This window comes from Macaca mulatta, chromosome 1, assembly GCF_049350105.2.
Source record: "Macaca mulatta isolate MMU2019108-1 chromosome 1, T2T-MMU8v2.0, whole genome shotgun sequence".
Lineage (NCBI taxonomy): Eukaryota > Metazoa > Chordata > Mammalia > Primates > Cercopithecidae > Macaca > Macaca mulatta.
Genome location: NC_133406.1, coordinates 14,712,720 through 15,001,077, shown reverse-complemented (window position 1 = coordinate 15,001,077; position 288,358 = coordinate 14,712,720). Strand labels below are relative to the sequence as shown.

At 42.9% G+C, this 288,358-nt stretch overlaps 2 protein-coding genes across 3 annotated transcripts; one reads left to right on the top strand and one right to left on the bottom strand.

The window, feature by feature from the left end:
* Positions 1-106,624: 106,624 nt before the first annotated feature.
* On the bottom strand, positions 106,625-146,982 carry LOC114678869 (uncharacterized). 2 transcript variants are annotated; one of them, XM_077986285.1, is made up of 4 exons: positions 145,814-146,982; positions 139,725-139,845; positions 110,767-110,815; positions 106,625-109,442 (listed from the first exon to the last, which is right to left on the bottom strand). In XM_077986285.1, the coding sequence occupies exon 1, from the start codon at positions 146,980-146,982 to the stop codon at positions 146,503-146,505; it is 480 nt and encodes a 159-aa protein (XP_077842411.1). In that variant the 3' UTR covers positions 106,625-109,442; positions 110,767-110,815; positions 139,725-139,845; positions 145,814-146,502. The 2 variants fall into 2 exon arrangements, with proteins under 2 accessions (XP_077842411.1, XP_077842420.1); XM_077986294.1 differs by lacking the exons at positions 106,625-109,442; positions 110,767-110,815 and adding an exon at positions 114,996-116,510.
* SLC35F3 (solute carrier family 35 member F3) lies at positions 146,701-254,859 on the top strand. The gene is made up of 7 exons (XM_001111982.5): positions 146,701-147,056; positions 163,723-164,047; positions 239,177-239,396; positions 246,676-246,801; positions 248,827-249,019; positions 250,452-250,541; positions 253,386-254,859. The coding sequence occupies exons 1-7, from the start codon at positions 146,981-146,983 to the stop codon at positions 253,619-253,621; spliced, it is 1,266 nt and encodes a 421-aa protein (XP_001111982.2). The 5' UTR covers positions 146,701-146,980; the 3' UTR covers positions 253,622-254,859.
* Positions 254,860-288,358: the final 33,499 nt, after the last annotated feature.

Genomic DNA, 288,358 nt, shown 5'->3' with positions numbered 1-288,358 from the left:
CAGAACCCTGAGACTACCTGGGGAAGAAGCTTGGGCTGTCCTCCTGGAGGATAAGAAATCACGTGGCAAAGAGAGTCCCAGCCAATAGCCAGCACCACCACACATGTGAGTGAGGACATTTAATACCAGCGAGCCCCAGCTGAGCCTCCAGATGACTGAGGCCACATGCATGACCCCTGGCAAAACCAGCAGAACTGCTTGGCTGAGTCCAGTCCTTCTTGCTCATTCACAGAATTATGAGCAAATGAACGGGTCATGGGTCATGGTGGTGGTGATTTGTTACACAGGAAAGGGTAATTTGTGCACAAGGCCTCTGCATTTACCTTCAAATAAAGTAGCTGGGTTTGGTGCAAGACCTCTGAAATATCCGTTTGTCCTCCAGAGGTGGGCTTTACTTATTCCAAAATTCTGGGCTTGGTTTCAGGTAACTGAGAGCCTTCCAACTGACTGCCATTTACTCACATTATGAAAACCTCATGGCTCTCCTAGAGATGTTTAAGCAATTTAAGGATAATGAACCACTTATGAGATTGGAAGGGAGACAGATAAGCTTAAAAGTGTTAGGAGCCTCTGCCAACTGAAACTCCATCAGAAATGAAAATGAAGTGTCTCTAAATGTGTTAAGAAAGTGACTGTAAACGTGGGATTCAATGCGAAAAATTCCACGCACATCAAACTTTCAGAAATAGTGAATGCACTCTGTCCCTGTCTTTTGGTTTATGGCTTCCTCTTGAAACTCATGTATTAAGAAAACTTCAGCAACTACTACAAGCCAGATGCAGTCAAGGGTGCTGTGAAAGATGCAAAGGTGAGTTAGCCCTGACTCTCATCTAATTCACAGTCTGTAACAGAAGACTCACATGCTAACAGCTACAAGAAGCAGCTCAGCCTCCTGAGTAGCTGGGATTACAGACGCCTGCCACCACGCCTTAGCTACGAGAGAAGAAGCCATCATAGAAGCCATAATTGCTGTCCCTGAAACCGAAGTAGGCACAAATAGGAACTATAATAGAAGTAGGAACAGGAATAGCCAGGAATCTGGGAGTCAGAGAGGGGTGTGTGTGAGCAAGCTTGTGTGTGCGCATGTGTGCGTGCAGGAAAAGGCAGGAGGGCAGATCACATAGGCCTCGCAGACCACTGCAAATGCCTTGGCTTTTGTTTCTTGTGAGATAGGAATAAAGAAATGTCCAAACAGAGGAGTGACAGGATAAGATTTGAGACTTTCATATATATATGTAAAGCATATTTATATATATTTTATATCTTTTTATATTATATATTATATATAATTATATATACTTTATATATAATATAAATTATATATTAAATACATATTATATGTTATATAATATAATATGTAATATATAATAGATGTAATTTCTATATATAAATATATGATATAATTTTATATATGGCATTTTATATATAATATTAATATAATATATAATTTTATGTATAAATACATATTTATACATTTATACTATATATACTTTTATATAAACATATATATTATATATACTATAAATATATATATATTTTTTGAGACGGAGTCTCACTCTGTCACCCAGGCTGGAGTGCAGTGGTGCAATCTCGGCTCACTGCAACCTCTGCCTCCTGGGTTCAAGCGATTCTCCTGGTTCGGCCTCCCAAGTAGCTGGGACTACAGGTGTGTGCCACTACACCTGGCTAACTTTTTGTATTTTTAGTGGAGACCGGGTTTCACCGTGTTTGGCCAGGATGGTCTTGATCTCCTGATCTCATGATCCACTGCCTCGGCCTCCCAAAGTGCTGAAATTACTGGCATGAGCCACCGTGCCCAGCCAAGATTATTATTTTAAAAGCATCTCTTTGTCTGCAATGCTGAGAGCCAAAAGGTGGAGAACAAGTTGCCAGAACTTAAGAGTCCTCTTAGGCCTCACTCACAGACTCATGGGAGCCCAGCCTACCCCAGGATCCTCAGAACAGGGGTCCCAAGGTCCCTGAGGTATTCCTCTCTTGGCTGCCACCCCGGCACTCTTAACACAGTCTTGCATTTCCCTGCCTTTTCTGTTGCTCTTCCTGCAGCTCAGACATTCTTCCCTTTTCCCTGATGGGTGCCATCCTCAGTTGTGTCTTGATTTCATTGCCACCAGTCTCGTACTGCCCAGACCGTGCTACATTCTGGCTGCCAGGTTCTGTGTTCCCGGAGGACACCCTTCATTCTTACTTGAGCTGGCCTTGTTTATACAGGAATGGAGACAGCACCACCTTGTGCTCTAATCTCATACAGAGCTTTCAAACCCACATCTTCTTCCAACCACCTCCTCCACCAGGACGTTGGTTTAAATGGCTGGAGAGAACGTTTGGAACCAAAGAAGTCTAAGCAGCACATACTCTGCCGGACTCAAGGCCATCCTTTCTGAACATTCGAAACTGACCTACCTCCTTGGAGCCCTACACAAACACAGCGTCCCCTGGTGTGAAGATGAGCTCTCATGCATTCCCCAGAAGGTTCTGACCTTTCTTCATACAGCAGGCTCCTGGAAGGCCTAACTGCTGGCTCTAGTGGCTGAATATGATGAAGCCTGCAGGCTGCCTGGCCAATTACTTCATTAATGCTGACGTGAAAACACAGCACATCAAAATAGGAAACATGGTTTTTATGCCTTCATTTCCCAGTAGGCTTTTACATAATTTACTTTTCCTATACATAGATGAATTTATTTATGTGTATACCAACCAAATAGTCTTGATTTTTTAAAGTAAAGTTTATATTCCAAGTATTTTTATCCTGGTTTCAGATCATGTTGACCAATTTCTGGTTTAGCAAATATGGTGACCATAGCTGTATTAAGCCTCTCTCGCATAGACAAATCTAACAGAATGTTGGGTGTGTCCGCAATTTGTTTTTAATTACCTTTATAGATAGTTTCCATGTGTATTATTGCTTTTTAATCTCATCAGGTTTATAGAATTATTCTGAAAATTCATATTAGTTAACATCTTTTTCTGTTTTTCCATATTTTAAGAGCTTGTCTATTTTCTGCAGTTTTTTTGTAATGTTATAATTGACATATTTTTATGCCACTCCGTAACATATCAGTTCATTTTCGTTATTTCGTATGATGGTCTCCTTAAAATAAATAATCAATGCTCCTTTCAACCTTCTAGATTTGTACAGAGTTACAATTGGAGACTGTTAGAGCTAGGAAGAATCCGAGAGCTTACCCTCAACTCCCATTTTGGGAGATGAGGAAATAGATGCAGAGCAATCCCCTGTCTCACCTGAAGCCTTGCCTCCAGGCAGCCGACCGACTCTCACGACTCTATCAGAGAAAGTCTGTCTTGTTACATATACGGTGAAGAGACTGTACGTTTAGGACTTCCTTTCAAAGGAGTTATCCCTCCTCTGGCCCTGTGAGAGGAGAGGACCCAAGAGCAGACACGGCAGAGTCTAGGGACCTGGCATCCATGTCACTACAACATATGAGTACCTGCTGGGGGTCAGGTGTGGGTCAAATGCTTTCTTTATTTCCTTGACAATTACTTGTTGAGAAACTATGGGCCAGGCACTGTTCAAAGTGCTTGGGACACTCCAGAGAATAAAATGGTCAAACAGCTCCATCATCATGGTGCTTCTTTTAGAACCATTTTCAGAAAGCTTGTTCCCATCCTGGTTTCATTAGAGCAAAGACAATGGTCTTCTCACTCCTGCTGGGCCCTCCACCCCTGGCAGAGAGCCTGTAAGTAAACGGGTGGGTGGACAGTCCTTACGTGACCAAATTCATGTGCTTCCAAATCTTTGCCATTTCTCTCACCTCTGGTAAGAGTAGAACATTAATGGGTCAAACAGAAATGATCAGTTTAGTAGACTCTCACCATGAAAGGTACAATAAATAACATTTTTAGGAATATTTAATGAACATTCCATGTTATTCAGATCATGAACATGCTATTTGTCATTGATTAAGTGAAGCTTTGGGAGGAAAGCAGCAGAATGCTTCAAAAGATGTCTAATTTCCACCTACAAACCTGTTAATAACAGCTCCTCTCAAACTCCGTACCTCCTATTGGCCTGCCTCGTTAAGATGTAATTAATGGCCAAGGACCACCCTTTCTACTCCCCAAATTGTTGGCTAGTTGTTGAAATTATGGGAATTAAGAGATTCCACTATCCCTTGTCAATGAAGTTTCATTGTATCCCACAGAGCTCAATTGGCACACTTTACGGGCCTGGACAGAAAGAGGAATCAGGGGACTCATGAGTGTGGTTGCTTGAACTGGGAATGAGAGAATTTATGACAATGTAGCTGAGTGGAAAGAACTGTTTTTAGAGTTAGATTTATGTAAGTGACTACTGAAATTAATTCAACACCAGTAGATATTGTAGGAAGCCTGACTGCTTTATGTGCTGTTGCTAACTCCAAGGATTTCTCGAATAATAGGACAATCCTAACAGTGCTAGTTTATTTTGGATATTTTTCTGTCTTGTCTAAGTAGCTGTGCCCTGGATTTACATTTATTTATCCGTGAAGAAGGTTGCACTTAATAAAAGGTGCTTGCTATGGTCATATGTTTCCTTCTGCCTTTATTCAGATGCAAACATAAATTTCTGTTCATGACAATTGCCTGCGCCAGTCATTGGGCCCTTAATTCACTCAACAGATAGTTCCTGAGCGCTCCTCCTACGTTATCTCCATCCAACACTGATGGAGATAACGTAGTGAACAAAGCAAAGCCCCAGCCCTCCTTGGTAGAAAGAGAGAGGCAAGAAGCAAATATACAACTAAATATGTAACATGTTAGGTAGAGTTTAATACGATGGAGAAAAATTAAGCCAGCAGGGCCTGGGATGGAGAGGGGAACTTGCTATTTTCTATGCAGTGATCAGGGAAGTATCTCTGATGAGAAGATAACTGAACAGAAACTTGAAGAAAGGGATGGGGGGCTGCGGGTATTGGGAAGAACAGTGTTCCACGCAGAAAAGAAAGCCAATGCAACCCCTTGCAATGAGGCTACGCTTGAAGTGTTTGGGGAACAGGAGGAAGCCAAAGTGGCCAAGGCCTATGAGTCAGCAAAGAGCAGCAGGACAGGACACAGGGGCAAGGGGGCAAGGGGCCCCACCACACCAGGGCTCAGAGGTCTTGTAAGAACCTTGGCTTGGCCAGGAGAGATGGGAAGACCCTGGAAGGCTTTGATTAGAGGAGTGGCATGAACTAACTTAGGTTTAAAAAGAATCACTTTGGTTGTTATATGGCAAAGCAGATGGTGGGAGGACAGGCGTGGGCACTGGGAGACCTGGCGAGGGTGTTTGTGATAGCCCAGTGGAGAGATGATGGAGGCGGCTGCAGAGGCAGTACAAAGTGATCCCATCGACTCATCTGTTCCACGTGGATGTGTCTGTAGCTTTCCCACAAGAACACAGATGCCAGATGGACAGATATGCTAGCTTCTATTTCCTTTTATTTTTTATTTTACAGACAGGGTCTTGCTCTGTCACCCAGGCTGGAGTGCAGTGGCATGATCATAGCGCACTGCAGCCTTGAACTCCTGGGCTAAGCAATCCTCCCACCTCAGCTTCCCATGTATCTAGAACTATAGTCATGAGTCATCAAATCTGGCTAATTTTAAAAATTTTTTTGTAGAGATGGGATCACACTATGTTGCACAGACTGGTCCTGAAATCCTGGGCTCAAGCGATCCTCCTGCCTTGCCTTCCAAAGTGCTAGGATTACAGGCATGAACCACGATGCCCAGTCCCCTATCTTCTATTTCTTGAGTCCTTCCATAAGCGCCTTGCATAGCTGGATAATCAAAACAAAACACAAAGGTCATCATGGAAAGAAGCCAACAGCAGCCAGAGCTGTTGGAGACTGTGAACAAACCATCAAGCCTATTAATCAGGATACCTGTCACCTACCTCCCGGTTCCTTTAAAAGTACTGGGAAATCATTCTGAAAGTCTGTGAATCAAATCAATTTAAATCACTTCCTCCGATATGATAAATATATGATACATACCACTCATTTCATTGTCGATATAAAATTAAAAATCCAGTATAAACTGTGAAACCACTGGACTTATATTCTGTTCTTTCCCTCATTTTTCCCATTTGCATGTGCATACCTTAGGAAAAAGTCCCGAGTTTGATGTCGTACTTGCTTTAGTTTCTTTTTTTATTATTAAATGTGGTAAAATATTTATAACATAAAATTTACCATCTGGGCCATTTTTAAGGGTGCATTCGGTTGTGTTAAGTGTGTTTATATTGTGTATCATTGTCCAAGCTTTAGTTTCTTTTTCTGCTAGGTCTGGCAGGCCTGGAAGTCATATTGAGTTTAGCAAAATTCTCCATCTAGTCTTCTACTGTTTTTCTATTAATGTCTTTCGTGCTGCATTTTAAGAAACATCCCTCTTGTCTCACGGTCTGAAAACTACCTTCTTTCCACAGGTGTCGGTTGTCGTCCTGCTCTTCATAAGTTAAACACTCTCTTCAACTTTCCCTTTAAAATGCAGGTCAAGGTCATGGGTCACATGGCTGGTCAGTAGCAGAAGCTTGCATCCTGATTGCTGGTCCTGTTCTCTTTTCATTGCCTGCTACTATCTCTTCTGGACCCTCTTCTTTCTCTTTTGACTTTATCATCAGTTAATGATTGAACACTGGGCACTTCTAAAAGCAATGCCAGAGCAGGCAGCTGCCCTAAAGGAGTATGTCAAGTAATAGAGGCGACTAGCAAATAGACATAGATATTGACAACACAAATGACAAAATTGATAACCACAGCCATGACAGCTCAACCCATGCAGATATGTATATATGAGTTCTGAGTGCCCAACTAGGTGGAAAGGTGAAGTGTGGAAGGGTAGGATGACTTCTAGAGACACTGGAATCCCAGTGGGCCCAATCAGAAAAGGCAGGACAGGCAGGGGTGGAGCTCAAGCAGAATTTTGAAGGTTTCAACGCTCGTGATTTCTTAGAGGCAGGAGGTGATCTTTTCTCAGAGGCATAGAGAAGGTTCAGAAAGTGTGCAGAGAGCAATCAACGTAGAGAGAGTGGAGCAGAATTTGTGGGAACTAAGTGAGGTTAGGGCAAAAATATTTCAAGTGCATGTAATTTTCATTTGGTAGGAAAAGCAACTGGTAACCACTGTTGGCATTGAAGAAAGGAAATTCAGGTGACACTGATGAGAATCTGCTTTTATCACATTTGAGATGTCTGGGGAGGAGCTGAGACTAAAATAAGGAAAGTCAACTAAAGGTGTTGATCAAGAGCCTGGGCTTGGGATGTGACGTCTGAGTTTGTTGATGTTGGAACCAAAGGAAAATCATGGCAATGAGGACTTAGGAATCAAGGAGAAAATAAAGAACTCAGTCGGAAAAGCTTGATTTTACATGGTAGTGAGATACACCGATGAGAGAATACTAACAATGTGGAAATCATACGGTGAAAGAGAAATTGAGAAGTTAGTGATATAAATCTGAGAGACATATGCTCCATGTTAGAACAAAGGAGACAGATGATTTAGGCAAAATAATGAACCAAAAACCCTTGGGTGAAGAAACATCTCAGCAAAGGAAACACACAAACTGGTAAGAGGAAAACTACTAGTCAACAGTAGTGACGACCCCACATGCATGCCAAGCCCTTCACTTCATTGTGGGGAGAGCCAACGGAAGTGGTCTCCATCGGCCTCGTGCCTTAGAGCATATATTTTAATCTATGTACAAAAATATGGGAATATTTGCAAAGAAACATGTCTTTAGTGCAAGCTAATAGCATGTGGGCTAAGCAAATTGTGCTGAAAAAGTGATAGAATGATAAGGATAGTTATTTTGAGAAGATTTCAGATAAAATGTGTGGGAAGCACTTTCAGCAATTCATTCCACACTGAGAAACAACTGAGGGCCAAGCTATGCACACTGTAGAGCAGTCAGGAGTAAATAAAATAGTTTATTATCTATGGCAGTGGTGTGAAATCTGGAGAATGTAAGCAAAATAAAGACCCCAATTCACTGCCAAAGGGAAAAAAATAAGCTGAAACCTGAGTCTTGCAAGAAGCCGCCTTTCCTTTTGTTGCTAAGCAGATAGCTACAGATAAAAGGTTAAACATTCACACAGGTAGCTAGTCTGTGTTCACCTTATCTTATGTGAAGTGCTGATATACTGAGTAATTGACTATTCCCCTACCTGCTCCTTTTCTCCTGCAACTTGTGGATTACCACACCCACCCTTTTTCCCTCCAGACCACTTTTCCCATGTAAATATTGAAGCCCTCAAGTTCAACTTCGGAGAAAGGCACAGACCGCAGACTGTTTTCTGTGATTCCGTATTATTTTCTTCTGGGCACGTTCTTAACCTTGGCAAAATAAACTTCTGAAATGATTGAGAGCTATCTCAGATACTTTTTGGTTTACAGTTGAAATATTGGAAAGTTAATAATGGCAATAATTCACTACGTGGTTTTTTTGCTCTGATAAAGTTAAAAAGCTATGAAATTGTGTCATATATTGCCCGGTGGTGCCAATACATTTTAAGTGTATTATCAAGGTGACAGCCCCATTAATTCTGAGAGGATAGTTTGGAACCCAGAAAGCATTTTTTTAAAGAAAAAGGTAGTAGCTGGGTGTGGTGGCTCATGCCTGTAATCCCAGCACTTTAAGAGGCTGAGATGAGAGGATCACTTGAGCCCAAAAGTTCGAGACCCACCTGGGCAACATAGTGATACCCTGTCTCTCTCTACAAAACAAACAAACAACAACAAAAATAGCATTTTTTTTTTTTGAGACGGAGTCTCACTCTGTCGCCCAGGCTGGAGTGCAGTGGCACAAACTTGGCTCACTGCGACCTCCACCTCCCAGGTTCAAACAATTCTGCTGCCTCAGCCTCCTGAGTAGCTGGGATTACAGGTGCAGGCCATCATGCCCAGCTAATTTTTGTATTTTAGTAGAGATGGGGTTTCACCATGTTGGCCAGGCTGGTCTCGAACTCATGACCTCAGGTGATCCACCAACCTTGCCCTCCCAAAGTGCTGGGATTACAGGCATGAGCCACCATGCCCAGCCACAATAATAATGTTAAATAAAATAAAAAGCTAGAATCCTAGCAGTTCTCTTCTATAGATAAAGCCTGCCACCCAAGGGGAGAGAGCCTGGCAGGGGTGAGTCCTGCAATGGAAATGCAGAGTTGCCAGGGAGTTACCAAAGCATCTTGCTAATGTTGGGTATATTAGTCCGTTTTCACACTGCTAAAAAGAACAATCTGAGACTGGGTAATTCATAAAAGAAAGAGGTTTAATTGACTCACAGTTCAACATGTCTTGGGAGGCTTTAGGAAACTTACAATCATGGCAGAAGATGAAGCAAAAGCAAAGCACCTTCTTCACAAGGCTGCAGGAAGGAGAAGTGCTGAACGAAGTGGGCAGAGCCCCTTATAAAACCATTAGATCACCTGAAACTCGTTACCATGAGAACAGCATAGGGGAAACCACCCCCATGATTCAATTACCTCCACCTTGTTTCTCCCTTGACACGTGGGGATTATGGGGATTACAATTCAAGATGAGATTTGGCGGGGGGAGGGGGCGGGGGGCGGGGGACAAAAAGCCTAACCATGTCAGTGGGTGTGCAGTGTCATGCTGACTGGGAGGTTGGCTACCACGGATCAGGCACCCTTCAGAGATCCAGTCAGCTTTGGGCAGGAGGTGGCTTCTCATAGCCTACACCTCAGCTGTGGGGCTCAGTTCCAGAAAAATCTCACAGCACAGTGAACGGCGACCCCTCTCAGTTCACACAGTCTGCAGTGCTGCCTGGCATCCTCCAGGGTTTCCCAATTCAGTTGTGTGCCTCTTCTCTGGAGCCTCCACCCTCCACCTCCAAGGGCCTTCACAAACCCTTTATTCCCAGCAGATGACATTGAGGGTTGCTCCCCAGAGAACATGAAAGCTGTCATGGAGGAATTACTTCAGCTCTCCACCACTGAATCTACAAACCTACCTCTGTCATCACCCACTATTCTCTCCTTGACTCCTACTGCAGAGGAAGGTGTCCTCCAACTAAGGCCAGTCCCTTCACCTGCAGGTTGAATCCTGTCCCCTTCCAACTTTTAACAAGTCTTGTGGTCTCCTTCATCTCTCTGCCCCTGTGCGTTCATCTTTTTCCTTTAGGTTCGTTTCCTCTACCATTTAAGTGGATCTTAAGGCTTGCTCATATTAAAAACCAAAACTACACAAAAGCTGACTCTCTTAAGGATTTGTCTTCCTCTTCCTCCTCCTCCTCCTCCTCCTCCTCCTCCAGCTACCAGTGTTTCTCTCCAATTTTCTCAGAATAGTTATCCACACTCACTGCTCCATTTCCTCACCTCCTACTCATTCCTCATTCCACTCCAGCTGGCTTCTGAGCGTGTTATTCCACCAAATCTCACTTCACCAAGATCACCAGAGACCTCTATGTTAAGTTTAACCGTAGGCATTTTTCAGTCTTCAGTGAACTCATCTTCAGCAACAGTCAGCCCTGTTGATGCCCCTTGCTCCTTTCTGAAGGTATCCTCTCCATTGGTTTCCCTCCTTCCACAAGTGCCTGCTTTTCTCTGACCTCTCTAAAAGCTAAGCCTCAGATTCCTTTGCAGGCCCTTTCTTCTGTATCTGGCCAATAAATGTTTGGATTCCTTGGGACTCTAAGCCCTTTTGTATTTTGTTTTTTCTTTCTGACTAACTCTCAAAATAGGCAGTTAAGTCCTTTTCTATAGCTAATTATTTTTTTTTTGTAGGATGTTAGAATCAGATCTGGAACTTAAAAATTATCCAGTTCAATATCTTACTTTACACAAGGAAAAGCAGTCACTGAACAAGGACATGACTGACCTTGCAGGTCAGAACTGAGGTCTCTGTTTTTATTTAAATGTTCTTTCACCCTCACCACACTATGATCTGCAAAGAGAGAATTAAAAGAGCTTCAAATTTCAACTGCCTCTTTTCCAGAAAAAAAATCAAAAGCGACTCTAAATTCATATAGAAAAGCAAGGGACAGTGAAAAGCCTAAATAATCTTGAGAAAGAACAAAGTTGGAAGACCTGCACTTTCCAATTTCAAAAGGTACTACAAAGCAACTGTAATCAAAACAGTGTGCTGCTGGTACAGGGATAGACATATCAATCAAGGGAATCGAATGACATAGTTCAGAAAGAAACCCATATATAAATAATCAATTCATTTTCAACAAGGATACCAAGACTATTCAATGGGGAAATAAAAACCTTATCAACAAATGGTGCTGGGACATGAGTCCATTTTTGTATATAGTGTGAGATTAGGGGTCTAACTTCATTATTTTAAGACCTAAATGTCAGAGCTAAAACAGTAAAGCTCTTAGAAGAAAACATAGGAGTAAATATTCATGATTTTAGATTAGGTATCCATTTCTTAAATATCAAACAAAAAGCACAAGCCACTGAAGAAAAACAGATACTTTGGACTTCAGAGTAAAAAGACAACCTACAGAAAAAGACAACAATTTTGCAAATTATATATTTTGAGTTTAGCTTTCAGAATAGACAATGAACTCCTAAAACTCAGCGATAGAAAAGTCATGAATGAATGAAAAATTGACAAAGGATTTGAATAAGCATTCCTCCCAGGAAGATACACAATTGATCAATAATCATCAATGAAATGTCTAATATCATTCATTATTAGGGAAATGCAATTTGAAACCACAATGAAATATCATTTCCCACCCATTTATGATAGCTAGAATAAAACTTTCTTCAAAAAACTGAAAATAAGAAATATTAATGAGGATATAGAGAAACTGGAACGTTCATATACTGCTGGTGAAAAAGTAAAATGATGCAGCCACTATAAAAAACAGTTTGACAGTGTGATAGTGTGATATAAAAAGACGCAATATATTTGGTTTTGTCTCTGATTTCTGTAACAGAGCTCCTAAAGCCCTAGAGATTTCTTGAGTGATGGGGAGAGACGGCACCTTTTGTTATTCTTAAAAATCCGCTTTCAGCAATACCTGAGTGTGTGCTAATGAGGTGACTCTCGGAGGGTGAGGGCTGGTTGCCAGAGATGACCAACAAGGATCAGAGGGATAGAACTTTTAGCCCCACCCCTGACCTTCAGGGAGGGAAGAGGCTGAGTGTTCACTTAATCACCCATGGCCAATGATTTAATCACTCATGCCTACAAAATGAAGTCTCCATTCAAACCCTAAAAGTTGGAGTTTGGGGGAGCTTCCAGGTTGGTGAGCAAATCAAGGTGCTGAGAGGTTGCTGTGCCTGGGAGGGCATGGAAGCTCCACGCCCCTTTATTATTATTATTTCTTTTGACATTACAGTATCACAGGTGGTTCCTCAAAAAGTTAATTACAAAGTTACCATAGGACCCAGCAATTCCCCCCAGGTATACGCCCAAGAGAACAGAAAACATATATTCACACAAAAACATGCATATGAATGTTCCTAACAACACTATTCATTATTATAGCTAAAATATGGAAACAGCCCAACTGATGAATGAATAAACAAATATTATATATTCATACAATGGAATATTATGCAACCATTTAAAGTAATGAAGTGCTGATGAATGCTTCAACATGGATGAATCCTGAAGACATTATGATAAGTAAAAGAAGCCATACACGCAAAACAACAAATTGTACGATTCCATGTATATGAAATGTCTAAAATAGGCAAATCCACACAGAAACAAAGTAGGTTAGTGGTTGCCAGGGAAGGGAAGTAGAAGGAAGTAGGAGTGGTTACTAACAGGTACAAGATTTCTTTCTGCATCAATGGAAATATTTCAAATAATAAAATAGTGGTGATGAGTATACCACATCATGAATATTCTACAAACCAGTGAGTTGTATATTTTAAGATGATGAATTTTATGTTATGTGGATTTTTATCTCAATAAAAAATTGCAAAAAAAGAACCCTTTGAAGTAATATTTAATTCTTTTTCTTCTGTTCCTCCCTACTCACCACAATTATTCAACCACACAGCCCCAGGCCAACTTGACCAACTCTTAAAAATTTCCTTTGCTTCTCATTCCTACTGCCATGTATTCAACAATAGCCTCCCACCTGGTCTTCCTTCCTCGATCTCTTCAGTCTTTCCAGAAGCTCTTGAATCCTACATGAACCCAGGCCTCTGCCAAAATATTACAGGCTGCAGCCAGTCTACAAGTGGCGTACAGGCCAAACGTCCATTTATAACATGGTTGGAATTCCTAACACATTTTGTCATAGATCTAATGCCATACGACAGGTGGAGGTTAGATCCTCCAGCAACTCACGAAAGTATGTTTCATCTTCAAATAACCGAGAGCTAGTTCTAATAGTGCTAGAGAATCTAATCATAGCAAACAGTGTTTTTGTTGGAAAATAAGCTCAGAGTTCTAATTTGTACTCCCCTGAGCCAAGTTGCTGGTTCCTGTTTCCCAGAGTCAGGACCTGAAAGAGGGGCTATGGGAGGCTGGGGATTGAGTGGGCAGCAGTGGGTCACTGTGGGTGGGGTGAATATCCTTCTATTATAACCACAGAACCCTGTTTCTAACTGGAGTTACCTATTCAACCCTACGCTTTGCTTTTCTTCACACTGCCTTTTCTTGATGCCTTTAACCAGGGCATCAAGTATTCTCTTGTGCACTGTAAAAGAGAATACTCCATCAAAGCTTGTGTGCCTTCCAGGTGTGGACCCCTGGGGCAAGCTGGTAAATTGGCACCTTTTTTTTTTTTTTTTTTTTTTGAGACAGTCTTGTCCTGTCGCCCAGGATAGAGTGCAGTGGCGCAATCTCGGCTCACTGCAAGCTCCGCCTCCCAGGTTCATGCCATTCTCCTGCCTCAGCCTCCAGAGTAGCTGGGACTACAGGTGCCCACGACCACGCCTAGCTAATATATATATATATATTTTTTTGTATTTTTAGTAGAGATGGGGTTTCCCCATGTTAGCCAGGATGGACTCATCGAACTCGTGATCCACCCACCTCAGCCCCCCAAAGTGCTGGAATTACAGGCGTGAGCCACTGCGCCCAGCCAATATGGGCATCTTTTCTAGCAATGCTTTCTGCACTCATTCACTGAGGTCAGAGAAGGACTGAATTTTATACTAATATACAAAACAGATTCCATAACAATTCATGACTGCCAGCAGAAGTGTTCTTATAAAATTTGGCAAATTGCAGATCCGTTTTCTGCGGTTCATGTTATCTCCGCGGTTTCCTCTGTAATTTTATAAACAAGACAACTTCTTGGAGAGGTACATCAAATGGCTTTATGTATAAATAATAGGAATCTCTGTAAATGCCACTACATCATGCATTATTTGATTTCACAAATTCAATTCGCTGCCTGCCTGAAGCTAACTGTAACCATGTCACAAAAATTCTCAACCTAGGCAGAGCAGTGTGATAAAGAGTGTTTGCTTGTTTTGTGGTTTTACATTCTGTTTGTTTTCATTCCCAAAGTTGCTGCCTTGTCATTTATGTAAAGACTGTGTCTAGAAACCCAAGTTAACTGGGGTCCTCTTATAAAATTTGTGCCAGCGATAGTTGACACTGTAGTATCCCAGGGACTGCCAAACCAATTTGTATTAGTACGTTTTCACGCTGCTGATGAAGACATATCCAAGACTGTGTAGTTTATAAAGAAAAAAGAGGTTTAATGGTCTCACAGTTCCATGTGGCTGGGGAGGCCTCACAATCATGGCAGCAGGCGAGAGAAAATGGGAGTCAAGAGAAAGGCAAAACCCTTTATAAAAACATCAGATCTCATGAGACGTATTCACTACCATAAGAACAGTATGGGGGAAACCGCCCCCATGATTCAGTTATCTCCCTTTGGGTCCTGCCCACAACACCTGGGAATTATGGGAGCTGCAATTAAAGATGAGATTTGGGTAGGGATACAGCCAAGCCATATCATGGTCCCACTTAACCTTTCTCTGCTTCCTAACTGTGAGCTGTGCAACCTTTGGAATCTTATCTAAGGATTTCATTTTTGCTCAATTACCTATTAGATTGGAGGAGGAGAAGAGCAACAAGACATTTTTCCTCTTTCTGTTTCCTTATTTTTTCTTGCTTAATTCTAGGCAAAGACATGTTAATGATAATATTGGTTTGGGGCACACAGAAGTCTGTTGTCTTCAAAACTGCAACTATACTCGCAGCTGTCTCCAGTGATTAGCGGAATCGCTGCTAATTGAGGTTTAAGAACAGCAAGCATGCTACTTCTCAGAGCACTCTTTGATAGAGTGGATCAGGTCAGAGTATTCTGGTGTGGCTGTTTTCTTCTTTAGGCTCTTAGATACTGGTTTACTATCACCTACACGACTTCATGCTTCTTAGTATCTTGTTTTTTTCATTTTGTTTTCTGGCACACATTGCTCTGCTGTGCATTGACATTTGACCTGAACTGCTTTCTGTTGAGTCATTCCATTCTATAGTACCCATATACATCATACACAATCTCTAGCACAGAATAATACATATAGGGCTTCAATAATGACTTCTTCTCTACTTTCTCTCTGAGTACCTTCTGCAACCTCGATGTCTTCATTCCAGAGTGCTTGTGAAGCGGGGCTGCTGTCAGATCTCCAGTCATTTCTTATGAAAGGCTGAATAAGCATCGGACTACTTCCTAGAAATGTCTCACTCATGTAGATTTTGTTCCCAAAGCACTGCAGTCTTGTCATCAGAATCACTGCCTACTCTGAGCTCGCTGTCAATTTACCACTTTGAGTGGGAAAAGCATTGTGAGGCAGGAGGCAGTGAGCTTTCTAGTACAAACAACATTTGTTTTTGGTTTTTTTTTGTTTTGTTTTGTTTTTGAGATGGAGTTTCACTCTTGTTGCCCAGGCTGGAGTGCAATGGTGCGATCTCGGTTCACCGCAACCTCTGCCTCCTGGGTTCAAGTGATTCTCCTGCCTCAGCCTCCCAAGTAGCTAGGATTGCAGGCATGTGCCACCATGCCCAGCTAATTTTGTATTTTTAGTAGAGACAGGGTTTCTCCATGTTGGTCAGGCTGGTCTTGAACTCTTAACCTCAGGTGATCCACCTGCCTCGGCCTCCCAAAGTGCTGGGATTACAGGCATGAGCCACTGCATCTGGCCAACATTTGTTAAATAAGCGATTAGCATTCTCATGAGGCATTTTCTCTAATTGCTGGTGATGAGGAATAGACACACACACACACACACACACACACACAATTTTGTGGGTGGAGGGGAGGGCAAGTTATTTACAAATAGTTTTTGTCTTAGAGATATTATATGTGCCTGTGTGAACTATATATACCTGTGAATCCTATTCAGTTATTTGCATGTTGCCAAACAAATGTGAAGCAAAAAATCCTGAACTGAATCAACCCATTTCAAAAGCCCAGTCTGCACAGTTAAAAACAACATGTTTTCCAAGCTCAAACCAACTAACTTTTGCAGCCTAAAATGCACAGCATTCAGTCATTTGTGTACGTATATACATGCATATATTTTAAAGAAATTATTCCAAAGAAATTATGTGCTATAAACAAATGTTAGCGAATATTTAAGTTTGTTTATGTCAGGAAAATTAGCAAAGAAGATCTTGATTGGCTGAATGGAACCGCCCACTTCCAGACTCCTTTCAGCCCTCGTCACTCCAGGTGTTCTGTTCTATTGAAGTATAAAATGGGTTAACATGTTTCTAGAGAATACCAAAGAAGTCAAGTGGGGAGTGGATTTCAGAAATGACATACCACCCAACCAGGATCTGGTTTTTCCTGACACTGACTGGATGTATTGTAGTATCTTCAGATTGGAGCACCTCCCTGATTTTGTTTTTGGGATTCTTCACTGTTAGAAGGACTGAGGGATCACATTAGAAGTGGATATTCTGAAGTCAGCCTAAATCCCATGTGGAAGTGGATTGAGCCATTGAGAGGAATTAAGTACTGATGCGTGCTTTAACATGGATGAATCCTGAAAGCATTATGAGAAGTGAAAGATGCCAGACACAAAAGGCTGCATATTGTACGATTCCATTTATATGAAATGTCTAAAATAGGCAAATCCATACAGAAAGAAAAGAGGTTAGCCTAGAAGGGAGAGTCTAGAACACCGTAAATGCTGGGTTTCTGGCTGTGTCTTGCAGAAGAGCCTCAATTTTGTGCTTATACTGAAGGTTTGTCCAAGCTGGGTCCAAGGTGATTGTTAGTTTCTCCCCCATGAATCGTTGGCAGAGGAATCTTTGGCAGCTTCAGTGTCCATGAGATATATCTGTTTGGAACAGAAGGAGGCAGCTATGGATATTTCCCCACCTATTGGTGATAATTAAAAATCACCTGTGCCTGGACCTTTACGATCAACTTGGGCTTTCAAAAATTGGTTTTTGTTTCCTAAGTCCTATAGGGATTTCTGCCCAGCCAGATTTGGAGATAAGTATTCCCCAAACAATCATTGTTCTATGATCCCTATTTCCCTCTGTCTGAATGGAATGGGATATTATTATTTTGGCTTGCATTTGCATGAATATGGCAATCAATCTTGAGGTGTAATTTGTATCTGGGCTACCTTGTACCCAGACCTCAGTGTGTCCACCCTTTAGACATTTGCTTTTATTTGAGGGATATAAAGGTCATAAACCTTGAGCCCTATCAATGACATCACCTAGAGTCTCAGATCTTTTTTCCCCTCCCCATACTTTAGAAAAGTCAGTGCTTATATTACTAATAACTTCCACGTCCATGTTAGTGTGATGTCTTGGTCCTATAAAGAGGTTGTCTGTGTGTGATATGGAACTCAATAAGCCCATTGTGATTCTGACTGCTCTTTGGGAAGTTTCAGTTGCTCTCTGATTCCAAGCAGGCACAATTTCTGGTCCTCAGTTGAGAAATCACCTGGCAATAGTTGATATTAGGCATAACTATTAGGTTGGACCATATATCCTGTCTTGTATGTCAAAAACAGTCAAATATCAGTAGTTTTGTGTGTTTTCACCAAAGGGAGTGTGATCTCCTTGAGATTAGGATATATCTTGCTCATTTTTGTTCATACCCTTCCATCATACCATCCTAACACAGTGCCTGATAAAATTATTGAAGAAATGAGTGAATGAATGAATGCATTAGTTCCCCATTTGAAGTGCCCATGTCTAACTCAGGATCTGGAGGTACCCCTGTATGCTGCATTCATTTCCTTACTATCAGAGGACCATCCTGTATTACATAAGAACTGTGTTTGAAAACAACAAGCTGTCTTGTTTAGTTCAAGCTCAAAGTGCATTCTGACGAATGGAAGAAATGAGTCAGGGGCTGAATGTTGGGTGAGACTGTGAAGGGCTATGAGTGACATTCCCAGGACTTTGAATCTTACTCCATAGCCAACTGGGAGTTATCATCGAGTTTTGAAGCAAAAAATCCAACTGTTTTTGCTTTAGTGGAACATGTCTGTATTTTAAAAGAAAACTATATTTATTCATCCTTTGATGGACAGAATGCTAATATTGAAAAGACAGATGTATTTACCTTGAGGAAAGGGATAATTTATGTGCATTCAATCCTACGAAATCCTTCACATAGCACAGTGTAAGCCTGATTACACATGATTAATAATTGCACGTGGGCTGATTGCTGGGCATTCTTGGCTGGGATGTTTTTGTAGATAATTAAAGATTTATTTGGCTGCAAATACCTCCCCTAGCTAGAGAGTGGTTGGCTGTTGTTGCTAGAAAACCTTCACACATGCATGACAATTTAGGCGGATGATGATGTTTTAGAAGCGTCCACTCGGAGATGCCAGGAAATGGAAAGCTTGTGTGAAGGACATGTAGAGATTTACAGATGGCCCTAGCTGTGTCCATACAGCAGTAAATTCTGACTTATCATCACTGCATTGACAACATGTGAATAAACTTCTGACAGGCATTAGCAATTGAATTTCCCCAGGTATAATAAATTGTCTCTCTCTCTGATCATTTCATATCGAATGCTGAGTCTTTTCAAAGCTTTGAGCCTGAGCTATAAACCCGACATGACCTGTTTGAACTTCTGGGAAGGGCAGGTGCTTGGCAAAGATGTGGATAAGAGGAAGTGTCTCTCGTTTTCTGCCTGCCTTTCTGACCACCAGCAATACCCCCACCACCACTGCTTCCAAGCCTTTGGTGTGTGCCACGTTCATCTAGGGATGGGGAAAGGGATTCCTCTTCTAACAGTGAGTCATATAAAATAAACCATTCTTGCCCACCTTTAGAACTTTCATAAGTCTTTCATGCCACATGTCAGCCCAGCCATGTGTGACAATGATTAAATACTTGCTGTCACTGGTGGTGTATCTGTTAGGTGTGGTTAAATGCTCAATACCCAGATTCAGAATGTTGGAGCTGGTATTTTCTGAAGATCCACAATCCAGGGTTGCTCCTTCATACTTCACAGAACTGCCCAGAGTTAAGTGTTCTGCCCAACATTACCCAATAAGCCAAGAGTTAAGTGTCCTGCTCAACATCACCCAAGCAAGTTAGTGAAGAAGCCAGGCCTGGCGCCAAGGCAACTGGACCTTAGCCTAGGGTCCTCCCACTGCACTGTGCTTTCTTCATTCCATTCATCAGACAACAGTTTTGGTGAGCCTTTCAAAGCATAAAACAAACTGTATCACTCTTCTGTTAATAAAATAAAATAAAATAAACCTCCAATGGCTTCTCAACCCACCCAGAAACAAATTCAAAGTCCTTAAATGTGAAGTCCCAGGTGCTCTAACCTCATCCACATCTCCCACCTCATTTCCCTCTGCCCTCTCTGTTACCGCCATGGGGCTTCCTTGGTGGTAGTGGTCACACACACCAGGGTTATCCCTGCCTCAAAACCTTTGCACAACATTCTTCCGCCTGCACTGCTCCTGCCTCAGATAGTGACATGGCCCTTCTTTATTCATTGTTCGTGGGTTCTTTTCTTGACCCTTCCTAAAACATCCCCTCCACACCCGCCTCCAGCGTAGTCTCCCCATTCTGATATATTCTTCTATATTTATTTCTTTGTGTTTTCATTCCTCCTTCCCAGGAGAATGTAAGTTCATGAATGAAGGGGTTTTCTCTCTTCTGTACATTGTATTTCCAGCACCTACAGTAGTGATTTGCAAATAGAAGGTACTCAGTAAACAGCTTTGTTGTTGTTGTTGTTGTTGTTGTTTTGAGACAGAGTCTCGCTCTGTCGCCCAGGCTGGAGTGCAGTGGCGCAGTCTTGACTCACTGCAACCTCCATCTCCCAGGTTCAAGCAATTATCCTGCCTCAGCCTCCCAAGTAGCTGGGATTGCAGGCATGCACCACCACACGTAGCTAATTTTTGTATTTTTAGTAGAGACAGGTTTTTACCATGTTGACGAGGCTGATCTCAAACTCCTGACCTCAGGTGATACACCCACCTTGGCCTCCCATAGTGCTGGGATTACAGGAGTGAGCCACCGTGCCCAGCCAGTAAACAGTTTTGAATCAATGAATGACTGGATTTATTTTCAGGTTTTTTCAAAATCTATTGTCATTTATTTGCTAACTCAATAAAAGTACTGGATTAAAACATTTTCAGTGTAGTTTGTCTAGTACTTTTTAAGCATGCATTTTGTGTTTTGTCATATTCTGTATGTTGTGGGGGCTGACAAACAACTGCATACTACAGACTATTAGGGATTTTACACGTCATAAGGAATGTTACAGAACACAGAAGATTTCTTTTTTTCTATTTTTTTTAGACAGAGTCCCGCTCTGTCATCCAGGCTGGAGTTCAGTGGCACGATCTTGGCTTACTGCAACCTCCACCTCCCAGGTTCAAGCAATTCTGGTACTTCAGCCTCCTGAGTAGCTGGAATCACAGGCACACACCACCACACTCAGCTAATTGTTGTATTTTTGGTAGAGAGGAGGTTTTGCCATGTTGCCCAAGCTGGTCTCCAACTCCTGGGCTCAAGCAATCCGCCCACCTCGGCACCCCAAAGTGCTGGGATTACAGGCTGGAGATTCCAGGTAATCATTTATGCACGTGGAAAACTGGTGTTCCATGAGGCAGTCTTGGCATTAACAAGAACATGGATTTAAGAGTCCTCACCCAAGGCACACACTTTTCCACATAGCATAGTCCCAGCCCCTCCTCGTTGCGTAATGTCTGATCATTTCACTCATTAAATTACCCAGACAGACCCTAAAGGCCTCTGAGTTTGCATCACCTGAAAGTCAGCATGGGCTGTGAGGATTGTGAGGTGGAGCTCACTGTGGAAGGATGGCATTAGGGAAGACTTTCTGAAAACAGAGAGAGAAGCAAGGGGCTTTCTAACGGATGACAGCAGCATGTGCCAAGCACAGGGAATAGGAATGATGGTGTTGGCCATTGAGGCCGTTGGATGGTGGGTGTTGAGTGCAGCTGGGAGAAAAACAGATGGAGGACCCTGCAGTGTCTTCACATCAGTGTTCAGGCAGGCAGATGGCAAATGCAGGAGAGCAAAGCCGCATTTCAGAAGGTTCCTCTGCTGCCTCCAGGGGACAGAAAGCACACGAGCAGGGAGGGAGGTCAGGTGTACCCCGGAGTGGTCACATCTTAATATGCACAAGGCTTCTTAGAAGTTTCCGCCTCACAGAAGACAGAAAATGAGTGTGCACCAGCTCACTGGGTAGGAGGAGAGGCAGTTTGCCACTGGAGGGGATAGGTTGGGGCTCTGTCCACCTATAAATATTGAGGCACCCTTGTCACCTATGGGGCAGAAAGTGAGAGAGAAGTGGCATAGAGTATGGAAATAAAGAAACAGACAGGGATGCACTGATGTACTAGATAAGACAGGAAAATGTCAAAGATAAAAAGATACACCAAGATAACTCCACAGGCCCAGGCCGTTGAAACTGGGAGAATTCCTTTTGAAAGAGTGTTTTCGTTTGCAGATCATATATATTTTTAAGTACATGGAAAGGTAGAGGGCTATAAAATCCTGTTTGAAGAGCCCATGCACCAAGCAATGATAAATTATAAACAAGGCTCTTTGGTGTGACAATTTGGCAATGTGCTGTCAATCACAGAGAGCCTTTTGAGGTTGGTGCCTCTCAGCCCTCAGTCCTTGAAGTTAGCATTGCTTCATGTCGTTCACTCATTGAATCATCCTTACTCAATGCTGAGCACTGTGTGCTGTGTGCTAGAGGCACAACACACTCACAGCACAGCAAAGAGACAAACCTTTGCCTTAGAATGGATAAGAGCTATGAAAGATTTGCTACGATACAACTGGAAGGTGCACATAGTGCTGGCACAGATAGTTACGGACCAGATTTGTTCTGCCAGCATGCAGCAAGCCAATCACTGCAGCAACAGGTTTTGCAAAAGAGAAAATATTTTTATTCACAAGGCTGCAGAGCAAGGAGACCAGAGAATAAATCTCAAATCCACCTCTCCAGAAATAAGGCTTGGGAGTACTTATGGGAAACTAGGTAGCATGGTCTAAAGTATGGGGAAAGTTAACAACTGGCAGGTATGAAAGGTGAGGTAATCAGGGTTTCTGTGCAAGCATCATCAAGCTACATGGCTCTTCCTAAGACCCATGTGCAGAAAATGGCAGCGTTAGCACAATCTAAGGGTGGAGTTTTCGGCTCTCTGACATCAAAAGGACACTCTTTGGTCACCCGCCCAGGCCCAGTTGAGTCAGTAGTCTCAACCGGCTTGGACAAGAGCTGTCCCCAGTTCCTGAAAAACAACTTTAAGCACCTGTTAAGTCAGTGACCCACAGCCAGACATGTTATCTATAAGGAAGCTAATGGGAGTTTTAAGATCAACTAGAAGTAAGCAATTACAGCAAGCAAGGCAGGTGAAGTTCGGCAGGCTCAATCTGGTTAGCCCTCCGTTTCAACACGGGGAGGAACATATTTTCCTCCAAGGGTTCCTGATACACCACTGAGTTGTTCAAGTACCAAAAGTTCAATGTGCAATAATAACCTCACTTTAGCTTTGTTTATTTTGTTTTGCTTTTTAATTACACAAGTAATATATGAACATGTGTGCAGATAAAAGATACACCCAATACAAAAATAGATATAATAAAAAGCAAAAGTTTCCTTGATTCATTCCCACTGAATGAACTCCTACACCTTCTTGGAAATAACTACTGTTAATAACTATTATGATAGCTTTACCTAGTCCTCACTGTATTCCCTAGTGGCTCTGAGGCACCATCACCCTACCTTGAGGCTTTTGTTCTCCAGCCCTGCTCTCTATTTACTATCAGTCCTTTCATGGACAAAGACCAAGGCCCTTTCTTCCAATAGGTTTTCTCCTAAAATTGCTTCAAGTCCCACTGGATATGCAGCAAACACTCACCCCTCCCTTATCCGCTTTTTTGTGGGACCACGACCAGAGAAGGAGAACCCCTGGAGGAAACTGGAAGTCGCTCACTTCTCTGAGACCAGCGTGGAAAGTCTGTTCGTGCATCTCCAACCGGGGGCCCTGCCAGTGCATTCTCTGCCCTCCTCAAAACGGAGAACCAGTCAAGCCAAAAAGCCAGACTCCTACACCTTCTCAGAAATAACAACTCTTATTAATTTGGTTTGTGATCTTCTAAGTCTTTTTTCTATACATCATTTAAGTACAGCCAGAAATATATGGAAAGGATGGTATTTATATTTAAATGGGCCTCTTCCCTGTGCATTATTTTATAACTTGCTTTATTCACTCATTGTGTCGTAGATTTCTGCACCTCTCTGTGTGCATCTTAAACTGTTGTTTTAGTATCCATGGGATGACTGAGCCATATTTAGTTAAGTCCGCCTCACTTAGTATGGCTGTTTTCCCCACGCAGCATTAATGCCTATCTTGTCCTCATGCTACCTGCTTGGAGGCAGAACGGGAGCTTGCCCCACTGGGCTTTCTTTGGTTGTGAGAAGCAAGCTTCCTGTCCCATGAAGGCCAAGCGCAGCTGTTACTACATGCCCCTGTGCCACCACTGAAGGGCTGAGCCATTTGGTTTTTAAGATTTCACTTCCAGGAGCTGGAAGGCAGCCAAGCCTGGAGAAAAGAGAACTCATTGCCTACCTGTGAGCTCAGAAGACACACCCCGAGGAAAGTTTCTCCTGGAGGTTTAAGTTCTAAAAACATTCTCCCAGGTTATAGGCTGCCTCTCCCTGAGCTTATCTCTGCCTGGCTTTATCATCAAGTTCTTTTACAGAAACCTAGGTAAGGCTTTACCAAGGCAGGGAACTAAAAAGGTATTGATAGGGAGTTGAATATTATTCTATTCTTAGAGTTTTCCTTTCTCTCTTCCATTCCCTCAGGAGTTCTCTTAGACCAGGCTGTTATAAAAGTGAGAGGACCCCTCTCCCACCCACTCCTACCCTCGCCCCAGAGTTTCTTGCCATTTCTGAACACCTAAGAGGACTATATTGTTATAGAAATGGCATTGGAACCAACGTGGTACTGTGAAAAGCCTCAGCTTGATGCTGAGGCTACAGACCTGTTGTATTTGGATTGCAGAGTGTTGCAAATAAAAATGAATCCAGGAGGCTGGCTAGCATGGCAGTTCACGCCTGTAATCCCAGCATTTTGGGAGGCCAAGGCAGGAGGATCACTTAAGTCCAGGAATTTGTGACCAGCTTGGACAACATAGCAAGATCTCATTTCTACAAAAATTTAAAAATTAGCTGGGCATGGTTGGTGCATGCCTGTAGTCCCAGCTCCTCGGGAAGCTGAGGCAGGAGCATCACTTGAGCCCGCGAGCTTGAGGCTGCAGTGACCCGTAATTGCACCAGTGTACTCCAGCCTGGGTGACAGAGCAAGACCCTGTCCCTAAAAAAGAAAATTAAATTAAAAGATAAATAAAATAAAAATGAATGTTGGTCACTGGAGAAACATCTGTACTCTCCAATTGGCTGAGCCTCCACCACTCCCTGTTTCATTCATTTATGCTTCTAAACTAATCCTATAGGCACTAAGTGGGTGAAGTCTGACGTCTTGGCTTGGCTTTGCCACATAGAGTTTCTGGATTGTGGGACCCTCATTTAACATCTTTGGGCCTCAGTTTCCTAATTTGTAGAAAGTTATAGCATGAGTTAATTGTATATATCAGCTCTGGTAAACAATAAAGACTAACCCATGAGAACGTGCAGGACAATATTAATTACACTCACAGCATGCCTCCCGACATCATCTCTTCACCAGAATGTACATTTGAGAACAAAAGGCTTTATCCGGCTCAATTTTGAGCTTATCTACTCCCAGATAACTTTTCTGACATATTCCCACTGCATTCTGATAAGATAAAAACACTCTGCAAACAGAAAAGTACTACAAAATATCATCACTGATAGCCTCACCCTAACCTAGTCCTCACCGTATCTCCCAGTGGCTCTGAGGCACCATCACTCTACCTTGAGGCTTTTGTTTGCCAGCCCTGCTGTCTGTTTACTATCAGTCCTTTCATGGACAAAGGCCAAGGCCTTTTCTTCCTATAGGTTTTCTCCTAAAATTGCTTCCAGTCCCACTGGACATGCAGCAAACACTCACCCCTGCCTTATCAGTTTATTTGTGGGACCACGACCCGAGGAGGGGAACCTTGGAGGAAATTGCAAGCTGCTCACTTCTCTGAGACCAACATGGAAAGTCGGTTTGTGCATCTCCAGCCCCGGGTCCTGCCGGGGCATTCTCTGCCCTGCTCAAAAGGGAGAACCAGTCCAGCCAAGAAAGAAAGGAAATGCCAGGCTCCTAAATATGCTATGGGCAGAAACAAAGACAAGTTACCCTATGTCTTGCCATTTCCCCTGTGCACATGGTGACAAGATGATCCAAGTAGGATGTGCAAGAAAACCCGGAACACTTTTGGAGAGGAGTCTGCAGCTGCAGGATGTTTTTGCCAGATACAAACACGTTGGCCAAGAACAGTGCTTGCTCTGCAGCCAGTACTGTCCAGGCAGCAGACCACCCAGATGGCCAGGAAGCAGAGGCCCTGGAGCACATGGCCCACAGTCACTGTGCACTCAGGTGTCAGGTCAAACTTCAGGAGGACTGGTGCAGACTACGGTCTCCTGTGCCTACCTTCCTGGCAGAGCGAATTCGCCTTCACCTCTGGGGACTGAGCTGCTGCCCAGAATTTGATTCTCTTTCCACCAGTAACTTCAATTTAGAGAGAAACTTAGAAGCCTCTTTTCATGAAGATGGATGAAGGAGTCTGTGCTGGTTCCTCTTCTGCCTCTGTTTCTGGAGGGAGGCCAGCTAAGTGATATTCAGCAGCAGAATCCAACCGGAACTAGTAGGAAATTGATGTGCTTTTTAAATCCTCTAGCTTCATGCAATAAATTATCTGAAGCTCAGCTTCAGATAGCAAGAGCACTCTATGCCCATGGCAATTTCTCCAGCCAGGATCTGCTTCAGCGGAGTGACACATTGTTATCAGAGAGGATGTCTTGGGTGCTACAGGCAATTCCCTGTTGGTGCCTCATTGTTTTCTGTGAATCTTTTAGTTAGTGGTGTCCATGGAAACAACATATGATTGATGGGCCATTATTAGGTTGGACAGTACCTAACCATTAGTGGAACTAGGAGCTGACCCTGAGCCCCAGGAATGAGGGCCTCTGATAGCCAAACCCCTCTCTATCTCTACAGTTTCTGAAGTATGTGGCATTATAATTCAGCAGGGGGCGCTTTTACGAGGCCTGAGGGAGGCTTGATAGGGGCTTTAAAGGCACCGACGGCAATTGGTGAAGTAGACTTTTATCTAAAGGGGGCAGAGACGGCAGGTGACAGCTTAAAATGGCCGGAGAAATCAATGGTTCAGTCTGCCTATCTCTGTTTAGTATGTGGGTAGACATACGCACACATACACATAACAAGAAAGGAAATTGCTTACCTAATGGTTCTCATTTTTGTAACTCGTCATAAACCATAGTTAGTACTTACTACTTTCGTCACTACACATTGCACTTTACATCCACCCTCCGCTGATGAGGGGTTTATCTGATGAGTTGACTCAACCTTCATTCCTGAGAAGTCTGAATCCTCAGTGGTTCTGCCTATTTTTGGTTGCTGTCATTTTCTACTAAATTTTACTATTAGATATGAAATTACTCCCAGAGAAGAAGAGAGCAAATGATCTAGGCCTAGGAAAGTATCTAGTGAGATTGCTGAAGAGCACCAGGGGCCTCCGTGAAGTTCATGGTCATTAATTTAAAATGGAGCCAGTCAGTATAACTGTGGGTGGTGAGCTGGATTTAACCATATTTGGGCCTTTGCCAGGTGAGTAGGAAGGAGGGAGAGAGGCTCAGGGAGCTGAAGGTATATCCAAAAGCATGATTATAACAATGAACCATGAGGTTCTGGCTAAATGATGAGGAAAGAACAAGCATGAAAGGGAACCGCACACTCAAAGGTGGGAAGAGGGATGGATTCGAAGTCAAGAGAAGTGATGTGACTCCACCCGTGTTATTCCACATTTCCATTAGGCTTGTTTGTAAGTTCAATGCTAGTAATTTGGAGACTATATAAACTCTTTAGAATTCCTTATAACTTTCTTAGAAATTTTATTTCTATGACATGATTTAATTCATGAGAACATGGGTATTGGTATCAAGAAGGGCAACAGATTGTCATCGTTGACTAGGGCATCCCAGGAGTCAACCTACTTGGGGTCTAATCATAGTTCTGCCACTTACTTGCTGGGGGAACTTCAGCAAGTTGTTCCACCTTTCTGTGCCTCAGTTTTCTCATCTGTAAAATGGGAATAATAGTATCTATCATAGGGAGATGGTGGGAATGATTGAGTTAATGTTCGCTTAGCACTTGGAAATGTGCCTGGCACATAATAAATGCTCATGAAGTATTAGCTATTACTGTTGTAATCAGTGAGTGCTTTTATACTGTGCAATGGGACATTTTCTATTCCTAATTCCATCCTGAAATAGGTAAGAGATTTTACTTACTTTTCTTGTTTCATGTGTTTCTTACCTAAGCGAGAAAATAGCTTCTAGCCTGAACTGTGCTTATGTTTATCAAAGCAGGCTTTCAAGCATCTTTTCTTCTTTCTGACATTTTGTGCTTTGACACTCTGTGTGTTCTGTAAATATTTCCTTTTCTCCCCTCAGTGTCCTTCCCGCGACCCATAGTTTCCAGGGTTTTCCTGTACTCCTTTATCTCTGACGGAATCAGGAAACACCAGCAAAATGCCTACCTCTCTTTCCCCACATCACCTTCTCTCTTTTTCCTCAGCTCTCCCAGCCTCCCTGGGAAAGCAGCCAGCTTCTCCCTCCGTTTGGCTACACGGGAAGGAAGGATCAGTTGTAAAGCTCTGCTTGGAGAGGGATTCCATTAAATACTTACACTCTGTAGCTCTGGCCAACCCATGGAAGGTGCTTCATCAATATTTATTTCATTGTCAATCTTCCATCAGCCAGCTCTTTATCACATGTATAGCTACAGAGAATGTAGTCCATGTCTATCTTGGCAGCTTTGCCTCTCTCCACAGCAGAACATGAGTGTCTTTATTTGTGGGGCATTTGAGGAACTACAAATTGTTCTGCATAGCTGGAACAAAAAGCCCCAGAGCCAGTGGTGAGAGGTAAGACTGGAGAAGGTGCAGGGGAGCCAGATTCTTAGTCTGAAAATACAGTATAGGCTTCACTGCAGCATTTTCTCACAATAATCTGGTAGATGGATTTGAGGTGGGTAAGCCGGAGTGGAGAAAGGGAGACAGGGAGACAAATTACAAGGCAATTTCAATGACCTAATATTGCAGTGATAGAAAAGATATATTTCTTTGGGTAGCTACCCAGCAGTGGAATTGCTGGATTGAATGGTAAATCTACTTTGTTAAATTCTTTAAGAAATCTCCATACTGTTTTCCATAGATATTGTGTTAATTTACATTCCCACCAGCAGCGTCTAAGTGTTCCCTTTTCACCACTATACAATTCATCCATGTAACCAAAAATCACTGGTACCCCAAAAGCTATCAAAATTTTAAAAAATTAAGAAGATATCTTCCATTAATTCAGCACCTACCTTATACAGCATGACCTCATTTCATCCTAACAACCACTGAGAGTTTTGAGTGTCTCTGTGCCCCATCTATAGAGGGAGCACCTGGACTCAGGGAAGTTAAGAGATAGCAAAGTGTCAGAGCTGGAATTTGAACCAGAGTCTACACACACACACACACACACACACGCGCACACGCACATTATTTGTTTTTTCTCACTGCATGCTACCTAATACAAGTAGCCTCCCTCATCTGGAGGAGAAGTTATGGAACCTGAACTAAGATAATGGCTGTGGGAATTAAGAGGAGGAGGTAGAAGTGATAAGACCTGGTGACTGGATTTGAAGTAAAGGAGAAGGAATCCAGGATGATTCCCAAAGTTTGGGCTTGTCTGACTGGGAAATGGTGGTACAATTTACATAGGCCATGACAGAAAACACAGGTGTGGTGGAGATAATAATTTTGTATATATAAAAGAGATGAAGAGACATGTCAGTGTCTTGCACATTCAAGACACTTGCCAAGTGAAGGTGATGTGATGGTGGTGGTAGTGACAGTGTTATAGGGTGATGATGGAGGTGGTGATTGTGTTGGTGGATGGCAGTTCAGATGGTGGTGGTAGTGATGGTGTTACAGGGTGATGATGGAAGTGGTGACTGTGTTGGTGTTGGTGGCACTTCAGATGGTGGTGGTAATGATGGTGTTATAGGGTGATGATGGAGGTGGTGACTGTGTTGGTGGTGGTGGCAGTTCAGATGGTGGAGGTAGTGATGGTGTTATAGGGTGATGATGGAGGTGGTGACTGTGTTGGTGGTGGTGGCAGTTCAGATGGTAATGGTAGTGACGCTGTTATAGAGTGATGATGGAGGTGGTGATTGTGTTGGTGGTGGAGGTGGTGATTGTGTTGGTGGTGGTGGCAGTTCAGATGGTGATGGTAGTGATGGTGTTATAGGGTGAAGATGGAAGTGGTGATTGTGTTGGTGGTGGTGGTGGCAGTTCAGATGGTGGTGGTAGTGATGGTGTTATAGGGTGATGATGGAGGTGGTGATTGTGTTGGTGGATGGCAGTTCAGATGGTGGTGGTAGTGATGGTGTTACAGGGTGATGATGGAAGTGGTGACTGTGTTGGTGTTGGTGGCACTTCAGATGGTGGTGGTAATGATGGTGTTATAGGGTGATGATGGAGGTGGTGACTGTGTTGGTGGTGGTGGCAGTTCAGATGGTGGAGGTAGTGATGGTGTTATAGGGTGATGATGGAGGTGGTGACTGTGTTGGTGGTGGTGGCAGTTCAGATGGTAATGGTAGTGACGCTGTTATAGAGTGATGATGGAGGTGGTGATTGTGTTGGTGGTGGAGGTGGTGATTGTGTTGGTGGTGGTGGCAGTTCAGATGGTGATGGTAGTGATGGTGTTATAGGGTGAAGATGGAAGTGGTGATTGTGTTGGTGGTGGTGGTGGCAGTTCAGATGGTGGTGGTAGTGATGGTGTTATAGGGTGATGATGGAGGTGGTGATTGTGTTGGTGGATGGCAGTTCAGATGGTGGTGGTAGTGATGGTGTTACAGGGTGATGATGGAAGTGGTGACTGTGTTGGTGTTGGTGGCACTTCAGATGGTGGTGGTAATGATGGTGTTATAGGGTGATGATGGAGGTGGTGACTGTGTTGGTGGTGGTGGCAGTTCAGATGGTGGAGGTAGTGATGGTGTTATAGGGTGATGATGGAGGTGGTGACTGTGTTGGTGGTGGTGGCAGTTCAGATGGTAATGGTAGTGACGCTGTTATAGGGTGATGATGGAGGTGGTGATTGTGTTGGTGGTGGAGGTGGTGATTGTGTTGGTGGTGGTGGCAGTTCAGATGGTGATGGTAATGATGGTGTTATAGGGTGAAGATGGAAGTGGTGATTGTGTTGGTGGTGGTGGCAGTTCAGATGGTGGTGGTAGTGATGGTGTTATAGCGTGATAATGGAGGTAGTGACTGTGTTTGTGGTGGTGATAGCAGTGCAGATGGTGGTGGTAGTGATGGTGTTATAGGGTGATAATGGAGGTGGTGACTGTGTTTGTGTTGGTGATAGCAGTGCAGATGGTAGTGGTAGTGATGGTGTTATAGGGTGATAATGGAGGTGGTGACTGTGTTTGTGATGGTGATAGCAGTGCAGATGGTGGTGGTAGTGATGGTTTTATAGGGCGATGATGGAGGTGGTGATTGTGTTGGTGGTGGTGGCAGTTCAGACGGTGGTGGTACTGATGGTGTTATAGGGTGATGGTGGAGGTGGTGACTGTGTTTGTGGTGGTGATAGCAGTGCAGATGGTGGTGGTAGTGATGGTGTTACAGGGTGATGATGGAGGTGGTGACTGTGTTTGTGTTGGTGATAGCAGTGCAGATGGTGGTGGTAGTGATGGTGGTACCTGCATTGAAGTAACAGCAATAGGAGTGGCAATACATTGTTGTTTTCACCATAGTCCTTTCCTATATTCCACATGTTCTGGTACAGAGGGAAATAGTTTTGCTAGAAAAGGCAGAAATCATATCATACCCACAATGATAGAGGTCTAAGTCTGTTATTGGCATGCTGAAACTTAAACTACCATAGTTTACTTAGCAGTGGTTTCTGGGGAGCAACAAAGTACAGACAGAATAATATTTGGAATGATAATGTTTGGTTCTTCTTAAGACAAACTTTTAGATACCTTAAAAAAAGATTTTGCCAGCCGGGCACTGTGGCTCACGCCTGTAATTCCAGTACTTTGGGAGGTTAAGGCAGGCAAATCACGAGGTCAAGAGATCGAGACCATCCTGGTAAACATGATGAAACCCTATCTCTACTAACAATACAAAAATTAGTTGGGCATGGTGACAGAGTGAGACTCTGTTTAAAAAAAAGAAAAAAAAGATTTTGCCAACATGTACTGCATCTTAGTCAAAGAGCAATACAAGAGAACACAGAGTTGCATTCTCTTCCAACACAGCCACCTTCCAAAGCAATCTATCTTCTCTCAGTGTGACACACCCTGCACGATGAGGTTGAATAGCTACTGGATGACTGAAGGATCTAGTGGAGAAGAATGAAAGATTGTGGAAAGCAAAATGAAAACATTCTACACCTTTGAGTGGATGTGAGTTTGATATTGCAAGACTGCTTTAGAAATATTTGCTAAGTTCACAGCACAGAGCATTGTATAATTCTGTTAACAGTTAAGGAATAGGCTTGGAGTATCAATGAGCCTTAAATAACAATTGCTTTATAGAATCCACATCTTACTTTATATTAAACGTGGCAGTAGTGGACATTAACAACCAAGGTGTTCTGAATGATTGGGTGTTGCGAATCTTAATTCTTAATCAAGTAAATATAAATTGAGGTTTGTGGTACTTATTAAACATGACAGCTAAATTAACACTCAGAACAAGAGGAAGAAACGAAATGAAAATGAAATTGTGAATACCATTATCATCACGATTCCACCCTCACTTTCTCCAATCTTACCTTTGAGACAGGATTCTGAATGAAACCTTTGTGGAAAGAACCAGGCTCTATCTGGTATTTTAATTATTTCTCCAACATCTGCCAAGACACAGTCCCTCAGCCTCTGCCACAATATTTCCAATAACAGTTGTAACTATATTATTATTTAGATGCACCTATATCGACCTCTCTTAATGTCTATATGTTGGTCTTCATGTGGTAGTTTTGAGTGAAACTCACTGAAAAAGCAGAGAGGTAGCCAAGAAGCTGGTGTTGCCTTGTGGACAGATAATCAAAAACGTGTGATGAGCATTCTCCCTTAGAATTCCTGGGAGATTTTGTTCAATGTATTTATTTCCCATGGAAATGTTTAAGTCTGTTTGTGGTTATCATCAATCTAAACGGTCCTGGAACAAGTTGGCGATCTAACTTCGAAATAAATAGATTAAAAGCGTGGATACACATATGCACATTAATACTCTGAGGGAGGGAGACTAAAAGGAAGAGAGGGACAGAGAGACCCTTTCTGTCTATACCTAAGCCAACAAGCTCAAACATGGCCTCCCCATGGAGCAAAAAAATGAGTGCCTCATGCAGGAGTATGCTTTTGTTTCCACAGAGCATGTTACTTCTGCCAGAAAGGGCGATGCCAGGATGGGGCAGGAATCCTAGCTAGGCTACTTTGTTATTCATGCCTCGATTGCATATACACAGTGTTTTCTGGAGCTCTTTTTGGTGGTGATCCACCTCATCAGCCCCCTCACCCATCACTCTTCATTTCACCAGCCACACCTCAACCACTTGGGGCTTTTTCCAGTCCCTGGAACACAAGCCCCTTCCTACCAGATGGCCTCCTCCCATACCTTTCCCTCTGCTTGGAATGCTTTCAGTTTTACCTTCCTATTTCAAATTAGCTAACTCCTCCTTGCCCTTCAAGTCTCAGAAAGGTGACCCTGTGCCACAAAAGCAGGTTGGGTACCCTGCGGTATGGACTCACCACTCACTACAGTCAATGGTTATTCATTAAGTATAATAGTTGGGTCTGTCTTCCTTCATATACATAAGCTCCGCGAGGGCAGAGAGCCTCCCTTTCTCACTCAGTCAGTATTTTTATTCAACAAATACTTCCAGTTGACTATAGTTATAAAAGAAACATGGCACCATGTTTTTGCCCAGATACTCCTGAAAACTGGAAAAAGGTGGAGATAATAACAGAACCAACACCTGGCTGATATCATTGTCATACCCATGTTGTTCCCCTTATGTCTGTAGTTCCTCCACTGTTAATACAAGTTAAATTAATCTGGGAAGTTAAGAAACATGTTTTGTTCTTAGTATAGTTACTCTGAGTGTATATAGGATTGTCGTGAGGATTAAATAAGAAAGCATACACTTGAAATGGTTCTTGGCTCACAGTAAGTGCTTAATAAATGTTGGTTATTTTCCTGAGCCCAGAAGGACACTTACAGCACTTTTCTAGACCTTTCTGTACCCAAGAATTCCAAGACATGATGGGGGTTGAAAGCACTGTGTAAACATTTTGGAAACAAATCATGTACATTTTTCTTGACACATTCTTAGGACAGAAACTATATTGGAATGGCCCCGGGTCAAATAGTGGCTAGGAGAGAAGCTAAACCAGAGATTCTTCATCCTTAGGAATCAATTAGCTAGCTGCAAAGTATTTTATTTTGCTGTAGCAAAATCAGGACAAACTTAAAATAGGCCACAGGCATGGTCTGTTTCCGATTCAAGACGCTGGAAGCACAGATTAGAGGATTTCCATTCCGCTCCATAGAGAGGACAGTGTTCCTGACTCACACACCAGGTACCACCGCGGGAGCACAGGGCTGCCACGGCACACCTGACTGCCGAGGAAGTCACTGCGTTTGGTTTATAGCTCCTCAGAAAGTATCACTACCTATGGTCACGTAGAAGGAATTTACTTTCCCCTTTCCATGTGGAGGAAAAGAGGAACTCCATATCTTTCATCCCCTGGGACCTCTTTAGGGAAAAGATGCTCTGTTTGATAAAAGCAAAAGCTTGAGTTTTAAACCCAGATCTGCCATTGCTCTCTTGAAACTTGAGAACAAGAGCTCAGGATGGATTCAGACCTGGATCAGGTGTGTTTGGAATGGGTTTTGGGGAGGGGTGTGTGTGTGTGTGTGTGTGTTTTATCCTGACTCCTTTGAAGAAGACAGAAAAGTGAGTTTGAGAAATGAGTCTTGAACCATCTGCTCAAGGAAAGAGACAGAAGTCCTTTTCCAGAAGAGCCCAGTCTTGTGCAAGATCTAACCTTTCAGTATCTGTGCTTTCTTAGCCTGTAAATTGCGAACATGATTTCTCCCTGTAGAGGGGAAAAGATGAATGAGTTAGTGCCTAAGCCTTGACGTGTTTCATTGCCCAAGAGGTGAGAATCAAACTGGGATGAAAAGCATCAGAAACCCCAAATGTCATCCAAGCTGTGACTGCTGCCTGTGACATAATAACTTCAGCTCTCCACGGCTCCCCTCTTGTTCCTTCTGCAATTACAAACCCACTAAACAAGCACAAAAGTCTAGCTGCCCAAGCAGCTGCCGGCTTTCCACGCGAAGTTTCCAAACCACAGCCGCTGAAGTTGGAACTTCTGAAAAAGCACTTGGCAGGAAACACACACAGATGGCTAACCAAGTTCATTATCCACTTGTAACTGAAATAGAAGCCAAACAAACAAGGGAGAAGTAAAAGTGAGCGGGGTAGAGCATGGGAAAATTTACTGCCATCGGTATTAATCTGCCTGTCCAATCAACATCATGCAAAGTTCAATGTCACTCTACACTGACATTCAAGTGCTTTGGGGAAAAAAAACATAAAATATGTGTATAAGATTAGATTCATTATAAAGAGATGGAAGTTGGTGAACAAGGCAAAAAAAGACAAATGCAACATTGTGGGCAAAATTTGGAACCCAGTCTTCTGATCTACCTGTGAGAAGAAGAGTGTGAGCAGCATGTTAAGGTGCAGCTGCCTGGCTATGAAAAGGTGACTAACAAATTTTCCTTGATTAGTACCCACCCCCACCCTCTCTCAGTGCTTCCCTGATGTTACTTTGGCAATTTCATTATTATTCATAAGAAAAATTCACTGCATCTGAGCATCTGCCTTCAATCGCAACTACATCTGGCCTTCAAGGCCACCCTCAGAGGCCAAGGGTCCCAGGGTGGGTGGGTAAGGGTGAGGTGGCCAGGTCCATAGGCTGTGCATGAGCAAGCATTCTCCAAAACCCTGCCTGCTGGGTGATGGGGCCTCTGGGACAGCAAAGCATAAACCTCAAGCAACCTGGGTATTGGCCACAGGTATGGCGCCACATGGGACATCCAATGCCACTGTAGCCAACTTCACACTTTGTGGAGGGCTGTATAGTAGTTCTTACAATGATTCAGATCTAAGCTGAAATAGTAGGCCCAGACCTCTAAGCAAGATCTTCCTATCAGGGGCAGGCTCTGCTTGCCCTACCCAATAGCTGTATCCTCTTCTTTGGTATCAGAAATACCTGTATGATTAGCCTGTATGATTGTTTCCAAATATTCGTTGTCTCTTCTTGGGAAAGGATTATACTTCTCCACTCATTGACTTCAGCTTGGCCGTAGACCTGTTCCAGCCGATGAAATGGGAGTGGAAATGATGGATGCCACTTCTGAGCAAAACCATTAATAGCCTGCAAGGAGTCCACCACATTCTTTGCCCTTGGCCGTGAGATTAGCGGCATTCCAAATAGAGAAGTTCCAGCAGCCTGGGTTTCAGAACGAGGCCCACATGGGGCAAGTCACCTGACCCACCACAAGTATATAGAGATGGGTGAAAATCAAAACTTGTTTGTGTTAGTCATTGAGATTTGGGAATCTGTTATTACCTTAGTGTAACCTTGCCTATTCCCCATAATTGGCACCGGGCACAGATGACATTGGCTTTGATTCTGGGAAGTGAGCAAAGAAGAAACCTTATCCTAGGCTGGAAGGATGGCAGCCCATGTTATGCAGTGGTGAAAGATTAGGTGAAATAGTCACCTACAATAACTTGGAAAGCAGATAATGTCACTAAGGAGTCTATAGCTTTAAGCAAAAATCTGGGAAAATATAATGTTCATAGCAAGATTTTGTTGCTCTGGGATATAGTTAGCAAGATATAAGAAAAAAACTATAAAGAAAGAAAAATCAGCCTTGTTGAAAGGGAATAGAGAATGTCTAGAACTTCAGGGACCTGCATGATTAAAAGGTGAAAAGATAAAAGATTATACTGAGTAGGCCTTTCAAATGACCACGGCCAATTACAAGTCAACCTTGTGCTAAGAGTCCCATGAGTGGCATGGCTGTAATGCCTTTTCTTGAAACATCTGAATTCATTAAGATGACCTGTAGCAAATAGTGTCTTTCAGGTAAAATGGTACAAGACAAAGAGCTAAAGGTATAGTTGTACCAAGGATAGGCTCAAGATGCATTTGCCTAAATCTAGAAAGAGTGGTATGTCCCAAAAATGTAGATGTGGTTAATGGCCTATGGAACTGACTTAAAACAAATTAGTACAAATATGATTTAATTTTATGAGAGTGATAATAACAAATGGCCCACCAGTTTGGATGAAAGCAGACTGTGCATTTGAGATTTAAAACAATCTTTGGGGCCGGGTGCAGTGGCTCATGCCTGTAATTCCAGCACTTTGGGAGGTCGAGGCAGGCGGATCACGGGGTCAGGTGTTTGAGACCAGCCTGGCCAACATGGTGAAACCTCGTCTCTACTAAAAATACAAATTTAGCTGGGCGTGGTGGCGGGTGCTGTATTCCCAGCTACTCTGGAGGCTGAGGCAGGAGAATGGCGTGAACCTGGGAGGCAAAGTTTGCAGTCAGTCAAGATAGCGCCACTGCACTCCAGCCTGGGTGACAGAGCGAGACTCTGAAAAAAAAAAAAAAAATCTTTGGGCTCCAACCATCTACGGGTAGGAAGAAGGCCTTGAGAAATTGTGCTTCAGTTCCCATGAAAAGGAATATTTTCCAATGCTGTTTCTGATTTGTCCAAGGAGGATAACTATGGAAAGAAGGACCTCCCAGAGAAAGGAGTCAATGATCAAGATAAACAATTGACTGGGGAAGCTGCTCCCAAGACGTGCGACTAGGGCCTCATCAAAGAAGACCTTCTGTCCCCAGGGCAGGAGCTCTCACACATCTGCTCAGTGGGACTTCAGAATCCCTGTGGGTCAATAGTTGTTCTGTATATCTAGTTCTTTCTCTTTCAGATGGGGTTTTGTTGCAGATATACTATTCCTATCCTGCAGGTACTCACCATTGCATATTGGGTTTGAGGAGTGGCTGGTAAGGGACAGCCTCCAAAGAAAGGGGAGCCATGTCTGCACCTCTTGCGGGATCCTACTAGGCACTGCTCAGAGACTCTCAGACTTTGAGCTGGACAGTAACTGAATGGAGCTATTGGGTTGTCTCTTTCCTGAAGGAAATGGAAGTGCTCTGTATATAGGAAGAGAAAAGAATATTTGTCATCAGAAAGGCAAACTGACTGTATTAATGTTCACAAAGCTCAGTTTCCCCTCCCTGGGGGAGGATTGTCCCCTGCCCCATTGCTATCAGGACTGGACAAGAGATTTACCCAGCTAATGAAACATAAATGGAGATGAGGCATGTTACTTCTGGGTAGAAGCTATAGAGACAGCTCATAGCTGATCCTGTTCCCTTTTCCTTCAACCACAAGATCAGCCACGTTCCAGTTAGAGATATTCTATTATCCTGGGTGTCAGAGCAAAGAAACTGTAGGGCAGAGCTGCAGCCAACCCACAGCAGACATGCCCTGTGAGTATGAGACAAGCCTTTGTTCTTGTGAGCCACTGAAATTTAAGACTACAGTTTATTATGGCTTATTCTGAAGGACATATTCCCAAAATTTGGGTGGCATTGTTCCCAGTCCAAGGTAGTTCACCATGATTGGTCTATGCCAGTGCTGGCAATCCCATTCTTCTCTGCCAGTCATTGGTCCAGAGTGGTCATGTGGCCCAGTTCTGGGCAACAAGCCAAGGATAAGTGTCTGCTGGGGACTTCTGGGAAGGATTTCTTCCATGATAAAAGAAAGAAAGAGCAATGCAAAAGAAGCTCCTTTGCCCTTCTTTCTTAGTCTACTCAGGCTGCCATGAGAAAAGATCACAGGCTGGGTGGTTTAAACAACACACCTTTATTTCTTCACTATTCTGGAGGCTGGAAGTCCAAGATCAAGGTGCCAGCAGGGTTGCCTTCTGGTGAGGCCTGTCTCTTTGGACTGCAGACAGCACCTCCTTGCTGTATCCTCACATGGCGTTTCCTCCATGCACGCATAGAGCCGGCTCTAGTGTCTTCCTCTTTTTGTAAGAACACTAGTGCTATTAGATAGGGCCCCATCTCTGTGACCTCACTTACTCTTAACCACCTTTTTGAATGCCCTTTCTTCAAATACAGTCACATTGAGGGTTAAGGCTTATATATATGAATTGTGGGGAGGGAGAGACAATTCAGTCCACAGCACCTGCCCCTTTACTTTCTCCTTGAAATGTTGTCATTTGAAGATACAATGTATGGAGCTATTGCAGCCAACAGGGTTCCATGAGGGGAAACTTTGCTGAGACACTGAGGACAGCCAAGTGGCAGAATGAAAAAGAACATTGGTCTTTGATAACATTATGGATCCACCAAACCAACCCTGGAGCTACTATCCTCCATCCTTCTTGTCTTTTATAAAATTGTTTAAGTCAGTTTTTAATAATCTCCATTGGCAATATTAACATGATAATGTTATGTAACAACCGAACTCAAAATCTCCGTGTCTTACAACAACAAAAACATTCGTAGTGCGTGGGTCTGCAGGTTGGCAGGTCTCTGCTGAACCGAGCTGAGCACCTCTGCATCAGGCTACAGTCATCTGGACAGGGCTCTAGGCTGTGGTTTAGGCTTCAGGTGGTGCCACCTGCCTCCCAAAGTCCTGAGATCAAGAGCTCCCCACCCTGAGTATGTTCTTATGACAAACATGTCAATGGCCAAATAACCATTTTAATGGGTTGGAAAAGTATACTCCACCTGCCGTAGGGAAGGCACTGCAAAATTAAGTGACAAAAGGTGTGGCTGTATAACCCTGTAACAGGGGAGTGAAGAATTGGCACCAGTAATTTAATCTACCACTTCAGTTATTATAGTACCTACAGTGGAGAGCACCATGACTAGTTCAGTATCATGTGTATGACTACTAGATGAAGCACCCTAGAGCAGAAAGGACACAGACCTTCTATTTACATAGAGCTCGGTTCAAACCCAGCTCCCTGCATTTCTAACTACATGGCTTCAGTTGTGAATCTACATTCTCAGAGCCTTGGATTCCTCAGCTATAAAACAAGTTTTACAAATCGAATGAGAAAGCATTAAAAGGCAGCTCGCAGAGGCCCTGGTAGGCAGGAGGTAAACAATAAATCTGTTTCTCTTCCATTCTTTTATTCATGGAAGCACTCAAAGTACACTTTATAGAAAAACATGGTTAGACTGACTGAGCAACTCCCTTTGTCTTCCCTCTATGTATTATTTGGAGAACCTGACTTGCTTATTTGGGCACTTACCTCACAGAGCTATTAGCAGTCAGCTATGTCTGTAATTCTTTATTTGTCTTCCAAGTATGAATACTGGGTAATGATAAGCATAAGCCACCTAAGGAAAAAAAGCACTGCTTAAGTGCTAGTATTTACTGAAACAAGCCACAGAAATGGGTGTTACTCCCAATCTTCCATTAAAAATATAGTGACCAACCTTGTGCAACATAGCGAGACCCTGTTTCAAGTAGAAGTGAGATATATATATATACATATTTTGATTTCTTTAAATATCTTCTCTCATAGCCCACGTATAAATCTCCACAAGCAATTGCTATAGCCATTACCAGATGTCTGGACACAGTTGTCCTGATCATTGATGGACTTTATTTCAGGTGGCAGGTGGCCTGAGAGTGCCTCTTGCTCTGGAAGGGTTTGAAATGCCTGCCACCAGTCTCAGGGGGTGGAGTATCCTTGTGAAAGTCCTTCTGCTCTGACCACCCGGATAGGCAGCCCCACACACCGAGGCATTTTGTTTTGCAGAAGGGGAGCTGCTGTGAGCAGTCTCCTTTATGTGTGCTTTGCTTGCAGTAGGAGTGAGTCAAGCCACCAGTGGGTGGAGGCCAGGATCAAGAACTTTTCACATTGCCTAGGGGCTTGTGAAAGAAAGTAACACTCCCTGCTACAGATTTCTTTCTTCACAGTTGTAGGGCAGGAAGGAATTTTAGAGAAAGGCTAAGAACACAGAGGCCATTTCTAGAATGTTTGCTTTACAGCCTAGCCTGTAGGTTAAACGTGTGTCAAGTGGAGGTGAGAGTCTCAAAGAAGAGGTAAATGAAAGAAGGTGGAAGCAGGTGCATCCTAGAGCTATAAGCAGCTCATCTCCTCATGGTTGGAGAGAGGAAACCCCAGAGAAGCCACCTTGAATGTTTTTAAGAGTCTCCCTTTCCATCTTGTCACTGTTTCTCTCTGCGGCTGACCTTCCTTCTTACACATTGGCTCCTCCATATGGTTGCTAGCACCTTTATTTATCTATAGTGTGTATGTCCTCATTCATTCTTCAATTCAATGAACACTTAGAGAGGGACTACTGTGTGCCAGGACTGTTCTAGGCAACAGGATGCAAAAGTGAGCTAGAACTGTCTGATCTCAAAGACGGTAGGGAGAGGGGGAGGACAAAGAGGTGATGGCCACCAGGAGTGGACCATGCTCTAGGTGCTCCAGAGAGGGCGCAGTGGATGCCACTTGGGCTCTGAAGTCAGGAGGATCTGGCCCACAGTAATAGGGATACCTTCTTAGAGAAGGAAGGAGGCGTTTGAGCTGGGCTTTGAAGATGGGTGTGGCGAGATGCCATGGCCAGGGGCACAGCTGCCAGAAAATGTAGCACCTGTTTAGAGAACAGCACCTAGGTCTGGTTGGAAGGGCTATGAAAGTGAAGGACAGAAGTCTGGACAGGTAAGATGGGCCCAGAAGCTCAAAGGCCCTGGAGCTCAAGCTAGAGAATTGAGAAGGTGGAGAAAAGGGAAGGTGTCTGATCAGAGGGAAGGTAAAATACTCCAGCATCAGTTTGTAGGTTGAATAAGGAGGGGGAAGATCACTTTAGATACTATGTTCCTTGCAAGAACTCTTGGCTGTCTGGATAAGAGTTAGTGGCTGTGGAAATTTAAAAAAAAAAAAAAAAAAAAAAGAAGAAGAAGATGACACTTAGAGACATTTTCAAGGTGAATTTCCTAGAATGTGTCAATTGATTGAAGATGACAATGGCAACCACACCCAGTTCTCAAGTCGGCCGACAGGAGGCACTAACTGGAATGGCAGAGCCAGGAGGGGATGGTGTCCTGGGGCAGAGGCCATTAAGATTTTGGTTCAGGATAATGTGTGTGGCTTTAGCACAGTGTCTTATACACAGTAGGTGTTCAATAAACATTTGCTGAATGAGTGGACAGACGGATAAAATTGTGTTTAAAATATATATACAATTAATGCACAGAGAAAACCATACCACACAGTAAATCTTTTTAGTAAGAAAAAGAATGCAAAACACAATAACCATATGCCATTTTTTGGACAAATAACACAATTAGAATTACAATACTAGCCAGGATGCTATGGAAGACAGTTTCATCCACAGCTGATGGGAATGTAAATTGAAAGGTTTTTAGCCAGATAGATCTTATACCCTCAGACACAATAATTCACTTCTAGCAACTTGTCTTCAGAAAATAATGCAAACTACGGAAAAATCTTTTGCTATAAAACAACACAAATTTTAAACAATCTAACCAGGATGTCGAGCAAGTCTGTTAAGGTGAATCCACATGATGGAATTGTGTAACTCCGTAAAACAAAATTTGAAAAGATGAGAAGACTCTTATTTTTGTAATTATGTGAAAAATCTGGTATAAACTTTGTTAAGTTCATAGTGGTTATCTCTAGATGGTGAGATTTTAGAACATAGTTATAGGAAATGGGAAACAGAAAAGTTTAAGATGGGAAATAAGTTAAATATTTGTTTTATAATCAGAGAAAGAAATCCATTGGGTTTTCTTGTAAGAGAGTGAATTTAAATTTTGGAATCTAGCTCCTGATCTGTGTTCATGTGGACTTGTCTGACTTTGCTGGTGAAAAGGCCCCTGTGTTTTTTGTTTTGTCTTGTTTTTTGAGACAGAGTTTCGTTCTTTTTGCCCAGGCTGGAGTACAATGGCGCAATCTCAGCTCACTGCAACCTCCACCTCCCAGGTTCAAGCGATTCTCCTGCCTCAGCCTCCCAAGTAGCTGGGATCAGAGATGTGCACCACCACACCCAGCTAATTTTTTGTATTTTTAGTAGAGACGGGGTTCACCATGCTGGCCAGACTGGTCTCGAACTCCTGACCTCAGGTGATCCATCCGCCTCGGCCTCCCAAAGTGCTTGGATTACAGGCGTGAGCCACTGTGCCTGGTCATCCTCTGTGCTTTCTGAAGACTCCGTGCTGAGGAGCCGGCAGCACAGTGGCCACATCGTGTGACCCGTGCTCCCTCTGCTGACTCCAGCCTGCAGTGACGATCCAGTCCCAAGCTGCTGGGTACCACATTCCAGGCTAGCAGAAAGAGCTTCCCCAGGACAGCGGCCTCAGAGCTCAGGCCTGGAGAAAGCTGAGAATTACGCTAAGGAAAGAAAATAAGACTTTTTTAAAAATAGGAGAAACAATGAGATGGGGCTTTCAGAACATAGCAAGATGTTTAGAGTGAGGCTGTCCTTGTCCTTCTGTATCCTGTGTAGTCCCCGTCAGGATCCTGTGGGGAGACAAGTGCCTGAGAATAGCTCGTCCTCCGAGTGGAGCAGCGTGAGATAAATGCAGGCCATGCTTTCTGCAGAACCTCAAATCTTTCTCATTCTTGCCATGGCTGTGCTGGTTAATTTGGTGCTTCGACCAGGTGCGGTGGCTCATGCCTATAAACCCAGCACTTTGGGAGGCAGAGGCAGGAGGATCACTTGAGCCCAGGAGTTCAAGACTAGCCTGGGCAGTAAGACATCATCTTTACAAAAAAATAAAAAGAAAAAAGAAAATAAAGGAGCCAGGTGTGGTGGTACATGCCTGTGACCCCAGCTACTCAGGAGGCTGAGGTAGGAGGATCACTCGAGCTTGGGAGGTCGAGGCTGCAGTGAGCCGTGTTCGCACCATTGCACTCCAGCATGGATGATGGAGTGAGACCCTGTCTCAAACAAAACAAAAAAATCTGTGCTTAGACACATACTTTCCCTATAACAATGCACAGACCACCTTGCTGTCCTTTCCTCTCATGTGACTCATGTCAGAGTTTATCTTCTATCCCCTATTTCCAAAAGTAATCCCAAATCGTTATTGTCTTATATTGTATTTGGAAATTTTACCCAATCTTTTGTGAAGCTTATAATTCACACTCTTTTTTTTTTTTTTTGAGACAGTCTTGCTCTGTCACCCAGCCTGGAGTGCAGTGCCGCGATCTCGGCTTACTGCAAGCTCTGCCTCCCGGGTTCTCGCCATTCTGCTGCCTCAGCCTCCAGAGTAGCTGGGACTGCAGGAGCCCGCCACCACACCTGGCTAATTTTTTTTTTTTTTTTTTTTTTTTTTTGTATTTTTAGTAGAGACAGGGTTTCACCACGTTAGCCAGGATGGTCTCGTCAATCTTCTGACCTCGTGATCCACCCTCCTCGGCCTCCCAAAGCACTGGGATTACAGGCATGAGCGAACACACCCGTCCTATAATTCACATTCTTAATGACTGGTTTCAGAAATGACTTTTACTTGAAGCTGAGCAGGGGGGCATATGCCTGGAGTCCCAGCTACTCAGGAGGCTGAGGTGAAAAGATCCCTGGAGCCCAGTAGTTTGAGACCAATGAGCCCAGGAGTTCGAGACCAGCCTGGGCAAAAGAGCAAAACCCCATCCCCCTTTTAAAAAAAGAAGAAGAAAAAGAAAAAAAGAAAAGAAATAACTATTAATGTATGTGCTGTGCTTAAAGTTTCTGACATAATCAAAAAACTCTTATGAGCCCCTGATAATTTCCACATTTGTCCTCTCCATCCAACCACAGACTAAATTGCCATAATCATTAAAATAAGCCCTTGGCCTTAGACCCGGGACATAAAAGAATCAGGATGGAGCCAGGAGAAACCTGGCAGTTGTCTGGAGATCCCTTAAGCATTTGTTTTTGTTTGCATTTCAGGAAAACTGTTTCATAAAGGAAGCTCTGAATATCCTCACTACAGGCTAATACTTATTTTCTCTTGATTTATGAGAAATTCAAAGAAGCTAGAGGAGGAAGAAGCTGCTAAATGTAAATGTAATGTTGAAGGTATAATTGGGATTTAAGATATTAAATTGTTTAATTATAGGCTGCCCTAAAATGAAGTCTTTCTTGTGTTCATAGATTTTAGTTCATGACCATTAAGATTTTGGTGACATGTAGGCAGGCACGGTGGCTCACTCTTGTAATCCCAGTACTTTGGGGGGATGAGGTGGGCAGATCACCTGAGGTCAGGAGTTCAAGACCAGCCTGATCAATACGATGACATCCCATCTCTACTAAAAATACAAAAATTAACTGGGCATGATGGCATATGCCTGTAATCCCAGCTACTTGGTAGGCTGAGGCAGGAGAATTGCTTGAACCCGGGAGGTGGAGGTTGCAGCAAGCCGAGATCGTGCCATTGTACTCCAGCCTAGGCAACAAGAACAAAACTCCATCTCAAAAATGAAAAAAAAAAGAAAAGATTTTGGTGACATGACATGTGAGAGATTTCTCAGCAAAGTGCAAAGACTCGGATACCAGTGTTCTCTTGCCTCCCTTATGCAACGTGTGCTGATAAGGGTTGAACAATCGGCTCTCTAGGAGGAGACTAGGGCAAGAGGGACCTTGATTTGCAGCATTTGCCAGTTCCATAGTGTAAATGCTCCCACTACGGCTGATTTCGAACTACCAGTGTGACATCACTGACCGTGTTTGGAAGGAGATACACACAATAGTCTTAAGAGCCAGTATGAGTTGACGCCAGCAAACCGCTGCATGCCATTAATAGATTTCTACTGCTCTTTGGAAATTTATATCATGGTGTTTATTGCTGATGAGAAGATAAAGAGTTTTTGCTTAAGTTTGGGAAAGGAAAACAAAATTGAAAAATGTGCACTGAAATTGTTATGAAAAGCTTGTAATTCTTGAGTTTTTGTTGTTCTTGCTGTTTTTTAAAGATTGCTGGTTTGGTCCTTCAAATGTGAATAAAAGGAAGAAAATAAAACTACATTTCCAATATGGCTGATTTGTTTTTAATTATAAACTGACATATTTATGAAAGGTTCTATTTTAATGGAGGACTATTAGTTTGAAGGGAGAATTGCAGAATACTGTGTGATAGTTAAGGGATTTGTGAGTCATGACTAATCTGTTTTTCCTGTGCTCCACTTGTGTTCATGTACACTTAAATTTGAAAAGAATGTCGTTGTTTGCTGAGAATTGAGATTTAATTCTTTTAATGTGTTTTTAAAAGTCATTTTAGCTCAGAAGAAGAAATTTTAAACCTAGCAAAAGTTTAGGTTGGAATGAGGAGGGATTTCCCCTTTCTTGGACATTTGGGGAAGAGTTGGAAACAGGCATTTTTCATTGTGCAGACACAAGATGGCGCTCAAGGAGTGTAATTTAAGTGTGGCTTCCTTTATTTCAAAACAGTATTTGGAAATGGGTCATTTTGAGATGCGGCATGTATTTGAGATGCGGCGTGCATTTTGCCACATGTTGGTGGGTTTTTTGTTTGTTTGTTGTGGCTGTCATTGTTTATAAAGAGACAGAGCTTTAAAGAGACCGGGTATTGAGTTGATATTAAAACATGGTAGAGAGGTATCCATATGGCCTATAAAATAAAACGGGTCAACGTGATGAGGTCCTCTGGCTCTGCCTGTGGTGTTTTGGGTTCCTGTTCCTCCAAGGAAGCGCATTCATCTTGCCTGTACTTGCCTGTGGCTGCCAAAGTGTTCAGGTAGGTTTCTGCCCCAGTAAGGAAGTATCTCAGAATCTCCTGGAAGAAGCTGGATGTGCAAGTTTTCTCTGCCTTTTGAGGGACCTCATAGTTCACTTTCCAACTACTCATCGACACCTTTTACTCTTTAGTATTGGTGCCCCTTTTACTCCTGGCTGCCCATACATCTGCCCATGCGTGGACTTGTGGGGGTTTGGAATCTGTGGTTTTAATTTGCATCCTTTGTCCTCTGGTCCCTCCCTTGTATGAACATTCCACTGCCTTGTCTACCCTCTGCTTCCCTTTTGGCCTCTTCTCTGGGCTTGGGACCACCCACTCTTGGAATCCAAATGCTGAGAAATAAAGTAAACCTAAGATCTACTCACTACCCCCACTTAACATGTTTGACTTTTTATTTTGAAATACTTTCAGACTTAGAGAAAAGTTGCAAAAATAGTAAAAGAATTTCCATATCCACTTGGATTCTCAAATGTTAACATTTGCTTTATTCTCTCTTCTGAACCATTTGAGAACAAGTCATGGGTATAATGGTCCTTTTCCATCACCTTGAAATATCTCAGTGTGTATTTTATAATATCAAGGGCATTTTATTACATAACCATTGTAAACCAAGAAGTATCTGAGACATAGCTCAATCAGTTTTGAGGTTTATTTTGCCAGGGTTGAAGATGCACCTGGGAAAAAGGAACACGAAACCGCAGGAATAATCTGTGATCCGTGCTTTTGACAAAAAGGGTCTGGGAACTTCAATAATTATGGGGAAAGGATGAGCAGTAGGGGAAAGAGGAAGAAAGGAAAGGGGGAGATGGTAGATAAAAGGGGCAAGGAGTTGCATTCTTTCGAGTCTTTGATCAGCATTCACTGAGTCCACATTTCATGTGTGAAAGGAGGGCATAGAGAAATAGTCAATTATGTATTTGTCTCGTGCTCAGTAAATCTGCACTTTACATAAAGTCAATATAAAGTAGCTACCTGTGGAGACATCTGGCCTCAGTCTGTAGCTATCTGCTTAGGAGCAAAAGGATAAGTAATTCCTTCCAAAAGATTCATGAGCTCTGTGTCAGGAACTGGGGTCAAAGAGACCAAATATTAGAACAAAAGACACATCTATGGCACCTACAGCTCAGGAACTTCAAGGGCTTTAGAAGCTGTGTGCCAAGACTCAGTCAGGGGAAAAGACCAAATAATATTTCTTATTAAATCACAAGACCACAGGGCTATGTTATCATTATTTATTTTGGTGCTCACATTGTCCCAAATTTAGCAGTAAAGTCACCCTCCCTCCCACCTCCCATTATTTATTTATTTATTTATTTATTTATTTATTTATTTATTTTGAGACAGAGTTTTGCTCTGTTGCCCAGGCTGGAGTGCAGTGATGCAATCTCAGCTCACTGCAACCTCCGTCTCCCAGGTTCAAGCAATTTTCCTGCCTCAGCCTCCCAACTAGCTGGGATTACAGACACACGCCACCATGCCCGGCTCATTTCTTTGTATTTTTAGTACAGACGGGATTTCACCATATTGGTCAGGCTGGTCATGAACTCCTGACCTCAAGTGATCCACCCACCTTGGCCTCCCAAAGTGCTGGGATTACAGGCGTGAGCCACTGCTCCCGGCCTAGAGCCCTTTTAAGCTGGGGATTTTGTCCTTTTTACATATTCCCATCATTCTTTGAGCAATGATTTACTTTTCAGTGCAACAAGATGTCCCAGGCTTATTTTGTACTATCTCAACCCCAGCCCTGAAATCAGCCATGTCTCCAAGGAGCCGTGGTTTATCTTATGGAGGATGGTCTTTAGAAACAGAGATCTAGTGAGTAATGGAATTACCCCAAGGTAGATTACTTTTTTCTTACCTATCTTTATTCTTGTCACCAAAAGCAAACCAAATTCAGTAAGAAAAAGTTAATATTTTTACCTTAGAGTATCCACGTAACCCAAGCTGCAGAATTTCTGGTGCTTCAAAAAGCGGGGACTAAGTATCTCTTTGTTGGACCTACCCCTGCTGACACTCAGAATGACTCTCAGCTCTGAGTGCTATATTCAGATGTTGACCCTAAACAGCTCTGGTTTGAAGGGTTTCATGCAAGATTCACCCCAATACAATATACAACAGGCCGGGTGCGGTGGCTCATGCCTGTAATCCCAGCACTTTGGGAGGCCGAGGTGGGCAGATCACCTGAGGTCAGAGTTTCCAGACCAGCCTGGGCAACCTGGTAAAACCCCGTCTCTACTAAAAACACAAAAATTAGCCGGGTGTGGTGGCACACTCTTGTAATCCCAGCTACTTGGGAAGCTGAGGCATGAGAAACACTTGAACCTGGGAGACGGAGGTTGCAATGAGCCGAGATCGCACCATTGCACTCCCGCCTGGGCGAGAGAGTGGGACTCTGTCTAAAAAAAAAAAAAAAAAAAAAAAGGCTGGGCGCAGTGGCTCACACCTGTAATCCCAGAACTTTGGGAGGCCGAGGCTGGTGGATCACGAGGTCAGGAGATAGAGACCATCCTGGCTAACATGGTAAAACCCCGTCTCTACTAAAAATACAAAAAATTAGCCAGGCCTGGTGGTGGGCATCTGAAGTCCCAGCTACATGGCGTGAACCCAGGAGGCAGAGCTGCAGTGAGCCGAGATTGCGCCACTGCACTCCAGCCTGGGTGGCAGAGCAAGACTCCGTTTCAAAACAAGAAATGACAACAACAAAACATAGTTTATACATAAATATGTAACCACAATAAACTGTGAGATACACAGAATGAGCTCTAACTAACCTTAAAGGCCAGAGCTAATTTCATTATGCCAGGATGTGATAAAACATGGGATATCCAGACTCAATTGGGATTGCTAGTTAGCACTGTGCTTTGTTTTAATTTTAAAAATCTAGGCTTTCAGAAGACAAAAATAATAGCAATGCCAAGATACTGCTTCCTGTGTCATTATGCAAAAACTTGAATCCATTGTGGACGCTAAGTAACTGAAATAGCATCCTGACTCCGTGTTACCCAGATCTGTTGTTGTGATGCACTTTTATCCCACTTTTCCACAGACATCAGGCAGGGACTGGGAACAAGCATTTTGTATGAAGAATCTGTATCGTCGGATTTCCAGCTCCACTGACACATGACCCCCATCCCTAACTTTTTACCCTTTGATGATCCTTTCAAATTCAGGGGTCAGCAGACTTTGGCTGGAAGTTCAACTTTGCGCCAAGGCCTGTTTGCATATCACCGGCAGGCTATGAATGGGTTTTACAGATTTAGAGGATTGTAGAAGAAAGAGGAGAGAGAAGAGAGGAGAAGGAGGAAGAGGGAAGAGTGACAGTGACCAGATATGGCTTACAAAGGCTCAAACATTTACTCTGTGACCCTTTATCGAAAATGTTGGTCAATCCTGGCTCTATGTGATTCACTTAGCTGTCATGTCAGGTAAGCAGCAGCAGAATTCTTATTTTCGTTTTTAAAATGAGGAAACTGAGGCTCAGGGGGGTGAAATGACCTGTACAAGGGCACACGCTGATATTCAGAAGAACTAGAACTAGAAACAACTCTTCTGACTTAAAAAGTTCCATTTAGTCTATTCATTTGCTTCTCTTTTAGTGAGAAATGAGCAAATTAATTTTTTCTTTTTCTTTTTCTTATTTCTTTCTTTTTTAAAAAAAAAAAAAAAAAAAAAAAACCTCTTGCACTATCTGAATATTCTCAGAGTAAGGTACTAAAAATGAAGCTAAGTTGGAGTGAATGATCTAAATCGTTCTGTATTAGCTGGCTTTGCTGCAGAGGGCAGATCAACAGACCTGGCAGGAACCCATCAGACCTCTTGAAGTTTCTGCTCAGACAAGGCACGTGTTAGATCCCTGTACATCAATCAGCACGTCCCGTGACTGAGCTCTTTCCATAAGAGTAGCAGAAATCACATGGCAGGGGTGGGGTGTGTAAGGATAAGAGAAGAGGAGTGAATACTTGTGAGCCATCACGCCGCCTACCACACACACAAATGCTTTGCTGCCTGCGCCTTTGCACACTAGCATGCACCTTTTCCACAACCCTATAGGGCCTCTCAATTCATGATGAATTTTTTTTTTTTTTTCTGAATGCATTCAAACAAAAATCTCTTAACTGCCACAATGTCATGAAGACATCAGGGATGAACAAGCCAAATAAACCGTGAAAAATCTGACTCGTGGCAGAGCGAATTCCCAATTGTAGCTAATTTGTTATTAAAAAGTTTAAAATAACATGACGGGTCCGCAGTTTGATAGACGTTTCCCATTCATAACGATAGCGTCACAAAAGCTTCCGATGCTGAGAAGCGAGTCCTTTCTCGGTCATATGATGAGCTGAAAGGAAAACGAAGCTCTGTTCCTTCCTTTGTGAGCGCTTCATCTAATTTAATATTAGATAATTGCTCCCATGCACCCCTGATAGAAATAATCCTCTTCTACGTGCTTATATTAGATACTTAACTACAGCACTCTGTTTTATATGAGCCAGCTAGTATTAGGGATGGGGAAATGAACAGGATAGTCAAAACAGCTAAAAGTAACAGATGAGAAGCTGAAAATAGCATAGTTGCCTATTATATAACAAATAGATTTCCATCACGCAGCAATATGCACTATTTTCTTTTCTGCGCACACACACTCAATTTACAGCCTCTAACATTTTTCTCCCATGGTTTAGCCTATTTTTGGTGTGCTGCCATTGTCAGAGCACCAGCCCTGCACTGAGAAGGCCTTGCCAAGTAGAAGCCCCTCTGTGGCTTCATGGCACCTTCCACTGTGCTGGTGGGTGCATGGGGAGCTGGAGGTGCAGGCTGCAGAAGGGAGAGTTGATGCTTTGCCTGCCAGAACTTGGAAAACACTGGAATTCCATGTTTGGAGCAGTGAGCAAGGGGACCACTGCCAGAATGACATTAGGTGACCTCTCTGTGTTTCTTAGAGATAAAATTGAGGCATCTCAAATGGCATAATTTTACTCAGCTTACATTCTTATCACTACTGAATTGAAGTTGGGGTTTCCATTTTGTATGGAATGAAAATAAGTGTGAAGTATCTTTTTAAGTTAAAGTATTGGGAGTCAGCGCTGACAGTGCTGTAATAGAAACTGCAGGAATTTTTGTTGTTCTGGGAATGATAGTAATAATAGCATATCAGCTAGCATTTGCTGGGCATCTGTTGTAATTCAGAAACTGTGCTCAGCATGTCCATATATACATTTGAATCCTTTGAGAACTCCAGTTCCTCTGAGCCTCTAATGCACGTTGCATTCTTTCCCCTTTGAGTGCCCAGTACGGCCAAGCATTCAAGTTCAAGGCACAAAGCTGTTGTTGCCAGAAGTAACCAAGTTACTGTGCGCATCTGGGGCCATAATTACACAAAAGTACAAAAGATCACACCTGGCTTGACAGTCGTTTTTAGCCTCATTTTGAGCATCAAGAGCATGAAGCTCAAGACAGCCCTTGGTCTCCTTCTTCTCAGCCAAGGAGGGGCAGTTGGACCTACCTACATGAGTCACCGCCATGCTCTGCAGGGTACCTCACTGCCAGACACTCCAGTCTGTTTGCAGTTCTGCACTCAGTCCTTCTTAAAATTCTGATCAACTTGATTTACGATTGGGGGATCTTTTAAGCATTCTCTAAATCTAGCATTTGCTAAATCTAATCAATTTTCACTAATGCCTTAACATTTTTTTATGTGTCTTAGTATAATTTTCAAGCAGTTTTTCAGCATTTGGTCTCTTTTGGATTCAAGCATGGGATGCTGCATATTTAAAAATCTTAGGAACAAATGTTTGAGTTTTAACTATTGTTCACAACTCTTCAAAAAAAAAAAAAGCCCATGATAATTTTTTTTCTGAGTTCTCGTCATTTTATTTTTATCAATTTGAAGATGAAAAATTACTTTCTTAATGCAGAGTAAATGTAATATATTTTAGAAGAAAGACCTGGAAATGTCAGATGCTTAGGAAAGCTGAATAGTAATGAAAAACCTTAATAATTAAAGTAGCTTAATATTGACTTTAACATTATCCCTACAGTAATTAAGAATTGTGCAGGTTAATCAAAAGCATTCCTGTGTTGTAATGACATATCTGAAAACCTTGGCATCTGACCAGGCATTCTCCTTCTTCTTTTATAAATCTGTGTTTTCCACAACATGCTCACCAGAGGTGAGAGGTAGTGTTTCAATACATAGATAAATAGCTATACCAATATTCTAGTAATGACTCTGGAAAATGACTCCAAATGGCATCATATTGGGGGCATTTTTTTAAAAATTTACCATTTAAGTTCCAGGATACATGTGCAGAATGTGCAGTTTTGTTACATAGGTATACATGTGCCGTGGTGGTTTGCTGCACCTATCAACCCGTCATCTAGGTTTTAAGCCCTGCATGCATTAGGCATTTGCCCTAATGCTCTCCCTCCCCTTGTCCCCCATGGCCTGACAGGCCTCGGTATGTGTTGTTCCCCTCCCTGTGTCCATGCGTTCTCATTGTTCAACTCCCACTTATGAGAACATGTGGTATTTGGTTTTCTGTTCCTGTGTTAGTCTGCTGATAATGATGGCTTGCAGCTTCATCATCCCTGTCCCTGCAAAGAACATGATCTCATTATTTTTTATGGATGTATAGTATTCCATGGTGTATATATGCCACATTTTCTTTATGCAGTCTATCATTGATAGGCATTTGGGTTTGTTCCAAGCCTTTGCTCTTGTAAATAGTGCTGCAATAAATATGCATATGCTTGTATCTTTATATTAGAATGATTTATAATCCTTTGGGTACATACCCAGTAATGGGATTGCTGGGTCAAATGGTATTTCTTGTTCTAGATCCTTGAGGAATTGCCACGCTCTCTTCCACAGTGGTTGAACTAATTTACACTCCCACCAACAGTGTAAAAGTGTTTCTATTTCTCCACAGCCTCTCCAGCATCTACTGTTTCTTGATTTTTTAATAATCACCATTCTGACTGGGGTGAGATGGTATCTCATTGTAGTTTTGATTTGCTTTTCTCTAATGACCAGTGATGATGAGCTTTTTTTCATGTTTGTTGACTGCATAAATGTCTTCTTTTGAGAAGTGTCTATTCATATCCTCTGCCCACTTTCTGATGGGATTGTTTGTTTTTCTCTTGTAAATTTGTTGAAGCATTTTTATAGTGCATGGTAGCACAAATAGTATTGTGCATTTGGGGCCATAGCCAGTGTTAAGCATGTTTTGTTTTGTTTTTTGAGACACAATCTCACTCTATCACCCAGGCTGGAATGCAGTGGTGTAATCATAGCTCACTACAGCCTCGACCTCCCAGGCTTAAGTGATCCTCCCACTTCAGTCTCCCGAGTAGCTGGGACTACAGGCGTGTGCCACCATGCCTGGTTAATTTTTTTTTTTTTTTTTTTTTTTTTTTTTTGTATTTTTAGTAGAGACAGGGAACTCCTGGGCTCAAACTGCCTGCCTGCCTCAGCCTCCCAAAGTTCTGGGATTACAGGTAGGAACCACCATGCCCAGCTGAGCATTGATTTCTAATTCAACACTTCTTGTAATGATATTCCCTTTATCTGTGAAGAGGAATTTTTAAAAAATTAAGCTGATGTGAGAAAAGAATCTGAAAGCCCATCTTCAGGCCTGTAGCTCTGGGGACAAAGGGCCCTGGTGAGTAGTTCTAACAGCTGTGATTTAAGACAGCATTTGTTCTGGAAGGGTCAGTTCTTCATTTACTCGCCTTGGTGATTTGAGTTAGCCAAGCAACCAGCTCAGTCCCCATAATGCTTACTCCTGTGAGGTTGATATTTCAGACACATTCTCTGAAGGCAGCCATCTGTGAGTTTGATAATGTCGCAGGAAACAGAGCCAGAAGCAAAGATACGGTATCAGAGAGGATATGGAGTTTTACCACTGAGAGTCTTCAGTGTTCATTTTACCAACAACTCTGAACTCTTACCGGATATCAGCCAGAGACAAATGATATAGTGTCAATGAGCGAGAAACCACCCAAAGATCAGTGGTTTACTAGCCAGTTCCCAAATGCTTTCTAGGTAACTCGGTCCTGTTAAGTGGGACAGTAAAGGAGAGCATTTTGTCCAAGACTCAGAATTCATAATTATTCATCAAATGCCTTCTAATCAGTATTCCTGCTAAGCTTCACCCACAGCTCATATTTGTACATATTCAAAGGTAAATAGAGAAGATTTAGGGAGAAACTGTCAAGTCTGACTTTCTTCTTCCTCTTCCTCCACCAACCCAAGATCATTTTCTTCCCCTAGGGGCTGAAATAAATTATTATCATTTAGCACCATGTATGTACTGAAAACAGAGACAAGGAAAACAGAGATGAGGGAGAATTCTAGGGAAAGAATGAAGCTAAAGAAACTGAATGCCAGCTGGGCACAGTGGCTCATGCCTCTAATCCCAGTGCTTTGGGAGGCTGTGGTGGAGGGTTACTTGAGGCCAGGAGTTCAGGATCAGCCTGGGCAACATAGCAAGACCCCATCTCTACAAAAAAAAAATGTAAAAAATTATTTGAGCATGGTACTGCATACCTGTAGTCCCAGCTGCTCAGGAAGCTGAGGTGGGAGGATCACTAGAGCCTAGTAGTTTGGGGTTGCAGGGAGCTATGAGCAACTGAGCAAGACTCAATCTCTTTAAAAACAAAAGAGAAATTGTGAATTCCAAGATTCACAATTCTGATGATGGAGACTCTGTGTCTATGTGTACACGCATGTGTCCATGCATACATTGCACACACTTGTGCTTTCGCAGCTTTCTTTTGGTTTGTAAGTGATCACCTGGTGATCTTCAAGGTGGCAGTGCCTCGTGCCAGATTCTAGGCATTGTGTTTTATAGCCTATTCATTCTACTGAAATTTGAATAGGGGAATGTCTCAGAGAATAATCCAGTGTGGCTCCTTTGTGACACCATCCTATCCCACCTCATATCTCGGACACAGTGTCAAGTGATGATTTCAAGCATTGGTTTCTAATCCAACACTTCTTGCAATGATATTCCCTTTATCTGTGAAGAGGAATTTTTAAAAATCAAGCTGATGTAAGAAAAGAATCTGAAAGCCCATCTTCAGGCCTGCAGCTCTGGGGGCAAAGGGTCCTGGTGAGTAGTTTTAACAGCAGTGATTCAAGACGGCATTTGTTCTGGAAGAGTCAGTTCTGCCCAGTTTAGATCTTCACACCTGAGCCAGTCACTCACGTCCCTTCTCGCTACTTCAAATTATCCTGCTCTTATCAGCCAAATTGCCCAGTTCACATTGATACAACAAACGACCCCCCAAATCTCAACAATTAACAACATAAGCTTGTTTCTCACTTAAGCTCCATGTCTATTTAGACTGGGCTTCCTCCCTGCGCCACATCCAGGACCCGGGCTAAGGGAGCATCCCCTGTCACATTTCAATGGCCAAAGGAAATCACATGGCTGCTCTAGAGTTCACGTACTCAAGTGTACTCCTCCCCCAGGGGGCGCGCTAGGTCCATGGCTACACCCGCCGTCAGTGGAGCCAGGAAGTATATAGCCCACGCCAGGCAGGGCCAGCTAATATTTGAGCAGCCAGACAGTCCTCACATTCCTCCAGCTGTTCCCAGCTCCTGACCGCTCTGGGCTTGTGCTGACTGCCCTGTCCCAAACCCAGCCTCTGCTTCTCAATCCCCCTTCTAGAATGCCAACAAAGTTATTTTCCTAAAGAACATCTCTCTGATCATGGTGGCCCTTCAGATAAATTTTTCATCCTCTGCACTGTGCACATATTACAGTCAAAATTATTTGGCACGGCACTCCCAGCCTTCTCGGCTCCAGCATATACCTGCCCCTCCGTTTTCATCTTGCACCACAACCCTCGGACCCCTCGTCCCTAGTAACTCAGAGCCACTTAGCGCTGCTGGGCCAGGAGCGTGCAATGTGTGATGAAGAACAGTCTCGGGAGTTCTGTGCTTCCGCGCGCTAGGTCTGCGATCCTGAGCTAGGAGCTCCTCCACTCGGGTCACACTGTTGACTCTAAAGACACTCAAGTCCCTGGTGAATGGGGTTTTTAATAGTACCCGGTTCTTGAGTTGTGATGGTAGTAAATGACTGGCTGTGTGAAAAAGTTTATGTCCATTCTTTATGCTCAATAAATAGGACCTATTGTTTTCTGCGGCTGGGACTGTTTCCTAACTGCATCTTTCAGATTCCCACATCTCTACCCAAGCCACTCCCTCCTCCTTGAAGCCTTCTCTCCCCATCAGCCAAATCCAGCTCATCTCTACCTATTAAAGCCCTACTCATCTTTTTGTTTTAACCAAAGTTTTAATTGAAATAGTTGTAAATTAATATGTTGTTATAAGAGGTAACACAGAGAAATCTCAGGTACCCTTACCCAGTTTCCACCAGTGGTAACATCTTGCAAAACTGTAGTACCATGTGACAACCAGGATATTGACATTGATACAATCCACTGATCTGCCCCAGTTTTACGTGTGTGTGTGTGTATTTGGTTTTACATGATTTTATCACCTATATAAGTTTATGTATCCATCACTACAGTCAAGCCCACACAGGTCCATGACCGCAGGCTCCCTCTTGCCCTTTCGTAAGTGCACCCATCTTCCTCCTACCACATCACCCCTTTCTCCAACCGCTGGAAGCCACCAACGTGCTCTCCATTTCTATAATGTTTTCTCTTTCTTTCTTTCTTCCTTCCTTCCTTCCTTCCTTCTTTTTTGATACAGAGTCTTGCTCTGTCACCCAGGCTGGAGTGGAGTACAGAAACACAATCATAACTCACTGCAGCCTTGAACTCCTCAACTCAAGCTATTTTCCCATCTCAGCCTCCCAAATAGCTGGGACTACAGGCACGTGCCACTGTGATGGGCTTTTTTTTTTTTTTTTTTTTTTTTTTTTTTTTTTTTTTTTTTTTTTGTAGAGATGGGGTCTCACTATGTTGCTCAAGCTGATCTCAAACTCCTGACCTCAAGCAATCCTCCTACCTCTGCCTCCCAAAGCACTAGAATTACAGGCATGAGCCACCCCACCCAAGCCTTCTTTGATTTTTCATTTCAGAAATGCTATATAAGTAAAATCCTACAACATGCAAATTTCTGGGCTTGGCTTTCTTCACTCAGCATAATTCCCTGGAGAATCATCCATTTCGTGTGTATCAGTAATTTATTCCTTTTTATTGCTGCCTACTCATCTCTTAAGGTCCTTTATGATACCTACTTGAATACTTGATGCCCCCAACTGGAATAATCAATTTTTCTGTGCTCACTTACCAGTCTTTAATAACTCTCTGTGATTCACAGCTATTTAATAACCAGGTTTTATATTTGCATAACTCTTCAGGACTTATGAAGTACTCTTGCATTCATTATTGAATCTCATCTTATGTAAATGTCTGTCTCATGTCATTGCACCTATTTTGATAAAATAGACATGTACCCCCTCCCTCCCAGTTGGGGGCATCAAGTTCAAAGCCTCACACATCGTGTGCTGCCAGGAACTGCTGCATGGGTGAGATCGTTTTGTACAGAAAGCCATCTCCTGGGTGTGATTCAAGCCAACTAAATAATGCTGTCATTCAACTCAGCTTAAGGGGCAGATGTTCCTGGCTCTAGGTAAAATAGAAATTGTAGAACAAGAAGTGTTTTTTTAATGTAAGAGAATGTCATAATAGACTGATTTAAAAGCCTCCTTTGGGGAATGATAACTAAGGTATTTCAATACACAAGTATTACCATAATAAAAGCTGAGTATTAAAAATATAATGAGATTTTCTTTGAAGGGAGTAAATTAAACACAAGTTTACATTAGAATAGATTTATAAGCATGATAATATTCCTCTTTAGCGTAAATTGGGGAAGATTATATGTTGCCGAGGGATGCACTAGAAGAGTCAAAGTAGTATTCTTTAATGGTCAGACCTATATATGTGAACATATGCACATGACATGAATCATCAATACCTGGTGATCTCCAATGTGTCTTGAAAATCATCTGTCCATTGCTTCCTCCAGAGGACAAGGACACACGCTGAAGACCTGACATTGGTTTGGGAGCCCAGGGAGAGGACTCAGAGGGGCAAGATGATTATCAGAAGTGGGAAGAGCTGCAGTAAGTGCCGGCTGTGTCTTCAAAATGGTGCCGACAAATGGGCATTAAGACCATAAGGAAGAGTAAAATGTAGAAAGGTCATGAACTGAGTATATTCAGAGACACAGTGGGAGCAGGAAGGAAGCGAGAAGGTCCAAGACACTTTCCAGAGGGCTGGTGTGTCTGAGGCATGTTTCAATTCGGCTTCCAGCTGTTTGCTGCATGTGTACAGCAGGGCCGTGTTTTACCCTCTGCTCTCTCTGCATCACCTGGTGAAGGACGATAGAAGATTCAGGCACTGAAAGCCACAGTTAATGTGGAATGAGCTCTTCAGGGTGAGGCTGGCCTGGGGAGAAACAGGGCTGAAGAGTCTCTGGGTTAGAAGGTGCTGGCCAATTGCATCCCTGCTCTGAAAGTCAGCATCCTGGACGGTGGGTGAGGGCTGAGAATGAGGTGAGGAATGGCGGAGGGTGGAGTTATTGGAGCGCTGAGAACCGGAAATGAGCAAAAGCAGCATCAGAGACATAGCTGAGACTGAATTCAGTGAGGGAAATGCATGAAGAGGGGATGATAGTTTGAGCTGAATTTTGAAAAGTAAATAAAGATCCAGTGAGAAAGGGCAATCCAGGCGAGGAAAGAGCTTAAAAAAGGCATGGGTATGCAAAGGCATGTTATATCCAAGGAATTATAGTAGTTCCTTGGTGCTATAATGTAGGATCTGTGGAGAGAGAAGGAAAAGGACATATCTCTGTTTGCTAAATTTTGTGTATCTGGAGAGCAAGGACTTGCCATCACATTTCTTTCACTCAGTTGGAAAGTCGGGGACACTGCAGTAGATTCGTAACTTGGGGGGCAGGTTCTAAAGGTAATTGTGCAAGTTAAAAATCACGTAATCAAAGTTGCTCTTGAAAAATCAATGAAATTGTCTGTAAAACACAGTAAATACACATCCAGCCTTGTGGTAAATTCCACACAAATATGTTTTTGTCCAGCACTAGAAGAGATTGATTTGTTGCAGTTGAACACAGAGTGAAGTTGTTGGTTTACATTAATGTTTATCAAGACACCAGTAATAGAGTAAGAAGGCAAGCTAGAAGAAGGCAAGTAGAAGAAGATATTTAAAATACATATACCCCGAAAAGGACTTAAAAATGTAAATAGGCACTTTACAATAGAGGATATGCAGATGGCCAGTACACATGAGAAGGTGCTCGACCTCATTAATCCCCAGGGAAATACAAATTGAAGCCACAATGAGATGTGTATACCTTTACCAGAATGGTTACAATTTAAAAGAAAATAATACTTCAATAGACTCAAAAACACCAAATACCTAGCAATACATTCCACAAAAATATAGAAGACTTCTTGATGAGAACTACAAAACATTGCAGAAAAATATTAGAGAAGACCTAAATAAATGAAAAGATATACCATGTTTATGGTTTGGAACACTCAATATTTAGATGTCACTTCCCCAGCATTGATCCATAAAGTCAATGAAATCTCATTCAAAATCCTGGAGGGTATTTTTAGAAGACTGACAAACAGATTCTGAAATGAACGTGGAAGTACAAAAGAACTCAGACTAGCCAAGAACAAATTTAGATAACTACATTACCAGATTCCAAAAATTATAAATTTACACTAATTAGGACAGTGTAGTATTGGTGTTAGGCTATACAAATAGATAATAGAAAAGAATATAGCGTTCATAAAAACATCCACACCTGCACTCACTTGATTTTTGACAAAGGCACCAATACAATGCAATATGAAAAGAATGGTTTTTTTTTTAAATTAATGATGCTGAAACAAATGAATATCCATATGGGGGAACCTAACCTTGACCTACACCTAACTATAAACAAAAATTAATTCTAAATGATTCACAGACCTAAACGTAAAAGCTAATACTATAAAACTTCCCAAAGAAAACATAGAAAAACGTCTTTAATCTTTCTGTGAAGGAACACAAACAGCATAAGAAAGTAGTAAGTTGGTGTCATCAAATATAAAAACTCGAAGATACCATTTAGAAACACAAGCCATAAACTGCAAGAAAATATTTACAATGTATACATCTGATGAAGGACTTACCCAGAACACATAATTAATTCCTTCAAATTAACAATAAGAATCCAAACAAGTTGATTTTAAAATGAACCAAACAATCAAACACGTATTTTACAAAATAAGTTACCCAAATGATCAATTAGCATATGAAAATTTGTTCAGCATTGTTGCTATCAGGGAAATGCATGCATAAATCACACTTTATACCACTACACGCCCACACAGCAATTTTAATTTTTAAAACACCCTCAGTACCAAGTGTGGGCAAGGAAGTGGAGCAAATGAAACTCTCATACACTGCTGGTAGAAGCATATATGGGCCCAATCACCTTGTAAACAAATGTTTGACAGTGTCACTGAAATTGAATATATTTATGCCAAACAACCCAGAAATTCCACACCAAAGTATAAACTAATGGAAATGAACGCATATGCAGACCAAAAATAGGAACAAAATGCATTAGTCATAATAGTTAAAACATGGACGCAACCGAACTGTTTTGTGACAATAGAATGGATAAATAAATTGTTATATATTCATACACAGGAATACTATACAGCATGAAAATGAAGACTACCATTAAATGGAACAACATAGAAAAATCTCACAAACAAAAACATGCTGTACAATTTTATGTTCATAAAGTTCAAAGAGAGGCAAAGCTAATCTGCGATGTTGGGAGTCGGGATATCGGTTAACTTTGGGATGAAAGAGGGAATAGTTAAGTGGGGCATGAGGGGGCTTCTGGGGTTGTGGTGACGTTCTATTTCTTGCCATGTGTATTTAAAATTTTGTCATTTTCCTGTGTGCATATTACACTGATATAAAAAGCTCATTAAAATGTTGTGGTATGACCTCCTTAGGAAATGTTTAAGACTTTAGAAAATACGGGAAATAATTAAGTGAATATTTGCATGTCTGTGTTCCTGTTTCTTCTCCGTAAGAGGTAGCTGGACTCTGGAATTGTAATCTGAAGGTCATAGGAAGGCTGTGGTCCTGCCCAGCATCCATGGCATATCTGGCACCAAACTCATGAGCCCCTCACCCAGCCCCCCTTCTCCCCATCCCAGTCTCAGCAGCAGCTGTTTTCCTGCTTAACATCCTCATAGAGTATGTATGAACACGGTGTTGCTGAATAACTGAAGCCAAGGTCAAAAGTAAACCAGACATGGAACTGGAGTTAAAGACTATGACGTTCATACATCAGTCTAAACTCACAGTTGTAGGGGGCAAGAAAAGGATTCAACATCTCTCAGCATCGATGTTAGGGGGCACATCATAAGCAAACTAGAATCTGCAGCAGATTTAAAGATGCTGCTCACTGTGTGTCTTTCTCCGGATTGGAGTGAGGTATCTGGAGGGGAATAGCTTTTAATAGACCCAAAGACTAGAAAGCATTTGGCAGGTGGTTCTGTTTCTGGGAGCCAGGCACTTATTAGTTAGCCTAATGTAGAACAGATCACTTACCTCTTTCTTTAAAGAACTGTTGATGCTCAGCAAATAATAAGCAATAACAATAAGGTTCTCTTGTGCAAACAAAGTTTTTGTTTATTCTAGACTATGTGTAAACTTCGGGGAGTGGGGCGGAGGAGAGACTGTGCAGTTCTTGTCCCTAGAAGCAACTGAGATGGGAAACATCACAAATATTGCCTAACACAGAAGTCAGAAAGAAAGTAATAGGAGGTTTGAAGTACCTATTAATAGCAAATGAACTTCCTTCATCTAACAAGATGGAAGTCAGATAAGATCGCTCAGGCAGTCAGATTCCCCTGCAAATTCTCTCTATCTCTCTTCCCCCACCCTCACTCTCACTCCCCCTCCTCATTTTGAACATTTCCTCATATTATATAACACCCTGCTTCCACACCATTTGCAATTCCTGCCTAATACATTGCTAATTTAAATTATACCCTTTTATTACATATTTAGGGGTTTTAAATACTTCACTGCTATAAGCAATGCACAATAAGCACTAGTATACATCCATAATTAGTTTCCTAAGATAATTTCTGGAAGTAGAATTGCTGAGTCTAAGAATATACAAAATTTCACATTTTTGGCATGTGTGGCCAAGTTTGCATCCAAAGACTGGAATTCCTACCAGTGCATAAGAATGCTCATTTCCTTGCACCTTCAGCAGCATTGTGTAGTAACATTTTATCTAATCTTTGCAGACTGATTCAAAATAAGCATTGTGCATTGTGATTTAAATATTTATGTTTATATAAAACTTTTTCACATTTTTGGACCATATGTTTTTATTTATGGATTAACTCTTCAAATCATTTGCTCATTTTTATTGTGGTGTTAATTTTTTATTGTTGAAATGTTGGAGCTCTTTACATATTAAAAATCTATCCTGTGTTGCAAAATGTTTATTTTGCATGGCTCTGGTAATTTTATTTATGGTGGTTTGTGATTTCAGTCCATGGTGTTGCATTTTTAAAGAGCCTTCCCACTCCAAAATATGAACATTCCACACAAAATTTCTAGTGGAAGCTAGAAATAGCAGCTAACAACTATTGAGTGCTGGCTCTGTGCCAGACATTGTTCAAAAGTTTAATCATTTAACACTCATAATACCTTGATGAGTTAAGCAACTATTATTGTGCCAGTTTTATAGATGAGGAAACTGTGGCACAGAGTGGTTGAGTAACTTGTCTAGGGTCCAAAACTAGTAAGTAGTGAAGCTGGGATTTTAATGCGGTACGTCTGACTCTGCACATAATACTATCTCTCCTCCTTCAATTTTTTTCTTTTTGGTAGGGAGTGTCTTTTCAAAGAATTATGGCAACTTTCTCTTTCATTTACTTAAAGCTCATCCCCAAGTAACTAGAATAATTTTTGTAATAAGATCATTTTTTCCCAAAAGAGTAATTATCCTCAAGATTCATTCCACAATGAGAAAAATAATGTAAGTTTTCAAGAGACCCACAGAGATCTTAAATTCCTTGGAGAGCGTTTCTTTGGTTCATATTTAAAGGCATCTAGAGGCCTAAGTGAAGATTATCCAGACTGCATGGAAGACCAAGCTGTAACTGAAGAAATGCTCTCCTCTTCCTGGAGGTGTGCAGGGTCCCCAGCAGCTCATAGTCAAGTTCCCTGCAGCAGATGACCAGCAGAGGCATCAGACTTGGGGATTAGTGCTGGCATCACCACTTTGGCAACTTGGAACACCTGTAATATTTTATTTTCTGTACCAGGTTCTCAACACTGGCCCAGATAATCAAGAGTTAAATTTAGGAAACAGCAAAGCATGCAGTGAACAATGACATCAAGTATTTTAACCATTGGCAATTTTAATCAAGGTACCAAGTTAGGAATAAGATAGAGGCCATAACCCTCCTTTCTGGTGAGCTATTTATCCCTCGTAATGAGTAGTACTAAAACTAGCAGCTTAATTATCTTTGCTCTGACCTCTCTTTGATTTTCTGAATCCAGAAATCATTCGGTCCAATTTACAGAAAGAACGCCTGCTATGAACAAGAGACTGTTCTAAGCCCTGGGAGAAACAGGGTCTTTGCTCTAATGGAAAAGGTGGATGAATATGTGACCACATGGCTCTAGTATAGAAAGACTGTGATTAGTATATGATAAATGGGGTACAGCCAAAATAATCCATAAAGCGTGTAGACCATATGTAAGAGAAGTATATGAAAATAGCAAGATAAGTTGGCATTTTCAGATCACAGAGGGCTTTGAATGCCATCCTAAAGAGAATCATTTTTTTCTTTAATTTAACAAATATTTATTTTAACCATCCATTATATAGCAGTTACTGTTGTTGGCACTGAAGATGTAGCAGTGAACAAAAGTGACCAAGTTTCTGATCTTGTAAAGTGTATTTTCTAATGGGGAAATTGTATATATATAATTAATTATATATTAATTGTAATAATTATTATATGCAATTATATATACAAATTATACAAATGTGTTAAATATTACTTCGTGTGTATAAATATAAATTCATTCATTATATATGTGTACTAATTTCTGGTAGATAAATATATATTTGTATAAAGTATACAAATATCCAAATTAAATATGTATATTTAATCTATATAAAATATAGGCCGGGCGCGGTGGCTCAAGCCTGTAATCCCAGCACTTTGGGAGGCCGAGACGGGCGGATCACAAGGTCAGGAGATCGAGACCATCCTGGCTAACATGGTGAAACCCCGTCTCTACTAAAAATACAAAAAACTAGCCGGGCGAGGCGGCGGGCGCCTGTAGTCCCAGCTACTTGGGAGGCTGAGGCAGGAGAATGGCGTAAACCCGGGAGGCGGAGCTTGCAGTGAGCTGAGATCCGGCCACTGCACTCCAGCCTGGGCGACAGAGTGAGACTCTGTCTCAAAAAAAAAAAAAAAAAAAAAAAAAAAAATATATATATATATATATATATATATATATATAGATTGCATTTGTATATTATATATAATTTTTAAATAATTAAATTTTATACATAATGTATCAGGTAACAGTACAGGAAAGAAAAATGAAACTGGATAAAAGGATAGAGTTTTAGGCTTCAGTCTCAACCCTGCCTGCACATTAAAATCATCCTGAGAAGTTTGGAAAATGATGATGTCTAGGCCCCCACTCAAGAGCAAGAGGATTAAAACCTTTGGAGTGGGCATTGGGTTTTTTGTGGGGTTTTTTGTTGTTGTTGTTGTTGTTTTGAGACAGAGTCTCGCTCTGTTGCCCAGGCTGGAGTGCAGTGGTACGATCTTGGCTCACTGCAACTTCTGCCTCCTGAGTTCAGGACGTTCTCCTGCCTTAGCCTCCCTAGTAGCTGGGATTACAGGCGTGTGCCACCATGCTAACTGATTTTTGTATTTTTAGTAGAGATGGGGTTTACCATGTTGGCCAGGTTAGTCTTGAACTCCTGACCTCGGTGATCCACCTGCCTCAGCCTCCCAAAGTGCTGAGATTACAGGCGTGAGTCACCACCCCCAGCCAGCATTGGTATTTTCTAATTTGCATCCCAGGCAAGAACCAACAAGACAGAGAATGAGGACATGCCATTTAAACAGGCTGATCAGGGAAGGCCTCTGTAATTGAGCAGAGACTTACATAGAGTGAAGGAGCAGGCCACACAGATAGGTAGAAAAGCTATGCAGTGAACAGCTAGCCCAACATGTGGCACTTAGCTGTCATGAAAGAGTGAATGATTAGCAGTACAAAGAGTGGATAAGTGCTTGAGGTGATAGATACCCCATTTACCCTGATGTGACTATTATGCATTGCATGCCTGTATCAAAATATATTATGTACCCATAAATATATACACCTATTATGTACCAATAAAAATGAAAAAAATAAAAAAGAATGGGTGAATGGATGCATCAGGATATGGAATAGTGTCAGAGAAGAAATTAACTGGGTACCTGCATTGGGGGGTCACAAGCCCACCCCAGGTTTACTGATTGGCTAGAAGGACTCACAAGGACAAAGCGTATATGGCCATACTCAGGGCTCAGATTAGTTACAGCAACAGGATACAAAATAAAGTCAGCAAAGGGAAGTCCAGAGGAAACCAGGTGCAAGTTTCCAGGAGCCCTCTTACTTGCTCCAGCAACAAGCTGGGACACCACCTGTGAAATGATGTCTATCCGGGAAGCTTGTTAGAGGTTTGGTGCTCAGGTCTTTACTGAAGCTGGTCACATAAGCGCCCTCTGCCTTGCATGAGGCATTCCAGACTCCTGAAGGGAAAGCAGGTGTTCAGCATAAACCATATTATTCGGGCCAACAGTTTAGGCGTAGCTTGTCAGGGAATGGTGGGAACACTGCTGAGATCCAAGTTCACTGATGCCAGCCGAGAGCCAAACTTGCAAGCAAGTCTTTTTAAGGAGGGCAGTCCCAGCCCTCCTCTGTGTTAACTCTTTTCTGCACCGTGCTATATACCAAGGGCCAGATCAAGGGCACTGGGGATGAGAATAGAAAGCAAAAGGATATGCTTGAGAATTTTAACAACTGTTTAGATATGAAGAATATGAAATAGAATCTCTTGTTTTCAGAGATGTTTACAGGTTACCTCTTAGGAAACCTTTCCTGAAACCCAAGTACAGCTTAGCTTTTCCTCTTAGCACCCACTTTCTTCCTTCTTCCCTCCCTTCTTTCCTTTATTTTCTTCTCTTCCCTTCCCTTCTCCTTCCTCCCTTCCTCTCTTTCTCTTTCTTTTTCTGTTTTTCTTTCTTTCTCTTCTTTCCTTCTCTCTTTCTTTCTTCCTTTTCTTTCTTTCTTTCTTTCTTTCTTTCTTTTTTTTTTTTTTTTTTTTTTTTTTGACAGAGTCTTGCTCTGTCACCCAGGCTGGAGTGCAGTGGTGTGATCTTGGCTCACTGCAACCTCCACCTCCCAGGTTCAAGCGATTCTCCTGCCTCCGCCTCCCAAGTAGTTGGGATTACAGGTGTGCACCACCATGCCCAGCTAATTTTTGTATTTTTAGTAGAGACGGGGTTTCACCATGTTGATCAGGCTGGTCTCAAACTCCTGACCTGACCTTGTGATCCGCCCACCTCAGCCTCCCAAAGTTCTGGGATTACAGGCGTGAGCCACCGCACCCGGCTCTTCTTTTTCTTTCTTTCTCTCTCTTTCTCTTCTTTCCCTCTTTCTTTTTTCTTTTCTTTCTCCTTCCTTCCTTCTTTCTATTTCTTTTTTTTTCCCTAGAGACAGGGTCTGACTATGTTGCCCGGGCTGGCTGTGAACTTCTGGGCTCCAGTTATTCTTCCACCCCAGCCTCTCAAGAAGCTGGGATTACAAGCATGTACCACAGCACCCAGCTCCCTTTATCGTTCTTAATGGTGCATATTACAATTGTAATTCACTAAACAGATATTCCCACAAATAGTTGAGTCTGGTCTCCCCAGCTAGATTATAAACTTCATAAAGTTTTTCTTAGCACATAGGCAACTTTCTTGCACAGAATAACTACTCAACAAACATTTACTGAATGAATTAATGAATGCATGAGAGTATCAGGTAGAGGCCTGAGGCAAGAACCCAATTTGAGTCTGAGGTTCAGGCCAGGGGCCTATGTGTAGATTCAGGCCAGCCTGATGACCAGCAGCAGGTGTGTGCACAACTTAGGCTCTAACAGAGCCCAGAGTGGATCTCAGAGATCAGTCTTCCAGTGCTTTAGTTGTCAAGACCCTCACCACAGGGGCCACCGCTTTGGTAGTTGATTAAAATAATGCATGTATCTCTAAGGGTTCCTTTTGTAAACCTTCTTCAGCATTCATTCTGCAAACATTTATTGGGGCCCTACTAGATTCCCTGTTTGGTACTGCCTTTTGGAGTTGATGAAATGAATTAGTAGACATGGTTCCAGCTTTAGGGACTGGAAGCACCATAAGTGAGCTGGACACGCTAACCAATCCAAATAACACAGGGTTGTATAACAGATGCATGCACAGGTACCTGTCACAAAATAAGTGCTCAAGACATAGTCGATGAATGCGTTTGAATGAAGGTGTAACCTTGGGTAAAGCAGATGTTTTATACGTTGGTGAGAAAAGAAGCCTGCAAAGGAGACTGAGAAAGAGCAGAGAGGTGGCAGAAGAACCAGGGGGCAGGAGGGCAATTCAGGGATCAAGAGTGGGCAAGTCTGAGAGGTTAGGCAGTCAGAAATGTCAGGTGCTTTTATGAGGCATGAGAGATAAGCACCAAAGAGCAAGCATTGACTTAGCAATCCCCAGAGCATCAGTGATCATGTGAAGAGCACATAGAGCTTGTGTTGGGGGTGGAAGCCAGTCTGTGGCGGGTGGGGAGGGAATGGGAAGTAAAGGATTTAAAGGGAGCTCATGGAGCGCCTGCCTCCTCAAGAACCTTGACTTTGAATGAAAGGAAAGAGAAAGAGACGCAGCTTGAGGATTTGTTGGGTAAAGGTGGAAGGAGTCAATCCTGAGTAAGAGGTATCTTCATGTGGTTAGTTACATGCTGAGGGAAGACTCATGGAGAGGAGAACCAAAGATGGAGCTGAAAGTATGTGTTGGAAAGAAACGTCAAAGAAATCAGGAGCACATTTGCAGCAAGTAGCCTTCAGCAGGAGAGGCAGTGTCTCCACTGAAGACAGCAGCAAGAGCTGGTGGGCATGAATTTAAGTTTTTAGGTGGGAGGAAAGAGAAAGGGTCCCCATCTGACTGGTGAGGAAAAAGAAGGCTGGATGAGAGAGGGGCTGCAAAGGTTAGATTTGGGTTGGCGTGAGTGGGGCAGAGGGTGGTGATGGTCATTATTTCTTTCAGTGTAAAGATTGGAAGATAGAGAGTTAATAAGAAAGTCGCCAACAATATGGCAAGCACTTTGAAAAAACGAGTTGAAGCATTTGCTGCTTAGATATTCTTTACAGTAAGCAGGAGTAATACCATGTCTGTGCACTCTGGAGTCAGACCTGAAGTTCAGTTTCAACATCTATCTTAAAAACAACTTTAGGTTACACTATATAACATTGCCACTTTTGTAGGTTAAAAAAATTGCATATTGTCAATTTTGTATGGCTCTGTCTCTATAATACTTATCTCAGAAGCTATGGTGAGGATTAAATAAAACAGTACACCTGAAATTACATTACTCTCCTTTTCAGTGGCTCTTCAGTTAATACTGGGGCTTCTGGGTTTCCACCAGCCCATTCTGGCAGAGGAGGAAGAGGATCAATTGTTCTCAGAAACCTTCCAGCAAAGAAGGGGTAAATATATGCCCACTGGAGACCAGCTTTGCTTCTTCCTCATTGAGAAGAGCCAAGAGAAGAGGTGCTGAGAACACAGCTTCAATTTATGTGGATTTGGCAGGGAGAGTTCATACCAAAACACACAGAATCAAGAAGCAAATTTGTTTTTGTTTTACAGACAGAGTCTTGCCCTGTCGTCCAGGCTGGAGTGCAGTAGCACAGTCATAGCTCACTGTAGCCTCGACCTCCTGTGCACAAATGATCCTCCTACCTCAGCCTTCCAAGTAGCTGTGACTACAGGTGTGCACCACCATGCTCAGCTAATTTTTTATTTTTATTTTTATAGAGATGGGTGTCACTGTGCTGCACAGGCTGGTCTTGAACTCCTGGCATCAAGCGATTCTTCCTCCTCGACCTCCCAAAGTGTTGGAATTATACAGGTGTGAGCCACTGCCCCTGGCCTTATTGCTTTGGAAGAAAGCATATAGCCATTGTTTAAGAGTCTTGACTCAAGCCAATTAGATCCTACTCTTCTCCATCTTCATCTCAGTTTTGCATCTTTCTGGTGTGATACTACCTCTTTCATGAGGCTGCCATGAGGATTAAAGAGTTTTGCAAAGTGTTTTTGGTAGTGACTAATTTGTATAGTGAGCACTTACATACAGTACCTCTTGATCGTGGCTACTGTTGACTTTGGTTTAGGTAAAGTGGCCCTGAGATCAGAGAAACTGAGGAAGATGACCTCTTTATGTCCTTCTAACAACCCTATATGATTCCCAAAGTGGCCATTTCTTCTAAGGTGGGTAAAAGTTGGTGGTAACAAGACTAAAATCTATTACTTTATTATTAGATATAGTTGCATATAGTTCTTCCTTTCTTGAGACATTAGCAAAAATGTTTGAGAAATGTAGTATGTCATCACTGATATCTCTTCCAGGACATGGTGGGATAGGTGTAGAAGGCTCAAATGGACAACCCAAATTGTAGCTCCGCTTCTTCCTGAAATAATACTGTAGATCCCAAAAAGATAGACACATTATGCTTTTTTAAAAATCCTCCAAGTAAAGGCACTCTACAATAGTCTATGAAAATGTAATATGGGACACACTTATAGTTTTTATATCATCCTTTTACATAAAATTGTTCCTTTCCCATGTGTAAAAAAAGAATACAGTCATCCTCACTTATCCTTGGTTTGACTTTCCATGGTTTTAGTTACCTGTGGTCAAATGCAGTCGGACAATGTGACATCACTAGTCTTTTAAAATAAGGGTGACTTGGCCTGGTGTGGTGGCTCACGCCTGTAATCACAGCACTTTGGGAGGCCAAGGCAGGCGGATCATGAGGTCAAGAGCTTGAGACCATCCTGGCCAACATGGTGAAACCCCGTCTCTACTAAAAGTACAAAAATTAGCTGGGCGTGGTGGCACACGCCTGTAGTCCCAACTACTCAGGAGGCTGAGGCAGGAGAATCACTGGAATCTGGGAGGCAGAGGTTGCAGTGAGCTGAGATCATGCTCCTGCACTGCAGCCTGGGCTACAGAGCGAGACTCTGTCATAAAATAGAATAGAATAGAATAGAATAGAATAGAATAGAATAGAATAGAATAGAATAGAATAAAAATAAGGGTGACTTGAACACAAGTACTGAGATACTGCAACTGTCTATCTGATAGCAGATCTGGCTACTAAGTGACTAATGGGCAGGTAGTGTATACAGCATGGATATGCCGGACAAAGGGGTGATTCACATCCTGGGCAGGATGGCAGAGATCCTCTCACACTACTCAGAGCAGAGCACAGTTTTAAACCTACGAGCTGTTTCTGGAATTTTCCATTGACGTCACAATGCCTACGTTATTTATCTCCTCTCATTTCATCTCACCATGTATTTAAGCCTCTCACCTCATCACATGGAAGAAGGGTGAGTACAGTACAATTAGATATTTTGAGAGAGAGAATATATTCACATAAATTTTATTATAGGATATTGATATATTTGTTCTATTTTACTATTAGTTCTTGTTAATCTCTTTCTGTGCCTAGTGAATAAATTAAACTTTATTATAGGTAGATATGTATGGGGGAAAAAACATAGTATTTGTAGGATTCGGTACTGGCCAGTTTCACCCATCCTCTGTGGGGTCTTGGAACATATCCCCATAGATAAAGTGGTCTACCATAGTGGAATAATGTCCTCTGATCTGCTTCTCCCCATTCTTTCTAGAAGCTTAGGCTTCGATAAATCACACAAAAGTTCAGAAATGACAGGTGAGCACTCAGGGGGATGCTCGTAATAAAAATCCAGCAGCGGAAACTATGCGATGCATTGTCTTACTCATCCCTCCTTTGTTTATCTCGAAGTCAGGTTCAAGGCAAGCTACGAAGCCTCCTTGCTTCATCTAAAAAATACAAAGAGGCTGACCCTGTTTATCTCACAGGCCTACCCTGGTAAATTTTGCCCAAATGAAATTTGATTTAAGCCTCAAGTTGCCAAGGAGTCACCATTCCCCTGGGTTGGCAAAGGGTTTACTTACAGAATCCTTGATGAGTATGCTTGAAAATTTCAAAGAGAAGAATGACAAGGGTCACGGCAGCTATTAATTGGACTAAATTAAATTTATCACTGGGCATTTTCCACAGGGTATCAATTTAATTATGGAGCAACCATGTAGTGGAACAAAGATCATTTTTCAAAGCAGTCACTGAGGATGGGCCCTGCAGAATGACAGTCAGCCTCTTGTTTGACATGCAGAAGGTGTCCTCCCTGGCATTTTTATTGGGTAATATATTACCACAAGAAGGTCGATGATAGGTGAAAAAGTAAAGCTTGAGATAATTAGGGAGTTTTGTAAGCTAACGAGTCATGTCCTTTCAATAGCTTCTTGGAATGTTCAGTATGGCTCCAGCTCTAGATGGTGTATGTGGAGACCCGGGCCCTAGACCCTGCCCCTCACAGGTCCTGCATGGTGAGCAACTCACCTTTCTCCCCCTTTTTTTGAACTTTATTAGGGGTTAACTGGTATACAAAAAGTTGCACATATTTCGTACACACTGCTTGATGAGTTTGGATATGTACATACACCTGTGTGTAGACATCACCACAATCAAGGTACTAAACATGTCACCACCTCCAAAAATTTCCTGGTGTTCTATTGTGGGTTTTGTTTTGTGCTAAGAACACTTAGCCTGAGATCTGTCCTCCTAACAGTGGCTCCACATTGCCTTTGCAGAGAAATTCCAAGCTGCTTCACAGAGGCCTCCTGGTCTACTCAGCTCACCATGTTAGCTCACCTTTGGAGAACTCTCCCCAGTCCACATCAGAGTTCTGCCCATCGGTTCACTTGCTAAGTCCTCTCTACCTCCCACACCTGTGCCCATGTTAAGCCTTTTGCCTAAAATACTCCTCTGGCTCCCTCTGTATGCCCTTAGCCTTAACTCTTTTGTTTAGGTAACACCTACTCATCCTAGGATCTTTTCCTCAAGGCAGCCAGCCTTCCTCACTCATCCCACCCACTGAGAGCACCCAAAGTGCCTTACTGACATCACTTATTTCACTGTATTGTAATTATCCTTTGTCCCCCATTAGATGAAGTGAAGCGTGCATCTCTCTTCACCACTGTCTCCCCCACTGCCTGTTACATGGTAGCCCCTTGGTAAAATATTTATTAAACGAAAGAAGGGAGATCATCAAAAGACTAAGCTCATGCTACTAGAAGGCAGAGTAGAGAGAGGATTACAACCTAGGACATAGTTCTGAGTGCCTGTAAGGGGCATAGGAGGACATCAACATGACATCGCACTTACCACTTCTGTTCTTGCAGAATTCATTTAAAGCAGGAACTGTTTGCAGGGAGAGAATAATAAATAAGGTTTATGAAAAAAAGAAAGATGTTTAGTCCATGGAACTAATCAGCAGACTCTTGCCTTTGCACTAAAGGTTGGCTTCCCTGGGCCCTGGTGAGATGCTGTTCAGGAACAAGAAAGGACCTCATGCCCACAGCCCTGAGCAGCCTAGGAGACTAGGAATAGAGCTGCTTTGTCCACTGTGGTGGGGAAGGCTGCTGCGCTGAATGACCAAGACCTCTGGAAAGGGTTTCGGGGTGCAGAGCAGCCTGTTGGAATTAAACATAATGCTTTCTCAAAAAAAAAGGGTTTCATTTTCATTAAATGGAAATATTTACTGCCCAGGGGCATTTGGTGAAAAACAGTTTGGTCTTGGGAAGTGGGGTCAGGCTCTGTGCCTTTGATAAAACTCATGCCAACCTCAAAAAAAAAAAGCATGATGTGTCGCTATGTGGGACCCTATGGTTGGAGGTCTTACAAATAAATACAGTGGGGCCAGTGTATTAAATATGGCCGTTTTCCCATGGAGTTGGTCATCATGATGTCTACCATGTTTCAGAGTCAAGGTATCTAACCTCACCATGGTCACATGGCCAAACATGTAACTTTCATTAAAAGATTGAGTTATGTATTCAATATGGGGAAATCTCTATTCACTCTGGTGAACCGTGACATATTTTATTTATCATTTTTAATTACATATATTTAAGGTGTACAATATGATGTTTTGATATGCATATACACAGTGAAATGATTATTACAGTCAAGCAAATTAACATATCCATCACCTCACACAGTTACCTTTTCTTATGGTCAGAGCTCCTAAAATCTACTTTCTTAGAATCTGTTCAGTTTAGGAACAATATTATTAACTATCATCCTCATACTGCACTTTAGACCTCTAGATTTCTTCATCCTACATAACCGCAACTTTGTACCCTTTAAGCTACATCCCCACTCTTTGTACCCTTTGTCCCCACTCTCCTTGACTCTACCTCTGGGAACCACTGTTCTCTCTGCTTCTATGAGTTTGACTCTTTTCTTTTTTTTTGTTTTTTGTTTTTTTTTTTTTTTGAGATAAAGTCTCACTCTTGTGGCCCAGGCTGGAGTGCAGTGGCGTGATCTCGGCTCATTGCAATCTCCACCTCCCAGGTTCAAGGGATTTTCCTGCCTCAGCCTCCCAAGTAGCTGGGATTATAGGTGCACACCATCATGCCCGGCTAATTTTTTGTATTTTTACTAGAGATGGGGATTCACCAAGTTGGCCAGGCTGGTCTCAAACTCCTGACCTCAGATGATCCACCTGCCTCGGCCATCCCTCAGACTGCTGGGATTACAGACATGAGCCACCGCGCCCAGCTGAGTTTGACTGTTTTTGATTCCACGTATAAGTGACAACATCTGGTATTTGCTGTTCTGTGCTTTAGTTCACTTAGCATAATGTCCTCCAGGTGTACTCATGTTGACAAGGATGGCAGGACTTCCTTCTTTTATATGGTGAGTGATATTCCATCATGTATATATGACACAATTTCTTTATCCATTCATCATGTATTGATAAACATTTAGGTTTATTTCATATCTTGGCTATTGTAAATGATGTTGCAATGAACATGGGGGTTACAGACATTGCTATGAGTTGCTGACTTCATTTCCTTTAGGATAAATACCCAGAAGTGGGATGGCTGGGTCATATGGTGGAGGCAGCTCTTGTATACAGGGGTCAGAGGGTAACTTGAGCAGTGGCCCTGGGGATATAGGAATGGCTTAGCAGCTCAGTCTAAGGTAGCCAAGTGAGCACAGGAAAGAAGGTGTCCCACTGCCTTCCACTGCACAGTGAAGGATGAACGTTTGTGCTCCAGGGAAAGAGATTCTGAAAAGTGAGATGGGGTGTAGCAGGAGAGATGGCACCACACAGTGGGAAGCACATGACCATTCTTGAATGAAGCTATAAGCTTCCTGTGTACTAAATACCTCTCCCAGTGCTTCTCAGTTCTAACACCCTGCACAGGAAACACTGAGATGCTCCATAGTTGCCTGTTGAGTGTCGGTGCTCTTGGGATGTGCAGGGCTGACTGCAGGGTGTCCTCAGTTTCCAAAGGCAGGTGCAGGATGCAGCTGTAAACGCAAGAGGGTAAGAGAACATCTCTAAAGCCACTACTAAACACAGAACTCCTTCGAAGAAAAGGTCCTTCATGACTTCTCATGATGGAATGGTGGTTCCATTTGGTAATTCTTTGCAGCATATTATTTCTACCTCTGACTGACGGCTTTTGTCACTGAAGCCTCTGGTCGTCTGTGTCTTTGCTGTTTGTTTTGAGGCGAGTATTTATGGTCTATGGGTTGTTCAGGCATATATTTTTATTTAGAAGTGAAATTAGCATCTGCTAGGCAACTATTTTAAATCTTGTAATTCTTGTAGCAGTTAAACATAGAATTTTTTCTTTCACGAGTTTCTGATTCGCTTAATAAATATCTACTAAGATAGTTTGCTAGACTGTGGGGATACGGAGATGAATAAATCAGGGCCCCCTTTCTCATGGACTTAGAGTCTAGTGGATGAGACTCATGTGAAAACAAATAAGTATCGTGCAGGGTGATAAGTATAAGGATAGAGAGATGTCCAACAGACAGTGTGACGAAGTTGCGCAAAGACCAGAGAGATGGTCAGCCAAGAAGACAAGAAATATGTGCTGTGGGAGCAGGGAGAGGAGTGTGCCAGCTGTAGGAAATAGCATATGTAGCGCTGTGTCATTCTCTTGATAATAATCATCTTCTCCACAGCACTGATCTTTCTGTGTGATATTCACTGTGTTCTTTTTGAACAATTATAGTATCCTCCAGGTTAACAAAGGAAATATTAAACAGCACCAGGCTCAGGACTAACTTTCATCACAGCAGCCCTGAGGGTTTTTACTGTATCCTGAGGAAATTCCTTGGAACCTCAGGGTGACACCAGTTTTGATGTTTTTACTGCACTGTCCCGCTGTGAGAGGTACTGCATTATAATAGACTCTTCTAGTACTTTCAGGAACAAAATCCACTTTGGATGTCATCCTAGTCTCATACTGAAGTGAGTTGTGACCTAACTGGATCATGCTTTTGGAGGAAGCTCTGGAGTATTTTGAATTTAGCTAGTCATCCAACGCAGTCTTCAGATCTTTAGTATATCTGCTTCTTTTTTTCTGCTTGATCAGTTTCTGAAAAAGCTATTTTAATATCCATCTTCGGTTAGGAATCTTTTTTCTCCCTATGGTTCAGTCTATTGCTTCTCTTCCTTTTCTGAGGCTGAGCTGTTAGAGACATGCAGTCAGCACTCCATATCCATGAGTTGTGGAGTCAAACAACCACAGATCAAAAATATTCGGGAAAAAAAGGATGGCTGTCTCTATACTGAACATGTATAGACTTTTTTTTTTCTTGTCATTATTCCCTAAACAATACAGTAGAACATTTACACTCTATTAGGTATTATAAGTAATCTAGAGTTTATTTACAGTATACAGAAGATATGCGTGGGTTATATGCAAATACTACACCATTTTATACCAGGGGCTAGAGCATATGTGATTTTGGTATCCTCAGTGGGTCCTGGAACCAATCCCCCAGGGATACCATGGGACAAGTGTATATATTTATGATGATAATACCATCTTTCTCTTTTTTCCCTTGTCATGTATATGGTCCGTTTTTGTATTTATGATAATTTTGGTCATCATCTGTATTTTGTCACCTATTAAGATTATACCCCAGCTTTGTAACTGTATTTGCATGAGGTATCTTTTTCAACTTTTAACTTTCAACCTTTTTACATCATTTTTGTTTTAATTGAGCCTCTTTATAAACAACATGAAGGTAGATCTTCTTTTCTTCTTTTTAATCTGGTAATTTCTAGAAGTTTAAAATTTAATCATTTTATTACTGGTGGTAAGTGTAATTTTATAACTGTCTTCTGCAATTTTGTTTTCTGTTTTTCATTTAACGTATTTTTTGTCTCTCCCGAATTCCACTGCATAAATGTTCTTAATGTTCTTCTGATGGAATAATGTGATAACTATCACTGAACTTAGAATCTCCATTGATTCTTTAAACGTATCAATATCTATCTCTCTCACCTCACAAGACAAATATTTTAGCATGTTCTAACATCCCTTTAGTCTCTCCTATCTAGCTTCATTTCCATGATATTACTATTGCCCAATTTTTAGTTTTTAATTTTTATGGATATACTTTCTTTTCTTTGAGCCTAGTCTTTTTTTAATCTAAAATAAAAGTTACCAAGATATTTGCTCATCTTTTTTTGGTTTTGTTTTGTTTTGTTTTGTTTGAGACGGAGTTTCTCTCTTGTTGCCCAGGCTGGAATGCAATGGCATGATCTCTACTCACTGCAACCTCCACCTCCTGGGTTCAAGCGATTCTCCTGCCTCAGCCTCCTGAGTAGCTGGGATTACAGGCATGTGCCACCACCCCCAGCTAATTTTGTATTTTTAGTAGAGACAGAGTTTCTCCATGTTTGTCAGGCTGGTCTCCAGCTCCCAACCTCAGGTGATCCACCCGCCTCGGCCTCCCAGAGTTCTGGGATTACAGGCGTGAGCCACCGTGCCCAGCCTCATCTTTCTTTCCATATGTCTTTCAGTATCAATCTGATTTTTCTGCTCTTTTTATGGAGACTTTTTTCTATGTGTTTTGGTGTCTTGGTGTGAAAAAACTTCTGAGATCTTGTGGATGAGAGGTTTGCTTCAGATTCAGATGACAGTTTAGCTGAGTCTAAAATTATAGGTTCAAAGATGTTTGAAAATCTTATTTCACCGTCTTTTTTTACACCCAGTGCTGCTACTGTGACTTCTGATATCATTTCATTCTAGTTCCTTGTTGAGTAATCTGCTTCCTTTCTAAAAAGTCTTTAGAATTTTCACTTTGTCTTTAATGTTGGTAAGTTTCACTGTATTAAAGGATGGATTTATCTTATCTCTCCTATTTGACACCCTTTAATTCTGGGAAATTACATAGTTTGCCCTTTCTATTTTCTTTTTTATTGTCCTGTTAGGAAGCATAGTATCAAATATTGGTAATTCTTCTCTCCCTCACATCTCTTAGCTTTTCTTTTATATTTTTTTATATTTTTTAAAAAATATATTTTTTATATTTTCTGCATTCAACTTGCTGTTTATCCAATTTACTATGTTTTTTGTTTCATCTGTTATTGTATCCATATGTAATATTTGTATATAATTGTTTATGTTTCATATTATTGCTTCATATTTATCTTTTTAAGTAGAGTTACACTTATTTTAAATCTTTTTGTACTTCTGTTGTAATACCTCTGCTTTGGATGGTTCCGGTTTTTGTCTTTCATTTATAGTGTGTGTACTCCTCAGTTATGAAGTTATTTTGACCTGTAAGCTCATGTTTCTTTGGGAGAATCGGTTACTCTGGTAATTTTTTGGATAAAGAGCCAAAAGTCAGCTTAGTGGCGGAGAATTTCAGGAACAGGTTAAGGAATAAACTCTGAGGGCAGCCAGGAGCCTGTGCATCATAGACCCACTCTTGGTCCCTACCACTGTGCTGTTCAGTGTTTCACTTTCAGACCCTTAAGGGGGTGGTTTTCAAGTTTCATTGTGAATCTGAATCACCAGAGAGCCTATTACAGTACAGAGTGCTGGGTCCCACCCCCAGAGTCTCTTGCATGGCTTGTTCAGGATGGACCTGGTGACTGGCATCTCTAACAAGTCCCCTAGTGATGCAGATGCTGCTGGTCTTGGGACCACAGTTTGAGAAGTGCTGCCTTAGGGGGTGCCACAGTGGGAGGAGTCAGGTTCCCTGAACTGTAACTCACTGATTATAAGGGCAAGAAGGGGAAAGAAAGAGAGAGTGATTGTCCAAGGAGGGACTGATCAGCGCTCACTGATCTTCAAAATTCCCCCAGCAAGGTTTGCCACTGCCAAGTTATTCCTTCCTATACACACCTGGGGCTGGGCTCTTCCTGCAGACGTCCAGGTGGAAGGTATCTGCCCAAGGTATGAAGGGAAAAGGCAAGAGCAGGGAGAGCTTTCCTCTGACCTCCTTCACGTTGTCTGCGGCTGCCTTCTTGATGTTCACCCGCATGCGTTCAAGACAGACTTCAGACTCTTCAGCCATTTCTCACTGCTTTGTTTTCATTTCCGTTTTTTCACTTCTTTACCTTCATTCTTCCAGAGCTGTTTTGCAGGGGAGGAGCAATAGTCTCTGTACCTCACTAGCTTGAACTCTGAAGCTGTCATTATGAAATCCTGTTCAATAGTTTCCTCTTGATGTTAAACTAGAGACAGAAAATGCACACCTCAAAAGGACAGGAGTAGGAAGGCGTATCGCATCTAGAGAGGCAGGGAAAGCCACGTCATGCTGGGCCCTGTAGGATGGGAGGGAAGTTTTACAACAGTGTATCAGGAAACATTGATGATTTATTTAGAAAACAGACATCACTCGATTTACATTTTAAGATCACTCTGGCTGCTTTACCAAGCGTAGATGGTGGTTTGATAAAAATGAAAGCAGGGAGACCAGTTATAAATTATCTAAGCAAATGATTTGAACTAAGATGGCAGCAATGGAGATGGGGAGAAGTGAATGGATTAAAGATATATCTTGGAGATAGATATGATAGAATGTGCTGATGACCTGGATATGAGGGAAGAGGGGAAAAAAAAGAAATTGACTCCTAGGTTTTTAGCTTGAGCAACTGGATGGAGACTGGTGCCATTTCTTGTGATGGAAAAACAGGTAGGGGCATGAGGTGGGGGGTAGGGGATGGAATGGGGGCAGAGATTAATGGTTCTATTTAGTATATGTGAAGTTTAAGACTTAGTCGTCCAAGTGGATATGTCAAATCAGTGGTTGGCTGTACTGGAGCACACAGGAGAGTGCGGTTGGGGTCACACATGTAGGAGTCATTGGCACATAAATCAATGAAATCAGTGAAGGAATCTGTGTGGATGGAAAGGGGGAAAACCAAGTCCTGACACAAGGTTCCCTCTCTGCTAATGTTTGAGTGAAGATGGACCATTACAGTGCCCCTTGGGGACATAAAATACCCTTGGGGGAACATTGTGAACAAGATTTCAACATGAGGTAGGAAATTAGAAAAAGTGACTTCCCAGTCCTGAGCTTCTAAATTTCTTTCTTCCTAAAGTCCAATCTGGATGTTTAATCTGTCTCACAGCATTCACATTTTTAGTTATTATGAGTCACTAAAGACTTAGTAATGGTTTTAGAGCATGGTGATGTGCCTGCTGACTGTTTGGGGATATTCCAAGTGGCTGTGATACTGTAACTAAGACATTTAGATGAATGGCTTCAATGCAGTCATGTGGTCCCCAGAATACCCTAACAGCTGTACTCCTATTCATCAGTTCATCCCTGATGGCTTCTTCCATGAACCAAAGAGCGGCACCCCTAATCCTATGAATTCCTGGACATCCATTTCATATGCTCTTTTCTTCCTGCCCTTAAAAAACACCCTGAGAGCTATGTTTTCATGTTTGATATTTTCAAAGGACTATAAGCTGCCTCAGATTATTGGCCAAATCCTGTGGAATCAGGAGCATGCTTCTTTTGTGAATACATATTACTTTTAATTTTTCTATTGGAAGTCAGTCCAATAGACAGAAACATGCCCAAAATGTAAATAAGAAAATGCTTTGCCATCGCAAATGTATTGTAACTGCCCAGAACAGTCCAATCTCAGGCCAAACCAATGGTACCTGGAAACTAGATCCTTCCAGCAGGGCTTGTGATGAATGTGCTACAGGATGCATTTTGTGCTTTCTCCAGAGAGGTTCCTCATGCTGATCCCTTGCCATAGAAAGGTGCAAATCACCAGTGATGCCCGTACATCCTTATCCCACAGACTTTGGCTCCAACCAGCAGGCAAAGCTGCCTTCTGAGAATTTGTGCTCATCAAACCTAATACTCAAAATGACAAGTTCTAGGAAACTAGATTTATCCTCTAGAGGTTCAGCTAATTGTCTGCATTTAAATTTTGCTCAAATGGAAGGGATAATTCTCTACACTTCCAGAGGCAGAATATGTATGAATGTAAACTCACTGTAAATATAGCAACTAATTTTCTTTGAGCTTCTTAAGGACAAGCCTAATTTGGTGACCCAAATTGTGAGAAGAGTGTTGTTGGTTTGAAGACCTTGGAGTAGGAAGGCCTGGTGACTGTGTCTTTCTCTGGGCTTCTTTTTATTTCCAGCCAATGCTACACCATCATCTTATACAGTTTTGTCAGGTCTGTGTGTCTGTACCTTTTCTAATTGTGTGCTAAGTATACTTAAGTAATCTCTATGTAATGCTAAGATTTTTTAAAAATGCTTGTTCTCTTTACTTTTCATCCCTTATCTTACCTCTCATATCTTATCTCATTGGATAAGCTCATCAAAATAGATCCTGTGTCTGCCATGCCACAGTCTACCTCTGGCTGCCAAAAGGTGAGACAGGTATGGAGAGGATTCTGGGAAGATGGTAGCAGAGGCAGTGTCGTTTTTCCATTCTGTCTATATTCTCACATTAAAATAAAGCAACTAGAGAGCAAAGACAAAAGCCCATGAACATTTGTAACAAAATTCAATGAAAATATATTCCTGGCACCCCAGAATACAGACCACCAACAAGCCACAGGGCCTGCCTGGTGTCTGTGGGGGAAAGAAAGAAGCAATGATGGACCCAGTGTTGGCAGCGACTGAGGGAATTGAGAATAAAAGGAACCCAAATTGCCATCAGGAATTCCCGAGAAAGAACGGACTACTTTAAGAAGCACACTAAAACTGGATGGGATTCTTCTGACTCCATACCAGGTCAGTGCAAGAGGCTCAGGGCAAGAGGGACTGAAGTATCCAGAGCCTTTGAGCCCTATGGACACTAGACACTGGCCCAGCAGGGCTCCCTTCTGGGATGGGGCCCACACTGAGGAGGGGCTGCGGGGATGAGGTCAGAATTGAGCAGGATGGGGACAAACAGAGAGGAAGAAAAAATAAATTCCAGACAAAAGCCAGGGAGGGAGATAGAGCCAGGAAATCCCAGAAAGCAAGCTGCCATTTACATAAACTATCAGAAAAAAAACAGAAGAGGAAGCACAGTGGAGCTAGCATGACTTTCCCGAGCCCTATCTCATTCAAAAAGTTCAGAAAAATCAATTTCACATGAAAATGAGCATGAGAAAAATATTAAAGTCAAATCCCAGGCGAAGTTATTATAAGAAAAAGGAACCCAAGGAGCAGAATAAAAATTCTACACAATGAAAGTGTGACGGAAAAATGTGCCCACAAATTGAACAAAAGTGAAACCTGGCATTTCAAAATGGTAGAAAATTATATAAGATGTGAGAAAAAAAAAAAACCATAAACCAGAATCAGCAAAACTCAGAAATGAGGAAAGAATTCAAAATAAAAGAAGAAGTAGTTTCAAAAATTAAGATTAAACTAGAAGAAACTCAAGAGCATATGAATGTAGTATCATGCCTTAAGAGAAATAAAAGGTAAAAGGGATTCTACAAATTAAAAGAAATGAAATGATTTTTACAAAGTGAGAGAAACTGACAAATATTAAAGATGGGCAAAAAGATCAAACATACAGCTCATAGTAGTTCCTTACAGGATTAAAAAACCCACAAAATCCAAAGCAATGAAACAAAACAAACACTGAAAACTACAATTCAAGAAAATGTTCCAGAAATAAAGACAAATTGAAACTGCATATTTAAAGAGCATTTTATACCTGAAGGAATTTCTGTTATCTGTATGGTTGATCGTTTTCCCACCTTCAATATTTGTCACTTTCTCTCACATTTTTTATCATTTCATTTCATTTTAACTTTTAGAATATCTGAGAATAATAACCCCCAAATGACCAACACCCAGATATTTTCTTGTAAAGTTATGGGAGTTTAGAGAAAAGAAAAAAATTTCTTTGAGTACATAGAAAAAAAAAGAGTATATGATTTTTTTAAATAAAGGAAAAAAGATAATTTTTTTGACAGCAGTGCTAAAAGAAAATGGAGTAACATTATTATTATTATTATTATTATTATTATTATCATCATCATCATCATTATTATACTTTAAGTTCTGGGATACATGTGCAGAACATGCAGGTTTGTTACATAGGTATACACGTGCCATGGTGGTTTGCTGCACCCATCAACCCGTCATCTACATTAGATATTTCTCCTAATGCTATCTCTCCCCTAGCCCCCCACCCACCGACAGGCCCCAGTGTGTGATGTTCCCCTCCCTGTGTCCTTGCGTTCTCATTGTTCAACTCCCACTTATGAGTGAGAACATGCAGTGTTTGGTTTTCTGTTCCTGTATTAGTTTGCTGAGAATAATGGTTCCCAGCTTCATCCATGTCCCTGCAAAGGACATGAACTCATCCTTTTTTATGATTGCATAGTATTCCTTGGTGTATATATGCCACATTTTCTTTATCCAGTCTATCATTGATGGGCATTTGGGTTGGTTCCAAGTCTTTGCTATTGTGAACAGTGCTGCAATAAACATACGTGTGCATGTGTCTTTATAGTAGAATGATTTATAATCCTTTGAGTATATACCCAGTAATGGGATTGCTGGGTCAAATGCTATTTCTGGTTCTAGATCCTTGAAAAATCACCACACTATCTTCCACAATAGCTGAACTAATTTACACTCCCACCAACAGTGTAAAAGCATTCCTATTTCTCCACATCCTCTCCAGCATCTGTTGCTTCCTGACTTTTTAATGATCACCATTCTAACTGACGTGAGATGGTATCTCATTGTGGTTTTGATTTGTGTTTCTCTAATGACCAGTGATGATGAGCTTTTTTTCATATGTATGTTGGCAACATAAAATTTCATGTTTGTTGGTCTTCTTTTGAGAAGAATCTGTCTAACCTGCTCAAGTAAAGGAAGTGTCATCATAGGATTTTATATCAAGTCTAAAGGACATCCACTCTTATCAACATGCAAAAACTCAAGGAATATTGTTCTCATGAACACTTCCTAAAGAATCTTCTGGAAACCAAGCTTCAGACAATCACATGACTAGAGAGACACTAACAGTAAGAACTGATGTGGAGCATTACAGTAAGTGGGGCAGGCTCAGAGAGTACAGTGTATCTGTGCTCTCACATATATATAGATACAGCCCAGTGATAAAAATGGAGGAACAGGTGGCTCATGCCTATAATTCCAGCACTTAGAGAGGCCAAGTTGGGGGGACTGTTTGAGGCCAGGAGTTCAAGACCAGCCTGGGCAATATAGCGAGACCCTCATCTCTACAAAAAATAGTAAAATAAAATGCAAATGAGAGAAGAATAAGGAAAGCATATATAAAAATGTGTTAATGCTTTCAGTAATCATGTAGGTGGTAGTATTAGCGGTGTTATTCAGAGGCTGTTGAGTAATGTAACACAAAACAAATGAGCAATTATGAGATATGGTATTTTAATTCTATTTTCCTGGTGTCTTTGAAAACTCACATTCTGGCTGGGCACAGTGGCTCACACCTGTAATCCCAGGATTTTGGGAGGCAGAGGTGGACAGAGCACTTGAGCTTTGGAAATTTGATACCAGTCATAGGCAACATGGCAAAACCTCATCTCCACTAAAAATACAAAAACTAGCTGGGTGGAGTGGTATATGCCTGTAGTCCCAGCTACTCAGGAGGCTGAGGTTGGAGAAGTAAAGGAGAAAATGACAGATGAGCTCAGGAAGTAGAGGCTGCTGTGAGCTGTGATTACGCCACTGCACTCCAGCCAGAGCAAGAGAGTGAGGCCCTGTCTCAAAAAAAGAAAAGAAAACTCACATTCACAAGGTGGAAGAAAGGAGCTCAGATGTAATAGGGGAAGTTGAGCACACACCCTAATGTCTTGGAATTGAATTGGAAATCTCAATATGAACTCATAAAAGATTTTATGTGTGTGTCCATCTATCTATTGGCATACAAATATTTCTTAGTTCAACTGCCAATCCAGTAGCAGTGAGCATGCCTCATTCACTAATAGAAACCAGCCCTTCTTGGAGAAACAGTTGCTTCCAAGTCTAAGCAGGAAATGTATAAGATGAGCCTGGGATCTCTTATAATACTAGAGAGCCAGGAAGTTATCAGAGACCACAGGGGTCAGGCAGGGGAGCACAAATCAGATGTCTGGCATGCTCCTTCCCCCGATAGTTTCAATAGTTATCACAATTAAAATTTTAAAAATCAAATACGCGTCGGAATTCTTTACATTTACTTTTGATCAGCAAATGTTAATAATGTAGGCATGGGATGACACCATAATCTTTTTAGTGGTTAATATTTCTAAAGGTTTTACTCCAGCCTCCTTCAGGTCTACCCAAGAGCCCTCCTTCATCCAGCATTTAGAGGCTCCTGCCTGATGTAATGACAAAAGAGGTCCACTAGGTGGAGAGATAAGCAAGTATGTAAATCACCCATCTGTATCCGTAGGGGATTATTGACTCCAGGACTCCCAGAGATACCGAAATTCCAGGATGCTCAAGTCTCTTAGGCAAAATGATGTGTTATTTGTATATAACCTATGCATATCCTCCATATACCTGAAACCATCTCTAAATCACTCATAATACCTAACACGATGTAAATGCTATGTAAATAGTTGTTTTGCTGTATTTTTTACTTGTATTATTTTTTATTGTTATTTTTTATTTTTTTCAAATATTTTCAATCTGTAGTTTGTTGAATCTGTGGATGCAAACTCGTGGATACAGGGGGCTGATTACATAGAGGGAGAATTTGTTTCTCTGCTTTTGTTTCAATGTTTTAAGACAATTTTATTTGAGAGAGAAATATTACTTTGGGACAGATTGTCTAATATCTTAGACAATCTGGGACTGGTTTCTTAGCCCCTTCTTTTAAAGGATGTTGATAAACTTCCATGTCCTTCTAAGTGAAAACTGCTATTCATTTGATTATCATTATTATTATTTTATTATTATTATTATTATTATTATTATTATTATTTTGAGAAACAAAATCTTGCTGTGTTGCCCAGGCTGGAGTACAGTGGCACAATCTCGGCTCACTGCAACTTCTGACTCCCGGGTTCAAGCGATTCTTCTGCCTCAGTTTCCCAAGTAGCTGGGACTACTGGTGCGGCTTAAAAGATTTTATAATGCCTTTATTAAACTACAACAATTAAGTTAAAATATTGTTACAGCCTAAATATACACAGTTTAATGGAAAGGAATAGAAAGTAAGGGATCCAATAACATATAAGGATTAAATGAATGCTCACAATTGCCTGAAAAATTATTGAGGAAAGGATGGATTATTCAAAGATAGGAGAGTTAGAACTCTACTTCACACCATATACCAATAAATAAATAAATAAATAAATAAATAAATAAATAAATAAATAAATAGAAAAACCAATAGGGTGGAGTAATTTTTAAATGTAAAAAATAACATTCAATTACTGTAAGAAAATATGTTTTATATTTATATGTTCTTTTTGTCAGTAAGACTTCTAAGCATGATATCAAATGTAGAAGCCATTAAAAATATACTGACAAATATATCTATCTAAAAACTTAAACTTCTATTTGGTGAAGAATACCATAAAGAAAATTAAAAAGTAAACAACAAATTGGAAAAATTATCTATAAGATATACAATCAAAAGTTTGACTTTTAATATATGAAAAGTTTTCAAAAATAAGACAAAGACCCACCAAATGAACACATTAAACATATTTCAAATTAACAATGTCATAGAAAAAAAAATTAACAATGTCAAAGACATAGAACAAAGGCGGTAATTTTTTCCACATTGGATGGGAAAAGACTAAAAAGAACAATAATAATGCCTGGAGTCTGTGAGAATGTGGTAAAGTTGAAAATCATACACTACTGGCGCAATTACAAATTGGTAAGACCTCACTGGAAGATAATTTTGCAATACGGCTGAAGCCTTTGTAGAGTGCACACACTGTAACCCAGCAGTACCACTTCAAGAAATGTACCCGAAAGAGATCATCAAGAATGCAATATGGTGCACAAAAACGTTCAGGATTAAAAGACAGATAATGTTGGCGAGGATGAGGAGTCGTTGTAACTGTCGTGCATTGCTGATGGAAATGGAAAACGGTGAAGACACTTTGGGAAACAGTTGAGCAGTTCCTCAAAAAGTTGCAGTTACTTAGAAAAAAGTTTAACTTAGAGTTTAGAGTTAGGCTTGGGCCTTAGGTGTATATTCAAGAGAAATGAAAACATATACCCACAAAGCAATCTTGCATAGGAGTGTTCAGAGCAGCATTATTCATCATAGCCAAAAAGTAGAAATACCCCCGATCTCCATTAACTGATGAATAAATAAACAAAATGTGATATATCCATACTTTTTATTAAGTAATAAAAAGAAATGAAGTACCGATACATGCTACAACGTGAATGAACCTTGAAAACATGATGATGAGTGAAAGAAGTCTGTCACAAAAGGGCACATATTGTATAACACCATTTAAATGAGGTGTCCAGATTAGGTAAGCCCATGGAGACAGCAAGTAAATGAGTGGTTGCCTAGGGTTGAGGAGGGTGAGAAATAGAAGGTGAATGCTAACAGGTACAGAGATTTGGGGAGGAGATGATAAAAATGTTATAAAATGTATTACGGTGATGGTTGTATAACTCCATAATTCTGCAAAAAAACCACTGAAGTGTGCACTTTAAGTGGATGAATTGTATGGTATGTATCTTACATCTCAATAAAACTAATTTTTAAGATGTTCACAATGATACTCTTACAATAGGAGAAAAATCTGTATATCTTACCTCTTCCCTGCTACCAAGTAATCCAAGCCATCATCATCTCATCCTTAGATTATTGCAATGACCTCTTACCTCGTTTTTCTTTTTTATATTCTCATCTCCTGCAGTCGACTTTCCACGCAGCAGTCAGAGTGATCCTTTCAAACATAAGCCAGATCACGCTGCTGCGCTGCTCAGAACCCTCCAGGGACTCCTACCTCATGCAATAGCCACTGGGCACTAGTGGCCTGGTGATTACCTCTCTGACATCATCTTCTACTTTGGTATATATTTAACATATTTCCATATTAATGATTTTTTAAAAACAAAGAAGGAAAGGACCCAATTATATTGAGTTAATTTACATGAGGGCGCAATTGTAAAAACACAATGCAAGCATGGTTGTTTTCTCTCGGGAAAGTTTCTGTTTTCGACATCTGTGTCCTCCCATGGCACCTGAGCAAGGGCGGTCTCGCTTTCTTCGCACATTGTATTCTCCTTGTACTCCGGGTTTTTGAGTCATTAACCTCATTGGCTGGCGCTTACAGTATATGCAAAGCAGCTGGTGGCTCACCTGCAGAAACTTGATGAAGCACTTAGTTCTTAATTTTATATTGTTCTGCGTTCAGACCTGATCATGACATTTCTTCACCAGAAATAACTCTGTTGAAGGGATGAAAAACGGGAAAGTATTTCAGGAAACACGTTGTTTGACTTTTTTTTCTTTTGGTGCATATGTCAATATTTTGTGATTTTCCATACTTCCCAATAAAATGGCCTCTGAAACCTTGCAGGTGCATTGACACTAACTTGTTTCACAGCCATTTATGAGTCGATTCAGCCCGTCATCTACCTTCAGGACTCATCTTCACTAAATCGTGACTTTAACTTCAGCCTCTCCTTTGTTTCTGGGGTTGAGAACTGATGGTTCAGATTTCAAACAAGATTCTTGTTTCTTGCATTTGGACCAACATAAATTAATGTGGGTGAGGGAATAGCTTCATTGTCTCCATTCTGTTGAATCATGTGAGTCCTGCAAGCTATCTTATTGCTTCTAACTAATCTGCATAATTATTTCTACTAACAAAATTACCTAAAAATAGCTTTAATTGCTTACCTTGTTGCAAAACTAATACATATCTATTGTAAAAAACCTTTAGAAGATGTGAATAAGCAAGGTTATCTATAACTTTACCCCAACAAAGGGATAGTTGTCTATCCTTTCAATACTTATAGTTTTCTTACATTAAAAATTGAGTGATTTTCTATAATATTTTATTACTTTTTTCACTGAAAAATAAATATATATTGAATACTTTCTGCTACATATTTTTACATCATAGATATTTCTATATCATTTTTTATCACTGTCTAGCATTTGTTGGTGTGGACATACCATAATCTACTATAATCTCCTATCACTGAGTATTTACTAGTTTTTCATGATTATAAGGAAGCCTTGTTATTAACATTCTTCTGGTTTAATATTTGCATACCTTCATGATTTCCCTAGTATCAACTCCTAGACATGGAATTGGTTGTCAAAAAGTATGTGCATATTTGAGACTTTCCCTGCATTTTGCCAAATAATTCATTCTCTTTGTTTTTTGTCAAGTGCATTACCTGTGGTGGACAAAAGCTCCGAGAACAGTGAACTAAGAAATATATGTAATCACTGTTTTATAAGATACTAGAAAAGAAAAGAACCCTCCGTTTTTTGTGCTTTACAGATAAGAAAACTAATGAACAAAGGAGATTTTTTTTCCCATAGCAGTAGATTTTTTCCCATCCTTTTATGAAATAAATAATAAAGATATTTAGAGTTTTTTGTTGATCTGAACTTTGGAACAATGTTTCACTATTTTTTGAATGGAACCCACTTTTGCTTTATACCAGGACTGCATGGGGTCTCTCATACCCAGAGCATTATAGACGCTATAGAACTTTCTCAGTGCAACACTCTTCACACACACAAATGTGAAGTTTGTGTAAGATGTGTGACATATTTAAGTCGAACATTTACTAACTGAGACCTAAACCGATGCATGCCATTCTCAGTATTTCTGAGAAACTAATCCTCGCCAAGGAAAACAAGCAGTGAGAAGAACTACTGGCACTTCAGACACTCAAGAACCTACATATGCTGGGCACAGTAGTTCACGTCTGTATCCAGCACTTTGGGAGGCTGAGGTGGGCAGATCACCTGAGGTCAGGAGTTTGAGACCAGCCTGGCCAACATGGTGAAACCCCGTCTCTACCAAAAATACAAAAGTTAGCTGGGTGTGGTGGCAGGTGCCTGTAATCCCAGCTACTCGGGAGGCTGAGGCGGGAGAATCACTTGAACCCAGGAGGCAGAGGTTGCAGTGAGCCGAGATCGCACCACTGTACTCCGTCTCAAAAAAATAAACAAATAAAATAAAAATTAAAATAAACCTATACGGAGAAGAAACTTTTGCCAATAAAAATGTACTAAAGTAACATTGCCTTGGGAATTCTCGGATAGGCTTTACACACTGGAGCCATCAATGTCTCACCCTTTGGTCACCCTCTTCGTAATCTCATAATCAAAATTTTGTTTCACATGTGGAATTTTCCTTCTAGAGTGTAATTTGTAGGCAAGGGATTCATCCATGCCTTCATTCCCTCACTCATTCAGTTGTGTATTTACCCTCATGGTCTAGGTGGGGATGCTAACAATAATCACTACACAATCATGGCAGAAATGAGCTGAAAAGTATACCTTTGTCAGGCCCTTTGTGTCTGGACTGATTTCTCAGAAGATTTTAGACCTGTATATGTTGCAGGAATCATTGGTGCCAAAGCACTAGTTTATAGCTGAGGACAATGGGGCATAGAGAAGTTAAAGAGACACAGAGCACATTTTTCATGCACTGAAACCTGCCTCCTTCATTTACTAGGATCATTAATATCTGTTGATAGGATTTGGATTCAAGGATGAAGTCCTATATTTCTCCATCAAGGACCCAGCCTCACGCCATGTGGGCTAATGGCAATTGCCATGAAACCTCAAGATCCTCACTAAGCATACATGATTATCTTTGAGGACAGAAATATATAGCAGGCCTACACATAACAATTTTAAAAATAGCACCCCTGCTCTTCTTCCACTGCCATCGATGTTGAAGTTTCAGACCAGTGTCAACCCAGGAACCATGAAAGACTCAGGCCTGTACTTGCAAGAAAGTTAGAGAAGACCCAGGCAGCACAACAGTGTTGTTGGAGACAAGGCTGTTCCAGGCTTTTGCTAGAGGAGTCACAGTGGCTCTGGAACCCAAGCCCTCAACTCCAAAGGTGAAGCTAATGCCTCCATCTCTGCCCAGGGAGAACCTGGAGACTTCACATGTGGAATTCTCCCTTCGAGTTGGGTTAAATATGAATCACCCAAGCCAGGGTACAAGAAGCATGAGAAAGACACTATTCCTATTACGCTAGGACAATAAGCACAGGCCAGGACTGTCCCGGGCAACCCAGAACATACGGTCACTCTACTTACAGTGATCCCCAAGTGTTCTTGAGGCTCTTGGTCCCAGCTAACCAAGAGCATCAGGAAGCACTGAGCCCCTTGTTAACTCAAATGATTGAAAATGATTGACTAGCCAATAGCCTTGGTCCTGTCTTCCTGAGACCCTATGGCTTTCACTGCAGCTGTTCTCTGCTCTGTGAGGCAACTTTAACCCAAGTGTACATGTTATACATATTGGACACACATCAAAGCTGAAACACCGTTATCACTTATAAAACTGGGTATCTTTTCTCTTTGTGTGGATCAACGTCTGTCTTTGTCAACAATGCCATGTATGCCATCCGTAAAATGTTAAATTAACAGGGTCGGGCTATTCCTCCATCTCTCTTGGATCCAGCCTTTCCTGCTTCTCTCCATTTCTGTGACCCTCAGCGGTGGTGGCCCAGGCTCCAGACACTGCAGCTACTTTGTAGTGTCCTCCTGCTCTCAGCACTCACCTTCCACTCATACTGTCATTCTACACTCAACAGGAAGAATTATCAGCCTTGGTTCAGTTACTTTTTGCGATTTACTCTGTGCCAGCCACTGGGCTAAGTGTTTTCACTTATCTCATTTATCCCACAGTGGCCTTACGAGGTGGGCAGTATTATGATCCCAACTTTACAGATGGAGGAAGGAGGCACAGAAGTGTGAAGTACCTTGCTCGAGATCAAACTGGTAGTAGATTCTGGGGCGTGATTTTTAATCCAAATCTGTCTTTTTGCAGAGGTTGATGCTACACTGCACTTAGAGCTACACTATGCTGCTTCCCATCTTTTTGGCAAATTATGCCTCTTCCTGGGCTCTTCTAGTGACTCTCCATCAAAATTCCTAGAGGCCGGGTGCGGTGGCTCATGCCTGTAATCCCAGCTCTTTGTGAGGCCAAGGCAGGCAGATCACTTGAGCCCGGGAGTTTGAGACCAGCCTGAAGAAACCCCATCTCTACAAAAAATACAAAAATTGTCCAGTGGCTAGCAGCTGGAAAATGTAAAACAAAAAAAATAATAACTTAGCCAGGTGTGGTGGCATGCACCTGTTGTCTCAGCTACTCAGGAGGCTGAGGTGGGAGGATCACTTGAACCTGGGAGGTTGAGGCTGCAGCAAGCCGTGATCATGCCACTGCACTACAGCTTGGGTGACAGAGTGAGACCCCATCTCAAAACTATATATATCAAAATACTTTGGCTTGTGCATAAACTTCGGGGCTCAGCCCCCTGGGCACCCTCTCTGGATCTCTGACTGAATGCAAGATTTGACGTGTACTTTCTTCCCCTCTCCCACCCATTTATGGCCTCAAAGAGATACTGAAGCCTAACCCACTGCCCCAGTTCATATCTGAGCACAAGTCCCTTGGACCACCCTTGCTGCCACCCAGGTCTAATTGACCTGTGCTGTCTGGGGCTCACTCCTGCCTCTTTACTGATTTACCCTGCAGCAGGGCTCGCCATTGCTGGGAGAAAACTCATAAGCTCTTGACCCTCCTGAGATGTGCCTCTCAGTGCCAGCCCAGCCTGTGATGTAGATTCATGGCGAAATCCAACACAGAGAGGACGTGCCACTGGTCAGTATCAGGGTGTCCCAAGGAGTGTGGGAAGTCTGTGGCTGCGATGCTGTGTCCTCCCTCTTGGAGAAGCTCAGAGTGACTTCTCTTCCCTGCCCCACTCTCATCCCCACACCCTCAAGTGAAGAGGAGGATTTCATGGATTCCGGGAACACTCAACTAAGCCTCTGTGGAAAAAAAAAAAAGAAAAAAAAGTCTTCAACAGAAGGAGGAGAGGGATTATAAGTGGAATCTTATAATGGGCAACACCTGCTTCAATTCCTTTCCCCTTCTAAGGAAGGCTCTCTCCTGGGTAGCTGGTGTGACAGGGCAAGACTGGGTCCAAACCACTTTCTCCTTGCCCCCCTCACCCCTCCCTTGCCTGGCTCACCTCTGCTGTCCCCAGCCCAGCCCCTCACATACCAAAGCCTAGCAGAACTTACAGTGAGCAGATTTCTCTTTACTTGACCTGTGCAGCCACTGAAGCCTTAATATCTCAAGACCTTAGAAAAAGGAACCAAGGATATCAGAGCAAAAAAGTCAAAGGGATGATTGAGACTCAGTCCAGCTTGCTGGGAGAATGTCAGATGATAAAGGGCCCAAGCCAGACAGTAATGAACCCCGTCTGTTTGCCTGGGGTTCCCTGTGCATATTTCTCTCGGGAATTCGAGGTGTGAAGGTAGCTTAGTCATGGCCAAATTCTTCCTAATTCATAGGGAGGGTGCCCAGCATGCAGCTTCCCCGGGTAGTAACACTCTGCAAAAAGTAGATGCCCTAAGAATGTCAACGGTAAAGAAGAACCATGACCTAGGTCCCACTCTGCCCACGTCTGTAAAGACTCCACTCTCCATCACAGCTCTCACAGCTCCTTGCACAGACGGCTTTGCTCTTTGGGGAATTTCTCCCTCTGCCTTGCAGGTTGCTCAATGCCTGTACCCAGAGGGACTACCCCATTTCTAAAACATCACAAAAGTTTGAACTTTTATCAGTTTTGGTTTTTTCTTGCAGTATTTGGTATTTCCGCAAGGTGCATCATACAATACACCTTAGATGTTGATGTGAATACCTTCCTTCTGTCGTAAGTACCCACATGCCTCGGTGATGCAGTGCACCTCTTGTTTGCTGGGTTCTGAGTGTTAGGGAGAAAGAGGAGGGAAGTCATGTGGTAGACATGGCACAGGGAAAGAGTTACACACAGAATGGGACAGACGAAGGCGGAAACAAAGACAGACGTCCTGTAGAGCAAGATCTGGTTTGCTGAGACAACGAGAGTGAGCGAGTGAGAGTGTAAACAGGTGACTCCAGCGTGTGCAGTGATGGAGGGAGAAGGGCAAGGAAAACAAATGATGAGTGAGAGGTCCCAGCTTGCCATGCCTGAGGGAACTGCAGACTGGGGCTGCTACGCCTGTCCATTCGATATGAAATGCTTCCCTCTTGATGGACTTCCAAGAGCAAATGCTTTCTGTAGAGAAGAACATGCACCCAACAGATGGGTGTTTCAGTGCCCATCAAACAACCTTATTTTTAAACTCACAGACTAAGTTTGGCAAAGCTCTTTCTCTCTCTCCAGACCTACCTTGTGAACTTGACTTTGATTCTCTTCCAGATCTGCCATGCCCTCCTCCTACAGGCTTTCCCCTTTTGCTGCACCTCTCTCTGAGAAACATTTAACTTCTCTTTGCTCAGTGCCGAGGAGTGAAATAACTTGTTCAGTAACTGTCAGATTTCTTCTCCCAACTTCAGGAATAAAAGGAATATTTCTTCTCAAAAGAAAAGAAAAAAATATCTCCTTCCTAATGCAAAAATAAAAAGCAAATTAGAATGTAGCAGAGATTGTAGAAGAAAAAGAAGGAATATGGATTGTAGAAATATCTCTCTCTCCCTCTCTCTCTCTTTCTCTCTCTCTGCCTCTGTCTCCTCTCTTTTTCTCTTTTTCTGCTTTCTCTCTCCCCTCCCTGCTTCCCTTGCTTTTCTCTTTCACTTTATCTTTTTCTGTCTCCTTTACTCTTTCTGTCTCTTTCTCTCCCTTTCTTTCTCCCTCTTTTTCTTTCCCTCTCTCTTTCTCTCCCTCTTTCTCTGCCTCCCCTCCCTCCTCCTTTCCCCTCTCTCCCCAACTTCTTTCCCCTCTCTCTTCCCACTCCCTGCCTCTTTCTTTTTCCTCTCCCTCTCTTCCTCTCTCTTCTCCTGTTTTCTCCTTCCACGTACCCCAGGGTTGTGAGTAGCAGCTGAGCAAGTGCCATCCACCACCTTGCATTCACTCCAGGCACAGTCATTGGACGGGTGGCCATGTAGCTTGCACAGACAGTGATACTTAAAATACAGACATCAAAGCTTGTTGGTTTGTTGTTTTACCTTCTTGTCTAATAGCATGTGGAGTCACCTAACTCCTGCTGGCCCGTCACAGCTGGCAGGAATGAAGAACAAGTCCTCTCATGTGAATGAGACATCAGGTAGGGCAATTTACCACGGCACTCTGTAAAAACGTTGCTGGGACTTTTCTCAAGGACAGTTGTGTTTAGCCATTCCTGAGACGGAGAAAGATATTTTTCTGACATTTTGCAAAATGATACTGTGATTTGGGTGGGGGTGGCATTGGCACAGAGACATTATTTCCTGTGTTTTGGAAAAATAAGATATTATCTGTAAACAGACAAGCATTTGAGCTGTTGACCAAACTCCACCATAAACAATTGTAGTACCAACATGCTATAGTTGGGACTGTTTTGGTGAAAGGGCTGCTCAGTTGATTTCATGGTCAGCTTACCTCTAGCTTCAATTTGTGTGAGTGTGTGTGTGTGTGTGTGTGTGTGTGTAATAAAACTTTACAAAAACAGGCCGCTTGCCTGAGTAGCATTAGTATATAGTATATATAGCATATATATAGCATTGAATATAGTCACGGCTTGTTTAAATCTCAGAGTTGACTTTGTAGCATGGATTAATGGAAAGCACTTAAATTTGCTTATGAGTAGGTATTATTCCATGTCATCAAAGGAGTGTATTTAACATGTCTGTTTCATTCTGTCATCATCTGGTTTTATCCTCTCTCTTATAATTCAGTCACCATTACGAAGGGCTCTGTGTGTCCTGCTCATTTGTTGGAGAGAGCGAATAAAGGCAAAAATCAAGTTTTTTGTAGAGAGAGAAGGTCTCCCCTTTCAGTTGAATACAATTGAATTGAAAAGAATTCAACATGAACAAGTTATACTTTAGAAAATATATTCATAAAATAGTGGATCTCAAAATGTTTGGTCTTAGAATCTTTTTACATTATTTTTTTCTCCCGTTTTGTGGAGAATGGGATCTTGCTATGTTGCCCCAGCTGATCTCAAATTCCTGGACTCAAGCCATCCTCCCACCTCTGCCTCCCTATGTACTGGGATTACAGGCATGAGCCACCACACTTGGCTCATTCTTTTTCTTTTAAATTTTGATGTTTTTATTTCAATACCTTTTGGTTACATGGATGAAATTTGTGGTGATGAAGTCTGGGATCTTAGTGTACCCCTCACCCAAGTAGTGTACATGGTACCCTGTGGGTAGTTTTTCATCCCTCATCCTCCCTTCCTTCTGAGTCTCCATTGCCCATTATACCACTCTAGCTGCCTTTGTGTACTCATAACTTAGCTTCCACTTGTAAGTGAGAACATGCAGGGTTTGGTTTTCCATTCCTGAGTTACTTTACTTAGACTAATAGCCTCCAGTTCCATCCAAGTTGTTGCAAAAGATATTATCTTGTTCTTTTTTATGACTGAGTAGTATTCCATGGTGTATATATATGTAACCACATTTTCTTTATCCACTCATCAGTTCATGGGCGCTTAGGTTGATTCCATGTCTTTGCAACTGTGAATTGAATTTTTTAATAGACTTTAGAGTAGTTTTATGTTCAGAGCAAATTGAGCAGAAAGTACAGAGAGTTCCCATATACCTCCTGTCCCCACACAGACACAGCCTCCCAGACAGACTGTCAACATGCCCCCACCAGAGTGGTTCATTTGTTAACAACCAATGACCCTGCACTGACACATCATTATCACCCAGAGTCCACAGTTTATATGAAGGTTCGCTCTTACTTGGTATTGTACATTCTGTGAGTTTGGACAAATGTATAATGGCATTTATCCACTTTATAGTACCATATAGAAGCTTAATTTTAATAATAGAGAAAATAGATCATTTCATCTCCACTATCACCTCTCACCCTTGCAGGAAGGGCAGCAGCTGTCCTGTCTGGGGCTGTGTGTGCCTGTCTGGAAGCCAAGCTGGGGCTTATACTCTAGGGGTATGTTTGGCAGAGACAGGCTGGGGGTGTCCCAGAATTCTGAAGAGAGAACCAGGTGGCCCGAGGGTTGCATCCCCCAAACTTCTGTGTCCCTTAAGTTCAACAGGACAGAAGAGAGCAGGAAGGCCCTCTAACCTAGGTCAGACAGAATGCTGTGTGGATTGCACTAAAATTAAGGACTCTTGAACCATTTTGGATGCAGTAAGGCCCCTTGGCTTGCACCAAGGCGTTCTTTATAAAGTTGAAAAATCTTATGGTTCCTTTCTCAGTTCACTGTTCTTCAGTAGCAGTTTCATGGGGTTAAATAATAAACCCAGACCACTAGAGAAAGCATAAACTCATGAGACTTCCACTGTAATTCCACACCCAGGGGGAATGGATTTTAAAGGATTCTTTGCCTCCAGAGAGTGGTGTCGGCTGCTCGTAGGGTGTGCAGGGATCCGTTTCTCATTGCTCTGGGTCACGCAGGTTTTGCCCAGAAATGGAGAATTGCTCCCCTCTCTGGGGGCCGGATCTATTTCAGGAGCCGGGTTAGAAGCTATTACTACATACCATTGCCTTCTTTTCATTTTCCTGTCTTTCCAGCTCGGACCCTTGTGCAAGTCACTCGCACCCTCTCAGCTGTTCATTCCAGCGATAACTAGAATTGGGATGAAAATAAGACCTAACATTTTTAGAACCACCTTTCTATGTCATCGTGTCTCATTACATCCTCACCACACTTCCGTTGGCAGTGCTGTCTTTCAAGTGGGGAAACTGAGGCTCAGAGAAGCCGAGGAAATGCCTAAGGCCCCACAGCTCACATGGGCTGCAGCCCTGCTGGGAAAGCAGGCCACCCCCCAGAGTGCCCAGTGGGGATGCACATGACTCATCACAAAGGGGCACTGGGTCCCCCCAAATCCATGGCTTCTCAGGCTTCCCCATGACACGTCAATCAACATGGAACTACTGTATTTTGATTTAGCCTGGCTGGCAGCTCCAGATTTCTCATCTCAAGAATAATACTTGTAGGACAGTCTTACCACAACAGAGCATCTTTAACTTTTCAGAGTGCTTTCATATCTACTTAAAATCACAACCACTTTTTGAAGCAGATAGGGCAACCATCACAAACCCCACTTCATAGCAAGCAGAGAGAGGATTCATATTGAATAGGTCGCATGTGCCAAGAAATCGTTTCACTTCATCCCCACCACCTCATGGTAGGGTAAATATCATTGAGCCCATTCTACAGATAAGAAAGCTGAAGTGAGGTGCAGTGAGGCTAAATTGCCCCAGGTTCCCATTGTTCCCAGGACCTGTCTTGCCCCCCAGCCCATGTTTTATCCCCTAGACCTGAGGTTGGCACACTTTCTGGAATGAGCGAGACTGTGAATCTTTTTCTTTGTGGGCCTACGGCCCCTGTTAGAACTACTTAGCTTTGCCGTGCTGTTGTAGCACAAGAGTAGTCAACGACAGTTCCTGCACACGGGTGTGTCTGTATGCAGATGAAACCGTACGTACAAAAACAAATGATGGGCCAGGTCAGGCCTGAGGTCCCTGCCCTGGACCTCACAGTTCTCTGAAGTCAAGAACCTCCAAAATGGCAAGCTGTGCTTCACTTGAGCCATGGTGCAGACCATGGACCCTCAGTGCCAGGGTCCTGTCTGCACCCTAGGGCTGGAATATGACTTTCAGATGCTGTCTGAAGGCTCCTTAGAGATTTTCTGCCACATTCATGGCACTGAGCTTCTTAGAGAAACTGTGATGGCCAGGGGTACTCCCCCAGGGGTCCGTGCAACTGGATGGTCTTCAGATCCCTGCTGACATGGCATATCACTCCACACAGCCGAGGCATTTGCAGGCACTTCTCCATTAACCTCTAGAGCCCTTCATCCTCTCTTCCCGTAATTAATAAGGTGGAGGCGCAGGACTGTGCTCAGACCATCCTGTGTCATTGCTATTCTGGCCATGATGCAGCAGAGCGCCTCTCCGGGCCGCTGTTCCAAGTTGGACAGGACAAGACAGCTTGCCAGAAGGTCACCAGTGTTTACACAGTGGCTGTTAATGCCTCTTGGCATGTGGAGCACAGCGTCTATGATTCTGCTGCTGAGTGCCTGCAGGAAATGCAGAGGTGAGGGTTCAAGACTGTATTTGCCATGCACAGCAGAGCAGCGCGGCTGGGCAGTGGCAGGGAGGCCTCTGGGATAGAAAAGTGGCTTTGCAGTCTCCGAAACCTAACCGTGAAGAGGGAAGCCACTGTGGGGACTCCCTCTAGGCGGGAGCAGACACACAGCCAAAAGACCTGCCTGCTGGGAGCGGGGGGAGTCACACTCCTTCCTCTCTTGGAGAGAGATCTATAGAAGAGGAGATTTATTACGGGAATTGGCTTACGTGGTTATGAAGGACCAGTTGTCTGGAAGCTAGAGCACTAGGAAAGCTGATGGTGAAATTCAGACCAAGTATAAAGGCCTGAGAACCAAGGGAACTGATGGTGTGACTCCCAATCAGACTCAAAGAGCCAAGAACCAGGACCCTCCCAGTGTCCAATGTCAGGAGAAGATGGATGTCTCCACTCAAGAAGAGAGCAAATTTGTCCTTTCTCTGCCTTTTTCTTCTATTCCAGCCCTCAGTGGATTGGAGGATGCCCACCCGCATTGGCAAGGGCAGATCTTCTTTACTCAGCCTATTGTTTGAAACGCTCATCTCTTCCAGAAACAGCCTCACAGACGCACCGGGAGTGTCTTACCAGTTCCCGGGGCATCCCTTAGCCCCGTCAAGCTGACACATGAGATTAATGAGCTCAGCATAGGAGCTATCGTCAGGAGGCCAGGGTCTTCATCCCAGCCCAGCAGATGGTTAGCAACATGACAAGGACAAAGCGTTCCTGGCTCTGGGCCCCCAGGCTCTAACATTCTGGGATTGTGTCACAATGGGCAGCCAGAGGGGCACTGGCCTCTGCCTGGAAACTTTGCTGGATTTCTGGGAGTTCCTGGCTGTGATGCTCTGGACAGGGACAAACTGCCTGTCGGGGACATCTTGTTGACCATGGGGCCCACAGTTCCACTGCAGGAGGAAGTCAAGTACCTGCTCCACAGGAAGTCCAGGCTTACAGGCTGCTGGCCTCACCATGGCCCAGTAGATAAATGTAGAGTCCCCAGATGTCCTGCTAGGAAGGAGATGCACGTTCTTCCCAGGGGAATGTCTTTTTTTTTTTTTTTTTTTGAGATGGAGTCTCACTCTGTTGCCCAGGCTGGAGTGTAGTGGTGCGATCTTGGTTCACTGCAAGCTCCGCCTCCTGGGTTCACGCCATTCTCCTGCCTCAGCCTCCTGAGTAGCTGAGACTACCGGCTAATTTTTTGTTTTTTTAGTGGAGAGGGGGTTTCACCATGTTAGCCAGGATGGTCTCAATCTCCTGACCTCGTGATCCGCCTGCCTCGGCCTCCCAAAGTGCTGGGATTACAGGCATGAGCCACTGCGTCCGGCCCCCAGGGAAACATCTTAATCCCTCATGCCTCTTCTCCAGCCCCACTCTCTCAGTCTCCTACCCTAAGACAGGCTGAAAGAACAGAACCCTAGGTATAGTCATTCATGAAGTCCTTCTGCTGGCACTGTGCTGGGGGCTTTTACATGAGTTACTGTCCCATGTAATCCTCACTGGAGCTTCACAGATGGCCTGACCCCATTACAAAGGGGGACACTGCAGCTCGTAGAGGTTAAACCACTTGCTCATATGGAAAGGAGCATGAGCTTGATCTAGCTGATGCAGAAACAGTTATTTCTGTCTCACTGTGCTGTCTCCCAGGTAGGATCTAAAGCCAAGTAGCCAGGAGAGAAGTGAGGATTCTACCATTTCAGCATACATTTTGGCCAGGTGTCCTTAGGCGGCTTGTTGGTGGTCAGGTCACCTGCTGGCAGGCAGACCCGAGGTGTAGAGTGCCTGTTCCAACACAAGACAACCCCGAGTAAGGCCCCTCCCAGAAGCAAACGACTCATCTCCCTGAGATATCCTACCCCTCACCACAGGCCTGAGCTTTTCCTAAGGCTCCAGGATTTGACTTTATAAGTGCAGCATTCACAACACAGAGCAAAAGCTGCCTGAGGCCAGAGCTGAAAACAATATTTGGTCCTCAGACAGCAGAAGAGGTGACCAGGTTACCTAACTTAACCTAAGGGTGAGTTTGAGGAACGTTCAAGGAAGAACATTTACAAGAAGTACTTATGGTTGCACTAAGTCACTTTGATGTGGCCTTGCCATGGGGACAGTCGGCCTCTCAGGATCTTGGCAAGCCCAAGCAGTCTTGTTGGGTGAAGCCAAGAGCACAATTAAGAAATTTAATTTGCGGACTCACAGTTAGCTCACTTAAGAAAAGTTTCCATGAATCCTATAATCATGGAAATAGGTTCAGTGTCTGTCAGCTATGGGGCTGTATTCTGAATCTTCTCATTCTGCTCACTTCTCCCCAACTCAGGGGTTCCCCAAAGTTTGGTCCTGAAACCACCAGCAGCACCTGAGAACTTGTTAGAAATGCACATTCCCAAGTCTCATTCCAGAACCCCTGAATCAGAAGCTGGAGTGGGGCAAGGTGACCTGAGTTGCAGCTAGTTCTCCAGGGGATTCTGCATATTGGGATCACTGATGCTCTGTCCCCAGCCCCAGAGGCCCTGGCTTAATTAGTCTGGGGTGCGCCTGGGACACAGGGATTTTTCAAAGCTCCCATGGTGATTCTAACGTGTAGCTGGGGTGACAATGACTGCTTTTGAGGGCTTTGCACAGTGGAGGTGATGTGATCTGGCACATGTTGAGACAGATGTAAATTTCTTACACAGAGGGGGGTGTCTGTGCAGCGCCAATGTCTGCTTTAAGACTTACCTGGATAATTATTCAATACAAATTCCTGGCTTCCAAGCCCACCGCATCAAATCTTCAAGGAAAGAGCCTCAGAAACTATAGCCTTTTAAATTAGACCAGTGCCCCAAGACACATGATACTTATCATCAGAGAGCTGGGGACACTGTGGTTCTCAACAGAGGATACTAGAGGCTGGGAAGGGTAGGAGGAAGGAGGGGATAGGGAGGAATTTGTTAAAAGTTACAAAATTAGAGCTAGACAGGAAGAATAATTTCTAGTGTTCTATATTACTGTAGGATAATTGTAGTTAAGAATAAGATATTCTTAACTACAAAGAGCTAGAAGGAGGATGATAAATGTTTGAGATGATAGATATGCTAATTACCTTGATCTGATCACTATACATTATATGTACCTTAACATCACTATGAACCCCATAAATGTATATAATTATTATATGGACTGTGGACTCAGTTATCCCCCTCACCCCGCAGCACCCTACTTCCCCAACCCCAGAAGCTGATGACTGTTTCTACCCAGTGAAAAGTGGGAAGGAATGTCCAGCTCATCTCCTTTTTAGCACAGATTCACATCTGACCGTTGCTTGCGTGGATTTCTGTGTCCTCACCTTTCCTGGCCTCCAGCACCCAGTTGGACACCTCCAGTCCAGACCCCCACCTACCCTTCTAGCTAGTCCCTAAGCTGAAATCTCAGGGTGCCTTGCAATAGGGTCAGTGCCACAGCCCCCAGAACACATCAATTATTTTTTAGCTATTTATTTATTTATGACGAAGTCTTGCTGTTTCACCCAGGCTGGAGTGCGGTGGCACAATCTTGGCTCACTGCAACCTCCACCTCCCAGGTTCAAGGCTGACTCAGCCTCCCGAGTAGCTGGGACTACAGGTGCGTGCCACCATGCCCAGCTAATTTTTGTATTTTTAGTAGAGATGGGGTTTCACTATGTGGGCCAGGCTGGTCTCGAACTCATGACCTCAACTGATCCACCCACCTCGGCTTCCCAAAGTGCTGGGATTACAGGTGTGAGCCACTGCACCTGGCCGAATTTTTTAACTATTTGTTCTTAAAATAGTTCAGTGTCGCTTAATGGGATTCATTCTGAGAAACGCATTGCTAGGTGACTTCATCATTGTGCAAACATCATAGTGTGCACTCACACAAACAGATGGTATAGCCTACTACACACCTAGGCTATATGCTATTTCCTCTTGCTCCTGGGCTACAAACTGGTACAGCATGTGGCTGTTCTCAATACTGTAGGCAATTGTAACACAATGGTAAGTGTGTATGTCTCTAAACATATCTAAATGTAAAAAAGATACAGTAAAAATGCAGTATTATAATCCAACGTGGCCACAGTCATATACACGGTCTGTTGTTGATTGAAACATCACTATGCAGTGCATGGCTGTGATTTTCGTCTCACAGGATGTTGCAAAAACAGTAGAGAGGCCCCATGTGTCCCACTTCCAACTTCCGCCAATGGTAACATCATCCCTGACCTTAAGGCAAAATTGAACCCAGAAAATTCTCATTGACACAACACTGTTGGCTAGTTAACAGACCTCTTCAGATTTCACCAAACAATCATTTTTCATGCTTTTTAATGCCTGTGTCCCTTTAACTCAGGGCTCTGATAGCCAGCTGACCAAGGGGTACAGTCATTGTCCAGGATTTCACTAGGAGCAGGTGGAGGGGCTGGAACACAAACTGCTTTTCAGCTCCCTCGTGGAAGCTCATAAATGATCATGATGAAAATACTAAATACTTACATAGGATTATTATACACCAGATGCTGTTCTAAGTAGTTCAGGTACATTAACTCATTCAGTCCTTACAAAAGCCCTGAAAGGTAGACACCCTTATTATCACCCTAGTACTACATGTGAGGAGCCGGAGGCCCAGAGAGGGTAAGTGACTTACCCCAAATCACAGAGCTAGTTAGGAGTTCAGGCAGAATTTGAACTAGGCAGCCTGGCTGCTGTGGGGTCTTTGTCCTTCAACCCCATGCATTTCTACTTCCTGCACTGCTACACCCTTATCTCTCAAACTGGGGAACAAATAACCTCTGGGATCCTAGATTGGAGAACAGAGGTGGTGGGGGCAGAGCAAAAGCACTGGCAAGCGTGGTTCCAGATTCAGGGAGCATAGAAGATTCGTTATTGAAACAAAAGCTGCCACAATGTGGATTCGAATGCAAAATCCTTGGAAAGTTTTAGGATGGAATGTGAGGTTTTAAATACCTTTTGGCTTTGCAGTGGGACATTCTGACCACAGCCCCTGTCTCCAGGAGCTAAAGCTACCCCAAGGCCATTTGGACTCCTTCAGTGGGAGAGAAGGGAAGCATTGCCTTAAATTAAGAGTCCAGCCTCTGCTGAGGACAAGGGTTTCCTCCTCTCTCTGACAAATTCATCAGATCTGAAAGTGAGAAGGTGGGCTTGGGAGCGATGTTCTCCTATGGAGCCCGGGGAATGTGCCCGTGTGTGCCCCACAGGACCCTGTGTACAGCTGGAAAGGGGCCACCTGGGGAATTAGAACCAGAGGCCTCTTCCAGGCCCCACTCACCCCTCACTCTGGTGCGTCCTGGTACAAGCACGAGCTGGACAGCTCTACGTGGCAGTCCTGTGTTTCTGCGGCATGGTGCCACAGAGAATGTTTTGTCCCTGTGCTGGTGGTCTCTGCTGAACACTGGCTTTGCCACTTCATGGCAACTCTGTGCCAAAGATGTGAGATGAATGAAGGGAGGCACCAGGGCACCTGTTCACCTCATGTGTACCCTGAGTACAAGCAGACAGTGCTCCTAACAAAACCCACTGGACACTGAGCCCGTAGCCTCCCCGTCCCTTCACTCCAGCCTTCCATCTGTTGGTTTACTACCTCCTGGCCTTGCATTAGTGGATCCAAAAACTGGTTGTTTTACTCACTTTGAATAGATAATGGAAATCATAGCTTCTATTTGTTGAGCACCTACTATGTGCCAGGAATGATTTTATGCTTATGCGTCACAGACACTGTTTTACTTAATCCCGCCCTGTCTCTGAGAGAGCTGGTTATAATCCCCATTTTGCACACAAGGAACCTGAGATTCAGAGAAGTCAGTCACCTGCCAGAGATCACACAGCCACCAGGTGCTGAAACAGGTTTCACTCCACTGCACGTTTGTGTATGGACATCTATGTGTGTGCACAAACATGCTCTTCCCAACCACAGATCCTGCAGAAAGCACACCCTGGAGAAAATGCAGAATAAACGTGAGCAGGAGGCCGGAAGCTCCCCTTTGTGAGTGGGCAATTTTGGAAAATGTTGTGTGAAACATCGTCAACAAGGTGCCTATCGACTTCACGCAGCAGCCCAACAAGGGCACTGTTCTTTACCTAAGCCACAAAGAAAAAGCTTTCACGGCCAGGCGCAGTGGCTCACACCTGTAATCCTAGGACTTTGGGAGGCCGAGGTGGGCGGATCACGAGGTCAGGAGATCGAGACCACCCTGGTTACACGGTAAAACCCTGTCTCTACTAAAAAAAAAAAAAAAAAGAAAATACAAAAAATTAGCTGGGCATGGTGGCGGGCACCTGTAATCCCAGCTACTCTGGAGGCTGAGGCAGGAGAATGACGTGAACCCAGGAGGCAGAGGTTGCAGTGAGCCAAGATCACGCCACTGCACTCCAGCCTGGGCGACAGAGCAAGATTCCGTCTCGAAGAAACAGAAAAAAGCTTTCACTAAGGGACCAAGGGAATATTAAGCAGGGAATGAAGGGAAGAAGGCTGAGATCTGCATCCAACAGAGAGTTTAGTCCTCCTGGGGACAGGAAGGGAGGTGGAAGGCGTCTTGTCATCTGAGATACTAGCAGACTCGTAGGCAGATTTTGCTGCCGATTCCCATCCTATATTTTTCAGAGATCTTCCGTGAATTTTAGAATTTGCTTAGGCTCAGAAAGAGGCATACAGTTTTTGTATCTTGAGTGGGGCTGTCACCATAGTTACCCTGTCCAATAAACTTTTTCGTTTAAATGCCTCTCACTTCAATGTACTATTTTATTCAGATCTCTATCTAATAAAGGAGGTTCTAGCAGTATCTGCCCTGGGAAAATTCTCTTCATTTTGGTCAAAAGAAGCAATCTTTATTAACTATTTTATTCTCTCCCATTGTCCATAAGAAGTAGGACAATTAATTTTTTATCATTTTTCTTTCTTACATGCTATCTGCATTTCTCCTTGTGCATAACAGGTAAGAACCATGTCTTTACCCTTTGATGAAGCAAGAGGAGGAGGTTATTTAGAACCATCCCAAAAACCTATTTAAATCATCCCATGTGTTGGAAGAAATAGCAGCCCCACACCATCAACTGGCTAGGAGAGGGTCTGGGCTTCACGCCACGGCTCATGCCGTTAGTCCCAGCTATGTGGGAGGTTGAGGCGGGAGGAGCACTTGGGCTCAGGAGTTCAAGGTCACAGTGAGCTGTGATTGCACCACTGCACTCCAGCCCGGGCAACAGAGCGAGACCCTGTCTCAAAAAAATAAAAAATAAAAAAAATAAAGGAAGAGAGTCCAGGTAAACCAATGGGTCTGAAGGACTGTCCATGGTTTCTAGACAGCAAAAGACCAGGGCCAAGAGCTCAGCTCTCTGCAGAGGACAGAGGCAGCACTGGGTGTGGAGCAGCTCTCAGAGGCAAGAGCCATCAGTGGGTTCTCAGTAGGATGGCCAGGTCAGTGTGGAGGGAGGTCCACTGGCAGCACCCCTTGCTGCACTGTGCCACTTGTCTCCTTATGAGTGTCGGGTCCCTGGCCTTCACTCTTTCTCCAGCCAAACCCTTTCTTTCTCGAGCATAGCTCTGAGCCCACTCTCCCCTTCAAAGATTCCATCTGCCTCAAAAGTGCTTGCCAACATTAAGTGCCTGGGACTTGTTCCCACCCACCTTCAGCCCTTCTGCCAGAGGGGTTGGAGAGGATCGGAAGGCAGAGCACGGGACATCCCTTTTTTCTGGGACATCGATGATCTCCTACCTGAGCCATATGCTGGAGTTCCGCATGAAACAAATTCTGGCACCAAGAAGCTCTGAAGCCTTTCTCCACACTCTGCTTCACTTGGCAGCTCCCCATTCTTACCCAAAGAGGAAGAATCACACGGCAGTTGCGGATGGCTAGAGATTTCAAGTGTTTTAAGGCAGTTAATTTTTGGGGAAAAGAGAAAGCTGCTCCATCTGTTCATTGAGTGGAAAAGCCTATTCCCAACCTGGAGAAAGAGAAGATCTTTGGTGCGATGCTGTGAAGGGACTCAGCTGCAGTAACTCATGCTTGTTCCACTCACAGCACCTTGAGGACCCCAAAGCCCCCCTCAGCCATAAATGTGTGGGACCAGCTGGTTCCTCTGACTTCGACCTTCTATGAAGGAATAGCATTTCTATCAAAATCAATTGGGAAGCCCTTTGAGATGGTCACTAGACTCACACTCACTGCCCACCAGAAAAGAACCCAGCCAAGGTGGACTGACAGGGTGCCGAAGGGGTAGCCTTCTCAGTCTGAAGCATTCTACTTCAGAACCACCATGGCTTCATCTAGGTGGTCATAAAAAATGCAAGTCCCTGGGTTGTACCCCAGATAGACTGAAGTTGAACATCTACAAGTGAAGACCAGGAGCCTACTTTAATTAAAAAACAACGACAACAAAACACCTCTCCTGGTTCTTGTTGTGATGCTTTCTGGACTACTATAACCATGTTCCAGAAGCTCTGAGCAAGGTCTTTCCCTACACCCAAACAGCACCAGAACTGAAATTTCTTCTTTGGAGGATTATTCTTGTGAGGGCCCTGGAATGTTGTTCAAGTTGTGGTTGATATGGTTGGGCTGTGTTGTCACCCAAGTCTCATCTTGAATTGTAATTTCCACAATTCCCACATGTCATGGGAGGAACCCAGTGGGAGGTGACTGAATCATGCAGGTACGTCTTTCCTGCACTGTTTTCATGGTAGCGAACGAGTCTCACGAGATCTGATGGTTTTAAAACTGAGAGTTTCCCTGCACAAGCTCTCTCTCTTTGTCTGCCGCCATCCATATAAGATGTGACTTGCTCCTCCTTGCCTTCCGCCATGATTGTGAGGCCTCCCCAGCCATGTGGAACTGTGAGTCTACTTAAACCTCTTTCTTTTGTAAACTGCCCAGTGTCAGGCAAGTATTTATCAGCAGCATGAAAACGAACTAATACAGTGGTCTTCTAAGGCTTCAAGTTAAACCATAAATACTCCTAAGAGGGAAGAACCTCCAAGCCACCTGGATGACAGAAGTATACAAGAACAGAGCTAAACTCTCTTTGTGAGTGAGGAAGCCAGAAAGGGGGAAAACAGCGTGAAAAAGCATAGGGGTCATGGACAGTTTGGCCCCTGCCTGGTGTGGAAGCCCCCAATCCAAAGACCACACAAAGAGCTTTACTACACTTACCGAGCAGGGAGAGCACTAACTTGTCAGAATCTCCGTGTCTCTAAAGGAGGAACTTACAGAGTTGTAGGGGCAGAGTTAGTTATGGGGTACTGTTTAACGTAGAAGTTAGGAAGCAGAGATTGGTAAGAATTTGCAAATCAGGTGAGTTGCTGAACTCAGATGGTCTTTGAAATGCATGGGTCCATGAGAAGTTACTCTTAACCCAGTCTGTGGTCTTATATTGGAACATATGGATTGGAACTTGACAAGCTGACATCAAAACAATTTGATCTTAGATAGTACAGGGCATGTCATGGTTTAATACAATTTTTCTGTTGTGCAATCATAGTACAGTTTCGCCTGGATGGCATCTCTATCATTTCTCACCACCAAACAAGAACATCAGCTCATCATTGCTTTATAATCACTTGAGGGCATGCTTTACTTATCACACTGTAACCCCTTCCAGAAACCAAATTCATAACTTGAGAATGCTAAAATGAGATTCTGGAAACTTGTTCCAAAAGAGGAATTCTAAAAGTGTTAGAGCAATGATAGCATTTTAGTAATAAGAGCACCATGCCCCAGTTGCCTCCTCTGAAAGACTGTTGTCATTCAGTTGTGGAAATTCCATCACCCTACTATGTACTTGGGCTATGTTGCTTCTCACATGAAGTCCCAAGGCAAAGGTGGTAGGGAGATCACCTAGCCCATGCCCCTTGCCACCGAACTCATCCCTCCAATTCTTTCAGTCAATTGGAATAAAACCTCCTACTATGACTTTTAAGAATAAGCACACTACATATATTCATCTGGCCATTTTCAGCCACCATTTATATTGTTTCTCTCACTGAACTTCTCAGAAGTCTCAGAAGATAGGAGAGAGTAGAAGCTTCCTGACCTAAGGAAAAAAAAAAAGAAAAAGACTTTTTTAGAGCAGTTTTATGTTCACAGCAAAACTAAGGAGAAAGTTCCCATATAACCCCTTGCCCCCATACACGCACAGCCTCCCACACTGTCAGCATCCCCCATTGGAGTGCTGCGTTTGCTACCATTCATAAACACATACTGACACATCATCACCACCCAGAGTTCCTAGTTTACATGTGGCTCAGTCTTGATGTTGTACTTTCTATGGATCTTGACAAATGTCTAATGACATGCATCCATCGTTGCAGTATCAGATAGAGCCATTTCATTGCCCTAAAAATCCTTCCCCCAACCCCTGGAAATTACTGATCTGACACTGTCTCCACAGTTTTTCCTTTTCCAACATATCATAAGCTGAACTCTCATCTCCTTTTAATGAACATGGAAACATGCACAGAGAGGTGTGTGATGGCTCAATGTGACACAGGCAGCTCCAGGTGTTCCCTCTCCCGGCCCCACATTCCCTCCACTGAGCCTCCTTCATGACTCTGTTTCTTGACTCTGCACAGCTGAGAACTTCCTAAGCTGCGATAATTTCAGACCTGAGTAGAATAGAACTCCTATGCCGATTGTTTCCGTGAACAGAGAATTTTAGGGAATGTTCCAGTTTGGCTAAAGGTCCATCTTCTTGATGAAGCTAATGGATGAAGCTAATGGAAAGCATTTAAAACAAAGACAATTAGGGGAGACTTTGTTTTATAAAACAAATCTGAATACTTGGGAGAGCAGGTTTAACTCAAATGTTCAAAAATTCCTTCACTAATACCAGCCTTTAAAAACATTTTTTTAGTTGACAAATAGTAATTGTACGTATTCGTGATGTACAATAATTGTACATCATGGTGCTATTTCAATACACATAAGGTATAGTGATCAGTCCAGGGTAATTTGCATATTTATTATCTCAAACATTTGTCATTTCTTTGTGTTGGGAGCATTCAATATCCTCCTCCTAGCTATTTGAAACTAATAACATATTATTGTTAACTATAGTCATCCTACAGTTAATACCTGGCATTCTTATCAGCACTGAGTTGAAGCTCATCTAAGGAAAAGCAAGGTTTTTATGAGCCAAGGACACGGCATTAACTCTCTTGAATTTTTACCAATTATGTTAAAAATAACTGTGCAATTCAGGTTCAATTAAAGAGGAGAATAAAGGGAGTGGAGCAGCACGTAGCAGAATGAAGCATTTATCTAAGACTGACAGCAAAAGCCTCTTTGACTTCAGCAGTGGAATTCAGTATGCTTCTTTGGAATGAAAGAGCAAAAGAAAAAAGGAAAAAGCCTCTCACCTGACTCTATCCTCTTCTCAAGTTCCATGACCTTGGGCTGTCAGACTCACTGCAGAAGGAAAATTTCAACAGTTCAGCAGTATCACTCCTATAGCTCGATCCTAGAATTGTTTCGGCCTGATTTCCATAGACATTTTTTGTAATCCACTGCCAACCTCTAGGAAATGGGGATGAGTGACAACAGTACCTGGCTAGAAATGACAGACTGTGGCTCCAGTTCTGGTGGTTTGTTGGTTCTACAGGTGAGCCTCAGGTGGTCATCTCTCCACTGTGGGGCTCTCTGACTTCCCTCTTTCTCAAAAGGATGTGGCTAATCCTTCACATTAGATCTTCTCAAAGATGCCTAATGATCTTAAGGTCTGTGCATCCCATGGTGTTTCCTTGGGTGCAAGTTCAGAGCTTACTGGAATAGGGACAGAGGGATGGCCGCATTGACCTTCAGGTTTTCTTAAATCCCTTTCTTCAGACAGAGGGGCTCAGGTAAAGGAAAGACATCACTTCTGCATGGTGAATGCAGCTGAGAGCACACTCCTCCCTGCTGAGTGAGAAGGCCTAGCTAGCAACTCAAGGAAGATGCTCATGTCCTGCTAAGACATTAGAACACACACAGGTACACACGTTGTACACACATGCACCTCTTTATCCAACTCCAAGCACCTGGTTAGGAGAGATCGTGTCACTGAATTTAGAATTGTCAGGTCACTCTTTATTTAAAGTCCTAGTCTTAGGGACTTCATTCACCTCTCTTCCTTAGTTCCCTCATTGGCCACCTCCTACTGCAAAGGCAACTGAGAGCGGATTTGAATCCCATAACGTTTACAGGAGCCTTGGAGTAAAGTGTTCCAGAAATAAAAGTCATCACATACCCAGGCAGGGAAACAGGGAAGATACAGGACATTCCTATTCCTTTATTTAATTTTACATTTTGTCTTACCTTTTTATTATCAAAAATTCAACATTTACAAAGTGGAAATCATACAATGAACTGCCATGTACCCATCACCCAGTTTCAACAATTAGCAACTCAAGACCAATCTCATTTCATCTATACCACCATCCATTCCCTCTTCCCATCAGATTGCTTTGAAGAAAATCCAGACATCATATAATTTCTTTTGAGGCATTTCTAAACATATGTATTTCTTAAAAATGGCCAGGCATGGTGGTTGGATTGTAATCCAGCACTTTGGGAAGCTGAGACAGATGGATCACTTGCAGTCAGGAGTTGAAGATCGGCCTGGCCAACATGGCAAAACCTTCTCTACAAAAAAAATACAAAAAATTAGCCAGCATGGTGGCATGTTCCTTTAATTCCAGCTACTTGGGAGACTGAGGCACAAGAATCCCTTGAATCCAGGAGGTGGAGGTTGCAGCGAGTCGAGATTGTGTCACTGCACTCCAGTCTGGGTAACGGAGTGAGACTTTGTCTCAAAAAAAAAAGAAAAAAAAAAAAAGAAAAAAAGAATAAGCACCCTTTTTTTAAATGTTATCACAATATTAGAAATTATCCACTGTTCAATCCCTCCAGTTATCTCAGAAATCCTTTTCTTAATAGTTTGCATCAGGATCTAAATAAGATCCATATCCACATGTTGCAATTAGTTGACAAGTCTCTAAAATATCTTTTAATCTGTGGGTGCCGCCTCCATTTTTTCCTTGCCCCTTATAACTCATTTGTTGAAGACAGCAGTTTGTCTCGAGAATTTTCCACAGTGTTTATGTTGCTGATTGCATCTCTGTGGTGTCATTTACCATGTTATTTTTTCCTCTGTATTTCCTGTAAGTTGATGATTAGATGTAATTAGATAAAAGCTTGCTTGCATTGTGATCTTGTTCTGGTTTTTTTCTTTATTTCTTTGTTTTTGGTTTCTTTTTTAGGATAATTCACATGTGGTTCTGAGTATTTTCATCACAAGATACATATTGTCTGGTTATCTGTTTATCAATAGCAACTATTTATGAACTGCCTAAATTCATTAATTGATCAGAGATTGTACAATAGTTATATTCTATCATCTTCTTTTTACTAACTGGAAAACTTCTGTAAAGAGAAGCTTCCTCTCATCAATGATTTGATTTCCCTAAAGTACATTTCATATAGGAATGGTGAAAGGAATTAATGTTTTCCATTTTTTTCACTGATTTAAAAACAGTAAGTTGGATTTCTAATATCTCCTAAAGTTAACCAGTAAGGTTTTTCCAAATTTTTTATAAATTCAGGGATTCAAGCATGTTCTGTGTGTTCAAGTCCATTACAGTTATTATCCTTGATGATATTCCAATTGTCCCTTCATTGGCCAGAGCGAGCTTCTAAAAGTTAGATCATTTCCTTTTGACCTGACTCTTTGAGAGCTAGAATGATTGATTGATTGATCTCTTGTATGACAACATGTTCTGGAATTCATCTTGCACATTTATTACTCCAGACCTGGAATTAGCCATTTTTTAAGGAGCCCTGTGTCTTTCAGTAAGAAACAGTATTTAGAGACCCCGATCCAGGCTCTAGGAGTGCTGTTGCCTGCTTCAGTTCCATTGTCTGGCCACGTCCTGGTTTGTTCACCTTCCCCTATTGGTGGGCATTTGTGCTGCATGTAATACATATCCTGTGCATACATTTTTGGGTATCTTTCTTGAGATCGATTGCCAGAAGTGGAATAATTGGAGCAAAAGGTAAATTTATACATCATTTTGCTGGACAATGCCAAATTCCTCCTTATAGAGGTTGTACCATTTTATATTCCCACCAGCAATGACCAACAGTGCCCATTTCCCCACAGCATTGCTAATTACATGATATTGTCACTTTTGGAGTTTTTCCAATTTGATAGATGAGAAATCGTATTAGTGCAGTTTTAAATTTCATTTTTCTCTTATAAATGAGATTGAGCATATAGTGAAGTGCTGTTTACATTTATCTTCCTGTGAACTCTGACTATATCTCTAGCTCATTTTCTATGCAGTCATTTTTCTATTGTTTCTCTATTTTTATAATATTTTCTATATTAGGGATATTAACCCTTTGAATTATAATTTACATTTTTAAAAATTTATTTGCTTTTTCACTTTGCTTAATACTTTTTTTTTTTTTTTTGGAGACAGAGTCTTGCTCTGTCACCCAGGCTAGCGTGCAGTGGCACATTCTCAGCTCACTGCCACCTCCACCTTGCAGGTTCAAGCAATTCTCATGCCTCAGCTTCCCGAGTAGCTGAGATTACAGATACGCACCACTACACCCAGCTAATTCATATATTTTTTTGTAGAAGCAGGGTTTCACCATGTTGGCCAGGCTGGTCTCGAACTCCTGACCTTAAGTGATCTGCCCACCTCAGGCTCCAAAGTTTTGGAATTACACGCATAAGCCACTGCACCTGGCCAGATTTTCTTAATGATACAAAAGTTCTTTTTTTTTTTTTTTTTTTTTTTTTTGAGAGGGAGTCTCCCTCAGTTGCCCAGGCTGGAGTGCAGTGGCACGATCTCATTTCACTGCAAGCTCCGCCTCCCGGGTTCACGCCATTCTTCTGCCTCAGCCTCCCCAGCAGCTGGGACCACAGGCGCCCGCCGCCACGCCCAGCTAATTTTTTGCATTTTTAGTAGAGACGGGGTTTCACCATGTTAGCCAGGATGGTCTCGATATCCTGACCTCCTGATCCGCCCGCCTCAGCCTCCCAAAGTGCTGGGATTACAGGCGTGAGCCACCGTGCCCAGCCAAAAGTTCTTTCTTTTATATAATCATCTTTATAAGTTTTTTTCTGATTTCTTCTGGATTTTGAAAGAAACCATTTAAGAAAATGCATATGGTTGTTTTTTACAGATGTAAATATTTCAGAGTGATGCATTCCAATTTTTTAAAGCAAATGAATTCTTATGTGGAAACCTAAGGTACTCAGGACTTGACATAATATAGACCTTCAGTGAGTGTATATGCATAAATACGTAGTAGGGTAGATATTTTTTCATTAAACAATACTATGTCACTGGCCTGGTCAACTGAGTCATTGGTAGCTCTATATCCATGTGTCATCAATGCCTATATGCAGAGTTTATCTTTAGTCAGTTAAGGACAAGCTGTACAGTGTGGCACCCATTATTTAATAATAGGACTATGACCCTGTAAATGTTCGTGTCTCATTTTCATATGACTTCTGGTTCAAGTATGAAATACCACACTGTGGACCCATTCACAAAGCTATAAGGGTGCCTACCCCTGTCTTCCTCTCTCCATTCATTCATTTTTTGTTGAACAACATTCCTTTGTCGAATACCTGCTATGTGCTAGACACCAGCAAAGCAGTTTACAATTTATTCTATTTATCTATTAACCTATACTCATTGAGATCTTAAGAGACACATCAGCTACAACAAAAAAGGAGCATTCAGTTCAAATTCACATTGGTTACTTTGAAGGCTACGTGTTAGATGTATTGAAAATATGTCTAGCTGTTTTAAGGATATTGTTCTTTGCTAGTTTATTCTTTACTAGCATGGAACATAGTTTAAAAAAAAAAAAGCTAAATGCACATGTTGCTATGTCATTTATCATCAGTAGTTGGATCACTTAGGAACCATAATGGTCTTCCTTGCTGCTATTGCTTACATTGCTGATTTTTCTTCTTTCCCCAGGAAATAGGATCTTATTAAAAATACTCAGTCCCATAGCAAAATATCATTTATCTGTGTAAGCTTGATGTTTTCAGTATTGAAACTATTTTATGTGGTTTGTAAAGTCAACAAAACAGTGGCTTCTGGAATGAAGCATATTTTGAGCCTACACACTCTGAGACCTATGACTTCAATATTTAGCAGTGATGGAGAAAACAACCCGAGGAATGCTTATTTAATGGGCAGGAAATTTTCGAGACTATGAGACCTGACATTTTGTCTTTTTTGTCAGCGCCATCCCATAGTGCCTGATGCATGTCGCTTTTCTCATAGAAGGAACGTGTGAATGCTGCTGCAGGCCAGAGCAGGTGGGAGGAGCGTGGAGCCCATCCTGGCTCTGGGATGACCAAAAGGCCAGCACGCCGTTTCCAGGGCCTCTATGTATTTGTTCCTCAAAGGGGACTGAGGACTCAGCTCCGCAGGCCATGGTGGAGAATAGGTAAAAGAGCCCATGATGAATAGCTATTTGTTGAAAATCTACCACACACGTGACATTGCCCTAGATGTGATAGTCCCTTGGTACTCAAAGTGTGGTCCCCAGACAGACCAGCTTTGACATTACCTGACAGTTTATTAGAAATGCAGGATCTCAGGGCCTGCTCCCAGGCAGACCACTGAGTCAGACTGCATTTTAACAAGATCTTGGGCATTTGTACTACACACTACATCTGAGAAGCATTCTATGGAGAACACCAATGTGGGCACAGTCCCTGCAAAAAAGCAACCATGCAACAGGAGGGAAGTTACATAATCATAATGTTATGAATCTAAACAATACATCAAGGGACAGTAAAAGACACAGGAATGATTATGAGACAAATACATGCAGAAGAAGGAGGGAACTCTACAAGATGAGGTGATCAGAAAGGCATTCCGGGGCAGGGTGTACACTGGTTCTGGGAAGTTGGGTAGGATTAGAGCCAAGGAGAAGGAGAGGATACTTTGGGAGGCAAAACCATCACCAGAGGTGAGAAGGGACACCCGAGATGTGTTCCAGGATCGCTGAATATCCACGTGTCTGAAGCCGATCGTGTTGCTAAGTTCTTTGCTGGGCTCTTCACTACAAGCAGTAGAAAGAGGCAGCCCTGCAGAACAGTGAATGTTTTAGGAGACTAGCAAATATATTTCATTTTATAATTTTAAGTTAGGCCATTCCAAAAGGTCTATTTGTTATTCAATTAATTCGTAGCTTGTGTTGTACCTAAGGTATTAATGCTTCTTCTGGGGTGGAACCCTTGGCTAGCCTACCTTCACATGGCTGGGGCACTCTGGTGACCTCTGTCCGGGATGCTGAGCCAACTACTCCTCCCCTGGGGCCACTCTGAAAAGCCATCTCTGCTTTGTAGAATACCCAGGGGTGATGGCAGGGGCTTGGAAGGGAATGTTTAAGGAGTCCTCAAATATGCACCTAAGGTATTGATTCTGAAGATATTCAGTGCTGTGTTACCGTTCATCACATTACTGTTTGGATACCTGCTGAGTTGCAGGTCTGTGCCAATAATGCATTGATTTTATAATACGTTTGCTCTGTTATTATCCTGTATGAAGAAGAGATTGTTCCCTTTTGTGTCAAATTCTAACCATTTTTTTATTATCACTCTCTTTGAGCAACTCATGGTGTCCTGCTGGTTTTAACGTTCACTGTCTGTAAAAAGATTCCTAGTTTACATAGTGACTGACATAGTCTGAGTGCTGTGTAGACAGTTTGTCTGAAGGCAACATTTTAAGGAGGTCCCCTCTGACAGAGATGGAAACAGGCACTAGGGAAGGGTTGCTGGCAATATACTCAGCTGCAGTGAATGTTCTTACCTAAAGGAGTTTGGAGTGTGATTCACCCGGCAGGGCGCAGATCGACTAAGCAGTCTCATTGTATTAATATTCCTGACTTGCTTTAAAGCATTGCTTGAGTATGCAATGGGCTCCACTCTGCTGAGTCATCAGACTCATGATGTTGGCCAAATGCTCCTGGCTTTGGCTGTCAAGACCAAGTGAACTTTGACAACTGACCAGTATTTGTTTTTTAAGGCATGGCCAGCAAACAGAGATTCAGTGGAGGGACTGATGCGAAATTGCAGTGGATGCTTAGCAAACCCTGAGCAAAGGGCTGACTTTGCCCCTCTGCTCTGAGGAGACAAGCTGGGTGCCCTCTTCTAGCCCTGATCTCTCCTCCCAATCCTTCTGAATTCTTGCCCTAGGCCAACCTGGCACCTCATTTGAGGTGAGATATGACATGTGCCCTGAGACTCTGAAGTGTCAAGTGGCAGGTAGAGAGGGAGCACGTGCCATCAGGATCTCACATAGTCTGTTCTGTTGACACAACTTGGGTCTGACCATGGGTCCACCACTTTAATAATTATTTTAAATAACATTGGTAGTTGTAGGGACTCCATAGGGTCAACATGCTGGACCAGGTATCTCATGTACATTAGCTCCTTTAAACCTCACAGCAACCTGCAGGGTAGGTATTATTGACATATTGATGGAACATTATGGGAAGAGGCCCCATAATGAACCTGAGACTTCAGAAATGCTCAGGGCTGGGGAGCCCCTTCCTTTTATGTGGTGGTTGTTTGGCTGGTTCTGATGTGCTCTCACTCTTTGCATTCTAGCTGGCTCTGCATCCTGTGTCTCTTTCATTCCTCCTTTGCCATCTCAGGTACTCTGGCTTTTCCTGCCCACCCTTGCACAGCCAGACCTCCTGGCTCTGTGGTTCCAGGTGAATTGGCCTGAGTCGCACAGAAACTCCCTTATCAGGAAGGGGAAATTGATGACGGGCTCTTGTCAGTGTTGATGCTTTCCATCTGCATCTCTTTAGGGACACCAGCTGCTGCCTGCCAGCCCCAGGTGATGTGAAAGGAACAAGCAACCAACCACCACACAGCGGTTTGTAAATTGTGTAATATACCTAAAGTTTCCGACCTCCTAGGCAAATGGAAAACCCACCAGTCTCACCTGTACAAATGCAAAGTTGTTCAAAAAGTGACTGAAATGGGGAAGAAGAGAGGATCCCAGTCACAGAAAGTATGAAAGAGGACCTCCCAGGAGAGGGGGGAAAATGGCAGATAGGAGGCAGGACTAAATTGCAGCTTTCACTCGGAGGGACAGAGAAGCGTGTGGAAACTCGCACTGTGAACTTTTGCTCCAAGAACTACTGCAGGAATATACCAGGAAAGCCAAGAGAATCCACAGACCCTTTGAAGGAAGCAGATTACTCCTGCAGGACCCAGGAGACAGCCCAAATACTGTGCGTGCCCAAACTGTGAAAGTGGGAAAGGAGAATCATCTGCCCATGAACACACACCCTCACTGGGGAATCTGAAAGTCCAGATCATGGGAGAAGGATTTGAGCTGAGACAATGTAGACACCCGAGTGAAATACAGAGGTAGAGGAAGCAGCAGGAAAGCCCTGCAGTCTCTCTGGGTCCCCAGGGAAGCCATTTCTGACTTGTTTCACAGGGGTCCCTGGGGAGGACTGCCAGAGGAACTTGGAAAAGACCACAGGGAGAAGGAAACCCCCAACTGAAATTTGTAACAATTCCAACAAGAGTTTCCTAGCCAGAACTCCGGGTAGGGCATGGATCTGATATGGGGAGGCATGAAAGTCCTGCTTGCTTTCTCATCCTGGAGGCTGGTAGCCTGGGGCAAGTTCTCAGCCCTGTTTACCCATTGCCTGGGAACAGACTCAGTGCTGGTGAGGTGGGGGGCGGGGGGCACGGTAGAAAAGACACTGGCCTTTTGGTTGTGTGGGAACTGAGTGAGGCCTGTAACTGCCAGCTTTCCCCCACTTCCCTGACAACCTGCATGACACAGCAGAGGCAGCCATAATCCTCCTGGGAACATAACTCTATTGACCTGGGAACCACACCCCCCATTCGCCACAGCAGCCACAGTAAGCCCTTCCCAAGGCAAGTCTGAGGTCAGACATGCCTAGCCCTGCCCCCACCTGATGGTCCTTCCCTACTCACCCTGATAGCTGAAAACAAAGGGCATATTCTCTTGGAAGTTCTAGGGCTCTGCCCACCACCCTTTACTACCACAGCTGATGCTCTCTTGAAAGTGCCACCTCCTGGCAGGAGGCCAACCAGCACAAAACTACAATAAGCAACGATACAACTAAGGACCCTCACAGAGTCCATTTCACTCCCCTGCCACCTCCACTGGAGCAGGTGCTGGTATCCTTGGCTAAGAGACCTAAAGATAGTTCATATCACAGGACTCTATGCAGACACTTCCTAGTACAAGCCCAGAGCCTGTAGCCCTTCTGGGTGGCTAGATCCAGAAGAGAAATAACAATTACTACAGTTTGGATCTCAGGAAGTCACATCCCTAGGAAAAAGGGGATGGGAGAGTACTACATCAAAGGAGCACCCCATGGGACAAAAGAATCTGAACAGCAGCCTTGAGCCCTAGATCTTCCCTCTGACATAGCCTACCCAGATGAGAAGGAACCAGAGAAATAATTCTGGCAATATGACAAAACAAGGTTCTTTAACACCTCCAAAAACAAAAAACAAACAAACAAAAAACTCGCTCACCAGCAACAAATCCAAACCAAGAAGAAATGCTTGAATTGCCAGAACAAGAATTCAGAAGGTTAATTATTAAGCTAATCAAGGAGGCACCAGAGAAAGGTGAAGTCCAACTTAAGGAAATTTTTAAAAATATATAAGATATAAAGGGAGAAATCTTCAGTGAAATAGATAGCATAAATAAAAAATAGTCACAACTTCAGGAAATAAAGGACACACTTAGAGAAATGCAAGATGTACTGGAAAGTCTCAGCAATAGAATCAAACAAGCAGAAGAAAGAACTACAGAGCTCGAAGACAAGGTTTTTGAAATAACTCAATCCAACAAAGACAAAGAAAAAAGAATTTTAAAAAAATTAACAAAGCCCCCGAGAAGTCTGGGATTATGTTAAATGACCAAACCCAAGAATTGGCATCCCCAAGGAAGAAGAGAAATCTAGAAGTTTGAAAACATATTTGGGGGAATAATTAAGGAGAACTTCCTCAGCCTTGCTAGAGATCTAGACATCCAAATACAAGAAGCTCAAAGAACACTTGGGAAATTCATCACAAAAAGATCCTCGCCTAGGCACATAGTTATCAAGTTATCCAAAGTCAAGACAAAAGAAAGAGTCTTAAGAGCTGTGAGGCAAAAACACCAGGTACCTATAAAGGAAAACCTATCAGATTAACAGCATATTTCTCAACAGAAACTATACAAACCAGAAGGGATTGGGGCCCTATCTTCAGCCTCCTTGAACAAAACAATTATCAGCCAAGAATTTTGTACCCAGTGAAACTAAGCTTCGTAAATGAAGGAAAGATAGTGTTTTTCAGACAAACAAACACTAAGAGAATTCACCACTACCAAGGCAGCACTACAAGAACTGCTAAAAGGAGCTCTAAATCTTGAAACAAATCCTAGAAACACACCAAAACAGAACCTCTTTGAAGCATGAATCTCACAGGATCTATAAAACAAAAACACACACACAAAAAAACAAGGTATTCAAGCAACAAATAAACAAATAGCATGATGAATTGAATAGTACCTCACATCTCATTACTAACATTGAATGTAAATGGTCTAAATGCTCCGCTTAAAAGATACAGAATTGCAGAATGGATAAGAATTCACCAACCAAGTGTCTGCTACCTTTAAGAGACTCACTTAACACATAAGGACTCACATAAACTTAAGGTAAAAGGGTGGAAAAAGATATTCCTGGTAAATGGACACCCAAAAGTGAGTAGGAGTAGCTATTCTTATATCAGATAAAACAAACTTTAAAGCAACAGCAGTTAAAAAAGACAAAGAGGGACATTATATAATGATTAAAGGCCTTAACAGGAAAATGTCACGATCATCCTAAATATATATGCACTTAATGCTGGAGCTCCCAAATTTATAAAACAATTACTGCTAGACATAAGAAATGGGATAGCAAGATAATAGTGGGGGACTTCAATATTCCACTGACAGCACTAGACAGATCAAGACAGAAAGTCAACAAAGAAACACTGGGTTTAAACTATACCCTAGAACAAGTTGACTTAACAGATATTTTACAGAACATTCTACCCAACAACCACAGAATATACATTCTATTCATCAGTGTGGCTGACTGCCACAGCTACTACTTGAGACCCTCATTGCAGCGGTTTTTACTGTTACTGCTTGAGACCGTCATTACAAGACTGAACAAAGGGATGAACATAGAAATGGTAACAGAAAACAAAAGAAACTATTTTAAGGAAAGGCTAGCATGGGGAAGAAGAAGAGAGAAGAAGAGAAGAAGAAAAGATAAGGGCTCCCTACTTCTAGTGAGCAAAGGCAGCCACCGAGCTTCCACAGCCCTTCTTATATATTGGGTAACAAGAGCAAGGAGGAGAAGGTAACAATTGGCCAGCTGTTTAACTGATCACAGGTTCTCATTATTACTAACAGGCTTCAATCATGCCTAATCACAAGAAGCACTTGTGTGGCCTCCAACACATCAGCGCATGGAACTTTCTCTAAGATACACCATATGATTGCCACAAAACAAGTCCCAATAAATTTAAGAAAATTGAAATTATGTCAAGTACTCTCTCAGACCACAGTGGAATAAAACTGGAAATCAACTCCAAAAGGAACCTTCAAAACCATGCAAATATATGAAAATTAAATAACCTGCTCCTGAATGATCATTGGGTCAAAAATAAACTCAAGATGAAAGTTTAAAATCCTTTGAACTAAACTACAATAATGACACAACTTATCCAAGCCTCTGGGATACAGCAAAGGCAGTGCTAAGAGGAAAATTCATAGCCTTAAATGCCTACATCAAAAAGTCTGAAAAAGCACAAATAGACAATCTAAGACCACACCCGAAGGAACTAGAGAAACAACAACATACCACATCCAAGCCCAGCAGAAGAAAAGAAATAACCAGCCAGGTGCAGTGGCTCACACCTGTAATCCCAGCATTTTGGGAGGCCAAGGCAGGAGGATCACGAGGTCAGGAGATCAAGACCATCCTGGCTAACATGGTGAAACCCCGTCTCTACTAAAAAATAAAAAGAAAATTAGCCAGGTGTGGTGGCGGGCACCTGTAGTCCCAGCTACTCAGGAGGCTGAGGCAGGAGAATGGCATGAACCCAGGAGGCAGAGCTTGCAGTGAGCTGAGATGGCACCACTGCACTCCAGCCTGGGTGATAGAGCAAGACTCTGTCAAAAAAAGAAAAGAAATAACCAAGATTAGAGAAGAACTAAATGAAATTGAAACAAAAAAATACAAAAGATAAATGAAACAAAAAGCTGGTTCTTTAAAAAAGATAAATAAAATTGATAGGCCATTAGAAAGATTAACCAAGAAAAGAAGATCCAAATAAGCACAACTGGAAATGGAATGGGAGGTATTACAACCAACACCACAGAAATACAAAAGATCATTCAAGACTGCTATGAACACCTTTACACAGATAAACTAGAAAACCTAGAGGAGATGGATAAGTTCCTGGAAACATACAACCCTCCTAGATTAAATCAGGAAGAATTAGAAACCCTGAATAGACCAATAACATGCAGTGAGGTTGAAATAATAATTTTAAAATTACCAACAAAAAAAAAAAGCCCAGGACCAGATGGGTTCACAGCTCAATTCTATCAGACATTCAAAGAAGAACTGGTACGATTCCTATTAACTCTATTCCACAAGATAGAGAAAGAGGGAATCCTCCTAAATCATTCTATGAAGTCAGTATCACCCTAATACCAAAACCAGGAAAGGACATAATAAAAAAATAAAACTACAAACCAACATCCCTGATGAACATAGATGCAAAAATCATTTTTAAAAAATGCTAGTGAACCAAATCCAACAGCGTATGAGAAAGATAATCCACCATAATCAAGTGGGTTTCATACCAGGGATGCAGGGATGGTTTAACATATGCAAGTCAATAAATGTAATACCACATAAAGAGAATTAAAAACAAAAATCACATGATCATCTCAATAGATGCAGAAAAAGCATTTGACAAAATCCAGCATCCCTTTATGAATAAAACCCTCAGCAAAATCAGCACACAAAGAATATACCTCAGTGTAATAAAAACCATCTATGGCAAACCCACAGCCAACATAATACTGAATGGGGAAAAGTTGAAAGCATTTCTTCTGAGAACAAGACAAGAATGCCCACTCTCCTACTTCTATTCAACATAGTACTAGAAACCCTAGCTAGCGCAATCAGACAAGAGAAACAAATAAAGGACATCCAAATTAGTAAAGAGGAAGGCAAACTCTTGCTGTTTGCTGATGATATGATCGTAAACCTAGAAAACTCTGAAGACTCCTCCAAAAAGCTCCTAGAACTGTTAAATAAATTCAGCAAATTTCAGGATACGAAATTAATATACACAAATCAGTAGCTGTGCTATACACCAACAGCAATCAAGTTGAGAATCAAATCAAGAACTCTACTCTTTTTACAAAAGCTGCAAAAATAAAATAAAATAAAATAAAATAAAATAAAATACTTAGGAATATACCTAAACAAGGAGGTGAAAGCCATCTACAAGGAAAACTACAAAACACTGCTGAAAGAAATCATAGACAACCCAAACAAATGGAAACACATCCCCTGCTCATGGATGGGTAGAATCAATATTGTGAAAATGACCATACTGCCAAAAGCAATCTACAAATTTAATGAAATTCCCATCAAAATTCTATCATCATTCTTCACAGAACTAGTAAAAACAATCCTAACATGTGGAACCAAAAAAGAGTTCACATAGCCAAAGCAAGACTAAGCAAAAAGAGCAAATCTAGAGGCAGCACACTACCTGACTTCAAACTATACTATAAGGCCATAGTCACCAAAACAGCATGGTACTGGTATAAAAATAGGCACATAGACCAATGGAACAGAATCCAGAACCCAGAAGTAAACCCAAATACTTACAGCCAACTGATCTTCGACAAAGCAAACAAAAACATAAAGTGGGGAAAGGCCACCCTATTCAACAAATGCTGTGGGCATAATTGGCAAGCTGCATATAGGAGAAAAAAACTGGCTCTTCATCTCTCACCTTACACAAAAATCAACTCAAGATGGATCAAGGACTTAAATCAAAGATCTGAAACTATAAAAATTCTAGAAGATAACATCAGAAAAACCCTTCTAGACATTGGCTTAGGCAAAGACTTCATGACCAAGAACCCAAAAGCAAATGCAACGAAAACAAAAATAAATAGGTGGGACTTAATTAAACTAAAGAGCTTCTGCACAGCAAAAGGAAGAGTCAGCAGAGTAAACAGACAGCCAACAGAGTAGGAGAAAAATCTTCACAACCTGCATATCCTGCAAAGGACTAATATCCAGAATCTACAACAAACTCAAAAAAATTAGCAAGAAAGAAACAAACGGTCCCATCAAGAAGTGAGCTAAGGACATGAATAGACAATTCTCAAAAGAAGATGTACAAATGGCCAACAAACATATGAAAAAATGCTCAACATCACTAATGATAAAGGAAATGTAAATCAAAACCACAGTGTGATACCACCGTACTTCTGCAAGAATGGCCATAATCAAAAAAGCAAAAAATAATAGATGTTGGCATGTATGTGATGAAAAGGGAACACTTCTACACAGTTGGTGGGAATGTAAACTAGTACAACCAGTATGGAAAATAGTGTTTTATTTAGTTAAAGTTTAATAAAGAACTAAAAGTAGAACTACCATTTGATCCAACAGTCCCATTACTGGGTATCTACCCAGACGAAAAGAAGTCATTATCCAAAAAAGATACTTGCATACACAAGCTTATAGCAGCATAATTCGCAATTGCAAATATATGGCACCGGCCCTAATGCTCATCAGTCAATGAGTGGATAAACAAATTGTTTATGGAATACTACTCAGCCATAAAAAGGAAAGAATTAATGGCATTTGCAGCTACCAGGATGGAACTGGTAACTATTATTCTAAGTAACTCAGGAATGAAAAAAAACAAACATTGCATGTTCTCACTCATAAGTGGGAGCTAAGCTATGAGGCTGCAAAGGCATAAGAATAATGCAGTGGAATTTGGGGACTCAGGAGAGAGGGTGGGAGGAGGGTGAGGGACAAAAGACTACAAATTGGGTTCAGTTTTTACTGCTCGGGTGATGCGTGCACCAAAATCTCACAAATCATCACTAAAGGGCTTCCTCATGTAACCAAATACCACCTGTTCCCCCCAAACCTATCGAAATTTTTTTTTAAAATAATGCAATCAAAAAAAGAAAAGAAAGAGCAGCTCCAAGACCCACTGAGGTGTCCACAAGACCCCTAAAAGGCTTAGAAACATATGTGGGTGCCAACATGAGAAACTCTCTAGGCATCTCCAGAATCTCTTCTACAGTGATATTGGAGGAGGTAATTCACTGTTACCTCCAACACATCCTGGTCTTGGAATACTCCAATTCGAACATGGGTTTTTAACCCATGTTCCTGTTTCCTGTCCTGTTAGCCCACACTACACTCAGTAGTGCTGAGGAGCAATTAGGGTGACAGACAGATTGTGGGTTTCTTTATGTTTGGAAAGAGCATATGTTTTGGGAGCCACTCTTAACCATCATACTTTCAGCATCCTCCAGGCAGCTTCACTGTGGATACCCCCAGACATTTCTTTCTGAGTAGGAGATGTAGTTGTGGCTCATCAAGACTGCACTCAAGCTCTGGGAGAAAAAGGGAGACCAATTGCACCCTGGAAGCCAATCAGCAAGTGGGAAGTACCCAAGGACACATGTGCACAGAACCTTTCCGCTGCCTCCCACTTCTTTGCCCACTGCTCTCCAGGCTGTGCCTTATGAGGAGCAAGTATGACAGCCTTTGTCAAAAAAATCATAGACCATCCCAGCCTCCTGTGTGCTCCAGCCGCTCTGAGCCACGGAATCATCTGAGTACAGCATTGCCCTCATCACTCGCTTCACTTCAATCCAATTACACAGTCCAATTTCGTGATTCAAACTTGACTTTATTCAGGCTTATTTGCTCCCCTTCCAAATCACAGCATTACTCTGGCTTTTAAAATCTAAATGTGTCAAGGCTCAAGGCATGTGGGGTGGGTTCCTACCTATTCCACTGGCCTTATCTATTGCTCTATTCTTATAGCATCAAGTTCCTTTTCATTGTGTCCCCTTTGACTAGAAGGCCCTTCTCCCGCTCTTTAAAAGATTAGCTTATCTTCCTTTAGGTTTCTGTCCAATTTTAGTTTCTCTAGAGACCATCTTGAAACCCCATTAATACCCCCCCCCCCCGCAATCACAGACCCACCACAATGAGATAGAAGGTATGATATGGTTTGGCTGCGTCCTCACCTAAATCTCGTCTTGAATTGTAGCCCATTATTCCCACGTGTTGTGGGAGGAACCCCGTGGGAGATAATTGAATCATGGGGGCGGTTTCCTCCATACTGTTTTCATGGTAGTGAATAAGTCTCACAAGATCTGATGGTTTTATAAGAGGAAACCCCTCTCATTCTCTCTCTTGTCTGCCACCATGTAAGACATGCCTTTCGCCTTCCACCGTGATTGTGAGGCCTCCCCAGCCACGTGGAACTGTGAGTCCATTAAACCTCTTTCTTTATAAATTACCCAGTCTTGGGTATGTTTTTATCAGCCACGTGAAAACGGACTAATACAAGGTGGGACTGGACTCCCCAGAGGAGGGGCTCAGACACTGGACCAAACTGAGGACTAGGGATGGGACAGAAGCAGCTTTCCATAGGACACACCCACCAGTATGTCCTGTTAATTTACCATTGCCATGGCAACACCATGGCAATGTTACTGCCCCCTTCCATGGCAACAACCTGATAACCCAGAAGTTACTCCTCTTTTCCAAGAAATTTCTGCGTAATCTTCCCCTTAATTGGCATGTAATTAAAAGTGGGTATAAATATGGCTGCAGAGCTGCCTCCCAGCTGCTGCTCTGGGCACACTGCCTGTGGGGTAGCCCTGCTCTGCAATGAGCAGTACCTCTGCTGCTGCTGCTATAAAATAAAAGTTGCTGTCTAATGCCACTGGCTCACCCTTGAATTCTTTCCTGGGTGAAGCCAAGAGCCCTCCTGGCACTAATCCCCAATTTGGGGGCTCGCCTGCCCTGCATCAACATCACCCAACATCATTCTTTTACTTGCTCACTGCCTGGTTCCCCACTAACATGTAAGCCCAAGGAGGGCAGATTCTGGAAATGTTGTCTGTATTGCTCTATCCTGTCAAAGACAAACATAGGCCAGGCGTGGTGTCTCACACCTATAATCCCAGCACTTTGGGAGGCTGAGATGGGTGGATCACCTGAGGTTGGGAGGTCGAGACCAGCCTGGCCAAGACGGTGAAACCCCATCTCTACTAAACAAAATACAAAAATTAGCCAGGCGTGGTGGCACGTGCCTGTAATCACAGCTACTCGGGAGGCTGAGGCAGGAGAATTGCTTGAATCTGGGAGGCGGAGGTTGCAGTGAGCCAAGATAGCACCACTGCACTCCAGCCTGGGCAACACAGCAAGACTCCATCTTGGGAGAAAAAAAAAGAGAAAGAAAAGGGAGATAAACATAGCTGGACATTAGTTAAGGCAGTAAAAACAGATTTTATTCAATAACTGCTGTCAGTAAAGGAAAGAACTGAGCTTCAATCTGATTAATGCAGAGGTCACTGGGCATTTTAAAGGGTCTTGAGCAGAGTTAGGGAAATGAAAAATTATAAAAGTTATAAAAAGTGATAAGGGGAAGTTGATCCCATGTGAAACTCATGTGGGTTTGCTAACTGGTACAAGTCAAAGTTAGGCTCCTATGCACTCCCTCTGAGGCTGGGAAACAGGGACCCTATCATCAGGTGTTGCTGGAACAAACAGTAAACTCCTTGGGCAGCCTTGAGGTTTCTCAGAAAGGCACTTCAAGGGGGAAGGGAGGGCCATCCAAGGGATAAGGCCTTGTGCTGTTAGAAATTCTACTAGTGTTTGTTCAAGTCTTACTAGGGCAAAGATGAGGGCTAGTGGAGAAGAAGGCTCAGAGGAACCTGGTCAAGGAGAGAGTTCAGTCAAGGAAAGAGTCTATCAATCTCCAGCACAGTGCCTGGTACGTAGTAAGTGCTCATAAAATATTTATTGAACCAATGAACAAATGAGTGAATGACTAACAGGAGGATGAACCCCCTCCGTGATTACTCCCTGGTGTGGAGAGTGAGCAGGGAGGGTGCTGGAGGAAGTGAGAGGTGCAGTTCTCCTACCCACAAGAACCCCAGGGTAGAGGGTGGCAGCTCAGCAGAGCTCAGCCCTCAAGCCTCCTCTCACTCCCCACAGAGGGCTGCGGTCCTTGCAAAGTGGGGCACAGCAGAAATGCTAGAATCTTCATTGACCTTAACTCAATAACATCAACTTGAGAGAAAAGAAATTTCAAAAGCACTAGCATCGGGTTGTAATGTGAGCATGTTTGCAGCAATAACACATCTGTTGTGTTGAAACACCAACAAGAAAAACAGAAACACCTGAACAACACCTACATTTTTTATTCTTGACAAGATCAAATAGGTTTACTCCTCCAATAAGCTACACAAACTCTGGTCGTAATTAGCACTTGGCTGTGAGAAGTCTTTGCCAGATTTTTCCCTCACCTGTGATATGCTGTAAACATAAACACAGGAAGGTGTGCTGGCCTGGGCAAACTAACCTGTGCTCCAGGGCATCTGACAGATGGTTAACCTGTGAGTCTCAACTCTGGCAGCAGAGTGATTTTAGAGGAAAAAGGAAGGAAATACCTAGCACAGCAGTTAATAGGTGTTCTTGATTAGCACCTTTTGCTCAAGTAAGAAATGATTTCCTGTGAAGGCTTTTTGGTCATTTTCATGTTGATTACATGGATTATGTAAAGTATTTCTTGAAAAAGATGAAACAGTTTCTAGGAAAAGTGTGCTGGATGAGAGTGCAGAACACTGATGTTTTGGAGAGGATTTCACTTTGAGTTATTATGCATAATGCTGCTCTGAACATTTATGTGCCAGTTTCTTTACAGACATATGTTTTCTTTTCTTATGGGTTTATACCTAGAAGTGGAATTGCTGGGTAGTATAGTAATTCTGTTTACTCTTTTGAGGAAGTGCCAGGCCATTTTCTGAAGTGGATTTCCACCAGCAGTGGATGAGGACTGTAATTTCTCTACATCATCTCCAAGAGTTGCTATTGTCTGCTTTTTTTATTCTAGCCATTCTAGCAGGTATGAAGTGGTACCTCATTGTGTTTTTTAAAAATTAATTAGTTTTGTTCATCAACAATTAATAAGTATATATATGTATGGGGTACAATGTGATGTTTTGATCTATACATACATTATAGAAAGATTAAGTCAAGATAGTTAACATGCCTCATTAACTTTCCATTTTTTGTGGTGAGAATGTAAACAATCCATTCTTTAGCAATTTTGAAATATACAATACATTAATATTAACTGTGGTCACCACTCCCTGAATAGCCAAAGATATCTGGAGCAAAGAGAACAAAGCTGGAGGTATCACACTACCTGATTTCAAAATATATTATAAAGATATTGTAATCAAAACAGCATGGCAGCTGGGTGCAATGGCTCATGTCTATAATCCCAGCCCTTTGGGAGACCAAGGCAGAAAGATACCTTGAGTCCAGGAGTTCGAGACTAGCTTGAGCAACATAGTGAGACCTCATTTCTACAAAAAAAAATTAAAAATTGGCCAGATATGGTGGTGCATGCCGGTAGTCCCAGCTACTCTGGAGGCTGAGATGGGAGGATTGCTTAAGCCTGGGTGTTCAAGGCTGCAGTGAGCTATGATTGCACCACCACACTCCAGTCTGGGCAACAGAGTGAGACCCTGTCTCGAAAAAAAGGAAAAGGGAAAAGAAAGAAACAAAAATCATAATGGCACTGGCATGACAACAGACATATCAACCCATGGAACAGGATATAAAGCCCAGAAGTAAACCCAAGTATTCATGGGCAATTTATTTTCAACAAAAGTGCCAGGAAGACACAATGGGGAAAGAGCAGTCTCTTCAATAAATGGTGCTGGGAAAACTGTATATTCATTCACATGCAGAAGAATGAAATTGGACCTTATCTCAGACATCATATACAAAAAAATCAACTCAAAGTAGATTAAAGACAAATGTAAGACCTGCAACTGTAAAGCTCCTAGAAGAAAATGTAGGAGAAAAACTTTATGACATCGGTCTGGGCAATGATTTTTTGGTTGACTCCAAAAGCATAGGCAACAAAAGCAAAAACAGGCACATGGGATTATATCAACATAAAAAGTTTCTGCATAGCCAAGGAAATAATTAACAGAATGAAGAGACAATCCACAGATTGGAAGAAAATATTTGCAAACCATACATCTGATAAGGGGCTAATATATTTTTAAAAATGAGGAACTCAAACAAGTCAATAGCAAGAAAACAAATAATCAAATTAAAAAATGGGCAAAGGACCTGAACAGGCATTTGTCAAAAGAAGAGATACAGATGGTCAACAGGTATGTGAAGAAATGCTCAACATCTCTATCGGGTAAATGCAAATTAAAACCACAATAAGCTATTACCTCATACCTGTTAGAATGCAGTTACCAAAAAGGTGAATAATAGCACACGTTTGGTAAAGGTGCAGAGGAACAGGAACAACACACTGTTGGTGGAAATGTAAATTAATATCACCATTTCAGAAAAGAGTATGGAGGTTCCTTCAAGCCTAAAAACAGAACTACCATAAGATCCAGTAACCCCACTTCTGGATATAGAGCCAAAGGAATTAAAATCACTATGTCAAAAAGATATCTGTGTTCTCATGTTTATCATGGTTTTGCTTTGCATTTCTCTGATGGCTAATGATGTTACGCATCTTTTCATGTGTTTATTGGCCTTGGTATATCTTCTTTTGGGAAATACCTCTTCAGATTATTTGCCCATTTTTTAATTGGGTTGTCTTTTTATTATTGAGTTGTAAGAGTTCTTCACATATTCTAGATGCAAATTTCTTATTAGATATATGATTTGCGAATATTTTCTCCTGTTCCATGGGTTGTCTTGTCAATTCTTTGATGGCGAGAAGCATGAGTTTGCTGTTGTGCTTAATGCCTTCCTTTCTGACAAAACTGCCTGATAACCTTACCAGATGCCCTAATTCACCAATCATCTCTCCCAGGAGTCTCACATTTTCCCAAAAACTTCCACTTGGATCTGGGAAGCACTTACATGGTCTTTTATTTCTTAAAATTAAGTACATTTTTTCGTAAAGGCACAATTTCCTTTCCCAAAAAGAGTCATTTCAAAGACACTATAAATTTCCTGAATCTTGTCCAAAGTTTAAAACTGACATCCAAGAAGGAGTGGCCTCTTTATTTTACCTCCAGAAATGTATCTGAAATGCAGGCAGGTCCCATCAATCTAAGATACTCTCGGCTTCATTGCAGCTGCAGCTGCGAGACAGACCTCGTCATTTTGGCTGTTTGTGCACTTCTGGAGGTATATTTAGGTTGCTTCTATTTAGTGTTCCCAGAATAGCCATAGTTTTTTGTTTCTCTCTCATCCTCTTAGTTTTATTCCTTCCTGTCCCAAACTGCGGGTGATATACAAGATGATTTCCAAAACCCTTTCTACCTCAGAGAGTCTATCTCTGAAACAGTGTCCAGGCCTTCCTTTGCAGGAGCACAGTATATCATCTGTAGCCATAACCCACATCCACTAGCAAGCAGCAGAGAACAGTCACCAAATGCAGGAGCAGCCCCATGGCTCACAACTGAATTGGGCTCATGTACTCCAAATCCCAGTGTGATTTGATCACTACTATTTAGATTCATAGAGAAGTATCCTATGAATTAATATGTAATGTGCTTGGATGAAGACAAACTTGGGTTTACCTCTATCATTTCTGGGCAGGGTTGTAGCTAAATATTGTGCAATGAAAGTGATTTTTGATTCCTTTTCATGCTAACAACTTAAGCTGACATATTTGATAGCTTCAACTAGCTCCACCGGTGGTCGAGTAAAATTTTTTGTGCTTCATGTTGTCCATCCCATTAACAAATCAAATAATGCTGCAGGTACCATGGTTACATGTGCCTTAAATTTTGAGAACAACACTGCCAGAGACAGATTTTCAAGTTACAAACATCCTTCATATCTTAGATGATGTATTAGGTTGCTACAAATCCCAAATTAGAATCTTGCTATCGATAGAGCATTTAATGCCCATTCACTTTAAATAAGCAATCAAAGTTAAAAGAAAACTCAGTGAGCTTCTCCTGTGAGTATTTGCCACAAATTCGGCCCAGCAGAGAGCTCTTCTGGGGACAGTCCCCACCCCCAGGAGTGAAATACAAGACTTGAATGGGTTGATGCCTGATAGTTTTCTGCTGATGATGTTTTTGGTTTTGGGTGTGGTTTTTTCCATCTTTGCAGTTTTACAAAAAGCAATGGTTTAAAGAAGGGGTTAACAGCAGGCGGAGCTTGTAGTGAGCCGAGATTGCGCCAGCGCACTCCAACCTGGGCTACAGAGCGAGACGCCTCCTCAAAAAAAAAAAAAAAAAAAAGAGGTTAAGGTGTGTGTGCAAATGCAATAGCAAAGACATGGAATCAACCTAAATGCCCATCAATGATAGACTGAATAAAGAAAATATGGTACATATACACCATGGAATACTACGCATATAATATAAAAGGAACAAGCTATAAAAAGGAGCAAGATCACGTCCTTTGCAGGGACGTAGATGGAGTTGGAAGCCATTATCCTCAGCAAACTGACACAGGAACAGAAAACCAAACACCACATGTTTCACTTATAAGTCGGAGCTGCATGATGAGCACACATGGACACGTGGTGGGGAACAACACATACTAGGGCCTGTCGGGCAGTGGGAGTGGGAAATAGAACTAAAATAAAATAAAACCTTTTTTAAAAGAGGTGTGTGAAATGCACAGGGCCGTGTTTTAAACAGTGGCAAAGAAAAAAAGTCAAGAGACAAGGGGGAAGTCTTGAATTGTGTCATAGTTTGTTCATTTGAGCTTTAACATATCAAAACCAAATAAATTTACACCAAGGAGTATTTATATTGATAAACAATATGTAATGGGAAAGCACAAACCCATTTATAAACACCATATCTAAATAATAATTTCTAACCAGTGTGCCCTGAAGCTGATGCCTGTGAATGACATGCTGACAGGGATGAAAGCAATGCGTTGAGGGCTGTTTGGCTGTTTTTCCCACTACTGTGCCAGAGCACGAGCCTCCTTCTTGGGCGGGAGCCCTCCACATTTCAAGCAGCTGCCATTCCAAGGTGCCAGGGCACCACAGAGATTGGCCAGGATGTGAGGAGATGGCTTTTGCTCCTGTCTAAGACAGATAACAATACAATAGCCTCTTTACTCACGCATACTCAAAGGAAAAGTCAAAAGCCATATGTCAGCTGAAATGAAGAGATGGGGGAGAGAGCTAGGAAAGGCTGCAGTGAGGTGAGGCTGGAGCAAAGACAGAAGCATCCTAAAGAAGCGGCAGGCAGAAAAGGCAACTAACTGCTCCTTGCTAAACCACCAATAGAGAGCTGTCCCTGGGTGGAAGAGCAACCAATGACTCTCCCCAGCTCAGAGCCCTAGGTATGGATTCCTTCATTCCTGAAGGAATGGTTGGGGAAAACCAATACTGTTACTAAAAGCATCTCTCACCTTCTCCTTTCTCCATGTTTCATTACCATCATGTTCTGAAAATGTAAATTGCAAGAAAAAATAAAAGGGATGTGAGAAAACAAAATGTTTAAAATATGGAAAATGGGAGTGATTATTTACTTTTGATGCTATAATAAACATACTTATAAAAAGACAAACGGACAATGACATTAAAAGCACAGACTTAAAAGAATTTTACATTTTAAAAAGAAATTCTAAAAATTTTTAAAGTGAAAAAGGTTTCCTTCTTGTCTTACACATTCTAGTTCATGAAGACGTTTCCCATTTTTATTATCATTTGTATCTGTTTACAAGAGGCTCATGTTTTAGCCCCCTTAAACTATTCTTAAGCATCAAGAATGGTTTTGGCTGGGCGCAAGGGCTCACACCTGTAATCCCAGCACTTTGGGAAGCCAAGGTGGGAGGATCATGAGGTCAGGAGTTCGAGACCAGCCTGACCAACATGGTGAAACTCCATCTCTACTGAAAATAGAAAAATTAGCCTGGCATGCTGGCATGTGCCTGTAATCCCAGCTGCTCAGGAGGCTGAGGCAGGAGAATCGCTTGAACCCAGGTGGCGGAGGTTATCGTGAGCCAAGATCACACCACTGCACTCCAACCTGGCGACAGAGCAAGACTCCATCTCAAAAAAAAAAAAAAAGATGGTTTCAACCCAATCCCCCAATGAACTGAATTTTAAAAGTAGACAGCCTTCTCTGTCAGAGAAGGCTCAAGGAGAGAATGACTCACTGTTGTTACCTGTGGTAGTTAGAAAACATGAAAACTTTTAAAAAGTGGAAGTTTATTCCATTTTTTTCTGAATATATGTGAGCTAGGTATAGATCTTATGTAGATAACATATGTACACTTATATGTTGACTGATATGATCTCCATAAGGGAATACGTAGTATGCGTAACGATTATGTGGGCTGTCAGATGCATGCCTTTTTTCCTCTCTAGCATTTTCCCTGTGTCATTGAATCACTTATTTTCTTAGCTGTCTTATATTCTTTTGTGTAAATACACCATACTTTATTTCCTATTTCCCTTCTGATGGACATTTAGGTTATTTCCAGTGTATTAACAGCAATAAAACTTGGATGAACATCTTTGTAGCATATCTATATTCACATCAGATTATTTTTTAGAAAAAAGAAGTTTAAAAATAGAAACAGTGAATAAGAGGCCAGAACTTTGATATATATTATCAACCTTCAAGAGGGATATATCAATTTTTATTCTCATCAGCAGTGCATGGAATTTCTAAAGATAATCATCTCAAAAGCAAAACAAAGATTGACAAACACCCAAAACCAAATTTGGACTAGATCATGTTGAAAAGTTCCCATCAAGCTAGAACATTATTATCTTGTTGATACACTCGGACAAACACAAACCCTGCGTGATTCCTCTGCCAAGGGCTCTGGGCTGGTCACAATTATGATGGCCCAAAGCTTCACCTCAGATGCACCCCTGGAGCCCTGAGGAGCTCACCTTTGTCCTAGTGCCTAAGGAGCTATTTGTTAAAAGGTAGTTTAGGAATCCACAAGCCAGAAATACTGAGGCACCAACTAGATACTTTTAGGAACAAACCACGTATACATTTAGTCCTCCAAACCCTGCCAGGAACTCTAGGGAATTATTGGGAATTCAGTTGACTTTTTGCCGTACACAAACAAATCCATCTTTGGGAAAAGGCATGACTCACAGTGGCTCAGTCAGGAGCAGGACACACCTCTACACCTCATCTCTTTTTGCTTTCGTCCAGCTTTGGCAGGACCTTCTCTTTCTGCTTCATAAAAGGAACAGTCTTTGCCTTAAGTAGGATTTTGGGTTGTTTGCTTCCTTTTGCAAAAAGCGAGGTGTGTTGCTCAAATCTGATTAAATTTTGGAACATCTTTCTCCCATTTTCCTGCAGCTACTCTTCTGGTGACAGGTGCAACTTCTTATGAATAAAACTAACTCTAAATGCCCAGTGTAAGCCAACAAATATGTGAAAAACAAGGGAGAAAGAGCCACCCTCAGTGCTTATTGGTGGAAAGACATAATTATTTCTTTGGAGCACTTTATATTTTTTTGGCCAATAGGGTCATTTAGCAATCTGTGACATGCAAAATTTTCACTCTCATTCAGTGAGTTCCCAGGACAGTTCTAGCGGACTTGGATGGGCCACACTCTGAGGTAATGGTCTCAGCATGTCCTGCCTTCGGGAAGTATTACTGATCACAGCTCACCTTCATGGTTACTACGCAGAACATAGCACCAGGAGCAGAATGTCTTCTTTCAGTGAGGTGGTAGCCCAAGAGACAGTGCTCAAAATTGCTTGAACCGGAGAGGCAGAGGTTGCAGTGAGCTGAGATCGTGCCACTGCACTCCAGCCTGGGCAACAGAGTGAGACTCCATCTCAAAACAGAGAGAGGATGCCTGAGAACAGCTAGCACCAGGAATGCTGGAGTTGTACTCCCTCCCACTTGGAGAATCTAGGCTTACCGGACTCCACTGGGGCTTTGACCTTTCTCTGAAGCCAGTCTGAGGGGCATAAACAGCTAGAAGCCTAGAGAAGGGCCCGAGGGCTTCCAATGAAAGAAATTCCGCCAAGAGTCAAACCCAGTGCTATGAGCAAGTTGTTGTTTGAGATGGAGAGAAGCGTGCACCAATATCCAGAAGAAAATTCCTCACTAGAGGCAAAGTAAGCCAGCACCAAGCCCTCAGGAAAGCAAACAGAGCAAGGAAGAGGGTTTTAGGAGCCAGAAATCCAGGGGCCTCCCCCTGCCTGAGCAGATAGCAGAAGACACTCCCCAAGAGGCTCCTCTTGCCTGAGATGACCAGGGGAGTGGGGGGCGCAGGGATCCTTGTAGAGGAAGGAGGAGAAGAAGGCTATGTTGGGAGGAAGGACCTGCCGGTGAGGTCGCGCTGTGGATGAGGAGGAGGGTGTGGGGAGGGAGAACTTGCTGGTGAGGATGTTACAGGGATGAGGGGCACGTGGCAGCTGGGGGAGCTAGGAAATGTGGAGAGGCAGGGAGATGTGATAAGTACTTTTCAGCACCTCTCTGTGTGACACTCCATAAACCCACTGCACCCCTCCTACATGAAAAACACTGCAGAGCTTTTGTGATCTTTGCAGGCATCTGGTGTTTATATGATGAGTGAAGCAGCAGAGCTGGGTCAGGTATTAAGAGGGCCTGGTTATTTCCTAGATCCACTGGCCTAAGCAGGCAGTCGGGGAGGAGAGCCAGTTTCTCTGGTAGCAGAAAAGAAGCCAGCGGGGGATGAGGGGCCATGTGAGGAGCAGGCTGCCCAGAGGCAGCCAGCACCCAAGGGGTTCTCACTGTGCAGCCCTCCTTTGAGTCATGGCAGGACTTTCCTGGTTCCTGGCAGGGAGCGGGGGGCTATTTCCAGAGGGGGGCTATTTCCTGTGGGGCGGCTATTTCCAGGGCTCACGTTGCCTACCTCCAAAGACGTGCCTACCTTGACCCCTGGAAAACTCCTGCTTCTTTCTGCCCTAGTGACTTTCTATGCATTCATTCACTCAACAATGATCATTGATACCCTGTTTACAGCCAACTCCGTAGAGAGTTGACAGCCCAGCAGGAAGCTGGAACAAGTATACAAATAACTTCAGAGCAACTCAGAACATGATGGCTGCCTTTGGAGAGAGGCAGAGGGCTTCGCAGTGCATAGGAGACCCCCATCTCAGAGACCAGGACTTCTGAAACTGGGTCTGCCCAACGTTAGGCCTCTGAGAACCTCATTGAACAAGACCTTGCCTGCAGGTCCTGGCCAGCCTATGCTCAGGAATAACTAAGGAGTGGAGTCGCAGCTACATCCTTCCCAAATCTGGATGTCTTCCTCCAACTCAAGCCCAGCCTGAGGGCCAATCCCCTTGATTCACCCTTGGAAACAGACACCAGCCAAGGGAGCCGTCTCCTGGCATTGACAGGGATCCGATTTAGGTCAGTATTCTAGTTCCCACTCCACAGAGGAATCTGACTGGAGGCCAGCTGTGGTCGATGAGTCATCCGGAACACAAGCAGCAGCTATTTCCGAACTAAATGGCATCTGATCTCCCTCCTCACCTTGAGTCCAGTGCCCTGGTCTCCAAAAAACACTTCCTCTGACATCAAGCCAGGGAGAGAGACACAGAGACCTGAGCAGAGGGGAGCCACCGTTGCTTCATCACTCCTGGTGCCATGCAGGCGGCAAAGGAACATCTGGGATAAAGCAGGCAATTCTAATAGATTCTCCCTCCTTCCTTTCTCCCTCCCTCCTTCCTTCCTCCCTCCCTCCCTCCTCCTTCCTTCCTACCTTCCCAGCTGCCTTCCTCCTTCCTCTTTTCCTCTTTCCTCCCTTTCTCCTCCATCTTTCCTCCTTCCTTCCTCCCTCCCTCCCTCCTTCCTCTCTCCCTCCCTCCTTCCTCCCTCCTTCCTCCCTCCTTCCTTCCTCTTCTTTCCTTCCTTCCTTCTTCTTTTCATCTTTCCTTCCTTCCTTCTTCCTTCTTCCCTCCCTCTCTCCCTCCTCCTTCCTTCCTTTCTCCCTCCCTCCTTCCTTTTTTCTTCTTTCCTTCCTTCCTCCTCCCTCCTCCCTTCTTTCCTCCCTCCTTCCTTTCTCCCTGCCTCCTTCCTCTTTTTTCTTTATTTCCTTCCTTCCCTCCTTCCCTTCTTCGTTCGTTCCTTCCATCCTCCCTCCCTCCCTCCCTTCCTTCCTCCCTTCTTTCCTTCCTCCCTCCTCCTTCCTTTTTTCCTTCACACCCTCATTCCTTTCCTCCCTCCTCTTTTCCTTCTTCTCACTTGGAACACCTACTATATGAGCCATATACTGTTTTAGGCACCAAATCAGAGATGACCCTTTCCATTATGTAAGAGACTGAAAATAAAGACTGATGTATATTGATTCTTACTATTTGCCAGGTACTATTATAACCACTTTACATATATTAATTCTTTTAATCTTCACCACAGCCAAATAAGGCAGATACTATTATTATCTCCATTTTGGAGAAGAGACATCTGGCTGAACATGGAGAGATGAAATAGCTTGCCCAAGTAAAACCATGTATAAGCAATGCCCCCTTTCTGTACCAGTTCACGCTATTGGAAGAAGTTTCTGGAAGCTGGCATGACCACTTCCCAATGGGAAGGGAGTATCATTTCTTGAGTACCTGCTGTGTGCTAGACACTGTGTTAGTCCCCCGACACCCCCAATCTCTATGTTGGCCACCCAGCTGACCTCTGGAAGGTCCCAGGAAAGGGAGCCTCACTCTCCCCTAGGGGTCCAACCTAGGAACTCCCTCCCAGCAGTGCCACTGCCAGGGTGGTGCCCTGCTCAGCTTCCACTGTGCCATGGTGCACTCCTCCAGAAACCGGCATCCAGTGTTCGCCGCTGAGCACAGGACAGGCCCCTGACTTGGATTCACAGAGGAAGGAGGCAGACACCCTGCCCCCATCTCCATGCCTCTGTTTTGGTCGTCATGATCCTGACTCTGGACTCCAGCATCACCACAGGGTCAGCTGCTGTGTGTCACCCTGAGAGAGTCCGGAGGGCCAGGGAATGAGTCTGGAAGCCCAGTGGTCTCACCTCTCAATGTCCTGTCCGCAGCTGGAGTTACTCAGCCTTGGTGTTCCTCCCTAGAGAAAGAGGACGAAGCTTCATGGAACCCTAGTAGGTCTGAGTTTGTCGTACTGAGGCATGTTGCTGCCTGGGGAAGAAAAGAGACATGTGAGGTTCTTGTTTTCCTGCCCTTGCACTTGGAGTTATTGAAAAGGATGTCAATGATCCCTGCCAGGTGAGGGAAAAGAGCTGCCCAGTGCATGGGAGTCCATTACTTGGCCATCGTTAGGCTTTCTGTCTCTCCTGTTGGACACGCCAGTGCTTGCCCCACTCAGAAGGCTTCTGAATATTGTGGACTGATGTACTGGGGTGAAATTCCACATCTGGTTCCACTTTAAGTGATTATTTTTAAACATTGGTAACCATAAAAATTATTTGTTATTCTCACTATTTAATACAGTAACGGACTATTAAACAGTGTTGATATTTCAGAGTAAATTAATTAAAGTGGTCTGTTTTCTGACTGTTGAAAACCATAGCTGGATTTAACATTTATGAATTTATTCTGAACACATGAAGTAAAGGTCTTCACATAACTTGCATGAATATAATTTTAACAGTACTTTTCCTCCTCTCTCCTTCCTTCCTCCCTCTTTCTTCCTTTCTCCCTGCCTCTTTCCTCTTTTTTTATTTCCTTCCATCCTTCCTTCCTTCCGCCCTCCCTCCCTCCTTCCTCTTTTCTTCTGTCCCTCCTTTCTCCTCAAAAATCTATTGAATTAACTGGAGACAGGAAAGATAATGTTAAGGTCTTTGTTGGCAGTGACAATTGTAACACATAGGAAAATAATTTCATACACCCCACATTTTAAAGGCTAACAGGACCTAGGAGATTATCTAGTTGATGTCTTTCTAAACTTTCTTTTAGCCATGACGTCTCTTTTATAAACCAAATCTAACATAGGACCCCAACAAATAAAAGTAGAGTTTGCAGAGACCAAGAAATAGTTTGCACTGGGCATGGTGGTCGTGCCTATAATCCTAATGCTTTGAGAGTGCGGGGCAGGAGGATTGCTTGAAACCAAGAGTTTGAGACGAGCCTGGTGTCACAGTGAGCTCACATCTCTACAAAAGAAATAATTTTTAAAAATTATTCAGGTGTGATGGTGCACACCTGTAGTCCTAGCTGTTCAGGAGACTTAGGTGGAAAGATTGCTTGAGCCCAGGAATTCAAGGCTGCAGTGAGCTGTGATCACATCATGGCACTCCAGCCTGGGCAACACAGCAAGATCCTGTCTCTTTTATAAAAGAAAAAAGAAAAGTATACAGCTGGAAAACTGCCAGAGGGGTCCAATTCTTTCAGGCCCAAATCAGGAAACTGAGGCCAGAAGAGACTTGGCGACCACTCAAGGTTGGCTGCTTCTTCCTGGAGGAGCTGGAGTTCAAACTCAAGATGTTGGCTATACTTTAAGGCATTTTCCATGCTCCGTTGGTCTCAAGGGAATCGTGAGTATCACTTAACTCTAGCAAATGGATTGATGCCTTATTGGAATCGTGCAGTGGGACCATAGATATTTACATACCCCTGCGTGGGAATGAAGAGACCAGAGGCCCCTGTGGATGGCGGATGTGTGAACCAGTCCAAGTAGGGTGAGAAGAGGCTGTTCACACAACCCAGGCTGGAATTCTGTACTGGGAAGAAGAGTAACAAACCTCCAGAATCCATGGAATCAGGTGGGCCCAATGTAGCTACCCTCTTCCTGATGATCAGCCCCGGCCTGTCTGCTTTCTCATTCTAAAGGGCCATGGCTGGGTCCTCACCCTGGGGGTCACAATTTCAACACAGCCCCCTGGGTCGTCGAAGAAACTGGGCATTTTGACTCCTTTCTTATCTAGGACTCCTTTCTTACTGCTTTTCACTGTGGTTTGCATGTGAGGAGCTGGGAGGAGGCAGGGAGTATAAAACTTACACTCCTGGCATGTGAGCTCTGCATCTGTTCCCTTCTATATCTACCCAGCACACCCACTTCAGTATCCAGACCTCTGCTGAGATCACAAAACCCAATCACTCTTCGTAAGTCTGCCATACCAGACTACCATAAATTGTCATTAAATACCCATCCAATTCCCAGCCATATCAATGAAAAAACAAACAAGAGAGTAGGGCTGGTGATAAAGAACAGGCTTCTATCAGAATAGACACCATCGCACATCGCTGAGGAGATCCTTGGCTTTGATGAGCAAACTGTTGCACAGTACACTCTTAGAAGAAGACAAGGAAGACCTATTTAATGAGTAAAATCTGAAAAAGTCAGCCCAGTTCCTTTTCCCAGCTCCTGTAATACTAAAGTCAAGACAGATAGGTGCCCAATGATCTCATCCCGATATTATCTCATGCTAACACCCTCAAAAGAGGAATAGGGGTCAGAGGTCAAATGACCCATCCTTTTGTCTGGATATTATTTATACAGTATTGTTGCCATTGATATATCAGGGGTCTCAGCTCTCTTTGTTGGAAGAAGTATTGGCACTTTTTTGGTGGTGGGGGGGGAAATGTGAGATTGGAGTTTTTGTGAGATTTGAGTTTTTAGGTGGGGCTTGGGCAATTTCCTAAGTATCCTAGAATAGGTTATTATGGCCTGACTCCAGTGAAGCCATAATAAAAAAAGCTCCAGTGAAGCTTTAAATTGTTGGAATTCTCAAAACAGTAGTGCATGCTTATACACCAGTACACCATTAGCTTCTTGGATAATTTTGTTTATGTGAGTTTTTACATAGGCATTCCCACCACATCCCACTCCCAAAAAGAAGTGTTCACTTAAGGAATATTCGTACTCATATGGTCAAGCAGACAGAAACCTCCTGATTTGAAAAGGAGTATGGAAAGTTTGGTTTTTTGAGGGGTAGCAGGGTAGAACAGGGGCAGCTGTTGAAACACAACAGAGCAGACAGAGCATATAGGACTGATGGGGTTGAGAATGGAAAATGAAAAATAGAAACAGCATAGAGTGCTTAAAATTAAAGGAAAGAAGTTAAGATGGCAATTAGTAACTCCTCTTCGGTAAGCAGAAGTTAACAGACATGATAAGGTGATGACCTCCCAAGTATAAAAAACTCCTGGGATAAGCTGCATGTGAAAAAAAGGATTTAGTGGTCTTTAACAGTATTTGTTAGCTATTTGACTTTATACACAGCATTGCGTTAAACAGAAAGTAGATATTTTAAAAACAGACAAGTATTTTTTGAGCACTTGTGATATGGTTTGGCTGTCTCCCCACCCAAATCTCATCTTGAATGCCCATGTGTTGTGGGAAGGACCTACTGGTAGGTAATTGAATCATGGGGGCAGGTCTTTCCCATGCTGTTCTCATGATAGCGAATAAGTCTCATGAGAAATGATGGTTCTATAAGGGCGGGTTTCCCTACACAAGCTCTCTCTTTGCCTGCTGCCATCCACGTAAGATGTGACTTGCTCCTCCTTGCCTTCCAGCAAGATTGTGAGGCCTCCCCAGCTACATGGAAATATAAGTCCATTAAACCTCTTTTTCTTCCCAGCCTTGAGTATGTCTTTATCAGCAGCATGAAAACGGGCTAATATAGTAAATTGGTACCAGTAGAGTGAGGCATTGCTGAAAAGATACCTGAGAATGTGGAAGTGACTTTGAAACTGGGTAATAGGCAGAGGTTGGGACAGTTTGGAGGGCTCAGAAGAAGATAAGAAAATGTGGGAAAGTTTGGAACTTCCTAGAGACTTGTTGAATAGCTTTGCCCAAAATGCTGATAGTGATATGGACAATGAAGTCCAAGCTGAGGTGGTCTCAGATCGAGATTAGGAACCTGTTGGGAACTGGAGCAAAGGTGATTCTTGGCATTTTGCCTCTGCCCTAGAGATCTGTGAAACTGAACTTGAAAGAGATGATTTAGGGTATCTGGGAGAAGAAATTTCTAAGCAGCAAAGCATTCAAGAGGTGACTTGGGTGCTGTTAAAGGCATTCAGTTTTATAAGGGAAGCAGATCATAAAAGTTTGGAAAATTTGCAGTCTGATGCAATAGAAAATTTGCAGCCTCAATGCAATAGAAAGGAAAATCCCATTTTCCAAGGAGAAATTCAGGCCAGCTGCAGAAATTTGCATATGTAACAAGAACCTGAACGTTAATCACCAAGACAATGGGGGAAATGTCTCCAGGACATGACAGAGGTCTGCACCACAGCCCCTTCCATCACAGGCCTGGAAGCCTAGGAGGAAAAGATGGTTTCTGGGGCCAGGCCCAGGGTCCCCATTCTGTGTACAGCCTAGGGACTTCGTGCCCTGCATCCAAGCTGCTCCAGCAGTGGCTGAAAGGTGTCAACATAGAACTTGGGCTGTTGCTTCAGGAGGTGTAAACCCCAAGCCTTGGTAATTTGCATGTGGTGCTGAGCCTGCAAGTGCAGAAAAGTCAAAGATTGGGGTTTGGGAACCTTTACCTAGATTTCAAAGAATCTATGAAAACACCTGGATGCCCAGACAGAAGTTTGCTGCAGGGGTGGGACCCTCATGGAGAACCTCTACTAGGTCAGTGCAGAAGTGAAATGTGGGGTCAGGGCCCACATACAGAGTCCCTACTAGGACACTGCCTAGTGGAGCTGTGAGAAGAGGGTCACTGTCCTCCAGACCCCAGAATGGTAGATCCACAGACAGCTTGCATTGTGTGCCTGGAAAAGTCACAGACACTCAATGCCAGCCCGTGAAAGCAGCTGAGAGGGAGGCTGTACCCTGCAAAGCCACAGGGGCAGAGCTGCCCAAGAACATGGGAACCCCCCTCTTACATTGGCATGACCCAGATGTGAGACATGGAGTCAAAGGAGAGCATTTCAAAGCTTTAAGATTCAACTGCCCTGCTAGATTTTGGACTTGCATGGGGCCACTTCATTCTGGCCAATTTCTCCCATTTTGAACAGCTGTATTTACCCAATGCCTGTACCCCTGTTGTATTGAGGAAGTAACTAATTTGCTTTTGATTTTACAAGCTCATAGGTGGAAGGGACTTTCCTTGTCTCAGATGAGGCTTTGGACTGTGGACTTTTGACTTAATGCTGAAATGAGTTAAGACTTTGAGGGATAGATGGGAAGACAAGATTGGTTTTGAAATATGAGAATATGAGATTTGGGAGGGTCCAGGGGTAGAATGATATGGTTTGGCAGTGTCCCCACCAGATGTCATCTTGAATTCCCATGTGTTGTGGGAGGGACCCACTGGGAGGGTTATAAGTTCAGGCTTTTGAATAGTTCACACTTGGATTTAAATCCCTGCTTGACCAGTTACTCATTCTGTGACCTGTGACATTATCCTCTCAGCCTCAGTTTCCCCATCTATGAAACGAGGTAACAACAATCTTACAGAGCTTTTGAGAGTAGGATATGAAATTATTTATGTAAAACAGTTAACATAAATAATACATAAAGTGTGCTCAAAAATGTGTCCAATTATTATGTGATATATGTTTAGTTACTATATATAATAAATGTTATTGTTGAACTTGATGGAACACATAGAAGTATTATTTTGCAGTAAAAAGATCCTCTTTAATATACAATATATAATTCTTTTGCTGTAAGCTTATTTGAGTTTAAATTTTCCAAAGAAGGAAATGGCTTATTGGCTTATTGTAGTGTCATCACTAGGAGTCTTGGAACGTTTCCTGTAAGAGGCATATGATGTGGAGGGGTACCACTAGAGGGCTCTGCAGGGACCCTGAATACCTTTTCCTTGGCTGTAGTGATGGAGAAGCAACTCTGAGAAGCCCTGACCTTTTGGAGATCAGAGCCATTCCATTCATTACAGCTGTTCAAGAGGGCAAGTAATAACAAGAATGCCACAAGAGCAACTCCTAGGAGCCACTTCTGCCAGAGAGCTGGGGGGTGCAGGTGGATGTCACCAGAAACAACTGGTAGGTGCTGAGCTAGGAAACCCTAATGCTTGAATTTCCCTCTCTCCTGTACCACTCCACAGAGCTACCCTTGCGGGGACTTGAATGACATAATACAATGAAATTTTAACTTTGAGACAGGAAACCGGATAGTATTGAAGGTTCTGAAATTCTAGGCAAAGACCTAACCAACAATAACAAGAAAACCCACCTTGAATCTCAACTGATCCTTGAGGCTGCGACCCAGACGGATGTTTGGGCATGTGTAACGGAGATGAGCACAAGGCCCTGGGAGTTCTGGGGCTGCGTGAGCCCTGTGTGTCCTACATGCAGGGATGATGGCAGGGCACCTCTGATGATGCACTGTCATGGGATAAATGCCCCTCTGGACTCAGTGGTCACTCAGGGATTGTGCTGGCAAGTGATGCAATAGGTATATATCATAGCTTTTTAACGAGCATCATCGACCAGTAGCTTACAGCTGTGTCTGAGTGACAGCAGTGAAGCCGGTGCCTGCAGAGGCAAATGTCAGACCTGCAGCTGAAGCAAGAACCTGGGACCTGGGCAGAAAAGGAGCTTTCCTGCTACCCAGGTGAGTTTGGATCTCCAGACTGAGACAGTGGGGTGGGAGCAGAAATCACTTCAAGCATTTGTTTTCTTGTGGCTGTTTTGCTTCTGTGGTGTTTGAACCACCCCCTGCTCCACCCTGCAGAAAAAGAGCTGTCCACGGGGCCGGACAAGATAATGTGCCTCTAGACTCAAGAAGTGAATGCCAGCCTTAGGAAGCTTTGCTTTTTTCCAACTATCCCTGTGAAATAATTCAGGACTTCGCACAGTGAAGAGTCAACTCTCAATCCAAAGTCAAGCACTTCCCTTTTTAAACTTGTGCAACACTGAGGCTTAAGTTCTCAGGGTCTCCCCTCCGCAGGCGCTGGTCCTTTTAAAGGGCTCCTCAGGGAGGTGGTGGACAGAGGCTGCAGTCAGGACCTGGCTGGGAGGAAGAGAGGGATGAGGGCTGCGGGGCTGGGCGTCCCGGGGAGGAGGGCGGAGCAGGTGAGCTGCGGGGTGGGAGCAGGGAGTGCACTTGTACGTGACGTTGGAGTTTGCAGCAACCTCCAAGTAGGAGGCTGTGCGCGCGTGTGTGTGGAGTGGCTGCGTGGCCGGGGAGGATGTGCGCTGCAGGGTGGCCGCCGCAGTGAGCAACGCGGCGACCGGAGCCCGGCGGGCAGCCGGGGAGGCCGGGACTGAGAGGGGCGAACCGCTGGTGCTCCCCGGCGGCGGAGGGCCGCGTCGGCCACGGGCCCGGGAGAGGCGCGCTCCAGCCGGCCCCAGGATGTAGGCGATCGGCGGCAGCGCTCCTGCAGGCGGCCAGCTCATCATGAAGAAGCACTCGGCCCGGGTGGCCCCGCTCAGCGCCTGCAACAGTCCGGTCCTGACCCTCACCAAAGTGGAAGGTAATGCGCGGCCGCCGCGCCCCGGGGGTCCCTGCACCCTAGCCGGGGGATGCTGCCACCCTGAGGGGGAGCTGCCTGACTGCGGGGCGCCGGGGCTGGGGGTGCTGCTCCCCAAGGACGCGGCTCCGCAGTGCAGAGCGCCGCCGTCTGCGTGGGGGGACCTAGCAGCTTCGGGGGCTGCCCTGAGCTCCCTGGCGAGCAGGAGTGAGCTGCTGCGGCGAGCGAGCACCCGGCTCCCCAACCCTCTCCTTCCTGGGCAGCACCCAGCGCATCTGGCAGCAGCTGCACCCTCACCTCCATCCCAGTTTGTCCTGGGGCTCTTGTCTGTTCGGCAGGAGGGGGTCGTCCAGCCGCTCCCAGTGTCCCCTCACCGCACACACACTTGAGTTGCCTGGGTGTGGAGCTCTGTGCCGCACCCCCAGGCCGACCAAAGGTGCTGCCCGTGGCTGGTAGAGGTGGGAGAGGGCTGCAGCGAGCTAAGGACACGTCTCTCCTGCCTGTTCCGAAGCCTTTCCGGCCGCCAGCCAAGTGACTGCCCTGCTCTTTGGGAATGGGCGGGGCGCACAGGTGAGGGAAGAGCCAGCACCAGGCTGTCAACAGGCTCTTTTCCTGGCCCTGGAGAGGGCTCAGATGGGCTGTGAGAGGGCCCCAGCAGGTGTCCTCCTCCTCCCCGTGTTGTCCTTTCTGCCTGGAACTGCTCTCACCCAGGAAATGTGAGCCAGAGGGCAGGGGAAGCAGCAGCCCACCAAGGAAAGCTTCCTCAGACACAGCGGCTTCTGCTGGCCTAAGGGGCCTGGCTTTCCAATGGAGAAGGGGGCAGAGGGACCAGTCCCAGTTCTTAACTCCTCCTCCCAGGAGGCAGAGGTGGAATGACTAACTCCCTCTCCCAGGAGCAAGCCACCTTGGCCAGGTGAGGCAGGCCGACCATCCCCTAGGTCCCAGGAGCTGCCCTCTAGGCCTTTGCTTGTGCTGAGCTAACAGAGCCCATGAGCATCAAGCGGTGAGTGAGGGGCAGCCATGGGCTGGGACACAGCCTGACTTCTGCTGTTCCCGGGAAGCCTGGACTTCTCTAGGCTTCTGTGGACCCTGCTTCCCACTCATGATTTCTCATTTATTACAATAAAGCTCAGAAGCAGCGAGGACAAGACAGAGGCTGGCTTGGTAATTGTATGTTCCAAGCTCAACTATCCACACAGGCCTGCCTGCAGCTGCCCTAGTACTATGACCCCCATCCTACAGAGGGGCACTTTGAGGCCCAGCAAGGTGGGTTCATGTGTCCTAGACCCACAGTTGGTAGGTGGTGAAGCAGGAATGGAATCCTGGGCTGTCTGATCCAAAGCTTATGCATTTTTTTCAGAACATCAGTTTGCACTGAACTGCAACTACTTACCTAGTTCTCATCATTTTCTATCTTTAGGAGGTTGGTTTTTTTTCCTTCTTGTGGCTGTCTTATTCTCTCCTCCATCCCAACCTCAGGAATGACTTGATATCAGCCATCTACCCCTGAGTTTAGTGCAAGTGCTACCTCTTCCAGGGGTGTGTGTATTTCTAAGCCTTCTCCCAGACATTGCCACATGTATGTGTGGCATACACGTGGCCACATGTATTAGGGAGGGAAGGGTTGGCTATTTATTTCTCTGAGGGAAGCAGGGAGTGAGTGTCTGCTCACGCATAGGGTCCTCATGGGAAGTTGCCCCACTCCTACCTGCTAGTAGGGCAGATCGGTCCCGCTCTCCAGCAGCAGGGGGTCTCCCTGGGACACTCCCAGCCCTCCTTGGGCAGGACAGGTTTGAACAGCACTGGAAGTGGGGCAGGACATGGATGGCGGAGCTACCTGAACTGGGTACTGTGGCCTCAGAGGTGCTGCAGGAGGCAGTGAGTGGCATGCGAGGCACAGGTACTTCCCTATGGCCAAGCCTGGAGGTTGCCTTCAGGGAATGAAAATGAGAATTATCTCCTATTAACCACCCCACCCCCCCAAAAAAAGAAACAAACCCTTAGGGCTGCTGCCAAAAGAGTCTCCTGTGCATACTAACACCAGCAACTGCCTCGTCATGGACTTGGCTTTGGAACTAGCATTTCCTCATAAATGCCTGTGGATAATGGAAATGTATAGTGAACTAAGAAATGGTCAGATTGAGGATCGAGACTGGGCTCTTCCCCTTTTCCAGTTGGATTTGTGTAAATCATGAAAACAGCCTCAGTTTCCTCAAATGTAAAAGAGAAGGAACAACCTACTTCAGCAGGCTGTGAGGAAATGCAATAAGGTAGAGGTAGCTGAAAATGCCTAGCAAGCCCCCAGTTGCGTTTTGCACGGGATACCTACAAGTATCCCATAAAAAAGTCTGCCCATCGGGGCCTGATAAAACCTGCCCTTGGTATGCCTGGCTCACATATAGCTTTTTCTCTCTGCCTGGTTTTTTTCCTTGGTGTTTTTCTTCAGTTTGGCTTTTGGTCTATTTTTTGGAAACCATTTGCATCTTATGTGCCGGTTTTGGAAGTGTTGAATCATTTTGTTTTAACTTGAATGCACAGGGCAAGGTGGTCCCCATGCTGTGGGTGTTTCTGTATGGATGGCAGACAGGCTACAGGCAGGGAATGCAGCCAGCGAGGAATATTTATTAGCTCGCAGAGTGTGTCATCTAAGGGGAGGCAAGAAGGCACCAGCATGTGGTACATATAAAACCAAAATAGAAAAGGCAAAGCTTGGTTAAACTCAAACACAGGAAGATGGGCAAGATGACTTCATTTACTCAACAAACACTTCATCCAACCCTACTCTGTGTCCTGTGACAATGTAGCAAGGCCCTGGAAATGCAAAAAGGAACAATTCTAGCTTCATTCTCTTCACGACATTTTAGTCTAGAGGGGAAGAGACATGCAGATAGATAGATAAATTATCAAATACAAAGTAGTAAGTTCTGATATTGAACTAAAAGCAAGGTGTCACAGGGACACTGAGAGTTGAGCAATCTGAGGGGGCGTTCCTGAGGAGGAGGCCTTCATGAGGAGGAGGGTTTCTACAGAGGAAGCCTTTCTGAGGGGGCCTTTCTGAGGGGGAGACCTTTCTGAGAAGGAGGACTTTCTAAGAAGAGGCCTTTCTGAGGAGAAGATATTCCTGAGGAGAGGAGGTTTTCTGAGGAGGGCTTCTAAGGAGAAGGCCTTCCTGGGGTGGCCTCCTCAGAAAGGTCTCTGAGGAAGAGGCCATTCTAAGAAATAGGCCTTTTTGAGGAGGAGGCCATCTAAGAAGTGAGCCTTCCTGAGGAAGAGGCCTTTCTGAGGAGATATTGCTGAGGAACAGGCCTTTCTAAGAAGGAGCCATTCTAAGGAGGGGGCCTTCCTGAGGAGGAGGCCTTCTGAGGCATCACAACTGAGGCTGGGGGGATATGAGAAAGCTTGTTGGTACAGAGGGGAGGAGAGGCAGTTTCAGGCAGAGAGAACATGGATACTTGGGCTCAGCCCAGAAGCATGAGGAGAGTGGGGCTGGGCCTCAGATAGGGGTTAAGGCTTGAAAAGTATGTTCTGGCGACATTGATGGCATCTGTCATGTCTAAAAACATACCTTGTTTTCACAGATCCTTTGCTTGGCTTTCCTTTCAGAAGCGGAGCATTGATCAGTAGCACATCTCTAATAGACTAGTGTTTACTAGGATCATCTCTACTCACAATCAGCTCATTCATGTTCATTGAAATTTCATTCAATAGGAATTAATCATTGAGAACAGTACAGTGAATTCCCCCAAGAGGCCTGCAGCAAGTAGTGCTGTGGAAAGGGTGAGGGCTTTGGAATTAGATGGACTGGGTCTACCCAGCTCTCTCACTAGGTAAGTGATTTCTGGCTAATGAATAAAGCTCTCCAGGAATCAGTTCCGTCCTAGGAAAGGAAGGGTGATGGTATGTTGCTCTTAATACTCAAATAATAGTTTTTGCTAATGAATGTCTACTATATTGCAGGTGCTATGCTAGGAGAGATTGTTCCATTATCTCTATTTTTTCCCTAAGCAAGGCTAAGTATTGTTATCCAGCTTTATAGATAAGGAAACTGAGGCTCAGAAAAATCATTCACAGAAGGTCCTGTAATTAGAAAACAGGGATCCCAGGCTTCAAATCTGTATCTACCTGGCTGCAAATGTTGCAAAACCTTTGCACAACTCCTTTTCATTTGAGTAGGAAAGAGAATTATATCAGCTCATGGCACTTTGTAGATGTTCAGTAAATGCTCCCTAAAGCTCCCATTGTATGTAATTCCAGCAGTTTGGGAAGGCCCAGGCAGGTGGATCACGAGGTCAAGAGAGCAAGACCATCCTAGCCAACATGGTGAAACCCTGTCACTACTAAAAATACAAAAATTAGCTGGACGTGGTGGTGCACACCTGCAGTCCCAGCTACTTGGGAGGCTGAGGCAGGAGAATCACTTGAACGGGGAGGCGGAGGTTGCAGTGAGCCGAGATCATGCCACTGCATTCCAGCCTGGTGACATAGAGAGACTCCATCTCAAAAAAAAAAAAAAAAAAAAAAACCTCCCACTGTAATATAACTAATATAACTCAGTGGTTGGGACCCCCTTGGGGGCTCACGGGCCCCATAGCTGTGTGTCATATTCTTAGTGCCTCTGCTTTGGGAGTGTTGGGTGGTTTCAGCTGCCCCCAGAGTAGGTCTGACTACCTTATTCCTATTGACAGGATAAGATGGTCATCCTGGAATGCTCAATTAATAGTATATGAAGACCCAGGATGCTGGCCCAGTCCAAGAGGATTCTTGAGAAGTATACTGCCAAAGAGTTTCCCTCAACCCAAAATATTTCCCTGGTTGGCTAGCCCTAGATCTGAAACTCCAGTGGCAAAAGTCATTCATGTCGTGATCAAATATTTTACCTAATATATCCAAGAGAATGAACCAGATGTTTGTAAGGACTCTAGGAGGAGTGAAACATAATCTTTGATCCAATAGAGCTTCCAAACGAGTGAGGAATGTCAGAAAGGCACACCAATAAAGAATGCACACTGAAATGTAATGTGTTTGATTCTGTGGAAGAAGTATAAAGCAAATGCTGCATTTCAGCTGAGGGCGAACTCAGTTCTGGCTGGGATGCAGATGGCCCCTACACAGCACTCTTGCTTGCCATCATTACCCCCTTCTTTGCAAAAATGACCTAATCTGACAGGATACTCTTTCCTACTGAGCCTGGATGTGGCCTCAGAATTCATCTTGTCACCACACTCCAGGTGACGGTTAAACATTTATTGGAACTGCTTTTGCTGGGAGCACAGTCAGGATGGCATGGTAGAGGAGGTTGCCTCTGCCCTGGGCTGTCAGAGGTGGGAGGGGAGAATACAGCATTTCCTGACAGAGGGAGCCACAGACAAAGGCACAGAGCCAGGAGAGGGTGGCGCTGGGAGACCAGCAGGCAGTCCACTGGGCCAGAGCGTAGTGATCAGAAGAAGCAGGAGGAGGGGAGGTTAAGCTAGACCATGGGCAGACGCTGAGGCATCCTGAACGCTGGACTCGGAAGAGAAGATTGAAACAGGGGGAGCCAGAGAAGAGAAGAAAACACCATCTGAGACTGAGAAAAGAGACGGTCATGGGCAGTAGTGGTGTTCAAACTGGGTTATGAAATCTCTTCCATCAGTTGCAATAAGTATTTCTTATTAAAGGAATTAGAATAGAATAAAAACTGCCACTGTCTATCAAATGTAATAAGAGTCAGAGTGGATCCAAGATGCTTTCATTTCAGGGGCGTGTGTGTGTGCTCATGTGTACATGCTCGCATGTGCGTGTCATATTGAAGGTATAGCGAAAAATTTTTAAAACCCTGCTGGAAAGTGTCCAGTGGCAACAAGGAGACATGTTGGGGAGTGACAGCAGCAGTCCACCCATGAGTTCATGGTAATAACCGCAGTAGTAACATTTGCTTCCTCCTCACCGTGAGCCCTTAACCTGGGTTGCCGGATTCAGTCCTCACGACATGCCTCTGCAGTGGCTCCTAACGTAATTCCCACTGTGCAGTGAGGAATAGGATTGCAGGGTAATCAGGTAACTCACTCTTTGAGAGAACTGCCACATGGTATGCCCACATCCTAACCACTGTACCATCTGATGGCAAGGACGAGGACAGGATAGAGGAGGAATCAACAGGCCGTGGTGAGAGTGTGAAGTAGGAAGGCTGAAAAGAGCCATGAAATACGGCTTTGAAGATTATGCCTGAACAATTGTGGGAATAGAGATGCCATTAGCAGTAACAGTGAAGATAGGAGGGGAAACACATCTGGGAGGGAGAAATGGGGGAGTCACATTTAGAAAAGTTGAGTTTGAGGCCAATGCCTGCAAACACAGATGTGTAGCAGGCAGGGAGGTGGCAGAAAGAGGCGTTGAAGCCTGAGGAACCAATCAGGTGATATGGAAATAAATGGGCAAAGACAGAATCCTGGTGACCGTGAACATTTAGGAGATAAGGGAGTCGGGAGAGAAGTTTGACCGTCCAGACCAGAGGACTCAGATAGTACTGTGGCATGGAGACCACCGGAAGAAAATCGAGAAGAAAGAGAGAGAGTGATGTGTCAGATCCAGCCAAGAGAGGGTGATTTTGTGGAAACAGTTTTAAGTGGGTGCTGGTCTGCAAGCCAGATTGCAAGGGTGGGCGGGGGCATTACTTGGTTGAAGTGTTTGACAGTGAGGGAGGTTTGAGAAGCTATGCTGTCTTAAGAGGGAGGGAGATAACTTTTGAGAGAGCCAGGCTGATTCCAGGGCAGGTCTGAGGTTGCCCGGAGAGAAAGATAATTGATGCAAAAATTAATGCACCAGTGGCCTAGAGGAAGCAGCATACCAGGGGAGGAAGCACAAGACAGAGAAAGGGAATGATCGTCTTTGAAAAAGAGCAGAGAAAGCTTAATGGGCAAAGACACAGAGAATCATGAAGACGCAGAGAGGGGAAGCTAAGGGAGCCGTGCTGGTGACTTTGATCTTCTTTGTAATGTAGGAAGTGTCATTGTTTGCCGCAAATGATGGATGGGGCTTAAAGACTTGAAGAGGTGGGAAAGGGTTCAGAACAGCCCTATTGGGACAGCCAAGAAGAGATTTAATTCTTAAAAGCCTTTTTGGCGCATAATACATTTCCATTGGTTAAGACATCGTGTAGCTCAGGAGAAGGGACTGGAGGGAAGAACACTGGATGAGGTGTGGGGACATTCAAGTGTCATTTTCTGCTCCTCCATTAGCTAATTAATATATTGGACATGCCACCTGGCCTTTTGCAGCCTGGGCTTCTCCTGCTACAAAGAAAGAGGATTATAATAGATCTTCCATTGTCTCTTTCAGCAGGAACATTCTAAGAGTCTATTAAGTTGCTTACTCGTTAGCAGAGATTGGTTTATCTGATTAAAACCCTTCATTAGCTATAGTCAGAGAGCAGAGCTTTGAGGAATTGAGACCAGGAACAATAAGGAATCGAGCATGTGCATGTATGTGAGCATATGTGTGCATGCAAACAGGTGCTCTTTCTGAGAGTAGATTTTAGCATTTGAGCAGGGGATGGAAAGACTAGCTACACGAGTACAACTTGCTCCACGAGACGGAACCCCAGATGATGAGATGGCATAAAAAGAGGTACAGAAGGATGCCAAAGAGAGGCTGTGCAACTTCCAAGCTTTGCCTGGGGCTGGTCCCAGTCTCCGTGTTTCTGTGTTAAAGCCTCGATGCCCAGGAATGAGCTGAGACATGTCACCCATTGTTGGTTCAGAATGTCTATCCTTGGGTAGGAGATTAAGCCTGAGAGGTCATGTTTAATACCTTAAGACCAACCCCACCTTGGTCCTTGACCAAGCAAGTTTAGTCCTGCCTTGTTGATGTACAATGACTCTGCTGAGAACTGGAGGTATGTTTGAGAGAACGGTGTTTTAATTTTGCTCTGTTCTGCTCATTTTCATCTAACACTTCATCCACCAAAACCCACACCTCTTCTGACTAGAGGATCAGAGATGCCCCCATCCCCCCATAGCCGTCCAGCACTGCCATGGTGAGTCTTGTGGGCCGGCAACTCCACAGGAGAAGGCTCCAGCATGCCCCTCTTCCTCAAGAGCCCTCAGGCTGTAGCAGTGGGCAGTGTCTTTGCCTGGAGGTACTGTCCTATCTATAACCTGCCCTCCTATAAAACTGTGGTTCATCCTTTGCGTTCCAACAGCCAAATTTCAGTACACATAGAAGCCAAAGAATCTGGAGATGCTAACAATCGATGAGGAAAAACACCAGCAAAGAGGAGTATGCATATTTGTCTGGGTTTTGTGTGCAGGTCATTAGCAGCACCAAAACATCACCAGGTTTACCAACTGTGAGTACCGGCTGTGTCTATGGAGGCATCATGTGCCCAGGCCACAGAAAATGGTGAAATTCCAGGAGACTGCACAGGCCATAACTAGCAGTGCATATAGATTAAAACTGATGCCCTCAAGTTCAGATGTTTTCAGACCAAGTATTAAAACACAGTGCTCTGCTTCCTCCCAAGGGGAGGCATTGACTCTTCCCCCAAGGCACAAACAGTATTATTTAAGGCTTACCCATACCCTGTCAGTTTCTCAAGAGTCATGATTCACCTTAAGCTGAGTACATTCCAGGACTGTCTTAAATCCACTGCATGAAGTTATTCAGCCCTTTGAGAGTTATTCAGGGACCTCTAAGGAAATGGAAGTGAGGTAGAAATGCCGATTTAGATATCTGATTACTGAGATGGTGATGATGGGTGGGAAAACTGAGCTGGATCAAGACCTGACTCTTACCAGCTCTCAGACTGCTTCAGAGTAGATCAGATGCATCTCAAAGAAGCCTCCACCACTCCATTCCATCCCCAAAAAGCAACTTTTGTTCACCTCCTAATTCTTTATCCTAATAAGAAGAATAATTTCCCAGTGCAAAACACTAGTTTTGTTTTTAAACACAACTTCACAACTGCCATGTTTTCTCCCAACTCTACACACTGCCTCCAGAAATAACTTTACAACAAAGATTCAAGCAATTCACATGAGGCAAACAAATATAAGATAGCATATAATATTTCTAATCCAATAAAGTTATTTCTTCTCCTAATAGGTTATCAAAATAAATACTCTGCCATCTGTAGCATGTCATACACATTCTGCAGAGTGGTGGCTCTTAGTCCAGCTTTACACCTTCTCAAGCACAGTACACTCTCTACTGTAACCCCCTTGTATTAGCTAGCACTGCCATAACAACATATCATAGACTGGATAGCTTTTAAAAAGGGCATTTTTTTACTCACAATGCTGGAGGCTGGAAATCTGAAATCAAGGGGCTGGCAAATTTAATTTCTGGGGAGGGCTCTCTTCTTGGTTTGCAGACGGCTGCCTTCTGTGTCCCCACATGACCTCTTCTCTTGATGTGTGTATGGAGAGAGAGAGATAGAAAACAAACTCTCTGGTGGCTCTTCTTCTAAGGACACTAATCCTACCAGATTAGAATTCCATCCTTATGACCTCATTTAACCTTTTTTGGTTTTTTGTTTGTTTGTTTTTGGAAACAGGGTCTTACTCCTATGCCCAGGCTAGCGTGCAGTGGCATAATCACTTGTCATTGCAGCCTTGACTTTCTGGGCTCAGGCAATCCTCCCACCTCAGCCTCCCAAGCAGCTGGGACGATAGGCAAGCACCACCATGCGCAGCTAATTTTTTGTATTTTTTTTTTTTTGTAGAGATGGAGTTTTGCCGTGTTGCCAATAGTGGTCTTGAACTCCTGGGCTCGAGCGATCCACCCATCTCAGCCTCCCAAACCTCTGGGATTACACGCATGAGCCACTGCACCCAGACTCTTTAATTTTAACTACTTTCTTAGAGGCCCTGTCTCCAAACACAACCACACTGGATGTTAGGGCTTCAGCACATGAATTTGGGAAGAACACAATCACTCAGTCCATAACGCCCTCTTTCCAGAACAGCAAATCCTAGTGCAGAGTCCCATACATACTCAGTCTCTTCCATGTTATAAATGTGTTTCTGTCCTCTGCAAACCTGAAGTCCCTCTTTAGTGACACGCAGTTCTGAATGAGGTGTTCAGCACCATGACCTTGGTCAGCTTTCAAAGGGGACAACGAGAGGAATGAGAACATTCTCGATTCTCGTTGATGCTCTGGAGTCAAACAGAACCAAGGTAAAACTGTGCCTTAGCCTCTCACTGATTTGTACCCTTGGGATATTAACTCTCAGAACCTCAGCTGTCCAATATGCAAAAGGGAAATAATCTTACTGATCTCCACCATCGTGATGGGTATAAAAAGATATATAACATCTATTGGCAGAGATTGCGGTGTATGTATCGGGTGTCTAACCACCACTTGCCCCTTTAATTCTCTATTCTCTTTCCTTTTCCTTTACCTATGGTCAACATCTAACTTCAATTATCCATAGATTCTGTTCTTTCCCTGGAACCTGTGCTAGTCAGGAACATGACTGGGGCTTCGGCCCCATGTGAATGGTGGCAGTGTTTTCTGACCCAAAATCCAGGAATCCATATGGATGATCTGGCAAGGGCAAGTGGGTTGGGACATGTGAAGTGCGAATTGCTTTGGGATGTTCGGGGCACGTAGTTGGCCTTATATGTGTGAAAGCCTTTTCTGCAAGTCTCCTCCCCTTTCCTCTACATCACTGCCTAAAAATAATGTCACACATAAATTCACTGAGCAAGTATTTAATGAGTAGAAAAGACAAACAAAGACTGAAATGGATTGTTTGGAAGATAAGTTACACTTGCAAATGGCCATAAACAAAAGCTTTCTTCTAAGCTTCTCATTTTGCAAAAGCTATTTAGTTTGTTGGCCAGGTCCTGGGATGGTGTACTCATCAGTAATCAATAAATGGGAAAGTTTTCATCAGACCCTGTCTTTCACGCAGTCTAGGAAAAAGGGGCAGGAGTTGAGGGATGGAAGAAGGTGGAACTGTAGTTTCCAGAGCAGCTCTTAATTGTGTCCTGTTTGGAAGCAATTAGATGCCCTTAATCCTCTAAGATATGGGTACTTGAAGCACTGCCACTTGGACTAAGCAAGCTCTATGAGGGAAAAGTTGTATCTGCCTTGTACCGCAAAGTAGGTGGTCAATTAAGATTTGTTGAATGAGTGGCCTAAAAACTAGTCCACCCAAGATAAATAAATATATATCCACACAAAGACTTATAGGTGAATGTTCATAGCAGCATTCTTCATAGCAGCCCCAAACTGGAAGCAATCTAGATGTCCATCAATAGATGAATGGATAAGCCAAATTTGGTATATCCATACAATGGAATTCTCTTCAGACATCAAAAGAATGAACTGCTGACACATGCTACAACATGGATAAACCCCAAAGACATGATGTTAAATGAAAGAAGTCAGATGTGAAAGTCTGTATATGTATATGAAATGTTCAGGATATGCAAATTATTATAGAGACAGAAAACACATTCATGGTTGCCTAGGGTTGAGGGTGGGAACAGGGAGAACTTCAAATTGGCACCAGAACTCATTTCGGCATGATAGAAATGTTCCAAAACGATGCTATGGTAATGGTTTCACAAATCAAATTTGCTAAAACTTACTGAGTCGTGTTGTTAACTGAATTTTATACTATGAGAATTATATCTCAATAAAGCTGTAAACAACTAAAATAACTCTATAGCCCTTACTGAGATAGATGTCAGTTGCGAGGCATCATCTCCCATTTCCTGTGCAATTCTATCTCCTTTGCGTTAGAAAGGCTTGGTTCACACCAGCCAGCTGGTGGTCTTTGATACCCGCTCTGGGTCCCTTACCCTAAAGAAAGGACTTGATAATGTGAATGACGAGTTAATGGGTGCAGCACACCAACATAACACATGTATACATATGTAACAAACCTGCACGTTGTGCACATGTACCCTAGAACTTAAAGTATAATAAAAATAAAATTAAAAAACAAAAATGAAAGAAAGGACTTGAGCACTTTCTAAGGGCAAACTCCCTGGAGACTTTTTCAGAAAGGAGTCAACAAGGGTCCACTTATTCTCGGGGAAGCTCATAAAAGAAACATTATTGATCTCTTGAAAGTTCAAAAGGGCCATTTTATGAGATGAGAATGAATGACTTTCCAATCTTTCTTACTTTTCATTGTAGAAGTGACTTACATTAAGAAAAAGAAAAAGCACCCAATTCATCATTTTCTCAGGCCTAAGCAGTGGACAGCTCATAGGACTAAGGGTGTGCTTTGGTACCCAAATGAGTTGGTAGCTAAACTAGACCTTCAGCTCACCCATTGTGACCTAGACTTTCCTTCTGCTACGCAGACGTTGCCTCTAGGTACTACTTCTGTTTGACCAAAGAGTGTGAATCCTTTCTCTCTTTGGTCACAAGCAAAAAGTGTGATTTTGCAGGTGGTGGGGTTTATGCAGTTTTAACAAATTGCCTGACAGCCCTCAGGACACCGAGGCAGGGCTAAAATGGAAGCTCACACACAGGCATGGTTACATCTCACCATGCCATGGAGTATATAAAGTACACATGAGAACACGCCCCCTGCATTCGCGCGTGCGCACGCACACACACGTGCTTAACGGAAGCAACTCAGGCAACAGGACTGGGATGAACCCACCTGTCCTCCAGCATTTATGGATGAATTAAGTAGCATAAACAGAATTTAGAGGTGACACAGCTTCAGGGAGATGCTTGAATCCACAATTACAGCATCTGTCAGCATAAGCATTGGGCTAGAGTGTATAATCTGCTTTGCATTGCTCCCAGAACTGCTGGCTAAAGTACAAGATTAGAATTTAAGGCACAAGATGATCATAAACAGAGGGATTGTTAGTGGGGAAGGGGTGTTGGAGAGTGAAGGTGAGGGTGACATAAGTAGTATTTCTAGTTGCATACCCATGGTCCCAGGAGCTGTGGCAGTAAATAGTGTGAGGCTAATTTTGGCATTGATTTCCTTGAGGCACTGCCTCTTTCAACTGTGATAAAGGAGTGAAATCAAACAAAGGCAACACTTGACCTGAAATTTTGGAGGTGGGGGGCAGAATTAAACAGAAATTTCCTACACTTAGAAGATTTGAAAGGCTTCTGAAAAGAGATATAGGCTTCCTCATTGTAACTCCTTCTGTCTGAAATCTGTTTGAGCATCAGTAAGCCAGAGCATCAGTAAGCCAGTTCATGGAAAATGACCCTGGAAATGATGTGAAGTGTGGGGTGCACTTCCAATAGTAGAAAATAAATGCATCTGCTAAGCAAAATTGTTGTGTCACTCTACATTTGTTCTTCAGCTAACTGTATTACTTTGTTATGGATGTTGTGGTTTGCACTTTCCTAATAAAGTAGGATCAGTCAACATCTGAGTTTGCTCCAGTCCCTTCAGCAAACCTGGCAGTTTCTCCTGTGGCATGTCTAACCAAAGCAAGATGAGGCATTGCAGAGTGACGAGGTGGCAGTGAATTTCAGTTCTCACCACCATCCTCACTGCCCCTGGTCAGGTCATGGGTATTCCTGACCCTGAATTTTGCTCCTATTTTTTACTTTTATGTTCTATCCTCCAAGGCCCAGGCCAACCACCTGCCTCTTCTAATTCTTTTCACTATTATCCCAATGCACACTGACCACACTCTGCAGAATTCCTGTTATATAGTCCGAATCTCTATTTTACACGTAATTGTTCTGTAATTCCTTCATGGATCTTTCGTCACTCTGACATAGACAGTCCATTCCTGAAGAATGGTAATCATGCTTTACGCTTATTTATAGACCACCCAAAGCTCTTGGCACAGGGCACATGTTTCACAGCAATTTCCTGTCTGATTGAAAGGCTCTGAGAATGCATTGCACTGTACATAGGCCTGTGAGATGTAAAAAGTGCATGCTGTTCATTTTAAGTTAGGTTAAATAAATGAAAGATAAAAACACAGTGTGATCCCAATTTTCCTGTTTGGGTGTGTAAATGGGTTTGTGTGTTCATCTGTGCTAGGGGCACAGTTCTGCTGAGAGGGGTGTGTGTATGTGTGTGTGTGTGTGTTGCACAGACACAAAAGACTGGGAAAATGCGGCAGCAAATGTCAATTGTGGTATCTCTGGGTGCTAACATCATTAAAAATTGCTTTTTCTTTTTACTATTTAGCAATTTTGTGATGTATGTATAAAAAATACTTTTTATTTATATGAGGTACGACGTGTTTAGCAGTATGAAGAATGAGGTAATGAAACTGATAAGTGATTATTATTATAAAAGACGCAGTATAGTGAAGTGGGAGGTTTGCAATGAATTGGGTTTGGTTGTCTATTATTCTTAATGGGTATATTCCAGTGTTTCCCAAAGTGTATTCCAGAGTACAGTAGTCCCTACCACAGGTGTTACAATTTAAATAATATGGGAAGCAGCCTCCTGGAAATTCACAATATCCATTGGCCCTGAATATTCCTACAGCAAAGGAATCTCTCTGTTCTACTTGGTGTTTTCCAAATCTATCCAAGCGTGGAATCTTTTTTCCTTATAACGCCTGTTAACTGCATTACATTTTGTAAAACGTTGTTCTATTTATAATGTGGTTATTTTCAAATAACAGAGTAGTGAGTTTAGTTCTAAGTGTCTTAATTTTGTTTGTATTTTGTTCGTATTCCTTTGGTTTGAGGATCCAGAGGTTACAAAGTTAAAGAACAACTTCTTTAATCCAAATCCATAGAAACAGTGTAGCAATACCAAATTACATGATTTGATGATTTTCTCCTTCATTGTAAAAGCCATGCAGCCTCACTGCCTAGTTTACTACGTTTTAAAGCTTAATTTGCTATAATGAAAACATTCAATGAAGAAACATGCTGTGAGCTGAATTTATTCAGCCTCTTTTGGAGTTCATTCTTTCACTGGAAGTTATTACCGTGAAACTGCATTTTATTTTTGTGAACTTTTTTTTCATCTCTACAATCATCTTTTCAGGATGAGTTTTTGACAGTGATGCTAATAGTGACAAACCCCTCTAACCTCCAACACACCTTGCAAATTATCCCGATAATGAACAGCTGCAGATGCTAATTCAAAATGACAGGTAATCCGTGTGTAAATTGAAATGTGCATGCTTCTGTCTGAAACTGCAATTGCATTAAGTTGTGGGAATTCACCGTGAGGAACATCAAGAGATCCTGGTAGGAGGGCATAAGCACACAGATCCCCAAAAAGGCTGGCAATCAATCTTCCCTTTTGTCCTCCACATCCTTCTGCCCTGCAGCCCATGCAGGAACAAACAGCTTGTCAGAAGCTCAGAGGGTGGCAAGACATTTGGTTTTCCAGGGACTTTCCAACTTGGATATGTGAGCACATGAAAAGTAAGAGAAGGACGGAGGTTATTCATAAAGCAAGTAATGAAGCACAATAGGGACAGTGCGAAACAGAATTTGACCCAATAAAGTACATTATCTCTGACTAGCCATGTAATGCTTCGGTTTATCTTTGGCTGAAACAGATACAGCACAGCCGGTGCTTAACGATATTAAACACCTGAAAACTAGGTTACATTTAATCACAATTTTGCCTCATAGACTCATAATGCTTCAGAAAGTGATATACAAAACTCAGTTTGTTATTAAAATTATTTTAATTAAGTTTAAACAATGTAGAGAAAGCACATTTGACCCCAATATATTCAGTACTCTTTTCCTCCCCTAGAGTGAAAATGGCCTCTTAGCACTAGTGTGCCTCCATTCAGCTCGGTGCCAGGCACAACATCATTATAAAAGGCAGGTACACTGCCTTCTGGAAATTTGCATCCATCCGTAGTTACACCCGACACAGGCTACAGCTTTGTTTAAATTTCCAGCTGACTGACACGCACACAATCGTGAATGAAAAAGCAAACAGTGGAAAATAACGCCTTTTCACCTTCTTCTGGTCTGCGGAAGCAACACTGCGGCAGAGCCAAGCTTTGGGCTGCAGCCTGCTTTCCAGAAATCACACAGCTCTAGAATGGAGTGCCTGTGGCCTTTCACACACCAGCTGCCAGAGGTTGTGGTTTTTAAGTAAAGCTTCGAAGTGGGACTGGAGGCTATCAGCAGGAAGCCAGTTAAAGCAGATAGAAAAGTAAGAGTGGCGAACTCTATTTTTGCCGTACATACAAAATAAGAGGAGAGAGTCTCGGCCAACTGTGCCTTTAAGTAACAGGCCACCTCTGTCAAGGTACTGGGATCTTTTAGAGGTCGAGACCTCGCCCTGTAGGAATCTCCAGCCCCCAGTACTGCCCGGCACCCAGGAGCACGTGAGTACTCGTCAACTGCCATAACTGAGAGTGGAGGTATTTCAGCCGCTCTGTGTGTTCTGGAGAAGTGTCTCCCAAAGCACGCAGATCACCTGAGGAATGCGGGTTCTGATTTGGGGGCCTGGGGTGAGCCCTGAAATTCTGCATTTCCAACAAGTTCCGGGGACGGACTGGGGAGGGTGCTGACGCTGCCCGGCCCACGGACCACACTTGGAGAGCGGAGGTTCTGGAGAATAGGAAAACCTGTGTAAACGTTTTCTATTGCAGCTTGGTGTCACACAGCCGTCCTAGAAGCCGCCCCTGCGCCCGGTATCTCCCGCGGCCGCCAGGTAGCTGGCGGTGACAATGGCTGCAGGGCAGCGCCCTGCTAAGTGCAGGGGTGAAGGTCTGCAGGCCCTGCTAACCACGCCCTTCTCTTCCCCAGGGGAGGAGCGCCCCCGGGACTCCCCGGGCCCGGCGGAGGCCCAGGCGCCGGCCGGGGTGGAGACCGGCGGGAGAGCGAGCCGCCGCTGCTGGACGTGCTCCCGGGCGCAGCTCAAGAAGATCTTCTGGGGCGTGGCGGTCGTGCTGTGCGTGTGCTCCTCGTGGGCGGGCTCCACGCAGCTCGCCAAGCTGACCTTCAGGAAGTTCGACGCGCCCTTCACCCTCACGTGGTTTGCCACCAACTGGAACTTTTTATTCTTCCCGTTGTACTACGTGGGGCACGTCTGCAAGTCCACAGAGAAGCAGTCTGTGAAGCAGAGATACAGGTAAGCGTGTCCTGCATGAGGAGGCCTCCTGACCCGGGGCTGCTCCATCCAGCGCTGACTCTGCAGAGCTGCCCCTGGTGGCAGGCGCTGGGATGAGCCAGTGGGAGCCCGTGGAGAGATGTCGCAGTGAATGCACCTGCTCTCTGAGAGGGGTAGGGAGCAGAATTCTCTCTACCCTGGGTAGTGAACGCCTCCTTCCTCTGCCTCTCTGCCTCCTGCCCCTCAGCCCTGGGACCACCTTTATATAAAAGCAGGCAGCAGTGTCTTCCAGAGACAGCAAGTAGTAGGTTCCCAGAAAGCTTAGAAATGGGATAACTGTGTAGCACAGTTCATCCCTCAGCAAGCTGGGGTGAGGACCGCAAGGCCATGGGGCCAGGTCACTCGGACGCTTCCTGTAGCTGACTTCCCTCACGGACATGCTCGCTGCAGAGACTTCCTTACTCATCCTCTTTCTGATCCCAAGACATGCCCTGCTTCGGGTATGTAATTGCATGGGTCTGAATACCTCCCAGTGTGATGGTAAAAACCAAAGCAGTGTCTGGGCTTTGTTGACTCTATTTTCTCAAATGGAGTCCATTGGAATGACGTCCCTTTCAAAAAGAGGCCAGAAACCCTGACCTCAACCTCTACCTCAGTATGCAGGAGGGCTCATGCAGCCCTCCCCGGGAGTCACATTGTCGGTGTTGACCCATGGCGCTCATCTGTGCCTATAAGAGCATCTGGTGTTTCCCCAAAGTAGAGGCCTTCTGTGGGCCATGTCAAGGGCTGTCCCAAATCAGTCCTAGTCAAAAAACAAAAAACAAAAAAAAAAAAAACAGAAATGAATGCTGGCCAAGGTGACACAGCAGGCCCTGGAAACTCATCTTTTATCAGTCCCAGAGGTGAGGAGAAATTGAGCATTTAAGAGTCTTCATTCCTTCACCACTGCCTTCGTCCCCACCACACCCCACTCTGCCAAACACATACCCCCGTAAGATTGCTATGTCCTGAAGTTCCCCTTAGAAGATACAGGATAACTAAAAACATCATTGGGTCCAAGGAACAAAGAGGTTTGGAAATGGAGGTCTACACCTGGACCAGAATTTCTTTCTGGGAATCTACCATTTTGTCCCTGTAAACTTGTAGCTGGAAGTATGGTGTGATACTTTTTTAATGTTCGGAGGGAATTTGGCCTGGCTCCTTTAAAAGACCTACTTGTAAATCACAGCATGAATTCTGGAGGAGGGGGCTCTGATGGAGCTTGACTAGAATCACATGGCCAGTCTCACAGGTCCCCTTAGTGAAACAGCTTTGGTGCAAAGAATTCTGATCCTCAGGGTTGACCTAACCCAGTGGCTCATGGACCAGCCAGAAATTGCTAAAGAGGCACTTAATGCACCCTCTTCTGAATAGAAGCCAAAAACAGAAGGAAACAAATCATTAGGGCCCAAGATTGTCCCAAAGGCAAGAGTAAAATAGTCCCAGAGAAAAGCTAATATTTAGTAAATGATGTATTTAACACTTAAGTATCCCTACGTGTATTTAATTTGTAATTAGGCATTTGCCTTTCATTAAAACTGATTAGGATGCTATGCTACTGCCTCTAATGAAATGCTAAAAGTGAGCTTATATGCACTTTCTTGATCAAGAATTTTTGGGAGGGAAGATGAAATGCTTCTTTCCTGCTACCTTCAACCATACAGGCTGAAAGACACCCCCACAAGTGGTAACACTGGCTGTTGTCCCAAATGCACTCCATGGCTACCACTTACCTGGGGAGAAGACTGTCACCGCCAGCCACTTAGGGCAGGCCTGGCACCATTAAACTATTGTACTGAAAACCACACAGAAGGAATCAAGATCAGTGGTGCTTATGTGGTCAAAGTAGGAAAAAATGAAAGGTCATTGAAGATTAGTTATACATAGAAAAACATCAGCACCTTGGTTTCAACCTATTGTCTTCCCATAAAAAGTGCTCAAAAAGAACCATTAAAACAATCTGGTGACTGCCCTGTTAACTGGTGAACAATGTAAAAGAGGGAGGATAATCCCAACTTTATTAGTGAAACTTGTTAAAACCTTTCCCAATTTCTGTCTTCACATTCTGCTCCAGCTCTTTAAAAAAGTTGTTTTTTTGTTTTGTTTTTTGGTTTTTGTTTGTTTGTTTCTGATTGTAAGCTGTGTTAGCCCCGTGGCTAGGCAGAGCTGCTAATTTACCAGCCAATTATTAAGCATGTCAATCAAGCCATATACACCATTGGAGGGGTGAAGAGAGATCCTTCCTCAAAAGGAGAGAGACATTTTAACATTGCAGACCTTCCTTAGGAAATCACAACTCTGCCACAGCTCATATTGGGAGTACTTTAAACAGACTTTGGGATTCTCAGAGATCAAGGAAGACTGAAATCACATCTTTCATCTTCATGCTTTTATCAAAATTATTGCCAGAGAGATTTTGAGTTGTCTGAGATGAGTCTGTTGGCTAAAAGTGTTCAGCAGGGAGCTGGGAAGAAAAGGAGATGAACAGAGACCTGTTCCACCGAGAGGGGAGCTGGACAGATACAGCAGCTTTTCCTGCAGTTATCAGGAGGCAATCAGATGGAAGCTTCTTTTCTCGAAACCCTCCCCAACTGAGCTGTTTCCCCAGGGTGAATTCAGAGCGGAGAGAGGAAGGCGTGTGTTCCCCGGCGCAGAGCTCCGCGAACTGCAACGCCCTGTGAGGCTCCCTGGGGTCTTGTTGAAGGCAGACTCTGATTCAGTAGGTCTGGGTGGATCTGAGATTCCACTTTTCTTAGGAACTTCCAGGGAATCCTAGTGCTGCTGGCCCACGGGCTGCACTTTAACTGTAAATGCCCTGGAGTTGTTGAGTCCCAGCTACAGATTTTTTTTTAATGCTGCTGATTTTACCAAATGTTAGAACTAGGACTCACCTCACCATGTAGAACTGATGAGTGAATCCACTGGGCCCCAGAGGATGTTTGAGCTCTGGTCCTCTTCGAGCCCTGGTCTTCTGCCACTCGTGACAGGAGGCTCCGTGGTCAAGTCCTCAAAGCTCTCAGAGCCTCAGATGCCCATTTGTAAATGGGAGGTGATGATATATGCACTGTCTTGCACAAAAGACTGCTGTGTGATCAAATGACACACTGTACATGAAAGCGCCCTATAAACTGTAACATGTTGTGTAAATGCGAGGAACCAGTACTGTGTTGTGATAGCTTCTGTGGGTTATACTGAAGGCTGTTGCCCGTGCTTTGTTCATTGGCTACCTCATGGTGGCCAATTTAAACTACAAGAGTGTCAACCCTTACGCTGCATGCAAGTGTCAGTCCTGAAGAAATCAACTTGTGGCCCTAGTGGCTTCACAGGGCATAAAAGAACACTGATTAGGGCTTCTCATGACCAGATACTGTTGTCAGGAATTAGACGTGAATGGGCAAACCTCATATGGGTTTTCAGCCCCTGCCTTATAGTCTTCCCAGCAAGCACTCAACCATCCAGGTGTACAATGAGCTGCTTCCTTCTCCAATATGATAGGCAGCCCAACCCTTACCTTCCCTGTTTCTCACTGAAGCTGGCCTCAGGGATGTTCTGAGGAAGCAATAGTGCCCAGAACTCAGAGAGGGCTTCAGTCATGAGATGCTTGCGGCTGCTTGGGAACCACAGTCTCCTGGACCACCTAGCATCTGGGGGAGGCACAGGGAGGTGGCTGTATCGGGTCTGTGTTTGGGAGAGACTGTTGAGCACAGGTGTGATGACACACAGCCTCCTGGCCCCTCTGACCCTGGAACAGGAATGCAGCTTTTCAGATCTGAGAGGTCAGCAGAGCTGGAGCAGATCTGGGGCATTTTCATTCTTGTTCAAAGGTCTTCCAGGAATTTGCAGCAGTAATGACCTGTTTTCAAAAGCAAGTGCTGAGACCTTCTGCTATCACGCGGCTGCCAAGAAAAGTGAACGGTGCAGTGGTGACAGATGTTTTTCTCTGCCTTTTGTAGTTCCAGGCTTTCTGTAAGCCAGCCAATTGATTCTGCTTCAGATATTCTGAGCAACAGTAGAGCCCAGAAAGGGAAAAGGGCAGTTTAGATGCCTTTCATCTTAACCCCTGCAAGGGCCGGGTGTGTGTACCTTGCCACCCAGACTTACGCAGGAACCATATCGGGTCTTGCAGCTGTAACATTCATTGGCCGTTTAAAATCTAAAGAGCAGAGTGGAGCAGTTGCAATCTGGAGCTTTGTTCTGAAAATAGTTACTGTGCATCTTCTCTAGGCAATGCACTAGAACTACAAGATAAATGGACTCTGTCCTCCAGGAGCCCAAAACCTGAAAGGGAGTCAGATAGCCAAACAGGGTGGGGGTGCATGCAAGGTAGCTGAGAGTGGGGGAAGGCCCAGATACATGTGTCCTGGGGCAGGGTACAAAAGTTTCTTAGAAGAAGTTAGGTAGGGCCTGGCGCTGTGGCTAATGTCTGTAATCCCAGCACTTTGGGGGGCTGAGGCGGGCAGATTGATTGAGCCTGGGAGTTCAAGACCAGCCTTGGCAACATGGCAAAACCGTCTCTACTAAAAATACAAAAATTAGCCAGGCGTGATGGTGCACCTGTAGTCCCAGCTACCCAGGGGACTAGGCAGGAGGATCACCTGAGCCTTGGGAGGTTGAGGCTGCAATAAGCAGTGATCAGGCCACTGCGCTCCAGCCTGGGTAACAGCGTGAGACCCTGTGTCCAAAAAAAATAATAATAAAATAAATAAGTAAGCCAGAAACAATTTATTTAAGGACAAGCAGATGGTTCTCTAGGTGCTGAAGGAGAAGGTCAAGAATATTCTAAGCAGACAGTAGCCTGCATAAAGGACACAGGCTGGACACAGAACACAGAGCTCTTCCCAGGATGTAGGATGTAAGTGGGGTAAGGTGAGAGAGAAGACTCGGCAGTTAGGTGGAGCAGATGCTGGCGAGACTCCTACGCTATGCTGAGGAGTTTCACTTCCGGTGTGAATATCAGCAGGAGTCATGGAAGCAGTGATCAGATTGGATCTTTCAAAATGCAGCTGCTGCCACTCTGTAGAAAATGGAATGAAGGACAAGGCTGGAGGTCAATCCAGGTCAACAAATACTTCCTTGATATCTATGTGGGCACATGGACAGACGTGAATGACAGCTGTTGTTCTTGACCCTAAGGAACTCACAACTGAGTGGGAGACAGTCTCCTATTAAAAAAAATAAATAAAATAAAATGTAAGGAGGAAGTGGGGCAAGAGCTGAGGGCAGACTGTCTTGGCTGTAGCTTGGGTGTGAGGGACAAGGGCACAGTAGATCTTGGGACTCCAAATTCAGCTGAAGGTCCATTGGGAAGGACTTGGGGTGCCCAATCAAGGAGTTGGGGCTGTATTTGCCAGGCAAGTGGAGCCTCCAGAAGTTTCTGGTATAATCAGCTGCTTTCAAAAGTAGGATTCATGGTACTAATTATGTAACTGGCTGCAGCATATGGTCCCAATTCAGATAAGAGGTGGAATGACTGTCAGGTGTTTGTTTGTTGGGGGACAGGATGCCTAGTTCCTGAGCAGTAGCAAGAATTTTGAGTGTGAATCCTGAAGTATTATGAAACTTGTTTGAACTGTCAACTTTTTGAGACTTACATCACACTCTTCTGTTAATAAAAAGCATTCTAATTGTCACTTTCGCCAAACCCAAGTGTTCTGAAAACATGGGGAATATCTTCTTTCCAGGAAATATACGTACAGTTTTTCAGGCACAATGGTAAATGCCAAGGCATTGCCAAGGGAGCCCCGTTTAGCGAAGCTCAGCATCTCCTTGCCTTCCTGCTGTCAGGCCTCACATTTCAGAAAGCTGATGTGTTTCTTACCCTGAGCCCCAGGCACATTCCAGCCTGTTGTTCCAGGATCAACAGTTGTTCTTTATAGCATAAGGCCCTTTTGGAAACAAGGTGACAGGGCGCCTCATCCTAGGAGAGAGATAGTACTTCGTTCATTCCACAAAATCTTTCCAGCACCTTCTCTGTCTCAGGTGCTGTTCTAGGAACTGAGGATACAGCAGTGATGAGATCAAGTGGAAATTTCCTTTACCTTCACCCTTCCTCCTACCTTATAGCAGTCTCATTTCTTGTCTGATTTCTTCGTTGTTGTTGTTGTATTAAATAGTTTTTGTAAAGGTGAGGTTTCGCCATGTTGCCCAGGCTAATCTCCTATTCCTGTTCTCAAGCGATCCACTCGCCTTGGCTTCCCAAAGTGCTGGGATTATAGGCATGAGCCACTGTACCCAGCCTTTCCTGTCTGATTTCTAAGAATTATCCACCCAGAAAGTGATGAGCTATATTCAGAACTCTTACAGTTGATGTTTTTGTTGTTTGTTTGTTTATTTTTGTAACTGGTTTAGAAAAAATTGACAAAATATTGGAAGACTGCAGTTTGTAATTTGGCCCATGGCTTGAGTGTGCTGGTGAATAATGGCAATTATGCATACACATCCTCATGTATAGCCAGATTTGGCTAGCCTAAGGCAAAATACCATGCCCCATGCACTCTGTCTCTCTCTCTCTCTCTCTCTCTCACACACACACACACACATACACACACATAGCCAGCTGAGTAGCAGATGTCTGGTACAGCCACAGGAAATCATGTAATCAATGCTCCAAGTCCAAATGAGAAGTCATAATGGGCACCGGTGTCAGCAAAGGAAGAAATGAGATGGGGGAAGCTGAATAGGTTTGGGTTGTCTCTGCCTGTTTTAAGACAACACTTGCCATATTCAAGAATACATCAGTGGTGAAATGAAACAGAACATTGTCCACATGCCCCAGATTGTGACATCACCTTCCTGAGTTTACACCAGGTCCCACCACTCTATAGAGTCTTCGCTTTCATCCTATCATTGTGTTATTCATAGATTAGCTCATTTATTTTTCCTCTGGCATCTCGCCCACCCCACCACCACATCTCAGTTAACAGATGCCGACTTCATCCCAGTGAAATTCAATGACAGCCAAACACCCCTACAGTCAAGTTCAGAATATTCTTTCTACAAGTGATTTTTAGGCTTTCACTGAGGCAAGCAGAACATTTTCATTACCTCTTGATCTCCTTTTTTCTATACTTCAGCCATCCCACATCCCAATTATCTGAGATTGCTATTCATTTTTGAACAGATATCAAGGATATGGCCTTGAAGTTTAGCAGTTTAAGAAGGTTATCTGTCTTAAAACCTTATAATTCCAGAGCTTGTCTTGTTCAGCTATAGCAATGTTGTTTCAATTTCACTGAAATTCTTTGAAAGGTCAGTTCCAATGCTCATGTTTGTGTTTAAGGTGTGGGTTTGAAGAATAACAGCCATTTAAATAACTGCCATATGAGTGTAATTATGACTCTTGTGGGGTCATGTTACCTCAGGCTGGAATTATCAACAAGGGATTTGGTAACATTTTTAGCATTAAGTGCCATGGTCCCTGTGAATATTTGCGAGATCAGTGTGACAGTGAAATCGAAGGTGGGAAGCAATGAAGGATGGTCTCCCAGAGGAGCATCCTTCAACTGGTGGATTTCGAGGAGCAGTTAATCTTTGTGCTGGTCAGATAAGGAGGAGGGCCCATGTAGGTGGCAAACAAAAGTCACAAATGTGTACAGATTTGCAGGATGTAACCAGTATGCTCAGGCACCACCCCATCCCAATGTAAGAAATGTGGAGTCATTTCTTACTTTCCAGGTGATTTCTCATCATTGAGTCAAGACTAGTGAGCCAGCCGATAGGCACACTGAAACTTAAAAATCTCACCACATTTAGCAAAAGATCATCTGCACAGAGACCTGGAAAGATCCAAAAAATGACTTTGAGGATTCTCTGATCCAACTCATTCATGTTATCAATGAATCCAGAGATGCTCAGAGAAAGGGCAGGAGAGCGCTGTTCTCTGCAGCCTCAGACCTCTCCAGAAATACTACCAGGAAAGAAGTGGGTCAACACTATCTCTCCTCATAGGAAGGAACCTGGAGGCAGTGCCTGGGCAGGATGGAGCAACAGGGGTAGGAGTGCTACTAGCCCATGTTGCAATATTGCGATAGATGATAAGAACACATGCTTGCCATTAGATAGTTTGGGCAGGAAACTCAGCTCTTCCTTTATTTGGCAACACGGTCATAGATAAGTCAACTGAAAGCTCTTAGTCTCAGCTCTTACCCGAAAAAACATGGAGACTTTAATTCCCACTTCCAAAGGTTACTGTGGGATTGAGTGCCCCTCCCGTGGGCTCCCACAGCTCCTGTGTAGACCATGTGTTTGAAATGAACAAAATTAAACATGGTAGTGTGTATAAAGTTCCAAACTGTTCTTGGTCCAGGGATTTCCTATCCATCTTTGGTTGAGTCCTAATGTGGATGCCAAAACTCATTCAAACCATGCCTACTGCTCTCTCCAAATCATAAAGTGAGGATGATGATGTCATAAAATGATTCTGATGATGATAATGATAATGATTATGAAGTCATAAAATGATGAGGGAGAGGGCCGGGCATGGTGGCTCATCCTGTAATCCCAGCATTTTGGGAGGCTGAGTCAGGCGGATCACTTGAGCCCAGGAGTTCAAGATCAGCCTGGCCAACATGATGAAACCCCATCTCTACTGAAAATACAAAGCTGGACATGGTGGCACATGCCTGTAGTCGCAGCATTTTGGGAGGCTGAGGTAGGAGAATCGCTTGAATCCAGGAGGCAGAGGTTGCAGTGAGCCAAGATCGTGCCACTGCACTCCAGCCTGGGTGACAGTGAGACCCTGTCTGAAAAAAAAAATATATATACACACACACACACACACACACACAATACACATATACATATACATATATGTGTGTGTGTGTGTGTGTGTGTATAGACAAGGAGGAGGTCCTAAAATGATGATGATGATGAGGAGGTCATAAAATAATAATGAAGATGATGATAACATAGTAGAACCCCAGGTAACTGAGTCTTCCTCCTTATAAAGATTCAGTTCAGATTAACTAGGTAGATGATTTGGAGCCCACAGCAAGAAGGACAGCATTGTGCCCTGTCATTATTTTAGGCTGTTGCAGGAGGAAGGAGCCTTTCTTGGCAGAGATGAACTTTAAGACAAGTCCTGACAGGAGAGGCAGAGAACTGAAGTGGAACTTATCATTGTCATGACGTTCCAGGGTATGAGCTGGAAGCCAGATGGAAATGTGAGGTGATCCATTTGTTTAGAAAGTAATGTCCTGTCAAGCTCTTGACGCTTTTTATTTTTCAAAAGCTTAAAAGCAAAAAAGAGAAAACATGCTAGTGCCATGCAGAAGCTAAAGCAGATGTGTTTCTTCTCTTTCTTTTCTTTTCCACTGGCACCCCTTTTGCCTTTATTGTATACAAATCCTAGCTAAATTGGAATGACCACCCTGCCCTTCATAGAAACAGACATTATACTGGCTTCCCAAATAACTAGCCCACCTTCCTGCCCCATGCGGCACAGGAGTACCTACTAGTGTTGTACCCACAGGAGGCCCCAGGGATATGGAAAGGAATGAGACCACGTGTTGAGGGAAGGGACCCAAGCTTTGAGTCAGGCTTGTTCCAGTTCTCAGATCTGCTGTTTACACCTCACATGACTTTGGGTAAGTTATTTGTAACGGCTCCTGCAGCCTCCGTTTTCTCATATTTAAAAATGGATCCAGGATGGGCGCGGTGGCTCACGTCTGTAATCCCAGCACTTTGGGAGGCAGAGGCGGGTGGATCACCTGAGGTCAGGAGTTCAAGACCAGCCTGACCAACATGGCAAAACCCCATTTCTACTAAAAATACAAAATTAGCTGGGCATGGTAGCACATGCCTGTAATCCCAGCTACTTGGGAGGCTGAGGCAGGAGAATTGCTTGAACCCAGAAGGCGGAGGTTGCAGGGAGCTGAGATTGCACCACTGCACTCCAGCCTGGGCAACAAGAGTGACACTCCGTCTCAAAAAAGAAAAAAAATGGAGCCAATAATGCCTGTTTACACAGTGGGCTTCAAGGTTTGGGGTGCAAATCATCTCACCTGGAACACGGCCCTGGGTCAGTGCTGCAGTAACAGTGGTCACTGCTACTCCTGCTGCTGGTCAACAATTACTTGAGTGGTGGTTATTGTTGTTCATTGTCCATCTCTTCCTTGCTGGCCTTTCTGCACGTGCCGTATTTCTTTGAGTAATAATCCATTTCTAATTGAGCCATAGGGTAAAGACTTTTTGGCACTTGCATTCTCTCCCATGTTATTTTGTGATATCACATTCCACATAAGCTTTCCTTGGCTAATGAACCAGGAGCCAGTGGGAACAGGAATCACTGGAAATTGCTATGCCGGATTTTTAAACCAAAATCAAAGCACATGCTTTTGGATAGCCAGTGTCTGTGCTAAGTGCTCCATAGAGTCAGCCTCCACTTCCCCAGAATGCGGCTGTGTCTACTTCAAGCATGAGCCAGAACAGTTGGGGCCACATGCCTATCCCATCTTGGGCCAGGCGTCCCCTCCACCCACTCCCCAGCCCGCTGCAGATCTGGTCCTAAAAGAGAAGGGGGTTCCACAGGAGGGTCCCTAGGAAACTTCCTCTGATGCATTTTCCAGCCTGGGTCATCCCGTTCAAAGAGAGGTTCCAGCTGTGAGTGCGTTCACTGTGTCTTCCAGCTGGTGAACTTGTTCTTGGAAAGCTCTTAATTATTTAAAGTGCATATTGGTTTTTGTGACCACGCCTCAAACTGTCTAGCTGAGTTTGTTAAAAAAGACAAAAAATCCAGTTGGCCAGAGTAATCTCCCTTTTCTGATATTAGGGCAAGTTCTATTCATATGCTTCCTGGATCATTTAAAATACAACTGTACTAATTACATTCACCTCCTCTGCTGGATTCTATGTTGAGCAGAGAGAAAACAAAGATGATTTATGTACTTAATGTAACATTCAGGAGTGCATCAGAATCATTTCACGCTTTTCTTACCTAAGTGCCTTATTTTATGACACTTACATTTAATGAGTTACTCTCAATCGTATATACATTATTAATTTATAACAAAATAAATTAAAAGCACTGGATACTAAAGCTCCCTTGTTGCAGAAACACATCATTAGACACTAGATAGCATTATTTTGCTACATGTTTCTCTGAGGGAAAAACAGAAGAGAACTTTTTCAAAGAAAGACTTTAAGTCTTCCGCCAACAAAATGGAGACAGGCTTGTCAGTATTTTACTATGAATTAGTGGAGATGGGGGATGGGTCTTCCAAATGCTTATTGGTTATTTTTAAACTGTTTGTTTTGGCCGGGCACGGCAGCTCACGCCTGTAATCCCAGCACTTTGAGAGGCCAAGGTGGGCAGATCATTTGAGGTCAGAAGTTCCAGACCAGCCTGGCCAACGTGGTGAAACCCTGTCTCTACTAAATACACAAAAAAATCAGGTGGGTGTGGTGGCGCACACCTGTAATCCCAGCTACTCGGGAGGTTGAGGCATGAGAATCGCTTGAACCCAGGAGACAGAGGTTGTAGAGACTGTGCCACTGCACTCCAGCCTGGGTGACAGAGTGAGACTCCACCTCAAAAAAAAAAAAATAACATGTTTTGTTTTATTAAAGTTGGATGAAAGTTCACGTATTTATGTCCAGCTTATGAAGTACCTTTGTCTCTTGGATAAGATGTTTTCTCCCATGTAACAAGTGGAGGGAATTCACGAAGTGTATTGAGGGACACATGTAAACATGCATTTTGCAGAATCCTTTTAGGGGATGTAAGAAGTGTGTAATAGATCTTTTCTAAAGAGGAAAGTTAGCACCTTCTAGGTTTCCTGACCAAGCCCCCGGCTCTCAGGAGTCCTAAGCAAGCCACTAGTGTCCTGTTTGACTTTGCAAAGACACATCATTCTGAGACAGAGATGGGTAACTCTGAAGCCAAGATCCCTGCTCCTCCTGCTACAGTAAAGGGTTGCTGCAGGGAGGACTGTGCAGCCAGAGACTACTACATCTCCCAGCCTTCCCTGGCATCTAACTTGGGCTAAGGGACTTCCCTCCAAAGGGCTAGGAGTCAACCAAGACAGATAAGAAGCAGATGGGCATTTTCCTCCACTTCCCCATTCCACTGGCCACATGACAGAATCCCTAAGCTTCAAGGGATGGCATAGCTGCAAGGCAGGAGAAGGATCACCAAGGGGTTAAATGACACCTGTCAACCAATACCATGAATCAAAACTCAACTTCTGTGTGCCAACCCTCTGAACTGAAGAGTTGGACATAACAGCTAGCGTGACACTCATTACAGTCTCCATCTCTCCCCACAAGCTCAGAGTTGGAGTCAGTCTGAGAGCCTACATCCTCTACCATGCGTACTTAGATATCCTCACTGGCCCAAAGCTTCCATGTGGCTTTATTTTTATTCTGAATATAACAAAAAAAATTTTAAAGAGTATCTGGACAGAAAATGTCAATCTTTGAACACCACAAGGAGAGGGATCAGGTCTGTCTTGCTCACCTGCATATCCCAGCACCTTGCACAGTGCCTGGGGGGGTGCTGGTAGAAAGGGGTGGGGGGAAGGAAGAAATTACACATGGACAATGGTGGTATTGCCAATCTTGTGTTCACAATCAGAGTAGACTTGCTAAGATCAGCTCTTGGCAGGCAATCTCCAAGGAGCAATGCAGGAATCATTTCCCTCTGTCGTTATAATAAGCTGTTCCTCTATCATCCCGAACGATAAACTAATCCTATTCTGAAAGAGCCCTTGAATGACAAAGTAAGTGTTAGAAAAAGAAGTGCGTGATTATCAGACTTTTTTTTTTTTTTTTTTTTTTTGGAAATTAGTCAGGTCTGAAATTAGTAGACTAGCACAGGGGACGTTCCATTATGCCATCCGATTGAACTGAGAGTAAAAACCCATCTTCAGGAAGTTTCAGTTCCACATTTATACTGGCTAGAATTTCAAAAGCTCCTAAAACTCACTGAGTCCTGGAAGAGAAGAATTTAGAGGATTTGTGCATTTAGGGTCTTAAAAGTCCTGCTAACTTTTTTATCTATGTAAAATATGTATTATGTGTAAATGTGTTTTTTACATGCATAGACTACATAATGATCAAGTCAGTATTGGGGGTATCCATCACTTTGAGTATTTGTCATTTTTATGCATTGATATCATTTCATGTCCTCTTTTCTCATTACTTTGAAATATACAAAATATTGTTTGCTAAGCATAGTCACTCTAGTCTTTTTTCTTAGTACTTTTTTCTTCTATCTAACTGTATGTTTGTCCCCATTAACCAACTTCTCTTCACTCCTACCCTCTACCACCACCTACCTTCCCCAGTCTCTGGTACTATCATTCTGTTCTCTATGTCCTTGAGATCAAGTATTTTTAGCTCCTGCATGAGTGAGAACATGCAGTATTTCTCTTTCTGTGCCTGGATTATTTCAGTTAACAGAATGACCTCTGGTTCCATCCATGTTGCTGCAAATGACATGATTTTGTTCCTTTTTACAGCTGAATGGTATTCCATTGCGTATACATGCCACATTTTCTTTATCCATTTGTCCACTGATGGGCGCGTAAGTTGATTCCATAACTTGGCTATTGTGAATAGTGCTGTGATAAACATGTGAGTGCAGGTATCCCTTTGAGATACTGATTTATTTTCCTTTGGATAAATACCCAGCAATGGGATTGCTTCCTGCTATGGGATTTGAGAATCTACATCTGTTTCAGTTACTATTACTCTTTAACAAACTACTCTGAACCTTAGTGGCATTAACAACTCCTTTGTTGGCATCAAGGGATGGCTTTACCCCTGCTCCATGATGTTTAGAGCATGTGCTGGAGGGGGCAACTCAACACCTGGGGGCTAGACACATCTGTTGTCTTCCTCCAATGTCTGGAGGTTGATGCTCGTTGTCATGGGCCACCTAAGCTGGAGCTGCCAACCTCAGGGTCTACACATGGCCTCTTCTGATGGCCTGGGTTTCCTCACAGGAGGGTGGCCCATGGTAATCACACTGCATTCATGGTTGCAGCTTAGAGCCCCAGAGGTCTCAGTGGACACACAGCAGAAACTCTTCCTTTTAGGACCTAGCCTCGAAGTCACATAATGTCACTTCCACCATAGTTTATGTCAAGGCAGTCATGAGTCTGCCCAGTTTCAAGGGGGAGGGGGACATCAACTTTGCCTCTTGACTGGAGGGTGGCAAGATCATCTCAGGGAAGAGTACGTGGAATGGGAGGTATTGCTGCTACCACCTTTGGAAAATATGATCTTCCACAGCATCTGAAGCAAAGGTGGTGTTTAGAGAGAGTCGTACTCTGGCCTCTGTTAGGAAGATGTGTTACTGAGCTAGGAAAGGCTGCCAGTGGCAGAGGCTTGGGGTTTAGGAGGTAGGAGGAGTGGCTCAGATGGAGAATTCTACCAGGGCAGCAGCAGTTCACTCTCTCTAACTTGACCCCAGAGAGTAATCAGGACCCTGATTTTCCCCTCAGCTTTTGGGTGCAGTTGGCCTAGCTTCAAGCCCTTCTAGACACCCTGGGACCCACCCAGGTTCCCCTAGACTTCAGCTGCAGCGTCTGCTGTCTCCTTTCTCGGAGAAGCAGAGCCTGTATCAGTAAAGCAGAAAATAATGTCAACCTGGATAGAGAAGACTAATAAAAGTGATAATAAATTATTCAGAAAGTGGAAAACTACTCTGGAGCTGCCAAATGATAAGAGCAAACACACAATGTGTTTTCTGTCCATGAATCTTCTGGATTCCTTTTTCCATACTGATGTTTTCCCCTTCTGAAGAGGCGAAATATTTTTATGCAAATAATGCCCAAGAAGTACAGTAATGCAGGCCACTTACAACACAGTCATGTAGAACCCAAGTCACGTCCTTTTATGCACTGAACTGCCAGGGGACCTAGAATTAATAAAAACCACACATAAAACAGAAACATCCATATGCTGAGTTAAGGCATGAATAAGAAATCACTCCCAGAAGTGGCGAGAACAGCAGAGCAGAGTGCTATTGTGGCTCTGTAGGTTGAGTGCTCTGAGAATTGGGAGGCCCTGTCGGCTGCTGTATGTGTTCAAGTCAGATGATGTCTGTGGGGGGTAAGGTCAGACCATGGTGCTGTCCTAGGAGCCAGGCACAGCATAGAGGAGGTGGCAGACACTGCAGGGTGTGATGGTCTCAAAATAGCAGAAACCACAGCCAAGTTCAAGATCCAGTTACCAGTTTGTGGGGCTGGAAACCTGGAAACCAAGATGTGAAACCAAACAGGTGGGAGCTTGAGCACCAGCAATGGTGTCTTAAATAGTTCCAAGGCCAAGTTGTATGGGAATGCTGGGTACTAGGTGCTTGAAACAGAAAAAGAGGAAGAGAAATTCTGTGTGGCAGGGAGTAGTGGAGTTATGTGAACGCATGGGTGCATGTATGCATGTGTCTATGTATGCGTATGTGTATAATATAGCAATGGTTTTAAACTTTGTCATTTGCTCGTTGGGCTGGTCAGTTGATTGGCTGTTCTATTGTTTGGTGGGTTGAATGACTGGTCCATTGTTTGATAGTTAGTTTGGCTGGTCCATTGTTCGGTAGGTTGGTTGGCTGGTCCATTGTTTGGTGGGTTGAATGGCTGGTCCGTTGTTTGATAGTTTGGTTGACTGGTCTGTTGTTCAGTGGGTTGGTTGACTGGTCCATTGTTCAGTGGGCTGGTTGGCTGGTCAGTTGTTCTGTGGGTCAGTTGGCTGGTCTGTTGTTCAGTGGGTTGGTTGACTGGTCCATTGTTTAGTGGGCTGGTTGGCTGGTCCATTGTTTGATGAGTCAGTTGGCTGGTCCATTGTTTGGTGGGCTGGTCGGCTGGTCAGTTGTTCTGTGGGTCAGTTGGCTGGTCCATTGTTCAGTGGGCTGGCTGACTGGTCTATTGTTTGATGTATCAGTTGGCTGATCCATTGTTTGGTGGGTTGGTTGGCTGGTTCATTTTTGGTTTCAGGGGTGTTTAGCAGAGGAACACTTCCTTCTAATTGAAAAACATCACATAAAGAAATGCCATATGGAAAAGAGATGCAAGAAGAGCTATTCTGGCTCTGTTCAAAAAGCACTCATATTTTTCCCAGGCTATTTCAGATCCTCTTGATCAGAGACTAAGCCCCAAGACACAAATCTCTTCCTGCCAGAAGCACCATGTCACAGCCCAGAAATCAAGCTGTGTTCCTTGTTGCCACTTAGGTGACCAAGGTGTCTTCCCACACTCCCTGCCCTTCCAGAGTCATGGACCCCTACTCAGAGTGAAGGCCAGATGAAAACCTCACTTGCGCAGCCATCAGGAAAACCTTCAGATGTGTGTGAGGGATCCTCCAGGTTTCTGCTGTTGGAATCCCTTGCTGGTGCAGCAAATCCAGAGAGGGTAGATTTTGCAGGTGCTCTGGGTGAATCTTAGGGAATGCACCCCAGGAAGCAACCTGCTGACCAGTGAGTAAGAGGATTTCCTGAATCCCTGCAGGGATTTGCTAGCTAATTGTAAATGGAAAACACAGTATCCTCCTGGAAGTGGCAGGGCTGGGGCTAGGAGCAGGGAAATTGTATCCTACCCACTCAGTAGGACCCTTATCTGCTGCTCTTCCTTTAAGAGGGCCTCACCTTGCATGGATGATCTCATCCTTATCACCAGCTCCAGGTGTGTATACTGTCATATTCTTCTGCTCGATTTCCCTCTATGCCTTTACACATATCTAGCTTCTTTCACAGGTTTTTTTTCTATCCCATATGGAAGCTTCCATCCTCCCTAGTGAGAAAGAGGAATTCTTCATGGCCTTGCCTGAAGGAGGCCAGCCTGTGTGTGAACCCTCAGGCAGGAGAGGGACCTCCCCCTTATCCCATGGGTCTGAACAGATTCCTTATGCCACCTCTTATGGTACATTTGGTGGGCATGTTGGCGAGGATTTCTTGCCCACCTTCATCCAAGTACCAAGTACATCTAGAGTAGTGGAGTGGTCACTGGTCTGCTGTGGGTTGGGGCAGGGGTCCTGTGGGAAGGTGAGACTGACTACCCCACCGCTGGCCAGGGCCCTGCATTTTTATTTTGCTGCAAGTAAAATTGGGTCCCCAAAATTATGTAGTCATCCTGAGGGTAAATAAGCCAATTTGAATTCAAATGCTCTCTCACTGTTATCGTTCATGGGTGAACTTGACACTTCAGTCCAAGTAGATGATTGACAGCACAGGTGTCCAGGGCATAATAACTCAGACAGACTTGTGTGCTTTTAGCCCTGAGGCTGCATCCCCCGAAGTGTGTTCCATACAATGTTAGTAATGCAGCATGTTAATTAGGCTGCTGTGGTCAAAGAAGTTTGTGGAATGTATAGTTTTTGACTGCAGAACTCCTTACTCTTTAAAGTGCTAATATGTGCCAGAACCCTCTGAGGGAGAATACAGTATGTCGTGTCTCCCAGCATATTTTACCAAACTAGGAAAAAAGCTAGAAATATATACGGAAGAAGAAGGAAATTATAGGCCCTGTAATAGACCTTCTTTTCCACTGAATGTAACACCTGTGCCAGCATTCTAAGAAGCACATTTCTGAAGATACTATTTACTCAAAATAAGAGATAGATGGAACTGTGAGCTAAAAAGAGATACAATACATGGACATTGTTGGGAGGCCGAGATGGGTGGATCACGAGGTCAGGAGATCGAGACCATCCTGGCTAACACGGTGAAACCCCGTCTCTACTAAAAAGACAAAAAACTAGCCGGGTGAAGTGGCGGGCGCCTGTAGTCCCAGCTACTTGGGAGGCTGAGGCAGGAGAATGGCATAAACCCGGGAGACAGAGCTTGCAGTGAGCTGAGATCCGGCCACTGCCCTCCAGCCTGGGCGACAGAGCGAGACTCCGTCTCAAAAAAAAAAAAAAAAAAAAAAAAAAAAAAAAAAAAATACATGGACATTGGTGACTATGATAGTTAGAAAACAGTAATTTGTTTAGGACAAAGCAAAGGCAAAGAGGAGGCTAAATGGAGTGGGGCAATGGCCCCTGTCTTCACCTGTTTTTGTTGCTATAAAGGAATACCTGAGTCTGGGTAGCTTACAAAGAAAAGAAGTTCCTTTGATTCATGATTCTGCAGGATGTTCAAGAAGCATGGTGGCAGCATTTGCATTTGCATCTAGTAAGAGCCTCAGGCTGCTTCCACTCACGATGGAAGGGGAAGCAGAGATTATACGGCAAGAGAAGAAGCAAAAAGAGAGAGGAGGGGGTACCACACTCTTTTTAACAGTCTGCTGTCACAGGAACTAATAGAGTGAGAATTCACTCATTACCGCAAAGACCACACTAAGCCGTTCATGAGGGATCTGCCCCTGTGATACAAATACCTCCCATTAGGCCCCACCTCCAACACTGGGGATCAGATTTCAACATGAGATTTGGAGGTGCCAAACAAAGGAAACCATAGCAATCCCCTAGCAAATGAAGGCTGGAGGTGCATCCTGCTTGGAACAGATGACAATGCCAACAAAGTCTAAAGGGAACACCTAAGAATAATGGGGAATTTCGACATCTTGACCAATGCTGGATGCCTCATTAAACTAGACTTTGGTCCTCTAATAAATCTCTGACCTTCCTTAGGATGATTTCATTGCTCAAGAGGTAAAGGAAATAACAAGGACTGGTTTGACCAACTAGGAAAAACTGCTTAATGAGTGAAGGTTACAGGGACGAAAGAGAAAGTAACCATGGCATCCTGAAGTTTATGAAAGGAAAGTGCATGGTGAGTGGATGTATGATTTTCAATTAGGAGATCATTTGAATTGGACCCTTTCGCCCTGTAGGATAACGATGGGAACAATAGTCAGGTAGAAACTATATATATAGAAGAATAGAATCCACTTACAAACTCAACCAAAACACACACACACACACAAACTTTTAAATCCCTGGTAGAAAATGTAACAAAAATTTATAGAACTGCATAAAGAACTCTTTAAAACTCTCCCAAGAATCAACAACATAAAAATGTCAATCCTTCCTATGTTAATTTATAAATTGAGTGTTATCCCAATTAAAATATCCAAATGTTTGTTTTAGGAAATGGACAAGAATACTCTGGAAAAGAAGAGCAATAGGGGGAACTAGCTGTTCTACAGGTTAAAATATACTCTGAAGCCTCAGTAATTAAAGCAATGTGGTACTGGCACATGTTCAGACAAATATCCAGAAATAGACCTAAATACAGAAAGAACTTTACTACCTAATAAATTAATCTTGTATAAGTGAAGGAAAGATACACTACTTAGTAAGTAATACTGGGGCAACTAAGAAACCACCTAGAAAAAAATTAATTTGATCATACCTCCTACTATAAGCCTAGATAAATTCCAAATGGAATTTAGATGTAAAACCTGAAATCTTATGAATACTAGATAAAGACATGGAGCAATTATTTTCTTACTTATCTCACTGTGGTACAAAGTTTAGAAGTTATCAAAGAAAAGATTGATTATAAATTAAACTACCTTTTTTTTTTTTTTTTTTTTTGAGACAGAGTGTCTCTGTCACCCAAGCTGGAGTATAGTGGCATGATCTCGGCTTACTGAAACCTCTGCCTCCCGGATTCAAGTGATTCTCCTGCCTCAGCCTCCAAAGTAACTAGGATTACAGACCCACACCACCATGCCCGGCTAATTTTTGTATTTTTAGTAGAGATGGTGTTTCACCATGTTGGATAGGCTGGTCTCAAACTCCTGGCTTCAAGTGATCCGCCCACCTCAGCCTCACAAAGTGCTGGGATTATAGGCATAAGCTACCATGCTTGGCCCAAAACCATATTTTTAAAAAGTGCTTAAAGACTACTGCTTGGCAAAAAATAAAAATAAAAAATAATAATGAAATCACCATCAGCAAAGTGAAAAACCAAATTAGCAAACCGGAAAAAGTATGTGTAACTCATATGATAAACAAAGGGCTAATCTCTGTTAACAATCAACAACTCAACAGAGAAATGTACAAAGGATATAAACATATACTGCATAGGAAAGGACATTGAAATGACTCACATATAAAAAGATGCTTACTTTCACTTTTACATGAGAAATGTGAATTAAAACATATTTTTACCTGTCAAATTAACAAATAAATTTTAAAACGGAGACTTGATAATATACCATGTTAGCAAAGCTGAGACAAAACAAGTACTTAATCCATTGCCAAGGCAGTACCCATGGCACTGATAAACCTTATGTGGAGTAATTTTTATAATACTACCTCTCAAAATCACAAAGGTGTATCTGCTTTGACCTCATAGCTTTACTCCAACGAATTTACATTAGAGGATATACAAGCAACCTTGGACGATAAAGTTTGAACATGATATCATTGCAGCATTGTTTGTAATTAGCTAAAGATTAAAAACAACCTAAAATATTCAACAATCAGGAACTGGCTAAAGAGATTGTGGTATACAATCTTATGGTAGAATGCTGTTCAGCTGGCCAGGTGCAGTAGCTCACACCTGTAATCCCAGCACTTTCGGAGGCAGAGGCTGGTAGATCACCTGAGGTCAGGAGTTTGAAAGCAGCCTGGCCAACATGATGAAACCCCATCTCTACTAAAAATACAAAAATTAGCTGGGCGTGGTGGCGTACACCTGTAATCCCAGCTACTCAGGAGGCTGAGGCAGGAGGATCGCTTGAACGTGGGAGGCAGAGGTTGCAGTGAGCCAAAATGGTGCCATTGCACTCTGGCCTAGGCGACAAGAGCAAAAATACTTCTCAAAAAAAAAAAAAAAAAGCATTAAAAAAAATGCTGTTCAGCTGTAAATAAAAGGGCTACTGTTTATGCAATAAGGAAAGATCTCTAAGAAATAGTGTTCAGTGAAAAAGCAAGATCTACTACTATTTGAATTTTAAAAAACTAAAAAAGAAGGAAGAATAGATATTTATATTGCTTGAATATTCATTTAAAACTAAAAAAGGATAAACAAGAAAATTTAAAATAGTGGTTTTCTATTAGTAGTATGAGAAGAGGGCAAATGGTTAAATGTATTATGTTGTCAAGAAGAAGTACATAATGAAAAAAAAAAACAGCAACAGCTAAAAAGAGAGGGGGACAGTTCCAAAAAAATAAGAACCAAGAGTATCAGTATGACCATCCAGGGTGTTCTCTAATGAGCTCAGTTTTTACAAGCACATACAGAAAATGGACAGAGAGGCACATACCCAAGGCTGAATGCCAAATAAGGTCAAGAGCAGCCTCTAGATGAGCTAAGCCTTGAACGATGTCAAGGGCAAGGACATTTTTTTTAGTCATTGTGAGGGAGAATGTAACAAGGAAGGTCAGTGTCACTGGGTGGGGGGGGTGGAGGGAGATGGCGGGATGCTAGCTGGTGATAGACAGAAAGGAGAACCGCTTCCCTATTACGACCCTGCTGCTTCTCACATGGGGATCCTTTAAGTCCTGCTTGTACTTGGGACTCTGAACTTCATCCATGTCCAAAACCAGGCAAAGGCTGCTCTCCCATGTGGGAAAAATTATTCTCTCGCTTGTGCCTGGATTCATTAACTTCCACGAAGACTGGCCTTGGTTTTCCTTTGGCTTAATGATCTAAGAGTACCATATTTGGCTTGTGTGTGTCCCTGTGGGCCGGTTCCTTTTTTTATGCCTTTGACTTCTTCAGAACCTCCCTGTGTACTGGCTTTCTGTATCCTTAGTAGTCTTCTCTACTCTCAAAACCCAACCCATTTGGAACTCATTTCAGCCTCAACCAGTTACACCAGACCTAACAAGTCAACCAAGAAGGCCCCCACCAGGCGTTGGGCCTCTTCTTTCCAGAGGTCACCAATGGTGCAGATGTGGGTTTTACTTTTTTGGTCTCAAACCATCAGAGAGAAATGTCACCGTCTTCTCCCATCCAAGAATAATAATCTTTAAATAGGCTAAGGACAATGAAGCACAAACTTTGTGAAGAAGGAGGTAAAATCTAAGAAAGGAGACAAGATATAAATACACTTAGCGACTTTAAAAAACCTTCAAGTCTTTAGGCCTAAGTTAATTCTATCCCAGAGTAATAAAAAGGCTTGCAAACAGGATTATAAGATACTATAAAGAAAAGCAATGATTTTGGAAGATCATTTCTCAGTTTTCTAAATAGTGAGAAAAAATATTCTTAACCAAACAGGCATACCACTCACTCACTATAAAGTTCATGAAAGAATTATTTATTAACCAGTTTGTAAGCACTTAATAAACAAAGGTGTATCTAGAAGCAAGCATGGTTTCTTTATAAAAATATGCCAAATCAGCTGAAAAATCGTTGTCAACGTGTTTTAGTTCATCATTGCCAATCCGGAGGGAGACATCCAGATGTTCACCACTGAACTTGTACTTTGATCCTGACTTATTAAGTACTTTTGTTAGCAACTAAGATGTACAGATATGACTGAGGTCTTTGTTATTACAAGATAATTTGTTTTTTACATAATTTATTTTTAAATGTCATTATTAATTAAAAATTTCTGCTCCATGAAAGACATTGTTAAGAATATGAAAAGATAAGCCACCGACTGGGAGAAAATATTTACAAAACATCTGATGAAAGACTGATATCTAAAATGTACAAAGAACTCTTAAAACTAAACTACATGAAAACCCAATTCAAAAGTGGGCAAAAGATCCAAAAAGATACCTCACCAAGATGACATACAGATAGCAAATGAGTATATGAAAAGATACTCAATATCATGTCATCAGAGAATTGCAGATTAAAACAACAATGAGATACCATTAGACACCTATTAAAATAGCCACAATCTAGAACACTGACAACACCAAATATTGGTGAGAATGTGGAGCAACAGGAACTCTTCTTATTCATTGCTGGGGGAAATGCAAAATAGCACAGCTGCTTTAGAAGACAGCTTGGTGTTTTCTTACAGAACTCAACATACTTTTATCGTAAGATCCAGCAATTGTGCCTTTTGGTGTTTACCCAAATAAGCTGAAAACTTATATCTACACAAAAACCTGCATACAGATGCTTATAGCAGCTTTATTTGTAATTGCCAAAAATCAGAAGAACCAAGATGTCCCTTGGAAGACATTGAACAACTTTAATTGCATATTACTAAGTGAAAGAAGCCAGTCTGAAAAGGCTATAGACTGTTTGATTCCAGCTACATAACATTCTGGAAAAGGCAAAATTATAGAGACAATAAAAATCAGTGGTGATTTGGACCCTGGAAGGGTTGGGGATGGAGGGATGAATCAGTGGAGCTTGGGGGATTAAAACACTCATGGCAGTGAAAGAATTCTGTATGATCCTGTAATGGTACATAACATGACATTATGCGTTTATTTAAAACAAACACCAAAAACGCTACAAATCCAAAATTGTGCAACACAAAGAGTGAGCCCTAATTTAAACTACAGACTTTAGTTAATAATAATAAATCACGACTGGTTCGTCAATCGTAACAAATGTACCACATCAATGCAAGATGTTAATAATGGGGAGGAGGGAGTATATGAGAACTCCCTCTACTTTCTGCTCATTTTTTCTGTAAACCTAAAACTGCTCTGAAAAATAAAGTCTATTCATCTTTTTAATATCATATTAAGAGTGGAAAAAATATTTGATTGGGACTTTTGAAAAATGAAGCTAAAAATGGTGAAAAGCATTTTCAAAATGTAGTTTACAAATGCAATGATCAATTATTAGAATTAATAAAAAGTGAATTAAGTAAATTTGGGGGGTGATGGAAATATTCTATATTTTGATTGTGGCTGAGAAATAGAAATAAAATTCAAAGCTCCCCTCAATGATTGAACCGACTTCCTTCTTGGCCAAGAGGACCCCAGAAGAAGCTTGGAAGCTGAATTTTCAGCTATGATGGGATGGTCGGATAAGCCTCCTTTTATCCTCTCCTTTGCTAACTGTTATTAGGCTCTTTTGCCTAAGGGCTTGCCAGAAACCCGCCCTTTCAAAAGACTTCATCAGTGATTTCACAGCCTCATGACTGCTCCTCTGTTTCATGGTTTTGACAAAACAACCAACCAGCATTCCTTCCTGATAAGAGACGACTGCCCATGGAGTGGTTCCAGCCAGTCTATGAATGATGTGCATGAGGGTTTTTGTATCCTCTTCTTCACCTTTTGATGTCAGAGAACCAAAAACTCCACCATCAGATTATGCTAGTGCCACCATTTGTCTAACATGGGACCCCCAAAGGAGCATGAAGCTCAGTTGTGCATGTGCATGTTTCTCCTTCTGTAAATATTCATGACTGCTCCTATAGCTTATTGAATATGTATATTTGGCCACCCCATCCAGCATAAATCCCTGTCTTATTCCTTTGACCCTTGAAGTGCTTGCTCCCATCTTCCTGGCCAGAGGCTATGCTTCTCAGCCTGTCCGAGTGGCCACCCTTTAGGCTGCAACTGTTTATGAGAAAGCTCTCCTTTCTAAATTTATGAACCTTGTCACTCTTCAGTTGATATGATAATGGTTTCATGGTAATAAAAATTTATCAAAACACATAGATACAACTTAAAATGGGTGCATTTTATTGTATGTAAATTATACTTTAATGAAGTTAATATTTTTAAAGTGAGATAAGTAGCTTGGGGATATAATTTTATGACCAAACTATAATAGTGCAATATGTTGTCTGTCACTTTATGCTTGACTTTTACTCCATGATCCTAAAGAAAATGATTTTTACATAAATATTCAAATATTCAAGTACTTTGTCAGTTTTTCCAGTCTCCTCTAAATCCTTTAATATTCAAGTCATTCTCTTTTAAACCCTCTTTGAAGTTATCGTTGTTGAATTTCTCTTCTTTAGTTGTTAATTCTCCTAAATCTGCCCTTTCTAGTTGGCCAGTGGTTTTTTGTATGATTTGAGTTGTTCTCCAACATCACTGCCATAGATTACTGGTTTGGTTTTATCTTTTTAAGATTTGCCATTTGCTTTGTAACAAATTGCCATGTATTTGCACACAGCAAAAGAAGATGGACAAGGATTTGAATCAAAGGATGGACATAGATGCCAGTGTTGAAAAGGGAAAGATATTTGAGTTAGAAATACTTTCATATTGTATTATAGCTGGTTCATTAGGGAATAATTTTATGTTGGGGTGAATTTTGTTTTCCATACAATTTCCTAACTACAGAGACTGCAATAAGAAAGTTGTAAAAGTGCCTTCCAAAAAGAGGATGCATTTTAAAAATCAAATGGTTAGATGAAATCAAGCAAAAATAATAGCTAATACAGTGGATGGCCCTACTGAGATTTAAAAACATATTGACAAGGTTGAAATGATCAGCCTAAGCCAGGAAGGAGAGATTTAACAAGCATTCCTTTATAGGTGCTTTACCTATTTAAGTATAAATGTCCAGTGTAGGTTGGACCTGTGATTAGTCTGTAATGCTTACAGGAAGCCTTTGGTTTTGTAATCATCTGACAGTGTAATCACCTGCAGTTCTTGCCCACTGTACAGATAAAGCCAATTCACTGAGACAGTGGTTTTGCAGTAGAGAAAGTGTTTACTAATCATATGGTTCGCCAAGTGGAAGAATGGGAGTTGGTTACTCAAGTCAGCCTCCCTGAAATCACAGCTTCAATATAATAAAATCAAATTAATTCAGGCCCCTTTCATTAAGAGTTAATTTTGATAGAGATTAAACTGCCCTTAGTAGTTTTCTGAGCTACTCCTGAACACGAAGTTTCCAAGGCAAATGGATAGTGTAGGACAGGTGGGGAGATGGTGTTTAACTTCTATGGCAAAAAAAAAAAAAAGGTAAATTGATTATTAAATCTTTTGAAGCTTCCATCTACTTGAAATCAGTTGGTATGAAAAGTGAATATTCTCTTTTCTGTACATCACACTCCTTAGTACTGGTTACTATGTCTCAAAGTAGTTTTCAGGGTTTATTGTGTAGAAGAATCACCCAGGAAGCTGGTTAAATGCTGATCCCGAGGCTCCACCTCTAGACATTCTGCACTTCATGAAGGCTGCCATATGGACCCAAAAGTGAAAATATGCCCTTCTGTTCTTCTTCATTATGTTCTCACTTAAAGGAAAAAAAAAAACTACTTGTTTAGACCAAAGAAGTGAAATTTCACATTGTAATTCAGAAAAGCATTCAGTGATGGCCATCTAAAATTAAGACATAAGCCACCTGGGGATCTTGGGGCTTCTCTATGTGAGTTCTGCTCAGGATCCCAGAGAGCCCTCTGGACGGAGATCATGGTCTTCCATCCTGGGTCCTCCTCCTTTGAGTTTTGAACAGTAAGACTAGCCTAGGCTGAGGGGTAACATTCTGGGGTCAGGACTTGGGATATGGAATTCAGTTATCTTAATACTATGGACAGACTGCTTAATTTTACAGAGCCTCATCTTTTTCATCTATAGAAGGGGGATAACAGGCCAGGTGTGGTGGCTCACGCCTGTAATCCCAGCACTTTGGGAGGCCAAGGCAGTGGATCACGAGGTCAGGAGATTGAGACCATCCTGGCTAACACAGTGAAACCCTGTCTCTACTAAAAATACAAAAAATTAGCTGGGTGTGGTGGCAGGCACCTGTAGTCCCAGCTACTCAGGAAGCTGAGGCAGGAGGATGGCATGAACCCGGGAGGCAGAGCTTGCAGTGAGCCGAGATCGCGCCTTTGCACTCCAGCCTGGGCAACAGAGCGAGACTCCGTCTCAAAAAGAAAGAAAGAAAGAGAGAAAGAGAGAAAGAGAGAAAGAGAGAAAGAGAGAAAGAGAGAAAGAGAAAGAAAGAAAGAAAGAAAGAAAGAAAGAAAGAAAGAAAGAAAGAAAGAAAGAAAGAAAGAAAGAAAGAAAGAAAGAAAGAAAGGAAGGAAGGGAATAACAAATTATCTTAATGTAGTCAGGTTAGTATGAGGCTCAGGTGAGTCATTTCCTGATTAAGCACGAGGCACCCGGGAGAAACTCTGCATACATTAGTGCCTCACTTCTCCCTCCATTTCCTCGACCAAAATTACCCAACAGCAAAAACAAGACACTTTGCTGGATGGACTTCCTGTGTTCGCCACCGTTGATTGTAACCTCCAAGTATACACAGAGTTCCCATGCGAGGGAAATAGTTAAACATCAAACAGGTATGGGCACCTAAAGTTTTCTGTTTCACATGAAGCCAAACCTAGAAAGATGGAAGAGTTAAAGGACTGAAATTCTTTTTCCCTTAAAAATGAAAATAATTTTGTTAAGTAAAATTTTGGCTAACACAATACTAAGTGGGGATGGCTGGTGGCAACCCATCCAGGCTACCTCCTGAGAAAGTGTTACCAGAAAGGAGTCCTGATCCAGACTCCAAGAGAGGATTCTTGGATCTCATGCAAGAAAGAATTAGAGGCAAGTTTACAGAAGAAAGTGAAAGCAAGTTTATTAAGAAAGTAAAGGAATAAAAGAATGGCCACTCTATAGGCAGAGAAGCCCTAAGGGCTTCTGGTTGTTTCTTGATCACATGCTAAACAAGGGGTGGTTTATTTGAATTTTCTGGGAAAGGGGCAGGGAATTCCTGGAACTGAGGGCTTCTCTTCCTTTTAGACCATATAGGATAACTTCTGGATGTTGCCATGGCATTTGTAAATGGTCACGGGCTGGTGGGAGAGTCTTTTGGCATGCTAATGAATTATAATGAGTGTATAATAATGAGCAGTGAGGATGACAAGCTGTCACTTTTGTCACCGTCTTGGTTTTGGCGGGTTTTGGCCAACTTCTTTATTACATCCTGTTTTATCAGCAGGGTCTTTGTGACCTGTATCTTGTGCCTATCTCATCCTGTGACTAAGAAAGCCTAACCTCCTGGGGATGCAGCCCAGCAGGTCTCAGCCCCATTTTACTGAGTCTACTCAAAATGGAGTCACTCTGGTTCAAACGCCCATGACAAAAGCGGTGTGACAAGCCTGGGATTCCCATAGTGATCATGCTAGTAGGAGTGAGGTTATTATTTGGAAACACTATTGCACCCGCTAAGGATATGCATGGATAAGGTGAGTAAGAAAAACGAGAGGGCTTAACTAGTGTCGTACAGCCAGTGAACAGCAGGGCAGAGGCTCAAACCTGGGTTCGCAGATGAGAAATCCTTCACCCCTCTATCTCCAAGGTATTGACATCTCCCCAGCCTCTAAGGCTCCCCCCAGGACTGTTGCCTGGTTGGGTAAAGAGGAAGCTCTTGGTGTTCATCTCAACAAATGTTTACTGAGCACTTACGATGTGCCATGCACCATATTAAATGCTGGAGGGTAAAGTGATGACAAACAAAACCTCAACTTTCAGGGCATTCTGTAATGTGCTACAAAGGGGAGGGAGTTACTTAGGAAAGGGAGAAAGAGTGTGAAGCAATGTGCTAGTAATTATCAGTGAGAAGGATAACCTCGGACTAGCAGGGGGAGAGCCCTGCTGTGGCACTGACTTGCTTGCTGGATCTAGGTGAGGTATTTCTTCTTCTGAGCTTCTGTTTTCTCACCTGTGAGATAAGGTTAATAGACTGACCTAACAAGCTTGTTTGATGTGACTATAAGAAATACTTTGAGAATAAATGCATTAATAAAAGCCCTCGCCAGTGCCTGGCACGTGGCTGACACTCAGGAATGGTGGTGGTTGCGGTGGCTGCTCTAGGATCTGGCTCTTCTTACAGGAGAAAGAAGCAGTTCTACTTCCTTCTAGGCAAGCTGTTTTTATCATTCCCTTCCTGGTCCTCGGGAGGTCCTCTGGCATTTGACTTTGGCAGAATTAGGACCTGAGTAAGCCAAATGAAGCCTCTCTGGTACCCATACCATTAGCCTGGATCCTGCAGGTAAGCTGCAATCTGCAACAGCTTCAGGCACTGCTACAGAATGCGGTTCTGGCTGTGGTCTGAGGGCAGGTCGTGAGACCCTCTGCACCGCCAAGTCACAGACTGTGTTCCCCACTTCTCCTTTCTAGCCCCAAGGTGCAGGTTATTGGAATTCAGCTGGCTTTAGGAAAACAGGACTGTTTGTATTCTAACACAGAGCTGAGTCTCTATTAGGCAAACAGCCCTTTGACTAATGGACTTGGCCTTGGAACAAGAGCAAGCTGCTTACATTCCCAGGTCGCCACAGTTCTGGGCTACAGCTCATATCCGGAGCAGATGTGCCAGTGATCATGAGACTTTGCATTTGGGTACCCTGCTGATGGGATCAGACACATAAGATACACACAAGACTGCTGGTGAAAAAAGGAGTTGCTATGTACCATAACTCCAATGATTGATCCCGCTAATCCTGGGCTGGGTGCTAAAATTGAGAAACTCCGTTCAAGAAAGGGAGAGACTAACAGAAGCATGATAAGAAAAATCTGGGAGTTGGGGACTAGAACTTAAGGCATATTTAGGTTCTATTGAGTATGGGGAACTTAAAAGAGATATGAATTTTAAAAGAACAAGAATTTTAAAGAGAGCTGAAAGAATGTTAAAGGAGTACAGGAATTTCCAATGAGAATTTTAATTCTTATTAAAATTATTAGTGTGCAAAATAAACCCTCTGTTCCACCTCCCTTGTGAAATCTTAAGTAAAATTCATCTTGCTTGCGTCTACATTTATGGGCTTTATTGACTCAGGAGAGTATGCAACAGCGTTTTGAGGCTTGATTTAAGGCTGGCAGGTTCTCGAAATGTGGTCCCTGGAGCAACAGCATGAGTACCACCCAGGAGCTTGTTGGAATTGCAGTCTCAGGTCCTACCCCAGACCTGAAACAGAAACTCTGGGGTTGAGGCCCAGTCCTCTGGGTAATTCTAATGCAGTTGAAGTTTAAGAACCACTGGGGGAGGGTGACATCCTAAAAGCAGCACTTAGAGACAGCCAACACTTGAGATTTACTAGTGTCACTCACTAGAAAGCTAGGACACTTGTGCTCAATGCTGCCTGACATTAGAATCACCAGGGGAGCTTTTAAGAGTCCAGATGCTGGCCCGGCACGGTGGCTCACACTTGTAATCCCAGTACTTTGGGAGGCTGAGGCGGGCAGATCACCTGAGGTCAGGAGTTCGAGACCAGCCTGGCCAACACAGTGAAACCCTGTCTCTACTAAAAGAATACAAAAATTAGGCGTGGTGGCATGTTCCTGTAATCCCAGCTACTCAGGAGGCTGAGGCAGGAGAATTGCTTGAACCTGGGAGGCGGAGGTTGCAATGAGCCAAGATCACGCCACTGCACTCCAGCCTGGGCAACAGAGCAAGACTCTGTCTAAAAAAAAAATGCCATAAATTGGGAGGAGATATTAGCAATACAGAAATATTAGCAGTACAAAGAACTGAAAAAGGTTAATATCCAAATACCATTCACCACACCCTATCTGAGATTAACCCTCCGGGTGGGCACAAGGAAACTTCCACTTGATATCTATTCAAAGACCTCACTCCAGCAGTTGTTCCCACCTTCTGCTGGATCATGCTCATCTGCTCATTATAATATGATAGCTCTAAGAATTTAAAAAGTACACCTGGCCAAATGCCACCTTATTTATCTCTCTGAATCCAGCAAAACTCACTAGAAGAGTAGTCTGTACTCTGTCGCCCTTTCTTAAACCCACGCCACTATGGATGGGCTCTTGTCAGTCATATATTGCCAAATTCAGTGGCCATTCTCAGTTGTCAACTTACTATTAATTTTTTTTATTTTCTCGTCTTGTTGGCAGAGGGTCTTGCTCTATTACCCATGTTGGAGTGGAGTGGCATGATTATAGCTCCACCATTACTGCAGCCTCAAATGGGGGCTCAAGTGATCCTCCAACATCAGCTTCCTGAGTAGCTAGGACTGCAGGCACTCGCCATCATGCCCGCTAATTTCTAAATTTTTGTGAAGAAGGGGCCTTGCTATGTTGCACAGGTTGGCTTCAAACTCCTGGGCTCAAGTGATCCTCCTGCCTCAGCCTCCTGAGTAGCCAGGACTACAGGTGTGCTCCACCATACCTGGCCAGTATTCCTTTTACCTCACCTGACACTTGATCCCTCCTTATTGTTTACCTGGGACACTGAATTTTTTCTGTCATCTCCCTTCTTTGGCTGTTCCTTCTCAGGCTGCTTTACTGGTTCCTCTGGCCTCCCTGACCTCTGAACAGTCCAGGGCCCCACACTCAGTCTGTTGTCCTCCCCTGGGCAGTGTCTACACTTGCTTCTTAGGTGAGCCCCTCCTGTCTCATTTCTCCCTGATGATGACCCCCAAATGCATGCCCTCAGCCTGGACCTCTCATGGATTTCACAACCTATAACCAACTGCCTGTTCAACACCTGCCCTCGAATAGCAAATAGACATCTCAAATATAACATGCAAAAAATCAAACCCTTCATGTTCTATTCTTCTCACAATCCTCCCCGCCTCGAATTATGGCAGCACCATTCTTGCAGTTGCACAGGGCAAAAATCTCAGCATTATTCTTTTTTTTTTTTTTTTTTTTTTTTTTTTTTGGTAGAGATGGGGTGTTGCTATATTACCCAGGCTGGCCTCAACTGCTGGACTCCAGCAATCCTCCTGTCTCACCCTCCCTGAATGCTGGGATTATAGGTATGAGCCACTGCATCCAGCCTCAGCATTATTTCTGATGCCTGTCTTTCCCTCATGACCCTAGCCAAGCCAGCAGGGACCCCTTTTGACTGTACTTCCAGAACATATGTAGAAACTGACCACTTCTCACCAGCCCCACCATGGCCCCCCCAGACTAAGACATCGTTCTCTCCCTTGTATCACAAGATTAGCCTCCTAGGCGTTCTTCGTTCTTCTTTCCTTACCTCCCTGCAGTCTGTTCTCAACACAGAACAGTCCTTCAGACAGAAGCCTCCTCTTACTCCCCTACCCAAACCCCTGGTTCACCCATCACATCATTCAAAATGAAAGCCAGATCTATGTACCCGGCATGATGGAGGCCCTGATCCTTCTCCTCCCTTCTCAGCTGGGTCTCTCTCCCAGGCTCCACCCACACCAGCCTTTCCTCAGGTCCCCTGCCCTTTGTGTTTGCTCCTCCTCATTGGCTCTTCCCATGACATCTGCAGGCCTCACCCTCTTAGTCTGTTCAGGCCTTTGCTCAAATATCACTCCTTCAGGCTTTTTCTGACCCTACAGCTCAGCAATCCCACTCCGTCTCTCCCACCCAGCTCTGTTTTTCTTTATAATGCACAGGAGCATTGGCACACTCTCTATTTACTCTATATGTGTTTGCTTGCTCTCTGTACTAGGATACATGAGGAGAAGGACTTTGTTTTATTCACTGCTGTATCCACAGCCTAGAGTAGTGCCAGGTGTAGAATGAGCACTCCATTTCTCAAAAAACTTAAATATTTTTAAAAGTTCTGCATATTATCAAAAAATACAGTAGAAAATGGGCAAAAGATTTTGACTGGCATGTAGAAAAGACACAAATGGCCAACGAACATGAAAAAAGAAAATGCTCCACTTATGTAGTAATCTTCGAACTCCAACTAAAACCAACTGTTTATGCTTTTTGTGCCCACCAAGACGGCAGAACTAATAAAGCAGCCAGTATCAGGCGAGGTGAGGATGTGCAACATCTGAACCTATATTATTGTCAGTAGAAGGATAAATATTTACTATTCCTTTTTAAAACATTTTTACATCATATACATATAGTCTTCCATCATGTAACATTGGGGATACATTCTGAGAAACGTATCCTTGGGGATTTCGTTGTTGTGTGAACATCATATAGTGTACTTACACAGGCCTCAACAGTGTAGCCTGCTGCACACCTAGGTTATAATGGGATAGCCTAATTGTTCCTAGGCTACAAACCTATGCAGCGTGTTACTGTACTGAATACTGTAGGCAACTGTAACCCAATGAAGTATTTGTGTATCTAGACGTATCTAAACATAGAAAAGGTACAGTAAAATACGGTATTATCATCTTATGAAACCACCGGTATATATGCAATCCATCATTGACCAAAACGTCCATATGAATCACATGGTTATATACTTATGACCTGACTATTCCATCCTAGGCTTTTATGGATTGGAATCCAAAGAAACTGTACAAAAAAGAATCATAGCAGACAGCAATGTTTGTAATAACAGAACACCCAAAAGCAACCCAAATGTTCCAACAGAGGAATGGAAGTAATTTGACCACTTCCTACCAGCCCTACCATGTCCACCCCAGATTGAGATATCAACATGGGGATCTCATGTTGAAATTTGATCCCCATTGTTCCATGTGCCACACGATGGAATATCATATGGCAGTGAAAATCAGCAGACCTTGGCAATAGACTTCTCCATGGAGGACTCTCTACAACCTAGTGTTAGACAAAAAAACTAAAGCAAATGACAGATGAATACAGTGTGATTCCACTGATGTGATGTTTAAGGCCTGCAGACCTAAACTATATGTTGATTACACACACACACACACACACACAGTACATACCTATTATACATACTATAAAAACATAAAGGGAATATAAGCCCATGATAATAGTAGCCTATTGAGGAAAAGGAAGGGCTCATGGGGTCTTCAAAGTTACTGAAAATGTTCTAGTTTTTAAGCTTATTGTTGAGCATATTGTATTTCACCTTTCATGTAGTATAAATATTTTTACAAATCCAATATTGAGTTTAATATGTTAAAGAATATTTAGTTTAATATTTTAAGGAATATTTTAATTGGAAGAGGACCATTTCCTGGCATTGAACTGTTAACAGAAGCAAAAAAGGGGCCTCACCCTTCCCACAGCTGGTGACATTATGAAACCTTGATTCCTGAGAGATGGTGTCTAAAGTGTTCCCTATACAAGCAAGGTGGGAAGTAGGCAGAATAGAACAGAATAGATCAACCAGGTGGTACATTTTCCAGTGATGCCCAAGATCAAATGCAGGGCTAATAGATGCTAAGTTGACAAAAGTACCTGTTTTGGTCACTGTCCATCCTTCCTGCAGCCCAGTGTGTCCCAACCCCCACCCACCCACCCAGGCGTGCATGCTGCCCTCCCTTTACATTCCAAAACTGGCACCCCTTGGTGAGTTGCAGAGCGTGCTATATTTCTAAGTGCCATAGTTTGGATGTCAGTCACCTCTAAATCTCATGTTGAAATTCAATCCCCATTATTCGATGTGGGGCCTAATGGCAGATGTTTGGGTCATGGGGGCATGAATAGATTCTGGGGTGTGTGAGTTGTCACCCTATTAGTTCCCATGAATAGAACTCCTGGATTTGGGATGTGTGTGTTCTCGCCCTATTAGTTCTCATAAGAGCTGGTTGTTTAAAAAATGGCTGGCACCCCACCCTTCTCTCTTGCTTCCCCTCTCGCCATGTGATCTCTGCACATACTGGCTCCCCTTCTGCTTCTGCCATGAGTGGCAGCTCCCTGAGGCCTCACCAGAAGCAGGTGCTGGTGCCACGCTTCTTGTACAGCCTGCAAACCATGAGCTAAACAAACCTCTTTTCTTTATAAATTCCCCAGCCTCAGGTATTCCTTTATAGCAACACTAAATGGACCAAAACACTAACCTTCACGTCTTCATTAAAGCCCACACACCCATGCCCATTGTTCACTCGCTCTTCTAGGACAAACTGAGTTACAAGGATTAAAAATTCTCGCTAATGCATGAAAACTAATACCTCCTGATTTCTTTCATTTTTACGTGTGGATTTTGTTTTCGTTCATTTTGGCCATGCAACATTTTTGGCACCTGCCCCCTACCTCAATTCCTCCCACACCAGGAAAACATCTCGGAGTCGTTTTGCTTCTGCCAGTGAGTCATAAAATAATCTTGGCTTCAGAAAGGGAAGCCACCAGCCTCAAGGAGAGGGTCCATTCTACAACTTTATAAAGAATTCTCAGCTTATCTTCTCAGAAATAAAACAAATAAATCTATTGTTGTTTACATATTGAGGGATATGTGGTTGAGGTATGGCCAGTGATACAGATAAATAATTGTAGGCTAAATTAAGCATTTCATCATGTCGATCTGTGGCAGAATGCAGCTTTTAGACCACAATGCTACTGTTCCAATGACATTCACTTCACCCTCATCCTACAGAGCCCTTGGAGAAAGTGGTAATTGCCCACAAAGCTCATTGCACATTCTGGAGGTCTGTGCTGGCCCAGCCCTTTTCATTGTGATGGATGGGCATTCTAAGCTGAGATGAGAGCAAAGGCTTTTTGCAAGACAGAAAGGCAACTGATTGTTTCAGGCGTCAGTCTTGAAGGATGTTCTGTGTAACAACTTGTAAGGCCAAACTGGGATGATGCCTGCCTGACGCAGGGCTTGTCAAGGTGGGAGGTAGGTGTTTCAGTGGCCCAGGAGAGGCAGGCTTGATGACGCTGCTCAAAAGTTGTCCTCATGATGCTTATAGGAGGGTTAGTGTTGACCAATGCCAACTCCATGCATGTTGTGATATGGGAAAACATGGCCTCCTCTGGGAAGAAGGGATCGTCTTCTCTCCAGCAACACAGGTCCAACAGCAGAATAATCTGATTATAGGCAATAGCCTAAGTGTGCACTTCTTGGGTTCTAAAGAACCCATTTCCTGTGGAATTTTATTGCAGTTAAAACTCGGATGAAGTTCAAATCATAGGCTTTCTAAAATAGTCAGAGGCTAGCTGTAATTTTAAAGATGTGTGGGAAATATGAGTCAGTCGAGTCCACTTGGTGGCCCCAATGGTTACTACTGAGATAGACTTTCTACATAGGTTTATTCCTATTGTCATGACGGTCCAGGAAGGCACAAGAACTGAGCAAAAAACACACTTATTTTGAAGCATATGCAGGGTACCTATAGTATGATGAGTCATTCTTCATTATTTTCAGATAGTTAAAAAGAAAAGTCCTTGAAATCTTGTTGCTGAACTCTTGTGGAAGCTAGTAATACAGAAACCGAAAACAGAATTATTAGTAAATGTCTCACCTTCTCTGGTTCAGAGTTTTTTCCTTTTGCAAAAGAGAAATAATGCTCTTTCTGTTATCTTTGATTGAAAAGGTGTTTGTGAGGTCCCTTGAGAGACCCATCAGGGAAAATGTAAAAGGTGCTATAAAATTTAAAATGTTATTTATTATGCATTGGTGTTATTTAATAATAATACATTTGCCAAAAACAAAAACTTCATTCATCGAGATTTGTGTCTCAGGTTTTATCGTATCATGAATAGACTTTGCACACAAAGAAAAACTAAAATATTGCTAGTAAATCAATCTGGTACCATAATCCCAGTGAATAATGATAATTCCTTGACCTTCAATTAATGAGTGCAGGGATTGAGCTCCATTTAAGAAATGTGTGACGACAACAAGGCCAGATGCAGTGGCTCACGTCTGTAATCCCAGCACTTCGGGAGGCCAAGGTGGGCAGATCGCTTGAGTCCAGGAGTTCAAGACCAGCCTGGAGAACATGGCAAAACCCTGTCTCTACAAAAAAGTACAAAAATTAGCCAGGCATGGTGGAGCATGTCTGTAGTCCCAGCTACTTGATAGGCTGAGGCAGGAGGATCATTTGAGCCCAGGATGCAGAGGTTGCAGTGAGCCAAGAATGTGCCATTGCACTCCAGCCTGGGCAACAGAGTGAGACTCTGTCTCAAAAAAAGAAAGAAAGAAATGTGTGAAGACAACAGCCAGAGAGTGATAAAATCCGTTCATATTTAAGAATCCTTACCTGACCCTCCTAATGGAATATTCTAGAACTGTGTATATTTTCCAAGGTGTGAAAAGTAGGAGTGATAGAAGGGCAGCGGGTAATTATTAACAAGACTTTTCAAAGAGGACAGTAAACAAGACCTAAAGTGTTCTAGAAGTGGAGAAACTCACTTCAGCCACAGACTGTAAGACCAGACAGGTTAAGAAGTGGCTAACACAATGAAACCCCGTCTCCACTAAAAATACAAAAAAATTAGCCGGGCATGGTGGCGGCGCCTGTAGTCCCAGCTACTCGGGAGGCTGAGGCAGAAGAATGGCGGGAACCCGGGGGGCGGAGCTTGCAGTGAGCCGAGATCGCGCCACTGCACTCCAGCCTGGGCGACAGAGCGAGACTCCGCCTCAAAAAAAAAAAAAAAAAAAAAAAAAAAAAAGAAGTAGCACTTCCAGAATGTCTTCGCATGTATACTGTTGGAGTAATGTCTTCACCTGTGATCCTCCCCTGCACTTGACATTGTTCTGAGATAGGGTGGATTGGGATTGTGGGGTGAGGGTAGGGTACGGACATAGACCAGTCCAACCACCTTCAGATGAGTCATGAAGGAAGTCAAGAGATGAATGAGGACTTGGCCTTGGTGCTCTTTAAGATCCCTTCCACCCTAGAGAATCTGTGTCCTGTGACTTCCTCAAAGAAGCTTTATTGCTCTTTCTGAAGATGCTTCTAGAACAGCATTGGATTTTTCTTAAATCTCGTGTTTTTCCACTCTTTTTCCTTTCCATGATAGTGACCATTCCCATATAGACTTGCTTTCCAAATGGCGTGCTGCCTGGTTCCACATACCCTCTTGGTGGGTGGTTGCCTGCCCCTGTTTGTTTGTTCTCTTGCCTGGCTGCTACTTCTCCCAGCCAGTGTGGACAGCAGACTCATTGCCCTGGATGTGCCATGGGGTCTGCACAGAATCAGAACTCTCAGGTGGACTTGGAAGCCCTCGTAGGAAAGTCACAGCCCCTGGGGTCTTTACTAATGAGGCTACATGAAGTGCCTCTCTGGTCAGCGCTCCTCAGGTCCCTCTCTTGCTTTTCTGTCACCTTTTCCTTGTATTCCCCATTCCCTTATTGAATCATGTGTGCATTATGTCATCATCTGACACCTGCTGCATTCAGGGAATTGCCAGCATGGGCTCACTCCAGCTGTCCCTGCCTGGTTCTCTGGAGTTGGCACTCCTACCTTCAGTGTATCGATTTGAATCATTATTTCCAAACCCAGATGTCTGACTGCCAGCTATGTCTACTTATTTTTACCTACCTTATACAGGCTATTGCCTATAAGTCTTCAGAACCTTGGTGATGGCTTTCTTTGACTTTCTTTATTGATGACTGCCCAGAAAGGCCCACTCTGGTATGAGTGGTGCAGGGGGTACAGGGGGTGCAGGCCCAGGCAACACCCCTCCCACGGGCCTCCCTGCAATTCCAGCCATCCATCCTGCCCCCTTGTCTGGAGTAGCCAAGAACCTAGGTTTGTGCTCAGCATTTTTCAAGAGACAGCAGGAAGGCCAGAAACATATCCTGCTGTCATGAAATCATACTCCATCTTTCAGGATGGTGAAAGTTTGAATTGTAAATTATGTGATACAGATTCTAAATGATGCAAGACTTCACAAGAAGTCAGGCGAGGGCTGGATGGCTGGGAGGCCTTCAGAAGGATTGCTACAATTCATCATGCACAAGGTGTTGAGGGTCTGGAACAGGGAAGGAATGGGGAGCATCTGAACAGAGAAATGGGGACTTGATGGAGGATTTATGAAATTATTTTTAGGACACTTGGGGGCTTGGGAGGAATACATACAGTCTGGGAAGTCCCTCTGCATGAGGGTGCCACAACCCAGCTCCTGGAGGCATCCAGATGAAGCAAAAGGTAAGACTGACCAGCGCAAGTGACTGTGGACTTCGTACTCATTACATGCTGCACATGGTAGCATTTGTGTACAAAATAGACCACATGCTAGGATAGTGTTTTGGTTAAAAAAAAAAAAAAATCACATGCATTGAACTCCACTTTTAAAAGGAAAAACAGATACAGAGTAAGTTATCTATTGTCTTCATAGCTTGATTCTTAAAAATGGGGGTTAGCAAAATGTTGATAGTTCTCAGGGGGAAATGTGAACATTGGTTCTAATTAAAACTGTCTTATTGGAATTTCCAAGCAGCTGGAGAACAAATACAAAAGTCTTAATTAAAAAACCATTCTGTGAGGTCTTCAACTCCTTCTCCATTTCACCAACACGCTGCACAGTCTGTGTATTCAGTGTCACCAAAGAGATTTTTAATTCATCGGCCTGGTTTTTGTGGATTATTCGTTGCCTTCTCAGTGCTGTGACACATAGAGACACTGGTACAGGCATTAGGGAAGATGGGAGAAGATACCAAATGGTATAAGACATGGTCTGGTATTTCCAGGGAAAGGATCATCCATTTAGGAAAACAACTACATAGAGACATGCAAAACATTACAAAGAAACTCGAGAAATTTCACAGAAAACGGCACATAATCAATTGTCAAGTGGGATCCCTGCATAGTAACTTCAGGAAAGAGGAATGTCTGTGAGTGAGCACACCAAGGCCAGGGCATGAGGGGCCAGGGCTCCCTGCTGACAGTAGGATAATGCACTTCTCTGCTCATCTCCTAACCAAACTTGGAAAAGCCATTCAAGCCAAGGCGAGTTTGATGGTGCACATTCCAACCGCTGAGGAAGAACACCCTGGCTGGTGACTTTGCCCCTAGTCCTTGTCTATCTAGTCCTCACAAACATTAATCTTCAATGTTGCATACAAAAGCAGACAGAATTCTGCATTTCAAGGACTCTATTTCTGTCTTATAAATGGTATGCAGGCTTGGAGGATGCCAAAGAACAAAAAATGCCATGCAGAATACTAGAGAGGGATTTTATTTGCATTAAATGAAAAAGAATGAGTTCTCCATCAATGCCCTACTTCTTTCTTCATATACCGCATTCCCACCCACTCCTATTCTATTCCAGACCCTCGCCACCTTGTGACATATATTGCAGCAAATCCTTCTGAAAGCCTCACTCATCAGAAAATCCAAAATCTGAAATGCTTCAAATCAGAAGGTTTTTGAGCACCAACAAGACCCAAGTGGAAAATTTCACACCTGACCTCTTTTGATGGGTCACAGTCAAAATGTAGTCAAAGCTTTGTTACATGCACAAAATTATTTTAAATATTGTAGAAAATTACCCTCAGGCTATGTGTACAAGATGTATCAGAAACATAAATGGTTTTCTAGTTTAGACTTGGGCTCCATCCCCTGAGATAATGTGTATATGCAAACATCCCAAAATAAAAAATTAAAAAAAAATTAGAAATTCAAAATACTTCTGGTCCCAAGCATTTTGGATAAGGGATACTCAGCCTATATCTCATTCATTAAGATACCAATTTCATTCCCCTAAATTCCTTATTTTATGTCACCCCTAGTTAAGAGAACACAGATTCTTTTCTCAATATTGCAGAGACAGAGAGATGATCAAAACTCCTACATCAGCTGAGATAGATAGATGGGTGGGTGGGCTTGTAAGTAGGTAGGTAGGTAGGTAGGTAGATAGATAGATAGATAGATAGATAGATAGACAGACAGACAGACAGATACACACACACACACACACACAAAACACATGTACTGAAACACACACACACACGTCACTCAGGTCCTGACCTCAGATAGTCAGTTTGCCTGCAGTATGTTCTCCCACCAGGTCAACTCATAAATGAAACATCATTAGTAAGTATTGAAAAATAAATAAATATAGATAGATAGATAGATAGATAGATAGATATAGATATAGCACAGAAGATGCTGCTGCTGCTGCTAGCTAATATTTATTTAGTATTAATATGTGCCAGGTACTATTCTAAGCACTGTGCACATATTAAATAATGTAAACCAAATAAGAACTCAGTAGAGTAGGTACCTTTATTTTCCTCATTTCCATATAAGACTGAGGCACCAGCAACTTTCATCCTTTGCGCAACACAACACAGCTATGAAATGAAAGAGTCAGAAGATGAGCTCAGGTGGTCCAAGCCCAGAGCCCAGACTCTTAATCATACATGAGGCAATATTGGGGGAGGGCAGGTAGTTGTTATGAGACCTAGTAATGGTCATCAACTCAGCATTTTATCACCCCCTTTTTACGGTTAATTAAGTAGGATATTTTAATGCAACAGAAATCAGGACAAATTCTCATTATAGCCAGTCTGTAAAGAAAGAAATGCTAAATTAAGCCTCTTCGATTTCAGAAATGCTGAAATCTAGTATATTTCTGGTCGTCCAACATGATGCAGCTATGGACCTGAGATAAGCTCTGAATGCCTGTCTTTTCTTATCCACAGTGAGACTCATTCACCAGAATCTGTGCATGTTCAGAACAGAGAGACTTAGAAGCTAGAGGAGGTCACACAAGGTCGTGTAGCAGAGCCGGTGCTGGGCAGCTGAGGGTGGGAGACCCTCCTAGTATCCCTCTACTGTGTATAAGGCAGAGTACACATTCTAGCTAACATTAAAGCGTATCGTGCATGGACTTTAACTAAGTAGAAAGCCTCATAAAGACGGGAGCTGTGTCCTGTTGATCCATATCTATCACCAGGATCTGACCCAGTGCCTGAGACAGAGGAGATAACTGGAAATTAACATGGAGGATTATGCACGGAAGAACAAACAGAACACACCTCTCTATTGTGACAGCTCTCATTCAAGCAGACTTAGTCTCCGGGCAGGTCACTTTCTATGCCTGTATTTCTGCTCTATAAATGACTTGCAGGCCTGGCAGGTGCAATAAAGTGTCATGCAGAAAAATAGGTAGGGATTTTATTAAATGAAAAATGAGGAACACTCTTATTTGGATGTTAATGGAATCCAGCTAGGGCCTTGTTATAAATAACGTTTGGTGCCCAGCATCTGGCCTGTTGCCACTGGCATCAACAGTGACGGCAGGTGAAGAGCAAGAGGAGCTGATGTGGGCCCCCAGGGGGTGTTTGGGGGTGTTCCTTTCCCCTCAATGCTGGGCTTTCTCTGAACACTCATAACTTAAAATCGCAATTTCTCAATTGTTTAAGAGGAAAGGGGAAAGACCAGAGCCATTCTCACAGGGATGATGGCGCTCTTCTCTAATGTCATCCCAGCCCTTGACTCTTCACAAAACCATCATCCACAGTCCAATGAGAGAAACTAAATCCAGCTACCAGGGCTCTGTGTGGCCAGTGGTAGGCTGGGGGTTGGGGGGAATGTCCTCCCTGTCCCTCTGGATGAAGGTCATGGGGAGAGGCCAGCAGGCAGTGAAATCGGTGAGGTGGAGATAGGGCGGCATGGTTTGGAGGCTGCTGGACCGCACTTGTCAGACGTCATTGTTTTCTGGTTAGGAAGCTTTGGAAGAGAGGCAGCTCACCAAACAGCCGTGTGCTATAGCCAGTATCTCTAGCCCGAAGGGGAGTCCCTTTATCCAGACACACTGGCCATCTCAGCATGACTCACAGGCATCTTTACATCAGTGCTGCATAGGTAGAAAAACGTTTTCTACATTTCTGGCCCTTTACTTTAGTACTCTTCTGAATTATTGGCATTGGAAGTGGGTTTGTGTTCTAGCCCAAAGTCTTACGAAATGCTAATTGAACTTTACTAAAGAAAATACACAACAAAGGGTGCCACTGTTTCCTCCCACCCTCTCTATCAACTTCAATACAGATTCCTATTGTTCTCTCATCATAACCAAGTAGAAATGGTATGCCTGCAAGGACGCAGCAATACACTGTGGCTAGAAACTGGGACAAACAAGACTGACGGTTTTATATTTGTTTTCTGGAAGGCAAACGACACTGCAAAATGAGAGAGGAAATGGCTGACAAATAAGTTATTAACTCTAAAAGGAGGACGTGCTGCATCATTTGGGAAAGAGAAAGGCTAAAACGACTGGGCGCGGTGGTTCACGCCTGTAATCCCAGTTGTTTGGGAAGCTAAGGAGGGAAGATGGCTTAAGCCCAGGAGTTCACAACCAGCCTGGGCAACATGGTGAAACCTCATCTCTATAAAAAATACAAAATTAGCCAGGCATAGTGGCATGCGCTTGAGGTCTCACCTACTCAGGAGGCTGAGGTGGGAGGATTGCCTGAGCCTGGGGGTTGGAGGCTGCAGTGAGCCATGATCACGCCACTGCCCTCCAGCCTGGGCAATAAAGCAAGACCCCATCTCAAAAAAAAAAAAAAAGGAAAAAATAAAAAAATAAAAGGGCCGGGTGCGGTGGCTCATGCCTGTAATCCCAGCCCTTTGGGAGGCCAAGGCTGGTGACCACTTGAGGTCAGGATTTTGAGACCAGCCTGGCCAATGTGGTGAAACCCTGTCTCTACCAAAAATACAAAAATTAGCCTGGTGCAATGGCATGTGCCTGTAGTCCCAGCTACTCAGGAGGCTGAAGCACAAGAATTGCTTGAACCTGGGAGGCAGAGATTGCAGTAAGCTAAGATCGCACCACTGCACTCCAGCCTAGGCAACAAAGCAAGACTCTGTCTCAAAAAAAAACAAAAAAACAAACAAACAAACAAAAAAACAGACTAAAGCTGAGTTGTCATTCACATTTCTTTCTCCTAAGATAACTTTTTGTGGGACTTGATTGGCCTCTGTCTTAGCCTTTTCCGGTTGCTCTAACAAATGACCATAGACTGGGTGGCTTTGACAACAAATATGCACTTCTCACAGTTCTGGAGGCTGGGAAGTTCAAGATCAAGGTGTTAGCAGATCCAGTGTCTGATGAGGACCTATTTCCTGGTTCACAGAGAGCTGTCTTCTTGTACCCTTACAAGGCAGAGAGAGAGAGCAAGCTCTCTTTTGTCTCTCTTACAGGGCGTTAATCCCACCATGAGGGCCCCAACGCCATGACCTCATCACCTTCCAAAGGTGCCGTCTCTGTTACCATCACACTGGGGGTTAGGATTCAACATATGAATTTTGGGGGTGTGAACCCTGAATATCAGAGACAGGTCTCAGTCAATTTAGGAAGTTTATTTTGCCAAAGTGAAGGATGTGTGCTTCTGACACAGCCTCACGAGGTCCTGATGACATGTGCCCAAGGTGGTTCGAGCACAGCTTGGTTTTATACATTTTAGAGAAACATGAGACATCAATTAATATATGTCATATGAACATTGGTTTGGTCTGGAAAGGTGGGACGACTCGAAGCAAAGGCAGGACAACTGGAAGTGGGGAGGGGACTTCCAGGTCATAGGTAGACAAGAGACAAATGGTTACATTCTTTTGAGTTTCTGATGAACCTCTCCAAAGGAGGCAATCGGATATGCATTTATCTCAGGGAGCAGAGGGGTGGCTGAATAGAGTGGGAGGCAGGTTTTTCCCTGAACACTTCCCAGCTTGACTTTTCCCTTTAGGTTAGTGATTTTGGGGTCCCCAGATTTATTGCCCTTTCACAGGAGGCACACAAATTCAGTCCATAGCAGTTTTCAGGTGGGTTTTAAAACAGAAATGGGAAGACAGAGGGGAGACAAACATGAGGCTTAGTTTTTGACTCCCTGCTAGGCTGAGGGCCCAGAGAGTGAGGGACAGAGAGCCAGGAGCTGAGTGTGTCAGTGAGCCAGAGAAGAACACCCACGTGGTGTTCAAACAGACCTTCCCAGATGGTGGGAAGTGGAGAACCTCACTGAGATGGTGGAGGGCTAGGAGCCCAGAGCCCGAGTGAACATGGGCAAAACATCTGGGAAATACCAGGCTGCCTGTGGAGTGGACTTGGGTTGGCTGCTTACGGGGTGGGTCTAGAATAGAAAAAATGATTATGGCCAAAGACTGCCTCACAGTGGAGAATAAAAACTAAAAAATGCTGATTTGTGAATTGGTCCCATTTAGGGTTCTTTTCTCAGACTCTGGCTTTGCTCCATTCATTATGTTTTCTCCATCCCATCAAATTAGGGATGTGTTTTTCTTTCACAAGCACATTAGTTGGACTTTCCTGTACTGGCAGCATATCAGATAGGATAACTCAATTCAGGTAACAAATGATCACACTTGGCAATGGCTACATAAATTGGAACCTGGCTCATTCAGTGACTCATGGTTCAACTAGCTAGAGAGGTCTGCTCCTCTCTGGCCTTTGAGCCTCACACGAGAGCCACACAGAGCCCTACCCTAATCCACCAGGGGCCACTTGCCTTCCTTTCTCTTACAGATCATATTAATATTTCAATGGCAAAGATGCTTCATTGGCTTCAATCCGTTGCACATTAAAGAACATTCCTGCTTCCTTCTCAGCCCATGGCTTCCCCCAAAACGAGGGGGTCTACCAAATCATTTTGGGCAACAAATAGTCTTCCTCCTAAACTTTATCTCCTCATTCTTGCTGACCATCTGCTTTCAGATGCCTAAGCACATTGGCGATACAGAGAAGGGGCTATAATTACAGTAACTAATGGCTGTTTTAACCTTTCTACTGAGAATCATCATTAGATAAATTCACTCTGTAGCTGAAACCGGCTTTCTGTTTATTGGAAGCAAATGGAGAGAAGAGTAACCCAAGTGACCAGGAAGTCACAGTGCAGTATTAATTGAGCTTGACAGCCTTCAGCAAGGAGTGTGGGTAGAACAAGAAGATGGCTGGGTAAAGCTGAATTAAACACAGGAAGCACGGTAACGAGGCGCTTTCACACCCTGGGATGATTCTCCGAAAGTCAAGACAGTCTTTACTTTGCATGTCGTTATGAAGAGCCACATTTCTGAGCCCTCACCAGGTGCTGGTGCTAAGCACATGTGCATACTCTGTCTCACTTCCACCACACAGTCATCCTAAGAGGTAAGTACAATGACTGTGTTCCTTTTGAAAATGGGGAAACTGAGGCTCAGAGAGATTGAACAACTTGTCATTTTTCACAGGCAGGATTTGAACCCAAGTATGACTATAGATCCTGCCTGACTGACTTACTACTCCACCCTCATCCCAACCAGAATACTGAAGTTCTGTGTCCACCAGCTGGGGCTCCAATATGAAGGGTGGTGGATCCTGCATGGCAGCTTGGGTTCCATGCTGCACGCCTTCCTGAAGGCGGAGGTCAGCAGAGGGCACGCCTTCCTGAAGGCGGAGGTCAGCAGAGGGCACGCCTTCCTGAAGGCGGAGGTCAGCAGAGGGTACGCCTTCCTGAAGGCGGAGGTCAGCAGAGGGCACGCCTTCCTGAAGGCGGAGGTCAGCAGAGGGCACGCCTTCCTGAAGGTGTAAGTCAGCAGAGGGTACACCTTCCCAGCCTGCTGTGTTCTTATATGAGTGTTATGGGCTAAATTGTGTCCCCCCTTGCTCAATATGCTGAAGCCCTAATCCCCACTACTTCAGAATGTAACTGCATTTGGAGATAGGTCTTTACAGAAGTAATTAGGTAAAAGTGAGGTCCTAAGGGTGGGCCCTGATCCAGTCTGACGGGTGTGCCTATAAGAAGAGATGAGGACACGGAAGGGTGATGGTAGGAAGACACGGTGAGAAGATGGCCATCTACAAGCAAAGGAGAGAAGCCCAGAAGAAACAGCACTGCCGACACCTTCATCTCAGATGTCTAGCTTCCAAATTGTGAGCAAATAAGAATGTGTTAAGCCCCCAGTCTGTGGTGCCTCCTTATGGCATCCCAGGCAGACCCAGACACACAAGTTCGCAGCCCTTGTTTCCTCTTTGTACCCATTTGGCAGAGGAGAATGGATCAACTACTATGCACACTTTTTCATTGGAAACACAGAGATGTAACAAGATGTTAAAACAGACTTTTCAAAACATCTCAGAACAACAACAGCAAAATAGCTGGTAGTTTAAAATAGAATCCTGAGACATACATCATGGGATAAATCTACGCAAACAAAGTCGGCAACTCAGTTTTGCTCTTGAAGTGGAAAGGGGTCTATAATAAATGGTGACTAACCCACACCTCCAAGGTGACCTTCAAATGGCTCCACCTTTCGCTTGGAAAGAGATGCCCTGTGCTGTCAGATCCTGTGAATCAACCGTATCGAGCTCATGTGAAGACTTCTGTTTACTTTGTCTCGGGAGTAGAGTGCATTGTGAAGGCCCAATCAACCACACGCTCATCTGTTCTTCATCGTGTCAAATCACTGTCAGAGCTGCAGCCCCGGTCAGGGAGCGAGGAACACGCCATGGCTGTGAGGCTGAGGCTCAGCTTTAGCTCTGTGTTTTTTTCCAAAGCACGCATGTGCCCTGGTACATCTTGCGGAGTGGGATCCTGTCTCACAGCCCTGTGGAGTGAGCTGCCAGATGGAACAAAGGCCTCTCTCAACACCCTCCGGCATCATTGTGCCCAGATGCACACAGCGCCTGTTAGTCACTCTGCAGGAAAGAAATAGCCATAATCCTTCACCAGACAGCTACTGCTGTGCTCAGTTTGGAGGAATAAATAAGTGTGCAGCAGACCCACCAGGCTAATACTCAGTCTCTATTGCTAGCCGGGACTAGAGTCTCCAGTGCTTATCTGATCTACCTGCTAATGGTGTGTGTGAGCCTCTAGGCCCCTCCTATGTCCTTAGTACATGATACAAATGGGGCTGGACCCTAAACTTGGTGGTCTTCTCACACCCCTGCCCTTGGCCTGGGTCTGACCTCAGAGGACAGCCCCACTCACAGCCCAGAGCAGGGCCTTCCCTTGCTGTCTAACCAGGCTGCTTATCCTGGAACCCAGCTGAACTTACACTTAGCCTTGCTGGGGAGGGCCTTACCCATGTGGGAGATCTCCCAGTGGCCAGGTGTGTCTCCCTTGACCAGCTGGGGGAGAATGAAAGATGGCAGAGCACCGCCAAAAGAAAACTGGTTCCATGCAAGTGTGAGCTGCTCTTGCCTAGTTCTTTTTGATGTTCTGTTTGCACTCCCCACTCAAAAGCTCCCCTCGCTTCTCTAAGGACTTGAATTTAGCTTCTGACCCAAATCCGAGCTCCTCCTCTCTGGGCCTGGCATTGGCATGGGTGGTTCTTGTACACACATTACGTTAAAGGTTGCAGTGAGCCAGGCCACCATCCTTTCTGACAGGCTATTTTAGTGCATAAACCAATAGTTGTGACAATGATCCTTGGGGAATGGGTTATTAAAGGTGATTGTGAAGTCTCCCCTCCTGAAGTTCTATACAAAAAAGACTAGAAAGAGAACCTGGAGAACTAGATTATTTCTTGAAGATTATGCCAAACCACGAGATGCTGTTCTTTCTTAAAAGAAACAAAGAAAAACACTTCTTGCCACCCAGAAACTGCCTTGGATGTTAGTCTTTGAGTGAGCACATGGGTGGCATCAGGGCCATGGGATTGGTGAAAATGTCCCACCTCCATCTCCATTCAGGGACAGTGAAGGAATGCGCCTCTTTATCCCAGGAGTTCAGGGCCCCGAAGCACACTTCCTGAGGGATGACTGACTCCATGGCCAACTCCCATCAGGCTGGGCCAAACCAATGTGCACATGAGCATAAGCCAAATTTTGATTTTGTAGGAATGATTTTTTTTATTTTTATTTTTTTATTATTATTTTTCTTTTTTGAGACGGAGTCTCGCTCTGTCACCCAGGCTGAGTGCAGTGGTGCAATCTCGGCTCACTGCAAGTTCCGCCTCCTGGGTTCATGCCATTCTCCTGCCTTAGCCACCTGAGTAGCTCGGACTACAGGCACCCGCCACCACTCCTGGCTAATTTTTTGTATTTTTAGTAGAGACAGGGTTTCACCATGTTAGCCAGGATGGTCTCGATCTCCTGATCTCGTGATCCACCCGCCTCAGCCTTCCAAAGTTCTGGGATTGCAGGCGTGAGCCACCGTGCCTGGCCCCAGGAATGATTTTTTAACAAACTACCTTTCCTTCTTATGCTTTACCCAAAAAGTATTCTTTAAACACAAAAGACAGGTATTTTGTGATCATTACTGTCATTTTCTCCATCCACAAGTAACTAAGAATAAACAATTGTGCAACTCACTGCTAATTAGCAGCCCTGGGTTTAAGTCCACCTGATGCTTTGTTGAAGTCATTGTGGAATGCAAAATAGCACTGCAAACCAAAAGATACTTGGATTGGTCCAGTTGTTCCTAAGGCAGATGGATCCTAACAAGAGGTAGATTTAATGGACTGCATAATGTTGGCTGCTACTGAAAGATAGCTGAATTCTAGAATCGTTGGGAAGGAAGAATCATTAAAAGAGGGAGAATCCCGCATAACAGAGAATACGGGCCTGGATAATCAATCATCGCAGCTCTTATCACCAGTAGACAACACACAGGCACTCTGCAGTGGAAATGGTGACAGGGAAAAAAATTGTAATGCACAAACATTACAGCATGAGAATGATCACCCTTGGTACCTAGGACTTTTTAATTATCATAGTAAAGAGTACTTGTAGTACCAATATCACTTTTGGGGCTCTTATTACATGTCAGGAATCTTTAGACACATTATCAAATGAGATTTTTTTTTGAGAGAAGGTCTCGTTCTCTCACCCAGGCTGGAGTGCGGTGGTGCAATCATAGCTCATTGCAGCCTCAAACTCCTGGGCTCAAGCAATCCTCCCACCTCAGCCCCAGGAGTAGTTGGGACTACAGGTGCACACCACCATACCTGACTAATTTTTTAAACTTCTTGCAAAGGTGGGTCTCACTATGTTGCCCAGGCTGGTCTTGGACTCCTGGGCTCAAGCAATCCTCCCGCCTTGGCCTCCCAAAGTGTTGAGATTATAGACGTGAGCTACTGTGCCTGCCCTGATAATAACTTTTTAAGATAGGTGTTATTATCTCCATTTTGTAGATGACAAAATGGAGGCTCAGAGAGGAAAATGAACTTTCCCAAGATCTCACAGCTAGGAGGTGGTAAGGGCAGAATTCAAGCCCAGATGTGTCTGACTTCTGTGTCTATGCACAAGACAACTGTTTGCCACACAGCACGTGGCTGCCCCTCCATCTACTCCTGCTCATGTTCCACATAAATATTTCCTCCGCACTCTTCATCTCCCTGTGTGAGTGGTTACTGGAACTGTCAGTTTGGTTTCAGATAGGATTCATGCATCTGGCACATGTAAATGGAGCTCTTTCTGTGTGCCTGGACTGTTCTAGTGGCCTGGACAATGTTGGAAGATGTAAAAGAGAAAGCAAAGTGCCTTTGATTGTGATCATGCCTCTTGTGTCAAAGAATTCAAAAGACTAGTGGGGAAAAGGAGGGGTTACTGTAACTCCAGACAGAGGTGGGGGTGAGAGAATGCCTGGCCCTTCCAAATGCAGGCATCCAGGTAACTCGGTGTGAATGATGATGCTCCGGGGTATCAACAGAACTAGCAAGTGAGGCCACTGACTCACAGCTCTTTGAGGAGCTTTGTAGAGAAAGGAGAGCAGAGTAGAGACAGGCAAGGAAAGAGGCATTCACACTTGCATGCATGATTTTGATCCCAGGTCAGATACTAGAATGGTTCCAAAGGGAATGGTTTGTGAGCCTTAAAATTAACAAAAGTGGCTTTTGCTGCATCTACTGCAAGAATGAAGACCATTCTCAGAAATCAGACTGTAGATGTTCCAGAAATAGTCAACATTCCTCTGAAGAGATGCAGTTAATTGTGTAGAGCCACAGGGGAACCCTGCAGAGGAGCTTCAGTCGCATCAACGTGGAACTCAGTCTCTGTGGAAAACAAAGAAGCAGCTCTGGGTTGACAAATGGTAGGAAAATAGTAAGGAAGTGGCTACTGTTCACATTATGTGTAGAGTCATGCACAGAGCATGATCAAGGACATGTCACTGGGCTTCCATCACAAGATGAGGCTGCTCACTTCCCCATCAATGTCCTTATCCGGAAGAATGGGTCTCTCGTTGAAATCTGAAATTTCTTGGGTGGAAAATACATCTGCAGGTTCAGATGAGGCCAGGTGTTGCTTGTTCGGTATCTCAAGCCCAGAGAGATGAATTAATCCTTGAAGAAAATGACGTTGAGCTTGTTTCCAGTTCAGCAGCTCTGATTCAGCAAGTCACAACAGCAAAAAGAAGGAAGTCAGAAAATTTTGGGGTGCCATCTATGTCTCTGAAACAGGAACAGTTCAGCAGGCTGATGAGTACAATCCAAGAGTCGTCCAGCTACAGACACAAGATGCCGGATGATTCCTAAGACCTATTTGTGATATTTTAATGATTCAGTAACAGACCTATTAATTTGAGACTTTTTCTCAAACTGAAAAAAAGTAATTAGTTATTAACATAGGTGGTGATTAGTAAGAGGCAGCTCACGTTCTCCGAGGGTACGTCATGTCAATCAAGCGCCATTTCCTTTCTGGGTGAGGATTCCTGAGGGGTAGCTGGAGAATGTGTGGTAGACACTGTGCAGCTGAACTCCAGCAAAGCATCTGATCTTGGAAGAGGCTTTAATGGAGAAAGAAGAGTTGAAAGTAAGGCAGGTAGGAGTTAGAATAACGGCCCCAAAGATGTGTGTCCCTTATCTCAGTCAACCCCAAGGGAAATTTCTCGGGACTTATAACTGGGCTTAGTCCATCGTCTTGTCTGGTTCAGTATTTTTATCAATGACTTTGGTAAAATCATAAAACTTACATTTGTGTTATGAGTCACACAAAATCGGAGCGCATAGTGATGTCATATGTGTTAAAATCAGGATCCCAAAAAGTTTGATAATAATGTTTTAAGATAGGTGTTATTATCTCCATTTTGTAGATGACAAAATTGAGGCTCAGAGAGGAAATAAGGGCAGAATTCAAACCCTGATGTGTCTGACTTCTAAATCCACGCACAAGACAACTATTGGCTGCAACTGGCTGGCTGGAAAGAAGGGCCAAATAAAACAGAAAATTTAATAGGAATAAATGTAAGGTATCCACATGGATCTACAAGATACAGGAACAGTGGCTGGAGGCTAGTGTTGGCGGGGGGGTGGGGGCGGGCAGTCCAAATGCCACAGGTGGGAAAGGGATTTTGATTGAGTGTAACTTTACCATGAGTTATGTGCATGATGCGGTCACCCAAAAATCTAATGTAATCCAGTTATGTAAAGAAGTATAGTAATTTAAATTAAGGATGTGACAGTATTGTTCTCTTCTGCAATAACCGGATAATACTAGTAATACTATGTGGGGCCACATTTTAAGAGAGACACAGGTGAGAGGCCATGAAGGTGACAAGGGAGCTCAAAATGAACTCCTGTAAGACATGACAAACATTTGATTGTCTCTCTAAACAGAAAAGATATTAGATGGATTTTAAGAAGTAGAATTAGGACCAATATGTAAAAGTTATATGGAGCTAGATAATAAAAGCAGGATAAAAGGAGAAACTTCTGTCATGACATGACAAAGGAGGAGTAGGTTTCCTCAAATGTAGTGAGTTTTGCGTTAGTACAAAAATAAATAGATAAATAAATAAAAGTAACTATGGCTGGGCACAGTTGCTCATGCCTGTAATCCTAGCATTTTAGGAGGCCAAGGCAGGGGGATTGCTTCAGGCCAGGAGTTTGAGACCAGCCTGGGCAACATAGCAGGCTGTGTTACCCAGCCTACAAAAGTCAAATTTTCCACAAAAGTTAAAATTAAAAAATTAGTTGGGCAAGGTGGTATGTACCTTTAGTTCCAGCTACTTGGGAGGCTGCAGTAGGCGGATCACGTGAGCCTGGGAGTTCCTGATGAGGAAATTAAGGATCCCAAAGATTCCAGAAGACGCATATAGCCCCACTATTGATAATAGTGGAAGCAGGGTTCAAACCCTTGTCTTTCTGGCTTCAAAAATTTGTATGCCTTATTCACCGATCCACACTGCCTCCTGATCAAAGCATGGGGAACCAGGGGCTGAGAGATCCAAAGGATCTTGAATGTTACCCATTTCAAATGGGACTGTTTCCTCTGGGACTCATTCAGAAGCTCTGGCTTCCCCAATCGCTTAGACAAAGAATAATAAGCATCACACTCATAGTAATCCAGGGGGAAAGGGGGGAAGAGAAAGCATAGCTATGATGAGCACAATTCTGAGGCAGAGGCAGAGGCAGTGCCCAGAGCCTTGAAAAGTGAATTAATTGATGTCCAATGACATCATGGCATTTGAGCTTCCTCAGGAGAGGATCACCCCGCTGGGGTCCTGGGATGTACAAGAAGCCTTTGTCTCCGAAACTTCCCATCACTGTGTAGACCACATTGGCTTTAGCAATTCTGTCCCTGATTTTCTCCAAATACAATAGCAATGCTGAATAAAATTCCACACAAGTTTAAAGAAAATACCTACTATTCTTGAAAGTAAGGAAGGGAAGGTGACAGGTGCCAGAAATGAAGAAGAACCAAACTTCCCACTGGGCTATCAGAATTAACTATATATCCTGGGGCTGGGTTAAGTCTGTAGGCCACCTATATTACTAGAAATATGACTATACCTCTCTACATAAAGCTGGAAATCCGAGAAGACCTTCCCACTCATCAAAGGAGGCTGGAGTAACTCTGCCTACCAGACCAGGGGTATGGCACAGAAATCACCCACCCTTGGGATATGGGAAGAAAATGTCACCTGTTAGAAACTGGAACACCAAGTCCGTGCTGTGTGCAAGTATGGAGTCCAAATTCACATTAGCCAAACAGAACCAAAACCATGAGCTAAGAAATTAACAGACAAGTCAAACTGAGACTGGGGAAACCCATACAGTCCAGGCGGAAGAAAACATGAAACTGTCCCATGGGAACATCTCTACAGTACTGCACAGATAGTATTTAAAAAACAAAACAAACACCCACTAAAAGTGAAAACCTATAAATCACAAGGTAAACCAAAACATTATGAGAGAGAAAGTTAGCAAACCACAACAAATGGTGAAACTCACATCCCAGGAACTGCTGCACAAACCAAAAGAGCTTTATTAATAGTATGTTTAAAGTTTTCGAAGAAAGAAGATAAGAGAGCATTACACATGAAGAACAAAATTGGAAACTATAAGCACTCCAGAAGGAAAAAATAGTTACAATTTTTTAATGATGAGTTAAGCTATAAACCAGACACAGCTCAAAAGAGAATTAGTGAATTGGAAGATCATTCTGAAGAAATCATCCAAAATAAAGCACAGAGACATAAAGAGATGAGAAATACAAAAAATAAGTGAAGAGATATGGAACGACAAGACACAATGGAATGTTAAGAGATGATAAGATAAGAAGCTGTAACATTTACCTCATAGGAGCTTCAGAAGCAGAATGAAGAAATGGGGAGAATAAATTGTTTTAAAGAATAATCACGAGAAAAAGATTCTCAAAAATGATATGATGTAAATCTTTAGAGTGTAAAACACAGTAAACTCCAGGTAACATTGAATAAAATATATCAGACTGAGACATATTGTAAGTCTCATATACTTCAGCACATATAAAAAGTATACTCCCACACATACAGGGTAGACTCCATCGCTCAAGAGAAGGGCTAGCCTCGGTGCACTTGCAGGAAAGTCCGAAGTGGAAGTGATGGCCCCATGTCCTGGAGTCCAAGGTCAAGGACGGGACACTCATCAACAGGAAACTGCTGAGAATCCTACTCCATTTCCCTCCCTCACCCTGGATGGCCCTAGAGGCCTCAGCTCCTGACTGCAAGGGCACTCATCAGGAATACTTAGAAAATTAATCAAACCAGCTCAATCTAGCTTAAGCAAAAAGGTGATTTACTAGAATGATATTTTAGAGGTTGAGAGACTTGTTAGAGGAGTTGAGCACCTGGCCTTAGGATGGAATGAACCAGAACATTAAAGAACCTGAGGGTTCATTCTACAGCTAAAAACTTGAAAAGTAATAGAACTCACCTTTTTTTTTTCTTCCTTTTCCTTCTTTGGTCCCTCTCAATTCTGCTACTTTCTGTGTACTGGCTTGATTCTCTCTTACTGAAGATTGGATTGGGGGTAAGGAGAGGCCACCAATAGATATGACCTTAGACTTCAGATTTATCATTAAAGAATAGGCTCTTCACTGGAGATGTGAAAAGGCCAAAGGCTGATTATGGTTGCTGGAGATAGAAGATTCGGGCCCAGCTTGGGTCACATGCCTGCTCACCCCCAACCAAACCACCCCCTCCTTCCCCCCCTCACCCTGCCACACACACACACACACACACACTCTCTGACTGACGTTAATCACTGTAGCCAAAAAAGCAACAGGCAATACCCGTCGTTCAATTCTGATTGCTAGAGCGGTGCTTATCAATGCTAATGTGCACACGTTAGGGGAACTTGTTAAAATGCAGATTTTGATTTCAAGACAGAAGTCTGGGGTGGGGCTTGGCACTGCATTCCTAACAAGCTCCCAGGAAGAGGTATGCTGCTGGTCCCCAGACCACATGGTGAGGCCCTTGGCTAGAGCTTGCGGGGAGTCAGAGTAGAGCCAGAGGAGGAGCAGTTCCCCAGAAAAAGTGGAGCGGGGTAGCAAAGAGCTGCACTAGAGGATATATTTTTTTTTTTAAGAAATGGAGTCTGGCTCTGTTGCCCATGCTGAAGTGCAGTGGTGCAATCATGGCTCACTGCAGCCTCTTCAGCCTCCCAAGTAGCTGAAATTACAGGCACATACCACCACAAGTGCCTAAATATTTTTTAGGAGACAGGTCTCACTCTGTTGCCCAGGCTGGTCTCGAACTCCTGGGCTCAGGGAATCCTCCTGCCTTGGCCTCCGAAAGTGCTAGGATTACAGATGAGTCACCGTGCTAGGCCCCTAGTGGGGTTTTCGTGGTGGAGAAGCCACCATAATTTGTACTCACACTAATTAGGGTCATCTTGCCTTCCAGAAGCAAAATTGACTGCAGTTGGTCCTTGTACTTTCCAAATACACCTTAAGGCAAAAGCCAAAGGTATCAGGAGCTAGAGATGTCCTTGGTGTCCAGAAGACAAAAAAGAAGCACCAGGCTTCGAGATGGGATGAGAGTAACAGGGGAACAAGAGGTCAAGAGTGGCAGTGACAGATCCCTGACTGTCTTAGCTCTAGGGAAACCATAGCTCACCAAGCCTAGACTGCACGTGTCTGCGTGTGGCTGCAGGACTGGAAGTAGCATGTGCTTCTGCGTCTTGGAGTGAGGGAAAAGAGATTTGTAAGGTTTAGATGCATCCACTCCTATAAACACTGCTGCAGTGCCTATCTGCTGCCTTTTTTGCCAAGTTCTGGCAGCCCGGCACATTGAGAATCATGCAAGGAAAGCAATGTGTGAGGCAGTTGATCCCTTGCAAGCCTGGCTAAGGACAGCAGGAAAGCCATCTGGCCTCTCAGCAGTGACCCTCTACAGATCAGCAGGGTCTTGATTCTGGGCTTGCATAGACAACATGATCAGGGAAGATTTTGACTCCCTTGACCCACTTATGCCTAGTGTTCCATTATTGGAACGCCAAGCATGTGGGAGTTATTTATATCCTACTGCTCAAGGTCATCACCAATGTCTGATTTTTAAATTCAAATTAAATTCCAAAAATCGCAACCTCCGGCATAAATGGGTTAACTATCTGGCTCCAGAACTGTTACCAAGAAAAGACTAAAACAATTGTGGTGCTTGTTGGGGCATCCTGGGGTCTGGAATAAATTATAAATGTTAGGATCCCACCCATGTGTGTATATCACCCCCAAATATTCTGTCTTGGAATGAGAAAGGGCCCTGGGGCTCATACTAGGGTGGTTTTAACATGCTCAGTGAGAGGCTTTGCTGCTGTTCAGAGTTGCCCTTGTTCTTATGAACTGTCAGTTCCCTGCCATGAACAGAGAGGAAGCAGAGTGCAGGTGGGGCCTGTCTTCCTCCCAAACCAGGGCCCTTCAACAGTGATGTTTTCTCCAGGCCTGGGCCTCTCCTCCAGAAAGTTACTTCCGGCTTTAGATTTTCAAGTTATCAGGATTTGAATCTCATATTTGTTGATTTTTGACTGTGAAAGGATCCTAGAGGCCATTGGATCTGGCCCTTCATTTCACAAATGAAGAAAACAACTGACACCCAGAGCTATGCAGCTAATTCCTTTTTAGACTTATGATGTCTAAGACTCATTATCAGGTTCCCAAAAAGGGCACTCGAGCAAGATCCTGCCTCCAGACCCGTCTGCTGCCATAGGCAGATGAGAGTAACTTTACTTTGAAAAGCTCCAGTTTCTAGAAAAGGTAGACTACCTCTCTCACAGCTAGAGCTGACTGTCACTGGGTGTCCATAACCTCCAAATGCACAGAAAGGAGCCATAAACAGGAATCACAGCAAGACGGGAACTAGGAAGGCCTGTTGGGAAGCCTCTGAACAGGCAGGAGCCCTGAGAATGGCAGCTTCCGAGGTGAAAGTCTGTGTCTAGGAGGCGAGGAACTAAGAGCCAGAGCTCAGCTGTACCTAGGAACTTTCTCTATGCTGGAAAAACATCCAAAAACAAGGATAACTTTCTCTTAACCCATTTGAATCCTTGAATCTCTGTGTCTTCTTCAAGGGTGAACAATGCATGTCTGTGATCCACATCACATTGCAGGGCCAGGGAATACACATTTAGACGGTTAGTCAAATCTAAATTATATTTACAAGAAGTCATCAGTCAGCATGTGCTATGGAAATCTATCCAATTCTAAAGAAGTCCATACTGTCGGTCTGAATGTAGGCAGTCTGGCTGTGTGTGTGAGGAGCAGAGAAAGAGAGACAGACATACCAAAAGAGCACAACTGCCTTCAAAAGCAGCGCACCCAGACACACCAGTCTCCTGGGGCTGGCCTTGAAAAGCTTTGCAATTAATAGAAATCAGTGTTATCTAAAAAGGCACATTATGGAGTTGACCCCAACCATAAGCTTTCTTGCCCTTGAGATATAACAACCTTTCATTTCAACTTTCATTAAACTGTTCTCTTTAGGAATGATCCTGATTTTTCAAAAGCTATTGAATCGGGGTCATCTTCATCTTACTCTAGGTTTGAGACCAGGAAAACACAGCCTGTTCATTTGATGCTAAATTCCACAGGTCATTACGTCTCTTCAGTTTGAAGGAAGCTGTTTTTTAAAAGCATAAATCATAAGCCAGAGGGAGAGCCCTTGGGATAATTCCCCTGAATGTTTCTAAAGACAAATCTATGCCCATGGCTTTAAATAGTTTTAACACAGCTCCTGGAAATAGCAAAGAGCATTGCCCACACATCTGCATAATTAGTTGCAGGGTATAAACCCCAAATCCACATACCCTTTTCTGCAAAATCCAGAGAGGCAGGTTCCTTAGGCTCAGCACTCCACACAGGTCCCTCGACAGCACTGAGCCGACGCAGTGGAGGAACCACCATTGCAACAGGCTTGGCTCTGTTTCCTGGCTCTGTCTCGGCCAGCAGAGTAGGTGGGCAGCGACTCTCTTTCTGGTAAAGATTGTTCCACTTTACCCAGCACATCAGCCACAATTAAGGCTTCACTAAAATAAATGCAGAGAGTGGGGAATTGAATCAGGAGCCCCTAGTTCTAGACTCAGCCCTGCTACTAACTAGCTTCCCACCACCCTGGACAGAATGCATCACATCCATGCCAGAGCTTTCCTACATCTAAAGTACGGAAGTCAGAGCTCTGACGTCCCAGCCAACTGATAGTTCACAGTTTCAAGATATCCACTTGCTAAACTTTCTGGCAGTGTAAATGTGCTGATGTTGGCAAAATCTGCCTAAACATCAAGCACTGAGTTCCGCTCATTTATTCGCAAATATTTCCTGACAGCCACTTTTCAGTTGTGCACTATTCTAGGTGCTGGAAGGTACAAAGGTGACTGAAACACAGACTTCTTCTTCCAGGAAGAGATCGTGCTCTGCTGGGAGAGACAGCTATGTAAACAGTAACGATGGAGCTCTGCAGAGGTGTGAGGGAGGTGGGCACAGAGTATTATGGGGGCAGATTTACAGGGTGCCTATGGGGAGCCCAAAGTCAAAGAGAAAGCCATGGAAGAGGAGACAGCCAGTAACTCCATGAAGGAGACAGCAGCAGGGAAGTATCTGCAAACTTATGAAGCCCATGAGGCCTGAGGCAGAAACTGAGTTCGGCCAGATGCAGAGAAATGTCGTGATTGTCTAGTGAGGAAGGTGCCATCTCGGTGCCTCGCTGTCCCAGCTGAGCCCTGTGACAGCAGCTCGGTGTTCCTGCAGCCTGTTTTAGCGACAGATTACTAGGACAAGATATTGTTCCTGCTCCTCTGAGAAAGGCCAAGGACAGCAGGTGATGTTAACATGAGTGACGAAGGGACTAGAGTTGGGCCAAAGGCCTTTTGGAATCCCCATAGGATAATTGAACTATTCCATTATACTGTTCTTGAATATCTGTCGGGTAGCTCTGTGAGATATCTCATTGGATACTGCATTGCTCCCTTGCAAAGCTTGGGCTTTGAAGATTGCCATTCTGCCCACTGATGTGTACCCAACTGCCATTCTCTTTCATGGCGATAAATGCAAAGGGCACATTGGTCAGGCCAGTTCTCAAGTGTCAGTCTCTCAATTGCAAGCATGCGAGCAAGGCTGGGCTTGAGAGGGGGTGCTGCTCACCCAAGGTCTTCAGGAAATCTTATCAAAAGTTGGGAATTGTCGTTGGTTGTCTTTTCACATTGACAGAATCCTAGATCCCTGAAAGGTGGTGTGGAGATACAGAAGCAAGCCCAGCTTTGAAATCTCAACTTCTTTTCTTGTTAAACAATTATTTGAAAATTCTTTTTCATAATAAGCTAAATATACTCTTTTCTACCACTGCAAAGCCCCAAACACATAACCACCCCTGGGGAAGAAAGCCAGGCCAGCCAGCAGATGAACACAGACACCTGCCACAGCTGTGGAGTCCCATTCTGGGACTCTGGTGGGCACCCTCAGATCTGGTGTTGCTCCACTGTTCCCACTGAGTCTGAGTTCCAACTTTTAAAGGAGCCAAGTAAAGGTCCACAGGCTCTGCTGTGTGTTCTCCACTCTGGGATATAAATGCTGTTGGATCATGTATTATACAAATGTATTCCTGGTTCATCTCTTGACAGTTTAGTGAAACTCAAAACCAATCATTGCTGATGTGGAAGTTGTAAAAAAGCAGCAACATGGAAGTGAGAGCCCAGCAGCTGTTATTTTCTGGGACCTGTTGAACAAGAGCTGAGTGCGGTTTCCTCTGTTTTACGGAGGGATGTGCTTTGTTAAAGCAGAAGGTTGACACTTTCCTGAGCCGCCTGTTCCATTTCAGTACTAACAGCTGTCAGTAGAGCCAATCTCCAGCTTGTTCTTCATCTCCTACCTCCATAACAAAAAAATCACATCTTGCAAGAGATGGTCCTATGGGGTCTTTCTGCTGAAAACAAAAACCAAAAACACCTTGTATGTAACCTCGTTGGGTTAAGTGGACTATCACAAACAAAGTTATTCAGAGTAGCTTTATTCCATGAAATATTTTAATGAACTATTTAGAATAGGCAGAATGGTTTCTGATATGGAGAGGCTGTTTCAGATTGGAAGGAAATGTGCAGCAGTTCAGAAGGTCCATCCTTCCTAGGTAGCCAGACTGCTTCACTTGCCATCTTAGTATCTACACATAAATGGAGGCTGTCTCATCCTCTGTCTTTGCAGCTTCCATCTTCACTTTTGTCATAGAGCACAGAATCACTTCACTGTGAACCTAGCAAGTTGGCCAGGGGCCCTGTGGACCAGTGATGCTTTGGGAACAAGCACACTCTCGGCACTTCTCAGATACCTCTGCTGTTTGATTGAGCATGCAAAATAACCAGCTGGTCCCCAAAGAACAGATTCCTGTGGAGGAGGCTGTAAAACTCCTAGTTAGTGAGACATATATGCAGTCTGTGCTTCTCCACGTTCCCTCTCCAAGACCTTATCATTCAGGCTGGACCATTCCTCAAGGGAAAATCTCAGAAACTAAAATTTCTTGTAGAATGCAAATGCCTTGAACTTACATTTTCTTTTAATGAAATATTTGCCTACTCATATTTTGGTGGATGAACACAAACAACTAAAAAATATGTGGGCAAAGGACCTGAGTAGACATTTCTCCAAGGAAGACATACAAATGGCCAATAGGTATATGAAAAGATGCTCAGCATCACTAATCATTAGTGAAATGAAAATCAAAACTACAATGAGATACCACCTCACGTCTGTTAGAATGGCTACTATCATAAACAAAAGACAGCAAGTGTTAGTGATAGTATGGAGAAAAGGGAACCCTTGTACACTGTTGTAGAAATGAAAATGGGTGCAGCCACCATGGAAAACAGTATGCAGATACCTCAAAAAATTAAAAATAGAACTACCATATGATCCAGAAATCCCATTACTGGGTATATATATAAAGGAACTGAAATCAGTATGTTAAAGAGATAATGTCTGCATTCCCATGTTACTGCAGCATGATTCACAGTAGCCACCTTCAATGTTTTCTGATGGATGAATGGATAAAGTGTGGTGTGTATACAACATGAAATACTATTCAGCCTTACAAAAGAAGAAAATCCTGCCATCTGGGCAACATAGATGGACTTAGAGGACGTTGTGCTAAGTGAAATAAGCCAGACACAGAAGGACAAATACTACATGATCTCACTAATATAAGGTAATAGTTAAAATAGTTAAACTTGGCCGAGCACAGTGGCTCATGCCTGTAATCTTAGCACTTTGGGAAGCCAAGGTGGCAAGATTGCTTGAGCCCTGGAGATTGAGGATGCAGTGAGCCATGATCATGCCACTGCTCTCCAACCTGGGAGACAGAGCAAGACCCTGTCTCAAAAAAAAAAAAAAAAAAAAAACAAAGAGTTAATCTCATAGAAGCAAAGAGTATAATGGTGGTTGCTAAAGGATAAGGGGGGCAGAAAACAGGGAAGAGTTAGTCAGAGTGCAAAGTTTCAGTTATGCAAGATGAATAAGTCCTAGAGCTCTTCTGTACAGCAGAGTGCCTATAGCTACTAATACTGCAGCATATACTTAAATATGTGCTAACAGGGTAAATCTTATGTTAAGTGTTCTTAACACACACAAAGAGGGCTGGGGCAACTTTGGAAGTGATGGATATATCTTTGGCATCAATTGTGGAGTTCATGAGTGTGTACTTACTCCAAACTCATTAAGTTTTATACATTAAATATGTACTGCCTTTTTTAGGTCAATCACACCTCAATAAAGACAGGTTTTTTTGAAAAATGTAAATATTTGACGTCTCAGAGAATGACAGTGCAAGTGATAAAGAAATGAGGGATTAAGGTATGCTGAAAGTGATTGAGGTAGTGTAGTTGCTGTTTTATAGAGGGTGTCTGGGAAGGTCTCTCTGACGTTTGGTCAGAGATCTGAAGGGGTGAGGAAAAGAACCATGTCCAAATCTTCCCCCATATTTACATTTTTTGCTCCAAATAAGATGGGAAGCCAATGAAAGTTTTTGAGCAAGAAAATAACATGGCCTGATTTATGTTGAAAAGAATGAGACAAAGGTATGAAAGAAGGATAATAATAATCTAGGTAAGAAATGATAGTGGCTTAGACAAGTGTCAGCAAGTGCCCCAGGTGTTAATGGCACAAGTGTTCCTCAGACACATTTTCAGAGATAGTGATCTACCTGGATATGCATCAGAATCTCCTAAGTGTATTTTAAAATACATAGATTTCTGTACCCCATTCCAGACCTACTGAAATAGCATCTCTGGATTGAGGCCCAGGACTGATCAATTTGCCACTGTTATAACTTTTCTCTGATCACCTACCCAGGGTCATTTCAGAAATTCCTTTGAGCCTGTAAAATTTAGCAGCTTAAATAAAGGTAGGCAATTCTCTGACAGAGTAAATCAGACTAACCCTCCCTTTGAGAAGAATTATAAAGTTGGAGAAAATACTTTAAAAAATTGTTTGGGGGATCAGAGAGCAACCGATACACCCAGGATTTAAAGCGCCAAGATCCAGAGTGAAGGGACACAGAGGAGGGCAGCCGTACATTTGCTGGTGCTTTGACTTCTTAGAGAATTTTCCAGTTCACAGAGTGTGTCATGGAAGCCAAACAGAAACCAGCAGCATGGAACTTATGGCACTCATTAGGCTGGGAGGGCAAAAAGCTAGAAATTCAAGGCTGGCAACCTAGCCATGGATTGAGATTGATTCAGGATCACAGAAGAGAAGAACTCAACAGAAGTCAATCTAAATTCCATATGCAGTTAAGCCTCAAGGCATTGACTGATACCTAAACTGTGAATGTTTGGGATCAGACAAGGAGGAACCAAACAGAAAAAGCATCCACCAAGGCAAAGACTTTAGTAGTCTCATAGTCATGGGGAGAAAAACCGGAGTTCAAACCCATCAAGCGGGAGAAGCCCTTGTAAACAACAGTACTTTTAGTTGAGACCAAAGAAAGTTCCATGACCTGAAAATAAAGAGGAAAAAACAGAAATTGACTAGCATGAGCCAGTCAAGGTGATCATGCCAGAAAAAATGAAATCTACACCAGAAGAAAATGACATCATTCAGAGCCCTACAATTTTCTTTACACAGTCTGTCATCAATAAAAAGTAACAAAGCAGACCAGGCTTGGTGGCTCATGCCTGGAATCCCAGCACTTTGGGAGGCTGAGATGGGCGGATCACAAGGTCAGGAGATGGAGACCATCCTGGCTAACATGGTGAAACCCCGTCTCTACTAAAAATACAAAAAATTAGCTGGGCACGGTAGCGGGTGCCTGTAGTCCCAGCTACTCAGGAGGCTGACGCAGGAGAATGGCATGAACCCGGGAGGCAGAGTTTGCAGTGAGCTGAGAATGCACCACCGCACTCCAGCCTGGGTGATAGAGCAAGACTCTGTCTCAAAAAAAGAAAAAAAAGAAAAAAAAAGCTGGCCGGGAAATGACTACATCACCAAAAACCAAAAACTAAAAATAAAAGAGAAATTAGAAGCAGATCCAGAGATGTCCCTTGGTTTTGAGTTATTAGATGCAGACTATAAAAGAACTGTGATTAATATATTCAAAAGAGTACTGAAAATATGAAGAATTTCACCAGATAACTGAAATTTATAAAGAATAATCAAAGGAATACCCAAGTAATGGAAAATATAACAGAAATTAAGAATGTATAGGTTGGTTTAACAGAATACAACAAAAGAGAGGATTCATAAAATGGAAAATAGGTCATTAGCAAATACTCAGATTGCGACACAGATAGAAAAAAAGGTGGAAATTCAGAAAGAAGCATAAGAAACATACATATGGGCACAGTACAAAAGTCTGATATGTGTATAATTGGGGTCCCAGGAGTAGAGGGGAGAGTGTATATTGGCCAAGAATTTTCCAAAACTGATGGAAGACATCAAACCATGGATTCAAGCTTTATAAATCCCAAGCTCTCCCTTTACCACAAAAAAGAAAAACAAACAAAAAACACCTAGCCATATCATAGCAAATCTTCTGAAAACCAAAGTAGATACAAAATGTTTCCAAAAAAAGAAGCCAGGGAAAAATAATTCATTGTCATCAAAAGAGCAAAAATTAGAATTTACAACTGACTTTTCCACAGAAAAACTGGAAGCCAGAAGATAATGGAAAAATATCTTCAAAGGATGGAAAGAAAATGATTATCAACCTGAAATTCTAAGACTAATAAAAATGCTTCTTAAAAAGTGAAGACAAGGGGCTGGGCATGGTGGCTCATGCCTATAATCCCAGCACTTTGGGAGGCTGAGGTGGGTGGATCAGGAGGTCAGGAATTCAAGACCAGCGTGACCAACATGATGAAACCCCGTCTCTACTAAAAATACAAAAATTAGCTGAGCGTGGTGGCGCACACCTGCAATCCCATCTACTCGGGAGGCTGAGGCAAGAGAATCATTTCAACCTGGGAGGCAGAGGTTACAGTAAGCCGAGATCCCACCACTGCACTCCAACCTGGGCAACAGAGTGGGACTCTGTCTCAAAAAAAAAAAAAAGTGAAGACAAAAATAAAGATATTTTTACAAAAACAGACCCATGCAAGAAGTAATACTTTAAATAGACAGGAAAAAATAAAATGATCCCAGAGGGAAGCACAGCAGCTCAGGAAGAAATGATGAGCTTTACAAATAGTAAATATGTGGTTAAATATAAATGAATGCTGACTGTCTAAAACAGCAGTAATAACATGTCACAGGATTTTTTAAATATGTAGAACAAAAACTCATAAAAATAACAGCCTAAAATATGATAAAGAAGTGTGGGATGGAATTAGTGTTGTAAGGCCTTTGTATTGTCCGAGAAGTGATAAAATTACCAAATAAAGTATATTCTAATAAGTCAAGAGTACATGTTGTAATATCTACCACTGGAAGAATAATTTTTAAAATGTATTTCTAACAAGCTAATATAGGAGAGATTGGATCATTTTAAAATTTGATTAACCACAAAAAGGCAAAAAAAAACCACAAATGAAAAAATAAAAATATTTGTGAGGCAAATAGAAAAGATAAATGATAGAATTAAACCCAAATATAGCAGTAGTTAAGTTAAATGTAAATGGATTAAAATTTCAATTAAAAGATTAATGATAAGCTGGGTGTGGTGGCTCACACCTGTAATCCTAGCACTTTGGGAAGCTGAGGCAGGCAGATCTCTTGAGGCCAGGAGTTCGAGACCAGCCTGGCCAACATGGCAAAACCCCATCTCTACTAAAAATACAAAACATAGCCAGGCCCGGTAGCACATGCCTGTAATACTAGCCACTCAGGAGGCTGAAGCACAACAATTGCTTGAACCTGGGAGGCAGAGATTGCAGTGAGTGAGCTGAGATTGTGCCACTGCACTCCAGCCTGGCTGAGACTCTGCTAAAAAAAAAAAAAAAAAAAAAAAAAAAAAAATTGTAGTGTAAACTGGTACAACTACTTTGGAAAACCATTTGGTACTATTTCTAAAGCTGAGCGTGTACATACTCTCTAATCTTGCATTTCCACTCTTTTGTATATACCCAAACTAAACACATACATATGTGCACCAAAAGATATATTCATGAATGTTTATAGCAGCATTATTTATAATCTAAGCCATTCAATGTCCATCAACTGTAGAATGGGTAAATAAATTGTGTTATTAGATGCTATATAGCAAGTGAAATACTGCTACCTACAACAACATGGATGACTCTATCACACATAATGTTGAGAAAAAATAAAAGCACAGAAGAGTAAAACATGTATAATTCCATATTTACAAAGTAAAAAATGGCCAGGCATGGTGTCTCACACCTGAGGTCAGGAGTTCAAAACCAGCCTGGCCAACATGGTGAAACTCTGTCTCTACTAAAAATACAAAAATTAGCCAGGCATGGTGGCAGGTGCCTGTCGTCCCAGCTACTCAGGAGGCTGAAGCACGAGAATCGCTTGAACCTGGGAGGTGGAGGTTGCAGTGAGCCGAGATCACACCACCATACTCCAGCCTGGGCAACAGAGCGAGACTCCACCTCAAAAAAAAAAGAAAAAAGAAATTGTTAAGATTGCAAATGTTATGTTATATGTATTTTACCACAATTAAAAATTTAGAAGAACTTTTTAAAAGAAAGAAAGAAAATGGAGAAAGAGCGAGAGAAGCACATGAACCTTTGAATTCAAATTTGTTCATGAAAATAATCTGGAAATTTTTTTAAAAATACAGTGAAGTTCACATTTTAATGAAAATTTGCAGTAGCAAAACATAACTATGACAGGTTTTATGTATGCATAAAATTTCAAATAATGTGACTCCTCTGAGATTTTAAAAGTTAAACAAGAATCAAAATACCAGTTCTGGAAGACCAAGTGAGCTATAAATGCCAGGTAATGGTGTTAACATTAACTGGCTGACGAACAGAAACACAGTGCTACTGGGGGAAAACTAGTCAAGATTTGTAAATTTTGAATTATGGCATGCTGTCAAGAATGCATCCCGCATATAAACTGCACCATTCTCTACAAAATTCTTGGCCCCTCACTGGACAGTATGATTGAGTATGTCTAGGGTCAAATCCAAGCAATTGTATTTTTAACAGCTCCCTGGGATTTTTTAAGACAGATGGCCCCATGCTTCATTGTTTGATAAACCTCTGGTCCTCCATAAAGGAATAAGTGCATGCATTCTATAAAAAAAAATTATTTGTGAACATGTATTATATGCTAGGCTATGAGGATATGATATGAAGCAAAAGTATAACAACCACACAGAGTGTATGTTCTAGTGAAGAAGTCGAACAATTAAATAAGCTGCTATTACAATAAAGTGCAATTACAATAACGGTCCTGTACACTATGACAAGGAAGACAGGGCATTATGGGACCATGTATCAGGAATACTGACACAGGGTCCCAACACTGAAGGGGATATATGAGCTGATATGCAACTGATGGAAATTGACCCACCAAAGAGGTTGACCATTATCCTAAGGGAAGGCCAGGGAAAAGGAGGATCTCTCTGAGTGTAGTGCGGAAAATGGAACGAATTGGATTAGAGGAGGGACAGCAGTGATGAGAGAAGCTAGTCTCCAGCAGCAGTAGTTGAAGTGAGTGAGAATAAGGGCATGGGTCAGGGTGCTAACTATGAGAATAAAATATTTTAGTAGAAATAATCTATAGGCCATGGTGATAAATTAAATGTGAAGACAAAAAAGGAGAAGCTGAGAATGATTCTTAAGTATCTGGCCTGGGTAGAAACTTGAATCACGGTAGCATCTCGGGATTGAGGATGCAGGGGAAAGACACTGAGTTTATTTGGGAAGGCTGAATTTCAGGCATCTGGGAATGTCCAGGCAAGGGTGGTATCAGATTTTTAAAAGTGTCCTGATTAAAGACACATCAGCTGGGCTTTAAAACCATGACAATAGATGACATTATTCAGTGACTATTTGTAGGTTGAAGAGAACCCTAAGAAAATATCAAAGAACAGACAAGATCGGGCATGTTCAGGGTGGTATTGCAATCTACCCATTTGACAAAGGTCTAACATCCAGAATTTACAAGGAACTTAAACATATGCACAAGAAAAAGACAACCCCATCAAAAAGTGGGCAAAGGATATAAACAGACACTTCTCAATAGAAGACATTTACACGGCCAACAAATGTATGAAAAAAATGCTCAACATTGCTGAGCATTGCAGAGAAATGCAAATCAAAATCACAATGAGATACCATCTCATGCCAGTCAGAATGGCAATTATTAAAAAGTCAGGAAACAATAGATGCTGGTGAGGCTGTGGAGAAATAGGAACACTTTTACACTCTTGATGGGAGTGTAAATTAGTTCAACTACTGTGGAAGACAGTGCGGCAATTCCTCAAGAATCTAGAACCAGAAATACTATTTGACCCAGGAATCCCATTACTGAGTATATACACAAAGGAATCTAAATTGTTCTGCTCTAAAGATACATGTGCTCGTATGTTTATTTCTGCACTATTTACAATAGCAAAGACATGGAACCAACCCAAATGCCCATCAATGATAGACTGGATAAAGAAAATGTGGTACATATACACCATGGAATACTATGCAGCCACAAAAAGGAATGAGATCATGTCCTTTACAGGAACATGGATGAAGCTGGAAGCCATCAGCCTCAGCAAACTAACACAGGAACAGAAAATCAAACACCACATGTTCTCACTCATAAGTGGGAGTTGAATGTTGAGAACACATGGACACAGAGAGGGGAACAACACACACCAGGGCCTGTTGAAGGGTGAGGGATGAGGGGAGGGAACTTAGAGGACAGGTCAATAGGTACAGCGAACCATCATGGCTCACGTGTACCTGTGTAACACACCTGCACGTTCTGCACATGTATCCTGGGTTTTTTTTTTGTTGTTTGTTTTTTTTTAGAAGAAATTAAAAGAAAAAAGAAAATACCAAAGAAGGCCTACAGAGGAAGTCTAGAAGGGTATGGAGAAGTCAAAGGAAACTTCGGGGACTGTGCTGAGTTGGAAGCTAAGAGGGTGTTTCAGGGAGAAACAGTTAACAATGTCAGAGGCTTCCAAGAGTAAGATGAACACCGAGAAGTGCCTTCTGGAATTGGCAATGTGAAGGTCATTCACAGTTCGTCCGGGGGTTTGAGTGAGTGTGGGGAGCAGGCATGGACTAGAGTAGCTGGACAGTGAGGAAGGCAAGGTCATGGAGAATGTGAGCGTAGATGGCTATTCTGAAAAGTGTGGCTATGACAAAGGGGAACAGAGAAAAGGGGCTGGGTGAGAGGCTTGCTTTTGTACAGGAGTATGTTGAAGTTGGAAAGACTTAGACATATTTAAATGGTGATGAAATGGGTACGGGAAAAAGAGAGGAACATAAGAGTGTTCACTGAGGAACAAGCCAGGCTGCAGGTTTGGCTCTACTACTCACATCTGTTTGAACTTGAGTGGATCTTTTCATCTGTCTGGGCTGTGGCATCCTTCACTGTTAATCGCGGGGCTTCTCTCTCTGTGGTTTTCCAACTGCACCCCTCAAAGCTGTCTCAGTGCCCACATTTCAGCTTCAACCACAGAAACTTTACCTCTCTCTTATGTGTTTTTAATTAACTTAATTTTAGCAATTTAATGCATGCACATACTTTGGAAAAGCAAAATAGTAGTAAAAGAATTATGGTAAAGAGGAGTAACTTCTTCCAGCTCCACATCTGCCTACTCTCAGCCACCCTCAATTCTTGTGGATACTTTTCTCTGGTATTTATACCCATTTAGCTAAATTAAATTCTTATCTCCGTATTTCTTAAATATGGACATCCTCTGATTTCTATCTTACCCTACCCTTTCTTCCCCACCCCCCAACATAATAATATCCCAATTTTTAGTTAATAGTGTTTGCATTATCATAAGCACACATATGTTGTTCACTGATTCTGCCGCCTTTTGTGAAAAACCCATCATTTCTCCTGCCAACAATATTTCCCTCTTTTGTCTCATTCATCTTGATTTCCATGTAATGATTGTTATTTTTTTCCCTAAACGTTCTGCCACCTCAAAAGCCTATCACTATTTTCCCTGTTCTGTTTAATCATAAGACTTCCTCAGAGAATCTCCTCCAGGAGCCTTCTGTGGTTCCTGGTCTGCAGCAGAGCACCCTGCTGATGCTGGGACCCACTTTCTTTCTTGCCCGTGTAGAGCTGGCCTGCTCGCAGCTGCCACGTCTTTCTCCTCCGGACCACCCTTGCTTTGGTGCAGCCTGTCCTCCAGTGGCTTGGGAGACACCGCTGTTGAGGACTGCATAGCTGAAAATGCTTTCAGTCTACCTCCACCTTTGATTGATAATTGATTGGTGATAGAATTCTGGCTAGAAAAAAAAAAAATCCTTCAAAAATGTTAATGCATTGTGCCATGATTGTCTGGCTTCCATTTTGGTTGTGGTGGTGTCCGAGGTGATTACAATTTCCTATTTCTTGACCTTGTTTGTTTTATTTCTCTTGGGAGATTTTAGGTTTTCTCTTTATACCTTTATTTTACAAACAGATGCCTTGTTATGGTTCTTTCTTTATTCATTTTGTTGGTACTTGGTGACCCCTTACATTGTGAAGATTCATGTCTCGGTTCTGAGAAACTGTCTTGAATGATTTATTTTGTAATTTCCTCCACTTCGTTTTTTCTGTTTGCTCCTTCTGGGGTTTCTTTTAGTTTGATATTGGACTTTCTGGTTTAATCTTCTAATTTTTTCCTTCCTTCCTTCCTTCCTTCCTTCCTTCCTTCCTTCCTTCTTCCTCTCTCCCTCTCTCTCTCATTTTGTGGGAGATTATTTTGACATTATATTCCAACTTTACTATTAATTATTTTTTTGAGACAGAGTCTTGCTCTATTTCCCAGGCTGGAGTGTAGTGGCGTGATCTCAGCTCACTGCAACCTCCACCTCCATGGTTCAAGCAATTCTCATGCCTCAGTCTCCCAAGTAGCTGGGACTACAGGTGCATACCACCACACCCAGCTAATTTTTATATATTTTTTAGTAGAGGCAGGGTTTCCACCATGTTGACCAGACTGGTCTCAAACTCCTGACGTCAAGTGATCTGCCTGCCTTGGCCTCCCAAAATGTCTATTAATTTTAAAAATGTAGTTACATCATATATTTAATTTCCAAGATTATATCCTTTTTAATAACCATTTGTTCTTGTTTCATAGATACAATATCTTCTCTTACCTCTACAAGGATATTATCTCTGCCCCACACCACACACATACCTATATAAATCCTTCCTATCCTTTAGTCCTTCGGTTCAGCTCAAAATCCACATTTTTATGAGGACTTATCCAATCAGCCCAGTTCTCCAGTATAGCATCATTATATTCCACACCATCTATCTCCTATGTCAATATGTTAGGCTTGCGTTGTCTCCCATTGAAGGATAAATGTCATCTCCCCAATTACACCTTCTCATGAGCAGGAGCTGCTCTTGAAAATTAAATGGAGGATACCAATATTTAAAATGTAATGGAAGAGTTGGAATATAAAGTCAAGATAATCTCCCATAAAATAAGATCGAGAAAGAGAGAAGGAAAAAAGAAAATTAGAAGATCAAACCAAAAGATCCAATATCAAACTAAAAGAAGCACCAGAAAAACTGAAATAGAAAAAAACTAAATAGAAAAACTGAAGTGGAAGAAATTACAAAAGAAATAACTCATCTTAGTTTAAAAGAGACGTTTCCTTAGCTTAAAAAGTTTCCTTTTCTGTATCAACCACAAAGCCTTGTCTAGAATTGTGGGAATGGCAAGTGCTAAACCAGTGTTTGTTGACATGAATTAAATGATAAGCCATCCTCGTCCCTAAATATATAACATAACCAAATTTTAGAAATTCATAGAAAAGTTAGAATATAAAGTCAGGTCAAGTTAGGCTATCCCAGTTGGGATTCTTTAAAGAGTACTAAGAACATAAGTATTTGTCAAATAATATAAGTGCAGAACTTACTGATTTTTACAATTTTTTCTTTTACCATGTTTCTTTGAATAATTCTATTGAATAATTCAATATTCAGTAGCAGTATTGCTTTTTATTTGAGACAGAGTCTCACTCTGTCACCAGGCTGGAGTGTAGTGGCGCCATCTTGGCTCACTACAACCTCCGCCTCCCAGGTTCAAGCGATTCCCCTGCCTCAGCCTCCCAAGTAGCTGGGACTACAGGCACGCACCACCATGCCCGGCTAATTTTTGTGTGTTTTTAGTAGAAATGGGGTTTCACTATGTTGGCCAGGATGGTCTCGATCTCCTGACCCTGTGATCCACCCACGTCAGCCTCCCAAAGTGCTGGGATTACAGGCGTGAGCCACCGCGCCCGGCCTGGTATTGCTTATTTTTATTAAGTCTTCTTGAAGCTCTCAATTTAGATTTCACAGAAAAAAAGCTTTCGTTTCCCACTCATATTTCATTGGTTCATGAAATATTTAATTAAACTGTGTAACTGAAATACCAAGAACTAACTGGCACAAGCAGGATCAGAAGTAAACACATCTAAATCTTTGTGTGTGACTCAATCAGTAGGAACAGAAGGACTTGAGTGTTCCGGAAGTAACCTGCCACCCTCTAGTCTTTAGCCTGCCAGCAGCATCAGTGAGCAGAAGGAATGAAGGGCGTTAGACTGTCCAGTCAGTTATGTGGGCGTCAGTCAAGAGAGTGTTGACTGTGCTCCATTTGTATACCAAGAAGAGGGAGGTCTCTGGCAGAAATGGATTCATGTTCATCATCTGTCTTGGGTTCCCTTGCAATCAGGGACATACATGGGCCAGCCAGATCCTGAGATACTGTGCTGGGGTTTTTTGTTTGTTTGTTTTTTGAAACAGAGTTTTGCTCTTGTCACTTAGGCTGTAGTGCAATGGTGCAATCTCAGCTCACTGCAACCTCCACCTCCCGGGTTCAAGTGATTCTCCTGCCTCAGCCTCCCGAGTAGCTGGGATTACAGGCACCTGCCATCATGCCTGGCTAATTTTTGTATTTTTAGTAGAGACAGGGTTTCACCATGTTGGCCAGGCTAGTCTCAAACTCCTGACCTCAAGTGATCCACCCGCCTTGGCCTCTCAAAGTGCTGGGATTACAGGTGTGAGCCACCGCTCCGGGCCAATATTATGCTGTTTTAAGACCGAAGACTGTGCACTAATCTCTTAGCACTGAAGATTAGTGCATAGTCTTTGGTCTCAAAATATCACGAGGCTCACAGGTCCAGGGGGCCAATTGTCTTGGTCTCATTAGAACCAAGATCCACCAACCTATGCTGTGATCTCCTGGCCATGATGCCTTAAAGGGCCAGCAGGACTCTGCCAGGCCTCAGAGTCTCACCTTTTTCATCTCCAGGATGGGATCCCCACTCCCTTCCCATTTCTAGCAACTTGGGCCATCAATACCAAGCCATGTCTGTGCCCTACCTCCCTTCTCCATCCCACCTACAACAATCAGTCTTTGGAGGAGTCAAATATGGATTTTCAGAGAGGAAGTAGGTTGTCCAGTTAGTCTTGGATGGCCCCTTCCAGAACATGAATTATTTTTCATGACAGTGAGCCAGGTGGAAATTGGAAATTCTACTTGTGTGATGTTCTTCTCTTAGAAAGGGAAACCTCTAAGTATAGTGGAGATAGGATGGCATTAGTGGCCAGAAAGAATATTTGTATTTTATTTTGGTCATACTGAATGGACCAGCATCACTTTGTAGCCACCATAATCACAAACATAAAGGAAGCCATCATTCATGGTCACTGCCCCTGGGGGAACAGAGTCTTCTGCAAACAGGGGCTTGGGAAAACCCCATAGAAAATGTAGCTGGAATACCGTATGAAAAAATACGTGGCAAAAAGAAATATCAGCCTCTCAGTTAGATGAGGGTTGCAGCTATATAAAGCCAAAATGGAATCAATTCAGTTGAATCGGTCTCGTGATAAATTTAGTGATGTGAATGTTTTACCTGGCCCCGGTTTGTTCAGAAGCAACATAGGACTCTGTGTGCAGAGAAAGGTGGCCAAACTGCACCAGACTCTACAAAACGGTAAGTGTGTTTCTCCTCTCTCAATATCCTGGGCTCTCATGCCTTTCTCTAAGGAGTTTTCTTGTTCGTGCTATGGACATCCCATAGTTGAGTCATGAACAAAGACAGATTTCCTTCTAGATTGATAGGAAGAATAGACAGTAAAATTAAATTTAAAATCTTACCCAATCCCCTTTGACTCTTGTTTTTAATTTTCCTCCATTTTGTCTGCATTTTAATATTAAGTGGCACAGAACAGAGCTATTCCCCCAACCTAGTGCATTTGCTTTGTTCTAGAGATGTCTTTTCTTTTGCTCTCGTGGCAGTTCTTTTGGGACTGAGTCTATTTCTAGATCACTAGCAGGCTGACTCCCTTCCTGGCTGGCAGGCCATCCCCAGCTGTGGCAGTGCTGCACCACGTCCATGAGCCTGGACAGGGACTTCCTCAGAGCAGTGCCTCCTCTCTCGTCCATCTCCTTGCCTGGCTCATCGGGCCCAACCCAGCAATGATCTTCACTCCCTGACAGTCAAGGAAACAGGCAGCTGTCGACTAAGCCTTCTCAGTGGCCTCTCTCCACACCCGAGCCCCCCACAGCCTCCTCTACTTCCTTCTTCTGCCTGTGGAAGACTGGCTTTAATTTTCTTAAAGATTTTTTGAACTATCTGTGATCCTTCCCCCTAGACTCTAGAATGGCATCAAAAGACTTTCTTCTACAGATGTTTCCTCATCTCATTCCCACGTTAGACTCTGAACTTTTGGATCTGCTTATTCTTCCTGTGCTAGATAGTCTCTTAGAGAAGTGGGACTTCCCCATGGTGGAATAAGTACCCAAAAAATGGCCTCAGGGAGAAAATAGGTCGCGAGTTAACACTATTCGTATCATAGCCAAAAGGTATTAGATACGCCCAAGAAGTGACTGCCCCTGCCTGATCACAAAGGTAATTCCAATTGAGGGCAACATTTTTTAAAAGTTGTTTCAATGTGTTCTCTTAGACCAAGCTTGTCCAACCCCTGTCCCACAGGCCACATGTGGTCCAGGCTGGCTTTGAATGAGGCCCAACACGAATTTGTAAACTTTCTTAAAACATTATGAGATTTTTTTGTGTGTGATTTCTTTTAGTAGCTCATCACCTATCGTTAGTGCTAGTGTAGTTTATATGTGGCCTAAGACAATTCTTCTTCTAATGTGACCCAGAAAAGCCAAAAGATTAGACACCCTGTCTTAGAGTATCCATCCTCCTCCATTACCATCCTTCCCCCACAACAATGCCCACCCCAATAAAAAGGTGTAGTGAACACCTTCTCCTACTCAACAAGTAACAGAATCCCTCAGTCAATCACCATAGAATTAGGCCTTCGAGTCAGATAGCGCCAACATTACCTTCTGTATAGAACCATAAATTCTAAGCTTAACATGAACAGAAGGAAGAATCTGTGACATCAGATCACTGTGCAACATTTGTTTCAGTGGACTAAAGCAGTAGGTTGAAGGGCTTTAATAGAAAAATGTTTATTAAAAATAATAATTTTAAAACCCTGCCCCTTCCTATATTTGCTTAAAAAAAAAAACTTGGTATAGGAAATAAATGATCTGTCTGAACCCAGGAAAATAATAACAATGCCTCTCTTTCCTTGTTTTAGGGAATGCTGTCGATTTTTTGGAGACAATGGCTTGACTTTGAAGGTGTTTTTTACCAAGGCAGCACCCTTTGGTGTTCTTTGGACACTCACAAACTACCTGTACTTACATGCAATAAAGAAAATAAACACTACGGATGTCTCCGTGTTGTTCTGCTGCAACAAAGCTTTTGTGTTCTTGCTCTCATGGATCGTTCTCAGGGACAGATTCATGGGAGTGAGGGTAAGTTCCTTATTATCTGTCTTCCTCCCTCACTCAGTCATGTCAACCAAAACCTGCCCATCGGCTTGCTTAGCTCCATGTGCTGGACCATGAGCATAAGCTGCTGACCACTTTCCTTCTGATTTGCAGCAGAAAATGAGCCCAGCAGAGGGCCCGGTTCTTGGTGTGCCTTGCCAACCTTCTTGCTTGCAAACCATACTAGACAAGCATTCATTAAAGCACCTTTCATTTCAAGCATTTCCACAAGCATTCCCTAAAGTGTGTGCCAGTCGGGGACCCAGCCTGGGAATGGCGATATGCTCCGCTCTCTGCGTGCTCACCCAGTGTCTCATGGGCGGCTTTCCCGGCTGCAGTGCGTGGCATGACCGTGCCCTGCAGCCTGGAGCTTTCTGCTAACACTGCCACTCTCGGGTGAGGATGTGCGTGAAACCCGAAGGATCCTTCCGCATCCATGCATGCATGCAGTCTTGGCCCTTTGCCTGGGCCGTGTGTACACAGCCAGAGTGGGCCAGACACACTCACGCTGAGTCCCAACTGTGAAGGGCCAGCTTCACTTCCTTCTAACCAATGACCAAGGGGGAGTGAAATTATATCCCTTGAATTACCTCTCATTTTACAACCGAGACTCAGTCAATTACATTAGAAGCTAGTCAAAGTTAGCTCATCGGATTTCATAACAGCTGTATGAAGTAGGACACGTGCACTATCAAATATCAGCTGAAATTTAGAGCGATTCCCCCGAATAGAAGAAACGGGAGACGTTTCGCACCCGGCAGAACACTAGTGACTTCTGACTGGCTCCCTCTTGTGGCCAGGAGCTGCCACGGACCCGTCATCACCTTGCTGCAAACCAGCGCCGAGAGCATTTGGCCAGGCCACTAGTTCTTTTGCAGTTAGTGTACAGCTTCCCCCTTCAGCCACAAAGCTAAGAGCCAGTTTGAGGGGCAGTCCCATGAAAGCAAGCCCTGCTGGCCACCAGTGCAGGGCCCTCTACTTCCGGCCTTCCCTCCCTGTCCTGGGAACAATGACATCACCCTAATGGTGCATTCACACCCACCTAAGTTACCCAAACAGCAGTGGGGACATGAGTCAACTTCTGAGTTATATTTTTAGCTTCCAGTAGGGGGAAAATTTGTTTTGAGGCTTAATGTTAATTTTGGAAGAAAAACTCACTCTCTGTGCCACCAGAAAAGCTTTCAGCAAATAAATGATCTGATGCATCTCTGCAAGAAATGCAGATACTTCTCACAGTGAGCCACCCAGCCGCCTGCCTGCCTCGATGCTGAAGCCTTGAATGTCCTGGGTCCCCCTGCCACCCACCCATGTCCTTCCTGACTTTATTTTGATGTAAAGAGCCAGGAGAATTTATGGAAATTTTTGGCATGACTCAGATGTCCCTAGAAAATTCCAAATGAGACCCTGTTCCTGGAAGAGAAGCTTCAAGGTTAATTCTACATCTAGCAGAAGAAACCCTTTTTTTTTTTTTTTTTTGAGATTAAGAGAAGGAGGTGTGAAAAACTTGAAAAGTACTCCTAAATTCATAGAAAGCAATATGATGCTTCCAGATCTATATTGCTATACATGGATAAGACCCCTCCAACCCCCCACCCAACAATCATCCTTGGAATATGGCACATTCTGGCCATGCTGGCCACTTGATTGGTTTGGTCTGTTGCTGATCACTGTGTACTGAGCCAAGTTTTGTGTTGAAGGCCTTTGGTACTAGACTGACACTGAATGAAGCCCCCAGGAGCCAGTGTCAGTGATGGCATTGATGGCATTTTGTAACTTGCAAAGCACTGTGCAGTTGTGAGTCTCTCTAATAACCATTATTCCTCTCAGAAGTGCATGACCAGTCATCTAAGAGCTTCCTGCCACAGGTTGTGTTGGAGCGCCCTTTTCTCTTCTTCAGGAGTTCAGAGAGCTAGCAAAATCCATCAGGAGACACTGCCACATGCCAAAGGGACTGAAAGATTCTCCTTGATAAACAGATGGAGATTTAGTTCCAAGATAATATCTAGCTGGTGCATGGGACCGCTCAGACTTCACTCAGACCTGGGTTGGCTAACACTCTCCGTTAGGTAATTTCCAAAGACTGAAAAGAATTAACGTGGTTCTCCATCCTGGAGGGCTGAGCATATGAGCTTCAGAGCCAAGCAGACATAAAAACCATGTCGAAGGCACAGCCTTATGTTTGTGGAATTGGCTGCTAAGGAGACTTGTGTTATTAAGGCAATTACTCAAACCACAAGGGCCATGGTTCCTGGAAAACATCCATAAGTCTAGGTCATGTGCGCAGATCCAGAAGGAAGCAAACGTGTCTTATCATGCTGGGGAGATTCCTGGCCACGTACGATATGAGAGGGTGAGAGGCCATTGGAGTGTCTGTTTGGAAGGAGCCAAGCTGGCTCCTTGTGTTGCCATCTGACTCTCTGCTTAGGTGTGCTTTCTATATGTTCCCTGCTTCTCTAGGTCAGGGTTCTAGCTCAGCAATGGAGATGTCCTAGGCTAGAGTTAATGACAAGGTCACAGATCTTGGCTCCACTCTTATAAGCTGTTTGGACCTTGAGCAAACTAGTAAATGTCCCTGACCCTCTGTTAAATGGAGAGAATATTACTACTCATCTTAGAAAACAGTTGTGAGAATAAGATGATGCATGCCTCGCACATAAAACTCAATAAGTGGTATCTTTTCTCAATGGCATTATTCTTATTATTCCTTCTCAATTGGAGGAGGTGGATGGATCAGCCCCGTTCTCTTGTTGGTGGATGAATATTTAGAGAGGCAGTTTAATGTAGCAAAAGCAAGAGTAGGATGAGAGCAGGTAGAACCCTGGGTGTACACTGCCCATCAGCTGTGACTAGGCTGAGTGAGACCACCCACAGCCTCTATGTCAAGGAAAATGGGAGGTGAGATTCTCCGATTGTTCAGGGCTGTTCGGGACCACCCATCACAGTGAGGGTCTTTAAACCAGGAAGGCAGGGGAACAAGCCAGAAGGTGAGCTGAGAGGTCACCCATGGGGTCCTCAAACCCTAGCGGCATATTCCTGGGGATCATGGACCTTTTTCCAAGATCAGTTCCCATCTCAATCAGATTCCAGCTGATGTTTCCAATAATCAAAATGTTTAAAGTGTTTCGAAAGGAGCCATCCATTCCCGAACAGTATCTGGTATCTGGTTCTGACTCCCTTCTGTGTGGGGGGCTGCCCTCTGCAACCTGAGCCCAGCACAGGGAAAGACACAGTGGACAGGCAATGGTGGAGCTCACAGCCCAGGCGACTTTCTACTCTCAGATGTAGAAGGGGTGGACTAGAGGATCCCCCCAGTACCCTCCAAACTCCAGTATTCCTTGAGTCAATGAGAGCAGGCCAGGAGCTGAGAGGGAAAGAGTTGGGGGAAGGATGATTAAAAATCAATCCATTTTTCCCTTTTGTAAAATCGCCTGAAGCTGTGCAAATCTAAAAAGCTTCCAAATGGGGTTATGTTTGGCAGAGACCGTGCAGCCCGCCATGTTTTGTTGTTTGCTGTTTTTTAGGCTTTTTTGTTTGTTTGTTTGTTTGTTTGCTTGTTTGTTTTGCAGAGACAGGATCTCACTCCGTCACCCAGGCTGGATTGCAGTGGTGCTATCATAGCTCACTGCAACCTCAGCCTTCTGGGCTCAAGTGATCCTTTCACCTCAACCTCCTGAGTAGCTGGTAGTACAGGGGCATGCCACCGCGCCCAGCTAATTTTTTGTATATTTTGTAGAGACAGAACCTCACCATGTTGCCCAGGCTGGTCTCGAACTCATGGGTCCAAGCAATCTGCCTGCCTCAGCCTCCCAAAGCACTGAGATTACAGGTGTGAGCCACTGCTCCAGGCCTTGCCACCTTTTAGCTAGACTAAGCAGGAGGAGCCCTAGTCTGAACAGTGATTAGACCTCACCTAGGGCACCACCAACCCTCCTCTCTCCTCTTTAAGGCTCAAGGGTTTCCCTTGCCTTCCCATTCAGCCCCCCAGGGAGCAGGGAGCAGAACTGTCATGGAGATGAGTGGTGTGTCTGTGACTCATGCCTGGGTGCGTGGGACTCAGACCTGGAGCTCTGGCAGCCGGGCAGTTTATGACAGTGGGTCACCACGCTGGGTGAGGACATGAAGACGCTACGCAGCAACCCCCGGCCTGTGTTCCTTCCTTACCTCCAGCTAACTGTTCCCTAGACAAAGCAGACAAAGCAGAGGTGGTGGTTCTTACCCATCTCGGTCTTGGGCCACCGTGACCCATCAGGCTTTGTTTTAGGATTGTTCTGTGGGGAACACTGAGGGCCAGGGGGACAGGAAAGTGTAAGGAAAGAGAGGCATGGGGAGGTCAAGGAAGCTCTGATGTCATGATTCCAAACCCACCCTCAGCACCTGTCCAGGGGCCCCGGTAGGGAGAAGATGTACGTGGAGCACATGGAACCACAGGGCGGACTTGACTGGCCTTCCTAGAGAGTTTGTTTTAGTGCAGGAAATGGGCAAGAAAATATTTTCACATGAAAACCAAGAAACTCAGATGTGTTAGGGTGTCAAATGTAACATATGCACATACTTTTTAAAAGATAGAACTGGAAACTTAACAGGAATTCCAGGCATCAGGAAGGAATCTTGAGCTCTGCTCCCAAAGGCACAGGGCACGTTCCAACCCTGCTGCGCCCCACAGCGTATTGAGAGTGAGGCAGGAGCCCCAGTTCACATCCCAGCACATGGGGCCAGTTGTTGCAGGGCTGCTGATGTCTGGAGAGTGGAAGGTCCACAGCCAGGGCTGTCAACACTGTGCCTTGTGGGTGGGACCCCCAGGAGAAGGCTGGGAGGTGTGGAGGAAGAGATCAGAGTCCCCTGCCTGTCTGTCAGAATGAACTGATGGAGTGGCACGGGCTCCTCTGATGTTTATCTCAACAGACCAAAAGGTCAATGGCCAACCATGCTCTCATTTCCTACCCCCTTGTCCCTTCCCCCAGCTTAGCCACACAGTGCAGCCCAGGCAGAAGCTTTTAGCTGTTTATTATTTAATCAATAGAGAAGAGAGGAAGAGGTTGGAAATCTGCCCTTCAAGTCTTCAGAAAAAATCACCCCTCACTGTCCTTCATTTCTTCCAACTTCAGCCATAAGCCTGGAAAGGCTCAATAAAAAGTAGCTCCAGGCCAGGTGTGATGGCTCATGTCTGTAATCCCAGCACTTTGGAAAGCCAAGGTGTGTGGATAACCTGAGGTCAGGAGTCCGAGACCAGCCTGGTTAACATGGTGAAACCCCATCTCTACTAAAAATATAAAATTTAGCCAGGTGTGGTGGCAGGCGCCTGTAGTCCCAGCTACTCCGGAGGCTGAGGCAGGAAAATCACTTGAACCCTGGAGGCAGAGGCTGCAGTGAGCCGAGATAGTGCCATTGCACTCCAGCCTGGACGACAGAGCAAGAATCTGTCTCAAAACAAAACAAAACAAAAGAAACAAACAAAGGGTATCTCCAGAGGGGAGATGCACCAAGCTTCTGGAATTGGGCCATTTTCTTCTCTCCATTCCTTTCTCCTGTCTTTTCACTGGGAGTCCTCTGATGCCTGCCCCGGTTGGCATGTTGCTGGCAGCACCCTTGCATTACATGTGTGCTCTGGAGCAGAAACCAACCCTTTCCCCACCTGCTTTCTCACTTTTCCCTTTTTTATTTTCCTGTGGGGAAAAATTCCCTTATGGTATTGCTATCTCTGTTTCTTTCTCTTAATGAACACTTTTACACAGTACATGTAGCATTTGAATATGAAATGTAGGCATATATCTGATGCAAAGCGGTGTGGCGGACTACAAGTGAATTCCCATACCAGAAAGAACACGCAGACAGATTGGGCCAGGGAGTTCTCTCGTACACGATAACCACCTGCTCTCTCAATGCCTCTGCGTTAAGGGTGGATACAGCATTGTATAGAAATATAGCGTATGAGGTATACGCTAAGAGAAGTACGTAACTCAGACATACTGCGTGAGATTAAGCCACGTTATGTTTCACTAACCTAAACATCTTATGTTTTAACTACAAAGGCAACCTCAATTTGAATCTAACAGTAAGTTGGCAGTACTTCCTATGTGAATCATGCGTTCCTGTATATATATGTAATTATCAACTTTGCAGTCAGGCAGACCTGAAATCTGACTCTGCTCTTCCACATACCAGCTGTGTGGGTTTGGCAAGCTTTGTGAGCCTAGTTTTCATGTCTACAAAATGAGGTGAATGACAGTATCTACTGTGGTACAAAATGAGAACATACATAGAAACATACATGCTATGACCACTCAGTTAACCTTAGCTATTTGATATTGTTTTAGACAGCTGAAGTTGATTTTGAATGATTCATAAGAGGGATAAAATTCTCAGTAAATCCAGAAGTGGAAACTTCTCCTGCACACATTTGTTCTACTGACTGCAACCCCCTCTCCACCTCCCACCTGGTGACATTTCTGGAGCTTCATGGCTACCTCAGATCAGTCCTTGTATTGATTCTCTGTGCTGGTGCATTTTCCCCTTTGAGGAATATTGTCCCAGATGGTTTATCTCCTATTTACTCTGGCAATTTCACTTTGCACAAGAGTAATATGTACATCTCCATGAGGCCTCCGTCCCAACTGAGAAGTCAGTATCAGGACAATAACAGGATTGAGGGGAGCCTTGGTGGGTAGGGTGGAGGAGCCTACGGCCACAGAGGAAAGGAACCGCACCTCCAAGGTTAGGACATTGTTTGTAGCCTTGATTGGCAGGTGACATTCTGTCAGGCCCCACTGCTGGGGTAGAAAATGGGGACAAGATCTTCTGTCCTCATAGTGGCTTCCCTGTTGAGATATGAAATACATAAAAGCAAGGTCACAGGAGGTACTTTCAGAAGGCTGGGAAAGAACTCAGGTCATCTCCGGGGGCTGCCCAGGGATTATCTGCCAGGCCTTGTCATGTCCATTTAATAACCTGCCACTGCAACCATGACCACCTCCTTCTCGGGTCCCTAAGAACCGCAGTGACTGGCCACCACCATGCCACCCATTCCTTGCTGCCAGCAGTTTCCGTTCTTTGGCCAAGCCAAGCTTTGCTAAGTGCCCTAAGCAGCAACAAAAATTTAGACAAGAGTCAGCCTTTGCCTGTTGCTCCCTAAGGAGGAACAAAAAGGAGACACCATTTTCCCCTCACGTGGCCGAACCCCACGTGCATTTCCGGGTCTTTGGCGCTTGCGTGGCCCCTCCGACTCCATCCGGACTTCCCTGACCAGCATTTTCTTCCATCCGTCCAGATTGTGGCCGCCATCCTCGCCATCGCTGGCATTGTGATGATGACCTACGCTGATGGCTTCCACAGCCACTCCGTCATCGGCATCGCACTGGTGGTGGCCTCAGCATCCATGTCTGCCCTCTACAAGGTATGCGCGGGGAGCGAACCCTCTCAGCTGGCTGGGCTCTCCTCAGCCAGCACAGCCGGCTTTAGATGGCTGGTCCTTTACTTTTCAAGAGCTTCTGATGATACTTGTGCTTCAGGACAGGCAGCTCTAGATAGCTGGAGTCAACTGTGCAACAGGCAGACAGAGACTTCAGTCAAGGGCAAGGGGGAGGTGTGCCACTACTCTTGGCTTTGGCTCTCTGGGCCTTTCTATCTGTAGCCACATCGTTGCAGCATCTGAGATAAAATGAGTGGTGCCCATCTGCACAGGCACAGTCAGATTCCTGACGTCATTGATGGCAGCCGACAAGCTCAGTGTTTGCTCAGATCATTTGCCACCCTATGGGGTGGGAAGACTTGAATATCTGGTGCAGCTTTGTCATGTAAATCTTTGCCCACACAGTTTTTGCAACCTCCACTGCTCGCTATGAATCCATATGCATTTCCAGTACTGCCTTGAAGGCTAAATAAATAAAAGTACAACAGCTGTAATATGGGGATAATAAAGTATTTTGATGAAATGTTGGGAACCATGGGAAAGCACTTGCCAACTTCAGGTCTAGAGGAAACAAATTTTTATTCCCGCACTCAGGTCCCTTTCTCTGTTCACCTCCTACTTTATCAAGTCTCCTGGCTGCTCTCCCCCCTCACTTCCCTTCTCCTCCTCTCTCCTTCTCCTAAGATCCATTGCAGAGAATGCAAATATTTTCAGGACTCCAAGTTGGAGAACTGACCTAGAAGATCCAATGAGAAATGAGATTTTAGTTTTGAGACTTATCAGCCCTTTGTGGATCCAGACAATAGGACCGATATAATTTAAGTACTGTAGAGAGTCATAAGAAAAGACATTCTTTCCCCAAGCTCTGTGAGTACCATGTGTTCTGGTTTTGGGCAAGTGAAGTAACTCAGCCTTATCCTTTATCACCTCCCTGCCCTCACCTCCCACAGAGGAAGACACACATGTCATTTTCTTTCTCTGAACACCTCTCACTGAGGAGATGCGATAATCGAGCACCACTCTGAGACTCTAGCAACCGTCCAAATGCAGAAGATATTAGAAGGCTACATACACTCTGCTAGACTCAAATCGCTGTGGCCTAATGAGGAGCAAAAAAACAGGGAGAAACACAATCCACAATGAACACAATATTCTGATTCAGATTCCCATCTCCAACTCCTCTACCACCTGCAACTTGTCCATGGGGCCTCCTAAGTGAGAGGCTGAAAGCCATTTACTTCCCCATCCATACTTCCTGCACATCTTTTAGGAAATACATGAATGAGTTGGGAAATGGCTGAACAAAGAGAAAGCAGGAAAAGTGAGGGAGACAACGATGGGGAGACTCAAATTAGACCACAGCTCACTCAGCACAGGAGCTGCCCTGGGGCCACCTGCATCTCTCAGTTCAGCTCCTGGCCACTCCCATCACATTTGCCCTCTCCTCCTGGCCTTCCAAACCCCTGAAATGATGTGCAAAAAAGAACAGGTGCAAGAAAACAAAAGTTTGGTGCATTCCACTAAAACCCATGCCATTTCTGGAATGGACATGGTGGGATGGAGCAGATATGAGCAAAATCCCTCCACCCTTGATTTACAGAAAATGTCTTTGCAGCCAGAGCACTCTTTCTTGGGAGCAGTGGTGTTCAACCTGCTTATACAGGGTCAAGGATCCCTTCTAGGGGTCTCTGAGAGGATGTGTAATCATGGCAGATGTTTTTGAGTGATGTAGTGTCAGGAACACAACACAGACAAATCAAACCTAGTATGAAAACCCATGACTCCCAAAGATGCTTTCTCTATAACCAAAGAGCAACTCTCCTCTGCCATGTCACTGGGATTTGAATATGTGTGCAAATGAACACAGGTCAAACCCCATGGAATTCGCCTGGAATCTGGTTTCCATCCTGCAGTGCAACCCCAGCATTGTGGAGTGAACTCTGCTTCACTTACATCATGTTGGGGTCTGAGGTGAGCCTTCACCCCGTCCTCCTCTGCTTTCTCCTACAGGTTTTGTTCAAGCTCCTCCTGGGCAGTGCTAAGTTTGGAGAAGCCGCCTTATTTTTGTCCATCTTGGGTGTGTTTAACATCCTCTTCATCACCTGCATTCCTATTATCCTCTACTTTACCAAAGTGGAATACTGGAGCTCTTTTGATGACATTCCATGGGGAAATCTTTGTGGATTTTCAGTTCTCTTATTGAGTAAGTGGTGACCAGCTGTCCAGAATTCCCAGAAAGCAATCACCAGCAGAGGACCCTTGGGAAACATGTTCCCTGAAGGCAGACAACAGTGCTCATTGCTATTCTTTAGTTCTCACCGGTTTTTAAGATATTTCTGTTTCACAAAGTAGTCTTTGAAATGATGACATTGGATTCGAATTCCAGAACCAGTATCAATGTAGTAGTCACAGTGGTCACTGCTGCTCTGAATAATGAACTAATAGCCCAGTGTGTTGCATGTTACCTACTAAGCATAGTACAGCAAGGAGCTGGTAAATTAACACCTGCAGAGCTCTTAAAACATTGCCTGATAAGGGCCAGGCACGGTGGCTCATGCCTGTAATCCCAGCACTTTGGGAGGCCGAGGCAGGCAGATCACAACATCAGGAGATTGAGACCATCCTGGCTAACACGGTGAAACCCCGTCTCTACTAAAAATACAAAAATTTAGCTGAGCGTGGTGGCGGGCGCCTGTAGTCCCAGCTACTCAGGAGGCTGAGGCAGGAGAATGGAGTGAACCTGGGAGGCGGAGCTTGCAGTGAGCCGAGATCACGCCACTGCACTCCAGCCTGGGGGACAGAGCAAGACTTCATCTCAAAAAAAAAAAAAAAAAAAAAAATTGCCTGATAAGTGTCAATGTTCAATAAATACTATAGAATACCATAGATTATCATTATTATTAATGTCATCATCATCATTGTCTCCATTACTTGATATAAGTCTAGAGCTAGGCAGGAATGCAACCAAGGAGGTGACTTATCCAATTTCCATCTAAAAACACAGCCAGGCACAATGGCTCATGCCTATAATCCCAGCACTTTGGGAGGCCAAGGCGGGAGGATCGCTTGAGCCCAGGAGTTCAAGAACAGCCTGGGAAACATGATGAGACCTCATCTCCAATAAACATTTAAAAATTAGCCAGGTGCAGTGGTGTGCATCTGTAGTGCCAGCTACTCAAGAGGCTAAAGGGGGAGGATCACTTGAGCAGAGGGGTTGAGGCTGCAGTGAGCTGTGATTGCACCACAGTGTGCTACACTCCAGCCTGGGTGATAGTGCAAGACCGTGCCTCACAAAAAAAAAAAAAAATTCCCAGACCTCCTGTTCATTGCCAGCAGCAGAGAAAAGCAAAACTGGTAAGATGGTCCCAGTCACCTTCTCAATGGTTACCATTTCCAAACTTATTTCCCTTCTTCAAAATCAGGGAACAGAGGGGCTGAGTACTCAGAGTGTCTGCTCCTGGTCCCAAGTCCTGGAACCCCCAGACGAACTCTGAGTTCACTGAATCAGAGCAAAGGGTCATTGTAACTCCTATGACTCCAGCCCCATCAGCGAAACCTGGGTCAGATAGGCCAGCAGGGAGGTAAAGTACAGAGCAGTCGTGAATAACACTCGTTATTTACATTCTTTATTTCAGCATTCAATATTGTATTAAATTTTGGAATTGCTGTTACATATCCCACTCTGATGTCTCTTGGAATCGTCCTCAGCGTACCTGTGAATGCAGGTAACTCTATGCGGCTTTCTATATCTGCACATAAGCACACACACTCAGTCACCTACTCACACACACACATACACACATTCATACACTCACACATGCACACACATACACACATGCATACACACACACTCATACACACACATACTCTCACATACATACTTACATATATTCTTGCTGTGTCTCCTATAGAATGCGTGTTTAACCATCTGCCAAAAATAAATAAATAAATAAAAGCATTTAGGTGAAATGTTAATAGTCATTATATACGCAATATTTTCTCCATAATGGGCTGATTTTCACATACCACTTCAAGATACAGTAAGTCTAAAGCCATCTGGATCTAACTGGTATGGGGAGCAGAAATGAATCTCATCAGCATTATTAAAAAATGTAAGCAATTATGTAGCAGAAAAAAATGTAACTTTTGCAGGTAACTTTCTGGGGGAGAAAATTTGCTCAAGGCATGAGGTAGATTCACGCTGACAAGCTGAAGAAGCATGAACGTGATTTTCCCTGACCTCCAGGAAGACAGGGAGGGAACGTCCGTTGCCCAGGAACTCGGGACCGCCCTTTGTTTTCCCCTGGGGACTTGTTGCCAAGGTGCACACAGTTGACAGCTCTTTCAGAAGCTTGTCTTCACCTGCCCCTCACCACCTTCCTTTTCCTGGCTCACACGGATGGGAATTTTGGATTTTCTCCCCAGAACCTCCTAGCCTCACACCTGACCTCCCTAGGCATCCTTCTCTCAGCGAGAAAAGGGCTGTGAATCTGTCCTCCTCAGAACACTCACTCCTTTGTCCCTGGCACAGCTTCCTCCAAATCCACCTCCCAAATCCTGCCACTTCCAGGCCATTAAAAGATCACCGCCACCCCCAACCCCAAGGGAATGGCAAACCCTTATCCTGTTCAATGTGGTGGTGAGTATGCCTGCAGGCACCCCAATTTCGCAAGCCTTTCCCCATGTTTCCCACCGCTCCTATTCCACAGGCCCTGGACCTCTCTGCCCCACCACAGCCCAGACTCCTCTGGAAGGACTGCCTCACAGCGGCGGCAGTACCAGGCCTGGGGGAGGCGTCAGGAGACAGGGCTCGGGCCCAGCACCACCACAGCCCACCTGGAGATCTGTGGTCCCAACTCATCTGCTCTCTGAGCCTTAGCTTGCCTCCCCTGCAAATGAGAAATCATACCTACCCTTGCTACCTCGGTTGATGTGACAACCAGATGAAATAATCAATGAGACAGCATTTCAAAATGCAGAAAGCACCTGAGCTCCTAGACAGCTGGTAAAAAAGGAAAATGGTCCAGATACTGCAGGCTTCTGAAAAATCTCTTGTCACCATTCTCCCCCTACATTCTTTGCATCTTTAGTTTGTAGTCACACCGTGTTCCTGTCTCCAGAAGGCATGTTCCAGTTGTCTTGTATAGAAACTTACTCTGAGTGTACAATATGGCCAGGTGTTTGAGAGAGTAATTAAAATAATTTTTCATTACTTACCTGCAACATAAAAGGTTTAATGATGAGTCCAAAAAAGGAATCCCAGGCCACTCTTGATTGGAAGCGAGAAGCCAGGGAACCTGCTGGGTATCTCACTTGTCAAAGCAGAGTCATTGCCCAGCTTTTGGGTTCTCCCTGACATCTGCTCACAGGACTGGCTGGTTGATTCTCCTTATCTGCTGAATTAACAGAATGTTTAACCAATATTAAAAACTGAAATACGGACCAGGCACGGGAGCTCACGCCTGTAATCCTAGCACTTTGGGAGGCCAAGGTGGGACGATCGCTTGAGCCCAGGAGTTCTACACCAGCCTGAGCAACATGACAAAACCCCATCTCTACAAAACAATAATAATAATAATAATAATAACAAAAATTAGCCAAGCATGGTGGCACCTATAGTCCCAGCTACTCAGGAGGCTGGATGGGAGGATCACTAGAGCCCGGGAGGTAGAGGTTGCAGTGAGCCCTGATCGCACCACTGCACTCCAGCTTGCATGACAGAGTGAGACACTGTCTCAAAAAAAAAAAAAAAAATACAGTTAACCCTTGAACAATGTAGAAAGAGTGGGGGCACCAACCCCTGAATAGTTGAAAATCCACATACAACTGTCAGTTCCCCAAAAACTTAACTACTAATGGGGTACTATTGAGCAGAAGCCTCACTGATGAAAAACAGTTGATTCACATATATTGTGTGTGTTATTTGTATGATATATTGTACTCTTACAATAAAGCTGAAGAAAAGAAAATGTTATTAAGAAAATCATAAGAAAGAGAAAGTCTATTTGCTACCCGTTAAGTGGAAGTGGGCCATCATAAAGGTCTTCATCTTCACAGTCGTCTTCACATTGAGTAGGCTGAGGAGGAGAAGGAAGAGGAGGGGCTGGTCTTTCTGTCTTGGTGTGGCAGAGGTGGAAGAAAATCTACATATAAGTGGATCTGTACAGTTCAAACCCATGTTGTTCAAAGGTCAAATATGTGTGTGTGTGTGTGTGTGTGTGTGTGTAATATCTCTCTCTCTCCCTCTCTCTCTCTCTCTCTCATCTCCTCAATTGCCCTTCATTCACTTTTTCTAATCACATATATCAATGTTTGAACTATCAAGTCAGTTTTGGGAGGTGACATACAAATGCAAGGCCTCATACCAGAGAGGTTTTATAAAGTTAAGGGTGATTTACGAGAGGTAACCCCAGCCCACCTGGAACAAAATCATACTGAGGAGAATCCTATGGTCCAGGCAAGACCACAACACTGCCAGGCAGAGGAGGATGCCCCCAGACCCTGCCCGCTCTCCGGGGACATGCCCCCAGCCCTGCAGCTGGGTAACCTCCATGCTCTGTCTCCCACAGTGATTGATCACTACACCAGTCAGATTGTCTTCAATGGGGTCCGTGTCATCGCCATCATCATCATCGGCCTGGGTTTTCTCCTCCTGCTCCTGCCAGAGGAGTGGGATGTGTGGTTGATCAAGCTGCTCACCCGCCTCAAAGTGAGGAAGAAGGAGGAGCCTGCAGAGGGCGCTGCTGACCTGAGCTCAGGACCTCAGAGCAAGAACAGAAGAGCCCGCCCTTCCTTCGCCCGCTAACACCAACTCCTCTAGAACTCGGTGGTAATGACTGGGAGGTCTATTCCTGCCGGGAGGAACCTCAGTTGGGTAAGGTGTACATACCTGTACAGTTTTGGTCATCTGCGGTAAGTTCTATGGTATTTATTGGCATGTCCAATTTGCTTGCACTTTTCCACATCAGACCTTCCACTAAAGGGTACCAATTCAATACAAAAGAGGAAAGAAGAACCTCTCAGTGCTTTTCCAACGAATGTAAAGTGGGTTTAAAAGATCCCTGCATAGATCGTTTTGGATGGCTGACGTTCTTGACAAGTCAGGGCAAGTGTTTAGAATCTTAGCAACTGAACATGACATTGTACACTGTGATTATTTTTCAGCTATGGTAGGTCATATTTTGTTTTATACCAGAGCTGTACTCTTAATTTTAAGGAGTTTCAATGAACCAAAAGATAACTGTCAATTTATTTGGATGGATGGATGGAGGGATGGAAGAAGGGAGGGAAGGATGTCTGGGATGTGAAGAGGCAAGGCAGAAATGGATGATGAACATCAAAAACTATCAGAGGACAGGTCTGTGCCAGGTACCAGGAAGGACAAGATAAGTCCAAGCCCCGGCTGGCCTGCTCTCATGTGTCTGTGTAAGATCGTGCAAGAGAAATCACAGTGCCTTCTACAGAATTTTCGTCTTTACCTATGTGAAGCGAGGTGACGTGATACGTCACTGGCGCCGTCTTATAATTTAGATGTAAAAATCTTTAGAAACAAATAAAACTCTCTATATATGTGTATGTCTGTGTACAAAAGTGACAGAGCTGATGGCCAGTGTATACGGAGTGTGGCCCAGGGTGTACAATACCCATGTAAGGTACCTTGTGCAGGAGGGGAATTGCTGGCTGCTTTTACTTCCTGACCAAGACTGAAAAATTATTTACTGAAATCTGTAAACCTTTTTATGAAACTTTTAAGCACCAGGCTGTTTACTTACACAATTTAGGTCTGCCAGAAAATTCTATCTGTGATAGATCTGTAAAGAGGGTCAGGGGTTAGAGTTTACTATTTTTGAAGTTTACATTGTTACATATGAAATGGAAACATTATTTTGAAATGTTGTCATAACCCAATGGTGCATTCTGTAACCATGGAGTCTTTTGTTTCCTGGGGGAAAGGGGCATTCATGACCTGAAGTTTTTAGCAAATTATTATTCTCAGTTTCCATTACCTGTTTGGCCAAACAGATTAATAAAATATTTGAAAAAGAAGCATTCAGTGCTGTCTTGGTGGCTATTCTTTCCCACTGCACCAGTCCGGAAGCAGTCCTCCCCACGTTCTGGCTTTTTCTCAACTGCACCTGCCCCTAAGAACCTTCAAGGTGGGTAAGCCAGCCCATCTGCCTCAAGGGAAGGAGACTGTAATGTCGATAGAATTGACTTTTGCAAAAGTGAAATGCAGAAGCATCCCCAAAGCCTCACAGAAGCTCTAAGTCCTGGGGCAGCCTCTCCCTCCCCTCCTTCTCCCTGTTCCTCTCCCTCTCCCTCAAGGTACCTGCCCTCTGCTCAGCCCTGCCTGTGGCTTCCTTCTCACTTTTTCTTCTGAACGGGATCCGCAGCTCAGTTTACACTGGTCTCTAAGTGCCGCCCAGAGCGGCAGCCCCAGTCCAGTCTTCCAGCTCAGCCCCCACAGCCGCCTGCCTGCCTCGGGCATCCTAACCTAATGCTGGCTTTTTGGATAATTTGATTGATCCACTTCAGTAACATTATGCAGCTGTTCCAAGCAGCTGCTATGCCGGGGGCTATGAGAGCCAGTGGGTCTCATTCTAGGGCTACAGAGGGCCAACTCTAGGAAGGGGTGTGAGCCAAGGGGAAGTCAGAGCCTTTTTCGTACACCTCATCCCATCACCCACACCTAGAGCATCTATACTCCATGCACCACACGGACCACTTGACACATGGACTCTAAACCTGGAGAATCTTGTTATCCAGAGCAGAGAGCTCCCCTACCCAGTGTGTCCAAGCATGTCTGGGAGTGGGCAGCTGGGGCAGCAGGATGCTGGGCTAGTCACCTCCACCACCCTGTTGAGGCTCCAAATCCCAGGGAGACAAACAGATATTTCCTTTGTAAGCCTGAACATGAAAAAGTGGGAAAGCCCTGCCTTAAGGTAGGTTTATCTTATTCTCCCGTTGGGCAAAAATGATCATGAAAACCCAAAGGAGTTGAGACCATGGACTCAAAGGGCTACGTGCACACCCACATTCGCGGCAACACTCTTCACAACAACCAAAGGTGGAAGCAACCCACGTGCCCATTGATAGATGAGTGGATAAAGAAAATGTGGCACAGCCATACAGTGGAATACTATTCCACTTGAAAACGAAAGAAAATCTGAGCCAGGTGTAGTGGCTCACACCCGTAATCCCAGCACTTTGGGAGGTGGAGGCAGGAGGGTCCCTTGAAGCCAAGAGTTCAAGACCAGCATGGGCAGCATAGTGAGGCCCTCTCTTTACAAAAATAAAAACTCAAAAGTTAGCTGGGCATGGTGGTGCATGCCTGTACCCCTGGTTATTCGAGAGACTGAGGCAAGACGATCCTTTGAGCCCAAGCGTTGGAGGCTGCAATGAGCTTTGATCACACCACTACACTCCAGTCTGGGCAACAAAGCAAGACCCTGTCTCAAAAAAGAAGGAGGAGGAGGAGGAGGGAGAGGAGGAAGAGAAGGAGGAGGAGCAGAAGGAGGAGGAGGAGGAAATTCTGACACATGCTACAATATGTTGAACCTTGAAGACATTATGCTGTGTGAAATAAGCCAGTTACAAAAAGACAAATACTGTCTGATTCCACTTATATGAGATTCCTGGAGTAGTCAAACTCATAGAGACGGAAGCAGAATGCTGGTTGCCAGTGGCTGGGGAGAGGGTAAATGGAGAGTTATTGTTTAGTGGGCATACAGTTTCAGTTTGCAAAGATGAAAATAACCTGGTAGCGATTGTTGAACAATGTGAACGTACTTAATGCCACAGAACTGTACGCTTAAAAAGTTTAAACGGTAAATTTTATGGCACATGCATTTTATCGAAATGTTTAAAGGGACTATGAAGGGTAACTTGTATGAAATAAAATGGGTAGAACGCTCTTGCGGTCCTTTGGATACATTCTAAACCTGAGTTGGGGTGTGGGGAGGGGTGGGTTCAGAGATTTCTTTCCAGAAAGAAAAGAGCCACAACCACAACACCTGCACTCCCCACCGCGCCGGAACGTTTCCAGCACGGGGATGCGCTGCGGCAAACCTAGAAGGAACCCAGAAGCAGAAAATCCTAGGTAAGAGTTCCTGCGGATGGAACAGCGGGGCGGCTCGGAGATGCAGGATCCCTCCCTGCTCAGCTGGGGAACTGTCTGCCCTCTAGAGGCGGGTTTGGGTAGCAATTAAAGAATGTTTCTCTTTGGGCTCCTTTAAAAAGGGAAAGTAAAGCCAAGATGGAAGGTATGAGAGAGCAGACCGGGTCTTCCGGAAGTCTGCTGCTGATGAAAGGGGCAAAAAGCGCTGGGAAGTCTCTGCTCTCTCCTTTCTTTCAGAATGTGATCGTTTGGAGCCAGAGGGCATGAAGTGACCGGCTGGCCGCCTTGCCACACCAAGTCAGAGCCGTCCCTAAGAACCCACACCTGCTGTGCAGACCCTGAGCTCCTGCTCTTCTTGGGCCTTCAAGGATAAAGAGAGGTAGGCAGGAGGAATTCATGGCCAGAGACTTACCGCCCCATGGAACAGATGTGTTTCTAAATCTAGCCGAGGTTGCATAACATGGAATTCTTTATCTTCAATTTTGAAAACAAATGGTTTGTCCTAAAATTAGAATGTGGTGGTGGTTGCACCATTCTGTGAATATACCAAAACTCAATCAACTGTATAATTAGATGAGTGAATTTTATGATGTGTGAATTATATCTCAATAAAGCAGTTTAATAAATAAATGGTTGCCCCATAAGATTTTTTTTTTAAGAGAGAGGGTCTCACTGTCACCTAGGCTGGAGTGCAGTGGCACTATCTAGGCTTGCTGCAGCCTCAACCTCCTGAGCTCAGGCAATCTGCCTGCCTCAGCCTCCCAAGTAGGTGGAGCCACGGGCATGAGCCACCACATCTGGCTAATTTTTTTATTTTTTGTAGAGACAGGGTCTTGCTATGTCGCCCAGGCTGGTCTCAAACTCCTGCACTCAAGTGATCTTCCTCCTTGGCCTCCCAAAGCTCTGGGATCACAGGTATGAGCCACGGAGCCCAACCTCCACAAAATGATTTAAAATTTCTTTATGAAAACCTCATAAGCAGAGAGGACATTTGTTGAGTTGTTTGTATTCTTGACTGCCCAGCACCTGATCCCTGTTTGAAATAGCACCTTGCTCTTGCTGTGGAAGCTGAAGGGAAAAAACAGAATCTCCATTTCGGATCCTCCCACAGCACAGGAGAGGCAGGGAGGGTGTGAACTAGAGCTGGCTCTGAAGCAAGATGCCAGACCCCAAAGAACAGCCGAGAAGGTGGTGCTGACTGGCCAGCTCCTGAGGGCCCTGCGGGGCCTCTGGCCTCTTCCCACCGTAAAGGACTATGGTTCCTGCCCTTTTGCAAACAGATCCTTTGAACTCACAAAGTCCCAATGGGCCTTCCAATCAATTCTCTTTTGTTGAAGACAGCAGGACACCATTTCTGTTGATTGAGTCCAAGAACTCTGAACAATATATGTGAGAGAGCTGCGATGTTCAAAGAAAAGCTGAACATTTGTTTATTTGAGGTTTGTTTATTTGTGTGTTTTAACTTTCTGGTACGCTTCTTGAAACTGGGCTTATTATGGTCTAGCAGGACTCCTAGGTCAAACTGCTTTAAAGAATGGATAAAAATGGCTTATAAGAAATGCATCAATGACATATACGAAAGGAGAACTTAAAAGCTCCTCACTCTTCTTAAAGTATTTTAAAATAATTTTTTTAAAAAATAATATTGTCTCATTCGTATATTTTTGTGCACTCAGCATTGCCAAATTCTTGAGAACATCTTTTTCTTGAGTTAAAATAATGGTAAACCAGCTGGTAAATTTCCTCCAAATTATCAAAAACTTTGGAGTTACTAGAATTATAGGAAATGAGATTTAATGTAAAGACAACTTATTGTGTTATAAGTTTTAGCTCAAGCCTTTTCTTTTCTCATACTGAAAAAGGTACATGCTTCCTGTGGAATATTGAGAAATATCTATAAACACACAATCTAGTAGCTGTCATTGTAACTGTAGGAGGGGTAGCAGTAGCCTGTGAGGATATGACAGGGGAGTGATCCCTCTGAGAAGGCCTTGAGGGGGCTCTCAGGCACACACTCTGGGAAAGAGGTGAGGGCAGGGCATGCCCGTGGGAAGCTAAGTGTACACCCCTGCTTAGCTCTATACCTGCTCTTCTATCCCCACAGAAAAGACACTAAGGAGAGGCTCTTGCCAGAAAAAAAACATTAGAGGAACTTACAAACCTCCAGAAGGAAATTCCAGGAATCCCTAGAGTTTATTTCTTATTGGGAATAGAAGAGCAGCTGGCCACCTAAGCCTTTCAATGTGTTCAGAATGTATGGCCTGCACGTCATAGGGGGATCTCAGAGACTAGGGAGAGGCAAGCACTGGAACCGCTGTTTCTAAGACCCTCTTCATACCTGTCCACGAAAGTGGGAATGGGGATGGAAGGCCGCACCGGGGAGCACTGGCTGAGACATGACTCAGGGATCCACGCTCCTCCTCCCTGCGGCTCTCCCATCCTCAACGTGCAGCTTTGCAGTGGCGAGCCAGAGAAGCAAGGGGAAGAGGTGGCTCACATCACTGCTCCTAAGACTAGAAAGTGTTTGAACCCTCAGGGTTTAGCTTAAACTCCCAGGCCAGTCTCCACACAGCAAGAGTGGGACAATATGGGGATTAAAAAAAGAAACCCGGCCAGGTGCAGTGGCTCACACCTATAATCCCAGAACTTTGGAAGGCCGAGGCAGGTGGATCATTTGAGGCCAGGAGTTCGAGACCAGCCTGGCCGACATGGTGAAACCCTGTCTCTACTAAAAATACAAAAATTAGCCAGGTATGGTGGTGGGTGCCTGTAATCCCAGCTACTCAGGAGGCTGAGACAGGAGAATCGCTTGAACCTGGAAGGCAGAGGTTGCAGTGAGCCGAGATCACACCACTGCACTCCAGTCTGGGTGATAGAGTGAGACTCTGTCTCAAAAAAATAAAACAAAGTAAAATAAAAAAGAAACCCAGCCAGATGCAGTGGCTCATGCCTGTAATCCCAACAATTTGAGAGGTGGAGGTAGGTGGATCACTTGAGCTCAGGAGTTCAAGACCATCCTGGGCAGCATGGTGAAACCCTGTCTCAATCAATAAATAAATAAATGAAAGAAAACCTATCCATGCATCACGGTGGCACTCTTTTTTAAATTTATACTTGTTTATCAAGGATTAGAGTATAACTTTTTAAACTAATTTTGTTTTGTCCCTCAGACCACTCCCTTTTGGCACCTTCATTGATGGGGACTATAAACCCCTTCACACCAACTAGATATAGCTATTCCACCAGTGCTTCTGCTCTCCCTCTGTTATCTGCTTTCATTCGCATGGTGAGAAATTGAATTTCCGGCATATCTTCCTTGTGGGGAGGCTGGGAGTCTAGCACCTTTTCAGGATTTTGCAATTATGCGTGCAGTGTCGGTAGCCTGCTGTATGGTCCTGTCCCATATGTTGAATTTCCTGAAAGACACCATGTGTGAGTATGTGTGTGCGTTTGCCACATTTACTGTGTTGTTTTTTATTATTATCTCTTTCCCACCAATTAGACTTTTGCTATTTGTTTAAATAAATGATCCCTGTAAACTAATCACCACATAATAATTATTACCTCTTTTAATTGATATCATTTAGAACTAGACATACAATCATCAAGGTGCAATCTGGTGACTTTCTTCATTCCTCTATTGCAAACAGTTACCTCTTAGGGTGACCCTGGTGTTTTTCTCCAAAGCTTAATTTAAAAAATTCAAATCTTACCATTAGCATCACTTTAAAGTCCAAAGTACATTTGGACTTTATGGGTTTTTATGGGTTACTTTCTTTTTTTTTTTTTTTTTTTGAGACGGAGTCTCGCTCTGTCGCCCAGGCTGGAGTGCAGTGGCCGGAACTCAGCTCGCTGCAAGCTCCGCCCCCCGGGTTTACGCAGGAGAAACCATTCTCCTGCCTCAGCCTCCCCGAGTAGCTGGGACTACAGGCGCCACCTCGCCCGGCTAGTTTTCTGTATTTTTTTAGTAGAGATGGGTTTCACCGTGTTAGCCAGGATGGTCTCAATCTCCTGACCTCGTGATCCGCCCGTCTCGGCCTCCCAAAGTGCTGGGATTACAGGCTTGAGTCACCGCGCCCGGCCTATGGGTTACTTTTATCTAAATTTTATCTCAATTTTCAGATAGCATTTAATTTCCTTTTTAGCTGAAAGAAAGTGCTTTCACACAGCCAGACAAAGTCCCATCAGCTCCCCATGGATCCAGTGACTCACCCCTCATCCTTTGCAGCGTTGACTGTGGGTCGTGCACACTTGTCCATATTTCTAAATCCTAGGTTGACAAATAATGTACTCAGCCACCCTCACTCCCTGAACACTCAGAAATGGAGGTTTGGCCAGGCACATGGCTCTTGCCTGTAATCCCAGCACTTTGGGAGGCCAAGGAAGGTCCAGGAGATTGAGGCTGCAGTGAGCTAAGATTGTGCCACTGCACTCTATCCTGGCGACAGAGTGAAACTCTGAGAAAGAAAGAGAAAGAGAACAGTGCATAGTCCTTTCATTTACAATGAATTTTCAACACCAAAAATAAATAATATGATCTCACACCTGTATGAATTCAGCACACACTGATGCCCACTTTATCATCTATATGTTTCTAGAACTTAGTCTCTTTCCCTTAGTTGATAATCTTTGTTTTCAAATTCTTAAAAATAAAAATCTCTCCAGGTTCAGGTGCAGAGGTATGGCAGAACAGTGTAACGGTTAATAAAATGAAATTTGCAAGCAGATAGAACTGGATTCAAATCCCAGCTCTACCATTTATAGTTTTATCTCCTTGGTCAAGTCATTTGACATCTGACTCTCAGTTTTCTCACCTGTAATATGAGACTACTAATCATCTCTGCCTTACAAGGTTGTCAAAGTAAAGCAAAGTAATACATATAGATGCTTAGCACAATCCCTAGACGTCAGTAGTTGCTCAATGAATGATAGCATTTACATCATGATCACCAGCATCATCATCATGGCTGGGCTGCCAAGCTTGAGCAAGAGCGCCTCAGCCAGGGTTGTGGCTGTATTTCCCTGGTTCTCATTCTACAATATCTCTTCCACTCTCCTTCTTTCCCTCTCTCCCGCTCTCTACTTTGTCTACTCCCATCACATGGGGATGCCCATCCCTTTCCATCCAAGGCCACCTTCAGCCTCATTTTCATGCAGTTTTGTGTCTTTAATTTTTACCTCTTTGAAAATCTTCTCTGCCAAACTTCAAATCTGAGTTTTTCACTATCTTACAGACATTTCCCCCAATGTGTCCTAGCAACCCCTCCATCCTAACATGTCCAAAACTAAACACACAATTATCTCACTCAAAAACGTATTCCTCCTTCTTAACCTATTGATGTGAATTGGCATCATGATTATCTTATTTTCCCCAACATAAAATCTTAATACTGGTCTTTAACTTCTTCCTCACTCCTACGCTAGCAATCACTGTGCCACACACTCCAAGACAGTTACATTATGACTCCAAAGCATCTCTAGAAGCCTCTCCTCCACCACCACGTTACTTTATACCCCAGGACACACCACCTAGGGCATAGTCAGAGTCTCCTGATCATTCTCTACACCCTGTTGAGCTGGGATTGCTTCACTATCTTACACAAAGATCTTGAGTAGCTTCCTGTACTTTACTAAATAAACCTTCATTTCCTACCCTGGACTCAAGGCCCTCCATAATTTGGCAGTCGGTGACCTTTCCAACTCATCTGTCACTGCAACTACCACTGTCTCCTGCCCTCCAACCACATAGGACTGTTTACTATTCCTCTGATATATCCTATCCTCTCTTGTCTTGGTAATATGGTTCATTCCACATGGGATCCTTCCTCCCCTTCCCTCTCTTTCTGCCTAACCAAACCCTACATGTCCTGAAATATCTACTTTCCATGTTTCCTCCTTAATGAAAGCTTCCTCATTCTCCCCACAAGAATTAATATTCTTACTTGGTGACACTCCCCACTGCCACAGTTTCTCTGTCTCTTCTGCCTTACACTAGAGTGAAGACTTACCTCCCCTTCTAGATGTAAATATCCTTGAAAGGAAAGAAAATCTTGCTTTGTGCTCCTTATTCTATTACCCTAGGCACACAGCAGAATCACATACAGTAAAATATAAATGTTTATTGACTTTTTCAAACTTTTAAAGTAATTAAACATAATTTGTAACAGAGTTGTAGTCCTGTCAACTCTCCCTGACAGTGAAAAGTGAGCTTCTTGGGTATCAGCTACAGCCCATCATTAACCATCATAGAATCCTCCCAGGATCCTGTCAAATCATGATTCGGGTTACCTGTCACATCCAAAATGATCCCAGTATTTTGCCCCAAAATACTAAGATTCGTGAAAGTGCTATCAAATAACCATCTTTTAAAAACAGAAAATAACAAATGTGGGTGAGGATGTGAAAAAATTATAACACTTGTAAATTGCTGATAGGAATGTAACTTGGTGCAGCCACTGTGGAAAAGCTTTGAACTTTGTCAAAAAGCTAAACACAGAATTACAATATGACCTAGCAATTCCACTCCTAAATGTGTACCCAGAAGAATTGAAAACAGGGATTCAAACATATACTTGTACACCAATTTCATTGCAGCATTATTCACAATAGCCAAAAAGTAGGAACAATCTCAGTGTTCATCAACAGAAGAATGAATAAATCAAATGTGATATATACAAACAATGGAATATTATTCAACCATAAAAACGGATGAAGTTCTAATACATACTTCAACACGATGCATCTTGAAAACATTATACTACGTGACATATTGTCTGATTCCACTTATGGAAGTAACTAGAATGTGAGATACCCCTGGACTTTCTGTCATAGTGACTGAAAGGAGATTAAAGGTTACCAGGACCCTGAGGGAGTGGGGAAAGGGAATCATTGCTTACTGGGTAGAGAATTTCTGTTTGGGATGAAAATGTTTAGAAACAGATAGTGGCAAGAGTTATAGAACAGTGTGAATGTAATTAATGCCACTGAACTGTACAGTTAAAAGTGGTTAACATAACAAATTTATATCTATTTTGCCACAATTACAAAAAAAAAAGCATGAGCTATTAGTAAAGACAGGTTAAAAAATAAATTGTGATAAGTACTATGAAGGTTATGTATACAAGGATAAGTGGAATAGGACTAGAATTAACTAATGCCTCATAAAAAGAAAGAGACTGGGCAAGACTTTAAAGAGTAGATGCCATTTTAGTAGTAGTAGTAGTAGCAGTAATAGTAGTTTTCCAAAATAGTAGTTTTCCAATAGCTGAAAATTAGTGGTATGCAAGTTGGCTTTACATGCAGTGATGGCACAGAGTTGTTTTATTTGACTGCATTTTAAAACACATTTGAGCTAATATTTTTTAATTGGAAGATTTCACATAAGAATATGGATTTCTGGTTTCCCTTAAAAGATTTATCTTGAATGAAGCTTCTAGCAGTTTTGAAGCCTGAATTTCACAACAAAAGTCTGCTAAGCCCTAGTTGTGGCTACACTCTTCAGCCAGAGCCATTCACAGGTATCTGTGGGTATATTTGCACTGGCCTTTACTCACTTGCACTGTTTACTTGGTGCTATGGTCTGAATGTTTGTGTCTCTCCAAAATTCATATGTCAAAATCCTAACCCTAAAGGTGATGGTATTCAGAGACTAGGGAGCTATTGGGAAGGTGATTAGGTCACAAGGGCAGAAGCTTCATGAATGGAATTAGTGCCCCTACAAAAGAGGACCCAGACAGCTCCCTTGCTACTGCCACCATGTGAGGACACAGTGATAAGGGGCCCTCTATGAATCAGGAAATAGATCCTCATTAGACACAGAATCTGCTGTTGCCTTGATCTTGGACTTCCCAGCCTCCAGAACTGTGAGAAATATTTCTGTTGTTCATAGGATTATAAGGAATTTCACAAGTCTACAATATTTTGTTACAATAACCTCAACAGACTAAGGTATCTTGGCTCTGTGGGTCTCTGAGATTGCTCCCCCTGCCATGGAGAGTTTAGAGGCACAAGTGCATAAATTAGATAGATAAATAGATAGATGATTGATAGATGATATAGGGAGATCGATAGAGACATGTGGAAGCATATTGAGAAATATACTAGCAGTGCATAAAGTGTGTATGTGTATCTATGACAAAAGATAAGGCTGAAGAGCTTTGTAGCACCCAAATCATAAACACTCCTTTCAAATATCCACTTTTCTGACTAATGCATAAAGTGACTATGACTAAAAGGAATGTATGCCAAACATGCCATTGGGGTGCTGCCTCTTCTTCACAAAGCACCACGATGGGAATCTCAAGGAGCTGGCAGCAGACGTCTATCTGAACAGTTCACAGAGAGCAGAGCCAGGGGCAATTGCACACCAGCAGAGCAGGTGGAGGCGGGTTGCTCCTAGAATCCCACCTGGGACTGCCCATGGGCGCCACTGGTCATGTAATTAGCTAATGGAGCTGAGAGCAGGCTGCTTTCCAAAGAGAGATGTGACCAGATCAATCAAGCAAGCAACAACACAAATAGCAAAGAATCAATACAGAGGGCATTTTGCTTCCCTGGACAAGGTCTGGCAGGGAGAGTTCAGTGTGAATGTCTGATGAAAAGCCAGCAAGCAGAAACGTCAAAACTAAAAATAGAAATTCTTTTAACTTTTATGGGAACTTGGAAATGTATACTATGTGGATGATTTTATTAACGCTAGAATTAATAATAGATGTTTGCAGGAAACGCTACATATTTCCTAACAACTCAACCATAGGGAATCCTACGACTCTTTAAGGCCGTTGCCAGGTTATTTGCTACTTCACTTACAATGAACAAATCAATTCTAAAAATTCTATGTATATTTAAAAGCACGTTAAGGACTCAATACATTTACCATTTCATCGGTAGCAGTCTGTCATTCTCATGTGTAAATCTTGGAATTTTCCTGAACATTTAATACTAAAGTTGAGCATGGTCACACATGTCTGCAGTCTCAACTACTGGAGAGGCAGAGGTGGGAAGATCACTTGAGCCAGGACTTTAAGTCCAGTCTGGGCAACATACCGAGACTCCACCTCTAAAATAAACAAGCAAACATTTACTACCAAAAACTAAAGTGATTTCATCATCATATATGATGTTTCACCATAATTCATTACTTCTGAGGTTCTACATATTAAATTAAACATTCAATACAGTTTCAGCTTCAAAATAACAAGAAATAGCAGCCATTGTGATTCCAATGGCTTGTTCTTTCACTACAGTCTGTACTAGGCCTCTGAGCATCTGACCGACTGGGGAATAGAGGAGATTCTTTAGAATTGCTTTGGGGTGCATGTCTATATCTATTCACTTACCACCTTGGTCACTGGGAAACCCTGAGACAGTCACTCTTTTGAGGCATAGTACATCACCTCTGGAAAGCCCTATTTGAAATTCAAAATCAGTATCTGGAAAGAGCCACACATGGAGTTAATATACCCCATTAATTTATATAACCAGAATTAGCGTAAATGACTTCCTCGCAGTGTGCCCCTAAAAGAATGTTACATAGGAAAGCTAGGTTTGTTTTTTCTTTTTTCAGACGGAGTAGTCTTGCCCTGTCGCCCAGGCTGGAGTGCAGTGGCACAATCTCGGCTCACTGCAACCTCTGCCTCCTGGATTCAAGCGATTCTCCTACCTCAGCCTCCTGAGTAGCTGGGATTATAGGCACATGCCACCATGCCTGGCTAATTTTTTGTATCTTTAGTAGAGACAGGGTTTCACTGTGTTAGCCAGGATGATCCTGATCTCCTGACCTCTTGATCTGCCCACCTCGGCCTACCAAAGTGCTGGGATGACAGGTGTGAGCCACTGTGCCGGGCCTTTAAAAAATTTTTTTACTCAGCTGTCTTAGTTCAGGCTACTATAACAAGCTTATTTTTCATAGTTCTAGAGGATAGAAGTCCCAAGATCAGGGTGTCAGCATAGTTGGGCTCTAACGAGGGTCTCTTCCAGGTTGCAGATGGCCGTCTTCTTCTGCAGGGGCTCAGACCTATAATCTCAGCACTTTGGGAGGCAAAGGTGGGAGGATCGCTTGAGCCCAGGAGTTTGAGACCAGCCTGGGCAACATAGTGAGACCCTATCTCTACAATATTTTTTGTTTAAAAAATAAAAAATTAGCCAGACATGATGGTATGTGCCTGTGGTCCCCGCTGCTTGGCAGGCTGAGGTGGCAGGATCACCTGAGTCCAGAAGTTTGAGGCTTCAGTGATCCATGATTAAGCTACTGCACTCCAGTCTAGGTAATAGAGTGAGACCTTACCACAAAAAAAAACAACAATTACCACCAAACTCACCTCCCATTTGGTGGCTTACAAGAACAGGCAAATATTTGCTTATTCTCACCGGTCTACAGGCAATTGCACTTTGGCTGACTTAGGCTGGGCTCAGCTGAGTGGCTCTGCTGCAGATGAGGATCTGTCTGGGCTTGGCACCAGGCTGAAGGCTGGGCTCAGGTCTGTCCATGTATGTTTGTTCATGCAACAGCTATAGGAGAACTTTAAACAACAGAGGAGAGAATGTACCCTTGGAGATGATGCCCAGTGAGTAGTGGGTCCTCTCAGGATTCCCCGTACCAGGGCAGCATCAGGCTCCAGAACCTGAGAGCATGTGTTGAGAATATGCCACCCTAAAATATGCTGCTCTGGCATATTGACTATTTTGAGTAAAAGGCATTTGAAAAACAGCTAGTACAAAAAAATTTACTCTGACCTTCCTTCCCAAACTTGAACTTCTGGACTTGAACTTCTGGACTTGAACTTCCTCCCACCTTGGCCCCCAGAGTGCTGAGATTATAGGCAGGAGCCACCACTCCATGGCCTGATCGTCCTTCTGTTTCTTAAAAACTGGAGATGAAGTTACCATGCACAAGATGCCCTCCCCATACCAGAAGGAAAATGTCATTCTTATCATCAAGGGCAGAAAGTCAAAGCCAAGGGAATTCTGTACAGACCTTGTTAAAATAACTGTTAACTTCTTTTAGCCTCCCCACATAATTTAGTTATTTATCTACAACTTACTACTCTTTGTCCAACTCAGTATATAAGTGTTCAACTCTAACCGCATCTTTGGGTCTTCATTTCTTTTTAAAGGCTCCCATGTCATGTAGAACTTGTCTTAAATAAATATGCCTGCTTTTCTCCTGTTGATCTGTCTTGTCAATTTAATTATAAGGCCCAGCTGAAAAACCCTAAGAGGATAAAGGATAAAAAATTTTGCCTCTCCTAAATGGGTGAGGGTGGTGGAGGCAGAAGCCCAGTGAAGACTAAAAGAGTGTTTTGTCTTCAGAGTTTTAAACACACATATATAACAACATACACATACATATACACACACACAATATAGATACATAATAGCTTATATATATACATATATACGCTTCAAATCAGCACATTTATTACTTAGTCTTTTTTTTTTTTTTTTTTTTTTTTTGAGACAGAGTCTTACTCTGTTGCCCAGGCTGGAGTGCAGCGGCACTATCTGGGCTCACGGTAACCTCCACCTCCCAGATTCAAGCAATTCTCCTGCCTCAGCCTCCTGAGTAACTGGGATTACAGGAGCCCACCACCATGCCTGACTAATTTTTTGTATTTTTAGTAGAGACAGAGTTTCACCGTGTTGACCAGCCTGGTCTTGAACTCTTGACCTCAGGTGATCCACCCGCCTCGGCCTCCCAACATGCTGGGATTACAGGCAAGAGCCACCGCACCTGGCCTACTTAGTCTTTAATAAGCCTTGTATTCTATGCAGAGATGAATGCAGGGAACTCCCAGTTATCAAGCAGCCCCTGACACACCCAGACATCACTGAGTATCCTCTTTTTAGGTTGTATCAGAATCATTGCCACTGGCTTTCCTCATACTTCCTGTCTTTCCAACACCTGTAGAACTACATAGTGCTACATTCAAACAATATACTAGAGCTAAACAATGAAAGATAACAATAGCACAATGACAGTAAAGGCAAAGGAACAGAACTTGAGTTACTTCAATTCTTCTTTTGTTCTGTGTGACCAGTGGAAGCCTTTGTGTTTAAAATTAAACAGAGAGAAAACTGCACAGTGTAATATTTTTGTTTGGTAAGTACAAACTTTGGTTTACGCATGAAATAGTTTACTGATTACTGAATATATTTAATAGTAAAATGTATTATTTTGTTAATTGTCAAAATTAAAGAAGGAATCAAGAAAATAAAACAGAATCAGAGATATCATTTATTGGATTTTTGGTTTTGGATGTGAACTTTTAGGTAGGATTAATCAAACACAAAAATATTTGCAAACAACTAGATTTCAGGCTTAATACATTGTTTAACATCAAGCTTTAAAGTTGTATCTTAAAAATCTAGGCAAAAAATTTGTGCAGAAAGGTTAGCAACTATGCAACATAAAGTGAGAAAATGTACATGTACATGGAAAAAGTAATTACATTTCAGAGAAGAGTTCAAAGAGAAGTTACAAAAGCAGCCACGTTCAGAAAAAATCACAAGGGCAATGTCTCAAAACCTTGAGTATTTTCACCAAGAACTGAATATCCATTGTAACCCAATAAATTAAATAATGGTAATGTTCACTATGATTCCGTGATGCTTTCTGATTTTTTTTTTTTTTTTTTTTTTTTTTTTGTGATGGAGTCTCACTGTGTAGCCCAGGCTGGAGTGCAATGGTGTGATCTTGACTCACTGCAACCCTTGCCTCCTGTGTTCAAGTGATTCTCCTGCCTCAGCCTCCCGAGTAGCTGGGACTACAGGCGCCATCATCACCCCTGACTATTCTTCACATTTTTAGTAGAGACGGGGTTTCACTGTGTTAGCCAGGATGGTCTCGATCTCCTGACCTCATGATCTGCCCTCCTAGGCCTCCCAAAGCACTGGGATTACAGGCATGAAACCCCACTCCCGGCCCTTCTGATTTTTACAAAAGAAAACCTTCAGAAGTTTTTACAAATATAAGAAATTTATAATGAATTTTCAGATATAAATAATCTAGTGAAATGATTTTTTGACGATAAAGATGTTTGAAAGTTGCTAGAATTGATCCAAAAAGAAATGTGGACCATATTGCAGTTTCTGGAATTCATTGTGAAATGGGATTTTTGTGAATATCCGCCAAACTTATACTTACTGAAGTCAAATAAAATACAGGGATGAATCTCTAAATTTAAAACATTTTATTTAGGAAGCAATAATTGCAATTTGGGGCACATACACCAGGTGGCCTTCAGTATGTCTGAAGAACAAAGAGAAGGCTGTACATTTTATAAAAAGGGGAGATGTTACTTATTGTTTTTCCAGAAAGTTCACTGGTATCAATAAAGTGTTGGGGAGCTGGCAAGCTCTGATTGATGAGTGATGATTGTGGAGAAAACGTGTCTAAGAGTCTTAGCAAGTTATTTCAGCAGCTATTAGATAAAGCCAGTTTCAAGGTACAGCAGGCAGTTTCAGCAGCCAGACTTGCAGAGAATTACATTCTTGGATCAATTTCATGTGCCCTGAGCGCTTTTGCCCTTTAGCCTCATGATTCTGATTTAGTTGGATATGACAAGAATTACCCAATTTGTATGATCAACTTTCCACATCCTTAAGGCTTTTTCTAAAGATTCATATATATTTTCTTTATATGAAAGAATTCTTTTAAGTTTATACTAATAAGTATTTTTATTAACTATGATTGAAGATAAAAGGATATATCTGGCTATACTATCTATAGATAATGATTATATATAGAAGATAAATTTTTACAAGGTCACTGAAAAATTTGCAGAAGTTAAGGCTTGAGAACATAAACATCATGGTTAATTCATTATTTTGATAGCTCAATATGTAGGAATACATTTGTTTGTTTTAAAAAATATATCTACATAATTAAAAGTGCTATCCCTTGAGGTTCTTTTCCCCTTTTGTGTATTGTAATTATTTTACCTTCATTTTCTTGATTATATATACAAAATTCAAGAAAGAAAATATTCACTGTGTTTCTTTTCTCATCATTATTATCATTTATCTCTATTATTGTTACTGCAAATAATTTTATTATACAGAGGAGGAGGTTTTAAAAATGATCAACTTTGAGTGTCAAATATGTTAGGTGCAGAACCAGGAGAGGCTGAGGGCTGGCAATGCAACCAGGGAGAGTGGTGAAATTCTGTAAACAGAGTAACTGGAGGCCTCACTCCCCTCCTCAGTTCACACAGTGCTGCCCTTGCACACATTCTCACCTTGGGGTCTTGCATTTGTGTTTCCTCCATCTGGAACACACTTCCACTAAATACTTCCCTGACTTGTCTCCTTACTTCCTTTAGGCCTCCCATCAGAGAGATTTCCACGCCTACAAAAAGACCACCCCCTGTCACTCTCTATCCCCCGACCCTACTTTATTCCTCTTCCATGTGATACAGTATACATTAATTTGTTGATTTTGTTTTTGTTTGTCTCTCTTAAATGGAATCCAACCCATGAGATCAAAGATGTTGTTTTGCTCACTGCTCTATACCTAGCACCTTGGACATCACCGGACATACAGTAGTCAACTATTTTGGAGTGCATTAATGAATTCACTGGAGAAACAGAACCTGAGAAACTATGCACTTGGGGGTATGCTGAAAGACCAGAACAAGGCATGAATTTACACACGAGGAAATTCAATGAAAGTCTATCTGCTCAATTGTGTTACCTTCTGCCTCATTCTCCAGCCCTGACTCCATAAGGTCAGTATCAGGCACCTATTCCCTCCTCTCTATTATACCCTGGACAAAATCTTGAGAGAGTCCATTTCAAAGAAACTGAGGGGCTAGAGAAGTTTAGGTATTGATACATGAGGTCCCCCAAAAAAGCTAGTTTGCTTCTTGATCACAGCATAATGAAGCCTACAAATGCACTGGCTCCACTTACACATCTGCAGAACTAGAAACCAACCACCCAGCACCAGGCTCTTCACAGCCAGCCCAGAATCACCCAATGTTTGAGTAAGGCTGCTAGAAGAAAGCAGAGATAAGAGTAAACAAACTAAAAATAGAAGTAAATAGACAACAGAAAGCAAAAGATAGTAGCAACAACAAAAACACACAATAATCAGTGTTTCCAGAGGGATAAGAGAAACTACATCCAAAAAAGCAAGATGAGATGGTGTATATAAAAAGAAACAATCAGGGAATAAGAGCTTTCAGAGCAGAATAAATACGTATCTTTTTAAAAATCAAAGAAGAAAGAAGAAGGATGAAGGCCAGGTGTGGCATCTCACACATGTAATCCCAACACTTTAGGAAGGAAAGGTACGTGGATTGCTTGAGCTCAGGAGTTTGAGACCAACCAGGGTAACATAGTGAAAAATATATTATATTATATTTGTGAACATCTGATACTATATTTGTGAATATCTGCCAGACTTACACTTACTGAAGTCAAATAAAATACAGAGCTGAATCTCTAAATTTAAAACATTTTATTTAGGAAGCAATAATTGCAATTTGGGGCACATAGACCGGGTGGCCTTAGTATGTCTGAAGAACAAAGAGAAGGTTGTACATTTTATAAAAAGGGAGCTTACCATCATTAGTCATCAGAAAAAAATAAAAATTAAAACCACGGTAATATACTATCATCCTCCCAGAATGGCTGAATTAAAAAATACTCAGAATACCAAATTTTGGTAAGGATGTGAACTCTCTGATATCCACAGTATAAAATGATAAAACCATCTCAGAAACCTGTTTGGCAGTTTCTAATAAAGTTAAATACACACTTATCTATGACCTGGAAATTCTCCTCCTAGGTATATATCTAGGAGAAACAAATGCATATGTCTACAAAAAGTCCTATAGAAAAATGTTCATGGCAGCTTATTTACAAATGCTAAAGATGGAAAACAGCCCACATATTCATTATCCATAAACAGATACACATACTCAGGTGGATTCATACAATGGGATATTACCAAACAATACAAATGAATAAACTACTGACACATTTAACAACATAGATGACTTTCATAAAAATCATTATGAGCAAAAGAAGTCAGACATAAAATAGTACATACTGTATAATTCCATTAACATGACCACTGAACAGGCCAAACTAATCTATGATGAAACAAATCAGAATAAATGTTGCCTCTTACGGGAGGAGGGTATTGATGGGAAAAGGGCAGAAGGGGACATTTCATGGTGATGGAAACATTCTAGAGGATGGATAACCTGTGTGATAGTCAGGTAGAAAGAGTCATCAAGCCATACACTTACTATTGCAGTACTCAATAAAGTACTGCAAAGAACAAATCAATTCCAGCTGTGACTGACAATTTAGATTCAGAGCAATCCATGTGTTGCAAACACCCAGAAAAGTCACCAAAGCAGGGGAAGTCTGGAGGGATTTTCTTCTAACACTTTTTTTTTCTTTTTCTTTTTTTTTGAGACAGAGTCTTGCTCTGTTGCCCAGGCTGGAGTCCAGTGGTGTGATCTCGGCTCACTGCAACCTCTGCCTCCTGGGCTCAAGCAATTCTCTTGCCTTAACCTCTCAAGTAGCTGGGATTACAGGTGTGAACCACCACACCTGGCTAATTTTAGTAGACACGGGGTTTCACTATGTTGGCCAGGCTGGTCTTGAACTCCTGGCTTCGAGTGATCCACCTGCCTTGGACTCCCAAAGTGCTGGAATTACAGGTGTGAGCCACCACGCCTGGCCTCTGACACTTTCTTTTAAGGCATTCGCCGATTCAAAAGCAATCACTCAGACCTTGAGAATTTGAGCAGAGCTTGCGACCAATATACAGGGCTAGAGAGATGAAAATTAAAATTCAGGTTCCACCAAGAAGAAGATGCCTTGCTAGATCCAGGCATTCAGTTAGGGTCCCAAAAGTCTAACTCCAGTAATTGGGTATAAAGAAACAGACCAGCATATTAATTGGCTTTCTGTGGCTGTTGTAACAAATGACCACAAACTTGATGTCTTAAAACAACAGAAATTTATTTCCTCGAAGTTCCGGAGGCCAGAAAGTCCAAAATAAACATCACTGGACCAAAATAGAGACGTCAGCAGGGCTGCCCTGCTTCCAAAGCCTCCAGGGGAGATATGTTCCCTGCGTGTGGCTGCCGAAGCTGGAAGCGGCAGGGACCGTCCTCCTTGCTGTGAATACATAACTCCGGTCTCTGTGTGGTCACACTGCCTCTTCCTCTGCTGTGTGTCAGATCTCCCTCTACCTCCTTCTTACAAGGATATATGTCCTTGTATTCAGGGCCCACTTAGATAATTCAGGATACTCTCCCCATCTCAACATTCTTAGATCTTTAACTTAATCACCTCTACAAACTCCTTTCTGTTGTTGTTGTTATTGTTTGCCATGGAAAAAAAAAAAAAAAACCCTAACATCCACAGGTTCCAGGAATTAGGATGTGGATATTCTTGGTGTGGGAGGGCAGTCATTATTCAGTTGAACCATACCTCACAAATTAAAACCTAGCCTTGAATAAATGTAATCTATGATTAGATTGAGGTGATTTGCCTCTAGTCTAACTGCTAGACATAAGCAAAAGTAAATTATCCAGAGCCTTAAAAATATACCCATAATTTTTCATTCCTAATGTGTTGAAATGTCAATCAAAAATAAATAGTCTTCTTTAAAAAATAGAAAAAATCAAAAGGAAAATATAGGCAGCATATATAGACCCACAGAAGATACAAACATTGGAGTTATCAGACATAGATTTTCAAATACCTATAATTACTATGTTCAAGAAATTAAATGACAAAATAGAAAATTTTAACATAGAACAGGACACTTTAAAGGAGACACAAATGGAAATCCTAAAAATGAAAAATGCTTTGTCTAACATTATATAACAATAGATTAAACACAGCTGGAGAAAAACAAACTGGAAAGCAGGTCAGAAGAAAACATTCAGATTAAAGCATGAGAAACAAAATTATGGAAAAACTATTTTTAAAAGTGTAAGAAATACATAACAGACATTGAAAAGTTTTAGCCTAGTAGCACTGGCTCACTAAAGCAAAAGTGAGACAAAATAGAATGGCCACAATATTTAAACAGTTTTGGCTGATAATTTTGTAAGCTAAATACACTAAGTCACAGATTAAGAACATGCTGTTAAACCCAAGGACTGTGGACATTAAGCCCAGACTTAAGAAGCACTATGAGCTACAACTAATCACACAGTAAAAGTAAAGAAAACCAAAGAGAAAGAGAAAAAATTTTAATGCAAGTACAGGGACAAAAAAAGATATATCACCATCACAGGTCCAATAAGAAAATATATCACCACGGTGGGTCCAATAAGAAGACAAACTATTGACTTCTTAACAGATGGAAGACTTAGATTACTCACTGTGAAGTGAGAATAATGTCTTCAAATGGTGAAAGAAAGTAACTAGCAATCTGAAAATTTATACTTTGTGAAAATATCCTCAACAATTAGGAAGAAATCAATACATTTTACAACAAATAAGAATTGAGAGAGGGCCGGGCATGGTGGCTCATGACTGTAATCCCAGCACTTTGGGAGGCCAAGGCGGGCAGATCATGAGGTCAGGAGATCGAGACCATCCTGGCTAACACGGTGAAACCCTGTCTCTATAAACATACAAAAAAATTAGCCAGGCATGGTGGCGGACGCCTGTAATCCCAACTACTCGGGTGGCTGAGGCAGAAGAATCGGTTGAACCCAGGAGGCAGAGGTTGCAGTGAGCCAAGATCGTGCCATTGTACTCCAGCCTGGGCAACAGAGTGAGACTCCATGTCAAAAAAAGAAATTGAGAAAATTCAACAGCAACAGATTTGCACTTTAAAAAAAAAGAAAGAAAGAAAAGAAAAGAAGCTCTTCAGGTAGAGAATGAAAATCACTCAGACAAAAGCATGGAGAGAAGACATACTGAATGTGCCTAATGAAAATGGGGCATACCTAAATAAATGTTTTGATTTATTTTTGTTTGGAGATAGAGTCTCACTTGGTTGGCCAGGCTGGAATGGAATGGTGCGATCTCGACTTACTGCAACCTCCGCCTCCTGAGCTCAAGCGATCCTCTCCCACCTCAACCTCCTGAGCAGCTGGGACCACAATTATGTGCCATCACGCCCCGCTAATTGTTTTATTTTTTTGTAGAGTTGGGGTCTCGCTTGTTGCCTAGTCTGGTCTCGAACTGCTGGGCTCAAATGATCCACCCACCCTGACCTCCCAAAGTGTTGGGATTACAAGCAAGAGCCATCACATCCAGCCCAATAAATGTTAATTGTGCAAAACAATAATAAAAACATCTTGTGGAGTTTGAAATATATATGTACATATATACACACACACACATTTATATCATTAAAACTTACAACAACATTACAAAAAGTTAGAAGGAAGTATATGGAGTTAAAGTGTTGTAAACTTCCAGGATTGTCCAGAAAATAATAAAACTACTAGCTTCTGTTAGACTTTAACAAAGCAAAGATGAATTTTGTAATATTTAGGTAAGTACCTAATAAAAAACATGGTAAAAAGATTGTAACTACTTATAACATTGGGAAATGACATACAAGTTGGATTAATAGAAAAGAAGCTGGAAATAACAACAATGTAATGTGAACTTTATGACATATGTAAAAGTGAAATTAATGACAACAGTACAAGGACAGTTAGGGAAGAAATTGAAATATACCTTTGTAAGGTTCTTATACTACACATGAATTGATATAGGATTAATTAAAGATAGAATGTGGTAAATTAAAAAGATATGTTATAAATTCTAAAGCAACCACTGAAATGAAAAAAACAAAGAGACAGTAAATGAGCAATAAATTATAAAAATACTCAATAATCCAAAATAAGACAAAAAGAGGTAAAAAAAAAAAAAAGAACAAATGAGACAAATAAAAACCAAAATTTAAGATCATAGATTTAAACCTAACCATACTGATAATCAACATAAAGTATAAGTAGTCAAAATACCCTCAAGTAAAAGAGGTTTTCAAATTGGATTAAAGATAAACTCAACTCTACTTAGCCTACAAGAAATGCATTTTAAATATAAACACATAAGTCAGTTAAAATAAAACAATATACTACGCTGATATTAATCAAAAGAAAGCTAGAGTGGGCTTCACTAATATCAAAAAAGTTGATTTCAAAGCAAAGAATATTATCACAGATAAAGAAGGTAATTTCATAATTATAAAGTTGTTAATCAAAAGAATGTAACAATTCTAAACACTTATGTTCCTAATGACAGTTTAAAAATACATGAAGTAAAAAATAATAGACGTACAAAGAAAAATAGACGAATACACAATTATAGTCAGAGATTTCAATACTACTCCATCAATAATTTAGAACAAATAGAAAATCAACAAGGATATAGAAAATCTAGCAACACTATCAGCCAACTTGAATTGCTTGATATTTATAGAACACTTGACCCAACAGCAGAAGAATAAACATTGCTTTTGAGTATACATTAAACATTTACCAGACCATATTCTGAGCTATAAAACAGAATGCAAGCCATCCTACAATTGAATTTAATTAGAAATCAATAACATAATGATCTCTGGAAAATCCACAAATATTTGGAAACTAAACAACACACTTCCAAGCAACCCATAAATCAAAGAAGAAATCAAAACAGAAATTAAAAAGCATTTTAACTGAATGAAAATAAAATACAATATATCAAAATTTGAGAAATGCAACCAAAATGTTACTTAGGAAATGTTGGCACTAAAGTACTAGACTAGAAAAAGGAGATAGATCATTGACCACAACTTCAATTTTTAAAAAATCAGGAAACAAAAAATTAAACCCAAAGTAAGCAGAATAGGGAAATAATAAAGATCAAAGTGGAAATAAATAAAATAGAAAATCAGCTAAACCAAAAACTGGTCAGTGAACAGGTCAATAAAATTGATAAACCTCTAGCCAGAATAATAATAAAAAAAAAAAGAGATCAATTACAAGTTGCCAATATCAGAAATGAGAGATGTGATATCACTATAGATTCCACAGATATTAAAATGATGATAAGGGAGTATTATGAACCACCTTATGCCAACAAATTTGACAAGTTAGATGAAATGGACAAATTCCTTGAAAGACACAAACAGCAAAGTTCACCTAGGAAAGAATATATTACCTGAATAGCACTATATCTATTAAAGAAATTACATTTGTAATTAAAAGATTTCCCACAAAGAAAATTTCAGATTCAGAAGGCTTCACTGATAAATTCTACCAAATATTTAAGAAAGAAAGAATACCAAATATACATAAACTCTTTCAGAAAACTGAAAAGATGGAATAATTCTCAATTCATAAAGAGTTCAGCATTATCCTGATACCACACTAGGCAAAGATATTGCAAGAAAAGAAACAACAGGCCGGGCGCGGTGGCTCACGCCTGTAATCCCAGCACTTTGGGAGGCCAAGACGGGCGGATCACGAGGTCAGGAGATCGAGACCATCCTGGCTAACATGGTGAAACCCCGTCTCTACTAAAAAATACAAAAAAAAAAAAAAAACTAGCCGGGTGAGGTGGCGGCGCCTGTAGTCCCAACTACTCGGGAGGCTGACGCAGGAGAATCGCGTGAACCCGGGAGGCGGAGCTTGCAGTGAGCCGAGATCCGGCCACTGCACTCCAGCCTGGGCGACAGAGCGAGACTCCGTCTCAAAAAAAAAAAAAAAAAAGAAAAGAAAAGAAAAGAAACAACCAAACAATATCTCTCATGAAAGTAAATGCAAACATTCTAAATAATTATTTAGCAAACTGAATTCAACAATATCTAAAATGTATAATATATCCTGACCAAATGGGGTTTATCTCAGGAGTGCAAGGCTGGTGTAACATTTAAAAATTAATCATGTCATTGTGAAGTTTCAGAACACCAAAGAAGATCCTGGAAAATTCCAGAAAGATAAGTAGAGAATACTTACAAATTACTCGTCAGAATAGCTTCATATTTCTCAATAGCAGCATCAGAAGCCAGAGGACCAGTAAGCAAATGCCTTCACAATTCTGGGGGAAAATTATTTTCAACTTAGAATTCTAGAGCCAGCTAAACTCTCAATCAAGCACAAGGTCAGGATAAAGATGTTTTCAGATATTCAAGGGCTCAAATACCCCCTATGCACTCTTCCGAAAGAAGATTGGAAAATATGTTCTACCAAAACAATGAATTAAGACAAGAAAGAAGAATACATGGGACCCAGGAAAGAGAATATCTGACACAAAGGGAAGTTTCCCAGTGAAATCTTTACAAAGAGCAAGCATTGCATACTGAAGCAGAAGGAAGAAGTTTCCAGGAAATAAAGACATACAACTGATATTTGACTGAATAGAAACATATTGTTAATATACACATGGGAGAAACAGTGAAATAGTTGAAAAAAAATTAACAATAGGTAGATAAAAATTCAGGCCCTCAAAAAGGCTACTCTCAATCACAGGAAAAAGGAAGGAGAAAAAAGAAAGAAAACACAGAAGTAGTATATTACATGGCTCGGCAGTGTACTTCATTGGTATAACCATAATAATGTAAAGAATAATAATTAATTTAACCAAAAATCATACCAAAATTAAATTAGAGGAATGTAGGGAATGTAGTTAGGAAGAGAATGTAAACTGGAATGGGCAAGGCAGGTGCACAGAAAAATGGCTTAAAGTTTGGACTTCCTAGCCCAACTGCCTTGCTTCATATCCCAGGACACCTCCTACTAGCTGTATGATCTTAGGTAAGTTACTCAACTTCTTTATACTTCAGTTTCCACATCTGGAAAATGAAGATGATACTAATTACTTCAAAGAGTTATTGTAAAGATAAAATAAAATGAGTTTATATATATAATGTACCGATAAAAATATGTGGTATAAAGTGAATACTCAATAAATGTGTATATTTATCATATTATCATGAACATGGTAGGAAGTCAATATATGAAAGGAAGTCAAACTTGATGAGTTAAGAAATATTCTATATAGAAATGTGGAGGTAAGGAAAATAGAAGAGTTGAAAATTGGGTGAAATAGGGAATAGACTATTGGCTTTCATAAAATCCTCGTAGATCTCTCTGATTTAAAATAAACTTTGTGGCCAGGTGTGGTGGTTCACGCCTGTAATTCCAACATTAGAGAGGCTGACGCAGGCAGATCACTTGAGGCCAGGAGTTCGAGACCAGCCTGGCCAACGTGGCAAAACCCCATCTCTACTAAAAATACAAAATTAGCTAGGCACTATAGGCGGTGCACACCCATAGTCCCAGCTACTCAAGAGGCTGCAGCATGAGAATTCTTGAACCCCGGATGCAGAGGTTGCAGTGAGCTAAGACTGCATCACTGCACTCTAGCCTGGGCGACAGAGTGAGACTCTGTCTCAAACACTAAATAAATAAAAATAAAATAATAAAAAAATAAAAAATGAAATAAACTTTGTACATAGACTACTATGATAAAAATGAAACTTAATTCCAAACAAGGTGGCCTTCTTTCCAAAAGCCCTCTGCCTATTGAAAGGTAGCTGAGTGAGACTTAATGAGCTCTTCCTTCATATAATGACATTTGCTCATTTGGCCAACCTTCTGCTCCACCATTAAGCCTAATTATCTTTACTGATGCTTAGAGCACATTTATTTTAGATAGGAAATTGAAGGCCAAACAGAAGATACAAAGTCCCTACCAAGTAAACATGGCCTCTCCCCAGAGTCCCACACAGGATAATATATCACATTTTCTATAATAGACCTTAGGGGTTCAAATCCTGGATCTGCCATTTAGTAGCAATGTAACTTTTGACAAGTAATTCACCTCTCTATGTTTATTTCCTGTGAATTGTACCAAGTCTGCAAGGAAATCTATAGGTCATGCCCTACCTTCTTAAGAATCAGCTCTTAAGGAATAGTCATTAGTGCAATGTTGGGCAACAATTTCAGTGAACGGAAGTCCCCAGAGCATTCAGAGAAAACAGAGCACATTACAGAACTCTTCTGTAAAATAGAAAGCATGTCCTGAACCAGACCCTAGGCCCTTCTTTACACTACCCATCTCTGGTACTTGAAAGATCATAAGATAATAGCCTAGGGGCTATAATAGCCCCTGGCTAGAGGCCCATCTACCAACCCTACTGGTATAAATGGAAAAAGTTTTATAATTTAACTCATTAAACAATGCAAAAGTATAACACAATTAGGAAACACACCTTCTATTTCTCTAAAGATGAAAATACATTGGGGGATTGAAAATCTATGAGGTATGAAGGAAAGGAGACAGAATATTAGCTACTACACTTATTTGCATATCTAAAGGTTGTTTTCCTGATGAAAGCAATCACCACTATTAACAGATATGAGCATACATGGCTAACCATCATGATCAAGAAAGTTTCACTTGACAATAAGCTTCAGTATTACTTAGATAATGCTCTTTTATACTATTAATATTCAAGGTATTTATTTAAAACAGACCAATGGACTTTCATGAAAACCTTCTCTATTGCTTAGGTGACTAAGGTTAACATGCTGGCACAATTAGATTATTTTAAAATTTTCAGGAAATTCAGGTCTACTTCAATTTTTAAAATCATGCATCTTGGCTAAGTTAAAACTCTATTTCACTATTCTCCCATGTCACATTTAAAACGTTTCATATAACCTCAATAAACACAAGCAAAAAATGAAGTCTCTAATTGATCTTGTGAATTCTACAACTCTTCCTAATAACCAAATAGATATTAAAGGGGGTACAAATACCTGAAGGTTTTATGAAGGATTTATTTGATAAAATCCTTAGTTTTCAATCAACCTTCAAAACATAGAATAATGATTCAAATGTCTGGGACAGGGAAGGCACTGCAATTTAAAGGAACTCACAATAAGTGTCAAGAGCCTCATCCCGAGGCTTTGTGAAAAGTTTAAATAAGGTAATGAATGTAAATCATATGTACTGACTACATAGTAAGTAATCAATAATATCTGCTACTATCATTGAGAACTATGGACTGGATGCTATTATACATAGGAATTCTGTGGTTAGATAAGCATAGCCCAAAGATTCTTAAGAATCACCAACCTGGAGGGAAGTCACTGTTAGGGATATGATAAGGGCTATGAATTCTGTATGCTTTGATATTCTAGTTAGAAAAGCATAGTTGAAGATGTCTATCAAACCTGCAGGGGGTGGCAGCGCTAGAGGAGATAATTCCATAGTTTGAATGACAGACTCAAGATCAAAAGGAGCTCAGACTGAGGTGATGGGCTATAATAAACAAGATATTTAATCATATTACTCTCCTGCTTAATTACTTTCAGTGGCTCTCTGTTGCTGACCACTGAATGCCCTAATGTCTCAGCATGGCATTGAATACCCTGTACATTAGAACCTTGTCTGGATTTTTTTTGTATCTCCCACCACTCCCCTACAGACGCCCATCTCTTTATCTGAGCTTCTTGTCACTCCCAGATCTTGCACCTACTGTACTACCTGTTTCTTCTTGCTATAGACTGAATGTTTATGTTCCCCAACCCCAAATTCATATGCCCAATCTAATCCACAATGTGAGGGTATTTGGATTGGAGGTAAAGCCTTTGGGAGATGATTAGTTCATGAGGGTGGAGTCCTCATGTATGGAATTAGTGCCCTTATACAGGAGACCCCAGAGAGCTCCCTTGCCTCTTCCACCTTCTGAGGACACAGGAACCAGGAAGCAGGCTCTCACCAGACACCAAATGTGCCAGCTCCTTGACCTTGGACTTGCCAGCCTCCAGAACTATGAGAAATAATTTTTTGTTTTTTATAAGCCACCCAGTTTGTATTAATCTTTCCTACACTGCTATAAATAACTACCTAAGACTGGGTAATTTATAAAGAAAGAAAGGTTTAATTGACTCACAGTTCCACAGGCTGTACAGGAGGCATGGCTAGGGAGGCCTCAGGAAACTTACAGTCATGGCAGAAGGCAAAAGGGAAGCAAGCATGTTTTCACATGGTGGCAGGAGAGAGAGAAAGAGTAAAGGGGGAAGTGCTACACACTTTTAAATAACCAGATCTTGTGAGAAATCTGTCACAAGATAACACTAGGGGGATGGTGCTAAACCATTAGAAACCATCTTCATGATCCAATCACCTCCCACCAGGCCCCACCTCCAACACTCAGATCACAATTCAACATGAGATTTGGGTGGAGACACAGAGCCAAATCATATCACAGTTTATGGTATTGTTGTTATTGCAACCTGAACAGGCTAAGAGAGTTCTGCTGTTCCATTAATCTGAACTGGCCTGGCCCCCACCTATTTCTGAAAATCCTATTCATCCTGTTTCGCTCAACTCAAAAGTTACTTCCTTCGTGAAGTAGTTCCCAGTCCCCCCAAATCAAATAAGCACCAAGTCTGCCCTTGAGTGCCAACTTTCTCACACCACTGCCACATATTGGACGTCTTGGTGACCTTGGTCAGTTCTCTTATTAACTTCCAAGTCTCTTAAAGGCAGGAGCTGTTTCAATTATGCAGACTACGTTCTTAAAAGTATTCATGAAACAAATAAATAAATGATAAACATGAAGTCCTCTGTTCATGGCCAAACCAAAATCATTTCAGGAGAACAGGATGAATGAAAAATCACAGCTTAGGGCTGTAGTTGCTCTAAGTAGAATAAATGCCAATATCCTGGGCACTAAAAGCTAATATATAAAGTAGGCAGTTGTGAGCAATTCCCATCCTTTCTCTACAAAAAGAGACAGGGTACTAAATAAAACATAATTTAGCAATGACAAACATGAACAGATAGACAACAAAATTTACTGAGCATTTAAGCAAGATCAACACGATGAATGAAGACATTAAACCAAAAAGTCAGAGGTACTACCATCTAAGGAAAAGAAATAAATTATAAATTAAAAGAACATAAGAGAACTAAAATAAGGTGTGATTAATGTTTTCAAAAGATAGCATAAAACAAGAGCAAGAACAAATTCCTTTATCATATGGGATCTAGCCTTCAGCTCTGAATATGAGATCCTATTACTGACAAAGCCTGTCTTTCCAAAATGGGGTCTTTCCCTGTTCAGTTCAGAAGCCAATACACAAAACCAAAAGTGAGCATCAAGCAGTTCAGGCTTTGTTTGATGGCCATAGAAATGAGAAGTGGGAGCTTGGCTCACAAATCAATTTCATAAGTCTTGCAAGTGAGTACGTCACAAATACAGGGCATCTTTAATGAAGGGGTTAAGCATTAAGAGAAAGAGGAGGAATATTCATGTCTTATCTGGGAATGGGCCAGAGAACCTCTCAAAACCAGAGTACACCTTCCTTTTTGTCCTTTGATGGTTTCTTCTGGCTGTTGTCATGGTAATCGCAACTGTCATGGCACTGGTGGGAGAGTCATTTAGAATGGACATTAGAGTATAATGAAGTTAGAGGTTCTTCAGAGGTCAAGTGACCGCCATCTTGGATCCCACCAGTCTTAGTAAGTTAGGTCAAAAGGGGGAAATTCTGACCTCAGACATCCTGTTTCCTAAAGATAAGCAGGATTAAGACAGGGTAGAAATTCACCTAGGTCACGTAGGCATTACAATGTGTAACAATCCTAGGATCAGCTCTCATGACTGGTCTAGGACCTTGAAACAACAGGAACTATGTCCAAATACCATGAAAGTTTCATGTAGTATCAGTGTTAATGTCAGTATGTAGATTCTTTGGCTTGCAGGGAGGACTTGCGTGGCGAAAGTGCTTTGGTAACAGAAAAGAAAATTTAACTTGTGAGCTCTTTCTTCTCAGGTAGCACGAACGTTAACAGACTCCTGTATGACAAAATATATTTTCCCAGGAATGGCAAGCACCCATTTGTGTCCAATTCATGGTTCTTGAGGTACTTACAAATTAGTGTGATGTTCATAACAGTTGCACTCAGAAATTGCAGAACATTTTGCTTTTTTTTTCCAGACAGGGTCTTGCTCTCTTGCCCAGGGTGGAATGCAGTGGCATGATCTCAGCTCACTGCAACCTCTGCCTCCCAAGTTCAAGAGATTCTCCCACTTCAGCCTCCTGAGTACCTGGGACTACAGACATGCACCACCACACCCAGCTAATTTTTGTATTTTTTGTTAGAGACAGGGCTTCATCATATTGGCCAGGCTGGTCTCGAACTCCTGACTTCAAGTGCCCCACTCGCCTGGACCTCTCAAAGTGCTGGGATTAGAGGCATGAGCCACAGTGCCCAACCACATTTTTATTATTAAACAATTCATAATACTCTCAAAGATGTACGCTTAAAGGTCTAGAGAGAGACATGATACCAATTGGTTACCTTGGCAGCCAAACTTTGTACGGTAAACTTGTAAATATTTTTTACAAACATATTTAGTAAGTATGTAATTAAATGTTTAGAAAATTAAATAAAAACTCAACTCATTATAATAATAAAGATTTGTTTCCTAGACCTTGATTATCACTGGTTTTGCCTTATAGATTTTAATAGATAAATTTGAATATTTTAGCAAATCACATCATGAAAATATGTAAAAATAACTTTTCAAAAATTCTTTACATTTAATTTACATTTTTTATACATATATATTTGGTGTAATTAGAACACAATTATATTTACGTCTTAATTCTTTTAGATCGGTATACAAATTATGTGAAACTCCTTCTACTTTTCATATTTTATTTTTTGCCTAAGTTCTACCTCAGAATCTGGAAACTCTTTCTTTTAACAACATAATTAACAATTTTTCTGAAACAAAGGCAAGAAAAATACATTTTACAGAATACATACTTTTGAATAGATTATTTTGTTGCTCAATCAAATATTGTTGACTCATCAACAGGACTCCCAGATAAGGCTAATAATAATTAAATTCATCCATCTTTGACATTTTGGAAACTTTATAAAAACCATACGTTTATACATCTTTTTCAGTGTTGCTGTTATGAAGGTACACTTGTCAAGGTAAAGGAAAAAAACATTTTATTTTCAGCTTGATTCATAACTTTTAAGTACCAAGCATATGAAACATGGGTTCTCATTTATACTCTTTTCCCACCTACCAGAAACAGGCCTGGTCAGACTGGAATAATTTTGGATGCATTCATAATCCTTGTAAATGAAATAGATTACAATCATCCACTAAGAACAGAGATTCTTGGCTGGGCGCAGTGGCTCACGTGTGTAATCCCAGCACTTTGGGAGGCTGAGGCGGGCGCATAACTAGGTCAGGAGATCAAGACCATTTTGGCCAACATGTTGAAACCCCATCTCTACTAAAATATGAAATAAAAATTAGCCGGGCGTGGTGGCGCGTGCCTGTAGGCCTAGCTACTCGGGAGGCTGAGGCTGGGGAATCACTTGAACCCCGGAGGTGGAGGTTGCAGTGAGTCAAGATTGTGCCACTGCACTCCAGCCTGGCAACAGAGTAAGACTCTGTCTCAAAAAAAAAAAAAAAAAGAACAGAAATTCTTACCTAAGAATTTTCAGTGTCACTGTATGCTCTGTACAAGAGGTGAAACTAAAACAAAATGACCCAAAAAAGGATGCAAATAAAGGATTTTTAAAAGATACACTGAGGAAATGCTACAAAAAAAAAGAGGAAATGAGGTAATATTAATATCAGTTAATAAAATTCAAGGCCAGAAATGTTAAACAATAAGAAATTTGTGTTGATGGTATATATAATAGTATATACCTAACAAGATAGCTGTGAGCTGTAACTGTTAGAAATATAAACAAAGAAACAGACAAATCTATAATCATTGTGACATATTTTAATATACTTCTTTCAGTAATTAAGAAATAATTTAATAATAGCAACAGCAATAAAAATGTGTGGGTTTTGAGTGAATACCACAATACAAGCTTAGCTATATAGATGGATGATGGATAGATGGATGAATACATACATACGGTTGGGCGTGGTGGCTCATGTCTGTAATCCTAGCACTTTGGGAGGCTGAGGCAGGTGGATCATCTGAGGTCGGGAGTTCGAGACCAGCCTGGCCAATATGGTGAAACCCCATCTCTACTAAAAATACAAAAAATTAGCCGGGCGTAGTGGCGCATGTCTGTAATCCCAGCTGCTTGGGAGGCTGAGACATGAGAATTGCTTGAACCCAGGAGGCAGAGATTGCAGTGAGTCAGGATGGCGCCACTACACTCCAGTCTGGGTGACAGAACAAGACTCCGTCTCAAAAAAAAAAAAAAAAAAAAAGATATATATACATATAGGTTAATAGCTAACTAGGTAGATACATAGATACATAGATACATATATAGTTGATAAATAGATTTACTCAGCTATAATATTATAAACTATAAATATTATAAGCTGTCATGGATGAAATTGACATCGTAAATCAATGGGAAAAGAATGGAATATTCAAAACTGGTGTTGGGATGTTAGACAATGGAGGTGGGAGTAGGTTTTAACTTAAATAGGGAGAATTGCTTAGGACTTGGTGAGCCAAGACTTGGAGAAGAAGAAATGGTTGGAGAAACCACCCCACACAGAGGAACCCCAGGGGCCAGCCAACGCAAAGGCTCTAAATTAGGAAGTGCTCAGTGAGGCTGAGAACACTAAGGCACTAAGTTCTTTTAGGTTCTCAGGCCTTTGCACTTATCTCTGCTTCAAATGCCTCCTTTTCCCTTCCTATCTGGGAAACATTCACTCTTTCTTCAATGTAGCCTCCAAGTTCACTTGCTCAGTGAAGACCCCTCTGATTCTCCCAGAAAAGAGGCGCTACCCCATCCTCCATGCTCACGATCCTTGGCCCATAGCTCAGTATTAGTTTTTACTACATTGTGACTTCAGGTTTCCATATCTGACTTCCCCACTAGACTATGAACAAATCAAAGGCAAAGATTGCATTTCATTGAGCTATGCTTCCCCGAACGTCAGGCATAGTGCGTAAGACACTCACTCCATAAACCTTTGTGTGTCAAATGAGAGATATTATGTATTAAGCAGTCCAATTTCTCTTTTCACTGTGTATTCTTCATGCAAATGGCAGCTGTGTCTTAGGTGTTTTCCATATGTAGCGACAAGGTATTATGTACTATAAGGAATAAATGGGAAATTACCAAACCCCTTCTCTACGCAGAACTGAGGGCAGGGGTTTCACATCAAACAGACCGTGAAATAAATTGAGAGGGTTAATTTGTATTTATTTATTTACTTATCTATTTATTTATTTGTTTATTTATTTATTTTTTGAGTCAAAGTCTCGCTCTGTCACCCAGGCTGGAGTGCAGTGGTGCAATCTCGGCTCACTGCAACCTCCACCTCCCGGGTTCAAACGATTCTCATGCCTCAGCCTCCCAAGTAGCTGAGATTACAGGTGTGCACCACTATACCCAGTTAATTTTTTGTATTTTTTAGTAGAGACAGGGTTTCACCATGTTGGCCAGGCTGGTCTCGAAATCCTGACCTCAAATGAT

Coding starts and splice junctions, on each gene's coding strand:
- SLC35F3 (XM_001111982.5), top strand. CDS start 146,981: ATGAAGAAGCACTCGGCCCGGGTGGCCCCGCTCAGCGCCTGCAACAGT. Junction 147,057..163,722: donor GACCCTCACCAAAGTGGAAG/GTAATGCGCGGC, acceptor TCTCTTCCCCAG/GGGAGGAGCGCCCCCGGGAC. Junction 239,397..246,675: donor ACAGATTCATGGGAGTGAGG/GTAAGTTCCTTA, acceptor CCATCCGTCCAG/ATTGTGGCCGCCATCCTCGC.
- LOC114678869 (XM_077986285.1), bottom strand. CDS start 146,982: ATGATGAGCTGGCCGCCTGCAGGAGCGCTGCCGCCGATCGCCTACATC.